This window comes from Hemicordylus capensis, chromosome 6 (genome assembly GCF_027244095.1).
Source record: "Hemicordylus capensis ecotype Gifberg chromosome 6, rHemCap1.1.pri, whole genome shotgun sequence".
Lineage (NCBI taxonomy): Eukaryota > Metazoa > Chordata > Lepidosauria > Squamata > Cordylidae > Hemicordylus > Hemicordylus capensis.
In genome coordinates, this window is record NC_069662.1 from 48,899,572 (window position 1) to 49,187,929 (window position 288,358).

Consider the following 288,358-nt stretch of genomic DNA (forward strand, 5'->3'; position numbering starts at 1 on the left):
AAAGGCTTGGTGGCTCCTGGACACAGGGCTCATGACAGGTGTGAGCCTGTCAGCACTATTACAGCTCCGCCCTGTTCAGTGCCTTCGGACACCTTCCCTGCCTTCTATTAGCAGGAAACCCTAACCCTTGCCACCATAATTCTTTAAGGACACATGGCAGTCAAAACTGGGGCACTGTCATCTAGTCAAGAACAGGTGGTATATGGGATAAGTGGTGGTCCTGAGATAACAGGCTGAGGGGCTGTGGCAACATGAGAAGTTACGAAAACAGCAGCCATTCAGAGATATCAACAACAACAAAAGGCAACCATGGATGGCCACTGATAAGATAGCTGTAGGGAAATCTGGGACCAAGGGTGGAAGGAAGGAATATCAAACAGCCACCTTACACTATTAGCTATTCCCTGATAAAGGTCAAGGATATCCCTTCTTTGGTTAAATGCTCTAAGCTAATGGAACTCTGCAAGCTCAGTAAAATTTCCATGAGCCTTATATGCTTCAGCAACATTACACGTGAGGGGGAAAGTTGGCAAGGCTCTACTCCAGGAATGATTGAACTTCACTCCAGAGTATAGCCTCCTTTTTCAAAAATCTGCATTTACATCTCCCTGCAAGGAGCCCGAGTGGTGTACATGGTTATGTTTATCCTCACAACCACCCTGTGAGGTAGGTTAGGCAGATCAGTAAGTGCTGGCCCAAAGCCATACAGTGGGTTTCATGGCTGAATGAGGATTTGAACTTGAGTCTCCCCAATCCTAGTCTAACACTCTAACCACTACACCATGCTGGCTCTCCTGAGCAATTCCTCCAAAGATATCTACCATGGCGGGAAGTAGTCTAGAGAGATGGTTGGCAGTGAAGAAACCAGAATAGAGTGGAAGATTAGAGTTTAGAATATACAAAACAATCCTGTGTAAAAAAGTGGGGGGGGGGTCCAAGTTCCTTCAGATGAGCAACTCTATGATAGGAAAGGGAAAATTAAAAATCCATATGGCAAAAGCAGCAATTCCACCTCTTTGGTGAAAGAAGTAGGGAAAAGCAGACACATGCCTGACGAGAACTCCAAGAAGCTTATAAAATTTCAAGGTCCAAATCAGGAAACTGCATAATGAAGAAAGAAGGGAAAGCGAGGGAAAGAAGAAGAAAGGTTTAAATAAATGCCTGGGAGAAGTATCTCCTTTTTATTTACCATACTTTGCATGTACAGTACTTACTTTTTTTCCTCTTTTCCATGTTAGGCATGAACTGGTGACTGGATTAAAAAAAATACACACAAAATTTACACTCTGAATTTGCACTTACTACACTTTGCAGAAATCATCAGAAGTGTATTTTTATTTATACAAGGGGAGGCAGATTGGCCCCTCCTCTATACAACTCTTTCTAAGAGTTGTTTCATTGTGTCTGTACCCCACAAGTCTCTGTATCTCTCATCCATGCAAATAAGGCATATTCTTTCTCCTGCCCTCAGCAGCAACATGCTACCCAGCTGGGCATTTCCCCCCTTTTGTATAATATAAAAAACAATAAAAGTCAATTTGTGTTATGTAATGATCTGAAGCCAGAGTCGGAACACGCACCACACCTGCCACCAATTTGATATATTTCTCCCTTTAAACAGAGCCAATTCAAAAAAAGATTTTTTAAAAATGACAAGTTTTACTGGGAAAGAATTAGCCACTCTTTCAAGTTTTTGCATTTTATCTTCTCTGTTCAGGACACAAATTCTAATTCTAACGCACATACGCGCAAGCACACACACTCTAAAGAAAATTGTAGGAAATTTTGTATAAATTAATCTGAACGGGTGGAGCTGCCAAAGGAACTTTAAAAAAATCTTCATTGCAGTATCAGTGAGGAAAGCCACAAAACCTTCCTTAACATTGTGAATAGAGAAGTCACACAAGAGACAGTAATGCCTGTTAACCTTTGAAAGATTGTTCAACAAAATCTTACTTGTTTGGATTTCCCCAACTTTGAACTTGAAATTCCCTCCACCCTGAAGAATTTAAGGATTACAAACTTTTTGGTTTTTATTTTATTTCAGCCATTTACTTTGGCCTTAAGAACTTCAACAAAAAAGACACTCGCCATTCTTAAAGAGAAAAAAAAAAAAAAAAACTAAACCCATCCAGAAGTCAACAGACTCATGGACACTACAGAAACTCTGCTCAACTAAGGTTTGGAAGGTGAATACGACAGCACAAGGCCTTTCACAGTAAAACAGGGGACAATTTGCCCATGAAAGAATGTAGTGTCCTGTCTTTTCATGTGAAGAAGATGCGCTGAAGTGGGCAGGGGGACAATTTCCCAAGTCTTATGTAACATAAACCAAGTTCTCTTAATTCAGTATAAAGGGCATGTAGGCACCGTCTAACAAATCTTGAAATCCAAGGAGGCAACGGAAAACAAAACGCACGTCACCTTTGCAATACTGAGGCAAGGTCTATATATGCAGCAGAATGAGGTGGTAGAATGGGCTGTACTACTTCAGATGGCAGAGTGGGGCGGGGAGGGGAATTGCACTTTTGGAAAGCTCTCCCCATATATACAAAATTTGTCTCCAAAGAGAAGATTCGGACAGCAGGGAGAGGGCTCGGCTACAACCTCTCTTCTTGATGCGCTGTTTTCTGTGTACAGAGAAGTTTTGTTTTTCTAACTACATTAGGGGTTCTATTTCCCCACTTGCCATTTCAAAGTGGTACATCCCATTCTGCCACCTCACTCCACAACATGTATAGAACAGGTCACCGATTCACTTCATCCAGACCTTCTGTGGGCTCGCTCTCAGAAATAATAGTTCCAAGCTAGCAAATGCATTCCATTCATATTTCCAATTTCTTTATTTGTTTTTAAAGGATTATTTCCTTCCCTCTTCTCACCCCCCTCCCATCTTTAAGTGGGAAAACTCACCAGATCAAACCCAAATCAGAAGGTCTTTGGGTATGGATAGGTGTCAAGAGCGGGCTTAGGGACTTCATTATAAAGCCACCGGGGGGCGGGGAAGAGGAAGGGACAGCAGCAGCCTCGAGAACAAGAAGGGGGAAATTATCAATAAACCATTTTTTGTGGTGGTTGGACATGGGCATAACCTTGCCCTAACAATCTGTCTTGCTTTAAAAGTAAAGAGTCAAGAGGGTAAGAGGAGGATGAAACACCACCAAGGAGAAAAAACACAGCCCCTAATTCCTTCCCCTCTCCAGTCATTTTAGTAAGGTACCCCTCTTCCTCTTCCCCCTCTTGGAGGCACTCTACTTGGCCCACGAAAGGGTTTTCCATAAGCAGTGGATTGGACCGGGTTCCCCCACGTGTGACTTGTTCCTGTGTCACTAGAACTAGCGTTTGCCACTCCCACATCACTGTAGTTGTGAATTTTGGCCTCTGGGTTTCCCAGAGTGTTGTTGCTCCCTTCGGTTTTGATGAAGGACTGCCCCACAGCAGAATGTATCCCTAAGGGGACTCGGGTGAAACGGAGGTCCTGATCCCCTGGGAACTGAACCGATCCTGAGCCCTGGTAGTTGCTTGACTCCCCCAGGTGACTTGTGGAGCCCAGAAAGGTCCTACTTTTCCCCAAGGTCTGGGGTGATGTCTCCGTTAAAGTCTGGCTGGAATTCCGTTCGTCGATATCGAAGCTGCTGCCCTCAGGCCCATCAGTGCCATAAGTCCTGGATGAGGGTTGTGACCTGGCGTAATCTGAGGAGGGCCTCACAGCTTGGGGTTCGTGCTTTGGCTGGCTCGTTGGCCCTGCCTCTTGCTGGGATAAAAGGTGGAGGAGGGCGGCTGTCACAGCCGGGTTCAACTCCTGAGCTGCATTAGAGATGTTCTCCTCAGACAGACTAGGCGGCAGTGGTGGTGGCGGCGGTGGTCCAGGAGGCTCAGGGGGTCTCTTCTCTGGTGGGAGAATTTGAGGACAGGCTGTGGAATGGTTACTTCTTTTAAACACCATCTTAAAAAGCACATGTGAACAAACATCAACACATTTCAGACATGGACACATGGGGAGGGACCACAGCTCAGGGGAAGAACACATGCTTTGCAGACAGAAGGTCCCAGATTAACTCCTGTTAAAAGGATCTCAGGTAGCAGGGCTTGGACGGACATTCGTCTGAGATTTTTTAAAGCTGCTACCAGTCAGGGTATACTAGGTACAGAATTATAATTAAGGCTGTGTGTACTCTGGCGCCTTTTTAATTTATTTTTAAGACTGAAACAAAACTAAGACACTTCTGCAGCAAGATAGCCCGAATTCTGTGACATGAATTCAAAATTGCAAATTAGCTCTATTTTACTTCTGCTAGTCATGGGGAGATACAAAGAGCTACACAGAGCATTGCAGTCCCACCCACTGAAATCCTGCCAAGCCTCTCCCTTCAGCTTCTGAGATTTCAGCAGGCATTGTTGACGCAACCCAAAGGGCTAGAAAATGGCTCTTTAAAAAAAAGTATAAAAGCAAATATCACAAGGGTGAATACTGTAGCAGACAGAAAATACCATACATATAGCCCTGCCCATAATCAAAATCTCAATGGAATACATACCTTAGCTAAATTCTGTGCTTTAATGATGGAATTGTGAAAGTGAGAAACATGCACAACTCTGATTATAACAGGGTGATCAAGACATCTGCTACTGACTTCCAATATGCAGGATTTAGGGAGTTTTCCTCTTGGTACCACTGATATTCCAAGCCTCCATAGCAGATTAACCATAAGGGGAAAGGGGATTGATTGCTTGTAAACTGCCCAGAGAACTCGCGTTTTGGGCGGTATAAAAATGTGATTGATTGATTGATTGATTGATAAATAAATAAATAAAATACCACTGAGGCTCTGTGTCCTTACACAGGGATTGGGTAGGGGTAGATTCCCATTTCCTCAGCTCGCTGTTTCTGTCCAGCTTAGTCACTGGCTCAAAAAATAAAAGTGCTTCCAATCCTATCTGCTATGCAGATTTAGAAAACAGTCTTAAAGCATAAGAACTAAAGTTAGAGTACTTTGAAAATGCATGCAGTGTGGGAAGTGAAAACATAAGCAAAACCACTCACACATTCAGAACACACAAGTAGTATAGTGCTCTCATGACTGTATCATTTCAGAATGCATGTGAGGAGAAGTGCCTATTTAAATGCTTCCCCCTCTGTATGTGGAAAGCTAGCACAGCCCCCCAAAAGCTAGCATTATTACTGACACAATAGTTTTCCTCAGGCATGGAGATTTTGACATGGGAGCATTTATACTGGCAATTGGAAATCTATATTCTAAGGAGGTACATACCTAGGAGGATTGTACCATAGCTTTATCTCAACTTTTGAACTAGCTTTATGTGATGGCTATCCCACTACTATTAATAATTTAGATAGCAATTTTGTTTTCATCCTGCAAACTGCCCTGTGTGGGAGATTATGAGTTCTTTTTAACAGATGGGGAGCGAAGGGCCAGAGGGCACAACTTGATTAAGGCCTTATGACGAGGATTCTTAGGAACTCAGAGCTTTTGCCAAATTCCACACACACTCAAGAGACGACTACCAGGCTTGGTTAAATAATATTCAAAGTGTTTTTTTTATTTACTACTTGGAAAGCCCCACATCATTTTCCCCCCTTAAGTCCCAAGAAACAGGGGTGTGTGTTTTTGTGACAACTATTTACCTGCAGTTTCCTCCTGAGTCAAAGTGGGGGATTTCCGTGGCCCCTGTGGCTCACTGGTCTTCTCACTATTGTTCTCCTCCACACTTGCTGCAGGCTCCTGGCTCTTAATCAGCTGGCTCAGCAAAACTGCCAAGACGCTCTGCATGTCTCCCTGAGTGCTGGCCGCTTCCGGGGTGGCTTGCTCATCAGAGGGCTGGGCCAGGGGTGGATCCTCAACAGCGACCTCCTCTTCAGGAGCCTTCTGAGAATCCGGCTGAGTGGTGGTGGTGGCTTCATTAAGAGCATTGATGGACTGATTGAGAGCCTCCAGCTGTTGCTGCATCTCTGGGTTCGCATGGATGTTGAGAAGCTGAGCCATCTGTGGGACACTGAGGTCCGTCTGGCTCTGCAACAAGTTCAACAAGACTGCCAGCTCACTCTGATTCAGCTGCTGCGTGATGTCACCGAGGCCTGCTGCAAACACAAGGAAGGCGACCAGGAAAACAGAAACAAGTCAGGGCCTTAGGAATGGAAGGGTGAAAGATAGTCCACATATAGCAATAACCACACCTCATCACCACAGAGCAGGACATTCAGGCAAATGCTTTCCCTCCCCCCCCCCCCCCCGCCGTAAGAACTGACTTTTGCATTCACCAAATGCAGAGCTGCTAATTGGACATAGCAGTCCAGACCTGGAGCATACAAGGCAGTGATGCGCTATCAAGGTGACTATCTAAGACGCAGGTGGTGGGGTGATGTAAAGGTACAGAAGGTTTAAAACATGTGTGTGTAGAAGGGTCATAAACTTTAATCAGTAGATTCATCAACTTAAACATGGACTTTTTGAAGTGGGGGCTAATTTTAGGCCGAGAGTCTGGGGTACACTAATAGGGAACACAAAGCGGGGGGGGGGGATATTAAAGTCAGCCTTTCCTTCTTTCCACTGATGAGAGGTAACTTACAATTTAAACAAACTCTCTTGCATTTCCTCAATAAAGATGCGTTTTGGTAATACACAAATGTATTTAAATCAAGTTGATTGGTTAAAAGGTCCGTGATCAAGCAGTTGACAGTCCTGGGTGGTGATGCATTATCAAGGTGACCATCTAAGATGCAGGTGGGGGAGGAGGGGGGAATGTAAAGGTACAGAAGGTTTAAAACATGTGTCTAGAAGGGTCACAAACTTTAAATCGGTAGATTCATTATGGATTATTTGAGGTGGGGGCTAATTTTAAATCAGTGAGGCTGAGAGTCTAGAGTACACTAATAAGGAACACAAAGAGAAAATATTAAAGTCAGCCTTTCCATCTTTCCACTGATGAGAGGTAACTTATAATTTAAACAAACTCTCTTGCATTTCCTCAGTAAAGATGCTTTTTGGTAATACACAAATGTATTTAAATCAGGTTGATTAGTTAAAAGATCTGTGATTAAGCAGCGACAGTCCTACCAGCAGCTACCAATGCATCCGCTAGCCCCCACCTTGCTTGCTGCTTCAACTCCCTGTGATCCCAATACTGTGCCAATTCATGGTTTCTCAAGTCCAGGACATACAGTTGTACTCTCTTTGCCACAAAGGGTCTCTGAGATCTGGCTGCAGTGCCAACTCCACATTACAGAGCAGACTTCAGCAGCCTCTCTCCAAAGGAGTGAGAGGCGCTAGCAGCCAACTAGTTGATGGAGAGGAACCCATAGCAATACTAAAATAGCCCTGTTAGCTAAATAGAGCTTTGGTGACTCCCCAAATCACACACTAACCAAATGAGTCTCCGGCACTTGGCTGCATTTTGATCTGGGCAGGCTCTGGGTGTGCTGGACTGCTGTGATTCTTGATGGTGTCTGTGTTCGTTACAGAGGCTGTCTCCTTCCTGGAAACCTTTGCTAAAGGAGGCTCCTCCACCTGGATCCCACTCTGCCGTTGCCGCCGACGTTTCTTGCTCCACAGTTCATGACAATCTTGCCAGTGAGGGAGACTGGGAAGACAATAGAAGAACATTACTGAGTAGGAGGCCATGGAAGCAGCGGTAGAGTTGTGGCCCCACAAATGCTGCTGCTAGGTAACTAATGGCAATTGCCCCCTCCCTCTAATGACCACCATGCCCAGATGCCCAGCAAACACTTCTTTCCTGAGTTTTCTCCAAATTGCAAACAACTTATGGAGGTGGGAGTGGGTAGTCTTTCTCTGCCAGCTGCAAATGACCAATCCTGCTCCACTGACCAGTCCTTTGCCATGAGTGAAGAATTTGGCAAAGGGGTGGGATTGATCTCATACTTAATGCTGGGTTTTACAGAAAAGCAGAAGCAGCCAAACTTGCACTGCTTCTGCCTTCTCCAAAGTCAAATATGAAATATAACGAGAACCTTTTGCATAGTACTCTGTCCATGTCAGAAGACTGAGGGATTGGATCAGTAATGACTACAAATAATGGCTGGCTTACAAGTCGAACCAAAATTTGTGGACCCCTGTGGAAAATTCTTCCACGAAGGCTGACATGAATTGAATTATGGATTTAAAGTGATCTCTTTTTTTATTTTTTTCTTTATTTGGATTTTGTATAATTTTATTTTCTCTATTCTGATCAACAATCAAAATAAACGATTCAACAATGAGCTGTGCCATGGAATCAAGTTTATATTTACATTTCTGCTTGTACAAAGGAAGAGCACATAATGGTGCTGAACAACGTTAACAAACCATCTCTGATGCAGTTCCAAGCCATTCACTTTCTCTTAAGTCCAACAGGGGGTGGAGGTGTTGCCTTCCCCTGTAACATGCAACTTGACAAGTTTGTATCAGTCTCTGTTTTGTGAATGTGTTTGGGTGCATGCTTCCTCCCTGCTTGCGGCATGCCAAGGTCTGATCGTAGGCCATTCTGTGTGGAGTAGCTGGACTTGCCTTGTTATAAATCCATCACATCCTCCTGCCACCAAAAGCCCTTCTAAGACAACTAGCCTTCACTTAGTCCCTAAGGCTCCTTTTCCTTAGAAATAGTGGGGTGCTTACTCCGGAGGATCCATCTTGCTGACATCAACATCCTTCAGAAAGTCACTCTGCAAGGCTTGCTCTGCTGTGCATCGTTTGCTGGGGTCCAGCGTCAGCATGTGGTCCAGCAGGTCAAGAGCAGCAGAAGGAATGCTGAGAGAAGGGAGAAGAACAAAGCAGGCACCATAAAGATGACAAACACTGCTATTTTATACAGTACTTGTTAACACTGTCCAGCCAGGACAACCAGTATTATTTTTCCTTCATTACAGATGAGGTTGTGGTGAAGGAGCTTGCCTGACATCACCCAGCATGTTTTTATAGCTAAGCAGAGATTTGATAAAGAGGCTGGTTTGGGAAACTATGGCCACAATCCTGCGTACACTTTCAAGCAAAAAAAGTCCCTAGATTCATTCAAATTCAGTGGGACTTATTCTGAGTAAATATGCTTAGGATGAGGCTGTCTGAATAAATAAATAAATATCCTATTACACCTGTATCCAATCCTCTCTTCTCCCAAAAGTTTAGGGGTTGTTCTAGTCTTACAAGTGCCCCAAGCAATAGAATAGACTGAGAAATAATGAATCTGTCATGGACAACCCAGTAAGCTTCAGAGCTGAGCAAAGATATGAATCTGGGGGGTTTTCACATTCAGATCCAGAATTCAATCTTTGCAGAGAGGAAAACACACAATAAGCATGCTGTCTGCAGTTTTTAACTTGTTGGCCATCTGGGTGACCAGCTTCCACCAACGTTCAGCAGCTGGCATGACCAGAATATGCAGGTACACATTATGTCATGCAACAACAAAGGCACAGCTCTTAAAAGTTGATGCAAAGAGCAAGGCCACTCTCATTAAGATCAGTGCCACAAAATTTGATACAAAGCATAACGCTGTTGCCACACACAAAACAACCAAATTACTTAACAAAAGAAACCTACTGCTATTTATTAACTGTTTTTCAATGAAAAAGTTCTTAAAGGAGCCTACATAAGAAAATAATAAGATGTTCCCTGAAGGGCTCACAGTCTAAAATGAAACTCAGATACAGAAACCAAGACAGAACAGTCAAATTACTAAACAACAAACCTAAACAAAATGGAGTCAACAGTCTGAGTGAAATAAGCAAAGAGCTGCAAATAGGAACCTAATGCCTGTCTTAATGCCTGAAAAGGTATCCTAAACAGAATCCTAAACAAACCTATCTCTGAGAAGAGAGGAGAGAGAAGAGAGAGGGTTAGGCAGACTTCTGTGAGTAGCAAATTCGATAACCATAACTTTATTATGTAATAAATAAATACTACATTTAAAAAGGGGTCCATCTCTGGGGTGGCACAACAAGTTCAGAATATAGATTCTATGTTATCAGAGCCACGAGGAATTATAGGCACACACCACCAGCCCCACACCCTCAGCCAGGAGGTTAAAAACGTACAAGGAAAACTCTTCCCGTAGGCGCCTTCGGTATTGCTTCTTGGGTTTCATTGTATTGAAATAGGGTAGTTTGATTACATCTGGCCACACAGCTGGACATGGGCTCCCACAGAGTCGACTGCAAAAGATATGGATGGGAGAAAGTGTGAACACAATTATTAGGGAATTAAAGTTAAAAATACATTCAAACAGATTGCACTGAAGCCATTTAGTGTTTTAGCCATCTAGGACTGGAAGATACTGATTGGCATTTGGTCAAGGGTAAGCCACTTCAATTTTCCTCCCAGTTAGAGAGGCCAGATGATGCATCTGCTATCAATTTTGCACACTTTCCACCACCACCACTACCCCTCATCACTTCTTGACATCTTGCAACACGTACAGAAGAGCTTTCTGGCAAGGGTGGGCAGACCTCAGTGGAAAAAAAGACCTAAAACATGGATATACCATATAGTATTCCAGAGATGATATATCATATATGAAGTTTCCCACTTCTAGATTAGATGTAAAGTCAGGTTAACTATACAGAATTGCTTTTTCTTTGCCATTTTAAGCGTTCTCATGAGTCTGCTGCCCTGTTAACCAGCATGTTCTTCAGAGTAGAGATAAGAAGCTATTACATCTGCTGAAACATAAAAGGGAAGAAAACCCATAGTGGCCTTAAATGCTCTCTGGTGCTGTATAGTTTGGTGCTCTAATGCACTTTGAGCTATTTCAAAGTTGGTATAAACCGGTGCTGAAATGAATTTTAAACGGCTATAGTGAGGACAAAGGGAGGGAAATGAAAATAATTAAAATTAAAATATGACTTTGGAAAGCTCACTCCTATGGATCTCTGAACCAAGTACCCTTGCTTGGAGGGAAAAGAGCCTACTCCCTGGAGTTCAGGCAGGGAGGATTCCCACCCATTCATACAAAATGGAAAGAATTCACTCCTACTTGCACTGCATTGCAAAGTGGCAGACAAATACAGCTGTGAGCTTCTGCTACAGGTATCTCAGAGGAAATCACTGACAAGAGAAACTAAGAATGATGACAGATAGAGAGCTAAAGTACAATTTCTCAAATTGTGGAGCACTCAAGACACCTGCAAGGGGCATAAAGTTCCAGGAAAGGGGATGTTTTAGCAGGGGGAGACTCCCTCCTGTTTAAGCGAATCTAAGATGTCCTGTTCTAATCCATTTTGAATATTAGTGTTGAATTAGTACCCCAATCTACACAGCACTTAGGAGCATACAGGGAATTCTGTGACTTTGTCTGCTGAAGAGATAACTGCTGGGTTGGGCGGTCTAAAAAGCAGACCAAGTTTAGACGGGGACCTGAGAAACACTCAACTAGGGGCATTATTTTGTCTGGGGCCTTTCAGGGCTCTTACCTTTCTTTGATCTGGTGCCAGTTAGAGAAACATTCAAATGAAGTCAATAGGAGAAAAAACATCCTCCATGCACAAAAGGTTTTTAAGGGCCACTTCTGTTCCAACACTAGCAACCCGCTCCTTTCATACATACAAAGAGATCTGAGCTGTAGGTGCTTAAGAAAATTGCTGGCATTTCCAGAAAAGATGACTGGCAGTTTAAAGCTGCTGGCATTGCCGAGGCAGACTACACAGATTGTTTTCTCCAGAAGCTCTCCTTTCCATGGCACAAAATGCTTTACCTGATTAATTCAAGCTGGGACAACTCAAGATTGGCTTGAAAAATAGGCTTCTTTGTAAATAGTTCGCCAAGGATGCATCTGCGAGGAGAGAAGAGAGAGAAAAGAAGTGAGCACTTGAACAGAAAAAAGCAAGTTTCCTCGATTGTCTCTAACAATGGCATAGGACCACAACCAGCCAAAGTTTCATGCAAAAAGGTCTGCAATTCCATCCATCAATATGAAGTAGTATTTTCCAATTGCTTTGAGAGAACAAGTCAACCCTGTGACATATTCCTAAAACACAAGACTGCTACAAACAAGTCAGAAAGCCTGACTGAGCATAGAAGGTGGCCAAGAAGTTTTGGTTCCTACTAAAAGGGTTACCTTGAGTTTTCCACCTTGGGCTACGAAGGAAGATGGAGATAATAGAACTGGGTAGCAGAATCCACTATTCTGCAGTGTTTTGGGACTGGGAGATGCAAAGGGGAAATTTTTGTGCAACAAGGGGCCACAATGCCAAATGTTAAAAGGGACAATAGGATGCAACAAACAAATGTTCATGGGCACTTTTATAGAAATGGATGGCACTCACAAATGTGAAGCTGTCACAGCTCAAACTGGAGAAAATGGCATCTAGCACAATTCAATCTGCATCAAACTCATACTGTGCCTAATTTTTGGGGAAATGGCTTTAGTTATCCCACCCAAAATTCACAGAGCTATGAGCTGTTGCAACAGTGCAGCATGAGAGAAACATTCAGGATGTTGGTAGCTACAAGCTTATATCAGAAAAAGCAAAGAAGTCACTAGCTCACCCGCAGCTCCAGACATCTATGGCTGGTGTGTAACGCTCCTCGCCTAGCAGCAACTCGGGTGGTCGATACCATAACGTAATGACCTTATTGGTGTATGGACGGCTAAGTGGGTAAATCATAAATAGCATTTTGAGGTTCAGAGGTTTCTGTAACAAATCCGAGCATACAAACAGAAGCCAGAATGGAGCAACCAGCTGAGCTCTGGCTAAGCGCTCTTCTCTCAATATATAGAGCCTATATACACCACAGGATTAGGCTTCCAAGATCAGATAAAGGTATGCACACGCCACTCCTCTTTTTTAAAAAAAATAAAGCAAAAATTCACATTTTATGGACCAAAAATTCTGAATAAAGTTGCCTGGGGCATTCAACAGGTCCAAGGCTGAGGTGGGATTTGAACCTATGCTCAAGTCCGCTTATACCACAAGGAACAGTAGGCACAAACCACTGGGACCACCTCCTGCATAAATTCCACCAAGACAAATGGGAGACATGCATGATAACCCTAACACTCTTTTGCAGTTCATTTCCATGAGATTTATACAGAAGACGGTTCTGCCTGGCTACATCCAAAGCAGCTAAATCCACACCTACTGCATCATCCTGCTCCCATCAAGCATCTTACCTTTCTTCCGAGCTGTAGAGCCGGGCAAGTCCAAAGTCTGCTAGCTTGATCTGCCCACTGCAAGAAGGAGGCAGCAATGGACATTAACAATTTATACAGAAGTACACATGGGCAACTGTAAACTACCAATTAGGTACCCCTGCTAACTGGGCAAAAAGTCACATTTTAAAGTAGTGGCTCTTTTAATATTTAGCAGGTGGAGAACAATATCAAGCCCCTATTATGCCGTGATATTGGAGGCCAGGGACTGTCAAGTCACTACAGGTGCTATGATCACCATCATGATCCATCCGAGCACCTTTTACACCTTTTATTTTATGCTAGCAAGTAACAACCTGATCTCTGCATTTAGCTCAGAGTCAATACACCAATTATAAATATTTATGAGCCTACCAACCAAAGTACATGGATATTTACCTTCTATCTTGTGGAAAAAAATACTGATTTGAAGTCAGGACAGTTATATGACAAAAGAGAAGGAGCAGACTATCTTAGTATCTATCTATATAATCTATCTATATAATTTGCTAAAATGTACCAGTGGCTAATCCCATGTGTGGCAGCTTTCGCGAGAGTTCACGTGCGAGGGAAGGGGAGAGGAAGTGGCAGCTGGCCTGGCCACCAGGCGAGAACAAACTGGGGCTGAAAGGAGGAGAACGAACTGGGGCAGTGGAGAACGGCTGAAGGGATGGTCGGGGGGGGGGGAGACAGGGAGAATTAGGGGCGAAGATGCTCTGCGCCAGGGTCAGCTAGTGCACTTATATTTCAGACGTGTAGAAATGCTAAATTGAAAATGTTAATGTAAATCAAATCAATGATTTAAACGGGCCTTTCTGCCCCGCCAATTTAAAAATCAACCTATCCTGCCTGCAAAAACGACTCATAACAAGGACATTTCTTTACTAGCTGGCAGAATGACATCAAGAAAGTAGCCAAGCAAATCTCCTTCAGAAAGGTGTGTCAAAGTGTTGACATACAGATGGCCCAAACTTTGCTCCTTGATTTCATAGTTTTTATTTGAGTCAATGGTGAAATACGGAACAAAGAGTTGTAGCCAAACAAAATCAGTCATGACTATGCCCACTGAAATTAATGGGACTCCATTATCTCATTGAGTCCAATAGTGCTTAGTCATGACTCACATATTCTTTGGATTCAGACATTCTTCCTTCAGATCCTAGGAAACAGGGATTTACATGTGGGGAAAAGACACTCCCTATGATTATGGATCTGAACACATAGAAAGCTAATTTGCATCTTCCATATAATGCCATCATTCTAAACTAGTCCAACATAAGGAAAACCAAGGAATTACCTATTATTTAATAAGATGTTGGAGCATTTGATATCGCGATGGAGAAAGTTCTTTTTGTGACAGTAGTCCAACCCCTCCATCAACTGCTTCATAAAAGACTTTATGTGGTCCTCTGAGAAACGCACCAATCCAGATTCTAGCAATCCCATAAGGTCGTGGTCCATATATTCAAATACAAGGTAAAAGGCACCTAGGAGAAAGGGAAAGGGAAAATAATTTGTTACTGTTGACTGTGTGTGTGTAAAAGTTCAAAATTTGACATGGGTTCAGCAAGAGAATGTTTCAGTCCAAACACTTTTAATCTACAAAATCCCAGTGGATCATACCAGAAGCAGGAAAGAACAAGAACATCTTTAATAATTTAAAAAAATGATTCAGAACTTATTGAATGCCCCCACCCTGCAAAATCTCAATTCTTCATCACGACCATCATGAATTTTGAAAATTCTTTGACTCAGTACCAGCTCATCACTTGCCTGGAATCATGCAGGATTGCCTTACAGAACCAAACAAGCTCCTCAGCATTCTGCTTTTTCCAACAGATTGGACTGCTGTTAGATTTCTGAAGCATGTCCATGGGCCTCTCTTGCCCACTACCCCAAGGAGAGCAGCATACGTTTATTAATTTTTATTTCCCCTCAGCATGTTGATTATGGTTTTGTTATGAATAGGAATAGAACAAAATTCTTCTCAAAATCTCATGAAACAACTTAAAGGTGAAGAAGAAATTTCAGGCATTCATGTTGTGATAAGGCAAGTCTTTGCAATTCTGGCACTCCTGGGAAAATTAAAATATAGCTACCCAAGATCACTTTCACATGCAAAGTATGTTCACTGCTAATAGGACTCCCAAATATGAACTGCTAGCCTTTTGATCTGGAGACTTATACCCAACTGCTGATAGGGGATACCTTTGTCTTTCTTGAAATCCAGTGCATCTTGCTTGTCTGTGACTATTTCCTTCATGTTGACAACACTGCGGTGAATCAGCTGCCGGAGGATCTTGATTTCACGGATGGCTGTGATAGGAAAGCCCTCCTTTTCATTGTCCAGCCGCACTTTCTTCAAAGCCACCAATTCACCTACCAAAATACAAATTGCAGCCAGTAAGAATACAGGCAACTATGTATAATAAAAAACGAGGACCATAAAAGGGTTTGCACCATGAAAAGGTTCACCAATTACCTTGGGGATAGAGTAAGAGCATCTTTTATTGGACCAACACTGAGTCAAATTAAAAGCATTCAATATTCATAACACTCTGGGTTCTAAGAGCACAAAACAATCCCACAAGCACTATATTGAGCTTCTTGGAAGATTGGTCATGTCACAACATAAATCAGGCATCCGTGAAAACAGAAGAGAAACTCAAGCATGTTGAGGCGGGGGTTGTGTGAGGTAACTGTTTCACAGGGGTTGTTACTACAAAGCTGCCCCACTCCCCATACACACACTCCCAATAGTCAATACAAATTGTCTGTAGTTCTGTTTGCCAATTTGCTGCGTTGTACAGCATGGCTACTTAAAAATAAAGGTAATAAGGCGAGGAGGAGTCTGAGAATGGAGCATACTGAACACCCACCTGTGTCCTTATCCTTGGCTTTGTACACTTGCCCATACGTCCCCTCACCGATAATTCCAATGATGTCAAATTTGTCCACGCAGCGCTTTCCCCAGTCACTTTCTGTCTGTCTCCTCTCACCATAACGAGGACAACAGATTCTGGGAGAGATGGGGGCAGGAGGAGGAAATGTGAGAGCTGGAAAAATTCCAAATGTTGCCTTGGACCAAACTTGATTGAATCAGAAGCCTGGAAAGATCTTCCTGTGTCCAGCTTTCCATTTCCAAGGCACATACATCAATCCCTGGCACTACAGATCCTTTACAAATATGTGATTTATATGCGTAACATCTGTAAAACAGCACTGGTTGGGTTATCTATCACATGTATGCTTTACTCTTGAGGAGCTCAAAGCAGCTTAAACACGGTTCACTGACAATCTTCCATCTATACAGTATACAAAGCTAGACATATAAATACGTGCACGAACATGCAAAGCTGCCTTATTGCTCCAATGGTATTCTGATTGAAAGTGGCTCTCCAATGTATCGGACAGAGGTCTTCCCCAGCCCTGTTGACATGTGGATTCTTTAACAGGAAAGGCTGGGGATTCAACTTGGGATCTTGTACATGCCAAGCATGTGTACCAACCGTGAGCCAACACCTGCCTCAAAGGACCAACTTAGCTTCAGAAATAGAGCTGAGCAATATGCCTTTAGACAATTTCCTGGGCTTTATTAATTTATATCCATCCATCAGATTTTGTTATTTTAAAGCAAACCATTTCATGATCTAAACACAGCCTACAAAAATCTTAAAGAATGAATGTATCTTTAGTTGACATTGTACTTTATCGTGTCAGGGAAGACTGTATGCCATTTAAGTAACTTCTGTCCTAAAATGGATGAAGCCTTGTTTAAGTCTAGTGTTTTATTTCTGTATTTTTTGTTCACTGCTTTTGGGTTTGTTATTTTAATAAAGAAGTTATATATTTTATAAATAAATGTTTTTAAAAAAGAATTATGGTCTTTAAATTCTGCCCTAGTTTTCTGATCTGAGATACCAATGGCTGTTCAACCCCTTAATTATATCAAAAATCAGTGTCGCAATTGCTATAGCGGGTACTTTGGCATGCAACTTCCTTCCAGACAGCCACCTTAGTTTCTATCTCTTTAGCTTTAGAATTACAAAAGTACCACCCAAAGATAATTGTTCTCCATGTGCTATCAAGGAGACCCACTCTGTAAATCTCTCTTCCATTTAACCCCTTCAATCTTCTATTATCATTATTATTATTATTATATCTATGGTTTTATATGAATTTATTCTGCTATTACACTGCAACTTACCATTGTTAGTTGGAGGTACCAGGTTATGTCAAAATGAAAAAGGTGTTTTACTGGTTGCCAATCTGTTTCCAGGTAAAATTTAAGGTGCTGGTATTAATATTTAAAACCCTTTCTGTGTCAGGTCTAAGGTAGATAAGAGAATGTATCCTTCTGTATGCATTACAGAATCCTTCTGCATACTATGTATTAGGTGGGGTTCCTACTCTGGGTGCCCTCCTTAGATAAGCCTAGCCTTCACTTACAGCAAGGCTTTTTCAATAATGGCTTTTTGCTTATTAAATCTTCTTCCCTATGCAGTTCCTTTTGACCTTGCTTTGTTTCCCAAGATCTTTTAATTCCACCAGGCCTTCAAAGAGTAGATTTCTGCACGTTGTTTTTATGGTTATTTCAGAATCTGTGCACTTTATATTACGTTGAAATGTTTATTTCACTATTTTATAGATTATTATCGGCCATTTTGTGGGCCTGTTGGGAGGAAAGGTAAGGTGTGAATGAAATTAATGCCATTATAGTGCAATCCCGACTGTAGCATACCCTCAGCAGCAACTTTTAAGACCAGTTTAGTGACACAATTCAAATAGAGAGGTCATAACTGCTATAAAGAGTCTTGCAAAGATAGCAAAACATGTGTCAACTCCCAAAGGAGTTTACCTGTCTGCTTATAAGAGCAGACAGCAATGTATCTATGACCCAGGAAGCCCCCAGCTCAAATTTTGCCTCTGCCCTGAACTGACTAGATGATCTTCAGCAACTCATTTTCAGCCTCAGATGGAATTCAATCTGCAATATGGGCCAATGATACTGACCTACCTTAGAATGCGGTTGTCAGGCTTACTGAAAATAAATTTGAAGTGCTTTAAACTCTCTAAAATACTATATAAGTGCTAAGTATTACTACTGTGTGTTATGGGACAGCTTGAGCAGGGTCTGGCAAGCTCCTCGCTTGGAAGGAGCTAATGGGCAAGTGGCTAAGTGTAACTCAATTTGAGTCAGCAGCTAAGCAGAAGTCTGCTCTCCAGACTTACTCCTGTTTATAAAGGTTCCTCCTCTCATGCTGCGCCTCACAGATCCATATTTATTTATTAGTTTGTTTTTAGCACAGTAGCAAACAGTCACAATGTAGCCTAAAACTGCTGTGCTGCAAACACTTACTTTGGTCTCTTTCTCAGCGGTTGCTGAGGTGGCGTGGCTGCCTTTGGTTCTGGAGACTCTGGAGGTGAAGGGTCTCCACCAGGAAGCTCTGGCGGGAGTGGGAGGTCCGTGAGCAAGTGCCGTGGTCTCTGCTCCTTTTCCTTCTTCACAGGTTTTGGAGGAACAATCTCCTTCGGACTAAAGCAACAGAGAAAACAACAAAACATTTACGAATTATTTAGAGATTGACCACTCTCCACATCCCAAAGTCTTCAAATATAACACCAATTACTCGTTTCAACAGTTACTAGCTTCATCATTAATATAGTGAGGTAGTCAAGTAGGATTCTGCTTTTATTGACATGGGACATCTGCTAGCATTTGGCCCACTCAAGGCCTATACCACCCAAAAACTGAATATAGTATCGATATAGATTTGGGTATCCTGACAATTTGAACTTTAAAAACGCAAACATAAAACCACCTCATGGTTGTAGCAAAAAGGGCCTAAATAGTGAGTAGGGAATGATGAGTGAAGACTCAGAACACAGAGGAAGGCTGGCCTGCACAGATCTTTTTTCTCTCTCCTACAGCTACCTGTTCCTTACATTGAACAGTCCCAACTACCCTTTATTCTGTTCTCCTAACCAGCTTCCCACCATTCTGAGTTATTTGCCTTTTTTAAATTTAGAGTCAAGAGTTGAATGTTCCCCTTGCTCCAGCTGCAAAGCAGCCCAAGGCACTTGCAGGCAAAAGCAGCTCCCAACTCATGCCATAAATATAGTACCTTCTGCCTCAACAGCTCCGGTGCAGAAAAGCCTAATGTAAGAATGACATCTCTTCCCTGGACGCTACAGGAGTTCATTCTCCTTCCCTGCAAGATGTGAAGAGCTAGAGCTAAAGTAGCTCTGGTTGCTACAGTTGATGGGAGGGTGGACAGAGGAGAGAGAAAGAGGCAAGAACCCTCAAACTGAAATTTGCAAATGCTCCTTTCCAGTGTTCCCTCTAACAGGGATTCCAATATGTTGTTGACTACAACTCCCACAATTCCCAGCCAAAGGCTGTTGCAGCTGGGGATGCTGGGAGTTGTAGTGTACAACATCTGGGAATCTCTGTTAGAGGGAGCAGTGCTCCTTTCTACTCATAAGTAGAGGGGAAGTGCTGAATACTGTTTAGCACCATCTAAATGAGAAATGCTCATATAGAATTCTCACACAACTTAACATTTTCTTTTAATTCCTCTAGTGTTATTCAATTTTATATATGTATCTTCCCCCAAAGAACTGAAACTGAGGTAAATCTACAGACTGGTTCACACATGCAGGGTCACTGTGGCTATATCAGGTAATGAACTTGATTTATGAGTGGGCCATCACAGATATGATCACAGAACAAAACCTCACATCACCTCAAACACAATACTTTTCAAGAGTATTCACATTTTTCAATGCCAGTTATCAAGCAATGCACATCTATGGGTGGAGCACATCCACACAAAACTAGTACTGTAGAACTGTGCCTAGAACAAATCCCTTGATACATTTTGTTCACACACAGATTTTGACTAATTGCCATATTTGGGGTCAGGAAAGAAGGAAAGAGTAGCTAGTGCCTCCAGGGGAATTTTTGTTTTGCTTTGCAGTGTACAATGTCCTGTTTACTTGCACTGTGATTGCTATTTGCCCTGCAGACTCACTTTCAGTGCGTGCTAGATCTCTGCATGAGGAATACTGTGGTCTGGATTTCACAAACTGAACTGTGGGGAGCTGCTGGATAGAAGTCCCTTCTTTGGACAGGAGTTTAACATAATCAGCTTTCTTGTCATTGGGAGAGATACCCAGACACAGCTACCAGATAAGTCTTATGACCCCATCCTCATTCCTTTGCCCTTACCAATCTAATACCCTCCCTTTCTTTTGATCTTTCTTCCCTAAGCCCTGCCAAGAAGAAGAAGGAGGGGAAAAACCAAAGAATATTTTAGATGGAGCAAGCACTGCCCCATCTCCAAAAGACAGGACTTGGGCAAAATATACATTTATTTGATCTAATCAAATAAGGAACATTGGGCTTTGTAGTCACAGCATCCAGTCAACACACCACTGCAGCCTCTTACCACCCTCCAAAGCCTGTAGCAGTGTTGGTGAGAACACAAAAAATGGGTACCCTGCAAGTCAGATCTCATGTCAGTAGCACATGTTCACAGCATGGTACATGCTTCTTATAAAACAAGAAAGCCAGCTTCTTTGTTTATATTTGCTTTCTACAAATTATACTTATGCCAGTGAAGGGATAGAATGTCCCACCACATTAGAAGTATCTTGACAAAGTCCAAGATGTCAAAGGGAAGAGAAAGAAAGGAGGAGAATATGAAGAAGCATGCAAATGGAAAAACAGCATGCCAAAAGGGGGGGGGGGAGACGGAAAGAGTATTTAATCCAGTAATTCTCAAACTGGCGTGCCACAAGAAATTAATTAATTAAAAATGTAAGAGTCTCCTGTGAGGCCAAAGTATTTCCTGACAGTCTCTCTGCATGATTCACTGTTCTGGGCAGGACAAACATTGAAATCTGGATGAAGAGTAAGAACACGGACTCATGTAAAAACTACAAGCATTCCTCTGAGGGCAGGTAATTTTTCCTCTTTCACATTCTAAAGGTTAAAACTCTTGAGGTTAAGACTGATATGTGCCTCCCATTTTAATTTAGAAAAATATGTTCCTCAACTATTAGAAGCTGGTCCAATTCAATGGTTTCAAGTCTAAGGATTTCTCAGCAGAACCTTAAGAATCAGTAATGGCGGACAAGCTTCCCTGTAAAAGAGATGGCTTAAGCAAATGAGCCAAACCACATGTCAAACAGAATGCAAAAGCAAACAAAAAGTCATTAAACTCTTCCTGACCCCAAATATGGCAAACACACACTTACTGTAACCATAGAGCTTTAAAGAGAAAAGTCAATCTAGCAGCACATCTCTTTCAAATTGTAGAAGTGTCTACTGAGAGATTTTCCAAGAGGTATAGTGGTTAGAGTGTTGGACCTATACCAAGGACCCATTTTACCCCTTCTCAGCCATGGGAGTAAAATGGGGAGGACTGTGTGTGCTGCACTGAGCTCCTTGAAGGAAAGGCAGGATAAAAATGCAATGCATTACAAAAAATAAATACTGCTGCCAGGAAGACAAATACATTCCACTAAGATCCAGGAGGGAGGAGAAGAGACTAGCCCCCAAATGAGGCACCACAAATAGGGATAACTTTTTTTAAAAAAAATCTAGCAGCGCTAGTGAATACCTGGCCACTAGGAGCAATGAGGACAGGAAAAAGCCACACAGAGTAAAGTACATGAGGCAGTACAAGGAACAGAAGTACTGCTTCCTTGCACCATTCAAACCAATAATCTGTATCACCTAAGTCTAATACTAGCTAACTAGCAATACCTGTCCAGAATCTCAAGTGGAGGACTTTTCCAACTCTGCTAGTGAAGATCCTTTATCTGGGGATCGAGTTTAGTATACTCTACCACAGACTCTCCATCTCACACATTTAATATCCACCATCTCATACAAAGGATTCCTAACTCCTGCATACCCCATCAATTCAAAGCCCATCTTACTTGCTCCATATACTTGACACCCTTTTTGTACATTCCCTAGCCATTTTCTACATCTCTGAGGCCTAAACACATTCTATTTTCTATGTATTTTTTCTTCATCCATCTTACAGTTCTCAGGATGCCAAACTACATGCCTGACAGCAGATTTTGCACTTGTAAAATAAACTGAGACGACATAGATTCTAAACAATCCTGGTCCATCCATAACCTTTAATGGAAAAGGTATTTCATATTCCCCTTACCTATCTAAGTCATCTTCTCCAGGCAGGATAGGTGGGAAAGGGAGCGGAGGCAATGTTGACGTCTTCAGATGTGGGACAGCCGCTGTCACCGAGACATGTGCCTTTAAGGAGGACTGTATGAAGGATTGAGAGTTTGCCTGAATAGTCAGAGATGTCCTGGAGTGGGCAGAAGATGGCAGACACGACGAAACGGAAGCAGGGATGTGAATGGTGGGCGACTGGGCAGGTGGCAGAGGGGGAACAACTGGTGAGGGAGGTAAAGGGGGCAATGGAGGAGGAGCTTGGGGAGGGGGTGATGATGTTGGCAGAGGAGGTAGTGACTTAGCAGAAGGCAAAGGAGGCGGGACCTCCTTCTCAGCTGTCTCTGTTTCCTTTGGGGTCACAGTTTCCTCCTTTACTACAACAGGTTTCACATCTTTTGTTCCCATTGCTTTTGAGTCTTTAACTGGAGCAGGCAGTTTCTTCTCAGAGTTCTCTACTGCCTTTGTTTTTACAGGCTCAGGAGTCGTTTTTGTCTCTGCATTGTGCTGTAGGACATTCATCGGCTCTACGTCGGAAGGGCACTTCTCTGGCTTAACTGTTTTCGCCTTCTTGGCCTCCACCACCAGCTCTTTAACTTCAGCCAAGCTGTTTTCTTTCCTAGACAAAAAACTGGGAGAATCCTTGGTCTCCTTCCCATCAACCTTTGCTGCTGCAGCTGCTGCTGCAGCCCTCTCCTTTTTTTTCCTACTCAGCTCAGCTCCCAGGCTGGAGTTCAATGGCAGCCGAGCAGGCGAGATACTGGAATGGCGACTGCGGGACCCGGATCTCTGCTTTTTGTTATGAGATGAAGAGTGCCTCGAATACGCAGGACTTCTGCTTCGAGACTTCACAGGCTTCCTGCAAAAACAGAAAAGAGACATCTGAACCCGCAAAAGTCTCAGTGGTCATACTTACATGTGAAAATGCAAGTCTTTAGCTCTCAGAGTTGCGGAGGCATGCTTCAGAACAGGCAGGCAGTGGCCATGATCCAGCAATGCCAACACATATGGAGACTCCTCACAGACTTCCCAAATTGTCTCTCTGAGTAGGCAAATTCTATGCACATAGAATTTGGAATCCCACATTCATCCTCTACAGCAGTTCTCAGCCACATTTTAAGAAGTGTATTAACGGTCAGCCATTGCATCATCTGCTAAAACGAGAATGGCCAACTTCTTCAAGACAGGAGGTATCTGCTGGCCAAATTGTTTGGGGCTGGATGCCTCAGGCCAGAATATTGCAATGTGCACACACTTACACACACATACACATTCCTCATCCTGGCTGAGAAGGTCCAACTCCCTGGGCTGAAGGATCCTCAGCACTGAAGGAGAGGATGTAGCAGAGGTCTCTGCGACAAGGCCAAAGTCTTTGGTGTGTTCTTCCCTTTAGTGTCCCAGCCCTGGACAGCTGGGAAGGAAGTCTGGGAGCAGAGCTGCCCAGGGTTAATAAAAACCGATTTTTATAATATATTTTTAAAATCAGATTTTTAAAAAATTTAAGTAGGATTTTTTTATTTAAATTTTCTTTTAAAAAAATCATTAAGAACCTAATCAAAGCTATCATCATGAATATTAATCATCATAATTATATTCCATGAATATGTTAACAGCAATATAACCAAATTATATTCCAGGAACATGTTAACAGCAATATATGGGGATGAAATATAACAGACCTGACCAGTCCTATTACGCAGGTGGTCTACATGTAGCAGCACACACACACAGTCAATCCCTTGCTCCCCACCCCAGTGCAAAGACAAAGAAGGTCAATGAATGAATTGAGGATTTGGTGGGATGGAGTAGATCTGAGCAAGGAGTAGTAGTCTGGAAATAACTGGAAAAGATGGGGAGGGGAATAGAAAGTGAAACCAAAAGTGAACAGAACACATTCATGCAGTCCTGAGGAAATGTTTTCTGGTGTATCCTCCATTGTAGAAGAGAAACATCTATCATGTCAGCAGACCATTAGAGAGACCCCATTTGGGAATATTATAATGAAGTTCCTGTACCTGTGGGTAAGAGAGGCACGTGTGTGGGAAAGGCAAAAAGTGCAACAACAAAATGCATGGTGTGGTTGCCAGAATGAAACAGCATTATGAGAAGTGTGTACCTACCTTCTAAAAATGTAGCCTGCATCTATCTCTAAATATGTACTAAGGTTAGGCAACAAGAATGTACTTTTATAGAAAATAATTAAATAGAATCTTCCTGACTAGTAATTAAAATTGTTATTATTAAAACTGAGTCCTTCTGTGAAGTGATTTAAATAGATTTGATTTAAATCAAATCAACCCTGGAGCTGCCTTTGACAGAGTGAGAGTTACTCTTAGACTTCCCTCTTTACCTCACTGGTGCCCCACAGGAGTGGTAAAGGTACAGAAGCTCCAGCCGGGTCCATATCATCACAGAGGCCATTGAGGTGTTCCTTCCTGGCCATCTCAGAAATGTCATGGAACTCTCAGGCATGCAGGCTGCTTCTGGGCCCCCAGCATGTTCCATCTAGCTTCCCATTGCAGGGAAGGCTGAGGAGTGCATAGGACCTTCAGGAGCTCTGCAACAAGCTTGGATTGTGGCACTGCTGCTTCCCAGTCGTCAGGAAGTGCCACAATCCAAGCTTGTTGCAGAACTCCTGAAGGTCCCAAGCCAGCTTAAGTCTTAGCACCTAGTACAAGTACTGCAAAACTTGCTTGTATGGGTCTCCCATGCTTGGCTGGTCCTGGGGGAGAGGGCAGCTACATAAATGTAAACTCCTGGTATATGATAGGGATGTGCACAAACCAGTTTGGAGGTCCAGCATTCAGGCCAGTTCGGCGGCAGGGGTTACATTAAGGAACAGGGAGGGTGCCCTTACCTCGCCCACGTTTCCCCTGCCAGTGCTGTAGCCAAAATCACTATGCAGGGTGGCAGCATACCTCCTTGCGGCCCCGGTCAGCCTTGTACTGGAAGTGGCCGGTACGATGCTGACCGGGATGGCAAGGAGGTATGCTGTTGCCCCACGCCAGCAATTTTGGCAACAGTGCCAGCAGGCAAAACGTGGCAGGGGGTGGGGCGTTAAGGGCACCCTCCCTGCTCCTTACGGTAACCTCTCCCCTGCTGCCAAATCGGCTCGGTTCCTGCACATCACTAGTATATGGTAGGACTTTTCTTTGGCCACCTTGTTACTTACAGGCAGTTTGTTTTGTGATGGAATAAATGTGGCCCTTCTGGAATCTTGGTATTTGGCAAGAGCTGCACAAAGAACAGACACAATTTGCCTTGCTGCACAATTTTTGCTAGGATCTATAGCAGGGCTGCACAACTTTAGCCCTCCTGCAGATTTTTTTTTTTTTTTTTTTTACATTTTATATCCCGCTTTTCCTCCAAGGAGCCCAGAGCAGTGTACTACATACTTAGGTTTCTCTTCATAACAACCCTGTGAAGTAGGTTAGGCTGAGAGAGAAGTGACTGGCCCAGAGTCACCCAGCTAGTTTCATGGCTGAATGGGGATTTGAACCCGGGTCTCGCCGGTCCTAGTCCAGCACTCTAGCCACTACACCACGCTGGCTCCAGATGGCCTACAACTCCCATCGTCATTGACTAATGGCCACTACAGCTGGAGTTGATGTGAGTTGTAGCCATTAACAGCTGGAGGGTCAAAGTTGTGCAGTATGTTTTACCACCATCACATCTGTTACTGAAAGACAGCATGGCTTTTGCAACTTACAGGCTATGCTGTAAAGATCCCAACTTCCTGGTGTAGTGAACATACAAGTATTTGGTATTGCTGTTTTTGGCAGGCAGGGTCGATTTAAACTAAGCTCAAAGATACTGCCACACAAGGGTCAAGAGACTAGGAAAGAGGACACATATAGCAGAAGGAAGCCTGCAAAGTCACTGGGAGCCATCAAGTGAGTGTCACTGATTTAGGTGCACTTCATCTAATTTAGTAAGCAGGACTGAATTCGGTTTGGGGCCAGTTACTCCACTGCATGTGCAGATCAGGCTATCAATAAGTAACTACAGTTAGGCATGCCTGCCATTTCAGATAGCTCAAACTATCCACATGGCCTCCTCCACAGAAAATGCTAGTTGGATTCTTGAGGATGCTAGGTCATGATTTACAGCTGTAATTCTGAAAGCATGCAGGCAGATCTTCTTCAGGAGAAATAAGGCAGTTGCCAAGAAAAGTTCAGACATTTCCTTGAACAAACCTTTGACTGGCACCCAAATGAGAGTACCATTCTTTATGTTGACGGTCAGTGATCAGGATTACTATTTCTCCTATACACACACTCCTTCTCTAAGGCGTTTTTTGCTGACACCCACAAGGATGCTCTGATGTATAAAAACGTACTTGCCTAGTTGTCCACGGAATCACCTCCAGGACAGGAGGAATTAGTCCCACCCCCACCCCCACCACCCTTTTCCAGGAGCTTGCCAGACTGCTTTTCAGTCCAACTAACACTTATTTTCATCAAAGACAAGCCTGAAGAACTGCAAGCGGCCCATCTATGTATCCCTTTTTTCCTCATAGAAATCCCCTTCACCATATTTAAGATCCCATGAGATATATTTTCCTTCATCTGCAACAGTGGTTTTAAAATGGGTGCTCCACAAGAGTTTCACAATAAAAGATTGGTAATGGTCAGACAAGCTAAATAAAAGACAACTTGCTTGCCATTACCCATCTTCCATTAGACTCTACACACAGCCACAGTAAAAGCATTGGGTATGTTCTAGGACACATTTTCAGTTCAGGTGAGGTGATGGCTAGGGCGAACAGGTGTCATTGATATCATATCCAAAGCTGCATCCTAAAATATGACCCAGAATTCTCTGCAAAATGCAGAAGCACCATAGTAGATGGATCAATGTCTAAAGTATTATTTCAGGGTAGGATACTTGCACTCCACAGTTGATGTCTGAACTTTACAACCACATTTTCATAACTGGTGTAGAACAATCCACCAACTCTTGCCCCACTTAGAAATTTGACACTGGAACCTAGGAACTGAAAATATTTTTTCAGCCCTTGACAACAGAAAGCACCTAACAGATACTGGATCCTACCAAGCATCTATAAAGTATCTAATTCTGTTGAAAGGGATCCAAATCAGTGTTCCCTCTAACAGGGATTCCCAAAGTTTGTTGACTACAACTCCCAGAATCTCCAGCTGCAATGGCTTTTGCTTGAGGATTCTGGGAGTTGTAGTCAACAATCTGGGAATCCCTGATAGAGGGAATACTGATCCAAATACAAACAAACAGTTCAGGGGAAAGTTCAGCACTTCTTTTGCTACAGAGAAACACTTCTTTTCCTACTCTAGAAGGAAAAAGAGTTAAAGCAAGTTAAGTGTTTCCTAAGCAGCTGATGAGAGAACAGCACATATATCAAGTGGGTGGAAAAATAGGAATTCAAGAGGTAAGAGCAGACAGATCCTTGTAAAGTCAATGAGGAGAACAAGGGAGTATAAAAAATGAACAGCAACAGGATCCTCCTCATAGCTTCACATACTGAATGTGTAGCTACTTGCTATTACCTGTTCTATCTAAGCTGAACACTACTACATTGCAGTGGCTCAATCAAATGGACATCTTCCTAGCAGTTGCCTAAAAGTACTTTGAGATTTTTGCAATCAGTTTATATTAACCATTCAACTTTCCATTAAACAGAGATGCTCTGTGTCAAAGAGAGAGATTTTTGACAGCTCTTGCTCATTAGCAAACAGGAAACAGAAGGCCTATCAATTCTGCATTTGCTATACATTGTTTAAAAATAGTTGCCCAGGACTGACAAACTAAACTGGTCAATCCCACAGAGAATAAAGATGTTGCTCAAGTTGTAGCACAGCAAACACAGCCTTGATACCAGAATATGCTTCCAGGTAGAAAGGGCAATTAGACAATGCAAAAGGTTGTGTCCCAAGAAACTCTGGCTCCTCTTCCTTGAGAGGTCTGGAAAAGAAAGCTAGGACAGAGGCTAGGAACACAAGCTAAAACTCCAATTCCAATATCACCGTAGCTTGAATTCACTAGGTTGTCTTAACTCAGTCTCAGTTTCCCCCCTGCCCCAATTGGCAAAATCAGGTTAACAGCAACTAGCCTGCCCTACCAAGCTGTTATACAAATTATTGAAAAGGTACATGAAGCACTGAGTGCTCAAAAACTGCTGTATAAGTGCAGAATATTTTAAGCATTATGTACATGCAGGATTAGATCCCACACTTTGCTCCTCCTGTTGCAAATCGATATTGCCTCTATCCTCCCCACCTGTCAAACCTGACAGGCATTTTGCTAGTTGCCAATAACAATAACTGTTTTGAAGACACATTTAACCACACAAAATGCTTTGCACCAGTTACTTCATCTTCTGAACATTCCTGCAAGGAAAATCATTAACATTCCCAATGTATAAATAAGGAATGAAAGCCGAGACAGAGCAAGTTGCCCAAGGCCTTCTGTCAACTTCCTAAACAAGCATGGGACAAGATGGTGACTACTATACTGGTTTAGCATTGATCGAATGCTATGCTCTGAACAGAACACAGAGGTAGCACAGAGATGATGTAATCATATGGCAAGTTTACATGTTGAATGTGCTAGCAACAACTATGGGGCAACCCACTTGGGACAACAGCCATGTTGGCTGCCAACTTAGCTTCCAAAATGACCTGTGATGACCAAAATTAGCAGTTCAGCACTTTCAGGATATCAAGTGATAACTATGAAGTGCAATCTCATCCTAAGTAAGGTGGACAGGAGAGAAGTGAAAGATGTCAATTGGTTTTAATAAAAACAGGAACGAAGATTTGAGTAGGGGACCAAACAACATTCAAAACCCCTTTCAACTTATATATCAATGATTTATAGCTAAAAGCACTCATTACTCTCAAGGTCAGTTTCAATGGATTTTATTATGCTTGGATTCTCTCATGGAAACTTGCTCATAAGTATCAGGAGCTCTTGTCAAAAGGAATTTTTTTTGGGGGGGGAGGGGTACTGAGCCTCCTAGCCCAGGTAAAAGTGTATCACAAGGATTTCCATATGCAAGTTGAGATCTAGGTTAGAACTGACTGAAATTCCATAACACATACTGTACGGAAAAATTTTTATTGCTTGGTTAATCCTATTCTATTTTGACAAAAACCACAATTTTAAAAAAAGATCTACGTAGTACTACATTCTTCTGAAACAGTAGGACTTGCTAATTGCATGACCGATAGACAAGACACTGCAAATGCCACTGCAATTTGCACTCCAGCAAATGGTGCAGCGGAGAAATGTCTTGACTAGCAAGTCAGAGGTTGCTGGTTCAAATTCCCGCTGGTATGTTCCCCAGACTATGGGAAACACCTATATCAGGAAGCAATGATCTAGGAAGATGCTGAAAGGCATCATCTCATACTGCGCGGGAGATGGCAATGATAAACTCCTCCTGTATTCTACTAAAGACAACCACAGGGCTCTGTGGTCGCCAAGAGTCGGCACTGACTCGATGACACACTTTACCTTTATTTTGTATGCTCAAGTTCTAGCGATTTCAATGTGTTCCACTTTCTTTGAATTATGCTCAGACTTGAAATGGAATAGTTCTGTGCAATGTTTAAAACTTGCATATTTTAAGCCATATAAATGGATTTCAATAAAAGGTATCTATTCTGTGTAGAGCTCCCAAGCCCAGAGTCCCACAAGCTACAACACAGATTGTTATCTAGGAAACCTTATTGAGTTGCAATTTTAAAGATTATGTCCAAATCACAGTTCAGTTATTGTCTCACTGATTGACTAGACTTGGCTACCTTTCAACTTCAGTTCCTCAAATCAGTAAATTAGGCATAATTACCCATGGCACTGGATTGCTGTTATATGAGAAAGAAAGATTTTGTACCCCAAGTCAGTAATATTAGAGATGAACAACAACACTTTGTCTGACCTGCACAGCAATCTATAAGTGTGGCTTTAGGACATCAGCACCTTCAGCCATATCTGAATCAGAGTTCAAACATTAAAGGGCACGCACCTGGACACAGGACTTCGACTCAATGACCGCTTGGAGACAAAAGGACTGCTAGAGCGCCTCCGGTTGAATGGGCTGGGGGACCTTCCACTGTATGACCCACTTCCCCTGTCATAGCTGGATGAACGTCTCCTGTTGTACGGACTGACTGACCGCTGTCGTCTGCTATAAGGACTGGGTGAGCGCATGTTGGACTGGTATGCAGCAGGTTCCTTGTATGGTGGGCTGACTGATGGCCTTCGTGACGATCCACTGGGACTCTTCTTGTAGGAATCATAGTTACTGGATGTGTGAGAGCGTGGAGGGCTGAGGTCGTAGTCCTGGGTGTAGGATGCTCCTGAGGGGCTGTCATCTTGTTTGGGACTGTCAGACCACTTGCGGTGGGGGCTTCTAGATTTCCGCTTTGGACTATCCAGTGACTTGTAGCTTTTGGGGGCATCCCTTTTCCGATGGCTTTTGCTGCGCTCTTTGTGTCCAGATTTTGCCTCTCGCTCTTTCCTGGACTTCTCCTTGTGTGATTTGGCTGACCGAGACTCCTTGCTACTGCTCTTGGATGACTTAGATGAATGGTCATCATTGTCCTCATGTAGCCTTTTGGAGGCTCCCAAAACCCTGTCCTTAGTGGAACTCAACTTGCTTGAGGACTCTTGGTTCCTGTCCAGCCTCTTCTCCTTTTCCACCTGCTTGCTTTTCATCAGCTCACGGGTGCGCTTGTGCATGTGATGGTGATGCCTGTGTAGTCTGTCACTCCTTTCCGATGTCCCTTTCCTCTCATCATTATCCCTGCGTTCTAGCTTGAGGACTGCTTCATCCGAGAAGGTGTCAGAGTCAGAGCTGATATCATCGTACTCCACCAGTGGCTTGATCATGCTTCCCAGTGGTGCTGCTGTTTCTTGGGCCCCCGACGGTGAGTCTTTGGAATGCCTGGATTTGTGTCTTTTGTGCTTGGATAGCCGGTGCCTCTCTTTGCTGTTTGAGCTCCCACTGCTTGACACTGCCTCTTGATGCAAGGACCCCCCTCCTCCCGCATCCTTCTTGCCCCCATGTCTCTCGGGGTTTGGCATTCCTTCTCCACTTTGCTTGAAAAGAGGGGGGAATCCTCCAAAACCCCCAAACTAGTTCTCAAGCCCCCCTCCTAAAATGGAAGGGCTGCTCTCCCTTTTGTTACCTTTCTCCTACATTCAACCTACTTTTCTCTCTTCTACATGTGGGTGAACTTTGGATACCTTGCAAGAGTTTGGGCCTACAAGCAGTTTAGAATATTACAAGCAACTGTTTGGGCTCTTACTAAGTTGTCTTAGCAACAGATGTAGAACTCAGCTCTCCTAGACTCTCTGGATAGGTGATAAGGGACTCTGGCCAGAATATACCTTACTACCAGGCTTCAAGGGTGGGATGGAAAGAATGGGCAGTTAAGATCTTGAGACAGCACCCACCCTTACTTTGATCCTAGGCTTCTGTTAACTTCTGACTTCAGAATATGAATACCCTAAGAGAATAGGCTTAGGGTACTGAAGTACTCCTAGGTATTGAATTTTAGAAATGGGTAAGGGAGTTGAAGCCCTCCAGTTTAAAAGAAAAAAGCTTTTTTACTGGACAGAGACCCCACTCACTTCCAATTTTCTAAGGTGACCCCCCAATAGTAGCCCCTTTCCTTTCTAAGCAGTGAATCCCCTGGGAAAGGGGTCCCCCTCCCCACGAACCCAGCACCCCAAATTTCTAGAGAAGGGAGAGTGGATTTAATTCGAGACCCCCCCACACACAATATTTAGGTTCCTGGGGGAAGGAAAGGGGATCTCCACAGACCTCCCACCGCCGCGAGGCCTGGTTCTCTGAGGAACCACCCCCTCACGGGGGGCCCTTAGCTAGGGCCAATGAGCCCCTGCGGAAGGAGTTGTCCCTCCTTGGCCAGTCTCTCTAGCAGGGCTCCCAAGCCGGGCTCCCCATCCCCCTCTTACTTCCCAGAGCGAAACGGCGCCGCTTCCAGATCGGGCGGGGGGGAGGGGTGAAGGAGAGGAAGGTAGGGAAGTGAGGAGGTGGGGACGGTGAACCACCAACTCTCGCGATAATAGGAAAAAGTCGTCGCCGTCTTCCTCCTCGCCGCTGATGCCGTGGCTTCCTTTGCTATCGCTCGGGGGTTCCTTCCCCCAACTCCTCTCTACCTGCTCCTGTTTCTCCAAATACCGCGAGAACACGCATGTGCGTGCGCGCTCTGTCGCTTTCTCTCCCCCATACGCAAGCGCACAAGCCCACGCCTAGACCCAGCTTCTCGAAGTCTCGCGACGTCACCACTGAAATCTGATGGGAAGGAGTGTGCCTTCTACCTTGGCGAGTTTTACCGTACGGACTTCGCCACAATCTCGCGAGACGTGGGTTTTCTTTCAACAAATATTTCTGGGACGAGCCCCAAAGAAAACGCTGAGTTTGAAATAAACTTTATTAAAGGTGGATTTTATTTTTGAATGGAAGACTATAAAACAACAGCCAGTTCGTTATTATGAGGAAGAAACTTTCATTCATTCCTTTCTTTTCAACAAACTTTATTGAAGTTTGTTAGAAAGCAGCCCTGAGAGCTGCTTTTCTTTTTCAGCAAAACTTTATATTGGCTCTTCCTCCCAAATGGCACGAACAAACGGACCAATTAATGGCCTTTTAAAATTCATTTTCAAATAAACTTTGTTGGGCCACTTGGTAACGAAACACAAACCACAGCAGCTTGCTTTGGAGAGGAAACTGTTGTCTTTTCCGTTCTTCCACAAAACTTTATCAAGAACCCCTCCATATTTAAAACGAACCGACGAGACACACGCACAAACCCCATTCGTTCACGTCGAGGGTTAAACCACGCGTTCTTTAAAAGAAAGAAAGAAAAAAATCTAAATATCGCGAGAGTCTCCCCCCGCCCCCACCGGTGGCTTGGTTTGGTTTCTTCCCGGGATTCTCCGCTACGCTTGCTCTCCGACCTTTGATATTGTCCGAATCACGGAGAAGATCGCGGAAGTCTCGCGCGGCTTGGCGCGGCTTGCGGATGGCGGCGGCAGTGGCTGCCTAAGTCGCGTTTCCTCCTCGGAACGGGTGGGGGCCTGGCAGAGGCGGTTTGCCTCCCCCCACATGAGGGAGAGCGGAGGGGGGCGGCAGGCCCCTCCCCCTCCCCGCCCTCCTGAGGGATGAAGGCGGCCCAGGGGGGCGCCGAGGGTGAGTGGCGTGATGGGGGGAGGGGTTTCCGACACCCACCCTCGCTCCCTTTCCCGATTGGCAGCGCTTTCTTTGCCTGCCCGTGAGCGCCCGGGCGGGGAGGTTAGAACGTGTTTCCCCCTCGCACAGAGACGACCGGGAGAAAAGAGCGAAATGGTGTGGGGGGGAGGGGGGAGAAGAGTCACTACCCCAAGGGCTTGGGGGCAAGCGAAGGTCATCGGGGGAAAGCGCCGTCCTGTATTCTCCTTGCAGCTTCATCGGGGTGGGAAGCAGAGACGGGGAAGTTAGAGACCCTTTCTGTCAATAGCGAGGGTGGAAAAGTGTATATAGGATATAGACGTCTAAAGGGCCGCCCCCCTCAAAACAAAACCTCCTCTTGTCTTCCTTTGCCATGTTTAACACACTTCCATCAGAAAAGCCTTAGTTGCTTGGTCTGCTGTTGTCAAATAACTCCTTTTTAAAACATTACCTTAATTTGAACAACAAATATCCTATAATCACTACTGGGTTTTCTATTTATATTTGTTATTTTAAAAAGCATTCGTTATGAAGCAAGTAGCTTTAGTTAATTACATTTATGAAAGTTAATAGTAGTCAGGTGTCTTTTGTGAATTATTTAGTTAACAGTTCTCATTGGCTCTTATTCCAGAATACCATGGTCAGCCTAAAGTTAATCTTTAAAAACCAGCACCAAAAATAAAATAATAGCGAAAAGCCAGGTCGTATGGAAGGGGTAGTGTGTATTTTGACATTAAATCAAACTACACTGACTAGGCAGTGAATTTTTGCCTGCAGTTATAGCACATGGCCAGTAGAAGCTTTGCTATACTGTACTTACAGGGTTTGTGGGTCTAGAGGGCTAAACAGCTCTCACTCCTTTTCTTGCCAAAGAATGACACTATGCTGGGTTTGGTTTTTAAAAAGTCGAGTTAACGCATACATAGCAGTATTCCTGAGTTATTTGACCATTGAATTGACTGGCATGTCTCACTAAATCGCATTCTTACCACTATTTCCTTCACCATCATCCTTAAACTGTAATGTACCATATGGTTGAACTTAGAGAGAATCTGTGTGGTTGAACCTGGAGAGAATCTATCTGTGTGGTCACTAAGAGTCGACACCAACTTGACGGCACTTAATTAATCAGTCAATGTGGTTGAAAAGCATATAAGTAACGTGTCCAAAACTTGAGTGAGTTTATAGTTTGCTAAATTTCAAGAGAATAGACTTGATGGAAATACAGAAGGGCATCCACAGAGGAGAGGATTAATCCCATGAAGAAAGTTGGAGACAGTGTTCCCTCTAACAGGGGTTCCCAGACGTTGATGACAACTCCCATAATTTCCAAGCAAAAGCCATTGAAGCTGGGGGTTCTAGGAGTTGTCAACAACTTCAGGGAATCCCTGTTAGAGGGAACACTGGTTGGAGGTTTGACCTCCTTGTTCCCAAATAATATAAAAACTGTACTACTGGGTCCCTCAAAACTAAAGCCCCTCCAGTCCAGCTTCCACTGCAATGCCTTTTTTTGATTGAAGGAGACAGCTGAAAGATTGAAGAAGAGACGTGTGCATGTGTACACACCATATTTACCCAAACTGAAGATGAGATTTCCCCCCAGTTCTTTCCTGTTAAGTATGGGGGAGTCATCTTAAATGCAGAGTCCTCTTTATTTGGGGTAAATAACAGGTATAACTTGTATTTAACTTCTATCTTTTAAGGCATCATCTTAAGTTCAGATTTGTTTTCTATTTGGGTAAATATGGTATGTATCAGTATCATTTAAGGGCCTGAAAAAAATCTCTAAAATCCCTAAGCAGTAGCTTAAAGTTGGTATTCTCAAATGGGAAAGCAGTTTAAGGCATGCTGCTAATTAAGAAGACATAGCTGAGTGGTGGAACACATTCAATCCCCAATGCTCTGTTTAAAACCTACTGTTACCAGTCAGGATAGACAGTTCTGAGCTAGGTGAGCCAATGGTATTGACTTTATGAAGCTGCAAATAGAGGGTTCCTCAGAACTGTCAAAAGCTAGAAAACTAAATATGCTGCTGTCACCCAAGAAGTTCAAATAATTTTAAGCTACTACTTAGGGATTTGAGAAATCTTTCCAGGCCTTTAAATACACACACACACACACAGTTTGGTCTGTTGTAAAATGAGGTTGATTTCAGCTACCGCAATGCTGTCTCAATTCCTAAAAATGTTTCTAAACTAGTATTTTTAAACAGTTTCTAAAACTGTATGTTTTTAAAAAGTGCTTAATGAGAGCCTTCCTTAACTAGGAAGCTTGTAACATTTTAAACTCCCATTAATTGGGTTCGACTGGGAGACCCTTAAGGCAGTGGTTTTTAGACTGTTCTAGGGAATCTTCTACCTAAAAATCAGTATTGTAATAAAGTTTCCCTTAGACAGCTTACCCTCCACTACCAGTTTACTGCAATGTACAGCTTCAGGAGAGTATTAAATGTGTTATAGGCTATACACAATTCAAGCAAGGCAACAGTGAGGTTCAGCAGGCCTGGCTGGTGTCCCATGTGAACTGAAAGCCTAAAGCATTCCTTAGCCTTCTGTAATTCTCAAGAGTTCACACCAGACAATTTAATGCAAACAGGGCTTCATAAAGATAGGGAGTTGCTTTAAGTCCATGAAGGATCCTTGCCCACCTCTCCACATTTACATCCTGGTCATTTATGGACTAGAAGAGTCACCTTTTGTAAAACTATCCTATCTGGTTGCCCAGAAGCCATTCTTTCTTACCACTGGCAACCAAGGGAGTTGCTTTAAGGTTGATTGTCCTTCCGCTTCCAGTGAGATATGTAAATAAATGGGTTCTGTTACAAGTTTTTCCCCATAAACCTCGGGGGGGGGGGGTTGTTGCCCAACTTGCTTCTGAGCTTTAATAAGCCTCTGAAGGATTTGCTCACTTGGGAGCTTCCTTTGTCAAATAGCATGGGTGTGTGGATGCAACAGCCCTATGAGGTTATCAATAGGGTGTCTAGAATCTACAGTTTTCAGTTGGTTGGTTAGCCTGTTCTACTGTAATGTCTGAAGGTGGGATGCACCATTTAAATTAAATGCTTTAAAACCATAATTAAGAAGAATGCTAGACTGACCCTGAATTGCTAGGGTTTTCTGTCTAATATATAATGCTGATCCTGTACAGTGTTCCTTCTAACAGAGATTCCCAGATGTTGACTACAACTCCCATAGTCCCCAAGCAAAAGCCATTGCAGCTGGGGATTCTGGGAGTTGTAGTCAACAACATCTGGGAATCTCTGTTAGAGGGAACACTGATTTGGATCCCTTTCGACAGAATTAGATACTTTATAGATGCTTGGTAGGATCCAGTATCTGTTAAGTGCAACAGACATGGAATACAGTCTCTGTGGTACACAGTGTTATCAATTTATTCTGTCCAACATGTTTTTATTAAAATCTTTCTAGTGCCCTGATTTTAATCTCATTGCTTTGGGCAGAATAAATAGATAACTTATACACCTTAGAGGTTTTCCTTCCTGTCTTGATGCCCTTTCTCCTCCCACTCTTCCCATACAACCCCAGTGAAGCAGCCAAAGAACAAGTTATTTGAGAAGTGTGTACAATGGAGATAATACAAATACAGTGAAGTGGTTGTTCTATACACAATGGACTTGTGCATGTCTTAAAGGTAATCAATTGGACTAAACCATCCATTGCAATCAGCTCCATTATTTGTCCTGTATATGGCAACCATTACCCTCATGACAGTTTGGTTCCTTTTATTCCCATTTTACAGATAGGAAAGTGAGATTGAAAAACTGTTATTGGCCGAGAATGAGTTCCTGAAAGTGGTGGAGCTTGTACACAGGACTTACAGTTTGGTCCATCTCTTTAGCAATTATTCCATAGTTTCCTTGATCAAATAAATCTGCGTTTAAAAAAAAAATATAACCTTTATAATAAAGTCTCAAGTTGGGTAATTTCACATTCATGATCCGCGACTATTAAGTCATGGTAATTAAATGGAACCTCTGTGTTCATGGATGGTATTCTCAGATTTCCAGATGCACAGGCAAATCACAGGGGATGACTGTTGCTACATGACAGGCCTTAGAGATATTTAACTGGTTACTGGTGTGGATCTTCAGCCTGATCCAGCAAGCCTACAGGTGGCCCTCATTCACAGAAGTTCTGTCTCTGCCAATTTCCATTGATAATGAAACCGCAAATAAAGAGATCTTAACCCGATGGGGATTGTGGGGGTTAGGTTCCTTGAGCTTAAAAAAATGCTTAAGAGAGGGAGGGGGCAGAAATAAGGGTAGGAAAGCATAGTACATTGCTCTCCAGGAATGCCCCACCTCTTGTTTTAAAAAGAGCCACAAAATGGCTCTACACTTCAAAATGGAGGCCAGAAATGACATCAGAAATCATTTCTGGCCACTCATGAACTGTGGATAGGCAAACACTGCCTATGTTTTATGCTGTGGATCAATAAACTGAGTCTCCAAGACCCATCTGCGGATACATGGATCTGCAAAACCACAGATAAAGGTTTACTGTATTCTTAGCCTTTAAAATGTAGTGCTCAGTCCAGCTACTCTAATGTGAGATGAAGATCAAACCTGGAACTTTCTGCTTGCAGAACTACTGAGCTATACTTTCCCCTTTTGAAATCAGTCTCTCCCCACATTTGAGCTTGTTTTAAGCCTCTTATCACAGGAAAGTTCAGTCAACTTCCAGAGGGTAGCTGTGTTTGTCTGTTGCAGCAAATACACAGACTCTTGTTGCATCTTAGACAAACTTTTGTGGACTGTAGTCCATGAAAGCTTATGTTGAGGTGTGTTAGTCTTTAAGGTTGATCTTATGTTAAAGCAGAACAAAACCTAAATAAAATGAAGTAGCCCCACTAGCTTTGTTCTCTGTAATCCATGGTTGTCTCCTGTGTTTTGCTTAACAGTTTTGGGCAGCCTTGCAACACATTTCCCCACAACATTTTGTGAGAAGAGTACCACTGTGTCAATATGAGAGAGAAAGTAGTTAACTTGCCAGTGTGCAGTTGACCAGCTTCTAGTAGATCTAGTGCAGTATTCTCTTTTCCCCCCCATCTGTGTACAGAAAGAGTTTGGTTCTGGGGGCAGTATAAAGACAGTGTGTGTGCACATGCATTCAGAGTAGAGCCTTCCTGGTTCAACCTGAGTGAGTGGGAACTAAAATTAACTGAGTGGACATCCAAAAGCTTATGAGTGCGCACATACATGCACGCCTTAGAGGGAACACTGATCTAGTGTCAAGATTCTTGGAAAGAGTTCTAGGCTAGATGAAACTTCATCAAATTATTATTCAAGACCTTTATTCAGTTCATACCGAGTTCATACTCGATCACTTAAAACTGTGTTATTGGGAGTGGTGTAGGAATGCTGATGGATCATCTTCTCTGAAGTGTATTACTCATCTTTCAATTTTTCTCATAGATTCAGAAAAACTAAATAAAATGAGTTCCCTTTTGGAAAGGCTTCATGTCAAGTTTAATCCCAACAGCAGACCTTGGACAGAAACTATGAAGCTTGTCCGGCAAGTTATGGTGAGGATGTAGCATGTTTGGGGTGGGAGTACATTCCTTCAATAACATTCTTACAACTGGTGGTTGTCAAGCTTTCTGCCATCAGAGAACACTGCTCATAGTTCGTCTGTTGAGAACCTTGTATACATCTTTCTCAGAATCCAAGTGCTTACACAAGATCCTGGGTTGCATTCTAGGGGGCACCTCAATTCACATCCGGAGCCAGCATGGTGTAGTGGTTATATTGCTGGACTAAGACTGAGGAGACCAAATCCCCATTCAGCCATGATACATGCTGGGTGACTCTGGGTCAGTCACTTCTCAGTCTTAGCTATTTCAGAGGGTTGTTGTGAGGAGAAACCTAACTGTGTACACCACTCTCGGCACCTTGGTGGAACAGCGGAATGTAAATGTAAAAATAAAAAGGCCTGTTTAGCTTCAGTGTTGTCCTGTGTGAATTAGAAGTGCATTCTAGAATGTATCCAAGTTTTTAGCTGTATGCTACAAGAGAAGTTGGCTGTGAACACCCTGACTTTTATGGAATAGAGATTGTCTTTGCTAGTTTCATCCAGGAAACCCAGGGCCCCTATAAACATAGAACTGGTTTTTAGCTTAAAGGACTACTCAAGTTGTATTTAAGTAGTTCTCATGGCTCATCATTCAGCTCAGCAGTTCCATCTTGTTATTGATCTATTGAATTGTTGCATTTGATTTCAGTATTTTAATTTTATTCCCCCCCCCCCCCGCCCTTGTTGTGCTGGTCATAGACCATAATAAACTTTAGAACTGAACTGGTTTCAGTAGTCTAGCTCATTGCTTTTCAATTAATATTACTTATACCACTTCACATATTGTGAAGTACTACTGGCTGAAAAGTAATGGTCAGGCTTTATGATGCATGGGGATAGCATTGCAGGGTCACAGTTTGCAGCACATGTTGGAACTGGTTATCCACAGCAAGGGCAAATAGAACTTGAAACCACCAGGAATGCAGCTGAGTGTGCCAATTACATAGCTATTGCTTCACTTTCAAGTTTCACTGAACATGGCAACCTTCTCCACTTTTTCTCCCCTACTATTCTTGAACACAGGAAAAACGAGTTGTAATGAACTCTGGAGGTCACCAGAATCTTGTCAGCTGCTTGGAAACTTTGCAGAAGGCCTTAAAAGGTTAGTAGAAGCTTTGAACACACAGCAGCTAAATGTTGTGCTACTTTTTTAAAAAGTACTGGTAGGAACTGGCATGGGGATCACCACAACACCAGTCTGGCTTGTACACACTGGATGTATTGAAATAATACACCAGATACTCCAGAAGTTTGAAAACTGACTCAGACTACCTGCACTCGTGCAAATTGATGACTTGACTGTGTAGGTGCACAGTTCGCAGCACCATATGCCTAGTCTGTGTCAATAGGTTTGCTAGATCACTATACTGAGTACTATTTGCATAGTCTCATCTGTCACTAACATGCTTCCAACTACAGTGTCTGCTTTACTGAAGCAGGATTACAAGCAACATCCTGGGTGTGCAGCCTCTTAGCCAGTAATTTTTAAACTTTGCACCACACACAATAGTGTTCTATAGCAAATGAAAGGCTCCTTTGTGTCCAGTGAAACCACCCACAGAAAAGGGTGCCTGCTGCTGCATTATTTGACCTTTCTATCAGCCTCTCCTAGGAGGTAGGCAGTTCTCCACATCAGATATAGTTAGATTGTTCACTTACTTCCAGTGCATACACATAGCACTGTTACCTGCCTCAGAAGAGATGTGCATAGATCAACTCAGGATTGGACCTTTACAGGTGTACCCTGTTATCTGTGAGGCTTCCATTCCCACAGATTGCTGTGGGTAACAAAACCCTGGATAATTAGGCATTGGGACAATGGGAATTGGGGTGGGGGGTTAGGTTCCTGCATGGAAAGACAGAAGAATGGCAAGAAACAGCTACAATTGAAGTGCCATACTGTGCTCTATGGGTTTCCATCTGTCCAACAATGCCCCCCAAAACTGTCAATTTTCTGTGAGAGTTTTTTTTTCCAACAGAAGAGCCACAAAATGGCTCCTCTAATCAAAATGGTGGCTGGAAATGACCTCAGGTTGCTTCCAGCCTCCTAGGAACTGCGGACACATAGGTATTAACCCTTTCTGTACCCATGTGTATCAAGGTCAGGTACTGATTTTCTGACTGCAGAATTGTGACTAGTACTGTGTATAACAAGGTCCACCTGTATATACTCATCAAAGACAGAAAATTGACTTGAGCAGTTTTGAAACCAGACTTCTGTGAGCTAATCAGGTGTCAAGAACTTCAAAATTCATGATGGTTGAGTTAGGGGGCTCAGAGGAGCCATTCCAGTGTTTGGCACAAAATGGTCTGGCTCCTGTATGGCAGACCTGTGTTTAAGCTGGGTGTCCCATTTTTTCCAAAGCAGTCTCTAGGCAGTGGCAGCTGGTAGAGGTGGGACTGAGGGCAGAGAAGGAGCCACAGGTGCAGCTCTTTCCCATTCCTTTTGCCCCATTTGCCTTGCCCCACAATGTTAACCCATGGCACATGGGCTGGTCATTCACTGAGCTGGGGAACCTGTCAAGTGACCAGCCTCCACACCTGCAGTTACCACCACAGCAAGGCAAGGGGCAGCCAGGACAGTGGAAATGAGCTATACCTGCACCTCCCCAGCCTTCCTGGCTCCGCTTCTGGTGGATGAGAAGTACATAATTCTTGCTGCATTCTCTCTCCAACCATTTTCTTCTAGCTGACCACACTTTGGTTTTCAAAACTTTGCAGTACATTTGATAAAGTACTGGCAGTTAAGCCATAAACATGGGGAGGTTTCTGCACTCAGCAAGTTTGTTAAGAAAATTTCACTTTACTCCATTCTACACGATTGTGGAAGATCAGTGTTTAAATACTGATCTGTGATTATCTTGTCAGTCAGATTGGGATTAAGAAACCATGGCCTAGCTGATTGATTTCTAAGGTTTTAGTCCACTGTTTTCCAAGATCTCTGGGCAAGGCATCACAGAAATATAACATAAGCGGAGTTGAATAGAAAGCATCGGTATTAATACAGCTATCTTAAGAACAAAGCACACCTGAATAGAAGTTCTCTTGCCCACCCAGTCCTCCTGCAGGTCCCTGTTATTCATTGTTGTGCAGTTGAAAACATTTTTTTAAGAAGTTGTGACCCAGTTGCAGATACACAATAAGTCATTAAGATCAACAAGTATCCATCTTGAACTCCATTTTGGTAGTACAGGTATCTGCATGCACATTATGCATTTTGCTTTGCCCATTAGCAATGGGTACCACTAGCTAATGGGTTTAAGGCCTGCAGTGCCTCCCCCTTCTTAAAACTGAAGTCCTGTGTACACTTATTTAGCATTAAGTCCTACTGAATTCTGAAATTTACTTCTTAGTAAACCCTTATAGGATTGGACTGCATGAGTACTATGATCTAAACAAAACATTTTCCTCCTAGTGACAACGCTGCCTGCCATGACAGATCGCTTGGAGTCCATTGCTAGACAAAATGGGTGAGTCTGTCCCTTAAAGTGTATTCCCACTACCATTGAAAAGAACCATGCCAGTCTTACTGGCAGTTTGATGTGTGCTGCTTGCAACAAATATCTGTATGCAAGTGTTGAATTTCAGTTTCAAGTCAGTTGTATGGAATGTATGATATCTAAGCTATTAACTGAGAATTCTTAAACTTGTGGCCTTAAGGCATTTTTTGCCTCCCCTATAGTCTGTTGATGGGCTCATTTACTTGAGTTTATTGGAGCCATTTATTCTGAAAGCTTCTTGGTACAAGTGTAGCAGCCCTCTGCTTGTGGTCTGCCTAACTTTTTAGGGGCTATTTCTGTCTTTTGGAACTGTAGGGGTGGAGTGGGGAGTAACTGGCTTTTACAGCTCTGGTGGGCATCATGCTAGCTATGTAAGCCTTGACTGGCTATTTAAAGGCCTGTTATAATGTAAACTGGAAGCTTGCACTGGAAAGTAATTACTATTGAAATACCTGGGATTTAATTCAACTAAGTGGTTTATGACCAGGACAGTTTTTAAACAAGAAAGTTTTTAAACATCAAGTATGTTTTCAGATACTTTGAAATCAAAATTGATTTCTCCTTGTCAACAGATTTTACTTTGGGCTTGGGAGAAATACTATGTAGTTTAATTGGAAGACTAGCACATACCATTAGAACATACAACACAGAAGTTAGTTGCTTGTGTACTTATTTGCTTTAAAATGCACCTGTACTTCACTTTTGAGAGAAGTAGAAACTCATGATAGTCTGTATTCCCAAAGTGAGCTCGACCACAAGGGATTCAAAACCCTCTGTCATGGACTCTCAGAAGAATAGTATTATCTTCTAAACAACCACATTTAGTAGGAATGGGAAGTGATAGAGGGTTATAACAAGAGCACATTGGGCCGGTTCAGATACCCTACAGAGTCAATATTAAACTTTGGCTTCATGCACAGCTTCCTCCTTGGGAACGCACACTCCCCACTCACAGGTCCGAAGAACTCTACTTCTAACTGTGGTTTGGAACAAGCCAGGTTCAGTCATGACAAACAGCCGGACTGATTCTGCCTTATTCTAACTAGCATGCCGCTGGGGGCGCTACAATCTCAACCCATGGTAGGGTTCAGATTATCACCCCACCCCCGGCATGCTAGCTAGAATAAGGTGAGAATTTGTTGCCAGAACCTAAGGGGTATACTCGTGGGTCAAATGGGCCGTAACCCAGAATTTGGCTTTAAAAAAGCCAAATCTGGCAACAAAGAAAACCTGGCTTGTTCCAAACCACAGTTACAAGTAGAGTTCTTCGGACCTATGAGTGGGTGGGGGACAGGGAATGGGCACTCCTGAAGCAGAGATGGTATTTGAAACCAAGGTTTAATTGTGGTTTCTTGAAACATCTGAACAAGTCCATTGTTATCAGTCTTGAGTTTCTAGGAGAGGTAGAATACAAGCCTACTTCAGATTACTTGATCTGCTGTTCTTTGCTTGTTTGATAAGGTTTTTCACATTTTTTTCCTGTAAGCCTTGGATCTCACCTTAGTGCAAATGGTACCGAGTGTTACATAACTTCAGATATGTTCTATGTGGAAGTCCACTTGGATCCTACAGGGCAGCTGTGTGATGTCAAGGTGGCACATCATGGAGAAAACCCTGTGGTACGTAGAGCATGCAGATCATACCAGACTGCCTTCCAAACATGTATTTATATATATGCTAAAGGCACAATGCAAGTTGTTATGAATATCTGTTCCCAGAGGGCTTACCTCTATATACCTCACACTAGTCACATCAATTTAGCTCCTACTTCTGTAGAGTGGGTACCATCTCTTCAGTCAGTTCCCCTACCCTGCCCTCATCCTAGACCTTCTGGAAAAGTCATATGCTATCCCACTTTTTACATCCTTATCTCCATTCCAAAACCCAGTCCAGGCTTTGCCATTTAATGAAGACTTAGCTTATCAGGAGGAGGAGGAGGATCAGCCAAAGCTCCCATTGTCCGTGAAAGCAGAGAATAAGCAGCTTGCCAACTAGCTAGTATTAGTGTAATTGCTTCTTTCCCTTAGACTTTATCTTGCCCAAGTGATAAAAAAGTTACTAGTTGAAGCTATGGTGTTTTAATCTCACTTTTCAAAGTGCTTGCAACCATTCCTCATTCTCACTACATGTCACCATCCATTGGTAGAAACTGTCTATTAGGCAGGTACTCAACTGCCCATCTCTTGTATTGCCCAACATTTTATAGGGCTCTGTTGGAAGGAGTGGAGTTGGGTGGGACAGCGGGGGAGACAGCCATTAGACTTGTGTACAACATTGGTAGTCTCCACTGTACTGGATAACCACAAAAGCTGCAGATGAACTTGACACACATCCTTTATTTTTCTTTCTAGAGTTGTCCAGAGTTGGTGCAGCATCTAAGGTGAGTACTATAAGTCCCCCTTCCTTACACCAAGCAGTTCTGTTATACAGCTATAGCTTTCAAGTAGTTAGTAGTCATTCATTTCTCCTTCAACTTCAATTCTTCCATAATTTTTCACATGAAGTTTTCTGATTTCCTAGAATGTCCTATGCTACCCTAGAATCTGGAGTGTAAGCTTGCTTTTTTAGCCATCATTTTTTGTAGGAGTTGTTTCAGGTGGACTAATGAGGAATGAGGTGAAGTCCAGCTATTATTAATCTCAAGTTAAAAACCAAATGGTATGATGCAAGTAAACTGAGGATTGTCATCCCATTTTTATGCTCTGGCCTTTTAAATAAATATAATTAGTGCATATAGGAATCAAAGTTTACTTACCAAAAAGTTAGTATCCAAATAGAGGGGTATTTCCAAGGGAAAAACCACCACTATCACTTTTTCTGATTCTTTCTCCTTCCATCTTCTCTTGTCTTCAATAGTCTGTTTTTTCCAGCTCCTTTTTATCATGGGGGTGGGAAGTCTTTTAAGCTTCCTGTTTCCCATTTCTTCTATTAGATTCCAAATAGCTTGCACCTGTTTTTCATTTTGTAGGCTAATTGACTCTGCATGGAATCCCACACAGCCAGCCCAAATCCACACACAGTCACAACCCCACAGTCACTGGGCTGGTTCTCACATAATGCCAGGCAATTTGGTATTAAACAAACCTTGTGTTTGTGCCCTTTCTCCCTCCCTTTATATCTTCTCATTAATGAGCTGCAACCACTTTAGTTCAAGCCATAGTTTGCCATATTTTGCCAGACTGGCAAATTGTCATTTGTGCTTGCCCTCCAAACAGGATCATAAACCAGCTTCAAACCCAAGTTTGCAGTCCTGATTTGGAGGGAAAATGCAAACCGTAACTTGCTTGTTCAAATGCAGTGGTAAATAATCACAATTAATCTGGACCTGGTTAGGAACAATTCATACAAATAAAGAAATGCAGATGAAAACCACACATAAAGGACTCCTTAGGTTCCGTTTGTATGAGTTTTACAGCACCAGCCAAACTAGGTCTCTTTCTGCAGTATAATTACCTCAGAGTTTCTCAGTATTTGAGTGTGTACACTTGGCATAGAGCTTCTTAAAATTCCTGGCTGCAGGAAAGATCATGGTGGCTACTCCCTCATCACAAGCTCTGGGAATAACGGCTATATTCCCCTTGAGCAGTATTGGGAGGAGCACTTGCAAAAGATTCCAGGGCCATGATTTAACAGAACAGACAAAAGTTAGATGAGACTTTTATTTGGGTGTATTTGCAAGAACTGGTCTCTGTGCTTGTGTTGAGCAGATTAAACAGTATGATTTAGGAACAGAGCCTAGAGAAACACCCGAGCATGGTTTACTATAGGGCCTCCCTGTGCTCCCTCTTAGCAAAGAATTTCATTGATGAAGGGGAGCACCTCCCGCCCCCAGTCACTGACCAGGGTGCCATCAGGAGATTATTCCGCTGCCCTTTGATGGAATTCTGTCATATTTATCAATTCCCCACAGGTTGCACAGGTGAGGGAAAAGCCAGCCTGGGCCCACCTACAAGATAGAAATTAGCTGCTAGGAGATTGTACACCCTCTCTCCCAGCAGGAATGGTATCCCAACTGCTTCACAGATGGCTAGCAAATAGTTCTGTTTAACTTGGGTTGTTAAAAGAGTATGATGCATATATTGAAGGAACGGTTGCTCTTTTCTGCCTTTTTGAAATATTTAAAATTACAAGGAAAGCTCCTGTTCAGGGCTTAAACCAACCTGGAACAGGAGCCTTGCAGTGATGTTCAGGACTCACAGGGGCGAAAGCATTTAAAGAGGTGGGGCAGAGGAAGAGGACACCTTTTCTTTCCCATTTCCTTGAGGTCTTCCCCCTGCTGTGCTTTATCATATGAGAGGATTAGGGTTGAGGCAGGCTATTATTGCAATAGAGCTTTAGATATATTCTCCAGCTTCTAAAGTACACCAGATTCTTGTGAAGAAAACCAAACTGTTTATTTTGTATGTAACAATAGCTGTAGTCCAGAGGCCCTAACTGTAGTACGGTTACTCCCAAACCATACTTATAAAACCCTCAGTAACTTCTTCCCAAGATGCACCAGAAGACTGATGATGACTCCTGCAAATATTTGCTCTCTTTTCACCCAGCAGAACTGTTCATATTCTTTACCACAGCGACAAGTCTCAAACCTAAGCATGTTATTTGCTATATATCGTTGGAATGAGTAGCTGTAGAGAGTGGGAAAGTTATTTTTCTTTTGCTTCCTCTGAGACATCTCCATGAATCCCCTCAACCCTAATTTGCTGTCAAATATTGGTCTGGCTCCAAGGCAACCTACAGCTGGTGGGGTCTGATTGCAAAGCAGGCAGAAAAAGGTTACAGGGGCCAGAGGCAGAAGACTGGGATTATGTGCCAGATCAAGTAGATGAGGGTCAGAAGGCCAAAGCAAGAAGTACTCGGGTCAGACTGAGTGAGGAGGCAAATTGACACTGTTATTTTATCAGATGACATTGCTCAGACTGAGGAACCAAGCCTGGAGCAACTAATATATTGCTTCCTCGGGTCTCTTGGGCTGAAGAACTGTAGTACTGGTTCCAGCCAGTATATGGTTAGTGTTAGAGATGTACACAAAACTGGCCAGGCCGGTTCAGTTCAAATTCGAACCAACCTGGCCTGGTTCAGTTTTGGATCCAGTAAAACCGGTTCATGGACCAATTTGGGGTGTGGGGTGTGTGTCTACTGATAAAGGAGAATCCGGTGAGGATTCCTCTTTACCAGTAAAGGGGTGGGTGGGGGTCTTCCCTAAGTGTAGAGTGGGCAGGAGGGGAGTCAGTTACTACTTACAAATCCCGCTGGTGACTGTCCGGGGGCGGGGGGGGGTCTTCCGCCCCCCAGCCCTGCTGGCTTCCCTGCAGAGTAAGCTGGGCCAGCGTTGGCCCTGTTCAGACCTCTCTGCATGTTTGGGGGGCATTTTAGTGACCATGCATGTGCAGAGGCCATTTGCGTCACTAAAATGCCCAATGCCCCCATGCATGCACGGGGGCCCAAACTGGGCCACCAGCCTGGGCTACTCTGGGAGAGGCCAGAGGGGGTTGGTGGGATTCTCCACCAGCCTCACTCCCACTGCCACTGGGAGTTGTAAGTAGTAACTGACTCTCTTCTCACCCTCTTTACTCTAATGGAAGCCCCCCACCATCCCTTTACTAGTAAAGGGGAATCCTCACCGGATTCCCCTTTACCAGTAGAGCTCCATACCAGTTCGATTCAAACTGGGTTTCGTTCAACCTAGGACTGACCAAGGCCGGACGATTTTACCACAAACCTGCCAAGCCGGTTTGACGTCAAGTTCGACTCACACACCCCTTGTAAGCACTATGTTGCAGCAGAAGGCAGGCTGATCTTTATCTGCTTGGGAGCTGCTGTGGTGATTAAGGGAATAAAGTGCCTGAGCCCTACTGCCAGAGTCCCTGGTTTGAGAACCCCCTGGTATCTTACATTCCCTCCCTCTCCTGAAAGGATCATTTTTATTTATTTACTTACTAGCTAACCCTGCTCTGTGCGGCGCTTTGGGGCCGGCTGTTATCCTCTCCCTCTTCCTCCTGCCCCAGTATCTCCTCTCTTCCCCTTCCTTCTGGCCCTGCGCTCTCCAGCCCTCCTCCCCTCCCATTCCTCCCCCCACACAGAGCTGCAGCGGGCGGCCAAGAAGGGCCCTGCCACCGCCGCTTTTTCTCCCTCCTGTCCGCCCACTTCCCACCGCCACCTTTCTTTCTGTCCGCCCGTTGCCCCCTTTCTCTCCCCCGCCCGCTGCCTGCCGCCGCCTTTCTCTCCCCGCCCGCCGCCGCCTTTCTCTCCTCTGCCTGCCACCACCTTTCTCTCCCCCCGCCTGCTGCGTGCCGCCGCCTTTCTCTCCCCCACCCGCTGCCGCCTTTCTCTCTCCCAGCCCACTGCCCGCCGCTGCCTTTCTCTCCCGCTGCCCGCCACCACCTTTCTCTCCCCCCACCCGCTGCTGCCGCCTTTCTCTCCCCCCACCCGCCACCGCCGCCTTTCTCTCCCCCCTCCTCCGCCCACCAGCCGGTGGCCACTGCCGGCACTTTCTTCCCCCTCTCCTCCTCAGTCCTCACTTCAGAACTCTCTCAGCCTTCTCCTCCTCAGTCCTCACTTCGGAACTCTCGCAGCCTGTCGCAAGAGTTCCGCCGCCAAATCCTGGGCACGCATGTCCCACTCACCCCCTCTGGCGCCAGGCCAGGGCCAGTCCTTCCTACTGCCTCCCGCCTCCCAGTCCAGGCTGCAGCTGAGACGGCCAACACACAGCCAATCAGGCGCCGACACCGGCCAAACAGAGCTCAGCCAATCAGGTGCCTCCCTCGCCGGCATGCATTGCCTTGCCACATCTCCATGCTGGCTGGCTAAGAGAATTAATTATAAAGATTGTGGGGTGGTTGTTTTTAAATTTACAGATGTATATACTTTTGCATGCCTGGGGAGTCCTCCACACAGGTTATCAAAACCAGTACTTTATTTTTGGGTCGTTCTGCTTTGCTATTCCAGAGTGGTAAGCACTCAATCATCTGAGTTTGCTATTAGAAGGAACAATTGGGACCTGCAACAAAATGTTGTGTCTCTCCATCCCTAATGCTCAGTTGGCTAAAAGAAGCCCATTCCGTCTCTCTGCCTCCACATGCGCCCCCTACTCCTGTTGATCTGATGTGGGTTTTTTCCATCTGACACCTTTAACATTCCATAGCTATTGGAGGCCACTAAGCACGGTTGGTCATTGTTAGGCCAAGTTGTGTTCTTTTTTTCTTTGCTTTTTCTTTTGATTTGTAAATACACGTGCTGCTGCATGCTAGGGAGTATGAAGAAACCTCTGCCTTATTTTGGGTGGCCCTGTTTTGCTTCTGGTGTGATAGATACTCAACTCCTAAGTTTACTATTGTGATATATAATAACAATATAAATATAAATAAATAAATATTATGACCCTGCTCATTTACTATAGTGCCTCCATTCTCCTGCCATACACAATTGATGCTAACTGAGTTTTTGCCTTAGAACAGAAAGCACTGCACAGCTGGTAGACCACCTTCATGTTGTTTGGTTCAGCATAATAGCTGCAATAATTAATTTGTGAATTTGGTTTTTCATTGCTTCTCACAAAAGTTCTTCTGACTTTGAGGCTCCCTCAAGCTTGTGATCAGTTCTGTTGTTACATTCTTAGCTTTTTCTGCCCTAAGCCAACTGTCAGTTTAAAAGAATAGACTAGGATTCTTTATTTGCTATGTTCTGAATTTATATGTCTTGTTTCTATGTAATCTATTTTTTGTAGCATCTATAATCGTTCTAATACACCAAACCACTTAGCTGCAACCTATGTAGTGCCTTTGGGCGTTTCAGGTTCACTACAAAGTCACTGTAACCCATCTGGGAATTTCAAAGTTCAAGTTTAAACTGAGAACTTCACCCCATCTTTGGAATTATGTATCTGCTGTCACCCTTGAGGAATGGCAATCAATAAAGTTTAACTACTGTGCTCCTAAGTTAGAAGGCAGGACTTAGAATTTTCATTGTAGGTCTTGCACCCCAAGATATTTCTGCCTTCCAGCAGGAGAACAAGGCTGTTGCAGCTTTTAGACTGCATGGTTGATTGGTTTTCTCTCCTAAAGGCTTTTACTTTAGAATTTATCCTTCAGAATAGCCATCCTAGTTTTTAGGGGTCATGAGAGTCATATAGGAAGAAGTCCTTTCAGTCACAGAGTTCTGAGAAGGTCCAAAAGAACATCCACTCAGCAAAAGACCATTGAGATAGCCATTCTGGTAAGGCCTGTACCCAGAATGGTACATTACCACATATTGGCAGCTTGAGCTATAAAAAGTTGAAGGAGAAAGAAAAGAAAAGGTGAAGAGAGCTTGCAAGGGGGGATAATGAGTCTGACTTTGTAAACCTTGTAATTTTCTGGAGGATTGGGGTGATGACACGCCTTGGAAGCTGAAATGTCAAGACTGCCCTTTCCTCCCTCTCTTTAGACATATCTAATTTTTAGAATTGTTATGCATGTATATATGATTCCTCCAGATACTCTCAAACTGATGTTTTTCCTTCCTTCTAGAGAAAGAAACTTTGATGAATTTTCTATGCATCTGAAGGGTCTTGTCAATCTGTATCAAATGCCGGGTGACAAGTAAGAATTGATGTAATAATTTCTGTGGCATGGCATTAGCAACATCCTGGAACCTGTCAAATATTTGTTAATATTGACTGCATATTGTGGCTGACATCTGTGTGCCTACTTCTCCTTCTCTCCAGTACTTACAGTACATCACTCATTTCTTTTCGCCGCAATATGATAAAGTTTTCTCAGTTGTCTTTCGCCAGCTTTAGGAGAGTGAGCTCTGAAAGACTTACAGTGTTATTTCTGGGTGGGGCCCAGAACTGTTCCCAAAACTGGAATATATGCAAAAGAGAGTAATAACTCAGCCTTCGCCAAATAAAATTGAAGTTTCTCAGCATTCTACAGAGATGCCTTTGCAGGAAAGCTTAATAGGCTGTATGAGGTCTAGACCCCTTCTTGAGACCTTGGAGAGCTACTGCCAAACAGTAGTCAGATTGACTCAATGTAAGGCATCTACTTGTATCTGCTTTTTCTGTACTGATTTTTAAGACAGACTTTTCTTTCTCCTTCAGCAAACTCAAAACTAAAATGTATTTGGCTCTTCAGTCCTTGGAGCTGGATCTTTCAAAGATGGCAGGGATGTACTGGTAAGAGCAATTTGGAGCAGCATTTACCTGCTAATTTGATAAGGAGTGATATTGTCTGAGCAATGTAACATTGGACATGGAGGTAGCTTGATTCAAATCCCGTTTGAGCCATAGATTCTCTAGATGTCTTTGGGCAAGCCAACTCTCTTTCCACTGGCCACACTGAAGATCAATATGGATTTACTGGCCTAAAAAAGGAGGCGATGGGCGGGGGAGGGAGGGTAGTGTTAGAAGGAAAAGTGAGTTCCTCCTTGTAGGTTTAGCATCATGTTAAACTTAAGATTTCAGGCTGGAAATGTAACAAAGACAGTCTAAAATATCATCCAGGATAGTTCTGGGTCAGTCTTAGGTCCTAACTCTGCAACAGCATATTATGTGTCATATTCTGCTTGTAGGCAAGCTACCAATGCAAGCCCTTTGGACAAGATTCTGCATGGGAGTGTGGGCTTTCTCACTCCAAGAAGTGGAGGTAGGAAACTGCCCTTTACTAATTAAAAAGTGTTGGGGATTAGCATACATAAAGGGAGAGTATCTGTATGATGCTCCTATCAGGTGGCAAGTTTGTAACATGGCTTTTTTTTGGTTGTGTGTTGAGGGTGTTGAAATTGAAAGTGCTATGGTATTGTTGCTGTTGGGTTGCTGTCATTTGGTGCTGCTGTTTGGTTGTTTTCATTATTATTATTATTTTACACAGTCAGACAGGTCTTATTGACTGGTTTGTTTTATCCAGACATCGAGTCCTTCCCAAGGACCTGGGATGCCAGAATTTTATTGTCAAAGTTGTTGCTGTTGTTATAGATATCGTCGCAGAATATAGGCTGTTCCCAGTAAAGCTGCTTTTTGTAATTGGCTGATGGTGATTTCTGTGGCCCCTATGGTGTTGAGGTGCTCTTCAAGGTCTTTTGGAACTGCACCCAGGGCACCAATTACCACTGGGATTATTTTGGTTTTTTCTGTCACAGCCTTTCAATTTCAATTTGTAGATCTTTGTATTTGGTGATTTTTTCTATTTCTTTTTCTTCTGTTCTGCTATCCCCTGGTATTGCTATGTCGATTATTTTCACTTGTTTTTCTTTCTTCTCGACTACAGTGATATCTGGTGTATTGTGTGGCAGATGTTTGTCTGTTTGTAGTGGGAGGTCCCATAATATTTTTACATCTTTATTTTCTTCAACTTTTTCAATGTTATGGTCCCACCAATCTTTGGCTACAGGTAGCTTGTATTTTTTGCAGATGTTCCAGTGTATCATCCCTGCTACTTTGTCATGCCTTTGTAGTCAGTCTGTGCGATCTTTTTACAACAGCTGATTAGGTGGTCCACGGTTTCATCTGCTTCTTTACAAAGGCAGCACTGTAAAGAAGCAGATGAAACCGTGGACCACCTAATCATTATTCATCATCATCATTATTTATTTATTTATTTATTTACACAGTCAGACAGGTGTTATTGACTGGTTTGTTTTATCCAGACATCGAGTCCTTCCCAAGGACCTAGGATGGCTGAATTTTATTTTCAATGTTGTTGCTGTTGTTATAGATATTGTCGCAGTATATAGGCTGTTCCCAGTAAAGCTGCTTTTTGTAATAATAATAATAATAATAATTATTATTATTATTATTAATTTATTAATAAAGTTTTTTATTCTTGTTGGCTACCTTGGGTTGCCTGTGGAAAGAAAGGCACAGGGGTGTAGCTATAATTGAGCGAATGGGTTCAAAGAACCCGGGCCCCCCAGCTCCTGAGTGGGTGCTGGGGTGGCCCAGAGCGAGTGGTGGTGTAGTGCACATAGGGTGCCAACCACCCCCATGGGTTTCTAACCCATGGGGTACAGGGATCTCTGGTAGGGGCACCCCCATGGGTACAGGGTTCTCTTGTTTCTGAGGTATTGAGTGTGGATTCTATGATAGCAAATGAGATTTTCAATGAGACACCATGAATCCACTCTAATATGCTATCATAGAATCCACACTCAATACCTCAGAAACAAGAGATCCCTGTACCCCATGGGTTAGAAACCCATGGGGGTGGTTGGCACCCTATGTGCACTACACCACCAATCGCTCTGGGCCACCCCAGCACCCCCCATGTGCACTTATGGGGCTGCTGAAAGCTCCATTATAACTTATTATGAGGAAAAACCTTAAAGATGCATAAACTCCAACAATTAACCAAAAATCAGCCCTCTGCCCAAATCCTTTGAAAAAATTCAGGTAGCTTCCCTGCCCCTACCCGGCACTACCACCAACCCCACACCGCTCTAGGCCACCCCTTTCCCCCCGACGTGAAGCGATACACCCTTCATTATACCGAATGGGAGAAAACCCTAAAGACGCGTAAACTTCAAAAATCACTTAAAAATCATCCCTCTGCCCAAATCCTTTCAAATAATTCTGATAGCTTCCTTGCCCCTACCTGGCACTACCACCAACCCCACACTGCTTTAGGCCACCCCTTTCCCCCTGACATGAAGCTAAACATTTGCTGACACCTCCATGCTTCTTTATGGAGAAAAACCTTAAAGACGCGTAAACTTCAAAAATCACTTAAAAATCAGCCCTTTGCCCAATTCCTTTCAAATAATTCTGATAGCTTCCTTGTCCACCCTAGGAACTACCACCCACCACACTGCACTCTACGACACCCCTTTCCCCCCGACGTGAAGCTATACATTTGCTGCAATCCTAATTATTCTCTATGAGGAATTCAAAAATACTTTAACAATTCACCAATAATCAGAGGAGTGTCCAATTGCCTTGGGATTTTTTGGGTGGTAGGCACCCCTGTCTGTCTACCACCCACCCCACTTTTGTGCCCCTAGGTGCTCCACAATAGGGGATATGGACTGGTTCGGGTCCCATTATACTCAATGAGAAAAATAATTAAAAATATTTCAAATATTCATAAAAAATCATAGGGGTGTCTGATTGCTTCAGGGTTTGCATGGTTGTTGGCACCCATGGGTGCTCCACAATAAGGAATAATGGCCTGGTTCGAGTCCCATTATATCCTATTAGGAAAAAAAATAATTTTCAAAAATTCATTAAAAAAATCGTACGAGTGTCCGATTGCTTTGGGGTTTGGGTTACAGGTACCCCTGGGTGCCAGCTACCATCCTACCAATTTTCAGGTGTCCGAACTGGTTCAGATCCGAACCAAACCAGGGGGTGGTTCGGACAAAACCAAAACCGAACCACCCCCTCCTGGTTCGGACCCGGTTCGCAACCGAACCGGGCGAACCGGTTTTGTGCACATCCCTAAATGCTACATATGCCCCCAAAGCTTCTTGGTAAAACAGTATGATACAAAAGTGGCATAAATATATTCAGAGGTGCTTCCTGGCTCACATCTTAAGAGTCATATGAGAAAGAATAACATGGTTGACAGCAGTGAACCTGCCTGGTTTTTAACATGTACATTGCATTGCCACACCAACACACTGTTCAAGGCAGAAAGCTAGCTAGTTGAAAAAAATAAAAATAAAATAAAGCTAGCTAGTTGGTCAGAATACCTTACAGGATGAAGTGATGGATTTTCACTAGTGGCACAGGAAAGAGATTTAGGAAGGCCTGAACTTAATAAAAAGAAGTATGATAGCAGAGAGTAGTGCAGAAAAAATCCACCCCCCAAAACCCTAACATTTGGAAATCTGTTCCCAGAGTACTGATCTCCCTGATTATGTTGAATCCTAGGTGGACATAATCTTGTAGACCAGGACAGCACACTAACTTCACTAGTGCTATCCTCTGCTGTGCTCCTTTTCCCACTAATAAATTTTCTCTCTTTAGGTCACCTGATGAATCTAAAGTATTATGTTTCACCCTATGATTTGTTTGAAGAAGGTACCGGAGCTCCCGTCATTCTAAATGAGAACAACGGTATGTTTTCCTTGCAGAATATTTCTAACCATGGGCTCATTCTTGTTGCCTCTAAATGCACACTCTGAAACATGTCCCGGTTTGTTTGGAAGCTTCTAGAACATAAGAACAGCCCTGTTGGATCAGGCACAAGGCCCATCTAGTCCAGCATCCTGTTTCACACAGTGGCCCACCAGATGCCTCTGGGGACCCCATAGGCAAGAAGTATGTGCATGCCTTCTCTCCTGCTGTTGCTCCCCTACATCTGATATTGAGAGGCATCATGCCTCTGAGGCTGGAGATGGCCCACAGCCATCAGACTAGTAGCCATTGATAGACCTGTCCTCCATGAATCTGTCTAAGCCCCTTTTAAAGCCATCCAAGCTGGTGGCCATCACCACATCCCATGGCAAGGGATTCCATAGATTAATTATGCGCTGTGTGAAAAAGCACTTCCACTTGTCGGTCCTAAATTTCCCAGCCTTCAGTTTCATGGGGTGACCCCTGGTTCTAGTGTTGCGAGAGAGGGAGAAAAATTTATCTCTGTCAACCCTCTCCACTCCATGCATAATTTTATACGCTTCAATTGTGTCTCCCCTTAGTCGCCTCTTTTTTAAGTTAAAGAGCCCCAGAGCTTCTCTTTGAGCCCCAGGCAGTAGTTTCTTGACAGAAGCATATCCTCAATTCCTGTGAGCCAGTTTGAGTTCACTAGGTTTGTAGCATTGAGATTACTGCAATAAGTAATGAACAATTAATAAGACAAAGATCACGAATAGGAAGCATAAACTTGTGGTCATTTCCCTCCCTGTTTTCTGGTTAGTAATCAAATTTCAGCTTTGTGGACCTAGCGTGTCCTGGAGATAATCTAATCCAAATGACTGTTCTGAGGCAGGATCTTTAGGGAGCTGCCCAAAATAATCTTGCACATAACCTCCAAGCATGAGTTGTTGTCATTGCTAAGCAGGATCTACCCTGGTTTGCATTTGAATGAGAGACTACATGTGAGCACTGTAAGATATTCCCCTTAGGGGATGGGGCTGCTCTGGGAAGAGCATCTGCATGCTTGCAAGCAGAAGTTTCCATCCTGGCAGCATCTCCAGGTAGGGCTGAGAGAGACCCCTGCCTATAACCTTGGAGATGCTGCTGCCAGTCTGTGTAGACAGTACTGAGGTAAATGGACCAATGGTGTGACTCGGTAGAACATCGCTTCCTACGTTTCTGTGATCCATGTAGCGTGCAACTTGCTTGAGACAAATATTATTTGTCAAATAGTAATCAGTCAAGTGGCAAATGGAACTACTGTTAAATTCACATTCCCCTGGCCTCCTCTTTTGCTATTGCTGTATTCCATTCAGTTCCTCTGTATTGTTGATTTCACCACAAGTGCTACCAGAACAGATAGGCAGCACACAGAGAGAAACTCTCTCTCTGCTTTCAAATACTGGCCCTTTAAAGTATTGTGTGTTGAAAGAGTGAGTGTAATGCAGCCACTGTAGTTTTCTAATCAGACACAGAAAACATTATAATGTGATACCACAAGATCCAGCACCTGTTAGGGATGTGCACCAAGTGTTTTGGTGGGGCAGGGAGCAGTATCTTTAAGCACGAGTAAAGCAGGTCCTTTTCTGCTCCTCTGCCACCCCACCGCATTACCTGGTGCGGCACTGCACGCTGCAGCGTTCAGAAATCCCCGTGCAGCTGAAACATTGCACCAGCATCCTGCATGTGATCAGCAACGCCGCACTGACCACACACATAGCCTCTGCGCATGTGTAGTGGCCATGTGCATCCCACTGCCATGCGTTGACTTCTGAGCAGTGCAGTGGCATACTAAGAAATATGGTGGAGCAGCAGAGGAGCAAGTAAGGACCTGCTTTACTTGTGCTTAAAGGTACAGCTTCCTGCCCTGCTGAAACGATTCGGTTGGCCGCACCGAAGCAATTTGTGCACATCTCTAGCACATGTATCAGATTGCATCCGCTGAATTTCTTGAACTTGGAAACATTCATTGCTCAATCCAACTGTGCTTTCTGGCCTGAAGGACCTTGACAGTTATTAGAGGCATGATACTAGTATTAGGTGGTAATCATTCTGGTCTGTTATAGCTGCTTTATTGGTGTTTCCAAGCATGGCATCCTACGTGGGAGATGCCTCATATGTCCCTTTTCAGAATTGCATTGAATAATCTTGAAAAGAAGAGCTATGCAGTGTCTGGTTTATTGCACCACCGCAAAGGATTGCACAGAATCACCAAAAAAACCCCAACAACACTCCTCCGTAGTAGCAAAAAAAGCCTACTATAGCAGTTTTAAAGGCTTTCTTTCTCTTCTTTTTTCAGTCCCACGAAACCTGGGTATGAACGTTTGTGTTACAATTGAGGGAACATCACCTATGAACAAACTTCCAATTGCTCCCCTCATTATGGGGTCTCATCCTGTGGACAACAAAGGGTAAGGAGAAGGCACTGTTTAGTGCTTTCCTGATGCCATGTCATTACCATAATGGATAAAGAAATTTCATTAGGTCACCACCAATGGACAACATACATGTTGTCCAACACTTCTTGTCCTCAGTAGGTTTCCATAACTTTCTACATGCCATTCTTGCTAAAGGAATATTTTTCTCTCTAAGAAGGCAGGAAGGAAAAACCCTAAGGAAAAGCTTAGGTAGCATATTCTGTGGATGGGAGCAGCACGAAGCATTCATTGTTCCCTTCACTGGGAACAGTCCAGCAAAAGATACTTGTGCTCAAGTCCTACTGAAATCAGTGAGCCTCAGAGGCACATTAAATGCTTGTTCTATTGATGTCAGTGAGACTTCTATGTAATGTGTCTGAAGAAAAGAGATCAAGAAACTTACATGATATTCTGAGTTGCGTATGTTATTTGTTCTAATAATATATTCTTATAATACCAAATGCATACATTCATATGAGCATAGGTAAAAAAGCAAATGTCAATTCCTTCTCTTTCAGGACACCCTCCTTCTCCTCAATCACCAGTGCCAACAGCGTTGATTTGCCAGCTTGCTTCTTCCTGAAGTTCCCAAGACCTGTTCCAGTGTCTCGGGCTTTCATTCAGAAACTTCAGAGCTGCACAGGTCAGGCAGTGCTTCAGATAAGCTGTCACTAGAGCTTTAATAGTATCAATGAGATATTTTTAGTGTCACTGCCCAACACCTAGAGAGCAGATGTCAATGCATTTTTGCATACCTTGTTGAGGACTTGCTCCCTGTTCTCCAGAATTTTTGCAGCTAAGGCAGTATGTTTTCTTCAGTTTCATTGCCAGAAATTGGATTTATTATCTAATGGAGAATGTATCTTCCTAAGAATCATCATCTTCTTTAAACAAAGTAAGGGTCTATACTCGAGATTATAGTCTCAGATAGGAGATCAGAGCATGAAAATATATGTTATATAGGATTGGAGCATGGAAATACATGATACTATCTGGAAATGAACAGAAGTCAGAGTAAGACTGAACAGGATTTTGTGGTGTTAGTGAGAGGTCTCTTTCATTCCCCCCACTGACAATTTGAAGCTTATCTCTATATTGTTCTCTCATTCCGTATTTCTTCATCCTTATATTTAAGGAAACAAACTTCCAGATCTTTTTATCAGTAATTTTACCAGTCAAATTCTGTAACATAAGCAGATACAGGAAAACATCTTCTTTATATATATTTCTCTTAAGCATACCCATCACTAATCCCATGTGTGGCAGCTCTCGCAAGAGTTTGTGAGCAGCTGCCTGGATAGCGATGGGGACGAAAATGGTGGTGGCAGCTGGCCGGCCGGCAAAGAAAACAATGGCGAATGGCGGTGGCCAGCCAGCCAAAGAAAACAATGAGAGGGGGGCGAAGAAGGTGGCTGGCAGTGGGAGAAGACAGGCTGTGGCAGGAAGGGGAAGAAGACCGCCAGCAGGGGCGGGCGGGGAGAAGGCTGCAAGCGGAAGGGCAAAAATCATCGGTGGGGAGTGGGGGGAGAAAGTGGCAGCAGGCGAACTAGAGGTGCAGATGCTCTGCACCCAGCCCATCTTCTTCTTGTTGTTGTTTTTTAAATGCCTTAGTTTGCCTTTTCACAGCTCATGGTAGTGTACATAATAAATAAAACTCAGGAACAATAATATCACCAAAAAGAACAAGACAGTGGTCCAGCATGAATTCTGCAGATTAACTGGTCAAAATCTGGCAAGCTAGCCAATCAGCCAAAGCCCAGACAAGAGATGTGTTGTGTAATCCCTCCTAAAAGACAGCAAGAAGGGAGGAACTATGCACATCTCCAAGGAGATCCTTCCATAGCCTCAAGATAATTGATGCAGGGACAATGCTTCTGGCCACAATAGTTCTCAGTTAGTGGACTGAAGGAACACGAAGCAAGGTGTGGGAGTGGGAAGTGATACAAGGAGAGGCAATCTCTGAGATACTTTATTTCAGTTATTTATGTTCTGGTTTTAAATAGTTACATGTTCAGGGGAGCTTACAAGATGATCAAGTGAATAACACTACTTTTTTAAAAAAGTTACATAATAAAAAGACAGTTTAAGACTGTTAGAACAAATGTGGGACCCCTGCCATGAAGGGCTTTGAAGTGAGCATATTAGCAGCCAGTGCATTTGATATAATATTGGTTGTACATGTTTGTGCTTTCCAGTGTATATTAGAAATGATGCAGCAGCATTTTGCACTAGTTGAAGCTTTCAGTTTGTCACCAAAGGCAGCCTCATTAGAGTGTGTTGCAGTAGTCAAGCTTGGAGGTTACAAAAGCACGGATCAAAGTTTCTTAATTTATTAATGCAAGGTGGAGTACAGAAAGGGGGTTTCCATGGCACACAGCTTGGCCTATAAGTAGTTCTAGTACTACAGTTCTTCTCTCATTCCTCTTCACAGAGGTCCTGGGAGGGGGGGATATGCCTTTTCAGCGATTGGAAGCTGGGTGGGGGGAAGTCTGAGACTTAGAGAGCCTACAGCTTGTTATTAAAGAGCCTACGACTGGACTCTTCCCAGTGTTAAGTTTATAGGTGAACGGGCATTTGAACCTAAGTCTCCTGGGTCCAGATTGGGACTGCACAGACTCTTATGTTAGCTCTATTATGTTGATGGTTTTATAGTCCTTGGTATTTAATTTTCAGATAGGAATATGTGCATCAGTGAGTTCTGGATTCTTAAGTATAACCATTTCACACATCAGTGAGCATCTCCCAAATGAAGAAGTCACAGTATTAAACAGAAACATTTTTATAATCCCCTCTATTAAAAACTTAAGGTGTGGGTAGCAGCTGCTACTGTTTTTGATAAATAGGCAAGCCTTTAGGTTAGGTGGTCATGGTTTCTTTTGTATCCCCAGGCATCCCATTGTTTGACGCACCCCCAGCATATGTCCCTTTGTATGAACTTATAACACAGTTTGAGCTATCCAAGGAGGTGGACCCTGGACTGTTGAACCACAATATGCGCTTCTATGCGGTAAGTTATGAAGTCGGTACTTAAAACATATACAATTAGGAACAGGTCTGGAAAAATCTCAGGCACTCAGTCTAACATTGATATTATAGAGGGGGGCCTTCTCTGTAGCTGCTCCTGGACTGTGGAATGCACTCCTTGCAGAAATCTGTAATTTGAATTCATTATTGGCCCTCAGGAGAGTCCTCATAACCTATCTGCTTGGTCTGGCCTTCCCGGGTTTTTAATTTGTTCTAAATGTTTTTTACTTGCTGATAACCTGGTTTTCCAGGGTTTTTAAACTGTTTTGAATGTTTTAACTGTTAATTGTTTTATGGTGTCTTACAGTCTCTGTTTTTAATTGTTAATCGATTTTAATTGTTTTGTTTTAATGTAAACCACCCTGAGCCATTTTTGGAAGGGTGGTATAGGAATCGAATAAATAATAAATAAATATTAGGCCCTTAATGTAGTCTTTCTCACCATGACTAGATTAGATTATCTTTAGCAGTAGAAAATCTAGGTTCTGTGATCAGAATAAACTACATTGCTAGAGACTTTTTGCTCATAAGGTTGTCCAGAATTGACTAAGATGAGAACCTGCCATCATAGCCTCCTCCAAAACTTCTGGAATGTGTGGGCCCAAATATATAGTAGTAAGCCCATTTCTAAGAGAGGGAGGAAGTGTGTGTGTGTGTAGGGGGTGGGGTGGGGGCTTGAACTGAAATGAATTGGATTGGTCCACTTACAAGATACCCCATATGATTATATTTGTGATAAACTAAATCTACAAAGGATTTCAAACATTTCTGGATTTGAGGCTTTATGAATTGATGATAATTTCATGCTGTCTTCTGAGGAGTCACTTAAAATGTTGCAGTTGGTAAATATAAAAACTGTTGACTATCAAACTGTAATAAGATAGTAGAAAGATAGTCATTTAATTCCAGTGCCAAAGGAATAACTGTTTTGTTCTCAAACTATATAATATGGAGCCAAACAAAATGGGCAAGTTCAGCTTAAGGTTTAGCACCGAGTTCAAACATCCTGTAATGCAGCTTATTTTCCTTCATAAATAGTAGTTGAGTTTGCATCTTCTGGATGCACATGGGTTTTTTTTTTTAGCATTTATCCATGTTTTAGATTAGAAAGTGAGAATTGTTGGTTCCCCCCCACATCAGGCTCTGCCAGGACAGCAGCACTGCTACTTCCTTAACAAAGATGCACCTTTGCCAGATGGACGAAGCCTTCAAGGAATTCTACTTAGCAAAATTGCTTTTCACCACCCTAGTCGGGTGCCTCTCATCCTCAACTTGATTAGGCATCAGGTGGCCTACAACACACTGATAGGCAGTTGTGTCAAGAGAACAGTCTTAAAAGAAGGTGGGTGCTCCCCACAGTAAGTTGCTTGAAATGTTTTTCAAAGATGTTGGTTCTCATGATCTATGTTTTATATGGACACTCGCTGACATGTTCATCCCAGAGTATAAAAGGTGGGTAAAATAATGTGTTCAGGCAGCATTCATTAGTAAAAGAAGCAAGCTTTTGAGTTCCACAGAAGCTCTTCAGATAGAATGCAGAGGTAGCTAAATTTAACTTTCATCATTAAATATTTTTGATAATTCTAGAAACACAGAAATAAAGTTACAAAAGGCTACTGCAGATATTGGCACAGTTCAGACATCATATGAAACCAAGGTTTAAACACGGTTCTTTGCCACACACATGATTCTCGTGGTCGCTTTCCTTCTTCCTTCCCTGGTTTTGCTGAAATATCCAAACTCAGCAAATCCCAGCTTGTTCTAGCCAGAGCTTCTGAACAAGCCAGGATATAAAACTGGGATTCAATCAGTCATGATTAAGCTATGGTTCTGCATGATGTCTGAACCAGACCCATGCCTCTGTCCTTCTGCTAGTCAGGAGGCATTTGAAATAAATACTTTGTGGTGATGTCACTATAACATTTAGTAGCTAAGAATATACTTACATTACTAATCAGTCTTCCTCTCTAAGAAAAGTTTTCTGTTTGCCAGATAAAACATAGGAGCTCTTCTTATGATCAGTGAGAAGAGCTCGGGGGCGGTCTGCGGGGAGAGTGAGTTACATTCACTCTCCCTGCAGGCAAGCATCGGCTCCTGCCAATAGCTCCAGGGGTTGAGGTGCAGGGAAGCAAGTGCGCAGTGCCAACTGCAAGGTTTTCCAGGAATGGAACCCTCGTGGTTGGTGAGGGATGACTGTATCTGACTCCAGTTGGCATTATTGGGATTCCCCCTGAGTGTGCCAGCCATGGCTGATACACGAGCACAAAAATGGGGTTAAGAGAGCACTTGCTCCCTTAACCTCATTTAGAAGGGAGACTACTTAGATGGGTTTGCTGCTGTGAAGCTGCTGGAATCTGGCCCGATCCCGGCAGTTTATATACATGTGCAAAACCAGGCTGGGCTCCCTTAGCCCAGTTTTGCACGCACGTGTGAATAGCCTCATATTTAGATCCACCACTACATTCTTAGCTGAATGCAGAGAGACTCAGTTTTGTTAATCTGTGATGTCTCATTATGATAGTTTGAAGAGCCTGGCTATGAGAGAGGTCCCCTGATCTAAGTTAGAACCACTATTGACTTTAGACAAACAATTGAGCCTTTGGTTTCAATCAAACAAATTTATTCAGGGTAAATCTGACAAACAAGCATAATAGTCTGGAGTCAGATACAGTCATCCCTCACCAACCACGAGGGTTCCATTCCTGGAAAACCTTGCAGTTGGCAAATTCACCGTTGACAAGCAATAGGAATGCATTGAAAACGGGGTTAGGGGAACCACAGTCACGAAAGGACCGCAAAATACAGTAAAAAATAGAAAGAATTGGCCCATGACCCCCAGAAATGACCCCCTGAAATCCTCCCCCCCCCAAAAAAAAACAACCCCCAAATATCAAACAAATCTCGCCAAATTGCAGATACTCAGGTTGTGGTTGGTGAGACCAGTTGCAATTTCCCAATCATGGATATTCAAATCTGCAATTGGGAAACCCCAGGGTTGGGGAGGAGTGACTGTGTTTGAGATTTGCAGCCTACAACTTTATTAATTTTATCAAAGTTCTGGATACTACAGACTGGCAAGAACCAGATACCCATTTACAGTCCAAGTTCAGGCTACCCAGCAGTCCAGTAAATCAGAAATTTGTCGCTATAGTCAGGAGATATAAAGTGAAGTCAGAATATAAGTCAGAAGATATAAAGTGAACGAGGACAGACTAAAAGGCAGGCTACACACATGGATTAGCAGACTTAAGAGCTTTAATTCTGGCATACCCTAAGAATAATACTTTATTAACATGTATAAGCCACTTTTCTTTCCAAAGGAAGTCCAAAGTAGCTTACATTATAAGCATAGAATAACCTTAGAAAACATAGAGCAATGCTAACATAACATTGCAGTTTTTTGTGCAGTGATAGCATGGTGGCATGGTTCCACCATGAGAGAGTGAGTTCCAATGTGTGTTAGGAAGTCCTCAGTTCAAATCTCAGAGCATAAGAACAGCCTCTGGTCTATCTGGTCGAGCATCTTGTTTCCCTCGGTGGCACCCCAGTTGCCACTAGGAAGCCCACAAATAGGAGATGAGAGCATGCCCCCCTTTCTGCTGTTGCTCCCCTGCAACTTGTATTCAGAGACATAGTACCTCTGAACCTGGAAGCAACATATAGCCACCAAGACATTAAGATACCTGTTCTCCATGAACCTGTCCAATCCCCTTTTAAAACCATCCATGTTGGTAGACATCACCACATCCTTTGGCAACAAATTACACAGACTAATTATACACTGTTTGAATAAGTAGTTCCTTTTATCTGTGCCGAATTTCCTGTCAACTAGGGAATGACCGCTAACTTTAGGGTTGTGAGAGAGTTAGAAAAAGTCCTTTTATCCACTTTCTCCACACCATGCAGATCTCTATCATTGTCTCCCCTTAATCAATTTTTTCATAAACTAAGACACTCCAAATATTATAGCATTTCCTCATAAGGAAGCTCCTCTTGCCCCCTGATCATCTCAGTTGTCCCACACTTTTCCAGTTCTATAATATCCTTTTTGAGAGGTGGTAAACGGAACTATACACCGTATTCCAAATCTGTCCACACCATAGATTTCTATAAGAGAATTATAATGTTAGTAGTTTTATTTTCAATCCCCTTGCTAATCATCTCAGCCATGAATGCACAGAGTGGCCTTAGGCAAGCCACTGTTCTTAATCCCCACCATAGTATTATTATGGGGATAATAATACTATCCTATCCTACATGGGAGTGGTAAGGATTACCGAAATTATTGCCTGTTTCACACCGATACTGGACTGATTCACATGGTTTAGCAATCGAGGATCCAAGCCGAGCCTGCATACCCCTCCTCCCACACATCACCTTGAGGCTATTCACACGACTGAAGAAAATTGGGCTAGCCTCCGCTAGCCCGATTTTCTTCAGTCATGAGAACCATCGGGCTCGCAGCCAAGCCCGGTGGTTCTTGAGCGGCTAACCTGCTCAAGTATCCCGCCCCTTAGCCCGGGTTTGCGGAGCGAGTGCGGAGCGAGAGGAGACCCCCGGAGGGGAGGCAAAAAGCCGCCTCCCGGCTCCGGGGGTCTCGCCAGCATGCCCTGCGCGCTCGCACAGGGCATGCTGGAGCTTGCGGGGGCCAATTGGCCCCCGCTCCCCCCAGCCCCTGCTGGCTCCGTCACAGAGCCGGCAATTATGTGGGTGGCCAATCTGGCTGCCCAGGGCGCCCTCCCCGCGCACTCGAAGAAACCGGGTCTCACTGATCGTGAGACCCGGTCCAATATCTCATGTGCTACCTGGTATCCTGGCTTGTAGCCAAGGGCAGCTGGGGTCAGGCAGGTCTAGATCAGTAAGCACCCAGGACAAATACCAAATTGGCAAATGGACTTTTGAACTAGATTTCACAGATGTCATCATGATGGATCTCCATGGATCAAAACACTAGTAGTTTGCACCACCACCACGCAAACAAATGTGATTAAGAGAATTAAGATAAATCAGATGAACCCAAATTTGTCTTATGCAGGGTTATGGTATTTGTCTTATGTAGGGCAGATCCATAAGAAAGGGAGGGATAAATGGCTATGGCATGGAGTTCTCCAAGGCAAGGAGCATTTCTGCAAATCCAGCCTGATTCTTAGCATATTTACTCAAATTACTGAGTTCAATGTGGACTTCTCAATAATTGATGCTTAGAAATGTAGCCTTAGTAACTGCTCTGTTGTTCTGCAACACCTTAATCCAACCCAACTGGGGAGGCACACTTCCTTAATTAAACCAAGCAGGTTTGAAGGTCCTGTAATCCTATTCACTTTTTACAAATAGCATCTGACTGCTTTAAGGCTTCTGTCAAAATATAACGCACATCTCCATATGGGAGAGACAAACTGCTCCCTGACCGACAACTTCCTCCCAAATTTTGCATGCCGGAATGGTATAAGCTAGTTGCAATAGTCTCCCACATTTTCCTGAATTTAGCTGTGAAGTGAATACCTTTTTGTTTGCAAACCAAAAGAAACAAGGGCTCTAGTCCAATAGATGCCCAAAGCAACCAGGTCCTTGTTATATTAATAAGCCCTTTTGTCTTTGCAGATTCCCCAGGGATCCTGCAGTTTGAAGTCTGTCCCCTGTCTGATTCCTGCTTCAGTGTGTCCTTTCAGCATCCAGTAAATGACTCCTTAGTTTGTGGTGAGTTGAGTGAGTGAGGGGAAGGGTAGAGTTTCAGCAGGAAGATATATGTATAAACAGATTTGGTGATAAAGATGATTCTATTTTCAATTTAATACTCTCCCTATATCTTTCAGTGGTCATGGATGTACAAGATTCTACCCATGTGAACTGTAAATTGTATAAAGGGCTCTCTGATGCACTCATCTGCACAGATGACTTCATTGCTAAAGTCGTTCAAAGGTATGCCATGCGTCTTAAGCTGAGAAAAACTGATCTTTAGAGATTGTGGTTAAAGATAAACTTGACTCTTCAGGAGTGCACTGAAATGAAAGGTGCACTGAGAGAAAAGGTCCAATGAGGAAAAGTCATTTATAGTGACATTTTCCTGCCATATATATTCATATAAGGTCAGCTTTACTAGTAGGGTTCTGTCCACTCTTAAAGCCCTGTAACAGTCCTTCTGAAAGTGGCTCAGATTGCTGTACTTTGAGAAGCTATACCGTATACACTGGTTGCCAGTCAGTCCTTAATTTGCTGCTCCAGAGGGTGTGTATTGCTTCTAGGCAGCTCTTTTGTATGAGCTGGATCTGAAGTCTGCTTTTGTGTGGAAAAGATTAATTAGTGTGCTGTTGCCCAGCAGGAGGTGAAAAACACAGCATCTTGCTCTTTGTGTTGCTTTTGCTGGTGAAAAAAGAGATCTGGATGGAGTTCTTTCTCCTCCAGTAGGAGGAATCTGCTGCCCCAGCACGGACCAGCAATGGAGGGCCACTCCACACACCATGTTTTTGCTATACATTGAAGCTCTTCTTGTGATCAGTGAGAAGAGCTTCAGGACTAACTGTGGGGAAGGAGAGTTTACCTTCCCCTCCCCGCAGACAATCAGTGTTCCATCCCTGGACAGGCAGATTGCCCACCCAGACGAGTGGCAACTCTCCTCCGGGTGGGGCGGACTTCGTGAAGCAGCACAGTGCCCCGCCCCCTGAGCCCCAGTAATGCACCGCAAAAGTGCATGGTGCATTATTGGGATCCCGCCCCCCAGTGTGACACACAATCAAAAAAGAGGGTAAGGGAGCACTCACTCCCTTAACCTTGTTTAAGAGGGTGGCTATTTAGGCAGGCTTGCTGTCTTAGAGCCACCGGGCTCACCCTCAAGCCCAGTGGTTCTCACGAGCATGCAAAACCAAGCTGGGCTCCCTTAGCCCAGTTTTGCTTGCTCGTGTGAATAGCCTCGTTGTGTGTAACAAATGTAAATACAATTATGATATGCATTTTCTATTTCACTCTATGTATTTGGCTCTGCCTCATTGTCTACACAGAGAAATAGATGTGTTTTCCATGCATGATTGCGCATACCCTTCTTTATACTGAGGAACTTTGCTACACCCCTCTTAACTGAGCAGAGGAGTACCTTCTTAAAGTGGTGATTCTCTTTATTGAGCAGGGAGAGAGCAACTAGCCCTATCCATCCCCAGCACAGCATCCCTCCAGTGGCTGTTGCTGGTGTCTAGCTTATGTTTCTTTTCAAGATTGTGAGCCCTGTAGGGACAGGGAGACATTTAATTTATTTTTATCTATGTGGACTGCTTTGGGAACTTTGGTTGAAAAATGATATATAAATATCCTTCATATTCATGAAGTGATAACTATATGAAATATGTCAGGTTTGAAGAAGTTCTGAAAAAAATGATATCTTCTATCTCTTATGCCCACCATGCATCCTCTAGTTCTTGGAGAAAGGGAGGAAAATAGTAAATTAGGCAAATTTATCTTGATATGAATTTGATGTATTAGTAAATTAGGCAAATTTATCTTGATATGAATTTGATGTATTCTGAGCTCCAGTTTGGGTTTCTTTGGTACATAATGTGCATTGTGGTCTGTATAAGCAGACCAGCAAGTACTTTAGTGTCTTACTCAGTAACATGGGGGCAGTATTTCAGTTTAGCAGTTTTGAAGAGACCCTGGGGCATGTTTTATGACCTTGTTCATTTGAAAAGTTGCCAGTTAACTCTTAACTGACTTGTGAATTAAAACACTTAATGTGTTTTAATTCTGTTCTGTTCATGGAATGAGGACCATACCAAAACAGGGCCTGCTTCCTTGTTTCCCAGGATGCCACTATCCTGCCATGGAGCTAATGGCAACTTCTCTAGAAAAGAAAGTGGAGGACAGCTTTAGAACAGTTTCATATGATTTGCTGAGCACGATACTCTTTGTGAGGAAAGTACTCCTGTATGTAAGAGTGTCTGAGTGGTACAAAAATAAGGCTAAATACTTTGTAGAGAAATTCTTAGCACTGTTCAGCATGGTGAATGGAGCTTTGAATGTCTAAGGTCAAATTACTGCAGGCAAAGTTGGCACTAATTCAGCTTTCCTGCTACATTGTGTCTTGTAGATGCATGTCAATTCCTGTGACTATGAGAGCCATCCGGAGAAAGGCTGAGACAATCCAAGCTGACACGCCAGCATTGTCCCTTATTGCTGAGACAGTTGAAGACATGGTGAAGAAGAACCTACCACCTGCTAGCAGCCCTGGTTATGGCATGACCGCAGGCAACCCAATGAGCGGTACTACCACTCCAACCAGCACTTTCCCTGGGGGGCCCATCTCCACCTTGTTCAACATGAGCACGATCATAAAAGAACGTCATGATTCGGTGGGCCATGGGGAGGACTTCAGCAAAGTGTCTCAGAACCCCATTCTTACCAGCTTGCTGCAAATCACAGGCAATGTGGGCTCCACCATTGGCTCCAGCCCCACTCCTCCACACCACACACCTCCCCCTGTGTCATCTCCTGCGAGCAACACCAAGAATCACCCCATGCTCATGAACCTGCTGAAAGACAATCCAACTCAAGATTTCTCAACGCTCTATGGAAGCAGCCCTCTTGAGAGGCAGAACTCCTCGTCTGGCTCCCCAAGGATGGAAATGGGACCAGGAGGCAACAAACAAAAGAAGAAAAAATCACGCATCCTAGTGGAGAAACCCAAGCATCAAACAGAAGATGACTTCCAGAGAGAGCTGTTCTCCATGGATGTTGATTCTCAGAACCCCATCTTCGATGTCAACATGACCACTGACACCTTAGATACCCCGCATATTACTCCGGCACCCAGTCAGTGCAGTACTCCACCGACAACCTACCCACAGTCTATACCTCATGTCCAGCCCAGTATTCAGAGGATGGTCCGACTCTCCAGTTCAGACATCATTGGTGCCGACGTCACAGATATCCTTTCTGACATAGCAGAGGAAGCATCCAAGCTACCAAGCACCACTGAAGATTGCCCTCCCATTGGAACACCAGTGAGGGACTCATCCAGTTCAGGACATTCTCAAAGTGCCCTGTTTGACCCTGATGTCTTTCAATCAAACAACAGTGAAAATCCCTACACTGACCCAGCTGACCTGATTGCTGATGCTACTGTGAGCCCAAACAGTGACACTTCGAATCAGTTTTTCCCTGATGGAGTTGATTTCAATCCTGACCTCCTGAACAGCCAGAGCCAAAGCGGTTTTGGGGAAGAATATTTTGACGATAGCAGCCAGAGCGGGGATGCTGATGACTTCAAGGGCTTTGCACAACAAACGATAAGTACTCTGGGTGTGCAGGTGCTGGGGGGAGATGGAGGGGAGAGTAAATTCAAGGCAAGCAGCCAAGCGGACACTGTCGACTTTAGTATTATCACTGCTGCCAGCAAGGCTCTGGGAGTCTCTGATGTCATGGAGCATCATAGTGGAAGCCAGAGCCCCTTACTGAGCACAGGAGATTTGGGGAAGGAAAAGTCGCAGAAGCGGGTCAAAGAGGGTAATGGATCCGGGAGTTCCTTAACGGGCTCTGGGCTGGATGGAAAGGGTGGAAAACGCAGCCGCACCCCATCCAGTGATGGGAAGAGTAAAGAAAAGGTACAGAAGCGGAGGAAGGTGGAGCCAGAAGGCAAATCTCCCTCTCATAGTTCATCCACCAGGCCTTTCACCCCACCAGCAAGCACAGGTGGCTCAAAATCTCCTGGAAGTTCAGGCAGGTCTCAAACTCCCCCTGGGGTAGCCACTCCTCCCATTCCCAAAATCACCATCCAGATTCCCAAGGGAACAGTGACGGTTGGCAAACCCTCCCACGGGCAGTACACAAGCAGCGGCTCAGTCTCCTCTTTGAGCAGCAAAAGTCACCACAGTCATTCCTCCTCCTCGTCTTCTTCTTCCTCGTCGTCATCATCCTCGTCCTCTTCGTCTTCCTCATCGACCTCGGGCAAAATAAAGAGCAGCAAATCGGATGGGTCTTCTGGGTCCAAGATGAGCAGCAGCCTCTACTCGGGCCAAGGCGGCTCTGGATCAGGTCAGTCCAAAAGCTCCACCCAATCAGTGGGCAAGCCTGGGTCCTCCCCCATCACAAAACACGGCCTCAGCAGCGGCTCTGGAGGTAGCAAGATCAAACCTCAAGGGAAGCCTTCATCGCTTATGAGCCCTTCCATGAGTAAACCAAACATTTCTCCTTCTCATTCTAGACCCTCGGGCGGTTCTGACAAGCTGGCCTCTCCGATGAAACCCGTTCCAGGTACTCCCCCGTCGTCTAAAGCAAAGTCCCCTATTAGTTCCGGTTCTGGAGGTTCACACATGTCTGGGACAGGATCAAGCTCAAGCATGAAGTCCTCTTCAGGGATGGGGTCGTCCGGTTCCATGTCCCAGAAGCCACCCTCTGCTTCGAATTCGTCGACAGGATCATCATCTTCCTTTTCATCCGGCAGTTCTTCCATGTCCTCATCTCAGAATCAGCACGGGAGTTCCAAAGGCAAGTCCCCAAGCCGGAACAAAAAACCATCTTTGACTGCTGTCATTGACAAGCTCAAGCATGGCGTTGTTACTAGTGGCCCTGGTGGAGAAGATTCTGTGGATGGACAGCTGGTCCAAAGTTCCAGTTCCTCAAGTCACTCCATATCCTCCAAACACAACCTGTCTGGAAGTGAATTGCAAGGGAAGCGGGAGAGAAGCGACAAGGAAAAGTCCAAAGTATCTGTTTCAGGAGGCTCCTCTGACTCTTCTAAGAAGGTATCTGATTCAAAGAATGTTGGAAGCACTGGAGTAGCCAAGATAATCATCAGCAAACATGATGGCGGTTCTCCTAGCATCAAAGCCAAAGTCACCTTGCAAAAACCTGGGGAAGGAAGTGGAGATGGCCTGAGGCCTCAGATGACATCTTCCAAAAGTTATGGATCACCATTGATAAGTGGGTCTACTCCAAAGCATGAGCGCTGTTCTCCCAGCCACAGCAAGTCTCCTGCGTATACCCCCCAAAACATCGACAGTGAAAGTGAGTCAGGATCGTCCATAGCAGAGAAATCCTATCAGAACAGCCCCAGCTCCGATGATGGAATTAGGCCTCTTCCAGAATACAGCTCAGAAAAGCATAAGAAGCACAAAAAGGAGAAAAAGAAAGTGAAAGATAAAGACCGTGACAGGGATAGGGATCGTGACAAAGAGAGGGACAAAAAGAAAACCCACAGCATTAAGCCAGAGAGCTGGTCTAAGTCCCCCATCTCTTCAGAACAGTCTCTGTCTATGACAAGCAGTGCCATTCTTGCATCAGACAGGCCATCTAGACCTAGTCCTGATTTTTTGATTGGGGAGGAAGATGATGATCTCATGGATGTTGCCCTAATACGAAATTAAGAATATTTGCTGGGTGGTGTTCCATTTAGGTTTTTTTTTAAGATTTTTGTTTCATTTTTTAGAGCTTTGGTTATGCACAGTAACCAAATGGTTTCCAGTACAAACAAATCCTTTCATTTGTACAATCCTCTTGATGGATGGACTGTAATAAGAAATTTTTTTAACTCCTGGAATTTTATATGAACACACACTCACACTCACACACTTTCATCTAATCTCTACCACAAAGAACTGATATACCAGAGGTATAAGCCTGTCACATGCCTGTAAATTTTCAAGATATAACTGAAACTTAGGCAGAAGCTAAATATTTTACATGTTTTAATGAAATCACTTTTTTCTCTTGCACCACTGTTTTTGGGATCGTTTCTTTTCTGATGCATATTTTTAAACATTTTTAGCATTCTGGAATGAAGCCTGATTGGTTTTTATTATTCATATTTATAAAAAGAGCAGGAAAGTAGTTCCACTTTTAAAACAATTAGTGGAATTCATTTAGGGTCTGATATCTCCCCATTTCCCAAAGGTGTTGGTTGATTGCCTTCTCCTGTTAAAGAGAAAATCTGAAATGAGCTTTCTGTGTTCAACAGATCGCACCATTTTATTTGTTCCTCATCCACACTATGAAGTATTTTAATATAAGTCTGTTGTATCATTACTGCCATTTCATTTAATCTTTTGGATTATCAATTGTTTTTATATACCCAGGAAAGCTCTGTTGGCTTCCATTCATACCTTCTGTATTATATGGGGCAAGACTTTAACTTGGTTAATTAAGGGATCTGAGGAATGTAGAGTTTTGGATTTCTCAGCAGCTGTTGATGAAGTTCAAAATTCCTACCTGGGTGAGAACACCATTATGAAATGTGGAAGTTATGCCCTTTTAGCCTTTAGTGGGTCCAGCTCACTGGCATTATGGTTGTGGGGTCTGTTCATTCATTGGTATGGGAGCCACTGTAGCATGGCGTCTTCTCATGTCACTCCAGAAACTTTGAGAACATTAAAGTCACATTGGAGAAGCTGACAATGCACCTGCATGCTTCCCATGGCAGTGTTACCTCACCTCCCGAGAAGGGTGATGTGATTTCATTTTTGACTCTTCCAACATATCTTCAGAGCTCTAGTATTACCACTACAGAATAGAAGAAGCTACACTTTTGCAGCTCACATGCCAGTAAGAACCAGGCCAGTTGTAAAGAAGCCTGTAATGTTTGAATGTTCAATACATATGCTTAGCTTAGCACTCCTGTTCCTATCTTGTTACAAATTGAGGGGAATACTCTAGAACATTTGCTTAACATACCATCTATATCCAGTGCTGCCATAGTAGACTAAGATTCCCTCTGAGAATTTACCTTGTGTTCTAAGATTCCCTCTTAGAATTTACCTTGGTTCACAGACTGTGAACCAAAGCTCTGTGGGCCTCTATCACACACACACACCCCTACCTCTGTGTGAGCAGCTAATACTTTGTTCTCTTCAGCATCTTTGTATGGATCCTGATATTCACGAGACTAGGACAGCCCCTGGTCATACAGAGCTTCAAGTGTTACCAGAGCATCTAAATTGGGCATGGGCATACTTCAGGGCTTTGTGATAGCTAACCATGCATCTAAAACTGTTTGCACCCTTATAAGGTTGTATGTCATGGGTCTGCTCCACCATTTGTTTTCCATGATTGAGAATCTGAGCTATTGGAGAGAGGGAGAAAAGAATGAGCAAACTCATTCTCACTCTCTGTAGAGTAACCCCTGACTTGCACTCTCTGTTTCCGATGTATAGAAAATCATAAATCCAGAGCAAACATCATGATTCTCTTATTGCAGAAGCCTAACAGTGTGGTGTGCATATATTGAGGCCCATGGAACATCAAATGGATTTAAGTAATTACATCTTTTACAGTGGCAATCACATCTTGGAAAGTAATTCTGTGTCTGCTTAGGCCACAGGAGACTGTCATCTGTTTAATTACCACAGTATTCTTTTTTCATTCTGGGGAAGCTGGGTTTTGAGTAATAGTGTGCAAGAACTCTCAAAATGGAAGGACCTTGAAAAATGCTTCCTGTATCCAGCAGCATCTAAATGGTAATTTTATAATGGAGCACTTTTTGCAGCCTCTAATTTGAATGGAATTGTTGGAAATATTTGTGGGATGTAGACTGAGTAGCAATGGAATATACAATTGGTCCTTTAAGTACTTATAGCATCTAAAAAATTAAAAGAGATATTGGATTTTGAACCATGATCCTGTTAGACCTTTGGGAGTGGTTATCAGTTTTCCTCAAATCTCACACAGGATCTAAAATTATTCTTGCTATGTTTGAGTAGTAGATTTTTTAGTTATGCAAAAAGCTTCAGGCTAAAAACAGGATAAGTTCAATCCACTCTACTATGGACTCCTGGAAAGATTCCTGGACGGTATCACACAGGTCTCTTCCCACCCATCCCTCCCTTAACTCACATGGACTCAGCATGCAAGATGCTCTTATGGGAAATAGGAAGGTGTACATAGGACCTGTAATGGCCTGGAGCACTGAGTATGTATGTGTTGCAGGGAAATGGGTAGAATAGGGCCGGTACATTTACCCTATATTGAGCCCTATGAATTCTATTAAAGTCTAAATTCTGCTACCGTATCAACAAAAAAGACCCAATAAATGATATCGGGGGGGGGGGGGGGATAGTGATCCTGTCTGTCATCCAAGCAGGTAGAAAATTGTACACCCTGCTTTTAATACATATTCTAGTTTTCTCCCTCAGTAGGGACAGGTTCTTCTTAGGGAACAGGGAAAGGTGGCCATTCAAAACCAGTTCTTTCAAATAGAAATGGAGTACATGTGATATCACTCAGTATCACACAATCTTCTTTTGTGTTAATGGTCTCATATTTTACTTCTAAAAGTACATTTGATCATTCATAATATTTTACATCTCTCAGTATTGTAAAGATAAAATATACAATAGAAAATAGGAAAGAGCCAGACTTTAATCTCAGGTAAACTTGCTTACATTGAGATTAAAAAGTTAGTTATTTCCTTTAAATGTAAATAATATGTTATTTACTCTTATTTTATTACAATTTGTGTAAATACTCACTGCTTCTTATGACTTGGGAGTAGGGTGGAGGGGAACTATAATGTCTTCTTAGCTTCTTGTGGTTGTACCTCAAATAACATGTTGGTTTTACATACAAATAAAATTGTTTGATATAAATGCTTGGCCCATCTTGATTACTGCACTTAAAAACTTATCATTTTCTACCTGGAAGAAGTTCTGATTGTTAGTTGAGTACTACACTGTACATTGTACTCAAGAGGGGGACCGTGTTGGAAACCCTCGCTTTTGAACAAGACAAAGTACTTCCATCACCACAAATGTTCAATGTCACTTTAGCTAGGGGTGTGCAATTCGGTGATTCGGTTCGGGACCCGAACCGAATCACCCCTGTTCTGTTTTGTGCCCAAATATGGGCCACCGGAATCACCCTTGATTCGGTTCGGATTCGGATTTAATCCGAATCCGAATTGATTCAGGGGGTAAAAAAGGGGCCCAGGGGCAGAATTTTGGGGTGGGGTGGTAGTGCCCAATGGGTGGAGTCTACCACCCCAATTTCAGGGGAATTGGGCAAAGGGCTGATTTTTGGGGAATTTTTGAAATTTTAGTGACTTTGGGGCAGTTTGGGGGCATAGCATGGGATCTGGGCAAAAAGAGTGGGGTGGCGTGGTAGTGCCTAATGGGTGCAGGCTACCACCCCAATTTCAGGGGGATTGGGCAAAGGGCTGATTTTTGGGGAATTTCTGAAGTTTTCATGTCTTTGGGGCAGAAAGTGGGGACTGGAGCAGAATAGTGGGGTGGGGTGGTAGTGCCTAATGGGTGGTGGCTACCACCCCAATTTCAGGGGGATTGGACAAAGGGCTGATTTTTTGAGAATTTTTGAAGTTTTAGTGACTTTGGGGCAGTTTGGGGGCAGAAAGTGGATCTGCCCCAAAAGAGTGGGGTGGGGTGGTAGTGCCTAATGGGGGGAGCCTACCACCCCAATTTCAGGGGGATTGGGCAGAGGCCTGATTTTTTGGGAATATTTGAAGTTTTGGTGTCTTTGGGGCAGATTGGGGACAGAAAGTGGATCTGCCCCAAAGGAGTGGGGTGGGCTGGTAGATAGTGCCTAATGGGTGGAGGCTACCACCTGTCCCCAGTTTCAGAGTGATTGGGCAGAGGGGTGAATTTTGGTGAATTCTGAGGTTTGTCTTCATAAGGTGAAGTGTGCTAAATTGATTACTTCCTCATATTCATAGTAATTGAGAGTGTGAAAAAGTGAAAGTGGGGTCATGAGAGTTGTCTAATTGAAAAAAATCTCATTTGCTATGATAGAATGAGAATTCACACCTCAGAAGTTTTTTCTGAGGTGTGAATTCTCATTCTATCATAGCAAATGAGATTTTTTTCAATTAGATAACTCTCATGACCCCACTTTCACTTTTTCACACTTACTATGAATATGAGGAAGTAATCAATTTAGCACACTTCACCTTATGAAGACAAACCTCAGAATTCACCAAAATTCACCCCTCTGCCCAATCACTCTGAAATTGGGGACAGGTGGTAGCCTCCACCCATTAGGCACTATCTACCAGCCCACCCCACTCCTTTGGGGCAGATCCACTTTCTGCCCCCAATCTGCCCCAAAGACACCAAAACTTCAAATATTCCCAAAAAATCAGGCCTCTGCCCAATCCCCCTGAAATTGGGGTGGTAGGCTCCACCCATTAGGCACTACCACCCCACCCCACTCTTTTGGGGCAGATCCACTTTCTGCCCCCAAACTGCCCCAAAGTCACTAAAACTTCAAAAATTCTCAAAAAATCAGCCCTTTGTCCAATCCCCCTGAAATTGGGGTGGTAGCCTCCACCCATTAGGCACTACCACCCCACCCCACTTTCTGCTCCAGTCCCCACTTTCTGCCCCAATCTGCCCCAAAGACATGAAAACTTCAGAAATTCCCCCAAAATCAGCCCTTTGCCCAATCCCCCTGAAATTGGGGTGGTAGCCTGCACCCATTAGGCACTACCACGCCACCCCACTCTTTTTGCCCAGATCCCATGCTATGCCCCCGAACTGCCCCAAAGTCACTAAAACTTCAAAAAAAAAAAAAAAAAAACCCAAATCAACCATGAACCGAATCACCCGAATTTTTCGTGCCCGAAATTTGGGTGATTCGGTTCGGCCCCGAAAAATATCGGGGGACATCGGGGGTGATTCGGTTCGGCCCCGAATCACCCGAAATTGCTCATTTCGGGCACAGATCGTTCTGTGCCCAAAATTTTTTGCACATCCCTAATTTTAGCACCAACTATACTAGATGCTGTTTAAATCATACAAGTGGCATATACCACTTTCCAGTGGAATTAATATTGTAGACTAACAGACAATATAGGTAGGGAGGGAGTGTACAAATAAGTAAGGTATGATTGGGTAGTAAATGGATAGTTGTGAAATTGCAGTGAGACTCTCTAGTTTTTAGAGGTCTACAAGTTCAAGTTTTAGTCCTCTAAAACAAGGATGAGAATAGTGCAGCAAGTCAACTGCAGCAAGTTGAGTTGTCTGCCTATAGCCATCCAGTAAGCCCAAGATTACTACATTCCCGGTTCCCTCAGGTTTTTGGATGGCTATATGCCTTCCCCCAACCCCAATTCCTGGTCATCAGTGTCCCTCTTTATCGGAAACCAATGATTTCCAGGCTTCTGGGAGATCATGAGAAGAACAATAGAAAGACAGCTTGCCCATTACCACCACCGTTTCCTTGTCATATGCATCTACAGGGAACTATTGGGTATGTTTGAGGGTGCATTCTCAGCCCATGTGGGGTGAGAATAAGGCCCAGCATACTTGAACTGAGTATATGACCTGGAACAGCCCCAAATCCTCTAATGTTCAGGGGTTCCTCAGCAGTCAAGTTGACGTGGAAAATGTTCCTGAAGTTTAAGAAACTGGAAACTTCTTTTAGGCAAATGATCCCTTCCCTTCCAAGATGGCTTAATCTATGCCAACTCTAGGTGTTTGGTCACACTGTTCTTCCCTTTTCAAGAAGAGAGATTTTGTAAAGGGCTTTTTGAGGAACAAAAACATAAAATTACCACCATCTCCACTCCTGCAGTCACAGAAACATGCCACCTTATAGCTGGAAAATTAGAACTAATAAGCAGCATCAAAGAGTCCCTACAAAGTCTTCAAAACATTATGACAAAGCATTATCTTGTCTGCCCTGCATCCATGATGGCATTAATGAAAGAAAATATATTGAATTCCAGAACTTGTCCAGAATTGTAATGGAGATGTTGGAGTAGTTTGCTTCCCACAGAGTATACCTGTGCATGGTATACAGCAAAACCACAAGATAAATAAAGAGCTATTGAAATGCTGTAGGAACAAAAGTATAAGAAATATGCATAGTGCCTTTTATCATGTTGAAGTCAGCTTAAATAGCCTGCCTTTTTAAAGCGAAGTGTTTTTAAATTTGGTGTATCCTTTTCATTATATGTGACAAATTCAGCCCTGTAGCTAGCCTTCCTTATTATTTCTTGTTTACACAGACAGGTGTTATTGACTGGTTTGTTTTATCCAGACATCAAGTCCTTCCCAAGGACCTGGGATGGCTGAATTTTATCATCAATACTGTTGGTTATTATAGATATCGTCGCAAAATATAGGCTGTTCCCAGTAAAGCTGCTTTTTGTAATTGGCTGATGGTGATTTCTGTGGCCCCTATGGTGTTGAGGTGCTCTTCAAGGTCTTTTGGAACTGCACCCAGGGTGCCAATGACCACTGGGATTATTTTGGTCTTTATGCCACAGCCTTTCAATTTCAATTTGTAGATCTTTGTATTTTGTGATTTTTTCTATTTCTTTTTCTTCGATTCTGCTATCCCCTGGTATTGCTATGTCAATTATTTTAACTTGTTTTTCTTTCTTCTCGACTACAGTTATATAGAAAAACAAGTTAAAATAATCGACATAGCAATACCAGGGGATAGCAGAATCGAATTATTATTATTATTATTATTATTATTATTATTATTATTATTAATTTATTTGATTTGTATACTGCCCTTCCAAAATGGCTCAGGGTGGTTTACAATTAAAACAAACCACTAAAACAGTAAAGAGCTAAAACAAATTAAAAAACAATACAACAATTAACAATTTAAAAACATTTTAAAACAACAATTAAACAATTACAGTGATTAAAATCCTGAAATTGGGTTTTTAATTTTAAAATAAACCAGATATTTTAAAAAACCCAAATTTAGGAAGCTGGGAAAGCTTGGGTGAAAAGATGGGTTTTCAGGTGTTTTTTGAAAATTGCCAGAGATGGGGAGAGGATCGTATCTCAGCAGGGAGCGCATTCCACAATCTCAGGGCAGCGACCAAGAAGGCCCATCTCTGTGTAGCCGCCAAACGAGTTGGCGGTAACTGGAGACGGACCTCCTCGGATGACCTCAATGGGCGATGGGGCTCATAATGAAGAAGACGCTCTCTTAGATACCCAGGGCCTAAGCCATTTAGGGCTTTGTAAGTTATAACTAGCACTTTGTTTTTTGTCCAGAAACCTATTGGCAACCAGTGTAACTCCATCAGTAAAGGAGTAGCATGGTCTCTCCGAGATGAGAGACCAACCTGGCTGGCGCATTCTGAACCAAAAGAAGTTTCTGGACTATGTACAAAGGCAGCCCCATGAAGAGCGCATTACAAAAGTCAACTCTGGAGGTCACCAACAGATGTACCATTGTTTTGAGGTCATTGATCTCGAGAAACGGGCACAGCTGGCGTATCAGCCGAAGCTGATAGAAAGCACCCCTGGCTGAGTTAGAAAGGTCAACCTGAGAAACCAGGGAGAGGTGTGAATCCAGAAGTACTCCCAGACTGCAAACCTGTTCCGTTTGGGGAAGTGTGACCCCATTTAGAACAGGCATATCAAAATCATCTCTAGAGTTCTGACCCCCCACTAGGGATGGGCCCGGACTGGTCCGGAGGCCATTGAAAAGGCCTCCGGACCGGTCTGGACCTGGGTGGTTCGGTTCATGGGTGGGGGGTAGCTTTAGGAGCGGCAGGAGGGTTTACTTACCCCTCCCGCCGCTTTCCCACTCTGGCGCCGTAAAGTTACAAGTAATTGGGGTGGCAGGATACCTCCCTGCTGCCCCTTCCCCGATGTTGCTCTAAAAAAACCTCCCAGTAGTCCTTTGCGCACGCACACGTCAGAGACGTGACGCACGCACGTCAGAGACACAAAGGACTACTGGGAGGGTTTTTTAGAGCAACATCGGGAAAGGGGCGGCAGGGAGGTATCTGTCAAGGTCTGGCCAGCTGCTAGGGAAGTTCACGAAGCAAGCGGAGCTGCTGAAATTGGATATGGCTTGGCTGAACGCTGTCGGCAAGGAATGTTGACGAACATTGATTCTCAGCAATGAGTAGGAGGCTGGAGCTGTGATTTATAGAGCAAGCCGAGAGCTCCCAGCTGGTAGGAATTCACGGCTTGTCAGCCCTCAGCAAGAGGCGTTTGCTCCTCCTAACGGCCTCTAATTGCGTTTTACGTCTCGTGATCCTGCACTGTTGTGGAGTCATTGGTGTTTCATTACATAGCCCTTCTTCGCATTGGTCCCCCACGCCTTCTGCTGACTCAGGTTGCCGTGCCTTCTCTAAATCATTAGTTGGCTCTACCACAGCCATTTCATGAATGCTGATGGCCGGACTCTGCCCCTCAGACACTCCTGAATCGGCTGGAAAGTTGACAGCTTCCCCTTCCTCCACGCTGTCGGAGCTCGAGGGCGTGACAGTATCCTGCCGCCCCATTACTCGTAACTTTACGGCGCCAGAGCGGGAAAGCGGCGGGAGGGGTAAGTAAACCCTCCCGCCGCTCTTAAAGCTACCCCCACCCCAGTGCCAGACCACAGTGTGGCGGTTCCATTACCCCCAGGGGTTAGGCAAGGTAGCCACATTTCTAGGTGGACCTTTTTTATTTTATTTTGCTGGTGCCCAGCACTTGTCAATTCCCCCTCCCTCCACTCTTCTGGAGGAGGATGTGAGGGGGAAGGGAAAGTCAGTGACCTTTACACACTCCGTAGAGAGCACTAACTTGCATAACAGGCTATGTAAAAGTTGAGTTCACAGAAAATGCATTATGGATAGTATCTTATGAAAAACAAAATATAGGTCCTTAAATTCATAACTGGAATGTAAGAACCTATATTATGTTTGTGGGGGAAAAACATAAATAAGGGTGTTAAAATGGGCTTTGATACTGGACTAAGTATCTCTGTTTCAGATTCCACCCAAATAACAAACTTGTCCATGCTACAGCTTCTAATAGTTTCTGGAAGGACAGAGTGGAAATAAAGAGATTGGGGTGTCTGTTAACTCCTCCTTGCTGGTCCTTCTAACTCAGAGATTGGAAATTAATTGTGGAAAGCAACTGGAATTTTTTTAGTGGTTGTTGAGTAGATTTTTCTGCTCAGAAACCCTGATAAGACCTCATGCTGTTGTGCATTCATTCAGGCGCAGGGGGCAGGGTCAGAAATAACAGGGCAAGCAACTGGGGTGCTTGAAGCCCTAATTGTAAGATGCACAGCCATGTTTCTGTTCCTCTAGGGCTCTGTGTTCATCCTTTCCCATCAAGTGCTCCAGGCGGGGTGGGGGGATATGATTCTGAGTAGAGCGGGTGCAATGAGTAACTTAGGGTTGATATTTTTCCAGATCCTGTTAAATTATCTCTTTATGTAAACCACCCAGAGACGTGTATGTTGGGCGTTATAGAAATATGCATGATAATGAATTTATTACGCTCCTTGGGCACCTGGCCCTGTTTTGTCTACTCACAGTCAAAATGATTTCAGAATAAACAAAAGGTCAGTTCTTATTGCAAACAAACATGCTTCTTTGCTGCTGGCTGGGTAGAGAACACAAAACTGAAGACAGAGGAAAGGGAAGTCCAAAGGCTCGAGTCTAATTCTAGCCCATAATAGAAAGTTCTAATATTTAACTCTATGAGGGTATACTACATAGGGTATACTTTTCTCAGGATCACTTGAGTAATCATGAAAAATCCACTCTGAGGCAAGGGAAATCTTGAGTCAGAAGACTCGGAGTTCTCCTACAGCACTTTTGGAGGGAGCACCACAACTGCCATTTATTTTAACTATGATTGTTCTTTTTCTTAAAACAAGCTGTCATAATTTAAACGTAGCCTGTCGTTGTCATGTCACAAGTTTCGAGCTAATTTTCCAAATAAATCCTAGCTGAGGTGAAGCAGTGCTCTAGGTGGAGCAATGCACCCACTGACCCCATCTTGGCTACAGAGCTGTACACCTACTTGAGAAAAAAATCCCACTGGACACAGTGGGACGCACTTCTGAATAAACATGAGTAGGATTGCACTGTTTACCTTTAGCTCTTAGTCGCTAGAGGTATACTAGGAAAAACCTGCTGCTGCAGGTTTATAGTCTGTATATTACCGTAGGGTAGGCAAGAAGGGCGAGAGGCTTGGGGAGAAACATCAAGTAACGAGGCGCAAAGAAAAGTCAGATGATACTTGGAGAGGCAGTTTTGAAACGTGTTGAAAAGGAGCTTTAAGGATATCTAGAATGTTTTTAGAATAAATAACACAAATAAAGGCTTTTTAACTAGCGTGAGCCGGTTTGTGGGGACTGTCCCTTTAAATAGGAACTCGTCTTATTTAAATCTCCTTTCACGCTTAATTTCCCCGCTGCTGCGACGCGCGCACAAACCTACCAACTTCCGCGGAGTTGGACTCTGATTGGGTGTTGCAGTTTCTAGCCGGAAGTTGAAATCGAAGAGTGGGTGGATTTGGAAGCTTGTTCGTGTTGTATCCAAGAGAAGATTGTAATGGGGGCTGGGGTGAATTTGCTATGTGTCTGTATAAGGATTTCAGTCTTTCTGTTTTAGATCCGTCCTATACTAAGGACCGGCGTGGGTAATTATATAAAAATCCAATAATATTTTCCCGTAAAGTTCACGTTTCCTCCTGATAATTTATTTTAGAAAATCTTATTGCTGCTGCATTCAAGGTGTTGGCTCAGCACCAGGTGTAAAACTGGTGAAATTAAGCCGTACGCATTTGGATGCTTCTCGGTTAAGATTCGTTTAAATAACAGCAACCATAATAAAAAGGCTTTATCATCGCGGTAGTGTTTGTCTGAGGCTTGTCACACGGCGCAGCCTCCATACGGCTTCCCTCACCTCTTTAAGTTATGTAGATGAGCTTCATAGATGAACGGGGATTTAAATTTTGTCCTCCCCAGCCGTAGCCCAACACTAATCACTACATAACACTGCTTCTCTCTTATTGCTGCATCTGCAAATTAGTTATCCTTTAACTATCCTGTGTGGCTCACAATCAGGATGGATTGTTTGCACTTTTCAGAATACATATTTATGGCTCTAGGATTTTAATCTGTATTAATGATTATGGGTACAGTCAACAGTAAGAGATATATATTCCAGATTAGTTAATGTAGTCATGGGGACAAGTACAAGTACATGTGTGGATTAGTAACTGGTTGAAGGACATGAAATAAGGTAGGTATAAATGGACAGTTTTCACAATGGAGAGAAGTAGGGTCGCCCAGGGATCTGTACTGGGACTGGTGCTCTTTAATTTATTCATAAATGTTCTAGAATTTGGAGTAAGCAATGAGGTGGCCAAATTTGCAGATGCCACCAAACTATTTAGGGTAGTGAAATACAAAACAGATTGTGAGGAGCTCCAAAAGGATCTCTCCAAACTGAGTGAGTGGGTGCCGAAATGGCAAATGTGTTTCAGTGTTGGCAAATTTAAAGTGATACACATTGGGGCAAAAATCACCAACTTCACATCACATATATGCTGATGGGAACTGACTAGGAGAGGGATCTTGGGATCATGGTGGACAGCTCATTGAAAGTGTCTACTCAATGTGCCGCAGCTATGAAAAAGGCCAATTCCATGCTAGAGATCATTAGGAAGGGGACTGAAAATAAAACTGCTAATATTATAATGCCCTTATACAAAACTATGGTGCAGCCACACTTGGAGTACTGTGTAAAACTCTGGTCACCATACCTAAAGAATGGTGCAGAAGAGGCCAATCAAGATGATTAGTGGACTAGGGCACCTTCCTTATGAGGCAAGGCTACAACACCTGGGGCTTTTTAGTTTGGGGGGGGGGGAATGGCTGCAGGGAGACATGTTAGAGGTCTATAAAATCATGCTCTCCTCCATGAATTTATCCAAACCCCTCTTAAAGCCATCCAGGTTGTTGGCTGTCACCACAGCTTGTGGCAGATAATTCCACAAGTTGATTATGTGTTGTGTGAAAAAGTACTTCCTTTTGTTGGTCCTACATTTCTTGGCAATCAATTTCATGGGATGACCCCTGGTTCTAAAGGAAGGAGAATATAATGCAGGGAGAGAGACTATAACACTATATTATCTATATTCTGAGGGACAATATAACACTAGAACCAGGGGTCATCCCATGAAATTGATTGCCAAGAAATTTAGGATGAACAAAAGGAAGTACTTTTTCACATAACGCATAATCAACTTGTGGAATTCTCTGCTACAAGATGTGGTGACAGCCAACAACCTGGATGGCTTTAAGAGGGGTTTGGATAACCATGGAGGAGAGGTCTATCAACGGCTACTAGTCTGAGGGCTATAGGCCACCTCCAGCCTCAAAGGCAGGATGCCTCTGAATACTAGTTGCAGGGGAGTAACAGCAGGAGGGCATGCCCTCAACTCCTGCCTGTAGGCTTCCCAGCAAGAAAAAGCGGGGACACGGGCACTAGAACAAACAAATAAAGAAAACCTGTGTGAAGTGGGCAAGGTACAAAAAAAGCAAGGGCACAGTGTAAAATGAAGAAATACTGTATATATGATCTCAAACCAAAGGCATCCAGAGATAAGCAGCGAAAAAATACAACAATGTAGACTGTTACAAACTCAATGGCAAAAACATTTTTATGTTTAGAGTAAGCTGTAATAGAGGGAGCAGGAGGGAAATTTGGAATTGTAGGTTTATTGAACCTCTTTAGAACTAGGTATAGGGTGCAAGATTTTTCTGAGTTCCTTGCTGTTATAATTTCCATGAAAAAAGTGTTATCTCCTTTTGGTAAGTCAAAGCTGGTCTTGAAGTGGGCACAGTTGATATACTACATCCAGGCCCATGGGGTTTGCAAGTGCTAGGGTATCATAATGCTAAATGACCATAACTTTATGGTATTTTTAAACTAGATTTGTTAGTCAGAGGCAAAACATATCTGAAGTCTTCTGAGAATCAGAGAACACAGCTGACATTAAATACTTGTAAAATGGAGATCAGATTCACTGTGACTGGAGGACCTCCTACAGATTCTAGATATGTGGTCCACACTATAAGAGAGTCTACACATAATATGCAATAGTAGCAGGTAGTGATTAATAACCATCTAGTGGAGTTTAAAAGAGTGAATCAAAATGTATATGTTCAGCCTGTTTGAGAACAAAATGTAACTTTTAGTGCAAACATGTATTTTGATTCAATTATTTTGTGATGGCCTTTGTCTAATTCAAATAGAATTTCAATTAGACTATCAAATTACTGAATAATTGTTTTCAATATAACTATTGGAGATTTTTTTTACTATTTATTGAGTAGTCTTAGCAAGTAGTAAGTGTGGTAGAATGTCAAAGTGAAACTTTATTAGGCAAGCCATGACAAAATATATCAAAATATAGTTTTGCATAAAATTACATTTTATTTTTACACAAGTTTAACATCAGTTAAACTTATAAACTTCCACAGTGCCTCCTCTCCCATTTTTTGGTCATATAGTTGTAAGTAACTGGCAACAGTTTTATATATTATCACAGGTTAGGGTAATTGTTGGATGTGGAATCCCAGAAGCTAATATGACACACCTCTTTTGGTCTTGCAAAGTAATCCAACCCTTTTGGATAAAGTTATGAAAATAATACATTCTCCCTGTTCCTTACAATTGTATGTTGTTTTGTATACTACTGGGAACTATGCCATGAGAATGTTGGCTGAAGGACAGGTTCATAGGTTAGGTATACAGAGCTTTCCATATAGCTAGATTAATACTTCAGCATTGATAAAAGATAATAGCCTCAGACACTGATGATTGGGCTACAAGATTAACAGCTTGGACAGCCAAGGAGAAAGTGACTTTTGACAAAAGCATAAAGTTGGTCAAATTCACATGTATATGGTCTGAGTTTGTTTGTAGGCTAGCATTTGTTAGTAAGATGTCATTACACTGCCTATGCTGAAGCTCTCCATATAAATATTCTATTTAACTTTTATTTATTGTGGGGGTGGGGGCTATGACAGGGAATCTTGTGAAAGGTACATGCATTCTAGAAATTGTACATTTGTGTTAGCAGTGTTTTTATTTTTGCTGTTTTACATATTGATCAAGAATAATAAAAAGACCCCTATATAGACAGTTTCAACCAAATACATTTGTTTTGGTTGTTATCAGTAGTAGAGTAACAAGGAAAATACAATAGTAAGAATATTTATTATTTACATAGTGCATTTCAAGTGTTCAATACACTTCACATCTATTATCTTGGTAATTGTTACAAAAGCTCCCGATGTAGGCCACTGGTCTCAGTATTACTATTGAGAATGTTAATATACGGCTTTTCAACAAAAAAAGTTCTCAAGCAGTTTACATAGCACAAGGTATAAGAAAAGGGCTCACAGTCTTAAACGCACATTGCCGCTGCCACCGTCACCAATAACAGGCACTGGAGAGAGACTCTCTCCCCACTAAATAATGTATTATTTATAAATATTTATATCCCCCTCTTCCAGCACACTGTTGTTTGAAGTATCTTACAATAAAACAAAATAAGAGTCAAGATGTGGGCAATATCACATGAGTCTAAAACTGGTTACAACTAGAAATCTGACTAAAACTAGTTTTAAAACATTTATTGGAAAAGAAGAGTTTGCAAGTTCTTTAAAGAATGTATCAAGGTGGGAGGCTGGTGAAACACTTGGGGGAGGGCATTCCAAAGAGGAGGGCTACCACCGAAAAGACCCTGTTTCTGGTCTCCACCAACTGAATCTGCATCCGTGGCACACCAAGAGTAGGTCCTGTGATGAATATCAAAGGAGATTGACAGATTCATATGAGCAAATGTGGCCTGATAGGTACCCTGGTTCCTCCAAGTCGTGTAAGGCTTTAAAAGTCAAAACCAGCAATTGGAATCTGGCCTGGAAGAGAGCAGGAAATCAATGAAGCTGCCACAAGATAAGTATAACACTTGTGTGGTGACTAGGTACATAGTGGGCTGCCTGATTCACATGATTGGCATGTTGCTTAAATGAAAACCAGAGAACCTGACAGTATGCACTTTCTCATGGAGCATGTCATGAGAACGCAGGATTTGTTGGGAATCCAAACAGCAAAAGGGTTCTCTGGCATAGGAGCTGTTTGGTCTTCTGGTATGAAAGTCCATCACTTTCATCAGCTTCATCTGCAAGGTCAAAACTGGAGGCAAGATCAAATTCCTCTTCAGTTCCTCTCTTGAGATCAGACTCCTTAACAGGGTGGACAACAGACTTGCAAACCTTAGCAAAGATTTGCCCCCATTTTTTGCACTTGTTGCAAATGGCCTTTCGTGTAGGATAGCGAGCAAAATTGGCTTTGTGAGCAGAGTCTCCACATTGGTGCGCCTCCTTTCTTGTGGTGCTGCCACTTTCTGGGGCAGTGCCATATGAGGAGAATGCGTTTGGAAGGATTTAGACTGAACAACCTGGATTTCAGGAGGTGGGTTTTGGGGTACCAAAGAGAGCAATTTGGCACAATGAAGAACATTTCCCACCCTCCTAGCCGTCTTTGTAACTTTATCCAAGGTAAGTTTCTGCTCCAATAGCAATTTTTCATGCTGTATGGAGCAGTTTGTTTTCATAACAATCTGATTTCTGATCATTTCATCAGTAAAGCTGGCAAACTCACAGGTTACACTTAAGGCACACAATGCTGTGATATACTGATTGATAGATTCACCAGGCAGCTGGGATCTAGAATAAAACGTTTAGCAATCACATTCAAAGCAGGGTTGAAATAAACATCTAAGACTTGAAGAGCAGCTTCATAAAAATAGGCATACCCTTCCAAGCTGGCAGGTAAGGGGGAATGACTATATATTCTCTGGCCTTCAGGACCCATGCAGTAAAGTAATATGGTTTTGTTGGAGTAAAATCAGGGCTTTGTATGGTGAGGATGGAATTGCAGAAATAGACCCTCCATTGTTTCCAGGGAGCGCAGGTTCTCATAGGGTGGACAAAAAACAAAAGATGGTGGTGGGATCTGAGCCATGCTGCAGTGGGCATCCAGTAAACCATCGAGCCCAGGACTGAGAAGAAAAAGTACCTTCAGGGGTTCTGCAGGTTTCAGGAATCTGGAGAAACAAAGCAGCAGCAAAAGCAGTTCATAAATGTAGGCCCAGTGATGCAATGAAATGATGTTGCAGGGACATTCACAAGCTTTGCAGGCTCACACGCTTAGCTGGTTAAAAATCTCATTTAATGGCTACTTTGCCCCATACACACAAGGAAATTTTATGTAGATTTAACTAAAAGTTGATTCAGCAACAACTCCATTTTATCCTTTTCTTTTTCTTTCTGACTCCTCCCCCACAGTCTCTACAGGATCCCCGAGGGACAAATGTCCAAACAAACTGCAAAAGATTACTGAATAAAATAAACAGTATGATCTGAAGGCAGAGGTGACCCACTGCTGAAGCTTAAGCAAGTCTGGTTCTGTACCTGAGATACTACCTGGGATGTAAGCCCCTGGGAATCATATGCAAGCCAGAGGAAGGGTATAGAAAATAAATAGCTAAACATCAAGGAACAGTGGCTAAAGAGTTAAAACGATCCAGCATATTAACTCGTGGTTATGAGAAAACTAATAGTTTCATTTAATACTTGACTCAGCAGAAAGTAAGATTCAGGCTGCAGTCCTGTGCACACTTAGCAGCGGGAACTTGCTCCCAAGTGATTTTAAATGTGTGGTTGTGTGTGAGTCTATGAATAAAATAATCTATGCACGTACAGTTGGAGGAAGCCGAGCCCCATTAAACACAGTCGGATTTAAACAACCGGCGAGTAAAAGGCGTACAGGATTGGGGCGGCAGTCCTCGGTGCTGAACCGAAACGTGCGTGACGTGGTGGAAGGGCGGGGAACTGCTGCAAAGGCTAGAGAGAAAAATACTGACTAGCACCTTCCAGCGCCCTCCTCCTTGAGAGGGGCGCGCGTGGGTGCGCTCTCGCACATCGCGCACTCCCGGGCGCGCGCTGTCTCTGCTTTCTCTCTCCGCTTCCCCCTCCTCCCGGTCTGCGCCGCCGCCGTCCAATGAGCGGCGCTGTTGCTGGCAGGTGCGGAGTGTTTTTGTTTTGGGTTGAAGAAGAAGAAGTAGTAGTTGTAGTTGAGGAAGGCCGGACTCTTTTTCTCTCGCTCTCTTGTTTCCGGAGTCTGAGGAGGGGGTGCGGCTGGTTGGTTGACCCCCCCCTCCCATTCTCCTGGGAGTCACCCCCCACCCCCGTTGTCTGAGAAGGAGGCGATTGCTCTTCTTCCATCCCAGCGCCCTCCTCCTCCTCCTTCCTTCCTCTCTTCCTCCCTCCTCGCGGCGAAAAGGGAGGACGCCAGGCTAAGCAGGCGACGGAGGCTGCCACCGCTGCTGCTGCCCGCTTCCAAGACACGGGGGGCCAGGCCTGGCTCGGCTCGGCCTGGCCTGGCCTCACCTGAGTCGACCCCCGCCGAGCCTCCACCATGAGGAGGGAAATGAACGGGGTCACCAAGAGCCGGTTTGAGGTGAGCTGAGCGTTGATTAGTTGCATGGTCTCTCTCTCTCTCTCTCTCTCTCTCTCTCTCTCTCGCCTCTTAAGTTTGGTGTGTGGTGTGTGTGTGTGTGGGGGGGTACTTCGCTTCGGTATCTTTCTGGAGAGAGAGAAGGGCATACGTGTGTGTAATGAATTGGGGAAGGATGGGGGCATAGGTTGCACTGAAGGAAAATTCTTTTATCACCACCCCTGAAATCGGGGTGGGTGGGTGGTGGTGTCGGAAAGTGGAGGGGGGCTCTTTTTCTGGGCACGTTTGGGGTGGTGGTGTCACGAGGGTGGGTGATCAGATTGGATTGGAGAGTCTGTACGCTCCCCCCCATACACAGGAAAGAAAACAACTGACAGGGAGGGGATGGCAGAGGGGGAGGGGATAACTTTGCTAAGTGTGTGTGTGTGTTTGGGGTCGAATATCATGAAGTGTTTAGCATGCGCCGGGGCTAGACTGCACTGAAGGAGATTATTCTCACCTTCATTTGGAAGGTGGGGGGAAGATCATTGCTATGGGGAGGTGATGGACTTTTCCTCGGTGAGTGTGGCTACTAGATAAGAACCATCCTCCTCTGCATAAACCCAAGCCTGGAGAACTGTTGGTCCTTTGATGATTGGTGAGCCATTTGGGGCAGTGTCTGAGCTTTGTGTTGGGAGAGCATTAACTGTCTACAGTTATAGATTGTGGCAACTAGACTGTACAAAGGGAGTCTTTTTCTTTCTCTACTTCCATTCTGTAGATCTTCCCTGAGGGGAGGTGGTGAACTAGAACAGGAGTGGCATGTTGCAGGGAGTTTAGTATGTGCATAGTGGGGCTGCAGTACTTGTAGAGTAGTATTCAGAGTTGTGGGGCAGGGGTTAGTTTGCACTGAGTTGTGTCTCCCATGCAGAATGGGGAGGGTATGATGAGCTAGGAGAGGAAGGATAGATTGTAGTTGGGGAGGAGCCTAAGCATCGAGAGTGTGTGTGTGTGTGTGTGTGAGAGAGAGAGAGAGAGAGAGAGAGAACACACTTCAGGGTGGAGACAATATTACAATATTACAGTGCACTGAGAACTCCTCCCCCCCCCCCCAATTTAGGGTTAGGGTATATGGAATTGATACTTTACTTTATTGTGAGAAAGGATTATTGGAGGACCATGAGGCAAACTGCAAAGAAGGGCAGTGAGCTTTGGGAGAAATCTGAGGGAGATGGCATTAACCAGGATTGGAGGGGTTGAGGGAGTTGCCTGATTTGCAGAGGTTGTTCCTGAAGTGTGTGTTGGGGGGGTGGGTTGTGTGTGTGGGAGGGTGAGAAGATTCTAGCAGAAGAGCCTTGAATTATGAGAAAATTGTTCAGGAAATTGTGGTAGGGGTCAAAAAGATAAAATATAGGGGTTGCAAGAGGTGCTCTGGGAGTACATCAACATTAGAAGTGGAGATGAGAAACAGGAGTTGTAGAAATGTGGAGGCTCATGAGTGTGTATATAAGAGGCATCCCCCCCACCTTGCAGGTGGCGCAGGAATTCTGTGAATTATTTGAGGCGGGGGGAGGTGGTAGGGGAAGCAGATTCCAGAATGGGGTTTGAGAGGGCCTGATCTTAATGCTGCTGGGTTGGCCAGGTCTTGTCTAGCCTTGCTTTGTTTGCTGCTGTTTGTGTATAGCTACCAAGAAACAGTGTCCATTTCTTGGCAGATACTGTTTAAAGGGTCTAATATATAGGAGGAACTGATGAAAGGGAGAATTGTGGTGGTTCAGGAGAGGGAGTGTGTTATGTATGGTATGTTTCTGGACAGGGAAAAGGAGAAATGCTGAGGATTGCGAGTTATATGAGGGGGTATAGCCCAGGCTTGACAAATTTTATTTGAATCTAGGAGCCAGGCCAAAAATTCAGGAGCCAGGCTTAGCCATGGACATTGTGGAGGCGGAGGGTAAGGGTAATGTTTCTCTTTATCTCCTTTTCAAATAGTATACTTAGAACACAAAGGGCTGCCTGGGACAAATATGTTATTAAACAACTTTCCCTTTGAATATTCTCATCTGGACACCATGGTTCCCTATCACCTGAGATTTGTGAAGGCCTGATATAGGCAGGTATGTGTTGGACTCAAAAGTAATGGGTGTGGGTGTATGGAGTGTGGGTTGCCTATCTCTTGAAAAGAGATCCACAGGAACTTGCATTCCATGTGTTTGTTAATCATAACCATGTATACAAGTCATGGCCCGTGTGTGTACACACTGTGATAAGGCCTGTGTGCTGACTCCAGAATAAGGGAGACTTTAAGGCTTTGATTAGGCTTGGCTTATTTTAAAGTAACCGGTTGGATGGACAACTGTTTTCAGTGTGTGGTTGTAGATATTGTGCAAAGCTGATACCAAAGCGACTTGTTTTAAAAGTGGGGAGAGGGAATGACTGGTGGTTGGTAGCGTGTTTAACTTCAGAAAAGGTAAAAGTGGTAGAGTCCAGTACTAATGTTGCTTTCTCAGCAACATTAGAGAGAAGGGATGGAGATCCTGGAAGGAGTGCAAGCAAGCAAGGGTAAACAATGAGCTATTCAGGAAAATATGGCACATAATCAGCATGATCTGGGACCACACAAAAGCACCCTATCTAGCCAGGGTTCCTTCCAGTTCTTTGTTGTAACAGCTGTCTCCTCCCTCCTTTTCCCGAATTGAGGGTTTGCAGAGGGGGAGCCAACATGGATGACACAAATAAGAGCAATGGGTTGGTTCATGTCCTCTCACTATGTGGGGATTTCATGTAGGAGGAAAACAAGCTGCCCAAGTGTCATCTCCCCATATTCAAGCTATTCCTTGGACGCAGTTGAGCGGAGAGTAGCCTTCTTCCAAAGGCAACTTTGGACACTGTTGCTTTCTAACCCTGTGATTCAGAAAAGAAAAACAGATGTGAAGAAATCCTAGTTAAGTTGGTTAGCATCTGGCACAGAGAAGTTATTCTGCAAGATGAAAAAGAACAGCATCTTCGTCCAGAGACTGACTTGGGGACTGAAACAGGTAGAAACCATATTTTAGCTCTGTGGCTAACAAATAATGGCAGTAAGACATGACCACATTTAACAATTTTATTCAACTTTAGATTATTCAGTTTTACACTACCTGTTGTATAAGCTGGAAAGTTGGAGGCTTAAGACTCTGAACAAGAGGTCCTGTGATTTTGCTGTAGGATTCCATTTAGTTTAAAACCTTGGAATGAGTTTTATAGTTGTGTGAAAAAGAAGAATATATTTGCAAGCTTTTCCCTGTGGGAAGTGCGCACTGGTATTAGTGAACTTTATCACAGTGTCTTGGATGATATTAAATATTTTCCCCAAACATGGTGTCTGAGGGATATACATTTGGGATTCATAGTAAAAAATATGTGCTTTGTGTTTGCTCATGAAAATTATGGATGGATATATGGTATTCTTGTGAGGGAGAAGATAATATTGGGGGAAGTGTGTGTTTATATATAGGAAAAGATGGAAATTGTGAAAATTGTCAGATATGAAAGAGCTTTTGGAATAATTTGTTAAAGGAACATCCCAGTCCTGGAGTCATATAGAACTCATAATTGGATACAATAGAAAGGTAGCTCATTTTTAGCCTGGATAATATAGAAATGCTACCTATTAATACAAAAAACTGTAGCTCTTGTACATGGTGGCTTGATAAATATTTTGTTACGTGCACACAGCTATATTGACTAGAAAGGTATTGCATGCAGTTGTAATGATGAAATATCTCTATTCCAATAAATGGTCCTTAGTGAGAAATATCTCTATTAGATTGGAGTCATAGGGCAAATGTGGCATAATCCCACCCCTCGTGCAAAGAGACATGGCTAATTAGGGTTTGGAAGTGTCCTTGACTATTGTTTTACTGGGCTCCTTGGAGGAAGAGCAGGATATAAAATACAAAATAAATAAATAAATAAATAACAATAAATAAAATGCTTGAAACATTTTGTTGAAACAGCAGCCAGGCTGAGTGTTTCAATGAAACAAACTTTAAATGTTCAGAGTGTTTCAGCCATAGGGAACAATGGGGAAATGCGAAACACCCATTGTCCTTAGGAGCTACCCGTGGGGAACAAAGTGGGTTGGGTGGTAGGGCACGATGGGTGGTACCTGCCATCCAAACCACAAAAGAAATGGGCAAGCAGGCAATTTTAAACAAATTTTTAACCTTTTCCCCAAACCCCCATAGGATCCTAAGAAGGTTTGGGAGAAAGGTTGAAAATTTGTTTAAAATTGCCTGCTTGCCCATTTCTTTTGTTTTTGAGTGGTAGGTACCACCCATCATGCCCTATCACCCAACCCATTTTTGGTGTCCCTAGGAGCTACTCATGGGGAACAACAAGGTGTTTTGAATTTCCAGATTGTTCCCTATGACCAGAACAAGCTGCACTTGCAGAATGCACACAAGTTTTGCATTGCATTTTGCAACCCTCCCTTGAAAAACACTGCAGAAGCACATAGTAGAAGGGAATCTCTCCATCTCAACATAGAACACACATTTCAAACACAGTCCAAATATGGCCAAAAAAGAATCACTGACCCAGAATCCGCTACCAGCTACAGTGTCTGCCAGTGTTCTCTAATTTGTTTCGTTTGTGTGTGGAATGAGTTTTTTTCTGGGTGGCAGTATCAAGGCAGTGTGTGTGCACATGTGCTGTGCGGGGGGCTTTCCCTGATTCAGCCTGAGTAGACTAAAACTGACTGAGTGGATATTAAAATACTTGAGCATGTGCATACATGCACGCCTTAGAGGGAACACTGGTGCCTGTGCTGCGGGAACATTATTGGCACAAGTTGCTCTCACACACAATAATGACTTGTTATGTTCCTAGCATTGCATTATCTGCCACAGCAGCACCCTTAGCAAGCTGCATAGCTATATGCTCAACTAGAGCAACTTCAGCCACATTTTTGATGGAGGTCAGTTCATTGCAAGGTGAATGCAATGAATGCAGACTGCAGAGCAGGCCAGAGCAGTGAGTGAAGCACAAGTTAGTTTCGAGGCCAGACACACAGCTAATCATAGCAATCACACCAAGGAAACATCACACACCCCTGAGATGCCACTGCCCATTTCTCGCCACAACACTATCTCTCAAATCAAATCACAATTCAAGGCAGGCACCCAAGTTCTACCTTTATCCATCTGTGATCCAGCAAAACCAGATAGTTAATATAGCACAATAGCACAGCATATTATACTCAATGCTAAGAAAAGAAAATCACAAAATCAAACCTTCCTTGATTTCTTTCGTCCTTCTCTCCTGATTTATCTGCTTCAAGGACACACTAAGGGTTCTCTCTGCCTCCCAGGCCCTCTGTATACATTTTGAAATTCCCTCCTTTTTTGTTCTCCCTCCCTCCAGCCAATGGGGGCATAGTTGCCCATGATAACACTTGATCTGTATGATAACAAGCCAACCAAGAAGCAAGAAGATCTCAAGCCAATCGGAAGACAGAGCCAGAAAATCAATCAGCAAGGGAAAAACAGCCTGCCAAAATGGCACTCGAAACACTTTGAGCTTGAAACAGGCCCTTTATTTTAAAGGCATTTTGTTTCAAGCTTGAAACACTCAAAACGGCCCATTTCGAGATTGAAACGTTTTGCACATCCCTACTATTGTAAGCAATGATCAGATGTAACACCCCTCACGATTAAGAGAAAAGTGTGTGGAAATTGTGAGCTCTTTGGAGCCAGGGAGCCATTTTATTTATTTATATCAATGTAAACTACTTTGGGAACTTTTGTTGAAAAGTGGTATATAAATATCCATCATCGTTGAGTGTGTGTATGTGGAATTTGAGTACAAGAGTAACAGGGGAAAGGGAATATGTGACATTACAGCCCCCTTCCAGTTGCCCCATGGCTAGGGCTTAGGAGATACTCTAATGTCTGTACCAGCCTGCAGTAGCTCCTAAGCTACTGTTGGCCCCGAAGCAGGGCTGCTCAACTTCAGAACTCCTCCATATGTTGGTCTACAACTTCCATAATACCTGACTATTGGCCACTGTGGCTGGGGATTATGGGAGTTGTAGTCCAGAAACAGCTGGTGAGGGGCAAAATTGAGCAAGCCTGCCCTCATTGGTCTTAAAGGGAAAATGAGAAGCACAGATCAGGTCATGTGATATTCAGATATCTTGGACCAAGAAATATTGAGAATGCTTGAAGTGACCTTTTGAGGTACACAAGTGTCCAGGATTCTATTTAGTGTTTAAACCAGCATAGCAGAGAACTTCAGACAGTAACTATAACAAACTGGTTTTGCTGGAAGGAATGATTTATTTTACGCACTCTCAGTTCCAAAATTCCCTCTCAAGGTAGGAGAACGTCTCGGCAGGACACGAGCACTAACAAATCTAGATAAAGAGATGACTTGCAATATCTTGTAATGTTTAGCCTTTGCAAGACCCTTGAACAGTAGGAAATAGATTGCAGATCTCCAAATCTAATTAAATTATTTTGGAAAGTTGATTAGATAGAGTGGTGCAAAATAAGCATGATGTATTCAATTTCTAAATCAAAGCATCCTTTATACATATTCTTTTTTAAAAAAACTGGTGCTGTGTGAATGTTTGAGGCTGTGAACTACTGCTTTTAATGCACAGTGGTTTAGGCAAAACGTATATGCAATCATGTCTGTAATGCACACTAAAAAAAGACCTCCTTCATAGTATTTCACAAAGACTGCAAATTCCTTTTGACTTTAGTAGGAGTTTTGTCTTGTGTGCTGAATAGCACCCTTAGCAAGGAGGACAAGTGTTTCCAAACAATAGTGTGTTACAAAACTGAATAAAGCTGATTAATGTTATATTTTCTCTTTTCCAGCCTCTCTCATTTCAGTAACAAGAGAATTGTACGGTTTGTCTGCCCAATTGACATTAAGACTTTTTGAAATATCCAGGGTAGCATTAGCACTTGGCATTCTGTCACTGGTTTACAATTGGAAGTACCCATATTTCTCAAGGTTTGCATTTTCACTTGCAGTTTTATATTAAATTTTAATTATTGCAGAAAACTCAAATGGAATCTCTGAACAACCAAAGTGAATCAATATTAAGTGGACAGTATATACTGCTCTGGAGATAACTAGGTCTGTATTCCTGAGCAGAAATATTTGGGTGGAACATCCTCAGATGCAACTGCGTGTGTTTAAGCTTTTATCTTGCTCAATTCCTCAGTGAATGTATAAAAAATACTTCTTGCTGTATTTCAGTTATTCTTACAACTGCTGTCAGTTTTATTCCCATGTTTTAGATATGGGGCTAATCTGAGAGAATAATGGATTGTTGGAATGGGTGAAACCATGTAGTTAATTCATAGCTGATGTGAGAGCTCAACCAAGCCTTCTCTCTCACCCTTTTAGCCACTGTACTGTACCAGTTCTCCAAAACTAAAAAAAAAAAAGAGAGAGAGAAATTATTAGATAAAGGAGTGGAACTCCAGTTATCAGTGTAATCCTTGCCACTAAAGATAATCAGTGTAAATCTTATACAGCTTTTGAAACATGCTCAGTCTTCAGGTCTCCAAGCAAAGCAAATTCTCCAGTTGTGGGCCAGTTGCTGGCACCTCTGCACATGTGCTTGATAATTTGACTTGCTGTGATTAAGAGAGACTCGGGTAATCTGACAATTCATGATGGGACATATTCTCCATTCTTCCGTATTCATGCCATTGGAACAATCCTGCTCATTTTTCTCAGTCTGGTATATGTGGGGCGGGCGGGAGGGTAAACCAGGAGAAATAACTAGTTAAAAGGAGATGCTATTACAGTAATGCAGATAACTCTTGAGCTACAATGGGAATAAAATTAGGTTGTGTATATATATATATATGTATATGTGTGTGTGTGTGTGTATATATATGTGTGTGTGTGTGTGTGTGTGTGTGTGTGTGTGTGTGTATAGGAATGTTCATGAAGTGCTTCATGCACATCCCAAGGGTGGAGAGTGAGCTCTTTAAGTGGAGGAAAGCAGGCCTTACCTGTTCCTCCATCCCTCCCCCACCGCCCCGCTGCCCTAGTGTGTTGCTATTGGGATTAAATACCCTGCTGCAGGACTGGGGGGCGCATTGGAGGAGCAGGTAAGACCAGCTTTCCTCCTCTTAAAGCGCTTGTTCACCCCCCACTGAAATGATTCGGTGGGCAAAGCTCGAAGCATTTTGGTGCTTCGAAATAGAGGTGCCGAAACACTTTGTGCACATCCCTAATACAGGGCTTGAAGCTTGTTTACAGGCAAACAGGTACCTTCAGCCAAGCTTCACACAAGTTTTAAGCCGTTTATCAGTTTATCTGCCTCACTCAAGACTAACTTACCTCAAGTCAGAAACATCAGCTTTGTTGGAGTATCTTGCCTCAATCTGGAAATGACTGCTTGCTTTGCAGGATCATTGTATGTGTATCCTGCCCCTGCTAAAAGCAAGATCCACTCTTCAATCCTGTGACTCAGCAGGATGCATTGTCCAGTCACAGACAGTCAATTTAAACTTGCTATTTGAACCATAACTAGACATACATGTTCTTTTCTCATCCAAGTTCTTAAATTAATTATATAACTGTTCAAAATGCAGTAAGACTTTCAAAATGCAGATGGATTTCAGAATACATTTTTGCATCTGTTGTGCCTATAGTCTATATTGGGCAATTGTCTATTTTTATATCATGATAACATATGGACTGTGTATTAAACACTGTTTTCTCATTACCTATCACAATCAACTAGGAATACCCCCTTTGATGTGTGGAAGAATTAGCTACTTATTCTCTCTACCAGAATGAGAGCATATGATAAGAATGTCCTGAAGGTGTGGCTCCTATGGAGAGAATAATCACTTAAGCTGTAGCAATGCAAACAAGCCAGAGGAACTGCTCACTAGACTCTGTCCTCACTCTTTTGATTGTGGCCACGGTCCTTCATTTATTACAAAACAAAATCCAATACATATTCCATATCCTTGTAGTATTAAAGAAGATCATGTTAACATCATTGAATAAATGCATATCACAGTTAAAGTGAGAAAGGAACAGGAGTATGGACTCGGCTTTAAAGCAATGGGATAAGTTTCCCTAGACACTTCAGATGTATTCCTGGCTAATGTACCATGGTTGAAGTAGTATTGATCTATAGGAATATAGAACTATTTTTTGCTAAACATAGAAGTTTTTAGTATTGTACTTGGGAATTGTGGGTTTAAGAAGACTTGGTTGATGTGAAAGTGCTGGGAACCCGGGTGGGTGGTGGGTTGACCATGTCATCTTGGAATTCATGATATCAAAGGAAGTTGAGCATGTATCCTGGATTTCAGGAAAGTTGATTTTAATGAGTTCTGATAAAAATTATTAGGATCCCTTGACTAAAGTCTCCCAAGAGGAACGGGAAATTCTGAAAACTGAGCTACTGAAGGCCCAATTGCAAACTCCTCCCATGAGAAGGAAACATGGAAGACATCTGAAGAAACTAGTGTGGATGCCCAGAGGGCTCTTTGAACACCTGAGAAAGAAAAAGGACATGTAATGGATGAGGGGCATACAAGGACAAATACTAAAGAGTAGCCCAGAAGCTGTCAAGAAAACATAAGGTTCAGAATGAGCTGAGGCTGGTGTCTAAAACAAGGGAGTGTCTCTTATATATCAAACGAGAGGAAGGTTAAGGAAGCGGTAGGTTTCTTGCTTGGAGAACATGGTAACATGTGACGGAGAAAAGGCAGAGCTGCTTAGCTCCTATTTTGCACCTGTCTTCTGTACCTATCTTCTCCCGCAAAAGAAATGTGGTCCAACCAGATGACAATTGCACTAATGAAGAAAGGAGCAAATTCCACTTCAAGATAAGAGAACTCTTTGCTGCTGTAAATGAATTCAAATCTCCAAGGACAGATGAATTTCATCCCATGATACTGAAGAAACATGTGGTGATCTCAAAGTTGATATCTGTAATTTTTGAGAACTCAAAAGGAAAGGAAAGAAAGAAAGAAAAGGTGGTTCCAGAGAGTGAAGATGAGCAAATGTTCCTGTCTTTTAAAAATGGGGAAAGAAGGATCTTGGAAACTGAATATCAATCTGCCTATATCTTACAAGATCCAAGAAGAGACTGTTAAGCAGTCAGACTGTGAGCACTGAGAAAATAATGTGGTGATGACTAGTATAAGCCAACATGGGTTAGTCAAGAACTAATGATGCCAATTAATCTTATCTTTTAAGAAATATATAGTTCAGTAGGTCATGTGAAAGCTTTGGACATATTATATCTTGATTTCAACAGAGCATTTGACAGAAGTCTCCCATGATATCCTTGTTGACAAGATAGCAAAATGTGGGCTGGATAATACTACTATTAAGTGGATTTATAACTGGTTGAATCATCTACCAACAGGTGTTCATTAATGGTTCCATATCTGCTGGAGGGAGATAGTGAATGAAGTGCCACAGGGCTCTGTCCTAGGCTCTGTGCTGTTCAGTACTTTCATAAGTGACTTGGGTTTGGGATGCTTATCAAATTTGCGGACAACAGGAAACTGGATGGGAGGGTTAGCATCCTAGAAGACAATCAAGATTCAAAGTGATTGGGATAGGCTGGAATATTAGGCCAAAACCATTAAGATGAAGTTCAACAGAGACAAATGTAAAGTCCTGCATTTGGTTAAGAAAAAATCAAATGCACAAGCATCGAATGGGGGATACCTGACTTGTCAGTGATCCATGTGAAAAGGATTGAGGTGTCTTAGTGGACCATAAATTGAACATGAGTCAGCAGTGTGCAGCTGCTCAAAATGTGAATACAATCTTGTGCTAAATTAAGAGAGTCGTGGTGCCCAGATCACAAGAAGTAAAACAGTTCCACTCTTTTCTGTGCTGGTCAGATCTCATTTGAAATACTGTGTCCTATTCTGGGCACCACCTTTTAAGAAGGATGTTGATGGACTGGAATGGATTCAGAAAAGGGCAACAAAGATGGTGCGTGGTTTGGAAACCAAGTCCAAATTAGGAATAGGTGGAAGGATCTGGGAACATTTAGCTTGAAGAAGAGAAGGCTAAGCGGGAGATATGATAGCGGTCTTCAAATAGCTGAAGGGATGTCGCACAGAAGAAACAGACTTTTCTCTGTTGCTCCTGAGGGCAGCACTAGAATCAGTGGATTGAAATTACAAGGAAACAGATTCAGTTAAGACATTAGGAGGAATTTTCAAATGGTGAGAGCTGTTTGACAGTGGAAGAGTGCTTTATACTGTGGTGGGCTCTCCTTCTCTAGAAGTTTTCAGACAGAGGCTGGCTGGTAATCTGTCAAGGATGCTTTAGCAGTTTCCTGCACTGAATGGGACTGGGCTAGATGACCTCAAGGTTACGTTCAACTCTAAAATTCTATGGTTCTGCCCTGCATAAAACCTCTGAGGACCCACAGCTGTAATCAAATGGCAGTGATGGTGATGCTGAGTTAGGTCTCACAATCAACCAGTTCCTTGTCTACTCTAATTGTCTCTACAGTTAGATTTTTCAGAGTGCTATTCATTTCTTTAATTCGTTATTTGCACTCTTCAACCACATGTTCTTGCAGTGTTGACAAAAAAATTGTCTACTCATGCATTGTATGCTTATGGGTGGAATAGGATTCTAATCCCTATTAATAAGAAAATAGTTGCTATTGAGAACAACCTAATCTGGAGTAAATGAATGATTATGTGTGTGTGTAGTGTGATTCTGGAGCCTGTGTCATATCCCTCTTTACTGTTCTTTCTATTTTCCCAGTAACCCCTTTATGTGGCAGTTCCCAATACCGCCTAATGTGCAGTGGCTCCACTTTGCCTTTCCATAAGCTGTGGACTACAGAGAGGAGATAGAGCAAACTCCAGAGTATGGACCAGTACTAGGAATTTCCCCCCTGTGCTGGAGCTCATCAGAATGGGTTGTGGATTGAGCATTCTCGAGACAGGGCTGGATCACATGATATTAGTTTCCTGTCACTAGGAGGCGCCATGCCCCAGTTCCGGTCCTGTCTTGCTTGGGTTCACAGGTCTTGGAAAGAGCTTTTCAGCGTTTGAGATGTTTGCAGACTAGTTTCTATTGCTTGACTTGGCATATTCCTTCTATCTTCCCTTCCCCCTTCCCAAATTGTTCAAGGTGGGAAGGGAACTGTTTATAGTTAGGTTACATTCCCAAATTGCTTTTTTAATTTCTAATTCAGCTAACTGGTGTTTAGTTTCACTTTTGAGTTGTTCCACTTTGCTCCACATGGAGCAATCTCAAGCTGGCAATTTGCTGATCGGCTCCCTCTTGGAGGGCACGCAGCCAAAATCTAGGGGCAGAAGCCTGGCACGGGAACTTGCTATTTCCCTAAAATGGGCTAGGTCTGCTTGCCCACTGCCTCCCCTTCCACCCCTTCTTCAGCGGCAGAAGCCTCCTCTGCAGTCCCCAAAAATGCAGAGAAGAAAACAAAACATTGTTCTGAGCCAGGCAAAGCCTCCAAAAAAGAAAAAGCGCAAGAAGCCAACCTCAGCTGTTTGGCTCAGTGAGCGCATTTTGATTCAGGTGGTTTGTCAGCAGAAAAAACTGCACCGCCTCCCTGCTGTTCCTGCCAGCCATAAAACAACACAGGATCCCAACTACTGTCCTTTGGGCATGTCTGGAGGCTCAGACCCAGCTAGCCCAGTGATTATTGTGGTGGAGGGGGAACTAGCTGGCCTGCACATTTCCCCCCATGCCAATGGCTAACATTCTGATTATTGTAGCGGAGGGGGAACAGGCTGGCCCGCGCATTCCCCCTGTGTCAATAGCTCCCTATCCAAACCGGGACAACTTGCACCACGTTTCTCACAGATTCGGCTGGTGGGGCCCCATCTTGTGAGGATGCGGTGGAGAAACCAGAGGGTGCCCTTCCAGTGCCCCGAAATCTGCCTCCACAGTGGCTGCTGATGTAAGTGCCAATGTCCCTTCTCAGGGGCCAGCAATTCCCTTTACTCCAGACGTTACTGACTGGTTGAGGGATTTCATTGAGATGAAATGCAAGATGTTATGCAACCCCACCCTCCCTGCTCCTGTGGTACCACAGCCAGTCGCCCCTGCTCTCCCAACAGGGCATCCTATCAGACCCAGACATACTGCTGGGTGAATGTCTTCCACCTCTTCTGACGCCAGCCCCAAGGGGGAGGCCATTCCACTTTCAAAACAGTGTCTTTTTGTACCATTCAGGAGAAGGTACACTAGACACAAAAGGAGGGTGTGCCACACATCATCCTCTGAGGACCAACCACCTCTACCTAAGCACCTACATATGCAACCAACAGTCCCTATCCCTCCTGCAATAACCCCAGTGTTGCCCCTGCCTGTCGCTGTGTTGCCTCCTGCTGCACTGGTGTTGCCCCACCTGTACCTGTGGTAATCTCAACTTCTCCAGTTGCCCCTCCATCTCTCCCCATGTTATCCCCCTGCTCCTGTATTGCCTCCTCCACTGCCAGTTCTACCACATCCATCTGGGAACCTGATCTCACCAAGGTCAGATTTTGAATACTTTTCCTCTGACCCTCTTAACCTGTGGGTGTCTGATAGGGAGGAAGGAGAGTTGTCTGAGGAAGAAGTCACACAACAAGTACCCATCTCCTTATGTCTGTTCTCATCCATACATTTTGAAGTCCTTCTTGCAAAGGCCAAGAGGACTATTCATGATGTTGCTCCTAATGAGGAATCGCAGCCCTCAACAGAATTGGACCAAAGTGTCTTCCCTTCCTCCTTCACCCTTTCTGCGATGGTCTCTTCCCTCCCATGTTTTGTAAGATCATGCTAGCAGAGTGCGAAAGGCCTGTCTCCTCTAAGCCAGTGGGATTCTGCCCCAAGAAACATTACTCTCTTCCACAAGATGTTACATTGCTACTGGTGGTTCCTTTACATTTATGCCCCTGTGGCGTAACACATATCTGACTCTATTCTGAATCCTGAGAGGCAGGAACAACTCAAAATACTTGAGGATAAAAAGTGCAATCTACTCAGAAAAGCTCATGAGGCATCTGCCACGGTCATCAAGGCGGCAGCTATGAATTTGATCTTCATGAGAGCATCAATCCTTTGGGTGAAATAAAAGGTATCACTTATTCTGCCTAAAAACACCAAACTCCACCAAGGCCTCAAGAATATGGCAAAAGCAACTGCTCTTGTCTACAACGTGCTTCTAGGGGAGGCCTGCACAACTTTGCCCCACCCCAGCTGTTAGATTACAGCTCCCATAATCCCTAGCCAGAGTGGCCAATAGCCAGGGATTGTGGGAGTTGTAGGCCAACATCTTCAGGAGGACCAAAGTTGAGCCGCCCTGTTCTAGGGAAATAGGGTATGGAGTCGCGGTTCACAGATCTCTCTGGCTAAAGAACTGGAAAGTGGATGCTAAATCCAAACTAGCACTTATATCTTTTTTCCTTTCAGGAGCCAACATATTTGGACCCTCCCTAGTCCCAATCTTCGTGGAGACCAGGGAAAAGAAGAAGGCCATATCATCAGTGCCCAAGGACTCCCACAGGCCTTTTCACTCTCCACCAGTGGTCCCTCTAATTTTTTTTTCATCTCTGTGTAGAATGAGGTTTGTTCTGGGCAACATTATCAAGGCATTGTATGCGCACATGCATTCCGAGTGGGGCCTTCCTAATTCAACCTGAGCAAGATCTAAAATTAACTGAGCGGACATCAGAAAACTTGTGAGCGTGCGCACGCCTTAGAGGGTACAGTGCTCTCCATGTTGGAGCTAGGACCCTGGCAGCATCAGCTCTCAGCTGCAATGTCTCATAGTGACCACTGCCGGGCGGGGTTAGGGTCATAGATAAAAGTGCTGGACTCCTCTCCTCTTTGTTCTTCCAGTGTTAGTCTCCATTTTGTCTCCAGAGATTGTTTGTTTTTCATCTCTCTCTTCAGCCATGAGCTACAGCTGAAATAAGCTGCAGGCTCTTTCACATTCATTTGTAACCTTTTCTTTAAATAAATCGTAGTTCTGCAATAATAAAGAACTGTCTCAAAACCTCTTGCTTTGCTGCTTTCTCACCAAACTAGTTTTGCTCTGCTATTTGGGGATTGAACTGCCATTCTTTCCCTATACTCCAAACCCTTCCTTTTGTCCCCACAGGCAATTCCAGGGACAACCATACAACCAGCCCAGAGAGTATAGGGGTAATAGCAACTTTAGGGGTTTGAGGTGCTCCCAATGGAGACAGCACAAACGAGGCCCTTCCAGACCACAGGCACCCCACTCCTTCACCTCCAGTGCACTCTACAACAAAAAACAATGACTCTCACCTGTGGGAGGCAGGCTCTTAGAGTTCACAACCACATGGATGTCCACCACCCAAGACCAATGAGTGCTAGACATAATCTCCAGGGGCTATTCTCTGGACTTCATATATGCCCCACGAGATCATTACATTCAGAAACCAAGACAAACACCTCCGAGTGACTCAAGCCATTCAACATCTCACTTACAAATTCAAGCCATTGAACCAGTAATATCAACAGAAACATGTCTAGGCATCTACTCTATCTTATTTCTTGTGTCCAAGAAAGACGGCTCCCGGAGAGTGGTACTCAACCTCAAGAGGCTCGACAAATAAATAAATTAGGAAGTTCAGTATGGAGTCCCCTCACACCATCAAGGAGGCAATGGCATCAGTAGATCTTTTGGAGGCTTACCTCCATATCCCCATTCTCCCAGCCCAAAGGAAGTTTTCCTCATTCTCATACAATGAGAAACACTACCAATTTGGTAGTGAAACACTATAAACACTCCTGTTTGGCCTATCATCAGCCACTCGGGTCTTTACAAAGGTCATGGTGACATTAATTGCACACCTCTGCTTCCAGGATACTCACATCAGATCAGCCTCCTTCCATCAAGCCTAAAGAGATGTATACAGGATTCTCCAGTGCCTAGACGACCACAGCTTCATAATCAATCAGGAAAAGAGCCATGTCCATCCGACACAGTCCCTTCATTATTCAACACCATCCAAGCATTGGTCTCCCTTCCGCAGGGATGGAAAGGCAAGATAACAACTCTCATCACTCCTCTCCTACACTAAAGGAAGACAGACCTGATGCTCTTGGCCACCATACTGGGAACCATGGTGGCCCGCATGGGGTGCATCCTCTTCATAGGCTCCAAGGTTACTCTAGCCTTGCATCCTCCTAACTTATGAAACCCTTAATTTACCAATCCCTGCCGGAATTATGGCACATTCCACTTGCAGCACAGCTACCTCAGCGGCCTTTTTGGCACATGCCCCTCAGATAGATATCTGTAAAGCAACTATATGGCCTCCTGTTACTCCCTTCATTCGGCTTTACAAAATAGCCGCCTCCTCTCACCCTAAGTGACCTTTGGCTGTTGAGTCTTACAACAGGTAGTCTAGAGTATACATCCTTCTCACCCCCTTTCTCAGACCACTTGGGCATGTCCCATTCTGATGAGCTCCAGCACAGTGGGGAAAGGAACATTGGACTTACCGAGAAGGGTTCTTTTCCCCTGTGGCTGGAGCTCATCGGGCCCATCCGCAGATGTATATATGGTTTTTCTGGTTTGGGAGGTCTACCAGTTCTTGGGTGGAAATTGGTCTTGGGGTACTATAGTGTTAGTATATACCTCTATGTTCTCTTGTTTGTGTTCAGAGCCAGTGTGGTATAGTTATTAGAGTGCTGGACTAGGACCGGGGAGACCAGAGTTCAAATCCCCATTCAGCCATGAAACTAGCTGGGTGACTCTGGGCCAGTCACTTCTCTCTCAGCCTAACCTATTTCACAGGGTTGTTGTGAAAGAGAAACTCAAGTATGTAGTACACCGTTCTGGGCTCCTTGGAGGAAGAGCGGGATATAAAATGTAAAAATAATTCTAGTTGCTAACATGTTGCTTTCCTAGACTTTCTCTCTCTTTTTACATATGCCACACTCTATACTACAATCTCGGAACTGGGGCTATGTGATCCGGTCCTGTCTCAAGCATGCTGAGTCCACACCCATTCTGATGAGCTCCAGTCACGGGGGGGGGGGAGCTCTTTGTGGTAATTCTAGTGTTCCTTTCTGTGAAGGAAAGACACAGCGGAATCTATCCTCAACACTGGACTTTGCTACTGGTGTATCATACTTGTAGTAGTTGCTTAATCTCCTTGGACACCTAACTTTTCAAATACCAACCAGAGACAGCTTTACACCAGAGTTCCCTCTTTCCCCAGTCCTGGTCCCCATGCTAATGGTATTCATGCAGGCTCCTTGGAGGAAGGGTGAGAGATAAATGTAACAATTATGTGGTTTTAAGAACATTACCCAGGTTTTTCGTTACCGATATAGTTTTCCAGAGATCTAGATTAAAGCCATTTATTCTTGTTACCTTTAGTCACTTGTTCAGCCTTCATTTAGACTTTTAATTATATTTGGGTGTTGTGAATTCCTGCCCCTTAACATGACTTGAAGCATCCTCTCTACTTTTGAGATGACACATGTCCAGAGCCAGTTGAAAATTAGTCATGCTGCATCAAACCCAGTTCATTTCCAATCATCTTTGTTAAAGGAAAGAAACTCTTCACTGATATATCCATGTATGTAAAATGTCTGGGTGCATGTGCTCAAACACATGATTGCAGAAACTTAAAACTTAATTAAATCAATTCTTGCACTCCGTAGCAGTTGCATATGTGATGAAATGCAAAGTATTCTTTTCAACTTCATTAATTTCTTGAATGGTTTTATATTTCACCATTCTTAACCAAATTGGCTAATATCAGAATACATCTGATGTCAAAATAAACTGTGGGTCAGGGAGTAACCCATTATTTTGCCACTTCTCGGGGGAGATGAGACCTCATTATGGCAGCACCTCTTGGGAAATGTTGTTAGCAAGCCCTCCTCATATTATATTAACTTGGTGCATGACAAACCTGCTCGCCATATGTCTTAAGGGAGCTTGAAGGGTTTAAAGAAGTGCTGAACCTGGGTTCAAATCTCTGCTTTGTCATAGACCCATGTGGCAAATCCTTGTGTCTCTGCCTCAGTCCTGTTGTTTGTAAAATGGGAATAAAACTGCAGGTAGAATAAAGACAACACAAAATATATTCTGGAAGTGCTGCTTATCTGCAAGCAGACAAAAGAACCAAGATGACCTGTAGAGGCTAAACTGTTTTGGTATTTTCTAGTCTAGCCTGTTTTGAGGTGTCTGTTCAAAGAGCAGTGATGGTAATATCAACCCCAGAGACTTATGAGTCCAATTGGTTTTCAGACAAGCTTTAGGCTTTGTTTAGCTGATATGGTTGGCTATTTTGTTGAGCACTAGTTGTTACTTGGAATAGGGAACTGACTTGGGCAGTTCATGTGGGAGTCCTTTCACAACTGCCAACATGCAGCCTTTCTATGGTTTAACAGAGTTACGGACAATGAGGCAGTGGGGACAATGACTGGAACATATCAGGAGGAAAACTTCTTGCAAGGCTGAACATACACAGCATAGAGGCTCTCTGCAGACTTCTTTAGTGACAGCGATAGCATGAAGAGATATTTGCCACAATTGTGTCTGCACAATCTCATCCAAACAAGCTTTGTGCAGTTGAGGCCTTAACAATCTGGTTCTCCTTCACTGAGAGGCTTAAAATCCTTTGTGGCCCACTGTGACAGTCTTGCAGAGTTCTTTGTGGATAATAATTTGCATTGGGTGCAACTTGATTCTGCTCTTCAAGTCAATAATTAGTTTTCAGTTCTTCCTCCAATTAGGTTATTGGATGAATACCAGCTTTTGACACTCAAGGATGTGGACGGGATGCTTGGATCAGTTCATACTACAATATGCCCAACCCTTGTCCGTGGCTAGTGATAAAGAGCCAGGATACGTTGGTGTTGATTATCTCATTGAGATATTTTGTACCATTTAGCTTTGCTGTTTCATTACACTATATTCTAGTATTGCTCTGAGTGTTTCTTGTTTTTAAAATTGTTAATTGAAAAATAAACTATAATCTTAAATTACAAAACTTTTATCTTTGACACGGTCAGAGCAAACTGTAACAAGGTTTGTGTGTATTAAATGTATATTTTATTTATTTAGCATATTTGTATACCACCCACTACCAAAATCTCTAGGAGGTTTACAGTGTTAAAACAAAATAAAAAATGTTAAAACAATGTAAGACATATAAAAGTTCAAATTAAAATATCTAAAAACCACTAAATAGTTAAAAAGCTTGGCTGAAGAGATGTCTTCAGTGGTTTCCTAAAGGTCAACAGGGATGGAGCAGTTCTAATCTCAGCAGGAAGTACATTTCACAGCTTTGGGGCAACTTCAAATACTTTAAAAAATAGAATTATGCACCCAGGCAGTCCTGAATCAATGCTGAGAACTTGAATTCTGCAAATGTATGTACCTTGAACATATTTGCATAATTTCTCTTATGCATCCTGCATATTTCTATTTTGCATGTGTTTCTATTTTACAGGTCTCAGGGAGTGGCAAAGTATACTGAAGCTTGGCTCCAAACACTGGAAATCACATTAGTTAAATTTATTGTCCAGTCAATGACCATTTATAAAGATAAGTTAGAAACAGTGAATATATGGAATTTTTAAAATGTTGTGGGGGAAAGAGTATGCAAAGTAAATTTGCATATAAATATTTTTCACATTCAATTCCACCTTGGAATCTTCAACAGATATTGCCCAGACACTTTCAAACATATCTTCACAGGCATAAGGGAGGGGTGTGTGTGTGTAAGCAAAATAAAATGCATAGTAGAACCAAGCTTTAAAACCCCAGGTTAAGTATGCACACCCTTATTTTCTATAGTATCTTAACTCTCAGTGTGAAAAGTCAGCCTGAAAAAGAGACTTAAGATGCTCCTGGAAGATGTTCAAGCTCTGGCTTTGGCAGTTTTCCAAGAAGGAGGAATTGTAAGGGCAATCATCATTGAGATCTCTTCTCTCTGTACCCCTTTTCATGCTGCTTTGGATATAATTGAGAGAGCATTCTCTGTTCATCTTAGAGACTTGGTGATGGAATACAATGTTGCATAATTTCAGGTTTTGTTGTTGTTAATAACAACTTAATATATATACTGCCTGACTCTGAAGGCTCTAGGTGGTTCAGAACCATAAATACAATAAAAAACTATTAAAATGAGGTAAAACAATTTAAAACATTCAAAGATTACTAAAAGCCTGCTAAAATGCATCTTAAGGGCTCTTTTAAAGGCTTAGGCCATGGATATCTATTGTATCTGCTATATACTATAGTACCTACACTATAGCATATACTGTACACAATCATCTGATACTGTTAGCTAAAAAAAAGCTACTTTAAGTATAAGCAGTTTGTCAGTCATCAGGCTCATGTCTGAACTGCCAAGAATGTTGGCACTGAACTTCCATAAGGACGACTACTATCTCAGTTGCTTAGTCATGCCTATTAATTGATTAATGTTTTCAAGACTTGTATTAGCATAAAACATTTAGAGAGAATGGTGAAAAATTTCTGTCTATAGAGATGGTTCTTCTATGAAGTAGAATGTACAGTATGCTGGTAGTGCAGGCAAAAGGGAGGGATAGAATCTAACAAGATAGAAAACCTAGGAGGACCGGAGTCCCCCACAGAAACCCTGTGGGTGACAATACAAGACCTGAAAGGAAATGTGCTACTGGGCACGTGCTATCGTCCTCCGGATCAAAATGCTGGAAGTTGCAGAAGGAAATCAGGGAGGCGTCAAGGAGAGGCAGGGCAGTAATTTTTTATTTTTTTTTTAAACTTATTTTTATACCGCCCAAAACTTACATTTCTGGGCAGTTTACAAGATAAAAACAACATTAAAACATTAGTTAAAAACAAAAACAAGAAATTTAAAATACAACAATTTAAATTTTTAAAAACAATATTCTAAAACAACATTTAAAACAATCAAAACAAAACAGGTGACTTCAATTACCCACACATAGAATGTGTAGGTAATAATGGGTGACTTCAATTACCCACACATAGAATGGGTAAATTCATGTAATGACAAAGAGGTCAAATTTCTAGATACGCTGAATGACTGTGCCCTAGAATATTTGGTCATGGAACCAACCAGAGAGTGGACTTAATCCTGAGTGGCACCCAGGACCTGGTTCGTAATGCCAGTGTCATCAACCCTTTAGGGAACAGTGACCATAGTGCAATCAAATTCAGCATACATGCAGGGAGAGAATCGGCAAGGAAGTCTAGCACAGACACTTTGAATTTCAGAAGAGGAAACTTTTCCAAAATGAGTATGATGAAAATAAAGCTGAAAGAGAAAATCAGGAGAGTCACTTCACTCCAGAATGCAGGGAGTTTACTCAAATCCACAATACTAGAAGCCCAGTTAGATTATACCCAAAAGGAGGAAAGGTACCACTAAGTCTAGGAAGATGCAAGCATGGCTAACAGGTAAAGTCAAGGAAGCCATAAAGGGGAAGAGGACTTCCTTCCAAAATTGGAAGGCCTGTCCAAATGAAAAGAACAGAAAGGAACACAAACTATGGCAAAAGAAATGCAAGATGACAATAAGGGAGGTGAAGAGAAATTTTGAGGAACATTTAGCTAAAGGCATCAAGGGGAATTACAAAAACTTTACATCAAAAGCAGGAAACCTGCCAGGGAGGCATTTGGACCATTAGACAATGAGGGAGTGAAAGGGATTATTAAGGAGGATATGGAGGTTGCAGAGAAGCTAAATGAGTTCTTTGCATCCATCTTCATGGCAGAGGATACTGATCATATTCCTGTTCCTGAACCAGGCTTTTCGGGGATGGAGGCTAAAGAACTGAGTCAGATAGAAGTGACAAGAGATGATCTAAACTGTCTGGAAAAATTAAAAACTAACAAATAGCTAGGGCCAGATGGCACTCACCCAAGAGTCTTAGAAGGACTCAGTTGTAAAGCCCACAGAAGAACAGGCCCTGCTGGGAGAGAACCAGCATGGCTTCTGCAGAAGTAAATCTTGCCTCACAAACCTTTTGGAATTCTTTGAGAGTGTCAACAGGTGTGTGGATCAAGGTGATCCAGTTGACATAGTATACCTGGACTTCCAAAAAGCTTTCAACAAAGTTCCTCATCAAAGACTCCTGAGGAAACTTAGCAGGCATGGGATAAGGGGACAAGTAAATGTGTGGATTGCTAACTGGTTGAAGGACAGGGAGCAGAGGATAGGGATAAATGGAGTTTTTTCATAATGGAGGGAAGTAAGAAGTGGGGTCCCCCAGGGATCTGTACTGGGACCGGTGCTTTTTAATTTATTCATAAATGATCTGGAAGTTGGGGTAAGCAGTGATATGGCCAAATTTGCAGATGATACCAAACTCTTTTGGGTAGTGAAATCCAAAACAGATTGCGAGGAGCTCCAAAAGCATCTCTCCAGACTGAGTGAGTGGGTGACAAAATGGCAAATGTTGTTCACTGTTGGCAAGTGTAAAGTGATTCACATTGGGACGAAACCCCCCAACTTCAAGTATACGCAGCTGTTGGTGACTGACCAGGAGAGGGGTCTTGGGGTCATGGTGGACAGCTTGTTGAAAGTGTTGACTCAATGTGCGGCAGCTGTGAAAAAGGCCAGTTCCATGCTAGGGATCATTAGGAAGGGGATCGAAAATAAAACTGCTAATATATTACAATGCCCTTATACAAAACTATGGTGCAGCCACACCTGGAGTACTGTGTACAGTTCTGGTCACCACATCTAAAGAAGGACATTGTAGAACTGGAAAAGGTGCAGAAGAGGGCAACCACGATGATCAGGGGCCTAGAGCACCTTCATTATGAGCCAAGGCTGCAACACATGGGGCTTTTTAGTTTAGGGGGGGAAATGGCTGCGGGGAGACATTATAGAGATATATACAATCATGCATGGTGTAGGGGAAGTGGATAGAGAGAAATGTCTCTCTCGCACACATAACACTAGAACCAGGGGTCATCCCATGAAATTGATTGCCAAGAAATTTAGGTACAACAAACGGAAGTAATTTTTCACACAGTGCATAATCAACTTGTGGAATTCTCTGCCACAAGGTGTGATGTTGGCTACTAGTTTGGATGGCTTTAAGAGGGATTTGGATAACTTCATGGAGGAGAGGTCTATCAACGGCTACTGGTCTAAGGGCTACAGGCCACCTCCAGCCTCAGAGGCAGGATGCCTCTGAATACCAGTTGCAGGGAACTAACATCAGGAGAGAGGGCATGCCTTCAGCTCCTGACTAGGCTTCCAATGTCATCTGGTGGGCCACTGTGTGAAACAGGATGCTGGACTAGATGGGCCTTGGGCCTGATCTAGCAGGGCTGTTCTTATGTTCTAAAAACAAGGAAGAGTCAATTGTCAAATAATCACATCTCTTAGGCTGACAGCTTTAGAATTCAGTAGCAAAGATCTGTTCAGAAGGATTGGAAGCTGGAAATGGACACACAGGCAATGGTTGTAATTGCAAAATGGGGGGAAATGTAGCTGGCCACTAGGCCTGGGCTTCAGTGTCACCAGAGCTGAATAATTTGTAGCATTGCATCAATATTGTGCAGAGGCAGCTGCTCTGGAGTACTGCACACTTCTAGTTCAGAGAGATCTCCTTTAGAGGAAGCAGAGCCCCATACCATCGCAGCAACAGCTGGAGCTGCAGGAGATGTTTGCGGGATGGGGGCACTGGGAGGAATAGCCCTTCCAAGCACTTTCTCTATTAGCTACAACTTATGTCACTATAAGGAGCATTATTTAATGTATCTATATAATAATCATCCCCCACCCCTCAGTGGGGAAAGCACATGTAAGGATTACCCTTCCAGCACTCCCCATGCACACCACCTACTGCATGCCACCCCAGACTCCACTGGGGTGGTATGGGGTTCCACTTTGAGTAAAGGAGTTCTGGTCCCCCCCTGTCCCGCACTAGAAGCAGGCAAGACTGCCACACTGTGAGTGGCCACTTCCCACCCGGTACTTATATGCAGTAGTGCAGATAATTTGGTTTTGATACCACTAAAGCACAGGCTGACTGACCTATACCCATCTATCTGTGTGTCCATGCCTGGATGCTTGAAATACTTTTTCCTGCCAAATACAGACTTAAACAGTTTTTCTGGCAGCTGAAATGCAGGCTCTAGCAAATCTAGCAACCCTGTGTGTGGGTGGTGGTGGTGGTGGTGGTGGTGATGGTTTTAAGGGGTGCAGCTTTTGACAAGTGAGCAGCAGAGTGTAGAAATTGCTGCACAGCCTCCTATAGTTCAGTCGAGCAGAAAAACTTATCAGAAATTCTTTGCATGACACTACTTTTGGAATAAAAATAATTTGAATTGTGACCAGTTTTTTAATTTGGGTATTTAAGCTGCCTTTTCACTTCCAATGTGGAGGTGTTCAATTTGGCTCACATATATGAAACAAACGACAAAACGAGTAAATCGGAAAGCAATAAAATAGAAAATCTAGTAGGTAAGACCTACAAGAGAACAATAAAATAAATAATTATAATTAAGCAGCAAATTAAAAACCTTTTTTGAAAAAGCAGAGTTTTCATACAGTGGCAGAACACCAAAAAAGGGGAATGATCAAACTTCCCATGGTAGAGTGTTCCATAAGCTGGGTGCCACAGAGAAGACCATCTTGCGTGTTATTGCCAGCTGTGTCTTAGGAAATGGTGGTACACATACAAGGTCTGTCTTAAATTATCTTAGTGGACAGGCAAATTCATATGGGATCAGGTAGTCCTCTAAGTATCTTGTTCCTAAGCCATTTAGAACTTTAACAAACACCTGGAAATGGCCTCCGAACTAGTGTAGTTAGTATAGCAATGGGTAATATACTCCCCAAACCTGACACTGGTCAGACTTCTTGGAGCAGCATTTTGTATTAATTGAAGTTTCTAAACAGCCTTCAAAGACAGCCCCCAAAGAGTGCATTACAGTAATCCAGTCTAGATATAACCAGTTGTTAAGTGAGTGCAGTGAAGTAAGATGTATAAAGCACTTTTTTCTGATTTTGTATTATAAAATATTTTTGTTGTATTGAAACTAATAAAAATGGCAAAGTACTTTGTTGCAAAAATGCAGTAAATGTGAACAGTTAATAATGAAGCACCAAGGAGAGCCTTAGGCCTGTAATCCAGCCCTTTCCTCTGTCTAATCAACACTGAGGCTGTGCCACAGGCAGTGGGGTGCAGGTTGGATGCCTTTTAGACAGGGAATTATTATGTTCTTCTGCTTTGTTCAACACCTTCAGCTTGCTTGGTATTTACAAAGGAGCAATGTTTGCAACTTGTTGAAAGACTTGCTGGAAATAGCAAAGCTCTCTCGTGAATTATGAGTTATACTTCTCTGGTGATAGTAGTCTGGTATTCTGACTGATTGGTAACTGAGGGATCCTTCAGTACTTCTAGATCTCCTTTTGGAGCCAGCACTTCTATGGACAGTTTTGATATTGAGAATGACTTATCCCACAGTAAAGGGGGAGAATGAATGAACACTACCCTTATATAAACCAACAACTTAATGTAGTGAACATGCTGGCTCCTTAGACCAACCCAGCATTCCAAAGGACCTATGTTCAAATCCTTGCTCAACCATAAGGCTCACTGGGTAGTCTTGGACAAGTCCACTGTTCCTCAGCCTGACCTACCTCTCAGAGTTGTACATGGGCTTTGAGGAAGAGTGGGTACAGATGTGATGAATATCCTCACCACCCAATAACTATATTCCAGAGTTCTAAGGGGCTCAGTGATGAAGGTTCCCCCCCCACACACATACACACCCCACTACATGGATTCCCTGACTGTTTCGTGTACTAAAAGGAGTGATACTCCTTTACAGAACTAGGTGGACTGCATCATTCCTGTTCTTTGACAACTCTTTCCAAATTGAAGTCTGTCAGTTTGTTTGCCACAGAATTCCTATACATTTCAGAGGATTCGAGGAATGTTCTGAAATGTGCCCAGTTTTCCTTTTCTGCAAGGAAAAGGGGGGAAGTGAGTAAAAATTAAGCAAATATTAATGTATCCCTTCATCTTTCTGTGTGCTGCAAGAGAGGTGATTTTAAATTAAAATTAGTAAATAAAGTTTAGTGTGAAAAGGAACTGAATACTCTTGAATGTTAAGGTTTCCCCCTCTTCTTTCCCACTGCTCTACATTTCACATATTAATCTGCAGGAGGTAGACCTGTTGAATATGTTCAACTCCATGCTGCTTCTGAAATTCATGCTAAAATATAATTGTTGAAGCAGTAAAACGTTGATAGAAATTTAGAATTGCAAAAACTGCAATGGGCTTCTGTTTACTTGTCTCCTTAGCTATCCTTGCCTTCATGTTTTGGGGAACTGTTCTGCAATCATGATTGCTAAAAATGTTTTTTCTCTTCAATGATAATCTGGTAATACCAAACAGTGTTCCCTGTAATAGGGATTCCCAGATGTTGTTGACTACAACTCCATAATCCCCAGTTGCAATGGCCTTTACCTGGAGATTATGGAAATTGTAGTCCACAACATCTGGGAATTCCTCTTACAGGGAGCCATGATACTAAAGATTGTACCTTTTTAATGTACTTTACAAAAGTACATTGCTATGGTTCTCAGAGTGGGTGGGCATCCAAAGGGAGGCGGGGCGGAAAACAGTTACATGTGAAAGAGTAATTTCCCAGAGAGAGTTAATACAGAGCTGCAAAAGGGATGGGGGTGGGGGAATTAAAATGTATCAAGGGGAACAGTGTTTCCACTAACAGGGATTCCCAGATGAACATCTAGGAATCCCTGTTGAAAGGAACACAGAAGGGGAAACTGTCTCTTCTCCACCCACCCCTGCCAGAACTGGAATCCCTGCTTAAGGGGATAAAAGGGATGCTCGCTCTCATAATTCCAGTGAACACCAAGTGCAGTACTACATCCAAGGTTAAGTCTCAGAATCCTCCTTGAGTGTGTGTTGTCATGCCTTTTGCTGCTCCTTGCCTCTTCTCCCAAGGCTTCTGTTTTTGATACTCTTGTGCTTTTGGTGCCAGTTCTGAATTCCTGTTTGTTTTCTATCCTTTTCTGAGCTTCTTAGTTATCTTGTTCTAATCACTTCTCCAGATATAGAATTAATGCTCATTCTACTTCAAGATGCTTTCTGTGAGATGGTTGAAAGGAGAGGGCTGCTTAAATGCTGAGTGGGTTTGGGGGGAGCAGAGAAGGCAGCATGCAGACCTCTTTGCTGATTAAGATCTGCTTGAGAGTCCACACTTGGTCTCCTTGATTCATGTCGGGAAATAGGAGAAGGACATGGAGTGGGTTTCTGTTGTGCTCCTCGCATTTTGGAATTTTCTGCCAAAGGTAGCTTACGTGTGTTTGAGCCTGCAGTCTCTATTTAAAAATAGTTAATACTTTCTTATATGTTTTTAAAAACTTTATCTGACAGAGTCGGTTGTGCTATGATTTTTAGGTAGGGGTGTGTTTGTGTGTGTTTTGTTTGTTTAATGCCAAGTCTGCCTTCACATGTTATGAAGTTCTGTTAACTGCATTAGATGTTTAGGAAGGTAAATGTCCACTTTTTAAAATAAAGTATTTTAAGATTGGTGGAGCCTAACAAGGTTGGTTGAGGGTGTGTGTGTGTGTGTGTGTGTGTGTGTGTAGCACATCAGAGTCTGATTCTTTCTGTGTGCTTTGATTTAGAAGAAGCAAAGTAAGCTTTTTACTTTTCAACCCCATTTTTCCTCCAAGGAGCTCAGGGTGGTTTTAGTAACTCTTCCTCCATTCTCTGTCCTTACAAAAACCCTATGAAGTAAGTTAGGGTGAGAGATAGTGATTGGCCTAAGGTCACCCAGTGAACATTATGGCTGAGCAGGAATTTGAATCTGGGCCTCATCTGTCAAAGTTCAACACTTGAGCCATTACACTACACTTTGTCGTAATAGTTTGTTGGTCCCCTCAAATTGATAACATGGGGTGAGCAAGGCTGTCTTTCAGAGTAGCAAGGTGCCTTTTCTCTCATCAGAATTTTTTTTTTAAAAAAATTAGTTAACTACTGCCCAGTATACCCCATCATTCCTGTTAGCCTATGGATGTCAGGCAGAATGTGTTTGGTATATGTAATCAACTGTCCATCAGTTCTTGTTCCTTAGGCCTTCTGATGTCAGTGTTCCAAGCAGACAACAAAGGAGTGAGACTGCTAATGATAGAGCTAATCAGAGTGGCTGCTGCTGTTAGTCTGCAGACAGCCATTTCCCAGAGAGATTTAATACAGATTATAAAGTGAGCTGCAAAAAGGATGGGGGTGGGGGAAAAGAGAATAGAAGTCCCTGGACAGCAGGGAAGCTTCCAAAGAAAGCTCACCCGGTCTGAACTGTGTGTATTATTTATAAATTGCAGTGAACAATATTCTGCTACATGCAACTTACCCAGAGGAATGGTGGGTTTTTAAATGCCACTTGTGGAAATATACAGCTAGCAGAATTTATTCTTTGAGCCACAAAAAATTGTGTCTAGGGATGCTGGGAGTTGTAGTTCAGCAACATCTGGAGGGCCGCAGTTTGGGGATGCCTGCTCTAGTGCATAAAATAATGCAACCTGCCCCCCCCACACACACACACTTGCTGTGCCAGAGCTTGGTGGTGGTGGAATCTCATGTGCTTGGGAGCAAGCAGCAGCACAGCATGGGAAAGGCAACAGAAGGGCAGACCATGTCATAGCCAGTGTAATAGATTCTGCCCTTCATTTCAGTTGTGTTTCTAAAGAGTTGCTACAGGTTTGTTGCATGGGGCTGGAACTTGCTGAAGTTCAACCACACTGTTTCTTCCATTAAAAGGAAAGACCCTCTGATGAATACCCCCCAGGTTTGAATGTGTTGGCACCAAGGGTGCAGAAGAAACATATTTTCAGCTCCAAGTTGAGGAAACCTTTCTAACCAGATCTCCTTTGCAATCTTGTGTTTTGGAAGAACTGCTTTATGAGGTCAAGGTCCTCTTTCCAGGTTAGCAGTTTCTGTTGATTGCTGGATTTGGCATTGATACTTTTAATCATAAAGGCCTCTGAGCTTTTAAAAAAATAAGGAAAGAAAAGCCCTGATGCTTTCTCAGCTGAGAACCAGCTGAGTTTGCCAGAAAATCAGTATCTGTTTGACCTTGCTGAAGTCAGGGCTGTGGAAATTCTGTGTTTCTGTACACTATCCAGTGCTGGCACAAGCAGAAAAAGACCCCCAGGTGCATTATGCTGGTACATAGGAATTTTGAACTTTTACACAGTTCTGTAAGACTGGTGCCTCAAATCTTGCATGGCTCCCAAGGGTTTTGAAAACATTTCACAGAATTGAAAAAGTGGTTTGACTAGTAATTCTAGGGGATAGGGTGTCATTGGGGTATCCAGTTCCTGGCCCATTATTCATATGCATCTTCTCTAGAACAGCTTCATGTTTAAGATTGTATGTTATTTTTACTAAAAAATGTAGAGTGGGGGAATATCACAATTGAATATGCAGAATAGCTGGATTCTGCTTTTGCATAATTTGTACATAATTTGAATAATATGCTGCACTTCACATACCTTATTCTACAAGTAGGATTGACTTTAAATCTAACAGTGTTGTTCTTAACCACTTGCCTGGTTCCATTGCAACCTAAAATTGTAGTGATGGGTGGTATGTAATGCAGAGAAAGGAGGTGGTTTTATTTTAGTTCCCCCACCCAACGCTGCAGTGGTTTCAAGCAATGCCTAGAGGCACTGAAAAGAACAATCACATTCTAGACTTAAAATAGTGACCATTTCCATTTTTTTTAGTGTCTACTGAGGCAGGGGATGACTTGGAATAAATTTCTGCCTCATACTGGACTTTTTTTTTTTTTAAGGTGATTGGCTGTACTTATCTGCCACAATAATTCCAGGTGCTGTTTGAAGCTGTTGCTTGCAATTAAAAGGTTGAGCCAAATTGATTTTGGGGACTTTCTAACAAGGCTAAAATCAAGCTTCTCATTTTGTAACTTGTACACTTTGAGAACAGGTGTGTTTACTAATTGGTTGTAGGCACATTTAGCATATTGCTTTGAAATATTGTGCTACCTAGAAGTATACTTCAGAATTATTGGTCATGTAGCCCACATGCCTTTTGTGATACAAAAATATATCTACGTAGAAGTAAGGGGACAATTATGAAATTAAGGTGCAGTTGAGAAAAGAGTACTCCTAAGTGAGCCAAGCTGTACACAATAGAGGAATAAAATATTGAGCATTAGAGAGACTTTCTCTAAAATAACAGAAGACTTTTGTAGATAACCAATACATATGAATACAGACATCTTTCAGCCAGTTTAAGTCCTTGGCTGAAAAATGTTGTAGGAGGTATACACAAATAACCTTCATGCATGCAAAAATATGGTTTCTTTTGGTGAGTCATAATCATGAGGGAAAGCCTTAGGCCCGACCAAATTATACATACACACCCCACAATCTGGCCTGTAAAACTGAAATGGAAGAAATCAACCTTTAAATTGCTAACAAGTTGTATGCAGTACTTCTGAAAGTACTAGTTGAGAAACTAGCTGAACTCCTACCATGATAAAGTTGTACTGATATACTGTTACAAACTTCTCTTGCTGAGCAGTTGATAGGTAAGTGTGCATCTATATTGGCTGCCAGCATGAGTCCAGATGTTATGAAAGTGGGGACACTATATGCTAGGGCTTGAAAATTTCCAGGTACCAGCTCTCCATGGCTCCTGAAAATTTAAATCTGGTGCCTAAACTAGATGAACCTCCACAAGTGCAGTGTGTGTCTCCTCTTCAGAAAGATATTGTAATTGTAGGGCTTATAGGCACAATCTCATGGATGTTGTGTTTGGGTTCAGTGTCCACAGTTAAAAATGCCAGATCAGGGCATTTGGTGCTGCCCTCTTTGTTCAATATATAGTAGTGTGGAAAGCTGGGCCACCAAGCAGTTGTGAGCTGGTGGAGGCACTGCATCCATGCAGACTGTAATTGTGCTTGTTCTTATAAGGAAAGCAGAGATTCCAAAACCTGCATCAGATTGCAGATTTTGCACTAAATTCCACATGTCTAGAGTTTGAGGAGATGTGGCTATGTGTCATTGGAAAAGAAAATGTGACCCATGCCAGAAGTACCTTTTTATAATTCAAAGATATGTGAAATTGTAAAATAGGATTATGTATAAATATCGCTTCCCCCCCTTCATAAATCTGAGTCAAAGAACATCCTTTCTTGGTTTCTCTAAAAGGTGACCTAGTTTCTACAGCAGTGACCTGTATTGAATGGTTAGTAGGGCAAATGCCCAAGCTGCAAATTTTAGCTCTTGTACCACACAAAGGTAATTAACTATAAGTGAATCTGCTTACATAAACATGCCACCCTTTTGTTCCAAAAAGCAGATACAGCTCTGTCAATCCAATGCAAGTTGGAGTTATGGATAGGTTATTACTTTTCCAGCTTCTGGAGAAAATGTACAAGAGCAGCTTCTGTGGGAAAAGTAAAGTGGGGGAAACAACTTTCTGCTGTTGTGTAAAGAGCAGGGAAACAGAGTAGTGGACTTTGGACCTTGAAGACCCAGAATCAAACCTTTACTCAATCCTGCCATCACTTTTCTAGGCTGTGTTCAGATATAATGGAAGACCCAGGATGAAGCCTTTACTCACTCCTGCCATCACTTGTCTAGGCTGGGTTCAGTCATAATGTTGAAACCATGGTTTCGGTAAACTGTGGCTTAGAAATATACAGAACCCAAGCCTGCTCACAAACCATGCTTTCTTTGAAGCTAACGAACCAGGATCTGAAACCACAATTTGGACTAACTGTAGTTTCAAGTTACATCTGAATTCACAGATGATTGTGAAGCTGCAGATCTGTTCATTGCATCTGCTCAAGAGGCTATTTTACCATGGAGACAGGTCTGGGCTTATGAGGGGTGCAGACATATGGAAAGTTTGAGGAGCAATTCCTCACTTAAATTTTTTTGTGAGAGAGAAGGCACACTTTTGGGGAAGGTGAAAAATATGTTTTCAAGATTGAATATATGTTATTAGGGTTGGTGGGGGAGTTGTGTAAAATAAGGGGGATTTCTCAGATACGTGGGTAGGGGGTCTGTACCCCCGGAACTTACGACTTTCTGAAGAGGAATCCTGTGAAGATGGGAAACAAGCAGACAAGAAGCAATAAACCTGGAAGTTCAAACAATTGTGCCTGGAATTATGCCTGGAAGTTCAAACAGTTGTGTGTGCGTTATCTGTAGTTTGCACAAACCAAAATTTCAGATTGCATTTCACTTATCACATTTACATACTGCCAAAGAGAGAGAGACGTGTGTGTGTGTGTGTTTGTGTAAGCCCCCTCCCCTGAATAAAGATCATTATTTTTAAATTTTAATTAAAAGCCTGAGAACAGGTGTGCCTTAAGGGTCTTTTAAAAAAGCAATATGAGATATTAAAGCTCTTATTTTGACAGGGAACATATTGTAAAGCCCTGGGGCAGCCACATAGAAGGCCTGGTTCCGAGCTGCTACCAGATGAGCTAGTGGCAACCATGACCAGAACCCCCCAGATGATCTTAATAGATGGCAGGGTTCATGACAAAGGGGGCCATGCCGTTAAGGGCTTTATAGTTAATAGCCAGCACTTCGTATTTCTCTTGGAAACATATTGACGGCTAGTGCAGTTCTTTTAAAATCGGTGTTATCTGGTCTCTTTGGGTTGTCCCAGAGACCAGTCTGGCTGCTGCATTCTGTACCATTTGTAGTTTCTGGACTATGTACAAAGGCACCCCCACATAGAGTGCATTACAGTAGTCAAGCCTAGAGCTTACCAGCATATGTGCCACTGTCTTAATGTTATTTACCTCCAGAAATTGGCATAGCTGATGTATTAGCCGAAGTTGATAAAGTGGATCCAGGAGCACTTCCAAGCTAAGTACTTGTTCTTTCAGGGTAATGTACCCCCATCCAGAACAGGCATATCTAAACCAACTCTTGGGTTTTGACCCCTCACAATCTGTACCTCTATTTAATTTTGATTCAACTTCAGTTTGTTATCCCTCATCCAGCCCATTACTGCCTCCAAGCAGGCATTTAGGGAAGTTATGGCATTTCCTGATGAAGTTGATATGGAGAAATCGTTTTGGGTGTCATCAGCATATTGATAACACTCTGCACCCAATCTCTTGATGATCTCTCCCAGCGGTTTCATGTAGATGTTAAAGAGCACTGGCGATACTATGGAGCCTTGTGGAACTCGCTACATTAAGTTTCACTTTGCAGAGCAACAGTCTCCAAATGACACCATCTGAAAAACAGTTCCACCCAATCCTAGCTCCTTCAGGCAACGTACAAGGATACCACAGTCGATGGTATCAAAAGCTGCAGAGAGATCCAAAAGCATCAGCAGAGTCACACTTCCTCTGGTAATACCTGATCATCCATCAGGTCAACCAAGGCAGTCTCAACCCCATAGTCTGCCCAAAAGCCAATTTGAGATTGATCTATCAGCAGGGCTATGGAAATCCACTCATGTACTCATCTGAGATGAGTGAAAAATGATGCCTGAGTGAAAAAATCGGGTACCCCTTCCTCCCTCCCCCAGCTCAAACTCGCAAGTTGCAACAAGAGTGAGCAGCTAGTTACTTGGTTCAGCAAGTGCTGCACACATCTTCATGCTGCATCTCTCTCTCTCTTTCTCTTCTCGACTCTCGTCAGTGGCCAGGAGTCCAGGAGGGGAAGAGAGAAAGGGAGAGATGCTTCGTGCGGCGCTGGCTGAGCAAAGTCACTGACTCACCGCTGGCCATTTGCTCTCGCTGCAAGTTGTGAGTCAGGGCTAGGAGGGAGGGAGTGTGAGGCTGCTTGTAAGGAGCAATTCCAGTTCCTGACGACCTCCAATCTCCCCCACTGATGCAACAGCCGCCACACTGCACACTGCACTCTCCCCGGCTTCTCAACTCATGCTTCCCCTGCAGCGACAGGGAAAGGGCAGCAGCAGCAGAAAAAGTGCACAGTTCGTACCTCCTCAGTCAGAGAGCATGTTTTTCATCCTCATCCAGGGACAGGTAGTGACTGGCTGGGCAGAATGAAATGATAGTGTGTGTTATTGTCTCTCTCTTTGTCTGAAATCAAGGAAATTAATTATAAAAAACTAGCTGGGCCAGGTGCAGAGCATCTGCGCCTCTAGTTTGCCTGCCGCTGCTTTCTCTTCCCATCCCCCGCTGCCACTTTTTTGTCTGCCTGTTGGCTATCTCCCCCGCCAGCCATTGTCTTTGCCCACCCCCGCCACCATTTTCCTTGGCCGGCCAGCTGCCATTCACCACCATTTTCTTGGCCGGCTGGCTACCACCACCATTTTCTCCCCTGTCCCCATTGCCATCTGGGCAGCTGTTCATGAGCTCTCGCAAGAGCTGCCACACATGGGATTAGCAACAGGTATGCCTTAGAGAAATTTATATAAAGATGCAGGGGCGTTTATTTAGTTTGGAAATGATTATCTTCAAACCCACATGCTAAGAAAGTAGTGTTTTGTTTTGTTTTTAAAAAATGGTCAGGGTCCTTGTCACTATCTAATAGCACTTTGCCAATATTTTACCTAGGGATGTGCACGGTCCGGAGAAGTCCGGACCGGCACCGAAGGGGGGCCTTGTTTTTAGGGCGGGGAGGGCTTGCTTAGCCCTCCCGCCTCCTTGCCCCCGCCAGCGCCCGTATTGTACTGTATAGGGGCGCTGGAAACCAGCCGCCCCCCCCGCCGCCGCGGCGAAATAACCCCTAAAACCAGCCAGCCCTCCCTCCCTCCCAGCTACCTGCCCGCCCACCCACCCACTCACCCAGTCGCTCACCCCGGTGAGTCACCCGGTCGCTGGATAAAAAGCGAGAGGAGCTCCGGCACAGAGCTCCTCTCGCTTGGAAGGCCTCCAGCAGAATGGTGGCTTGCACGCGCGCGCATGCGCGCGCCGCAAACCACGCCGTTCTCCAGAGGCCCGGTCTACCCGCCGGGAAAGGGCCGGGTAGACCGGGCCTCCGATCGCTGGGTAGACCGGGCCTCCGATCGCCGGAGGCCCGGTCTACCCAGCGATCGGAGCCCCGGGCTACCCGCCGGGAAAGGGCCGGGTAGACCGGGGCTCCGATCGCTGGGTAGACCGGGCCTCCGGCGATCGGAGGCCCGGTCTACCCGGCCCTTTCCCGGCGGGTAGACCGGGCCTCCGGAGAACGGCGTGGCTTGCGGCGCGCGCAAGCCACCATTCTGTGCCGGAGCTCCTCTCGCTTTTTATCCAGCGACCGGGTGACTCACCGGGGTGAGCGACTGGGTGAGTGGGTGGGCGGGCGGGTGGGCGGGCAGGTAGCTGGGAGGGAGGGAGGGCTGGCTGGTTTTAGGGGTTATTTCGCTGCGGCGGCGGGGGGGGGCGGCTGGTTTCCAGCGCCCCTATACAGTACAATACGGGCGCTGGCGGGGGCAAGGAGGCGGGAGGGCTAAGCAAGCCCTCCCCGCCCTTAAAGACATACCCCCCACCCGGACCCGAACCAGGCAGGGCCGGACCGGTCCGGCAGTTCGGCCATTCTTTGGAATGGCTGCCGGACCGGTTCGGACACACCACTAATTTTACCAAATATTGGAATAGCAATATAGTAATATTGTTGGTCATAGCCTATAAAGCCCTACATAGCTTGGGCCCTGGGTTTTTAAGAGAACGGCTTCGTCGTAATGAACCCCGCCACCCATTGAGATCATCAGGAGAGGTCCATCTGCATTTGCCACCAGCTCGTCTGGTGGCTACTCAGGGATGGGCCTTCTCCGTTGCTGCCCCGAGGCTTTGGAATGCGCTCCCTAGTACAATAAGAGTCTCCCCATCTCTGACATCCTTTAAAAAGTCCTTAGAGACGCATTTCTTCACCCAGGCTTTTAACTTTTATTAGCTGATATTGTTTTAATTGTTTTGAATGTTGTTTTTAGAATATTGTTTTAAAAATTTTAAACTGTCTTTTACATTTCTTGCTTTTATTTTTTTGTTTTGTTCTGCTTTTGTTTTTAATTCATGTTTTACTTTTTAATCTTCTTGTAAACTGCCCAGAGACGTAAGTTTTGGGCGGTGTAAAAATATGATAAAAATAAATAATAATAATAATAATAATAATAATAGCAGGTGAAGAGTTTTCAGGGTATGCATTACTATAAAGGCATTGTAGGTTGGTTTTAAAAATATTGTTTGCTGTGATACTCATTATCAAATGCTGCAGCCATTGTAATATTTCACTGAATGGCACATGCATGTTATAAGAAGTCTTGAGAAACAAAATAATTACGCTTGTGTATTCATGTATAATCATCATTGAGTGCATTTATACAATGTAGCAGACTGGTGTAGCTTCTTACCAATAGCAAGTGTACCACCATATCTCAAGAAGTCATCTGGCTGGTAAAACTTCTGGCTGGCTGGTGAACTAAGCCAACATTTCTTCATCCCTGATAATCAGGTTCCAAGACTGTCTGGAGCTGAGAGGCCACTACCTGCTCAATCACCTATAGTTGCCTAACTTGGAGGAGTTCGATGTAGGGTTTTTTCCTAATTAGAAAATAATATTCCAATTATTATATCCATACTTTCTAAGTCTAACTAAGTCATACTTTCTACTGGTCTAACTAAGTCATACTAAGTCTAACTAAGTCATACTTTCTACTGGTCTAACTAAAACAAGGAGGCATCCTACCTTCCCTGAGATAAGCATTTATTTTTACCAGACCTTCTCTAATAATCTGATTGTTAGATAAAATAAGCCAAGTTGGGCACGGGTCAAGAGAACAGGTGGTAGGGTGCATAGGCCAAAGCAGTGAGTCCACATCCTTAGGTGTGACAAGCTGAAAGTGATCCAGTCTGATCCCATAAGAGAAATTGCTGGATATCTCCATAATAGACTCTGGCCTAATGATAGAATCCAGTTGGTCCCAAACTTGGATTCAAGGGGAGGAGGCTCATACTAGCCCTCTCTCAACCCTAGACAACTCCACTAGACATGAACCTGCAGGTGCAATGTGTGCAGAAAAGAATTGCTTCTTTGCTATAAAGGGCTTTGTTTAACAAAGCTGAGAGCCTCAAGATGCTGGATTGTGAGTCCAATGGCCAACAGCCAAACTAAAGAAGCTCTGGTGGAGGGAACATGCAGTGTGCTACATGTCAGGGTCGATCTGGCTTCCTCTCCTTCCCTCCATTGTAGGGGGGCTCTACAATATGTCACTGAGGGCTGCATAGCACTCAGAGGTTTTTTCCAGGAGTCACAGTGAGCATTAGAAGGAAGGGGAGATCAATGAAAATTGATCTCCCCTTCCTCCTCTGTTGCACACTATGTATTCACTTCACTAGCACTTCTTTAGTCTGGTTGTTGGCCAGTGTTTCTTTTATTCGTTGTCCTGGTTGTGGAACCTGTAATAACTTTTATCCTGGAAACTCAAATTCTAACGGCATGGCTCTGCTGCCATTCAATTCTGTCTTTTTGATCTTTGGTACTTACATTTCAGGTGTTTCTAGTATACCTGAACTTTCTTTATTTCCTCATTTCTCACCTGCCTCTTTTCTATTATGGAATTCAGGGTAGCATACATTCTGTAGGGTTCTTAGCATCATGTGCCTTCAAACCATGCTATAAGAAAGACTTTTGTTTGAAATCCTGAAGGGCTTAGTTTGCAGTGTTAGGGTTAATGTTATAGGCCTACATGAGTCAACAATGGGACTTTGGATATAAATGGCTAGTTGTATCTAGAAATACAACTCTCGGCCCCAGTGCGTGTTGCATTTCTCTCAACACAATAAGTCACAAATAGAAAGTAGAAACAACCAAATGAACAGCACACCAAGGTGCTGGCAGAGGAAGATAACACAAGCAAGTGATCCAAGCTATACATATCACAGGAAGGCAAAAAAAAAGTCATTCTTATGTGGGAGAATATCTGTATCCCTGAGAAGTGCAGAACCCATTCAACTAATAATCCTATTGGGGTACAGGTCCTCTCCACTCAGCCTGCGTCTAGTTCTAGCAGAACCATATGTTCCAACAGAAGAGAATCAAAACTATAATACCTTGGAGAACTTTTGTGGTGTGGTGGTTTTCCTGATTGTTGTGGACTGCTAGTGAGGGAGCAAAATAATCAAGTATAATATCAAGGCATCATGCCTCAGAGGTAAGATGCCTCCAAATACCAGTTGCGGGGGAGCAACAGCAAGAGAGAAGTTCCCTCACCTCCTGCCTGTGGGCTCCTCAGAGGCATCTGGTGGGCCACTGTGTGAAACAGGATGCTGGGCTAGATAGGCCTTGGGCCTGATCCAGCAGGGCTATTCTTATCAATAAAATGGTTAATGTGGACAGATTTCATCACAATCACAAAAGTTCTTTTGGAAGCCACACTGATTTCAAACATCAGACTTCAAACATACTCATGTAAGGCACACATTCTTTAGATGCCACCCATTCAGGCTGCCTCACAAAGAGCTCTTTCCCAATGAACTACCACCTGTCAGATTAGCTTCTGCAAAATTCCCTCTGCCTTTTATACGTACCTGTTTTTGCATGGTATATTATCCATAATGAAAATGTAAAAGGCTAATTATGTGTTGTTGCTTTTTCCCCTGCAGATGTTCTCAAACAACGATGAGGCTGTGATTAACAAAAAGCTTCCCAAAGAGTTACTGCTTCGGTAAGCTGCCTTCTGTTTTTTTCAAGACTAGAACAAAAGTTTCAGCAATAACCAATGAGTGAAGCCTTAGTTGATTGCAAGTCAAAAAAGTATTCTGCAACCTGGGAAGCCAAATTCCCCAAGCAGTGAGAATTGCAAGGGGGGTGCTACCCAGTTTATTTGTCTTTGAGTAAAAGATTACAGGCAACTGCAAATCTGCTTCAGTTTTCCAAAGAGAGCAACTGCAGGCTTCATCTGCAGCCAACTCACACCTCTAAATTCTTAATCCTCTGGCCAGTTTCAAACTTGCTTCAAACTAGTTTTGTGTCCCTTCCATCTGCTAAAGGATATTGCCTTCCAAAGGCAAGGGAGATTTCCAGCCATCCAGGTTCATCTTTCCCCCCCAATCTCTTGAAGAATACTTACTAATTCTCTCCTGACCGCCCCGGTGTGTCCAAATTGGACCATTCACAGTAATCAAGACAGCCAAATTTATAACAATATAATAGTGGAAGAAATAACTGTTCATAATGATATTGGTGGTCTGCACGTAAAGACAAAGGAGTTGAGTCTAGGATTATTTCCACCACTATTGGAAAGAATGCAGCCTCCCATCTCACAGACATTTCTTTGACCACTTTAAGGTTATCTTCATATTATGAGGATTGTAAATTTCTTATCTTCTGAAAGGGAAAAACCCAGATTTGGGAATCTGGATTTTTAAAGAAACCAAACGGTATTATAGCAGTGCTTTATATTAGCATCCTCAAATATTAATGGATAGATTAATGAGGCAAGGTGCCTGAGAACTAGCGAGTTGATTTCATACAGTCGGAATAAATGCTAAAATTTGTAGCTGCCACTACAAATGTCTTGTTTGACTGTCTTGAGTTGGAGATGAACTTGATTTATATTTCACCTCTGCCACAATCTCCATGGAAGGTCTTGGGCAAGTTGGTGGACGCTTTCCCAGCCTCAATTCCTTCTCTGTAAAAATGGGAATACTGATGGTCAGTTGACTTTTTAAAAACTTATTGTTCATTGAAATTTTATTTATGTATACATAAAAACTTTGGACCTCATAAAGGCAATGGTGATATTTCTCTGTCTGCTACTCCTGACAAAATCCTCAACCTTCAACCCACCATCATCCCATGATGGTCTACTTTATAGGGTTGATGTGAGAGGGAGTGAGAGATGGTAAAATACTGTAAAGTACTTATTAGATACAGTTGCTAATTATATAAGTATAGCCCTGAATAATAATAATTGTATTGAAACTAGAATTGACGTGATTTCTGAATGATACCACCGTTACACATGCTCCTACCACTGCAGAAATGAGGTAATTTGAAGTTGCCACACAAAATCAGAAATTAAGAGTTAACATAGCCCAATGTTTTTGTGGTTTTTTTTTTAAAGTAGTGGTCCATAGTTTCTGGTGGTGCAAATAGAAGAATTGATGACTTTATCATTAAAAGTGACAATCTATTGTGAATTAGAGAATTGTGGCTAATGTACATATTTTAGGAACATTAAACTAACATAAATTATGTGTCCTTTTCATAAACATTACTAATAGTACTTGGTGAATGTTTTTCACTGATCATAGCCTTCTTATTCAGAAATTATAAACTGGGTGTGATGGAAGAAGTGATTGTGAGAGCTAAAATAAACTTGTTCTTCTCTTTATTTGTAATGAAAGGCCAAGTTAGGGCTTAAAAATAATATGCTAAGGTTTGCCTCTGCTGCCTAAAATGTGATTGGCACCTAAAAATTAGAAATGTTCCAGCTGAGAGTTTCCTAACTGTACACCAGATAACCATATTCAATATGAGAACAGAGCAAAGGGAGATAGCATTATACCCTTGTGCTCAACCTGTCTCTTTTTCTTACAGGGTTGCAGGTTGTACCAGCACTAGCTTCCTTTTTTAAACGAAATGTCAGCAGTTTCCTTAGGATGACATGTGTGCATGTATTAATGAGCAGCTACAATCACCTGCTTTTGTGCAAGCAGTGGACTCTGTTACGAGAGAGATGCAAGAACTAGTAAAACAAGCCTGCCAGTCCAATTAGTTCAAGTTATGGAGATGGTAGAAGTTAGGCATTTGTGTAGATTGGAGCTGCTTTGCATGATAGAGAGCTAGTTAAATGTTGTGCCACCACATACAGCTGCTTTGATAGCATCAAGCTGACATTCTCCTCTACCCTTACATTAAAATGTACCTGAGTTTTACTACATGTTTTGTTTGTGAAAAATAAAGTCATACTTCCTGATGACCTACAAATACCAAATTTTGCATACACAATCCTGCCACTGAAACTATCTGAATGCACTACTTTTTATGCTGGAATATGCTAGGTGAAAATTTAAATAATTTTTTAATATCATACTTCATAATTACCTACAGATACAAAAGCTTGTGTGAACAATCCTGCCACTGAAATTCACTGAATGCACTACTTTTTGCACAGGGATATGCTAAGGGAAAGGATTTTTAAAATACTATATTTTTAAAAAGCAAATCTGAATATAATTATATTTTCACTGTTCTCAACTGATTTTTAACACTCTGTAATCAGATCAGTGATTCAAAAACATCATGCCCAAGAGAAGCTGAAGATCTTTTTCAGATTCAAATTTACTATATATGGTTCTCATTAAATAAAATGAATAATTTTTAAAGTTGAAATACTACAGATTTCAAACTGTTCTTTTACTTGCATATTACATATATTTAAATTCTTGAACTTTCCTATCAGTGTAATCTATGCACAGTGACTTTGCCCAGTCAATGATGGGCCTCACCTACTAGTCTCAAGTATTTTTCCAGCACTCCATGCTACCATAGCACAGCAACACAAATGTTAGGTAGTTAACTTGTCTCTGGTTTCTTGAACTTTAGTTCATATTTTGTGTGGAGCAGTGAATAAATAGTAAGATTGTTCAGGATGTGGAAGTCTCAGCCTGGACTAGCCTTAAGCTGTACTAGCCTTAAGCTATGTAAGTATGTATTGTAACGAACCTGAAGCCGGGGGAGAGAGAATTTTCTCCATTGCTGGAATTCTGTTTAATTTGCAGGCCCCTCAAAAACATGTCTGCTTGCCTGGATCTTGGTCTGTAATGTAGAGTTTGTTTTTTAACCAGTGACATGCACAGTGGTTTTGGAGTGTCTGGCAAAACTGAGTCTGTGGCAGCTAGTGAACTGGTTTGTGTGTGGCAATTTTATCTTTTCTCCAAGGAATTCAGAGCATCATATCAGAGTTTTTATTCAAGGCCCAGTTTGTCGGCCGCCTCCTCCTATGGATTCCCCAGTGCCTTGTCTTATGTTTTAAAGTTACTGTTCCTGGCAAGTGTGATGTAGTGGTGAGTCCAGACTAAGACCAGGCACCCCAGATCAAGTTCAGATCCCTACTACACCATGAAGCTGGCTGGGTGATCTTGGGCTGGTCACATACACTTTCAGCCTAATCTACTTCAGAGTTGTTAAGAGGATAAAATGGAGAGACACCATAGACATTGCTCTGAGCTTCTTGAAGGAAAGGTTGGATAGACGTTTAATAACGTTGGAATTGGTAGAGATAGCATACCTTTTGGGTCTCAATACAAGTCCTCCCTACTGTATATCCCTTACTGTACATGTCAGTATTGAGGTTCAAAAACTATCTTCTCTTTTACTTAATACTTTGGGTATAGCAAAAGGGGGCAACATACTGTGCTTAGCTCTGTCACAGTTGAGAGTAACTAAATATGTTTTGAACCAAATTTTGCTCCACTGCAACAAAGCTTGCAGTCTCTCCTTGACAAAGCGAGCTCCTTTAGTCAATTTCTACCTGGGTTGTAGTGCCTGCAGACTATTGGCTTGCTTGTTAAGGGTTTTAAAAAAATCAATTTGGATGGCCTTTGTTGTATAGTCATGTGGTCAAACTCAGGATTTATTTATTTTTCTTGAAATCAGAGAATTACAGGCACAAAGATGTAAGACTCTCACTAAATTTAATGAGGGTTATCCCATTTTATCCTTGCAGCTTGGTTAGATAAGATCTGGAAGTGATCCATTATCATCATGGGAAATGGGTTACTGCTAGACATGTGCCCAAAATGTTTCAGAGGCCATTATGAAGGCCTCTGAAACGTTTCGGCGCTGGGGCGGGGAGGGTTCGGCGTTTCTGCACCAGCAGGGGTAGTACTTTAAGGGCAGGGGAGGGTGTACTCACCCCTCCCACAGCATTTCCCTCGCCGGTGCTCTGTTATTTTTAAGCCCTTCAGGGCGGCAGTGTTCCTCCCTGCCGCCCCGTTCCCCCCATCGGCCGGAAGTAGCGAGCGTGCGCGCGCCCCCTCTGCCATGATCTTTGTGCACATCCCTCATTACTGCACCTGTGTAGGGACCTATTGGATGGATTAGCTAGCTCCTCTTTGGTGCCCCTCCCTGCCATCCACATGCTCCATGCCTTGCTTTTCTTGGCAGTCGGGTGCCATTTTGTCTCAGTTTCTTCTCAACCACTGATGCATTGAGACCTCTGGTTCATTGCTCCTCAGTTTTAGAAAAGAAAGTGTTACTTCGGACAGATTTCTAGTGTTTAATTTTCGGGCTGTGACTCAACTATTCCTTCTTTCTCCTTCGGGCTTCGTAATTCAGATTTCCTCGGACAGATTTCAGTGCTTTAGACTTCGGGCTGTGAGTTGACTATTCTTGGGACTTTGAATCAGATTTGGTGACTGTTATTCCACGGCCTTACTGTCGGAACTGTCATGGCTGAGAGGAAAAAGACGACGTTTAAGTGTTGCTCTCAGTGTCAAGCTAAACTTACCTCAACTGATGAATATGAACTCTGTTTACTTCGTTTGGGGGAGCAACATGTCCCAGCTTTTTGTAGGATTTGCAGGTCCTTTTCGAAGCAGATTTTAAAGAATAACTCTTTGCACCTCAGAGCGGCTCTCTATGTAGATGCCCTGCGTCCTCTGATGCTGAGGCCGGAATCGACATCGAACTTGGGATTGACACCGACGTTGACGGTCCCTCTCTCAATGTCTGCCCCGGGGCCTGTGCGCACACAGTCTCAAACCCTGTGGGATAATCTCGAAGAGATTGTCTTCAAGAAGCCCAAGTTGACCGACCACTGGCATAAGAACTGTAAAAGACATTGTGTTACCTCTGACAGTGGTTCGCCGTCTCCAAAGAAGCACAAGTTGAAATCGACTCATTCGTCAAGTTCAAGATCTCCTTCACCATCGACAGTCCTATACCGACCACTGATGCCATCGTCAACTCTGTTGAAGCTGCCACTTACTGGCACTCCTGCTGGGCTGTTTGCCCTTCTTTTGGTGGCATCTTTGGTGCCATGGGCCCTTCCATCAGTGTCGACAGCTACCTCCGTCTTAACATCAGTGTCGATGCCGAGTTTCCTGGTGCTGTCTACATCGGTTGCTCACTCAACTTCATCAATGTCGACGTTTGATACCGACACGCGTATCTTGTACCGTACTCATCCATCCTCCCTGACAGCTACTGTTGTTCTTCAACAATATAAACCGCTGTCCCTCTCACGAGTGAGGACCCCTTGAAATCGCCTCTTACGCTGTTCAGTACCGCTTATGATGCCTCCTAAGTGATCCCTCCTAAGTGCTCTGGACTCCTCCATGAGTACCCCTTCAGGTTCTACATATCAGGGGTTCCTGACTGGCGGTTTGGATACCAAACTCAATGTCGACAAGGATATTCCTTTAAAAAAAACCCTTGATTTCCCCGCTCCGAATGGGGGCCAGGTCTTCATCTTAGACGGCACCAACTATAATTCCACCTACTAGTGCTTCATCCTTGAAACCAACGCCTACTTTTGTACCTCCACAGTTTGTTCCTCCGTAGGATCCATTCATGCCTGTGGTTTTCGGCATAATTTTTCACTGTCCACACGACTAGATTGGGCAGAGTTCCAGTTGTGGAAGACGCAACGCATGCTTCAAGGCCTGCTACCTTGTCAACCAACTAATATTGTCCTGCAGAGGGTACACCTGTTCAACCCTTGGTACCCTTACCTTCAAAATCACCTGCACCCCCGGTGCTTATGAGCCAGTGTGTTCAAATGACACCGGTGCCAGTAGACATATCTGTGATGCCAATAGAACCACCTCCCCAACTACCTTTCGTGCTCTTTAGACCGGTCCTGGATCCACTCCTGCCTTCCTGACCTCCAGCACCACCCCCATCTGGTGCACCATTGGAATGGTGCACCATTGGAATCCTCTGAAGATGATTGCTATGATTCCTCGGAATCTTCCGAGACAGACATGGACTGCAACAGTGACACACCACGACATCCTTCTGATCCACCTTCGAATCAGTCTCCAAGGCCCTCCACATCCCCAAATGAGGAACTGAAATCATATACTAAAATGATTCAGCAAATGGCGGAGATGTTAGAACATGGGATCAAGCGCCCTACTGCAGACCTCCAAGACCCTGTTTACAAAATGATGGTGACTGTACAATCCATGCAACCCATAGCATTACCAATGTTGCCCGTTATTACCAAAGCAGCGAAAACTTCCTGGGATGTCTTGCAAACATCGACTCCTACATTGAAACATTTAGAAACCCTCTATCACATTCAAGAAGAGGATAATCTATACTTGCTCAAACATCCCATCCCGAATTCCTTAGTAATTGACTGTGCGTCTTCCAAACCTGGCCAACACCATACTACCCCCCTCAAACAAGGAGGGTAGAAAACCTGGTTTCTTTGGGCGGCGTATTTATTCCATAGCCAGCCTCTTGATTCGCATTGCGAACTATGCGACCTGCATGGCCCGCTATAACTATTGTCTCTGGGACTCGTTCCAAAAGGAACTTACCACATTGAATTCAGAGGACCTTGTCAAAAAGTTTGACGACATGCTTAATAGATGTGGTGACCTCACTAGACAACAACTGAACACCTATAAACACCTGGCTGAGACCAAGTCCAGAACTATGATGATTGCGGTCTCTCTCAGATGCCACGCTTAGCTATGATCTACTACTCTAAACCCTGATATGAAGGATCGAATTGAACACCTTCCATTCGATGGAAAAGGTCTTTTCAACGAGTCCACAGACTCAATCATGGAGACTCTTAAAAAGTCTAAATTCATGGCTAAGAGCTTTTCTGCTGCAGCCACATCCTCCCAGGGCTCTTCCCATTACTGATCCTACAACCATCAACACTCCAGGTTTAGATATCAGGACCAAAAGGACTGCAGAAAGCATTTTAAACCCTATCACAAGAAGGGTTACACACAATGAAACAAAAACCTAGGTCCTTATGCTGCTAAAGATACCACCAAGCAGTCTCTTTGATCCAGGAGACTGTCCACTGCTTGCACCATCATCACCAGCCGAAGCCTCCAATACCATTGCACTGACTGTCTGTGGCATGCCCTTGATACCTACTTGCTTGCCACCCAACATCATCAGACTAGCCAGTCATGCCTCAACATGGCACCAGATAACATCTGACCAATGGGTCCTACGAATTATCAACTCTGGCTATGCAATCGAGTTCACAACTTTGCCAAGTTTTGAGGGCATCAAGTCCACTTCTCCGACTCCGGCCCTGTGGCAAGAACTTCATGCCTTGCTGGAGAAAGGTGCAGTAGTTCCGGTGCGGTGGACAGATTGACTAAGAGGTTTTTATTACCGATATTTCCTCGTCCCCAAGAAAGATGGAGGAATCAGGGCCATTATGGACCTCCGCAACCTAAACCAGTATGTGGATACACGGAAATTCCATATGAGAACGTTGCAAGGAATTCTTCCACTCCTAGCCAAGGAGGAGCGGCTTGCCATTAGATCTCAAGGACACGTATTTTCATATCGAGATCCAGGAAAACCATTGCAAGTTCCTAAGATTTGCCATAGGAAGTTTAGCATTCCAATACAGGGTGCTGCCCTTCGGGATATCTACAGTGCCCAGAGTCTTCATGAAATGTATGTCTGTGGTCATAGCTTATTTGAGAATGTGAGGGATCGCTATTTTCCCATATTTCGACGATTGGCTCTTAGTGCACAGCGACAAATCCAAATTGGAATCTCAAATCCAATTCACGCTACATCTCCTCCAAGACTTGGGGATCCAAGTTAACTGGGCCAAGTCCAAACTTCAACCAGTCAAATCGATAGACCTTATAGGGGCCCTGTTGGATATGCAGACAAAATGGGCCTATTTATCTCTGGACAGATACCAGCAGATTTGTGCCCTTATAGACCACTTTGTGGTTTTTTTTATTTATAATAAAGAAAGAAAGAAAGATAATTTGTGGACAGCCCTCGCCAACATGCCGATTGCATCCAGAGATTGCTAGGCCTAATGGCTTCATGCAAATCCACAGTTCTCCACACCTGCTTACAGATGCGGCCTCTTCGATTGTGGTACCTCCGGACCTTCCGACCGAACGTCGACAGCCAGGCAATGCTTCTGGACATCCATCCCTCCATGGATACTGAAATCCCTAACATGGTGGACTGAGAAGGAAAACCTTCTGAGCGGGGTCCCCTTCGTTAACCCTATTCCGTCACTGTGTGTCACAACTGACGCCTCCCTCTTGGGTTGGGGAGTTCAATGTGGTGACCACCAAGTACAAGGCCTGTGGTCAGTGCAACAACACCTCATGCACATCAGCTTTTTAGAATTGATGGCGGCTTATCTGGCACTCAAGTCCTTTGTTCCCTTGATTCAAAACTCAATTGTGCACTTATTGATGGACAATACTACGGCGATAGCCTATGTGAACCAGAAGGGAAGTACGGTGTTGCACTCGCTGTACTCTGAGCTCCCAACTATGGACTTGGTGCGTATCCAAGGACATCTTCGTAACTGCTCTCCACATCAAGGGGCTGCAAAATTTCTTGGCAGACAACCTCAGCAGGACTTTTGCAAACCAGCAACATCACGAATGGGAATTGAAACAGTCCTGCCTGGACCTCCTGATACACAAATGAGGGGTTCCTCAAATAGACGTCTTTGCTTCAGCAACGAACAAGAAATTTCTGTAATACTGTTCCAGAATGGGCGTTGAACGTGGCTCCTTGGGGGATGCCTTCCAACATCACTGGGGAAGGACCCTTCTTTACATGTTTCCCCCGCAACCCTTGATCAACAGGGTGATCAGCAAACTGATACACGACAATGCACGAGCAATTTTAGTGGCACCCTGGTGGCCTCGGCAACCTTGGTTTGCGTCGCTACTCAGACTGATACACAACAACTATTGTCACCTTCCTCTTGATCCCGATCTGCTTTCGAGAGACTCATGGCTTGGAAGGTCGGCTACTGAAAAATATCCTTCTCAACTTTCGAAGAGCTTCCACTCAAAGAAATTACGCAAGTAAATGGAAGTGCTTCGCTTTTTATGCAAAAGAGCATGGTTTTCATCAACTCAAGGCTTCTCCCACTCCAGTCCTGTTATATATCACGAACCTCAAGGAAGCGGGCTTAGCTAATGTGTTCCTCCGGGCTCACCTGGCCACTATTTCCTCGAAGCATGCTGGCTGGCAAGGTCATTCTGTATTCTCACACCCAATGTGCAAAAAGTTCTTGAGGGATGTTAATAATCTTTATCTCCCAGTCTGAGCCCCAACTGAGCAATGGAGCTTTTCCCTGGTTTTAGCCTCCCTGATGAAAGCTCCCTTTGAGCCCCTTTCTGAAGCCAGCCTTCAATATCTGACACTTAAAACCGCCTTTTTAATCACGATTACTACTGCCCTCCTGGTGAGCGAGTTAACTGCCTTGTGTGCAGATGCACCATACATGTAATTCTATCCGAATAAAGTAGTGATGCATACTGACTCTGCCTTCCTACCAAAAGTGGTAACGGACTTCCACTTGAATCAAAACATCATTCTTCCCTCTTTTTTTTCAAAATCCTGACTCTCGCTTGGACAAAGTGCTACACTCTCTTGATGTGAGATGTCTACTGTATTACCTAAAATGTACAGCGACTATTAGATGGACCAAAATGCTCTTCGTCTTATTCAAAGGCAAGGATAAGGGTCTGCCCGTTTCTAGGCATAGACTTTCTCAATGGTTGGTGGAGATCATTTTCTTAACATACAAGTTACAGAATCAACAACCTCTCAAATTAATTAGAGCACACTCCACGAGAGCATATGCTACCTCCGCTGCTCATTTATCTGGCCTCCGCTTCAAGGACATATGTGCAGCGGCCACCTGGTCGACGCACCTGCTTTTCATTAAGCATTAAGCTGTATACTTATGTTTGCCTGCAGAGGCCAACTTCAGGAGAGATGTACTCAAGAGGATCCTCCAATAGTGGATGAAATCGTTGCACCCTCCACCAAGGATAAAAAGCTAGCTAGTCACCCATTTCTCATTATGATAATGGATCACTTCCAGATAGACAGGTTGCTTACCTGTAACTTATGATCTGGAGGTGATCTGTTGTCAGTCATGAGACCCACCTGTACCTCCCCTCTGCAGCATCTTCAGAACAACACTGACTTACCTCCTTGATCAATGAATCCCACACTGTGTGGGTTGTCTGTCATCAGACGGATCTCCAAGAAACTGAGACAAAATGGTGCCCAACTTCCAAGAAAAGCAAGGCACGGAGCATGTGCACGGCAGGAGCGCCAAAGAGGAACTACTTAATCCATCTGAGAGGTCCCTGTGCAGGCACAGTAACCCATTTCTCATGACTGACAATGGATCACCTCCAGATCATAAGTTACAGGTAAGCAACCTGTCTTTATTCTGAGAGTTGGGTTTTGTATCCAGGACTCCTTCGAACAAGTTAAATTAATGTATAGATACTATATCCACTAGCTCTCTGGCTCTCATAGAAACCTTTCATGTGATTTGGAGGATTCATTGACAAATTGCACACTTAATCCCTACAGAAGCGAGCTACCATGGGAAAGTGCTTCATATGAAGGTAACATGCAGATGGCCCTGAGACGTCTTCATATCTGAGGAAGACATTATGAAGCAGACAGTTGCTTATGCCATAATAAATTGGTTAATTTTGAAGATGTTACAGGACTCTTGTGGTAGCAGACTAACATGTTTACTCTTCTAGATTCCTCCTGACAAACTCAGTTGCACATTCAGGGTTTTGCCAAACTGAACTTTTGAGTACAAATAAGGGGAACTGAGTTTATGAAAAGTTAAAGTTTATAAGTAATATTTTTGAGAACTGTAAACTTTCTCTTGTGTGTACTGTGAAAATTCATTAATGCAGACTGGCAAAGCAGCCTTTGAAAGGGAGCCTTATCAAGGGGACTCTCTTGTAAATAGGCATCAGTTTCTACAAGACAAAGGCTGGTGTGTTTTCATACAGTGGTGCTGTGTAAGTTCTTGTTCCCTTGTTCCTTCGTTCCAAGGAAGGTCTTAACGTCTTGTGTACACTGACGTTGAGTGAAATGCATTATTTTTCTCCTATTCAGTTGCAGTAGTGTGGACAACAGGTAGCTTCTAATCATGATGACTTTGCACTGGAATTCCTGTGTTGCACCTGGCAATTAAAGCTTGTTTGCTCTTTGTGCTGCCATTTAATCAGGAGCTGGAACCCCAAGAAAGTCCCATGTTTGTACTATTCTGTGCCTTCACTCATATGTGCTCTCTCACTCCCATGCAGATTGCAGCCATTTAATTGTGCAAGCGTTAATAAGAAAATAAACTTCATGGTCAAGAAGTTTTAGTATGATACCAGCAGTAGAAATCTATTTGGAACTTTGTTGCTTTCTCATACTTCTTGGAACTCTCCTTTTTTGAGGCAACTGTACTGTCAGTTGTCAGTCCATTAAATGTAAACTCAAGGTCTGGATCTGGACAGCAATCAGTGGTACCCATCCCTGCCTAAGAAAATCATGTTGGGTTTCTTCCAGATCCCCTATTGTTGCATTAGCTCCAGATCATGCAGAATCTGAATAAGCTGACGAACAACCACCTCAGGGAGACAACATCTTTCTCTAATCAAGATTTGCCTTACTTTTTACCATTCTTTGTTTTTTGTGACTTGTAAGAAATGGTACAAAACAATTTCTAATCCTCAATAAATTTGTGTCTACCCCCACATAACTATGCGTACGGGTTCTGACAAGATGTTCACTTGGAAATAATTATGGTCTTAGGCGCAAATGGTTAATTGCATTCTGCATTAATCATGTGTTTCACAGAAAAGGCTATAATGTTTTACTTAGCCCTAGGCACATTCTAGATAGTGCTGTGCACGAACCTGTCCAGAGGCCATGTTAGAGGCCTCCGAACCAGTTCGGAACCTGGCCATTCCAGCGGGGGGTGGGGGGAGTCTAGCTTTAAGGGCGGGGGGGTTGTACTTACCCCTCCTGCCGCTCTTCCCCCTCTGGCTGCACTTAAAAGCAAAGTTTTGAGGGTGGCAGCGTTCCTCCCTGCCGCCCCTGGCCCCGTCGTTGACCAGCAAAAGCGGAAGTTGCCGGTATGCATGCACCCATTGCCCGGCAAAAGCGGAAGTTGCCAGCACGGCAACTTGATGTGAGTTGCACCACATCAAGACTGCAGGTGGGATTTTGCATGACTGAATGCTCCTTCATACAAAATAATCCCTCCACTTAGAAAACTAGATATCAAGGAACAAGAGTTATAGTCTAGCCTTCTCCCTGACACGATAGCTTTCTGTGTGCAAGGTTTTTGTGGGGAATAGATGGTCATAAGTTTTTGTGGGGAATAGATGGTCATTCACCTAGAGATGTGAAGGCCAGGAGTGGGCGGTGGGGACTTGAAGCGGGAGTGTGTGTTCCATTCTTTTCTTCCAAAGCCAGGTATGGGAAAACTGTAAACTCTGGGGAAATTGCGGGGGCGGGGGGAAATGAAATATTTTCTCTCTCTTAGAATTATGCATGCAATGCTTTATTGGACATGATTTTAAAATACTGTCGTCACTTCCTGCCCATTACTCCTTCAAAATGCTCTCTAACTACTATGTAATATGAAGATGTTCTGTGTAAGACAATGAAACATCAATTATGTATAATATAGAGTTTATATATAACTCACTCTCAAATTCATCTAAAGAACTGAAGATGGTCTGAAACAGGGATTTCTGTTGGGTACACACACTCATCTCACGTCTGCATTTATTAAGTTTTGGACATGTTTGTATTATTTTCTTAAGACCTTCAAACCTGTTTGACTAGAAGAGAGTGAGACAAAATGTGTGCACCATTAGAAGCAATGCAATGAAACTACTTTTCAATTTTCTTAAAACTGACTGACATACTGAGAAAAAGTACTCAAAGTAGTCCCACTCAAATTAGAAGGACAAATTAACTAGTCCTTTTAATTTCAGTGGGGCTACTTTGAATAATTTCCCTCACTTTGACAGCCAGAGTCTCTAATCTCCATCGTTTATAGGGATATTATTGATTATAAAAGAACAATGTTAACAATAGTATTAATTGTTAATAAGAGAGCTCAGAAAATGAGTTTCTTCTGTTTCTGGTCTAGGTACTGACTGCAGGAAGACTTGTTTTAGGTAATAAGTTACCTTTTATTTGCTAAGGTGTTGATTGTTTTTACCTGTTTTCAACTCCTCTAATCTTCAACTGGCAAATTATCAGACATGTTCAGATACCTCAAGTTGCAGTAGCTTGAAGATCTTTCTTGCACAGTGTAGGAGATCATCCTCTCTATGGCCTGTGTGCCCTCAGCTTGCTCCAGTGATCGATTGATTAAGTGCTGTTAAGTCAGTGTCAACTCTTAGTGACCATATAGATAGATTCTCTCCAAGATTATCTATCTTCAACGTGGTCTTTAAGGTCTCTCAGTGGTGCATTCATTGCTGTTGTAATCAAGTCCATCCACCTTGCTACTGGTCGTCCTCTTCTTCTCTTTCCTTCATCTTTTCCCAGCATTCTAGACTTCTCAAGGGAGCTGGGTTTTCACATAATGTATCTGAAGTATGATAATTTGAGCCTGGTCACTTGTGCCTCGAGTGGAAATTCTGGATTGATTTGTTCTATGATCCATTTGTTTGTTTTCCTGGCTCTCCATGATCCTCAAAAGTCTTCTTCAGCACCAAAGTTCAAAAGCGTCAATACTTTTTCTATTCTGTTTCTTCAGAATCCAGCTTTTGCATTCATAGAGTATCATGGGAAAAACCATTGTCTGAACAATTCTAGTCTTTGTAGGTGTAGACACGTCACAGCATCTAAATATCCTTTCCAAGGCCTTCATTGCAACCCTACCAAGTGCTAGTCTGCAGCATATTTCTTGACTGCTGGATCTTTTACTGTTGATGGTTGATCCTAAAAGGCAGAAGCTATCCACCACTACAGTGTCTTCATTGTCAATTCTGAGGCTGGTTGCTTTACCCGTTATCATTATTTTAGTCTTCTTTACATGTAGTTGTAGTCCCATTTCTTCACTGTGCTCCTTGACTTTCATTATTAGAGCTTTGCAGATCATCTGCATTTTCTGCTATCAAAGTGGTGTCATCAGCATAGTGCAGGTTATTGATGTTTCACCCTCCAACTTTAAAACCATGCTCATCTTCTTGCAATCCAGCTTCAGCATATAAATTGAATAAAGGAGAAAGTATACAGCCTTATCTTACTCATTTGCCGATCTGGAGCCAGTCTGTTTCACCATGTTCTGTCTGGACTATGGCTTTCTGTCCTGTAAATAGATTTCTCATGAGAACCATGAGATGTTCTGGGACAGGAATTTTTTTTTTAATGGATAGGCCAGCCTTATTTTCGAAAAGGCAGCGGGAACAGGATACTCCCTGTTTTGGTCCTGCCTTGCTCCTTATAATTGAAATTATTGTATAGTATGCTTATGGTAAAGTATACATGCCTTAATTTTATTTTAAAAGGGAAAGTATTATGTGTTAACTAAGCTGCACATAGCCACCTAATGGTGCAGTGGGGAAATGATTTGACTACCAAGCCAGAGGTTGATGGTTGGAATCCCCGCTGGTATGTTTCCCAGACTTTGGGAAACACCTATATCGGGCAGCAGCAATATAGGAACATGCTGAAAGGCATCATCTTGTACTGCGTGGGAGGAGGCAATGGTAAACCCCTCCTACCAAAGAGCACCACAGGGTTCTGTGGTTGCCAGGAGTTGAAACTGACTCAACGGCACAACTTTACTTTAAGCTGCACATTGTTCATTTTGTGAATTTAAAACAGTTCTGGTTTTTTTTCCCAGAAAAAGATGGGGGGAACTGTTTGATTTTTTTTTCATAAATTCAAAATTTCTGGAAATATTACATCTTCCACTTGCTTTCTGAAAGTGGCACAACCCAGACACAGGTTTGTCACCCCAGTGAGAATTAGCTCTGACATACACAGCAAAGTCAATGGGAACAATTGGGGCATAATAAACAAGTAACCATAGAATTGGAAAAGTTTGAGGAAATAGCTTCTTCATGTATAGTAGTTTGGCCCAGGAAAGGAAGGTTTTGAGGAACAACTGTGTTTTAAGGGATTGAGTAAGGTGGTCAGATAGAAGTAGGAATTTTGTTCCACTCATAAGTATAGAATAAAATAGTCCATTAATTGGTTAAACTACAAGGCTGTAGTAACTGCACATCAAGCAGACTGGTGCCAAATAAAACAGCGCAGCACACCAGAAACTAGGCCCTGTGCAGATGTAAAATTTGGTTATGGTTCTTAATGATTCATTGATAACGTATTGGCCCTCTTAAACCAGAATCTGAAAACATGGTTTGAAGTTTGTTTGTTCAATTTTTATACCACCTTTCATAATAAATTTCAAGGCAGTTTACAAAAGGTAAAATCATGCTGGTCGCTGACCGAAATAAAGAGATTGACTGACAAAAGGTAAAATACAATAAAATTACATAAAAGTTACATTAAAAACCTTAAAACACAATTAAACATTAAAACCAGAAAACACCAAGTTGGTTTACAAACCATGGTTTGCAGTTGCGTTAACCATAGTTAAGCCTCTTGTACATACACCAACCATCTGACAGCCACACAAGAGAGGGCCTTTCCCGTAATGGATGCCCTTCCCCAGGAGATCCAGCTAGTTCCCTTCCTTTTAACTTTCTAGTGCCATTTAAAACTTTATTTATTTCAGCATGCTTTTAATTGGGAAGTTCTCCGAATGTATTTAATTCTCTTGTCATGCTGGTGCTTCTTACAATGTAATTTGTTGTGTATTATTGTATGTATTATGATTTTGTAATCTGCCTTGACACTTTGAAGTGATCAAAGGATATAATTTTTTAAAAATAAAACAAAACGCTTGGTGCATAAGCATTGCATATGCACCATGGATGAAGCAATTCCCTGCCTCTCCACTCTTTCCGCTTGTAAGTTATTTATGTGGGGCTGACATAGTCTTAAAGCAGTCTTCAGACTCCTGAAGAATAAAATAGCGAGTCAGCTGTCATTACCCCATGACTGGCAACTTGCGGAATATAAGTTGCCTGATATCTGAAGACAGATGATTAAGCAGTTTTATCTGGACAGGAAGACATTTATGATGCTGCATTAATGCATTCAAATTTTAGCTGCTTTTTCCATTCCAGTGACTATATGCAAAGCTGCCCATACTATATATAAATTTATTTAAAAATATTGTGCCAAGACAGTTCAGAATTTATGATCAGAATAATCATATGCATCAGCAAAGTCCACCCACATATGCTAATTGTTCAAATAAGGGAACTTGGCATATTCATATTGCATTGCTGAACTTCTTAGAGTTAAGAAGTTCCCCTTAATGTTCAAATTTACTGCCTCTTTGTAATTTAGAGCTGCTGTCTCTTGATCTCTCATTGGTCGATAAGTGTCATCCCCCTCAGCCAATCTTCTTGAAACTGAAACCTGGTCATGATGGAGAGGGGTCATTTTTCTCATAATAGAATTTAGGACTGACCAATTAAACTGACCATATATTCTGAATGGACAAAAGAAAGTACTTCTCACAATGTATAATTAATGTACACAACACTCTGTCACAGAATATGGTGATGGACATACTAAAACTCTGGGACAGATTAGGGATTTTGGTGGTATAATGCTGCTTATCAGTCTCCCTGCCTGAGCTCAAAGAGGTGGTGGTCTCTGACCTGATGTTAAGCCCTAAGTTTGTAGTCTTGAGCTCAACATCCATTCCAAGGCTACCTTGTCTAGTATAGTGCTACCTTGTCTAGTATGGCTCAGAACTGCATGGCTGCTATGAAAACCATAGGCTTACTCAGAATGTCCTCACCAGTGCACATACCAGGTAAATCTCTGAATTTGCTGCTCTTAGCTGGGCAGGATATAGTTTATTTGGAAGTAGCAGCTTTGCTTTTGACTTCCAGAATAGATTTAGAAATAACCGGGGCGGTGGGGGCGGTGGCATGTCACAAAGGCTAATAAAATCTGAGGACTCCTAAGAGCCACCCATTGGGAACCTTCCTGTTGGCATGGCTGGTGTTCTTGTCAAAACTCTAGTGTCTTTGAGATTTGGAGATAATTTGAGCAATGGACACAAATCCTGCCAAGCTCCTTCCCCCATTGAATAGAGCCTGTTCAGCCCCTAGTCTTACTGGGTAGTTAAGAACAATGAAGTAGCTAGGGAGAACAGTTTAAACACAGATGGCAAAACGCTTCGTGAATTTGAGCAGCCACAGGTAAGAGCTTACTTTCAACCTTACTTTGTGGTGGTGATGGCAGCGGAAAATCAATTCTTCTCCATCACCATCATGTTTGTGCAGTGATGTCCAGTGGAGCATTTCTGAATAGCCTGCAGTCTTCTACAGCCTGACCAGTGCGTGGAGGTGGAGGACATGTCAGTGGCTTGCTGTGATCTTTTGCTAAGCACTTCATTGATTAAAGTCACACCTATCTGCTGCAAACTAGATACTGCCAGTTCTTCTGTTCAGTCAGTTGTTGTGCCCAGTACACCATCGGATTCTCTTTCTTTTTTTCTTTTTTCTTTTTTGCTGAATGAATGTTTAGTTGTGGCCCAAGAATGTGGATGAGGGGTTTGTGTGTGGCATACCACCTCCATATTTGACCCTGGCTCATTATGGCTTATAGTAACATGGGGCTGTCCAGCTCAGTCTAGGAGAATATCAGTGCCTCCCTGCAAAAGGTAATGGTCCCAGCTGCCTTGAAAGAAGTGATAATGAGACTGCTCAAGAAGACTTCCTGGGCCCTGATGATTATAATGGCTTTGGCTGGTCACACATTTCTTCTTCCTAAGCAAGGTATTGCATAGCATAGTTGCTGCACAACTCCAGACATTCTTGGACCAGACTGATCATCTAGATCAGGGTTTCTTAACCTTCGGCCCCCAGATGTTGGACTACAATACCCATCATCCCCAGACATGGCCTTTGTGGCTGAGGATAATGGGAGTTGTAGTCCAATATCTGGGGGCCAAAGGTTAAGAAACCCTGATCTAGATCTGTTTTGGTCTGCTTAAATGCCATCAGAAATGGCTTTGGTTGTACTTATGCTGGGAGAAGTACAAGGGGTGTGCAACTCTGTTAATTCTCCTGGCCCCCTTACTGGCTTTCAGTACCACTGACTATGATATCATTCATGGGGGTTGGAGACACTGTTTTGTGGTGGTTCTGTTCTTATTTGGAGAGCTAATTTGAGAAGATGGCATTGGGGGACTACTACTCCCTCCATGGTTTTTACACTGTGGGATCCCACAGAACATGGACCCATGCTCTTTAGCATCTACATAAAACTGTTTAGTAGGGATGTACACAAAAACCAGTTTTGCCAGTTTGACTTGAATCTGAACCGGATTCAACCCAGCCTGGTTCGGTTTGGGGCCTGGCCAAAACAGACCTGGTTCAAGTTTGAACCAGCTCGGAGTTCTACTGGTAAACGGAAATCCGGTGAGGCCACCTCTAAGCCTGAGAGGCAAGATGCCTCTAAATACCAGTTGCAGGGATCCAACAGTGGGAGAGAGGGCATGCCCTCAGCTCTTGCCTGTGGGCTTCCTGAAAGCAATTGATGGGCCACTGTGTGAAACAGGATGCTGGACTGGATGGGTCTTGGGCCAGATACAGCGGGGCTGTTCTTATGACAAAGATGTGTGTATGTTTTTAAATCATCATACAAGACAATAGTTCATACTCTTCTAGTGTTATTTCCAACTAGTACCAATTTACAAAAATCTTTCAGGGCTGCCAGTTGTAAAACAGATCCTATTTGGAATATTTTGAAGAAATCCCTTTGGATAAAAAAGAGAGAGAGATAAAACGTGGCAAACTGCAACAAAAAGATACAAGGCCTGGTAGTTGGAATGAAGCAACATTAAGTCAATATGTTTTGATTATTTATTGCAGCAAATCAGTATGTACCATGTTTAGGAAGTATGTATAGAATAAAGTCCTTGATTTAAATCAGTAATTGAAATTGGCTTGGGGGGCACTTTTTATACATAGCTATTTAAGTTGCCTTGATTTAAATCAGTCTACCTGGGTTGTTTTATTTTTATTGTTAAATCTGTTTTAACTCTCTTGTAATTTGTATTTTTATAAAGGTGCAGAATTTAATTGATAAAATAAAACATGACTCAGATCTTGAAAAAAATGGATATATCAAATACAGATAGTCCAAGGTTTTGAAATAAAGTAAATTCTTGTTCATGATGCTTTGTTTACTTAACCCTTGCTAACTGAGCAAAGAGGCACCTTTTAAAAGTGGTGATTCTCTTTATTTATCAGGGGGAGAGCAACTGGCCCTATCCAAACCCAGCATAGCATCCCTCCCGTGGCTGCTGCTGTTGGCTTTCTTATGTTTCTTTTTTAGACTGTGAGCCCTTTGGAGACAGGCAGCCATTTAATTAATTAATTAATTTATGTATGTATCTTTGGGAACTTTGGTTGAAAAGCAGTATATAAATACTCGTTGTATTCGTACCATCACATCTTCAGAATTCCTAAGCAGTTGCTTAGCAATTCACTAAGCAGGTGTAGAAGTATGTTTCCCACCAATTGCTGATCTAAAGATATAACTAGCATATGTTTTTTTCAAGCATTCTTGTTTATCCGTGGATCTTTCCTAATCTGAATAGAGTTCATTATCTCTCAAACAGAAAAAAATTACAGGTGTAATGGGTGACATTTTAAAATACTGCATATTAAAAATACTACTACAGTATATCTTGTGTTTAATAGTAGCAGGAAATGTGCTTTATTTTAGGATATTTCTATTGCATGAAATTGATTTGTTGGCATAAAAATTCAGAGATTTTTAAAAAAATCTCCCACAATGATCTGCAGTCTAATTTTATTTATAGAAAGTTAAATGCACAGTTTCCAGAGCTTATATTGAAAGCACCATATGAGAAACATTTTCATATGTAATGATGCTTTGGAAGCTCCCTTTGCAATCATGAACCCTCCACTGTGCCCGAGAAGCCATTTCTCAAAACTAGCATGGTATGTCTGAGAGCAGTCTCGAGGACATCTGGTCAGAACAGATAATTAGGAATGCCCATGTGTGCACATGGATTTCTTTGAACCCCAGTTAAAGTGTTTTTGTCTTGCCTCCGTTTTGAGGTCTCGTGTTTAGAGGTCCTTCATTGCCTTCATCATTGCAATTGCATCATTGCCATGATCATTGCAATAATTTTTATTCAGTTTTTCCACAATATAAGACACACATACATACACACAACAAAACAAAAAGAGGACTTCCATCTCATCATTAGAGCAAGTATCAATTACAATACCAAGAACTTGCCTGTTGCTTAATCATTCTCCCCCAGTTAAATCATACAAAAGTCAACTCTAGGGCATTTTTTAATAACATTTTTGTTACCACTCAAAAGCCTGATACAATTCCATTTTATAATATGTTTTTAGGTAAATAAGAAGGGGGTCCCATTCCCTTTTAAATACTTCAAGTTTATTTCTTAATAATGCCGTTAGCTTTGCCATTTCTGCCAGCTCTAGCACTTTAAATATCCAATCTTCTTTACTCGGACAATCAATATCTTTCCATTTGTATGCAAATGTCAGTCTTGCTGCTGCTGTTAAATACATAAAAAGGACCCAGTATTTCCTAGGCAGTGAGTTATTATTGATGCCATCCGGCCCATGATGACCATCTACTGAGTCGCTGTAGCTCATTCTAGAGGGTCTAGTATCTTCAAAGTTTTATGGAACCGTTCTAACGGCAGCTCTTTGTGGCTTGACTTACAAAACCCAGCAACTGGAGGCAAAGTTCATGTTTAATTATAATTGGGACTAGAAAATGTTAGTCATATAAAATATGGCCTTTTACAGTTTGATGACAATTTGGATGCAGCACTTACCTTTGCTTTTCTTTGCACTCAACCTGTGACTAAGTTCATGTAAGCTTTTGGTTCTAGAGATAATTATTATTTATTAATAAACTTTGTTTGCCACCCCATAACAAATTGTTCTCTGGGTGACTCACAACACAGCATTAAAACATTAAGTAAAAACACACAGCACATGAAATCATATCACACCCCAAGTTGTTGTTTTTTTGAAAGGTGTAAATAGTGTCAGGTGAAGGATAACAAACCAGAGTGGAGCTGTGCAGGGCTTCCTGCAGTCAAAGGCCTGCTTCATTGTACTATATAGCCCTCTATCTTCTGTGCACTAGGAACTGAATTTCTCATTAGTACCACCCATTCTATTCTTCGGTTTGCTTCCACTCTCCTATGCCAAACCATTCGAGGACACAGAATATATACATACATGTGCTCAAGAAGAACATAAGAAGAATTTTGCCAGATCGGATCAAGAGGCTATTATAATTGGGCATTCTGATTCCAACAATGGACAGCCAGTTGCCTCCATGCCCCTAGCTGCCGGCTTCCCAAAAGCAACACCCTCCCCTGCTGTTTGCTTCCCATAAACTAATATCTAGAGGCATACTGCATCTGGCCTTGGAGGGACCATTTATCAACCACCTGTGGATGTATTTTCCCTCCATACGTTAGCTTGCATTTTAAAGTCATCTAAGCCCATGGCTGTTGCCATTTCCTGTGGCAGCAAATTCCACAAATTTAATTTAGAACAGCTTCCTGGATGGGTGGTGGTGGTGTGTGTCTAAAACAGATTTGAATTCATTTCTGTTTATCTCTGGAATAAACATTTTGAAGTTCAGCCAAGCTATCTGGGTGGGTGGGAGGGAGAGCGTGAGTGTTATTGCTTGGGAAGTGCTTGCCCTCCCAGAACTCCCAAGTGATGATTTATGTACAGATTGACTAATCTGAGTCTTGTTCAGGTGAACGTGGGCATTTGTAGCATAGCAGAGCCATAAATTTACAAAGAGGAAGAGGCTGTTAAGAGAGTGTTTGCCTCATCAGTGATGTGATTTAGGAAGCAGGTGTGGCTCCTAGGAGGAAGTAACTGGGAATGGACCTAAGCCCTATAAAGTGGATAACTCCTCCAGAAGAAGAGGAGAGATATTAGAAGCTAGTAGGAGTTGCTGCCTCCCTGTGCAAGATTTGATGAAAAAGAGACTGAGGGTCAAACTACACATTACTTCAAGTGTGTGCTTCACAAGTATGTGCTTGTTGCTTAACAGCCAAATAGGTCAGAGCATAAGTACATAAGAACACCCCTGTTGGAGCAGGCCCAAGGCCCATCTAGTTCCATTGACTGGGACCACAGAATTGGGAAGGGGAGGGAATTAACCTTAACTCCTGCCATATCTCAGCTGGAGATCCCCGCAATTGCTATTTGCCAGAGTAAAAAAGCTCTCATTGATACCAATAGGAGCTTTCTTCCTTAGCAGATAACCATGGAAAAGCCTGATCCAGACTGGGACCATGGCAGGCAGGGAGGTAGGGTTATAGCCTTTTTGCAGTCCTGATCTGGCTGCTATTTTATTTTAAGCACTTTCTTTAAAAGTTGTATAGTGTAGCTTGACCCTTAAAGAAAACCTTTTCTTGCAGTTTATAGCGAGAGCTATAAAAGATTTTTCTTTTCACTGATTGCTTCCCTTGTAACAGCAAGACCAGATTTTCACACTACTTTCAACAGCACAGTTGTTGCCTTCTCCATAGTTATTCCTGGTAAACATAAATGTTGTAAGTGTAAGCTTTAGATTGTGATTGTTAAATCTTTTCAGTTTCGTATATTGTAAATTACTTATCAGTTTGAGGTGTTCTATTTTAATGGCCTATGGCTACACACAATAAAATGCTTTCTTCTTCTTCTACTCCCAAGCCCCTCTGGGAAACAGGTAAATCTTCCTCCCACAAGGTTAGGTTGGATTGCGTGGCTATGTTCCTTGCTAACAAAATACACCCTAATGGGGTGAGGCATCATTCACCTGCTGCATAACCACACAGTCCTTAGCCACATGGGTGAAAAATATGCATGTTGCCTGGAGTGGTATAAGAGTAATTGATGATGGCAACATATTGCTGAAAGTGACATGTAAACTGGGTCTAAAGAATATAGACAACTGAGCACAATGAAATGTGCTTGTTTAAAATTTGTCAGTTTAGGTTAAAGGAATCTTTCTAACATCTGCAGTAGTTTGCTTATGAATAAAATTGTTCTGAAGAGAAAACATTTTTGTTGCTTTTAGAAGATGCGTATGCATTGTACCAACCAGGAAGAGGCATTTCCTCATGTGTAGAGAAAATAAGAAATGCTTCTTCAAAGAATGTGCCTGCTACTCATGGATTTGTAAACACTGACGTTTTAAAAAAACCCGTTAAACCACTAACCTGCTGCCCGGTTAATTGATTAACCTTTTTAATTGATCAAAAGATTTTAAATCCAGTTAACAAAACACTGCAGCCTTAGTATAAATTGATTATGCACCATATATGTCTAGATCTTCTACACCACGGTGTGATGTTTAATGGAAACTATTTCATATTTTTAAATTAGATGAAAAATAAGAAAACATTTAATATTTTCTAACAATGAATGGTGTTTTTTGGGACATCATTTTATCTTAGACATGAGAAAATCATCCTTTCCTAGGATATTCTTGGAGTATGTTCATTGATCTACAATAATATACATACATCTATTCAAATGTAGCCAATCTATTGATTATAGGCAAGACAGTTGACTTAAAACATTAAAGTAGATGGCAGCCCTCATCTAAATATCCTATTCAGCTCTTCTCTAACCCTGATTGCCTTGCTCAGTCCAGCAAACATAATCAGTGTTGGAGAAAAAAACTACTACTATGGGTAAACGTGAGCTCTTGTATCACTTCTATGAATGCCCTCAATTTGTATACTATATACAAAAACTCTTTATCTGCAGCCGAAGTCTCAAACTATGATCTTCCTCCAGATGCTGGCTTACAGCTCCTGTCATCCCTGGCTACTTGCTGTTGTGACTGAGGATGCTGGGAACTGTAGTTCGGCAGCAGTGGGAGGGCCACAGTTTGAGACCTCTGATTTACAGGCAAAGGACCATGAACATAGCCTTCTACTGCTCTCTCAGTTCTCTAGATTGGAACCACTTTGGAACTAAGCAAAGGCCTTCAACCCCTTCTTGCCAACTCCAGTACTGTGGTATGTTCCACTCGCCCTGAAAGTAAGCTATTTAGGTAGAGTCGTTAAGCACCAGAGGTCAGAAGGTTAATTATACATGCAAGGGATTGAAATCGTATTAGTCTTAAAAGCAGAGCTGGGCAAATGGCTAACAGGGTAGTGACTGTTGTGTTATTGTTGGAGATCATGCATGCACACACATCCAGCATAGAGGTGGACCACATCTCAGTGAGGTGTAGATATAATGAATCACATATACCTTTCAAAGGTAGCACTCAGTTGTGCTTTTGCAGACTAATAAAGCTTAGTGAAATTGAAATCTAGGGAGTTTTGCAACCGACTTCAGTGCAGGCTGGTTTGTACCTTTGGACTTTGAAGCCCATCTTCTCCCAGAAGGCTTTATTAAACAATTTCTACTGCTGGGCTTAGTGGATTTAAGATAAACGGATTTCTGCAGTCTGCTGTGGCCTGAGGATCTGTTACAATGGCAATATAGTAAAAGTACAGTTTTTTAAAAATAAATGGAATAATCAAGCACATATTAAAACTTCACGCACATCCATACCACTTTGCTTTGGCTCAGATAAAAAACTCTTAATAGCACAAGTAAAATATGCTCATACCTGAGCTTTGTTAGGTCTGTGTTTAGGGAATATCCCTGGAGGGTCTATCAATACAACAAACTTAAAGTTGAGAATAATTCTTTTTTCCCAGAAATTTCTGAGATTTGTGGTAATCTTAATTGAATTATTTGCACCCCATCCAACTTCAGTTCCTAGGTTTCTTTGGGGAAGCCACAGCTGTTAAACTGATTACTATCTCAGCATTCATTTGTACTGTAGATGGGGCCTGAGAGTTCTTCTCTGCTTATGCTGTTCCAGTTTGGGCAGCACATAGTTTTGAAACTTGATGGGGTGCTCTCAGTGTAGAAGATTGTGATGGGCCACAAGTGAGGGTATGTTCCCTCAAGTATGTGGTTCCAAATGGCTTAATGTATAAAATACATTAAAACTATGCTGATTGTAGCACAGTAAAGAGGTCTTGCATTTCTTCCAGTTAATAGTGATCATTAGGGATGTGCTCAAAACACAATTCGGTGTCTGAATCACAGCACAATCCCTTTAAAATCGAGGGCTTACACAGCTCCTTTAACATGAAGGAGAGCAGGTCCATACCTCCTGCTCCTCCACTCGCTGCCATTTCTGTAATGATAGCTCTCCCCCGAGCTATGATTGCAAGCCGGTGGGGCATCTCCCAGCTGCCCCTGCGTGACAATGGCTTTTACATGCTCTCTGTGTATGCATGGCAGCCATTTGCTGATCAGCAACCATTTGCCTGGCCAACTGCATGGTCAGCGCAATCATAGCTGGGGGGAATGCCACGATTACAGAAGTGGCAGCGAGCAGAGGAGGAGCAAGGGTGGACCTGCTGTCCATGAAAGTGGCTGTGTAAGCCCTCGGTTTTAACGGGATTATGCTGCAGTTTGGATGCTGAATCGCATTTCGAGCACATCTCTAGTGGTCATAGTCGTAGTCTTTATTTGTCTTTGACCAGCACAACAGCAAAATAGACAAAAACATTTCAAACAATCTACTCCTACAAAATAATAAAAAGTCTCTATAAAATTACTTAGTATAATAAGTGGAAGAAGCTAGAAGTTAAATCTTTGAACATAAAACTATATATAAAAGTTAGTCAACACTAATAACAGAATGGCACTGAGTATAAAAGTAGCAAGACAGCAAAATTATGTAATTAATACAGAGCGGTGTTAAATCTCATAGAATATTTAGTTCTTAATGAGCTCTAAATGAATTTTGGTAGCTGTAAGGCAGAACGTAGCCGCATTATAGAATCTAGAGTCATTCTGATCTGCCAAGAGGAAATTTAGGTAAAAGGAATCAGTACCGCCTGGATATGAGCTGATATCTGAAGATATTAGCTTATGCCAAATATCACGGTAATAGTGACAGTACAAGAGTACGTGAGCCGTCGTTTCAATTTCACCAGAGCCACAGGGGCATATATGCCCTCCATGTGGAATTCTTTGATATCTCCCTTCCATCACAGCTGTGCACAAGGCGTTGCATCGGGCCAATGTCAAGGCTCTTTGGGACTGTTAGCTGGTTTAAATAGTTGGCAGGTAAAGCTCAGAATTTGATTGCCCCAAAAGACACCAACCAGATCATAAATTCTTTCCCTTATTTTGAGTCTGGCGTTTTCATAACCCGGGGTTAGCAGTGTGGTGGGAGGAAAACTGTAATAATATAGCCTTTCCTCAACCCCTTTTTTCCACCTTGAGTGATATATGTCCTTTAGTACCAATGGAGCTAAACCAATGGGATAGAAAATCAGCTTAAGCCAGAATTCCCTAGTGGTCATCCAGACTAGTGTTCTATTGATGGAAGCTCCTGAAAATGGAAAGAGAGTTTTCCTTGTGCAGCTCTCCTTCTGTTTGAGAAAGGAACTTCCCTAGCAGTGCTGTGCTGTAAGAGGTCTGGATGCTACACAGTGGTCATGCGTCAGCTTCAACAAACATCTAGACCAAGTTCTCTTCCTGTCTTAACCACCTCTGCATTCATCATGGCAAAGGGTTTTGCAGAAATCAAAAGCCTGTATATATTTCACTTCAAGAAGTAAGTCCAGTAGAAGATATCATTACCTCCCATATTTTGCCCCTTCCTCAACACTGATCTCTTCTTCACTGACTTTCTTCAGAACATGGGAAGAGGACAAGTGTAAAATATTAAAAACATTTACACAAGGACTGATGTGAAGTATAATGGCTTTAAGAGGTGCAAAACTGTGGGGTCTTCTGGCCCCAGATTTGGAGGAATACTATCTGTTTCCAACCTTTCATATCTTTGGTTAGGACTGGCAAATAGAAGCTTTGTTTGTTTCAGTTCTTTGTTGCTCTAGGGGTGTATAACTGCCCCATCTAGTCTGGCTACAAACAATACCTTTGTTTGAGTCTCGAAGAGTCTCAAACAACTTAGAGAGTCTCTAAGCTGCTCTGATTTAACTGAGAGAGCATTTGTACTGAGCTTTTAGTCAGCTTTCAGTGCTGTTTTTAGTCCTGGAAATGTTCCTATTCTTGGAAAGTTTGCAGAGGTTCCTTAACCAAAAGTTTATCCCTGGAAAATACATCTTGCTACCCTAAGCACACATGCATGCATTCAAATTCATGGCTAGAACTTATTCTTGTCTCTTTAGTTTTCTTGCTTGACAATGCTTTTCTAAGGGCTGGATGTAGCATATCTTCCCAGCATCCAGGCATATTTAGGGAGAAAAGAAGGGGAAATACCAGGAATTATATTACATCCAAAAGTAATGTTTGTATGTGAACTAATTAATTTTGGTAACTAAATAAAATTTCCAGTGTTAGAGATGGAATTTCAATGTACTGAATAATTCCTTTCCCTTCCCCATAACTAACAAAAGAAAAATAAATTGAAGTGAAGAAGGAAATGTGTATAATCTATACAAGGTTGCAGAATTCAGCATTTCTTGGCATTACATTTTGATTTCTTGACACAGCATTGTATTTTATATTGCTTTATTTAGCACAGAGCACACACCCTTGACTAAGTTTTATTGCAGCACAAACATTAATGGACAAAAGCCTACATCAGTGTGTGGCCTGAAAAGGTACTAGTTACATGTACACATATTTACATGTACACATATTTGGCTGGCTGATATGCCTACATGTTATCAAACCACTTTGGTATAGGGTCATAGGAAACTGCCTTATACAGAGTCAGATCATTGGTCCATCTAGCTCCGTATTGTCTACATTGATGGCAGTGGCTTCTCCAAGGTTACAGGCAGGAGTCTCTCAGCTCTTCTAAGAAAGGCCAGGGATTGAACCCAGAACCCGCTGCTTGCAAAGCAGGTGCTTTATCGAACTATGGCCCCATTCACTTTGTGCATTTGAGTCTTGGCACCTCTGTTTTTACAAGCATAAGGGTTGTTTAGGACTGACTTCACATTACATTGACTGCTTCTACACCAGAAGCAATCTTTCCTCCTAAGAAAATATGTCAGCATTTAGGCTATCCTTAGTGTGCCAAACAAAAGTCAAGAATTCTTCAAGCTCATGAATATTTATGGTATATATTTTATATTTGTATAACAGTGCAGTACTTTAGAATTCAATTTTAGTGTTTTGTAATAGTGAGCTGACTTGATTATTAGTCATTGGTTTGGGTCTCTCTCTTAGGTCTCTCTCTTACAATTCTTATACAATTTAAAAACTGTCATAGCAGAATCCTGCAGTAAGGCTACTGACTGGACCTGGTTGTTTTGATGATATCTTACCAGGACTGGAACAACATCACTGTCTGTCAGTCTATTTTACAATTCAAAGGGCTGGTGCTTACCTATAAAGCTGTATAAAGAGTTTGGGGATCCCAGGTACTTGGAGACCACCTCCTTCTGCATGAACATGTTTGGGTGCTTAGATCTACTACAGAGGCCCTATTTGAAGGCCCTCCTCCATCAAAGGCTTGATGATAGGAGCATCTCAGACTCAGTCCCTTGACTCTGGAATCCCTCCCCCCCCAAAGTAAACTTGCCTGGTGCCAGCCATCATGTCTTTATGGCACAAGACAGGCAAATATGTTTTTATTTGCTCAGGCTTTTAGTAAGCTGGTGGTGGTTGTCAACCTGTTTAATATGATCTTATGTTATGCTGTATTTTCTTGTTTCATTCTATATTTTTATATTGTACTTCTGTTGTTGTATTCTGCCCTGGGAGAATTTTCTGACAGGTGGGTTAGAACTTTCCTTAATTTAAAAATAATAATAATACCTAACCAATACTTTGAAAATAATTTGTGGTTGCAATAATCAATCTTCATTACAGTTATATTAATATAAATGGCTACTTTAAATATGTGTATATGTTTGTTTAAACAAAATGAGAGGAAATAAATTTGTTATAATATCATCCACTATATGACATAGTGGATAAATTAGTGCCAATACACTTATTCCACATTTTCTCTGGGGATGTCAAATTCCAGTATTGTACAAATAATGTCCCATCTCCCTTGTCTGAACTGACCCTTCCCAAAGGTGCTTGTAAAAAGTAAGTGTGCTCATTCACATAGTATCAGAGTTCAGAGTTTTTGTATTGCAAGTAATGATATTTAACCAGTTAATTGACTGAGCTTTTTGTTTCTGTTTTGTTTTGTTTTTGCCTTTCAAGTGGCCAGTTCCACTTCTCTTTCAATATTTCAGGGCTGAGTCCCAGGCATGGAAAGCAGTCTGGCAGCCCAAACTCTTGTAAGCCCTCACTTAAGTCAAGCCCTGTTGCTAACTATCTGGGAGGGGGGGAAACTGTGCACAAGTTCCAGCATTTAGTTATTTGTATGTGTGTGTTTGTTAACAGAATATTCTCCTTCCTGGATGTGGTCACGCTATGCCGTTGTGCTCAGGTCTCCAGGGTAAGAATGTTTGCATACCAGTACTGGTAAGGTTTTAACTGCTTGTCTCTTGAGCTCCATCTTGTCTCAAAGCCAAGAAAGTATCTGCTTGGGCCCATATTTCCCATTATGAATACATGATCCCCCATCCCCTCCACAGTTATCTTTTTTTATTGATATCAGAGACTTCCAGTTCTTTATTGATGAGGTATCTCTCTTAGTTTGGAACCAACTAAATTAATCTAACTGAATGTGGTTATGTATTTGAGCTTTTAAATTAGCTTAATTTGGAGGTTCACAAAGGGATGTGCGTGTTTTGCCAAGTATCTTTCCCCAAATCATGGAGTGAAAAGCCAGTATCAAAGTAAGGTTGGGGGTTCTTTAAGGGTAGAAATTTATTTATTTATTTATTTATTTATTTATTTATTTATTTATTTATTTATCTATCTCAGTCTGTCGCTCTCATGCCTCTTGGTTATACAAATGCTGGACTTATGATTGTTGCACCTTCCTTTTCTATAAGTTGTGTGCACATGTCCTACAAGATTCATCAGGAGAGAGCTTGTCTCCATACATAAAGTTCAAAGAGATTGATTTCCCCACCCTAACATTGCTACAAGACTCCCTCATAGTTCTCACTATCCTCTTCTTTGCCTATTAAACTCTGTAGCAATCTCTGACTTCTGTGAAAGACACAGGGTTGCAATTCAGAAGATTGTTGAAGGCATTGTATGTCTCTTTACATACTCTTATGGTCTGAACTTTTCACATGTAAATAGGCTGTTCTTGATTGATTATAGAGATAGCATTGTGGAAGGGAGGCCTTCCACAATGCTATGTCATGCCTGTAGGGGGATGGAAGAGATAGTACCATTATCACAAGGGAACTGGTTTGATTTGGAGACTGTATTGCTTCTGCAGTGCATTGAGTATTTGTAGGCACACACAAAGAACTAAATTCACATATACACTGATGGTGGAGGGTCTTAGCTGTTGGTGACTGCCCAAGAAAGGAATTGTGGTAGATGGCATCATGCAAATGTTAGCTTGATATTCATCAGCAATGGCATGGGAAGATTCCTCATATGTTAAGGATTAGTAGGACAGAGACTGAAAATAAAACTGCCAGTATCATAATGACTTCATATTACATAGCTGCATTTGGATTATATTCTGGTTGCCTCTTGTAAAAAGGATAGCGTAGAGCTGGAAGGATGCAGAAGAGGGCCACCAAAATAACCACTTTCTGTAAAAGAAAAGACTACACATTTCTAGAGCAGGTAAAAATATTGCTAAGGTAGGACATGGTAAGTCCTTATAAATTTGTACATGGTGTGGAGACAGTGGATTGAGAGTTTTTTAAATTTCGTATAACACTAGTACTCGGGGCCATCCAGTGAAATTGATTGGCAGTAGATTGAGGACAGACAAAAGAAAGTACTTTTTTGCACAACCAATGATAAATCTGTGGAATTCACTGCCACGTGATATAGTGATGGCCACTGGCTTAGGTAGCTTTAAGAAAGGAATTGATTGATGAGCACTATCAATGGTTATTAGCTATGAGAGCTAAATGAAGCCAGTGTCGGGTCAGCACTGTTGAGCAACTGCTGAGGGACGCATTTCTGATCCCTGAGACCACCACTGTGCCTGAGCGACTTTCTTGGGACATACTCAAGTAGGAGGGGAGTTGGAGGGGAGTTTGTCAAGGGCTCTCTGAAGCCTAGAGCCAGCCCTGTGAAAACTTCAGGGCAGTGTGCCTCTGAATATCCAAAACAGGAAAGGAATGTTGTCTTCATGCCCTGCCTGTGAGCTTCCTGGAGGCACCTGACTGGCCATGTTGGAAACAGAATGCTGGACTAGACAGATGCTCTGTCTGATCCAGCAGGACTCTTTGTTATTTGCTTTCCTTTGACACTCCCTTTCCCCCCCACGTGGGTTCAATTGCCTGCTGTGCTCCCAAGTTTCCTTAGAGGAAAAAGCAAAATGAGATTTACACACACACACACACACACACACACACACACACACACGAACTTTGTCAATAAATTGACAACTCTTAACATATAATAAATGGGGAAACATATTACAGTTGCCATATGACACTCTCCACAGCCATTATGGAGATGGAGGGAGGTGCGAGGATGCAGCTGTGGACTCTTAAACAGTGAAGAGGCTGCTGCTGCTGATGCATGGCTGCATTTGACACAGTTTTCCCCATTTGATACAATGGGGGGAAACGACAGGGACAGTGCTTTCATGCTCATGTGTCAGCAGCAGTGTCCTCACTGCTGAGCAGTCCACAGCCGCATCCCCACATCTCCCTCCATCTCCATATGGCTGCAGAGAATGTCAGCCATTAAAATCTGTCTTAGGAAGTAACATGATGTGAAATACTGTATGGAGAATCCCAGGGTATAGAAGAGATTGGCAGGGCTTCACTTTGTTTCGGGCTTGGGACAAAGATTAATGGAGATCGGAAGGGGGCTTGTGACATGCTTTAAGGTGTGTTGACTTGCCTCTTTGAAGAAAACAAGTGGGAATTGATCCTCCATGAGCACCATCATGCAACACAGCCATCCTTTCACAAGAGAATGGGGGAGGAAGGCAGGTGGGCACATGCATATTGCGCTTTATGACTGTCTCAAGGCATTGGAGAGGAGCATCTTCCTTTGCAGCTCTTGTGCTTTCTGTAAAGAGGCCTGCCCCTCTCTTTGACAATGGCTAGAGCATGCTGCCATCTGAACTAAAGCAACACAAGGTGGATCTAGGTAATCATGTCATTCACTACAAAGTGTAGCAAATCGCCTGGGCATTTGAATGAAATTGTAGGGTTTCCTTGTGTGAGGAATTGGGGGTAGCGGGGGCGTTGTGTGTCCTTCCTTTGTAGTTTCTGATCATTTGTTTACCTGAGGTTTTAAATCTGCAACAGAACAAATGGCAATTAGGCCTGACATGAACATTCTCACAGTGGTGAAGAAGTTGTCAAAAGTCGCTGTTTCATGATTGGATCTTTTCCTACATGGTTCTGCTGGAACTTGTGGGAATTACCCCCATGGCAGCTCTGCACCTCAGTTGGGGCCAGCAGTCTTTGCTGTGGGTTTGGAACAAATGAAAATTTCCACTTCTTTTATATTTTCTCCATATTTTACCACATATTTGTCTTCTTTTTCTCTACCTTCCTTCCTTTCACTACAGGCATGGAATGTCCTGGCCCTGGATGGTAGCAACTGGCAGCGCATTGACCTGTTTGATTTCCAGAGGGACATTGAGGTATAATTAAGTGGCATGCAAAAACCATTTCTCTTGTTAAACTGTAATTACAGCACTGCATAAGATTAGTAACAACCCATGTAACCTTTTTGCAGCTCTCCCCAGAGACAGAAATCATTAATTTTTAGTTCCTTGCTCCAGGGAGCCTTTAAAGCCATGGCAGCAGTTCAGATGCTGAAACTGCACTGAATTATTTTGTGTCTGTTTTTCTCTGTGCATTCTCATCTGTGTACAAATACATGCATCCTTAATTTAAAAATATTTTTTGTATTGTGGGGGGCCCCTTTTGTGTGGTGGGTGAGGGGAGTTTTCCCGAGTTAGCAGATCCAATTTGTTAATTGTCGAGTACTCTTGCAAGAATATCGCATCAAAGATACATCCTACTGTTGGGCAGCATGAGGCTGCCTGCTTCAGGTGAAAGGATTTGGAAGCAAATTGTCATTGTAGTTTATTATATTTTTACCACCATAGGGGTGCCATTTGGATTTCTGTCTTAGGCACCAAAATGTCTTCTGCCATTTCTGTTCACACAAAACCTGGTCTCTCGGTATGACAGCTGTTGCCATAAGAACCTCAAGACAAAACTGTTCTGCCTGACCTTTTGGAAACCACTAAGCTATGGCAATTTGCCTTCATGGCTATACCAGTTAGAATGTATTTCCCTGATGCTCTTAGCCGTATTGGTTGATTACTCCATCCCTGCTCAGCTCCAAACCATAAAATGGGGCTTAAAAATTTTGGCAGCAGCTTTTAAACTTGGATGGCTCAATATCAGGGGTCTCAGATTGTGTAATGGAGAGTGTATCAAAAAGCATATTTCAGTGAAGCAAAACAGCTCTTTGAGTCTGACCCATATTATTATGGGTCAGTCACATGACCTGGGAGTGCAGACCTGGGAGTGCTCTTTCTGTTGTGTTGACAGTTTTTGTCAACCTTGCATGGTAAGGAAGAACAAATTGGGAAAGAGTACACCACACCAAACAGCTCTGAAGTGGCTATAATGACAGCACACCAAGTCTTCCTTTGTGTCTTTGCTGGAAGCATTTGGGGGGGGGATAAATTTGCTATAGGCAAAGAGAATGGACAGCACAGAGATTGCACGAACTGGCCCTTTATTCAACCATTTCTATACCAAGTACATGCTAGGCATGTTACAGAGTATAATGTTCTGGAAAACAAAATAGTGCTCTGAGAAGTTTTACCAAAGAAGAAGAAGAAGAATTTGCACAAAGTTGTCTTCTACATGGAAAGTTAAGCATTATGGACCCTCTATTTATTTTAGAAGATCACATCAATTGTATTCTCTTCTGTTCTTCTTACAGGGGCGCGTAGTAGAGAATATTTCTAAAAGATGTGGGGGTTTCTTGCGAAAGCTGAGCCTACGTGGATGCTTAGGTGTGGGAGACAATGCATTAAGGTAGAGAGGCTAGTTGCTTTCTTTGTAATCTTATCACACACACACACACAATTTCCCTCCACTTCATATCCAGCACATATCTGAGCATGTTGAAGTGGCAGGGGTGTATATGCCACTCCCAGATGCAATACTTGATAATTTCCCCAAAATAACTAACTTCTATTTTATATTGTATAATTCCATTCGATAAATTGTGATCCATTGAGTGTAGGTAGGGATGGGCCCGGACCGGTCCGGAGGCCATTCTAAAGGCCTCCAGACTGGTCTGGACCGCTCCAGACCTGGCCGTTTCGGTTCGGGTGGGGGGGTTCCTTTAAGGGTGGGGGAGGGTTTACTTACCCCTCCCGCCGCTTTCCCCCCTCCAGCGCGCGTATTCTATGTAGTAATTGGGGCAGCAGGATACCTCCCTGCCACCCCTTCTCCCACGAGTGCAAAAGGCTGCACGGAGCCTTTTGTGCACATCGCGCGTGAGCTTCATGTCTCCCCGACATGCATGTGTGTGCGCGCGCACGTCGGGGAGACGTGAAGCAAGTGCGCGGCGTGCACAAAAGGCTCCGTGCAGCCTTTTGCACTCAAGTGGGAGAAGGGGTGGCAGGGAGGTATCCTGCCACCCCAATTACTACATAGAATACGCGCGCTGGAGGGGGGAAAGCGGCGGGAGGGATAAGTAAACCCTCCCCCGCCCTTAAAGAAACCCTACACACAGTGCCGGACCGCAGCTCTGCGGTTCCGTGCACACCCCTAAGTGTAGGATGTGGGTTCTGGGCTGGAGAGACCTGGGTTCAAATACAAACTTAAACCCTCTTCATAAACTTTCTAGAGTTGTATGGTTGCTGCTGTCTCGGCTTCTTCCAAGTAGGGATGTGCACGGAACCGGTCCAGAGGCCCTTTATGGGTCCACGAACTGGTTCGAAGAACTGGTGGTTCCACCGGTCCAGTGCCGAGGTGGGGGGTGGCTCTTTAAGGGCGAGGGAGGGTGCACTTACCCCTCCTGCTGCATTTCCCCAGCCGACGCTCCATTATTTTCCAATATCCATGGGGCGGCAGCGTACCTCCCTGCCGCCCTTTCCCCCGTTGTTGGCCGGAAAGGCAGAAGAATAGTCTGCGTGTGCGCTCACTGTTGCATACGTCGCATGTCACGAACGCATGTTGCATGGATGATGTGCACATTTCGCGTATGTGATGTGCGCACACGGTGCGCGCAACAGTGGGCTCACGCGCAGACTATACTTCCGCCTTTCCAGCCAACAATGGGGGGAAGGGGCAGCAGGGAGGTATGCTGCCGCCCCTAGATTTTGGAAAATAACGGATCACCAGCAGGAGAAAAGCGGCAGGAGGAGTAAGTGCACTCTCCCCCGCCCTTAAAGAGCTGCCCCCCACTCCCCAGCGTCGGACCGCAGCTGCGCGGATCCATACATATTCCTACTTCCAAGCTGCTGCTACTAATAGCAGATTTTTGTAAATATAACCCATACACGAGTATAACCCTCAGGTGAGTATAACCCGCAGCTGATTGTCGGTCATGTAGAAAAACCCTTGTATTACCCGCACCCGCTTAGTTCCCTGCACTCCCTCTCCTGGGATGCAAAATGTTGTATGACCTGTGGCTATATTCACAAAAATGCGGTATACATCTCCCACCCTTTTATAAGGGCTGATGGGATGGCTACATACCACTCTAGCAACACCTGCTCCACTAGAGGCTGTGTTATTAGCATGGTACATAATCACTGGATGGCAGCAATCACACTGTTGTGGGTACTGTATAGACAGAACCTTATTCCTGAACATGTTGAAAACTCAGTAGGTAAGGCATCTATCCTATAGTTTAGACTGCTCATTCAAGAGCCCCCGGCAGGTCACTCAGAAGAACACTTGGGTGCCCATGGAAATGTTCCTAGGACTTGTTGCAGTGCTTAGCAGAGCTCTGCCATCATGAGCAAGAGGAGAGTACCTGCCCTCCCCTTGGCCACCCCAGGGCCCTGACTTGACCGATGACTTGCTCTAAACCATTTATGTGTGGACTCTTGGCATGTGACTCTAATAATTTGATCTGAGTTCTGTACTGAGGGATGGCTTCCACACAAAAGAAGTGGTACGCTTCCCTATGTCCGCCACCTTACTTCTCCCTATCTGCCAGGCACAGGGATGTGTGCATTTGCTCTGTCAGGTCACCTTTCTAGTGTTTACTAACAATCTCCCACAGTGTTCAAAACTGAGAGTAAATATTCTGTAACAGCACCACAACAGAGGGAGAAGCTTCTTAATGACCATATGGCAGATGCAAGACTAGATCCTGCAGAGCTGAGTTTCACACTGTATCTGCAGTACCAACCAGAGGTAAAGATGTAGACCTCCCCAACCCCATGCATATTAGTCCAGTTCAGACATTACAGCTGCTCCATAACTTGGCCACCAGGAATGTACTGCAGTGTCCTGTGCTCCCTCTTTCCCTTGAATGCACCAATTCCCTTCCCAGTTCACAGTAACCATACCTTGTCTCCAAACCAGAATCAGAAATCTGCTTCAAACTGGGGTTTCTGATCATGGTTTGGAGGAAAACTGTGGTTAGTGGTAACTATATAGATAGTTTTATTTGGATGTCGTCATGACAAACTATGAGCCCATTCTCATGACTGAGTGAGAGGTCTACCAGGCGGGACGCAGGGAAGGCTGCTTAGACCTACCTTCCCGGCAGTCGATCCTTGGTCCGTGCTGGGCACATGGATCATGTGCCTAAACAGACACCGGCTGCCCACAGCAGCACAGAGGTTTGGGGGCCAGGATGTGTCATCCCAGCCCGTGGAACTCCCATAATGCACCATGCAAGTGTGTGGTGCTTTGTGGGGATCCCCTGGTACTGGCCAGGAGCCTGCTCCTCTGTCAGCGCCATCCAACACCAACACATGAGCACTTAGCCTGCGTTAAGGGCACCCTTAACCCTGACTAAGTGGTGGGCTCGCTTAAGTGGGTTCGCCACCGCTGGGAGCCACTCGTCTCCTAGTAGTACACATGCGCATGAGCCCAGAGTATATTCCACTGGTCAGACCACAGTTTAGCTGTGATATCTGAACTGGACTATCGTCTAGTTCTTGGCCTACAACTTCCATAATCTCTAACTATTGGCCACTGTGGCTGGGGATTATGGGAGCTGTAGTCCAAAAACAACGGAGGGCAGGAGCAAAGTTGAGCAGGCCTGGTCTAAACCTAAACTGAGGATTTGGTTCTCCAGTTTGTAAACTTTTAAAATTTGGTTCCACATTTTCTGATAACAAGCAACGGATTGTTGTGAGGATCAAGAAGTAAAGATTTCAAAATGTTATCGTAGAAACCCTGATGGTTTGTATTTCAGGATTTCTCCTTTAATATTGTGCAATCTTTAGTTCTCCATCCTCATAACAATCCTGTGAGGTCGCTTGTTATCAGAAACAGTTGATAAACTGGGGAAACAAATATGATTATTTTTGTTATTTCAAATACAGGCTATATGTAATAATCAGTGTAATAAATGTCTGGTGGTTTTGATGGTACACTGCACAGAGACAACATAGTTTCTGCCTGAAGAAAAGGGAGATGGATAGTAGAGCTATAAAACAGCCTAGATTTTTCCTTTCTCCCAGTGTTGAGGAAATCATTATTATTAAGAATGAGAATATTATCCTGTCCTTCCTCCAAGGCTCTTAGACCAGTGTTTATGTCCCACTCCATTTTATCTTCTCAGGAACCTGATGAGGCAGATTAGGCTGAGAAACAGGCTATCCTGTGCGCTTCATGGCGGAGTGGGGATTTGAACATGGTCTCCCACTCCTCATCTGTCAACTGCACCCACCACACTGGTACAATTTGACACATGCACAGTGGGATTTTCATGGTTGCTTCCTTAGTACTTCTGTTGAAATTTATTTCAGGAAATTTTAAAAAGCTGCTTGCAGACACTGATGCATGTACTGATACCTGGCACTTGCAGACCTGTAGTCAGGGGACTGGGGGTGGGGCTTCTAATTTTTCTTTTCCACCCCCAAGTTTTTACAATTTTAAAAATGCTATATTGTAATATAATGGAGAGCAACTAAGATGACAAAGCCTAACCCCTTTACTATTTTTTGTTTTGTTTTTTGTTTTGGTGGGACCCTCTCTGAACTTTTAGGCTGGTGACAAACCTGCACACCTGTAGATACAGCTAAAAGTATATAGGTGTATTTATTAATCCCCATCTGCTGTTGCTGGCAATAAGACTTTAAAAAAGAAAATACTGTTTGTCATAAAAGCCTGAAAAGGTTTTTTTTTCCCCCTGCCATGAAGGACGTTTGCACAGAACTGCAGAAATATTGAAGTGCTCAACCTAAATGGCTGCACCAAGATTACAGATGCGTAAGTGACATTCTTTTTGTGGCCCCGGAATATGACATTACCTCATATTATTTCATATTTTTTCGTACTCCTTCATGGAAGCGCTTCACACAAGCAGTGTGGAGCACCAAGAGGAGGTTTGTGGGGAGAGCAGCTTGGGGTCAATCAATCACTCAATCACTCAATCAATCCTTTATTACAGTCACAGACCAGTACAGTTTACAAACAGAAGCCCCACAAAATAAACCGACAAGGATAGGAATATAGGAAGCTGCCATATACTCAGTCAGACCGTTGGTCTATCCAGCTCAGTATTGTCTACAGACTGGCAGCAGCTTCTCCAAGGTTGCAGGCAGGAATCTCTCTCAGCCCTATCTTGGAGATGCTGCCAGGGAGGGAACTTGAAACCTTCTGCTCTTCCCAGAGCAGCTCCATCCCTTAAGGGGAATACCTTACAGTGCTCAGGTCTCCCATTCTATCTATCTATCTATCTATCTATCTATCTATCTATCTATCTATCTATCTATCTATTTATTTATATCCCGCCCCTCCAGTGCACTACTGCTCGGGGCAGCTCACAACAATAAGATAGAAGATACAATAAAAGTAATAAAATTAACTAAATTAAACAAAAAAAAAGGTGTCAGATTAAAACCACAATCATTATTAGGTTCAAATTAAAACTGAAAATTACAAAAAGCTAAAGATGCTTTAGCTGGGTGGACCCTGCTTAGCTAAAGGGACAAGACATACTTTTAACCACAAGTCCAGCTCTCCTTCCAGGTTATGATACAGTGGTTAAACACATAGATCAACTAGAAATGATTTTTAATGAGCTCCTGACAAATTTTACTGTCTATTAAACAGAATTTAGCCACATTATAAGATCTTGAATCATTCTGGTCAGTTAAAAAATAATCGAGATCAAAGAATCTGTACAACCTGGATAACAGCTAATAAAAGGAGTTATATATTTATGCTGTATATCTCAGTAAAATTAACAGTAAAAGAGCACATGTGCCATTGTTTCAATCTTTCCCGAGTTGCAGGGACATGTATGTCCTCTGTAGGGGATTTTTTGGTATCTCCCTTCCAAGACTGCTGTTTGCAAGGCATTACATTGTGCCTGTGTCAACACTCTGTGATATTTTGGTACAGTTATCAAATTTAGATATCTAGCAGGGTTAAAGCTCAGAGCTTGGTTGCCCAAATGGACACCAACAGTAATAGAGCCCTGGTCAATTTGACACTCCATATCATATATCCTTTGCCTGGGGTTGGCCCTGGCATTTTCATACCCCAAAGTTATCAATGCAGAAGGGGAGAAACCATAATGATGCAGCTTTTCCTCCATCTCGCTTTTCCACCTGAAGTGGTAGGTATCCAATACCACAAGTGGAGCTAAACCTATGGGGTGGAAAACCAGCTCTATCTATCTATCTATCTGTCATATTTTTATACTGTCTGATATGTATATCTCTAGGTGGTGTACAATATTTAAAATAATATTTAAAAATCAGCACAGATTAAAATATATGAAACAATTAAAATAGTAGGATAAAACAGGAATAAAAACAGCAGCATAAAACAATTATTAAAACAAATTATTAAAATTAATTCTAATTAAAAGCCTGTGAGAACAGGTGAATCTTGAGAGTCTTCCTGGAAACAAACAGAGAAGGAGATGCTCTTATTTCAGTAGGGAGCATATTCCAAAACTCCAGGGAAGCCACAGAGAAAACCCGGTCCTGGGTTGCCACCAAATGAGCTGGTGGCAACTGTAACTGGACCTCTCCAGAAGATTGTAACAGGAGGCATGGTCAATGACAAAGGAGGCACTCTCTTAAATACCCTGGACCCAAGCTGTTAAGGGTGTAATAGGTGATAACCAGCATTTTGTATTTCACCTGGAAACATATCGGCAGCCAGTGCAGTTCCCTTAAAACGGTGTTATGTGGTCCATTCAAGTTGTCCCAGAGACCATTCTGGCTGCCGCATTCTCTACCAATTATAGTTTCCAGATTATGTACAAAGGCAGCCCCACATAGAGTGTGTTACAGTAGTCAAGCCTGGATGCCATTAGTCAAGGCCCTGAGCCATTTTTGGAAGGGCGGTATAGAAATTGAATGAATGAATGAATGAATGAATGAATGAATGAATGAATGAATGAATGAATGAATAAATAAATAAATAAATAAATAAATAAATAAGTGTTGCCAACATACTGTTACCAACAGTACCAACTACTGTTTTAAGGTCATTTATCTCAGGAAATGGATGTAGCTGTTGTATCAGCCGAAGCTGATAAAAAGCACTCATGGTCGCTGCCTCAGCCTGAGAAACCAGGGAGAGCTTTTGGTCCAGGAGTACTCCCAAGCTACAGGGGAGTGTAACCCCATCCAAAACAGACAGATCTAAACTATCTCTCAGGTCCCGACTCCTCACAGTCAGTACCTCTGTCTTATTTGGATTCAACTTCAGTTTACTATCCCTCATTCAGCCCATTACCACCTCCAAATGGCAGAATATGCCATTTCCTGATGAGGTTGACATGGAGAAATAGATCTGGGTGTCATCAGCATATTGATAATGCCCAGCACCAAACCTCCTGATGATCTCTCCCAGTGGTTTTCATGTAGATGTTAAAAAGCTTTGGAGACAGTACGGAGCCTTGTGGAACTCCACACTTTAGTTCTCACTTTTTAGAACAGCAGCCTCCAAGTGACACTATCTGGAATCTACCAGAGAGGTAGGAACAGAACCACTGTATAACAGTGCCACCCAATCCCACCTCACTCAGGTGGATACCATGGTTGATGGTATCAAAAGTGGCAGAGAGATCCAAAAGGATCGGAGTACGGAGCCTTGTGGAACTCCACACTTTAGTTCTCACTTTGCAAAACAGCAGCCTCCAAGTGACACTATCTGGAATCTACCAGAGAGGTAAGAACAGAACCACTGTATAACAGTGCCATCCAATCCCACCTCGCTCAGGTGGATACCATGGTTGATGGTATCAAAAGTGGCAGAGAGATCCAAAAGGATCAGCCGAGTGACGCTCACTCTATAGCCAGTTGGAGATCATTCCTCTGGCCGACCATGGCAGTCTCAACCCCATAGCCTGTACCAAAATCAGTTAGAAATGGGTCTAGATAATATTTATCATCTCTGGAGCTGAGAGGCTACCACCTGCCCAGTCACCTTGCTCAACCATGGAAGATTGGAAACAGGTCTTTAATTCGCTAACTCTGAGGGATCCAAGGCAGGTTTCTTTAAAAGTGGTATAATAATAGCTTCCTTAAGACAAGGAGGCATCCTGCTCTCCCTCAGAGAAGCATTTATAATATTTACCAGACCCTCTATGATAATATAATTACCAAATGAGAAAAGCCAAGTTGGACAAGGATCAAGAGAACAGGTTGTAGGATGCACAGTCCAAAGCAGTTTGTCCACTTCCTCAGGAGTCACAAACTGAAAATGATCCAATCTAATCCCATAAGAGGAGTTGCTGGACACCTCCACAGTAGACTCTGCAGTAGCAGTGGAATCCAGCTCAGCCTGAATCTGTTTTTATCCGCAAAAAAGTCATTTAAAACGTCACAGCAAATGACCGATGGTTCCAAGTTTAAATTCAAGGGGGAGAGGGTATGTCCTAGCCCCCTCAAAACTCTAGACAGCTCAGCTGGATGTGAATTTGCGGAAGCCATGCAGGCAGAAAAGAATTGCTTTGCCTCCCGCATTGCCAGAGCATAGATCTTCAAATGTGCTCTGTGTTGTGCCCGATCAGACTCACGCCGTGTCTTCCTCCACTTGCACTCTAGTTGTCTGTCTCGCTGCTTCAGTTCCATAGTTCATCTGAATACCACAGGGCTGTCTTTAAAGCAGGTCAGAGAGGATGCTTCGGAGTGATTAGGTCTACCGCTCTAGACGTAATCACTAGTCGTAATCACAGAGTTCATTATTCCATGTTTGGGTGGTATGTGGCATGCATAGGAATCTACCCACCACCCAGATTTGATGCCCCTAAGACCTTTATAATCGATCCAAATCAAATCTGGGGTAATTCGGGGGGACAGATTCGGACACAAAACAAATCAGGGGTGATTCGACTTGAGCAAAAATCAAATTTAAAAAATCTATTCGTGCACATCCCTGGTTTGCATAGCAGAAGAAGAGAGGAGTATAGCTGTGGGGAGAGGGAGGTCAATAAACTCAGTAGTTGTTCAGGGGTCCTGAAAATGGATTGCATCCTCTCAACCTAGTCCTATTTCAGATAAGCAAAATATCAGAGTATGAGCTCAGATGCCACATGACTTACATGGAGCGATGTGGCTGTGTAGCCTATCTCCCCCATGTAGAAATGTGGTAACTTAAAAAAAAAAAAAAAGGTTTCAAGTCACCAAGGATGACTTTGGTGCTGTGAAACACATAGGAACAGAAAGCACAAGTCCCTCATGTTTCTTGTTCTCTAAACTTCTCCATTCCATCCAAAGTAGCACTTTCTCACCTTCCTTGGGGAAACACTTGGGCATTCGGTGTTTGCACAACTTGCCAAGGGAAGATGTAAACTTTTTTAGAAATAAAAAAATACAGAAAATAACTAGATAATAACACCCAGGAAACTGAGTTCCTTTCTGCCCTCTAATGCTTCCTTTCTTTTGCTGCTTCCCACTCACAAACACAATTTTCTGTTCGTGTAAAAGAGAAAACTGTCTCTTTGTCATCACATTCCCTCAAAGTGTGTAAAATGACTGGTACACATGATCCTTAAATTGACTGCTGTCTTAAGAGGGGGTCCCAGTTCAATGTAGCTCTCTCTCCTTCCCCCGCCCCCTTAAAACTGAGAGGACAATTTATTTATGTGTGTTCTGTTCTCTTCCAGTACATGTACTAGCCTTAGCAAGTTCTGCTCCAAACTCCGGCAACTTGATCTGGCTTCCTGTACTTCAATAACCAATCTATCCCTCAAAGCACTGAGGTGAGTGTGCCTCTTGATAAAGCAAATCCTTGTAAATGTAGAGTTGTTAAACTTTTACTCCTGGTTTACAAATGTCACATGCCTTTTGCACCCCTTCACTTTAACTTACTTTGGCCCAGCTCATTTTGAGTAGATAGAGGAGCTGCCCAGATGATAGAGGAGCTGATAGAGCTAATGATTATGGAACTGCCCAGAGCTGGAATTCAGGAGAAAAGGCACCTGACTCTCAGGAAGACTGGTACAAGAATAGTCCCTCATATTGCCTTGAACTCTTTCCTAGTCCTGGGGGATACTATTAGTATGGGGGGGGGAGCAGGCTACCCATTTAGACTGGGGCCAGGCACAGCCAACAACCTTTGCAGTGAGGAGGTCACAGGAGGTTGACATCATCTTCCTCTTCCTGGCAGTCTTTCCTTACTTAGATTGGAGATGCTACTTGTCCTCCCATTGCTTTGAATGTCCTCCCCCCCTCCCATGCTTCCAGTATTGTTAAGGCCCTTTTGAAGGAGTGGCCATTGGGCAGGATGCACAAGCATGCCTCTATTTTTCTCCCAACAGCATTTTCCATGTAGCTACTTTATTGTTGTTTGTTTTATTGATGATGATGATTTAATAATAACAATTTGACATTTATATCCTGCTCTTCCTCCAAGGAGTCCAGAGTATGGGGGTATATATATCTTCACAACAATCCTGCGAGGTAGGTTAGGCTGGCCCCGAGTTACCCAGTGAGTTTCATGGCAGAATAGGAATTTGAGCTCAGGCCTCCCTGGTCCTAGTCGAACACTCTAACCACCAGACAGAGGCACCCTTTGGATTGGGCGGGCAGAAATCCAATCCTCCACACTGGAGCTGGGCCCAAATGTCCTGCCCGGAGTCAGGGTGGGCGTACCATCAGCCTGTACCAGGCGGCAGGTCTGAGGGTGGCTGCAGCCAGGCTGCAGTCCACTTGCAGTCCACCCGCCTGCCAATCTGCCCTGCACGGCCAGGGGAGCTGAGGGTCGAGTGGACCTGCCTGCACTGCGGCCAGCTGCTTCCTCACTGGCTGGACTTGGCTGGACCTGGAGCAGGCAAGCTGCTTCTCCATGTCTGCAGTGCAACTTGCAAGCATTGCAAGCACATCACATGTTTGCAGCACTTGCAGATCTCACTTTGCAGGCGCAGGGAAGTGGCTCACCAGCTCCAGACCCAGCTAGTGCCTTAGCTGCTGTGGAAGCAGGTGGCCGCGGGCAGGCCCGCTCAACCCTCAGCTTCCCCCAGCCGTGCAGGGGTGGAGAGAGTCATGCGCTGAGCCGTTCCAGCGCAGGCCAGTGGCATGGCCACCCTGACCACTGGTGGAACATTTAGGGGTCCCCCAGACCCAACCCAGGCCCACTGCATCTTTAAGTGGCAGGACTGTCCATGCCAAGTGTGGTACGTGCAGGTCAATGGGAAGTACCTTATTCATAATTTATTCTAAAAATAAAATTTAAAAAGTTCACAGCTTTCCCTGAGCATGTTCTGGTGTAAGAAATAATGCACTGCAGCTTATCTTGCAGTGGTGAGGGTGTCAAGGGCCCCCTGAAAGGCCTTTAGGTCCAGGCTCCAAAATTACCTAAGTGCACCTCTGCTATCCACTACACCACATTAGCCCAATTATCCAGGTTATGGCTCATCCAGCCCAATTATCCAGCCCGCTGATCAAAGTTATGGCTTTCAGTTGATGGTCCTCTCAAAGTCTGCCTGGGGTGTGAGGGGAATCAAATGTGTCCACAGGCTGGAACCAAACAAGGGACAACATTCTCATGTCTTTAAAGCAAGTTTTTTGTCCTTAGTGTTAACCTCTCCGCCTGCTTTCACCCCCTCCCCCTTTTCACCTCCCAAGTGAGGGGTGCCCTCTGCTGGAGCATCTCAATATCTCCTGGTGTGACCAAGTGACAAAAGATGGCATCCAGGCTTTGGTGAGAGGCTGCGGTGGACTCAAAGCTCTGTTTCTGAAGGGCTGCACACAGGTATGACTCTCTAGTGGAGATACAACACCTGCAGGAAAGGTTGATAGAGCCAGATTTGTCTAACTTCAGGATGAGTATCAGTTGGACATGTGACCTTAGAAACAAAGGAAAGAACAATATTCAGGAAAGGAGGAAGAATTATATTCGTTTATTTGGATTTGTCATCAGGCCCCATCCCAAAAAAGCAAAACAGTGATTCAAAGCCCATACTCTTAACAAATATGGATATTTATATAACCACCACCACACTAAATCCACTGCTTTGAGGCTAGGGAAGGAAGAAGGGAGAGGTATGTCTGCAGGATTACTTTTGAGCAAAGAGGAGGTGGAGAAGAAACCCTGCAACTCCTGGCCATATGAAGATTGTAGTATGTGGCTTTTCAGTCTAGGAACTTTGAGTTGCCCCTGGAATAGAGTATCTGCCTTGGGACACAGGACTAGACTGGAAGAGGACTAACTCCACCTTATCCCCAAAACATCCATGTCAACTATAAGATTTTTATACATCTGTGCTGGAGAGAATTGGCATATGGCTGGTGGCAAGCTACTCATTCTTTAAAACACATTCAGATGTCTTACCAAGAACGATTGGTTTTGCCCAATGTGATGAATGTTAATTTTAAGGTAAGAATCGCAAACTGAAAACTGAACTACATTCCATGTCTTGAGTTAAGTGCTGAGCAGGATGGTACCGGACCTCTGACAGCAGCTTTTGGGTAGAGTTATTCAATTAGATGACGGGACAGAACTCTCTGTACTATTCATCCCCAAATATCTTCAACTCCTCCTATGACTTCATTATGTCACCTTCCATAGCAGCTCATACAGTGACAAGAAAAACCCAAACTTCCATAGCAAGTCCAGACAAAACAACCAAATACATGTGACACAAGCCAATTTCAGAATCGGAGCTCTCTCTGTAATGGGGTGTTTCCAGACAAGGTGTTTAATTTGGAATTTCCACTCGTCGTTCACTCACAATCTGAATGACATAGTCAGTCAACCCTTGTTTACCAGACTGCTTGTTTTCCTTGGCTACCTCTGTTTCTTTAGGGAGCAGAAAGAACAAAACAGCAGAACAGTCCTATCCCAGTGTAGAAAGACAAGGCACTATTAAGGCTTTTCAAGGCTCCTGTGCCTTTAAAATTGAAGCCTTCTCTGTATAGGTTCAGTGCTTCCCTGATCAGCACAACTGGGGGATTAATACTGTATAGTCTCTCAATTGTTCTAATGCCTGTTTCTTTTTCCATAGGGCAAACGAAAGGCTTTAATTACTTGTTTGCTCTCATCGTTATTATTTGTTCTTTATTCTTTGATAATGGAATAACACTGTTCCATAATTAAAAGGGGAAATGGTGAAAGAATGCATAATTAAAACCCTCCCCACTTCAGAAAAAGAAATGGAAATAAGGACATAAGAAAGGTTTTACAGCACTAACTCCCCTGCCCATGCTGGGGAAATAAAGCAATAAAACTGTCTGAACCTGCAAAGAAGATGCTTTTAATTAACATTGAAAGGGACCTCTGCTGAATGGAAATTACTGCTAAGAAAACATTATATAAAGATCTTGGCCATGGAGAGGAAGCAGTGCTGAATAATGAAAAAAAAAAAAACCACAGATGTATGAAGTGTATTGTGAAACCACTGTTTTAATTCTACTTCCAGCTAATTGCTGAAAAGCAGTGCCTCCATAGCAATAAAGATGTTTAAATATGGAAATACCAATGGTTTCAAATGTTTCCTTGGGGTGGATCCTCCACCCCCACTATTAAAAAAAAATCTTAGTGCACATCTTACAGGGAATTTGAATTTGAATAGTGTACCCTGGTACCTGTAGCATAAGTGCACCTGTAAGTTCCTAGGATTTAGTCCAACTGTAAGTTGTGAGCAGCTAGTCACATATAGCAACTAGTGGCCCCTGGATGAAGATGTTTATTTGTTTCAAAATTCACACCTAGCCCATTCAGAGGGTCTTGAGCTTCACAACAGCTCTTGGCTACACATCTGGATGCATACCTGCATCCACATTGGCCATTCTTATGGAAATTTGCTTCTGCATACATAACTCCCTTGCTGGATTGGTATGTTAGCCTTTAATGTTAACTAGCTTAACCCATGCAGAGCATCTGCGCGCTAGTACTTGATTGCTCCCCTCACCCCAGAGCTCCCCCCACTCACAGACCCCTCACGTCAGAGATCTCTCCACCCTCACCTGAGCCGCACTCCTGCTCGTCATCCTTCATCCCATTGCTTGCATCCCCTTCACCCCTCTTGGTCACTCCTCCATCCCTTTACCATCCCTCTCACCTCTCTTTGTTGTGGCTGCAGCATTGCTGGCATCTGTTGGCCAAGTTTCAGCCCTCTATCCCCAAAGACCTCCTTACATGAGCCCCGCTCCTGCTCCTCCCCACAAGAGCAGCAGCAGCAGTTGACTGGGCCCTTCCTCACTGCTGCCATGGCTGCTCATTCCCCTCAGGCCGCTGACAGGCCTGGGCCCGCCCTTGCCTGCCTGCCTCCCCCCGTCAATGGCCCCAGTAGCCCTAAACAGCAGCAGTGGTTGACTGGGCCCTTCCTTGCTGCCAGTAGGCACCGCCATGGCTGCTCATATCCCTCAGGTCGCTGACAGGCTTGGGCCCGTCCCTTGCCCTTCCTTCTTTCTCTCTTCCCCTCCCTTCTTTTTCTCTCTTTCTCTCTCCCTTCCTGAGTTAACAGATATTGTTTATCTTGTTTCTTCATCTAATTCACACAACAGCCTTCTTTTCCTGAAGGGACTCTTTCCTCCACCACGATCCCTCTTTTTGCAGACCCCTGTCCACTATCCACACACATATATATTCCTCTCCTATACAATCAAGAACATCTTCCGACCAGTAACAGTTTCATTTCAGCTGACCTTAACCATCACAGGTTCCACCTCCCTATCTGCATATGGAATCTCCACTGCCCAATCACCATGGTGCTTCTGCTCTCACAGGCTCCTCCTCCCTATCTACATATGAAATCCCCACTGCCCAATCAGGTGCTTCTGCTCACAAACTCTCGTGAGAGCTGCCACGCACGAGATTAGCTACGGGTATGCCTTAGAGAATTAAATATATAGAATATATAGATAAGAGAGGTGTGTGAAGGAGATCTGGTTTATAGTTGTCCAAAGAGCATCAATACAATTTGTAAGGAAGAAGCTGTAGTTAAGAGGCTTAGCAAACGCAAGCTTAATTTTAGAATCCAGATCACTTTTAAAAATAGCTTGAGCATTTGCCTTATTTACAGAATTCTGAAGGGGGGAAAGTGATGGAAATATGGCCCTTGTTATCAATTATATGCCATCTGTTCTGGCTTCAGAGACATCTGTAACATTTTTAGTAGTAGAAACAACTTGTCTGTAGTTCTGGGGTTTTTTTGGAGGGGGGTTGCTTTATCAAAAAATGTAGAATTTTTTTAACCAAGCATGCTCATGTGAAACCAACAAATAGAGCTAAAAATAGTTTAACAAGACTCACACATTCCAACTCCAGAAGGCTCGGAAATGCCCCTCCTTGATATTGGAACCATGTGCTTGCACTGGGTTTTCAAACACTTCCACAATGAGACCAAATAGTTTTCCTGGCCAAGGAGGTTCTGGGGCTACCCCACCACAACAATGGCCTACTTCTGCAGTACTTTGAGAAAGGAAGCATGGTAGAGCAGGGGCTGTACCTTAACAGCCCCTTAACAGTCACATGATTTCTCCTGTTCTTCCCTTCTCCAGGAAGAGACTTCATGCTGACCAGGGCATTTTTGCCTTGGCCAGTTTTGAAGCCTCAGCAGCTGTGGTGGATGCCATTGGGAGGAATCAAGGACCCACATGGGTCTTATTGCCAGCGTTTGGGCTCCAGGTAACTTCTCTAGTTTAGCTAGTCATAGCCATGAGGACAGAAAACTTACCCTTTCTTTTTTTAAATGGAGACCAAATATTAAGAATTCTATTCCTGTAGGGGGAAAACCCCTAGAATACGGTTTCATTTTCTGAAATTATCCCCCCCCCCTTTGTGTCCTTCTGTTATAGCTGGAAGATGAAGCTCTAAAATATATTGGGGCGCATTGCCCTGAATTGGTGACTTTGAACCTGCAGACCTGCTTGGTAAGCAAATGGTGCATATGAATTCAAACTTTATTTTTGTTTTTCTCAGGATGTAGGAGCTGTGTAAACTGAATCATGCAGTATGAAATCATACCGCAATAAATGTTTTCCATCCCCTTTAGTGTTTTGTGATGTCCCTGTTGGTTTGGAAGAGTTGCACTTCCAGTCATTTTGTTCATCTGATTTTATAATAGCAAAATGCCCACCACTTGGTGGATGGGAATGTATGTGAAAATGTGGGCATCAAGCGGCAGCTGAGTTAAGTGGGCAAGTGGTTCTTGTTGCTCACCTCTTTGTCTTGATTACTCACCATTCTTATTAATATTTATATACTGTATGACTTTTAAACCCAAAAGTTCTCAAAACAGTTTACATAGCAAAAGAGGGGTGCTCCTCTCTGCCCCAAAGGGGCTCACATTCTAAAAAGGAGCATAAACAGTGATGTTGCCCTATGGAATGCCTATGGGGCAAAGGGTATGGAGGGTGCTTTCCAGATGAAATGTTGTGGGTTCTCCAACATACTCTGTTACCTTCCTCACAGAAGAGCCCTGCTGAATCAGCCCAAAGGCCTATCAAGTCCTGTTTTCCACAGTGGCCAACCACATGGCTCTGGAAAATTCAGAAGTTGGAGGGTAAATAGCCCTCCCTCCCAACTTTCCAACAGTACTTCTCCTCCCGCCCATGTTAACAAAGTGTTCAAAGGGAGAAAATGGACAGAGTCACAGGGTTCTGAAACATTATTGTGTAAAACTAGTAAAATGCCCATCATGAGGGAGAGCACATTGTATACAGGAGAAGCCCGTTATTTTCAGGGGTTCCTTGGGGGAGCTGCAGATAGCGAATCTGCAAATAACGGGGCATTAGGGCAATGGGAATTGGGGGGGGGGGATTTAGGTTCCTGGGCACAAAAAACTAGCCCAAAATGGCAGGTTTTGCTCCATTTCTCCGCCTCCAAATGGCCTCTCAAGGTGCCCTACTGTGTTGTACCAGTTAGGTAGTACCCATGGGGCTGAAAACCAGCCCAAAATTGCATTTATTGTCTTCCAATTTAAGCAATAAAATGGCTCCCGATCTCTCCAACAGTCAGAATGTCAGTAGGAAGTGACCTCTGAGGTTATTTGAGGCCACCCTTGACGCGTGGATATGCAGGTTTAACCTTTTAAAACCACGTTTCCCCCGCATATACCGAGTTTGGGTGCTGATTACCCAATGGCAGATACACGAAACCACGAGTATGGGACCCGCAAATAGCGAGGTCCTCCTGAATCCCTGCAGGGTGTGCAGTTCCTCTGCATGATCCCGTTCAGTATGGGCTGTGCCATTCACTGGCTGGGATGAATGGCAGGTTTTGCCCTCAGTGTGACTTTGTCCTTGAGTACAACACGATTTTTCTTCATAGAATGAATGGAAACCATTCACTTATACTGGACAAAGTTAAGAGATGCAGGTTAAACCTGTTCCCTGCCCCTTGTGATTCTAGCCCTGTGGGGGGTAAACCTGCTTCTCTCTACCAACCCCATCCCAGGTTTACACTAAAAAATGTTAGAATTTTTGGAATTGGAAGAGTGAAGGATGGAGATTTGTAGGCCGGATATCCCCGAGTCTTTTTCACAGTCACCTTGTTGAGCACTGCGGGGCTTGATATAAAAATATCACAAACTAGGCTGGCCCATAGTTGAGCTATGACTTTTTTTTAGCCTACTTTCCAGTAGGCTTATGAGATCACCCAGCATTCCATGTATGTGTGTGTCTTTGTGTGCGTGCCGCTGCCCATCAACTTAGTAACGCCTGGACCAATATGAACCAAATCAGGTACAATTGTAGGGACACTTAGGGACACCTCAATGGCGTCGTTTGTAATGATGTCATCCATCCCACTCCAAAATGGTGGACACATGAATGTTTGAGGTGCAAGTGGGCTAACTTGTGGACTAACTGGTTTGAACTAAATTTGGTACAGTTGTAGTGAGTGATACACAGAGACACCTCAGTGGTATAGTTTGTAATGATGCTATCCACCCCGATCCAAGATGGCGGATGCGTGAACATTGGAGGCACAAGAGGTCTAACTTGTGGAGCACCTAACTGATATGAACCAAATTTTGTCCAGTTATAGGGATAGTGAAAAGAAAGTAGGCAGATTAGTTCTTACTAGAACAAATAGTTTTAATCAGTTGTTTGGTAAGTCTGGCAGATGTCATTCTAACTGTGGTAAGAATGACCTGCCGGACTTACTAAAACAAATGTGTTGTACTTCCTTTGCAATATTTATTCTGAAAAAGTTCAAATATAGAATAATCAGAACCACTGGGGGCAGGTGGGGGGACACAAATGGATCCAAGCTGAGGGTGGAACTCAGGAAATTATTTCATTGATTAACAATTCTCACATTTAGGGAGCTAGTTATGCTGGCTGATGTAACTCCTTATTTCCTATGGGATATGATAACCTACAAGCTTTCCCTTAACCAGTGGAACAAGATGGATTGAAATATATATATATATATATAGATAGATAGAGAGAGAGAGAGAGAGAGAGAGAGAGAGAGAGAGAGAGAGAGAGAGGCTTCATACCCATATCCACTAGGCTGTGGCTGCTGACCTGCCAAAAGCCACTTAGGCAGCTCCCCCAAAATGTGCAAGATTACACCCACTGGCCAGGGATTTTTAAAATTACAAGTTGGCAGTACTGTCTCTCTGCTACAGCCCAGACACTGGGTATCACTTGGATATCTTGAAGAACCCTCCAGACCAGCCCTAATCTTACTTAGCATTTAGTATGGCAAACCCATATGATCTGAATTTGTCATTGCCCATAAGGCTTTTCCAAGTTTATTTGCAGGACATGCTGGAAAAATTATTTCTGTCCAGTTGGAATGTTTTGTTGGTCTCCACACATTTAATTTTTGCATGTGCTTAAAAATACAGTTTCTATTATATATATTAAAGTTGGAACAGGAAGCACATTTTTATCCTGCAAGAAAATATCCTGTGCCAGTTTGTGGTGGTGCCAAAAATGGAATCTTTAGCCCAAAAAAGGAACTGGTTTGGGGGAGGCTGTGTGTACTGTGTGGTTGACATCTTGTTTTTTCACATGGCTGTTGTCACTTAGTCATCCATCCAGTGTTTTACTGCCAAAATGGGATGAGAGAGGTTAAGCCAAATACTTTTTGATATGCATGTTTTAAAACTCTTAAAGTGCTGTATCCAGAAAAACAAACTTAAAAAAGCACTTTGTTTCTCATTACTAATGACTTTGACTTCCCCCTTTGTAGCAAATTACAGATGATGGTCTCATTACAATATGTCGAGGATGCCACAAGTTGCAATCTCTGTGCGCCTCTGGCTGTTCCAACATCACCGATGCTATCTTGAATGCCTTAGGGCAAAACTGTCCAAGGCTTAGGTAAGCAGCCTTTTGTAGTGAGGGATGGGTTTGAGGAGGACTGGGCCTCTGAGCAACTGCTGGATGAGTGGGCGGGCCTTTCCTAATAAGGGGGAAAGCCCGGGGAAATCAAAACAGAAGGGGCAATCCAGAGGACTGGGCGGGAACTATAATCACAGCTACCAGCAAGAGAAGAGAAAACTTTCTTAGTTTGTTCTGTCCCAGGAGTGCCCTGAGGAAGCAACTGGCTGAGAGATGCTGGGGAAATGGGAAAGCCTCTGCCTGTGAGCAATAAGTTAGGGACCAGTTCAGTTAAATGTGTAAGGGGAGTTGTTTTCCTTTATTGAAAATAAATGCTTGAATCTGAATTGCCAGTTTAATGAAAACTCTTTTTTACAATCTGCTTTATGAAAAGACAGTTGTTCTTATTTTTCTTTTAATCTAATAATAAATCCTTTTTGCTGAAGTGTGCTACTTTTCATTTTGGATCTGCCGTAATCACATGCTTTTGGAAGCCTAGGAGTGCTCAGCCTTTCTAGGGAGGGTTTTGCCACTTTAACTTCCCCCAGGACTCTTATGTGGGGGAAGTGGTTTGTCCCATATTAAATAAAGTGGATGGTGGCAGCCTACTGTGAATCTCTTGCAGTCAAAGATTCACCCCAGTGAACTCTCCACTCCTCCTCTGGCTCTGGTAGGAACTATTACATGATGCCAGCGTGGTGGGATTAGGGTTTGGAAGAAAATAAAACGCTAAGGCAACCCTGAGTAAATGGGAGTGATAGTATTTTTTTCTTATGGGTTTTTTTGAAAACTGAAATGTATTTTGCCTCTATACTGAAGGTTTGCTGGTCAGTGACTGAATAAACTTACAGTATCTCTCTATATACTGAAGGCTTGAAGTGGGTAACAGTTTTGAAAGTGTAAAAATGTACTTGCACAGAATTAGGGATGCTCAAGGTCAAGACAGATCACCATCTAACCGGGCTGGTTCGAGGGCTTGCTCTTGAGCCGGACCGGGTCACTCAGCCACAGGTGCATGCCATGGTGCATGCACAGCGGTCTTCAAAATGGCCACTGCAACCACGGAGAGGGCCAAACCGGCCTGACAATGGGCCGAACTGGCCCATAGAAGATGGGGGGGCCTGCCGGAGACCCCCTGTGGCCATAGCAGCACCCCCTGGAGACCGCCAAACCCAGTGATAAGTTTTTTAAAAATTTAGAACCCCAAACTGGCTCAAATTCAAGCCAAGCCAGGGTTCTAGCTCAGGGTTCCACAACCAAACATGCCTGGTCCAGTTCAGACTCTAACCAAACCGGGCAAATCAGTTGTGTACACACCTCTACACAGAATCATCCCATTAAAATGTCATCAATAGTCCCTTCCACCATTCTTGCTGAATCCTGACCAGCACCCTGCATGCTGTTTAAGCCCAGGTCTTCAGATGCTCTGAAACAGATTCATAGGAGCATAGGAAGCTGCCATATGCTGAGTCAGACCATAGGTCCATCTCGCTCATTATTGTCTACACACACTGGCAATGGCTTCTCCAAGGCTGCAGGCAGGAATCTCTCTCAGCCCTATCTTGGAGATGCCAGGGAAGGAACTTGGAACCTAGCTGCTCTTCCCAGAGCAGCTCCATCCCCTAAGGGGAATAGCTTACAGTGCAAACACTTCTAGTCTCTCTTTCGTTTGCAACCAGGGCAGACCCTGCTTAGCTTAAGGGGACAAGTAATGCTTGCTACCACAAGACCAGCTCTCTTCCTCTTGGACTTCAGATTTTTAGGGGGGATAAAGTTCTATAATGGGATGGGTACTAAGAGAACTTTGTGTGTTCATATTGTTACATAGCATTAAAAAAAAGGACTATTGGGAGGGCTCAGAAATCATAACAGGACCCTCTTGGAGAGCTAATTTTTTAGGTTTATTAGGTCTAAGTCCATATGGAGCTTCATAGGTCCAAAACATCTGCGAATCAGCCTCATAGGACCTTAGGGATGGCCTTGGAGCAAGTGAAGTCCCACAAAATACGGTATTTACCAGAATCGAAGACAACTCTGAATTTAAGATGACCCCCTTAAAAAGTAGAGATTAAATACAGGTTATACCTGTATTTACTCAAAAGGCTCTGAACAAGGCTCTGAATTTAAAATGACCTGATTTCTAATATCAAAGAAACTTGGAAAATACGTAGTCTTGTATTCAGGTACAGCATGAGGCAACTGAGGGGATTAGAAAGGGAGAATTCAGGATGGATGAGTTAGGGACTCATTGCAAGTGAGGGTAAGCTAAAGAATATTTTCAAATATGAGAGTCATGCAGGTAGGAGTGGGCAAGAGTGGGCCTTTTTCTTGCTTCTTTAAGGTCTATAGGAACTGCGCTGGGAAACAAAAATCTCTAGAATAAAAAGACATGCTATAACTTCTAGGAGCTGCTGAGCTTTCTTTATCCCTTTCACATGTGCTTGGTTGGATTGCTTTTACCCAGAGTGAGCCTGTAAGAGGGACTAGGTAAAATGGTGTCCTCTGTTTTGGTCTAGGCAACCTAGGGATTGCTTCTATACATGTGCTGTATTTGTGGGGTTTTAGGAATGGGATTTGAAAAGCATAGATGTTTTTTTTTTAATGCAGAATATTGGAAGTGGCTCGGTGTTCTCAGCTCACAGATGTGGGCTTTACTACTCTGGCTCGGGTAAGCACCGGATTCATTGTTTGTTTTATAGGTACTATCCTATGTGGGTTCAGACCACTCATTTGTCCAGGATGATTTAGTCCCTTAAAATAATTTTCTGGTATACGTAATTGCAGGGCTGGGTGTATTTAGCTATCTGGAACAGTACTTTGCTGGAGGGCAGCTTCTGGTACAGCAAGCAGACTTTCTTTGTTGGTGCAGGAGATCATCCAGGATGGCTTAACTCCTCCCACTTGCTCCAGACACAGGACAATGCTAATTAGTAAGCCCTTTGAGATAAAGTTGGAGGAGAACCTCTCAGTTTTTTCTGTCCTGCTGCTCCAAGGACACACAGTCAAATATACCTCTTTGCAGGCCTTCTTGAGGAGAATTATCTCCTCATTCTCATTCTTTCTCTTTCCTTGTTTTCTGTTTAAATAACAAAGTTTGCATTCATTCTGAATGCAGTTCTGCTTTCTTTCATCTCCCCCTTCTCACTTGGCCTCATATGTCTGTATCTTTATTCCTACCTTTCAAAAAAGAAAAAAATATAAAGACAAATTCTGAATTGAGGGAGATCTAAGAGAAGAGAGATTCAAAAAATGGACCTGTGTATACAGTGAGAGACTGGGGAAGCATATGTTGCAAGGGTTCCCATGACCATTCTTGTGTCCACTGGAACACCCAAGATCATTCTATGTCCATTGAGGCTCCAAGTAGTGAGGCCCCAAGAGATCATTCTGGAGACTTCTCGTCCACATCCCATTCTATGGATCTCTGGGATTGACCGTCCCTTTGCGTTGGAGAAGACGTGCTTCTCTTTGAGCAGGCGGGGCCTAATAGACACAGATGCTGGCTTGGGATGAGAAACAAGACATTATAGAAGAGCACAGAGCCACTACTCTGAATTCCCAGGAGGGGAGAAGCAATACACTGTTCCTAGATCTTCTTGTTGGGAAGGAGCTGACAAAGGTAAGCATTTCCCAGCTTTCTCTGTTTTGTCTGATTTCACTTTAGCTCAAAAAAAACCCAACCAAACAAACAAAAAACAAAACAAACCCACAGACAAAAAAAGGCAGGAGAAAGGAGAGAGAGAGAGGAAGACTAAGTAAAGGCCTACATCATCTATACAGTAATCAGAAATGATGAGCAGTCCACAGAAATGGTCTGCAGGGAATCTCTCAAGCCCCTGTGTGTCCTAAGGAGGCTTGAACTGAAGAGCTTTGTGTCCTACGAGTCTCATAGAAACTGGTCTGCAGCCTCGCAGGGCAATCAGATTCCTTTATTATAAGGAGGCTAAGTAACCAGGTCAGAGTGCTAGTAAATCTCAGTTCTGAGATTTCCAGGAGAGGCACATGCACTCCAGGAAACCAACCCAGTCACCCACCTCCTGCAAGCATAGCCTCAGTTGCCCTTAATCAACCTCTGCCCTCAGTTCCTATAATAGGCACAGAAATAGGGCTAACAGCCACCAGAGATGACTGGATCCTGGGACATTGTAGACATTATTTCTAAAAAACATCATAGGCATTATTTTCCTTCCTCCTCCTCTGCCATCAGGCTCTCCCATTCAACATTTCTTCGCTGCATTGGGTCTTCACAAAGATTATGGCAGTGCTCATTACAACAGCTTAGGCTTCAAGGTCTTCATCTTTACACATGCGTATGCACACACCTAGAAGTTCTTTTACTGTGTGCAGACTCACTTTTCAAAACATGACAAGACTTACAGGCCACAGTGAGCTGTCTTTAGGACTATGGCTGCCTGATGAATCTTCAAAAAAGTCACCTGACTCCCACCTGTTGTCTTCCTCGCCTCGGGGCAGGGCAAGGAATGATCTCCAGATCGCAGGGGAAAACTAATCTTCGCAGCTCAAGCAGCTCGTCTAGGGTGATACCCAGATTTGCATTCACTAGCAGAGTTGCTAAGGCTCAAGAAGTCCCCTGGGCATGACTGAAGAAACATCTTTAGTGGTACATGTTTTCCTTCCAGGATGCCTTAATGTGCAAGAGGTGCCTGACAGTGGCCTTACCTCAGAGTGTGTGGTCTTTCCTGATCTGGTGGACAATTCAGTCCAATTTCTCTGGGGACCAGTCTGTTCTCAGCCTGCAGATGATCCTGCTGACAGCCTCCAGGTCTGGGGGCCACAGTATACAACAAAGGTAGCACAGCATAAATTGGCTGGAGTGGAGAGCAGTTTGCCTCTCCCAACTAGCCTTCCAGCCTCTCCTTTAACAGCGAAGGCCCCATGTCAACAGGCAGGGGGAGAACTAATTCCAGGACATTGTATCAGGAGGCTCTTCTGCTCCTCTCCTGGGCTGATCAGGGATGTTGAACATCGAGGCAGACTGGCTGAGTCATCAAGAACAGGACACATCTGAATGGAGCCTCAGTCCCTGGATCTTCTCAGTCACTCCAAACAGCTACATTAAAGTGGAGATGCATGTACAGTATGCCTGTACGTATCGTGCCAAGTCAGGTTAATTTTGTTGTTGTTGGTTATTTGCTTGTTAGTTATATTTTGGCTGGTCAATGACTGTAATAAAGTTATTCATTCATTCATTCAGAACATATTCAGGAAATGCTTTGTCAATTTCTTCGCCTCTTAGTAGAATTGCAGACTTTAGCGCTTCTTCACATGATTCACAGAGGAAGCAGCAGAAGATACTGACACTCTCAACTCACCCTGACCTGACAACTTGTATGCCTTTCCTCTGATTCCACTTCTGGCACTGACCCTCGAGAAGGCATGTCAGGAACAGGCTCAGCTCATCCTAGTGACAGCTTCTTGACCTTACCAGCCATGATTTTCAGAGCTGGTGCAGTTGGCCACAAAGTCCCACTGGATCTTACTCTGGATCAGCTCAGTCAGGGTCCCCTTTTCCCACCTGGACCTGGTCTGACTTCACCTAGCTGCATGAGCTTGAGCACCAGGTCCTACCTAGTCCCTTATTATCAGGAGGTCATTAGAACCATATTTGCTTCCAACTGACTGTCTCCTCAGTGGATTTATGAGGCCATGAGAAAAGCTTTCAGTAGATGGTGCAAAAGGTAGTCATTCAGTTTAGTCACAGCAGAGTGTAAAGATCTGTTTCCTTCAAGAGGATATGGAATAAAGTCTCTCCTCACATGGCATTTTAAATCACCATCACTTCAACCAGAAGGATTTCCAGGTTATCGGCACAGTAAATGATAATTTATGTTCCATCTCACCTGCTTCAGTTACCCTGAGACTGAATCCATCATTTATCTCAAAAGTAAACATAACCTTTCACCATGCTCAGGAAATAACTCTACCTTCTTTCTCCCCTCATCCAGTACACCAGAAGGAGAAAGAATGGCACAAAAAAACAGGTTGCTTACCTGTAACTGATGATCTGGTAGAGATCCATCGTTATCCATAAGAATGGGGTTCTGTGCATTCTTATGAACATCAATAGATCTCGATCCAGATAAACAGGTTGTTTACCTGTAATTGATGATCTGGTAGAGATCCGTCATTATCCATAAGAATGTGCAGAACCCCATTCTTATGGACATCGACGGATCTTGATCAGGTCTAGATACCCGCAGACCATCTTCTACAATTACCTGAAATACATAATTGTCTTCAGAAAATTGGACACATGTTTGTGTCTTTCAACCAGGCCTCCATGGACTCAGAATGATGGATAAGAGCCTGCATCTGTGAATGTACACTATGGATGTACACTAGTTCCTGTGAGAACTATGGCATATTTCATGAGAGCAGCAACAACAACAACTTTTGCCACAAAGGTCCCTCTAGAAGACATCTGCACGGTTGCAACATAAATATCAGTCTCTATATGTATGAGGCCCTACACAGGATGCCTTTGCCTCAACAGAGGTTTCCTTTGGCTGCAGATTACTCCAGCAGGTTTCACCACTTCAATAAGTCATTTGGGGACTGCTGTGGTTCATTCCATCCTGGGTGACCTCATGCACCAACAGAGAAGCATTGGTACTTACCTTGAAGGTTTCTTCTTGTTGGCACCAAGGATATCATCCAGACTCACCCAGTAGTCTAGGAATTAATTCATACTGAGGTTGGCTGAAGCATTGAGGGGAAAATTGTGACTTTCTGTTCTTTATTTCCTGTTTTTATTCTTGTCTTATGTTATCTTGGCTTTTCATAAAAACTGGACGGGTTCTCTTTTCCAACTGTCTCTTAAAAGACTTACCAATTAGCAAAGCCCTGCCTCTGGAGCAAGTGAGAGAAATTAATCCATCCAGAATGACCTCCGTGCCATCAACAAATAGAAACCTTCACAATAAGTACCAGTGTTTGCTTATCTTCCAAGAGCTGCCTTGGGGACCATCATGCTTCTGTAGTTAGGGGCAGAAAGCAAGGGCCAGGCAACAGGCATGGGATCTGGCATAACTAGGTAATGTGGACAAAGCTGGGCTTCAGTGCCCTCATGTCTCTTGCCTTACCCATGCTGACTATTCCCTGCCTCCATCTCCTACAATTCCACTTGTCCCTAGTCTCCATATTTCTCCCACCTTCCATACATTTAATGTGTACCAAAAGATTCCCATGTCTCAAAACTTGCTTCATGGAAGCAGAATAAACTGTTCGGATAAGCAAATATATTTGCATAACTAGGCATAATATATTCTAATTACAGAGCTGAGGTTACTTTGGAACCAAGCAGGAGAGAGTGAGAGGTTGTGCAATGTGCACTCAGCTCTGTTTATTATGGACAAAATGAACTTGCCCCAGAATGGACAGTATGGAGGACTGCACTATATGCAATTTGATTTTCTTGCAATCTTGGCTCTGACCCTGAAAAGAATATTTATTTTTCAAGCACATTGGCCTTATTTCTCAAGCAGTTTACTCTGGAGTAATTCCACTGAAGTAAATGGGGCTAGTCTAAAGTCACTCTATGTCGTACTGAAAAGGAAAAACTGAATAGTCTGTGTTTTTAAAAACAAAGTTAATGTTTATTTGTGTGCGTGTGTTTTCTCTCTAGAATTGCCATGAACTAGAAAAAATGGACCTGGAAGAGTGTGTTCAGGTAACAGTAATATCCTCTCCCTGATCTTTATATTATTTTTTTCTTCAGATTTAGAATTTTTTAATGGGAATAGAGATTTAGAGCATGACTAGAGCATATGTGTGGCTCCAGGAGTTCCCCAGCATAGTCCAAGCATCTGCTTGAAAGGGTTCTTGGACATTCCAAAAAACACTGAAGGAGAAAATGTTTGAGACCCCCACACTCTGCTTTTCTGCCATTCCTATCGTGTTAAAAGGGGGACTCCGTGCATCTTCGCCACATGATGGCACATCCACAAAAGCACCACAGCGAAACCTTGATGTCTCATAAATCTCAGGAAAAGATGCCTGTGGATTTCTTATAACTGTACTGTTATATTTATTTATTGTATTTTGTTTGTGTGTTTGTATGCCTCCTTTTGGTGTACCAAGGCAGCTTAAAGTCAAATTAAAAACAATATCATACAAACTATGCAGTAACAATAAAAGCACAGCAAGACTATGTAAAAGGAGGCCTCACAAAAAGTAACATATGTAATAGTTGTTAGAAAGCCAGGGGAGATGGGACAGCTGCAGAGAAGGCCCTGTGCCCACATGCTTGTCAGCTGACCCTCAGTTGGCATTGCCACTTGAATCAGTGATCTGATTCTCCCAGTGATCCCAGTGGGTCAGGAGCTTGAAGCAGGTGGTCCTTCAGATAACTCTAACCATTTAGGTTAATGCTGTGGAGTAGAAATGGACAGTCTTCCCATCCAGTTGCTTCTTAACAAGTCTAAGGGTACAGCTAGCTGCTAGGGGGGATGCATTGCAGGTGCTGCGTCTCATTCTCCTCTGTGTCCAGTAATGTGTAGTAAAATAAAACATGTGAAGTGACATGGTTGTGCTGAGAGTTTCTCTTGCTCCATTTCACTGGCTGCTACCTGTGCAGAGGATCTTGGAGTTAACATTGAATCATGGCTCTTTTCTGTTACACATTCCTAGGGAGAGGAGGAGGTGGTGCTGGACTACTGCTTTTGGTGGTTGCTAAAAGCTCCTCATCTAGCCCTAAGATGGTCTTTCCAAGCATCAGATGGGGGGTGGAGGTCTAGATTAGGGATTCTCAAGATATGTTAACCTTTTTGAGACAGGGAAACAACTTATATCTAAGATGAGGCAGGTAAATTATCCTGCTGTGCTTACTAATGTTCTTAGCCAGTGGAAAGTAGAACAAAGTTAAATATGGGGAGCAGGGCTTTGTGATAATCCCTTCGTCATGCTTTCTTTTTCTTTTTTTGCAAGATTCCCCATGTGTGATACCCTAGGTAACTGAAAAGTTTACAAGAAACAGATTCCTATCTTTGTGGATACCCTAGGTAACTGAAAAGTTTACAAGAAACAGATTCCTATCTTTGTGGATACCCTAGCACTGATAAGGGCCAAAAGAGTTAGGAAACACATGGGATTCTGCCTCTTGGCTCAACCAGATTTTCACTGGGGAAGGCATCAGAATCAAATTCACACCTCCCCTAATTACCATCTATCTCTCCCTAGGAGATCTACTTTGACTTTGATTCAATAATCTAAACTGTTTGACTTCTTTTCTCTGGTTGAAACAGCAGTAGTTGCTGTGTTGGTCTTGCACTACTCAAAATAAGCAAAATGAAACCTTTTGTAATCCATTTTAGATGCAATGTTTTCAGCCTCAATATATCAAGGTTTTCTTTTTCTTTTTCTTTTTCTTTTTCTTTTTCTTTTTCTTTTTCTTTTTCTTTTTCTTTTTCTTTTTCTTTTGTTTCTCCCAGATAACAGATAGCACATTAATCCAGCTTTCCATACACTGTCCACGGCTCCAGGTTTTGGTGAGTCTTCTTGATGGATTTTGTTATGCATCGTTGTATTTTAATAATCGTGTTGGTTTTTAAAGAATTTGCAATGACAGGTGCAAATGAAGGCAGTCCTATGAGATGAATAGTTCCGTATATTTAAAAGTGTCAATCCCTGAATAACACATTCATGTGCAAAGCATCTCATAGTCTTGACTTCATATGTTATAGATCAGATTAGGGGGGTGGAGGGGAGCTGAGAATGACTTGTCCAAAGCAACATGATAAGCCCATGGCAGAGCTAGGGTTTCAAATCCCTCCTTCTCAGTTCTGCTGCGGAGTTTTTTGACATGTCCCAGTTACAGAGAATCATTTTTTAAAATCTCAAAATGGTAAGACTGATTTAAAAACAAAACAAAACACCACACCAGTAAACACCACCATGCAGAATACTTAAGTAAACCCTTCAGTGTTCTGTCTTTCAATTGGTTAGTGACTGAGCCCAACCCCCAGTGAGGTTTTGGAGCTGGTCTAATGCAGTGGCTGAGCATATGAGCAGTGAGCCCAAACATCCCTTGATTTCAATTCACGCCTCAACCATTAAATGGTTAGGTCTCTCAGCGTCACCCATTCCTCTGCAATATAGATATATTGACTTTCCCTGACAAGATTGTTGTAAGGATTACTGAAATAAGGTGTGCAGAGTGCTTTGAACACTCATAAAGCACTATGTAAATGCAAAGTTTTATTATTACTATCCAAATAACACAGACAAGACAGAAGTGAAGGGGGAGAGGAGGGCTGGATGAAAGAGCAGCAGGGGTGAGAAGGTTAGAAGAGGATTAAACATTAGCAAATGCCACAGAATGAGTGAGTCTGTAGTGACTTGGAAGGGGAGATGGTGCGATTCATAGAGAAGGAGAGGTTATTCCAATCATAGGAATCAGCCCAGTACATTAAAAGTAGCTGGGTTTATGGGCTGTTAGCAGATGAATATAGCATCCTTGTATCCAGTGTATTTGCAGTCAGGGACCATGAAATGTTGAGATCCAACAGTAAGAAACACTTTTGAAGAACTTTTTTAGAATATGACAGTGGAGGATACCTTAGGCATAGAATGAGTTACACTCTACTAGGCTGGGAGTAGCTTAGAAATCTTGAGACAACTGCATAAAAGAGCCTTTATCTTTGTCACCTGCTGATTCTTCCCTTGGTGTGTGTGTGTGTGTGTGTGTGCGTGTGTGTGTAGAGTTTATCACACTGTGAGCTGATCACTGATGATGGCATTCGCCACCTGGGCAATGGTGCCTGTGCCCATGATCGTCTGGAGGTGATTGAGCTGGACAACTGCCCTCTGATTACAGATGCCTCCTTGGAACACCTCAAGAGCTGCCATAGCCTCGAGAGAATAGAGTTGTATGACTGTCAACAGATAACACGGGCTGGAATCAAGAGACTCAGGGTAAAAATAAAATTTATTTTTACATACATGTGCATGCACACACATACACACTCTGTTCTAGCTCCTGTGCTGATTATTTTACCAAGCTGATAGTAGGTCAGCTAAATTAGGGTATCACTTTAAGCCCCATATCTCAGTTAAATATAAGGACACAGTGCAATCGAGATCAGAGTTTGGGGCTTTGTGGGGAAAGGGATTTCACACAGCCTGCTGTAATGCAAGTTTGGGGATTAATAACCTATCTTCCAGAGTGCTCTCAGGGCCCACTGACAACTGAGGGTTCCCACCCAGGAATATTTCACACTACGGGACAGGGGTGTCAACCTCAATCGGGTGGTAGGTTGGATTTGATTCCAGTGCACCTTTGGCGAGCCCCACGTAGCCTTGTGCCACCTTCCGTCACCTCATGCCTGCCTCATACCACCACCTTCTATCTTCCTCCTCCTCCTGCTCCACCTTCTTTCTCTCATTCTCTTCCTTTCTTCCTCCCTCACCCTGCCATTTAAATTAGTTGAATGCGCTACTTACTCCAGAATTTGCTCAGGGAAAAATTAATTTTTTTTTTAGTTTTTTGAAGGAATTCTGAATATTATGCACTACTTTTTACATCAGAATATCTCAAGGAATTTTTTTAAATTGTGTTTTAAAAAGAAATTCTAAGCATAACCATCATATTTAACTGTTAATGTTCTCAACAAATTTTTAACACTCAATAATCAGATCAATAATTCCAAAGCAAAATCAAGAAAAGCAGAACCTCTCCCCACCCCCTTTACCCTCTACTCACCCTTCTTTTTTCTTCTTCCTCCTCCTTCTCGTTCTCTTCCTTCCCTCCTCCCACACCCAGAGAGAAAGTGCCCTGCGCTGTCTTTTGTTTTGTGGCTTTTGTGGGGGGCGGTGTTTGTCATAATCATCTTTGTCGTCCCCCGTCCCCCCCCCCGCTTTTTATCTTTGGGTCTTCCTCTTCAGGGATAGTACTTCATGCACTGAAAAGCTCAAGGGAGGAGGCAGGCAAGAGAATGGCAACACTGAAGAAGGAGGAAGCAACGCACGGTTTGCAGTGCCACACACGGGGGGGAGGGGAGAGAAATACTGGCACTAGTGGGGCAGGGAGTAGGAAGCCTGTGGATCGGATAGAGATAGGTATATGTGCCGCCTCTTCTCCAGCAGCGGGGGAAGAAAAGCGGTAGCGGTGGCAGGGCTCATCCTGGCCTCAAGCGGGCTGTTTAGTTGACCTCCACGGGCCTGATCTGGCCTATGGGCCAGCAGTTTGACGCCCCAGCTATAGGAAATAGCTAAAATTGGGTAAGTTCCCATGGAAAGGCAGGTTATAAATATTTTAGCAAACAAGTGAGTAATAAAATGTCTCTCTCTCACACACACACACACCCCTGTATGCAACTTGCCCCTTCTGTGTACCAGTTTGCCTACTGCTTCTGAACTATCCTTGGCATTCAAATTTTCCTCTAGTCAACCCCTTGTAGGCACAGGTGAATACTTACTCACAATGGAGCACACCCTTCTCAAAATCTGCAGCTGACTCGATGGCACTTCTGGTCTGACAGCACAAATTGCACTTCTGGTTTGATGGAGGGGTGGCCCGCCCTCCCACCCCTCACTCCTTGGCCATCTCTCAGAGGCTCATGAAACATCTTTTTCCCTTGGCCCTAATTAGTCAGTGAGATCCACATTTATGCTCTGACCTGACATAGGTCTGCTAGTCTTCCTGCTAGTCTTCATACAATGTTTTAAGAATCCACTTCCGCATTGCTTTAGAAGGATAAAGTGTATTCCATTTTCACATCAGCTTCACTGTGGATGCTCTGGAGTTATATGAACCCTTGGCCCTTGAACAAGCGGGGGGGGAAGGAAGGCAGCCAGAGCTATGTGGGCCCAGAACATTGTCCTTGGGCTCAGAACCAGTGCTTGGTTGCTAATGAAAACATAGATATAGTGGGTATAACGGAAACATGGTGGAATGGCAAGAACCACTAGGACCCTATTATTCCTGGATACAAACTCTACAGAAAGGATAGGGAGGGGCAGATTGCAGGGTGGAGTAGCACTGTATATTAAAGAAGGGATAGAATCCAACAAGCTAGAAAACCTAAGAGGACCAGAATCCTCCACAGAAACGTTATGGGTTACAATTCAAGGACTGAAAGGAAATGGGAGCTGCTATTGCCCTGTGGATCAAAATGCTGAGAGTGAGCTGGAGAAGCAAGTTAGAGAGGCTTCAGAAGAGAGACGGAGCTGTAATAATGGGTGACTTAAATTATCCTTACATAGACTGGCCAAATTCATGTGCGGGGTATTGACAGAAAGGCCAGATTTCTAGACATGTTAAATGACTGTGCCATAGAACAGTTGATCACAGAACCAACCAGAGAGTGGCCAACTTTGGACTTAATCCTGAGGGTTGCCTAGGACCTTGTGCGAGATTTCAGAGTTGTAGAACCATTGGGGAACAGAGGCCATAGTGTGATCTAATTCAGCTTATATGCAAGTGGAGCATTGCCAAGGAAGTCCAACACTTCTCAAAGTCCTCTCAAAGTTGAAGGTGTTGGTAAAAAGGAAGTTGAAAGGGTCCATTTTTGGAGGGTCCAAAATCACCAGGAGGGTCCAATCACTCCAGAAAGCATGGGAGTTATTTAAAACCGCAATAATAGAAGCTCAGTTGGCATGTATACCAAGAAGGAAGGAAGGTACCACCAAGTTCAGAAAGATGCCAATGCGGCTAACAAGTAGAGGCAGGGGAACTATAAAAGGAAATAAGTCTTTGTTCAGAAAATGGAACATTTTCTAATGTGGGTTATAGTGTTGGAGGAAGCCAAAAGTTTACTAAAAGTGGAATGTGCTCCATAGATCAAACACTAACAATCCTTATAGTATGGTGGGCATAGAGCTAGAATTGTGTGTATTTCATGCTTAAGGCATCACATTAGTCTTGACTTTCTTTTAAACATGAGCAAGTGTTCAGTGTTTAACAGTTACAAAGAGAAAGTTGAGAATGTGGGCAGTGCCTGGTGAAGCCCCAGAAATTCAGGGGGAGCTGAGCAGGAATTCAGTGGTCAAGCTTTGGAGCTTCAGTACCCTGCATAACTCTTTGCCTAAATTCACAAATTTATTAAGACATTGATTTGAATAAGCTATTCAGGTTACAAAGTCTGTCTTGGCATTTGGAGTTCCCTTGGAATTGAAATGGAAGCTGAATACTTTTGGTGTGGTGGAGCACACAGTGTACTTGGCCCCTGTTGAAATAGGGACAGGAAGGGGCAGATCAGGTCTTTGCCTCCTGGTCCGTTCAAAGATGCATTGGAATGCAAGGCTCGGGGTGAGCTCAGCACCACCCCGGGCAGCTTTTCATGCCTTCCTTGTGAGTCCACAAATCCATGAAATATTAGAAGCCTGTAATAAACCTTAGGGTTGCCTTTGCTGGCCAGCAGAACAGAGGTGAGATTGGAAACAAAACAGACAGATATTCATATACCAGTTGCAAAAGTGGGGTAGGGTGTGGTGGGAAGGGAATCGGGGAGAATTTAGCACCTTCCTTGGAAACTTCTCCCTGCTCCTTAGGAAAATCTGCTTCCCAAATCATGAGGCCAAAGTCATTCTGTGCTCAACCCCCCACTCTGCCATTTCTTTTGCATTTTTTCTTTGTCATATTTTCTGGTTTCTCTAAATGGAAAATATATATTATATAATGTATTTGTCTTTTCAGACCCATTTACCCAATATTAAAGTCCACGCCTACTTCGCACCTGTGACCCCACCACCATCTGTGGGGGGCAGCAGACAGCGCTTCTGCAGATGTTGCATCATCCTATGACGTGGGAGCTGCTCTATCTTACGCAAAAAACAAACCAACCACACAAACTGAGTATTTAAATTACCCTTCTAGAAGTAACAGTGGATACCAGTATCTCCAGGGAAAAGTGATGCCAGTGGTCCTCCGCACGGGCCATTGGAAATGAAAGCAAAGTGGGGGAGCTGGTCACAGAACTCAGTTTCCCTGTTGCCCCATAGCCACACACGCACATACACACACAGCATAGTGTACACAAACACACACCTCTACATATTCCAGCAAAGGACCCTGGAGCTGGGGAGCTGGATCCTTCTCTCTTTTTCTTGTAGGTGGATTGGTATAATTTTGAACCATTCCTGCTGGGCATGCTCAGAAGAAATCATGGGGAGGGAGGTGGTCATTACACAAATCTGAAGAACTGCAGCTGCTTGGCAGGTGGGTGGGGAGGGGGTTGTTCTTTCAACATTGGAAACATCAAGATGGACAAAACCCTTCAACAGAAGTGTGGGGACAGGAGTGATAATTGAAGAAGGGAACAAAAATAAACACTGAATCTTACATCCATAATCCCGAGGGGAGAGAAAAAATAAAACAAAAAAGCCCATGATTATATTTTCTATTTTGAAAAATTCATCAATCCTTGTGTTAGGGAATGTTAAAACAGCAGCCATCGTGAGACGTTGATTCCTGCGCTTCTGTACTTCCTCGTTTTCCATGCCGGCATATACACTGAGCATGCTCATGTTGAAGGTTCGGCGGGTTCTCTTCCGTGTTTCATAGCGTTTGGCTCAGAGGCTTCCTAGATCATTGTGACGATAAAGCTAGAAATCTGTAACGTCAGGTCTGATTTATTTTGTTTTGTTTCCTTTCCTCTCTTCCTCAGAATCTCCAGGTTTGTTTGTTTTTTTAAAAAAAACCCTATGTCTAATTCTGAAATTGTATGAAATGATTGGACATAAAATATGTCAAGTTCATTTTTCTCCTGGGGTGGGGAGACATATTTCACCACTAGGAGGCCACGTTTTGAAAACATGGCTGTGAAATGAATTGAAATTATAAAAACCCTTCACAGGGATTATTTTTCAGTTCTCTTTTTAAAGTAATACAGGCCTGGAGTGGTGGTGTCATGTCATTGTGTGTATTCAACTAGATTGCATCAAAAAGACATGTGGCCTATAAATTAGAAATGGCACATAGCTATATGTTAAGTCTATTTTTAATAACAATGATTCTGCCTCAAAAGAGCCAACTTTATTAGAAGATTCCTCTTTAGTTGGTCTTGAGTTCATGGGAACATCACCGGACTTGAGTATTTTTCCCAATCTTAGCACCTTGATATGAAAGCTGGCCAGATCCATCCCATTCAGAATGAAATGTAATTGTACTTTTGGTTTAGTGATGTTTGAGGTTACAACGACTTCTTCAAAAAGCACTGGAGCCATTTTGTGGTGCCTTGGAAGCAGGCTGGAAAACACTTTTGATTCTGGATAGGGTTCTTGTCCCTGAAAAGAGGACCATTCCAGTCTCCTCAAGTTTGAATTATTCTTGCAGTTTGACCACTTGTTGTCCTTCCCGTCACATTTAACGTGCTTCCACAACTGATGCTAATAATGACCAAACAGTTTTGTTTCGCTTTTTTAATAGCATACCTGCTAACATAGCTGTTGTGGTACAGAAAACACAGGGGAGCCCTTTGTTCTGGTATGTGACTTCCCTTGCTGATGCACAATCACATGGCATTGTGATTTTGCTAATGTAAACTCGTGACGCCCTGTCGCAATTCTAGTCACTTTTGATTTGCTACTCCCACTTTATTTTCATAACATGGTAGCTCCTGAGGTCCCAAGGCATGGCTTGTGAAACAGCTGCCTCCGTGCCACAACAGTTGGATTCAAAGACTCAATCCAGTGTAAGGTGTCATGTTTAAAGCAAGACATTTCTGAGCATCCTTAATGCAGCTGCCACCAGACTATGCGAGAAACGCATAAAATAGGCTTGAATTTTTCTCACAGAAAGATCTGTTCGGGTTTGAGGATTTGTACCATATACCAAAGACAGTGTGGAGGGCCAGAAGTACTGGTGAGGTAGGAGAGATTGCATCCCTGCCAACATGTCCCTATTTCCCCACTCACCTGAATGGGACCATAGGGGCATATTGGCAGGTATGGTACTGTGCTTGTTCTGATTCTGTTTTACCCTCCAGATTTTAGAGTGCCATGGTCCCTATCCAGAACAGGAGACATCAGCCCCACTGCCAGGAGCCCAGCACAAGTTGCACAAAGAGATTGGGCTGCCCCAGGGGCTTAGTGAGACCAACCTGTGGCGTAGGCTGCATCCCAAGTTGCTGTAAGGTGAGGTCAGGTATTCACTGATTTCATTTTCTGCTCTCAAGCGCAAAGGCCTTAAAGAAGCATACTTAATTGTAATAACCGGAATATTGGGGAGAAGGTTCCAGTGTTTTAAGCAAAAAAAATTGTGACATATTCTCCCCCTCCCTTCCTAAAACAGTAATAACAATTTATTTGCCGTTCAGAGGATTTGTGTCTTCTGGGGACCACTGGAGAAATACTGATATTTATGCAGTGAGCTATTGATATGTATATTCACTCTCTCTGACACCCACCCCACCATGGACTGGTTTTTCACAGGGCCTTTCAGCAGGGCAGATTGCCTCCAAATATCTGAAAAAGGAAAGTCTGCTATTCTTAAAGGGAACACTGACTTTTTCTACCTTCCTGTCCCTAAAAATCTCTCCTGATTTTTCTTGTGGATTTTGTGTTTAAAGGAACATGCCACTGATCCCACTGCGAAACTCTGGTAGATAGTCTTCTGTTGCTATCTATGAGTCATGCATCACATTTGCAAAACTTGGTAGTGTTAATTCCTTCTTTTGTATCCCAGACATCATTGTGACAATCACCCCCATGTGGAAACTAACTGTTGCAATGTTGTCCTCCTGAGCAATCCAGGAACACATTATGTGTGTTTTGCGTCAGCATTGTAAGAGTGTAGCACAGCTCTAAGTGTAATACTAGAGTGTTTGGGGGTTTTGTTTTGTTGTTGCTGTAGGAATAGGAGGGGGGATGAGTAGCAGTACAAGCCGAGCGCAGTCCACTAGGCATCATTCTTGTGCAATGAATAGAGATTGTGCAGCTGCTGTGGTGCCTGGATTGCATGTGGTATATTTTCATTTGTCCAGTTTAAATGGAGTTCTCTAAGGGCCCGCTACTCACACACACAAATGCTTCCTCATAATATAATCTCATACTATATACATGTAGGAACATTTTTCCTGTGGGCAGGACTGATTGTACCCAAACAGCCCACCTGGTCTGATACATTCCCAACAGTGTGGGATTTCACACAGTGAAGTGGGTCTAATTTGTAGCTGTTGGATTCCAGAAAAGAAAATTAGAGGCCCAGAGTAATGGTGGTCTCTCTTTTCTCCCCAGGGGGACTGCAGAAGAGAGAAATTAATTCATATAACTTTTTGAAGTCAGGAATTTCTCTCCCCCCCCCCATCTCACACTTTTGAAGTCCTTTCTGAAGTCAAGAATTGCTCCCCCCTCCATCCCACACTTTTGTCCATGTATTTATTAATACCAATAAAACACCATTTTCCAAGTTTGTCTTGTTAGAAGAATCACTTTGCATAGGATGAGACCTTCCGGCATTTTTGTCTCCTGGTAGTCAGTCCAGGTGCTTTCCCACCCTTTTTAAACTACTACACAACAGGACAGCTTTAAAAGTGTAATATGGGTAAGGACAAATATATATATCCACAACTTCTGTGTTCTGATTACCAGTGCAGGCTGCTACCTAGAGAGCTGGGACTCTCTAGAAGACCTGATTTCAAGGCCCTGCTATGAACTTGGGATTGGTTCTTGCTTTAGTTTTTGTGTGTAAAATTGTTGTTCCCCCATCATATGTGAAGGACACGCATGTGTTGAATTAGGTGCAAAAAGCTTAGAAGTGTTGGCTGGCGTTTTGGTTTTTCTCTTTCTTCCTTATTCCCAAAGCCTTTGGGTAAAGTGCAGTATAAACACACCCCCACGCACCCTACAAGTAAACAACACAAGCACAAAAAATTATTTTTCATCTAAGAAACCCAAAAGCAACCTAAGATTCTGACTCTGTTGTACCAACATCTGCTAGCATAGATAGCATTAAATGATAATATAACCATGATAATCTGCCCAGTTTCAGAGGCAAAGATACCTGGGGGTACCAGATGCTGGGGGCAAACCTGGGAAGTGATCATCACCTTCATTCTGTTTGTGGGCTTCCCAATGGCATCCTGCTGCCACTTCTAGAGAAGATTAGATCATGTCCTTATGATAATTTTTTATAATCATCCCCTACGACCATCTTGGGGCTAGTAATGTATATTAACCCCTTCATTGATCAATTTTTAGACATAAGTTTTGAGAGTGCTCTGTGTCATGAAAATCCCCTTCTGTAAGGGACTTTCTATGCTTTGTGTGAGAAAAGAATTGTTAACCTTCAGCTACCTGATTACTTGTGATCAATAGTTGTGTTTGTTACTGTTTGAACCTGATGAGAATATAGTGGATATCCTTACTCTTGGGATGAATGGGAGGGCTGAACAGAGTAGGGTAACTAAAATTTTAATTTTGTTCTAACAAGGTGTGCCAAATCCATTGCCTAAACAGAAAAATACCACTATTTCCCCTACTCACTTAAATTCCAGTTACAAGTCACTCTTGATTACTGGATATATTGAAAATCTTGCAGTGAGGCCATTGATTGCTGTGATTCTCCCTCTTCCCCCTCCTTTCCCCCTATTTATTCAATTGGAAATGAAGGAAATCCTAGAGTCAAAACAGGTAGCATTGCTGTTGGCCGTTCCTTTACCTGAGCAATGGTTCTACTTCAGAGGAGTGTGTGTGCCTGTCTGTCTTCAGCCATATCCTGTCATGTATTATGGAAAACTTGGGACATAGTCCAATCAGCTAGTACTATCCATGACCCACTTACCTCATGAACAGAGTGGTGGTAGTGGGAATGAAGATGTACCTACAACTGAGTTGTTCGAAGAACTTCAAGATTTTGGAGAAATGCTGAATTGCAAGAATTTAATGATGAAACTCCACAGTATCTTTTGGTTTAATCTGACTGTGTTGGACATGGCTGGCCCATGGTGTCGTATGCTTGGGGTGGGTAATGGGGAAAAGTATGGGTTTTATGATATGGTTTCTTAACTAAAGTGTCCCATTTTAAGGGAGAAGAAGCATATGAAGAGTCTAATATGTCACCTGTTTGCTTGGTTTAGACTGAGGCTGGAATTCAGAAGTAATGTTATAGATTTATATAGAGGTGCTGATTCTCCATAGATTGGATGTCTTTCTGTCACTTTCCCCCCAGCATATGGAAAAACTTCCACTTTCTTCTAGCAATGGCTAAATACCAAACTTGGAACTGAGAGCCCTACAATAGTCAATTCTATCGGGAAAGTTCTAACCAATCACTTAAGTCGGCATGGCCTTTATTAAACAAAAAACAACTCTTGCTGATGCGCTGAAGAACTGTTGTGCTTTTTTGGTGGTATTATTATTATTATTAGGATTGTTCCCATATGTGAAGACTCCTCCTTGGTTATTGTCCCAAATTAAAAACACACAACTTCATATGGGTGGAGCACAATTCTTCCACATAGTGGGAGGTAATTTTGACCAGCATCTTACATTTATTTAAATGACAAGACTCTTCATTTTTTCATAAATATATATATTGGACATGCAAGTTGGAACCTTGCCATTCAGCCCCTGAACAATATATTATACAGAGAGATCTGTAAAATAGTATTTTAATTATCTGTATTCTGTGCTTTCTCCTCTCCTGGACACTTGAGTGTGGATATAATGCCAATTTAACTAAAAAGTAAAATGATATATATGAATATGTATGTATATATGTAGCTCAATCTCTTTCCCCTCCCCCACCCCCCCATCCATGTTACAATATTGTTGTAATCTTGGCTAAATTTGTATTGTGGGAAAATTGTTGCAAAAAAAGAGAAACACATTTGCAAATCCTTGGCATTTTCTGGTGTGCAGGACAATGTGATAACTCCTTGTGGAGAAGAAGGGGGTGTGTGATTAAATTATGTGCTTCAGGTAGGATTTTGTCAACTTGGGTTGTCCCAATGTCATTATAGGCCTAGGTTTTTTTAAGCTACATTCACACAATCATGGTGATCCTGGTTAAAGAGTTAATTGGGATTGCTGAGCCTCATGAAGCTGATTGTAAAAACCCAGAATTTCTGAGCAATCTTGATCAAACCACTGGATAAACTTCATGTAACCTGGATAGATAACCGGATTGGTCATCTCTCAAATCGAACTCAGAATCTTCTTGTTTAAAAAGAGGCAAATTCTGTGTTTACACATTCAAAATGGCTGTGCAAAGAGGCCCTTGGGCTGAAAAATTGTAATGGTGCATGTCGAAGTCTTCATTATGCTATTTGGGATTTGGTTAAGAGGGGAAGGCTGCAATTCTGTACACCCTTACCTCAGAGCAAGCCCCATTGGACACAATGGAATTCACTCTTGAATAAACATACATAGAATTGCCCTACAATCCAGCCAAGACAGCCTTGTGGACTTAAGGTTTACCTGGGCTTATGAGGGTTTGCTATGCATGGGCAAGAGAAGAGCCCTGTGGATTTAAAGTTCTGGATCACAAATGGAGTGTTCACTGAGAAGGGTGTGTTGTTAACAGCCTCTTTCTTTCTCTCTTGCCCAAAGAATGAACACTTCATATGTGTTTGCACAAATATGTTCTATATAACTAGCTTAAAAATAGCTATTCTCGGTTATTTTATAATTATGTTGCTGCTCTCCTACAGTGATGAACCATTTTTTTAAAAAACCACTCAGTTGGTAACAGATGGCAATAAGATAGTCAAATTCCACTCTGATCATTTTAATATAAAAATGCTTAGACAATACAGCAACATTCAAATAAAAGTTTGGTTTTTAAAAAAAAATGCAATTAATACTAATAGATGATAGATTTAAAGCAGTAGGAGTGTTTGAAAGTGGTTTGGAAGAACTGTTTTGTGCACACTTCTGGTCTACAGGTCAAGTGCTTCATAAGAGAAATTAAATCTGACATGATGGCATGAGGGCCACCCCCTTTTTCATTCATGTCAGAAACACTCCGGTTGAGAGGGAGGATGATGGCCACACTCACATTTCAAACTGACCTCAGCCCAGAGGGTGGGCTACACTTTTCAATATAAAGCCATGCCTTTCATTAGGGCTGAAAACAGAAGCTGAAGTTCTGAGTCAACTAACTTTCTGGTGGTCTCCACAGTGGGATACCAGTTATGGGCCACAGACCAAATTTATGCTCAGAACTGAGGCAGTCCAATTCTCAATGCCTCACCAGGTAAAAGGAAAGGCTAAACTTGCCTCGTGCCTTCTTTACAGTTCTAGGTGAATGACGGGAATCCCATCCACACAGTGGGTGTAGCCTTACAGTTATCAGGTCATCCATTTCTACCTCTGTCCCAAGAACCATTGATAGTAAGGGCAGGACTACATATCATGAAGCAAAGGCAAGATTTCAATTTGCCATGTAATGGTGTGTGTGTGTGTGTGTGCGCGCGCGCGCGCCCGTCCGTGTCCCCCCCCCCGTCAGTTCTCCCTTCCCCAAACATCCCCCCAGGCTGTTTTAGCCCATTTCCTCCCAACTAGACTCTAAGGTGGGGGTGGGGGTGGGCAAGAAGGGGATGTTTGCTTTGGTAACATAATTCCACTATAATTAGTGATGGGCTTTGAAAATTATACAAATATCTTTCTTTTTACAGGAACCACAAGGACTGGTTAATGATAACTACATTCTGCACTTTTAGAACATCAAATTCTGCACTGTAGGAAAGCCTTATACTGACTGGTGGTTTATTTTTTTTAAAACCTCTATTTTACCCTGTGCCATTTAGGCACAGTATCTCTGACTTGGGTACTTTCTGTTGTGTAACTATGGCAACTTTGCTGCTCCCTCTTCCCCATTAACCACATGCTTGCAATATTATGCTTGCTGGTTGATTCATACCCCTCACCCCCGCTTTGTACCCATCACCCTCCTTTGCAAATTTCAGAGACAGGATAGAAAGATGGACAGGGCTCCTGTTTCAATTGCCCAGTACAAACAAAGCCAAGATTTTTGTCCTTCCATTCTGAATGGTGAAGAATTTCGCCTTGGGAAATCTTGAGTTCATTGGAATATAGCAATCTTGGGACTTTATTGTTGTGCCTGGGTGTGCATCATTCTGATCTCCCCACCCCTTTCTTCTCACAGGCCAGCAGCAGGTCTTCTAGATGAGCCAAGTCTATTTCAGAACTAAGTGGTAGCCTTCTGCATTCTGCACTGTAGCGACACAAACATACGCAGGACAGGCAAGTTATTTTCTGCATGTCTGTTGTTCATATAAGTGAATGGAGGGGCTTCTGCTCTGTTCAGTTGTATGGAACAAGGGTAAAGGCAGTGAGAGCGAGCCTCTGGAACTGTGCCTTCAGGCAGCTGCCAGCACTGCCTTCTTAGGTTGAGTGGGCCTGACATCACCAGAGGCCTAGTTTCTTTAGTTTACTTGAAGCTTATAGAAGTGATCGGATTAAAGTGGCCTGCTTCAGGCGAGCTCCAGGATGTTGTGGGCCTCAAGAAGGGCTGGAGTACACAAGTGTGCTGTGTTACTGCCCAGTAGTCACTCAGTCCTACAGTTTGTCCTTCCTTCTTTGATTTGTAAGTTGTGAACTGACTGGGGTGAGGTAGCCATGGCTTAACCAGCACCAGTCAAAGAAGCCTCCATTGGAAGTTGGGATTTGAACCTAGATCCCATCCATTGCACCTATATGCACTGGACTATAATGCCTTGCATTTTAACCCTGCAATATTTTTCTGGCCTTACAACATGCCTTCTTTAAAAGGGCTACTCCTCTTGGGACTCCCTTGCCCAACCTCATATTTGTAATATTCTCCTGCTCACTGCAGAAAGGTCTCGTTTTGCAGGGTGACAGATTCCAGAGATTCTGTTGCAGCAAACTGTTTTATGCCACCTCCAAGAGAACCAGTTTACTGGGATAAGAACTTGCACACACATATAGCTGCAGAGAAGGAAGAAATTTAAATAGGCCCAAAGGCCATGAAATCTGTGCAGGACCCAAATATACACAAAGTGAGTACAATGAGCCTTCACAACAGTAGTTGTGGTTCCACTATATACAGTTATTTTCTCTGTACATATGTAAGTGTGTGCTAATCTGTCCAACTGAGGACAACCCTTGAAGCACTTGAAGATGTGGGCTCTAGTCTGTGAAGCCACAATAAAGCTGTTCGTCCATAAGATGCCACAAGACAGCTTATTTTACAGGGAAGATTTACCTACCTTTGGTTACAGCTGCTACAAAACAGGATTCATCTGGAAGATTTCTGACCATCTGTGACAACCCAGGAGAGAACAGTGCAAGGTTAGATGTTGGCCAGACTTTAGTGCCTGGTTTCTGAAGGCAACTGAGTTACCAGGTTTGTAATCTCCACCCCCACCCCCACACGCCCCACCCGAGATCTCAGTGACAGATGGCGATGATGTGTCAAAAGCTATTATGAGCAAGTATAAAACCTAGTGACATTGTGGGTATAACAAGTGCATGCATACAGACTACCAATGGGATGCGGGTGTTTGTGTTAAAACTGAATCACTTTATGTGAGTTGAATTTGAGTCAAGAATCTGTTGGCTCAACAGATCTGTTGTCAGCACCAGGTTTCTTAGAAATAAAAACTTGCAAAGTCTTAACTCTGCTTCTTAGCATGTCCAAAGTGCATTTTCCTTACAGCTGAATAGCCACAGTAGTACCATGCCTAAAAAGTCCTCAATCTAAATAGCATCTTTGCCACGACTTGTGACGTTAGGTAAGCCACCCATCTGCAATATGGGTGATATTTGCATATCGGGCAGTATAGGGATTTACGTTATCAGGCAGTATAAAAATATGAAATAAATAAATATGGGGATGACAATGATACTGCCTGGCCTACCTTACAGGGTTGTTCTCAATAGGATAATCTATGTGCAGTTTTTTGAGTACTTGGAATGCACTGTGTAAATGCAAAATACTAGCAATGCTCTGTTTTTGCCTTTTTCTCCAACCAATGGAAATAGCCCCATTTGCTCAAGTCACTTCCAGCCATTCCTTTGTAAGCACCTCTTGTAATATACTTGTTCTCTGTTTTGGGCAAATCATAGCCTGGATTGAATGGGTTGATCTGATTGGTGGACATCTTTTTTTCACCCTGTGATTCCACATTTCTGTCTTCTGAAATCGGGATGTAGGGCTTGAGGAGGGTGCAATTCTCTAGGTAAAGTTTGAGCCCTGGCTCTTCTCTGGTGAGCTCCAAGACAGTGTAGTGGCTAAGAATCTAACCTGATTGGGTCTTCAGAGCCAACCAGTCCCCTTCCCCCCAGTTCAAATCTCACTGAAGCCATGAACCCAATAGGTGACCATGGGAAAACTACTCTGTCTTCCCCTCCCCAGCTACAAAATGGGGATTACAATATAATCATGGAGAGGATGTTGAAACAATACTTTCCCAGAATCTTAAGGCTTTCCATTGTTTCCTGCTTTTTTTTTTTTAAGGAGAGCATGCTAGCTGAGGTAAAAAGCTTGCAGATGTAATTATCATGAATGCTATCATGAATGCTGAGGAAGCAAAGTGAGAGTTGGCATGCATTGCCACAGTCATACAGAAAGGTTTCTGGTCTGTCCCCAAAGAGACTAGTACCCCAGCTAGCAAAGAGGGACAGTGGACAGGTTCAATTTACTTGTGTGAGGATATTACTGCAGGGCAGGGGTGCCCAACATGACGCTCTCCAGCTGTTAGACTACGGCTCCCCTCATTCCTAGCCATAATAATTGCTATGGGAGGCTAACATTAGGTCAGGTCTAGCCTGTCAATAGAGCAATCTGAAGTGAGTTGTGTAGAGTGGCAGATGTTTGCTGCTGCTGCTTGGAAGAGGAGAGGAGACACTCTAGCCCAGTTCTCTGCTCTCTTCTCTTCAGCTTCCTCTTCTGTTCCCTCTGCCCCATCCTTTTGAAATTCAGGGTGGGAAGAGCAATGGCGGCGGCAGCTGTTCGCCCATCTGCTGGGCTGAACCTGCTGGTGTCTCACTGCTAAGTAAGGGGTTGAGGGACAGGATGAGGAGGTGACATTTGACAGTCCACTTAAGGTGCCAGAATACCTTGCGCCACCACTTTTTTCTGTGGGACCAGTTTACACTCCCTAAAGTGTTCCAGGGACTAGATATGTATTTTGCCACATGAGCAGGCACCTCTCCAGAGCAGTCAGGCTTTTGAATAACATCTGGCACCTTCTAGCATTAAGGACTTGGCAGGCGTTCCCTTGGGCACAGCATTATTACATACCAATATGTGCATTGGCATATGCACGTTCAAGCCCCACAAGACATTAAATGATGGAATCTGTGTCCTACATTCCTTTCCTGGCATCTGAAACTGGGAAAACCTTTTTAAACACCTCAGTTAACATTTTGTAACTAAAAATTGCTCTGGGGGCCATACCCAGCCCATGGGCTGCCAACTGGCCATGCCCGCTCTAGAAAAGGCCCATCCCAGAATAAAGTCAGTGGAAAAAACAAGGTGAGTGCTGGCAGACAGTATTGTGGGGGGGGGGTGTCATGGATGTTCCAGCTCAGCCCTTTTTTCCTGTGCTAGTTGTCCACTTACTTGAAAAGAGGGGTTTTTATTGTTGTTTCTGTATAGTAGAGCATTCAAAAATGTGATTCCTAATGGTATAGTCCCTTCTACTGCACATTTAGGGCAGGCACGAACCATCACGAACTGCTGCTTTAACCAACTTATGGGAGATGGGGTGTGGAATCCAGATGTGTGCACCAGCCCTATGGCTCCACAGCTGGTGTGGATCATTCAGTGTAAAGGGACCTATGTTTATGTATATCGTCTTTCAGACCACTGCATGCCTGAAAGCAGACAGGATCTCACAGGAAGGTCCTTGCATGGATGTCACAGGTTCTCCTGCTCTACACATGCACCAAAATACCCAGAGAGCAGTGCACTGAAACGGCAACTTGGGATAGTGTAGCTAAAGTTTGCAAGACCTTGCACAGAGGGAGGAAAGGAGCGTGGCAGTGCCAGCATAGGGTGGTGGCAAAGTTTTGTTCACACCAAAGCAGTCTTTTGTTCCCCAATACACAGCTGCTGATATAAACTTATATCCCCACGACCCCACCACCAAGTATTTTGCCACTGTGCTTTGCTCCAGGGTTTCCTATGACCACAGAGACGTCTAGTCACTTCCTGAAGGATGTCAGAGGGTAAGTGGGTTTCCCACCCTCAAATTAAGGTTCTGCCATACCTGATCACTGACAAGGATATGAATTCCTGTAGGCCCCTGTCTGGAAAGCTGCTGGATCTGATTGGCTGGGAGGCTGAGCAGCTCTACCAGCTTATTGGTCAGCTCAGTGGTAGTTAATTCTTCCAGATACACCTCGTGGTAAATGGCTTGCAGCAGAAGAAAATAAAATAAAGCATTTTTTGAAAAGGATATGTGAACGATATACAGTTTAAAGAAAAAGAGAGCCCAATGCATATTTCCCTTTTTAAAAATCTGCACTTGTCGTCACTTCAACTTACCAGATGCTGGGTGTGGGGGGCTGTCTTTTCCACTTGTTTCCAGCTCCCTGGATACATAAAGGGTGAGTCGAGGACGCACACATCTAGGGGGAGGGAAGGGAAGGAAATGGCCACATTCTGTGGTTTGCCAGGACTTGGTGTGGTGCAATAGTGCCAACAGGTGCTTCATCCTGTGCCCTGTCCCCACCACTCAGCTGGCCAGACGGTGCACATGCACACCAGCAGCCATCAGAGAGTCAGTACAGCAAAGCTTTCTAGCAGGTTGGCCCCTCAAATGACAAGCCACACATGTGCACCAGCCAGCTGAGCAATAGGGGCAGGGCATGCAGAGGGGGGGGCAGACTCCACATGGAGCAACAGCAGGACATCTGCTGGTTTTAACAGATTTTTAAAGGTATACTGTGATCTGCTTCCTTACTGACCCCCTGCCCTAGCCAATGCCAGCCGCCAAGTATGACTTTTGCCCTACCCTCCAAAGTTAAAATTATTTTTTGTACAGTACAGAATATAATGTTAACTGGTGCAGGGAGCGGGGAGTGGTCATACTTCACCTAGGGGGCCAAAAACCCTATGGCCAGCCCTGCTTCCTTCGAGTCTTGGTTGAGGGCACTGGCAACGGGCTGTAGATCTTTCTTGGTCAAGAAAAAGCACTCTGTACTCCACAGGCACACTTCCTACTTTACGTATTTCAGGGCTGAACCATTGCAAAGGTTAAGCCCAGGCATGTAGATGACTGAATAAAGCTATCTGTTGGAAGTGGAGTGGATGTTACTCAGCAGGGAAGAAGCAGCAATTTGGGGGTCTCCATTTCTTAAAATGTAATTCGATTCTTATCCTGCCCTTTCTCAAAACAACCCTGTGAAGTAGGTCAAACTGGGAGGTAGCAAGTTTTCAAATACACCTGAAAGCCTTATTTATTATTTACATTTTCTATCCCGCTCTTCCTCCAAGGAGCCCAGAGCAGTGCACTACGTACTGAAGGTTCTCCTCACAACAACCCTGTGAAGTAGGTTAGGCTGAGAGAGAAGTGACTGGCCCAGAGTCACCCAGCAAGTCTCATGGCTTATCCTCTTTCCTGCAGCCTCTGCACACTAATCTTAGATTTGAGGTGGACTCTGATGACTCAGCAGGGGAAAGGACACTGCTCATGCTCAGAGGAACTTTTTGCTCCACAACACCTGCTTATATTATATTATATCTTATTATATAAGAGAGCCAGTGTGGTATAGTGGTTAGAGTGCTGGCCTAGGACCGGGGAAACCCAAGTTCAAATCCCCATTCAGCCATGAAACTAGCTGGGTGACTCTGGGCCAGTCACTTCTCTCTCAGCCTAACCTACTTCACAGGGTTGTTGTGAAAGAGAAACTCAAGTATGTCGTATACCGCTCTGGGCTCCCTGGAGGAAAAGTGGGATATAAATGTAATAATAATAATAATAATAAATAATAATAAATTAACCACAAACAGCAAGTGCCGCCTTTGTAAAGAAGCAGATGAAACCGTGGACCACCTAATCAGCTGTTTAAAAAGATCGCACAGACTGACTACAAACAAAGGCATGACAAAGCAGCAGGGATGATACACTGGAACATCTGCAAAAAATACAAGCTACCTGTAGCCAAAAATTGGTGGGACCATAAAATTGAAAAAGTTGAAGAAAATGAAGATGTAAAAATATTATGGGACTTCCGACTACAAACAGAACATCATCTGCCACACAATATAACTGTAGTCGAGAAGAAAGAAAAACAAGTCAAAATAATCGACATAGCAATACCAGGGGATAGCAGAATAGAAGAAAAAAATAGAAAAAATCACCAAATACAAAGATCTACAAATTGAAATTGAAAGGCTATGGCAGAAACTGGGGAACTGGGTGCAGTTCCAAAAGACCTTGAAGAGCACCTCAACACCATAGGGGCCACAGAAATCACCACCAGCCAATTACAAAAAGCATTTTTACTGGGAACAGCCTATATTCTGCGACTATATCTATAACAACTGACAATAAAATTCAGCCATCCCAGGTCCTTGGGAAGGACTCGATGTCTGGATAAAACAAACCAGTCAATAACACCTGTCTGACTGTGTAAACAAGATAATAATAATAATATATGCCTTGTGACAGGAAAAAACATTCCGAGGCCAAACATAGCTCAGACTAAGCTTTGGCTGGGGACCTGTGAAAGTGGCTCCATTAGAGCCAGCCTGGCTGGACCCTAAAATGCTAGCGTTGAAGATGCTCCCTACCTTGACACCCAGATGTTGTTGAACTACAATCCCCATCATCCCCAGGGGATGATCATAGGAGTGGTAGACCAACAATATCTGAGGACCCAAGGCTGGGGATTGCCTTGCATGTTGTAAGCCAAGGTTTTAAAAATGCAAATTAGTCGAATGAAAATCAATCAAGGGAGATGTCCAGAAAGCTAGTCATATTGTCTACTCCGAGAGCTATAACACTTTCTTTGACTGCCTTTTGGGACATCCCTCTAAGGCATTTTCCAGATTACAAGATTTGGATCAGTTAAAGTGTTGCAATATCCAACGGTATTAGGCAGCAGCTGGAAATCACGAGCACAGCATTTTTCAATGCATTTCTTAATTGTGACAGGATTGTGGCCGTTCAAATTGCCCACCACTGCAGCAGGTTTTCTGGACAGAAGGTGTCCATATTCCACCCTAATCACATTTATTGCCCCCTCCTCCTCCTCCATTACCTCCTCCATTATAGGCCAATGGGGTCACAGAGTGGGAATGATGTGACAGGGTTTGTTTGTCGTCCCCACCCCCGCTGGGAGCTTTTGCGCAACTAGGGGAAGCACCATGGCGCAAACTGCAATCCCTTGATTGCCTCTATATTAAGGAAACAGAAAGGGATTGTGCATTTGCGCAAGAACCCGAGCCCCGCCACACCACCAAAAAAATCATATATGGAGAAGGGCTTTAGATATTAAAAAATACTTGAATTGTAGCATGAGCCCTCCACACCACATGGCATTGAGAACAGCTTGGAGGCTTGCTGGTGAATGATTCACACTGGGCTTCCTTGCAGTAAACAGGTGTGTGTGTGTGTGTGTGTGTGTGTGTGTGTGACTTCCTTGCAGTAAACAAATGGGATTGCACAGAAGTAAATGATTCCATTCAATGGCCTTCCAAGTTCAAGTGGCCAGATCCGCGCTTGCCCCAAATGCAGTACGCAAAAGGGAGCAACAGTGGAAGAAAAGGTACCGCCACCACGCAAAAGTTGGTGAGGGAGAGAAAGTGCGGGGAGCAGCCCACCAGGAGCTCGCCCTACCTTCAGAGGGTGCGCATGGGGCCCCCGTATTGTTCTTCTTTGCCACAGGCCTCAGTGCAAAAGCCCCAGTGCACACATACACACTCCACCATGAAGCCCATCTAAGAAACTTCTAAGGAGAGGCTGCTTTTCTGCTCCCCTCCCTGAATGTGTGGGTTGGAAGGGGTGGGTGGGTGGTGGGGCTCTTTCCAGAGGCTGAACATGAACACACACACATACCCTCCACCCCAAGCTTGTTCCCCACTCCGTCCTTCCATCCCTGCCCACCTGCTCCCTCCACAGAGCCTCACTGCCCCCTTCTCTTTCCTTACCCCAGTGCCGCATCCCATCCCACAACTGCCTCCCCTCCTGTCTGTGCCCCACCCGTTCACTAGAGGGGGAAGGGGGACCACCAGTGCTGGCAGTGGGGTGAGAAGGCAAAGGGAGGTAGCCAGAGGCAGAGCCCAATCAAAGAACCTGGGCCGCACCCAATCAGGGGCCATGCCTCGTGGCCCTGACATGCCCCCTGCGTCTGACGTCAGATGCGGGGGTGCTGGTTTAACTCCTGCATGGGGGCCGCATGGCCTCCATTCGCGAATTAAATGGCCGCTGCATTCGCAGCATGGCGAGGCTCTTCCCTGCCTTTAAGCAGTGGCCCCTTCAGGAGTTAAATGGCCATGCGGATGCTTCGGAAGTTAAATGGCCAGCGCTGCGTTCGCGGTGTGGCCAGGAGCAGCTCTTCCCCACCTTAGTGCCGCGAATGCAGCGCCAGCCCCAGACTAGCTCCTGAAGGGGCTGTGTGGCCCTTCGGGAGTTAAAAGGCTGGCACTGCAAACACAGCGCCGGCCTGACACTCCCGATTGGAGCGGCAGGGCTCCGTTTGGGAGCCAGACCACGCCCCCCGTGTCTGACGTCAGATGCAGGGGTGTGGCTAGCCCCCACATCTGATGTCAGGCGCAGGGGGCAGGGTGAGCAGGGCCACCACTGCAGCTGCACACGGGCCACTGTTGGTCAGGCTGGAGGTGGATCCCTCGATGTGGTGGATCACCTGGAGGTGGATCCCATGACGAAGGGGTGGAGGAAACAATCACAGGCGTGGGGGGCCAAGAACTGTCCACACAACACTATGTTGCAATGCACAAACTATGGAACAAGCCTCCTAAAAATGGGAAAATACTGCTACTTTCCTGCAACACATTTACCACGTTATAGGGCTGAACCACATCAATAAAATTTGAAACAAGGCATCGGAAATATGGACAGGACCCTGCTGACAGTGCAGCGACCACGATGTCAAAACACAGGCAATATGAAGGGGCACGTAGCAGACAGTTGCAAACCAGTTGCAGGGAGTCATCTGGAAAACGCCTAAATGGATTTCTCTCTGACTGGCTGTTTTGCATTTTTAAAATGCTGACCTACATTTTCAGTTTAGGCACATCAGTGTTTTAGATAAACTGTGCTGCATCATATGTTGTGGAATTACCTGCTGCTGACCAAGGATTATCAATGCCTTACCCTCTCACTTTTTATAAAGTGTACTAATGTCTTATTGCAGGGGGTGGGGGAATGTTTTGTTCCTGCAGGTTTCTAATGAAAAAATATATATATTACCAATTACATACTGCTTTTCCACACACACACACCAAAAGGTTCACAAAATAGTTTACATATAGGACTACCATGTGGGGAAAGGGGTGGGGTGGGGGAATGGGCATGACCCAGCCAAAATTTAGCACTTCTAGGTCTTATTGATTTCCATGGGAAAACTGAGCATGTGCAACTGAGATCAGTACGACTTCAAAGTGCTGAACTTTGGCTACCCTTTTAATGTTGACTGAAAATTGCTTTCAGTGAGTATTGTATTGTGTATCAATTGTAAGCTGCTTTTGGTGTCTCTGAACAAGAAAAGGATTACCTTTGAAAAATACAGTTCTTCCCCTAGCTAGCTTTCTTTCCCCCTTAATAGCATTTTAGGGAGATATTTTTAAAATAAACCATAAGCTTGCCCATTTCTAATCCCATACCTGGCTTTCAGAGCATTGGAGAGCCTAATTCCATCTGCCGTTCCACAGATCTGTACAAGGTCACTGCGAGAGAGCTTTAATAAGTCTGCTCCTATGGGAGGAAAAAAGAGAGAGAACAGAATGGATGGGCAAAATTATCTCTGTCCAGCATTAACTCTAAGGTTGTGAAATTCACAGAGAGTTTTCCTGTGACAGTGGTCAGAGCAAAATAATCACACTGATGTTGGACAACAGTTGGACTCCAAGTACAATCTTGGAGTGACATACACATTTTTCCGTTCTCTGAACGACGAGTCTTACTCTGGAGTCCTTGTTATGGAGTGAGGCAGAGGATATCAAACTTCGGTTCCCAGTTGCTATTCCTCTTAACTCAGAGAGCCCATTCACACAACCACACAGGTGTGAGGTTCAACCTACCTTCTCCCAGACACTCTCTCTTGCTCCATTCAGCGCACAAGCTACATGCCCACACAACCTGTGCTTCCAGGAGCAGCGTGAATGACTACCCATGCTGCTCCTGGCAACGCGGAGCAACAGAGGCCAGGGCTCATTTTCCCAGTCTGCACATCCCACAAGGCACCGCGCAGCAAACAAAGTGCAACAAACGCGTTGCCTTGGGGGATTCCACTGTCAGATGTGCACTCTAGGCTCCCGTCACTGTGTCTCCTCGGCTCCATGGATGCGCGTGGATTCCAGCACTCCACACGAGCAGCCTCAGAGGGTCTTAAGTCGAGGGCTTCCTGTACTTTGTCTGGTTTTAGCTTGGAATGAGAGATAAGGGGTGATAGTTGCAAAGTACTGGAATATGATTATTAAAGTCAGATTTTCAATCTACAAATAACTCTAAAATATTTGATGTGTTAACTAAACTATGTGTAACTAATACAAGAAAGACATTTACATGAATTATAGCAAGATTGAAAAGTGAGCAAAGATCATTCAAATGCAATTTGTTTAAAAAGTGATGGGAAAGGAATTGCCTTAGAGAAGTTAACAGCTTACTTTAAAACTGAAGCAAAATATAATCAAAGGTCAGGGTGTTGGTGACCAGTAGTAGATTACTTAATAAATGCACTGCCGAAATTTATTTATCAATCCATGAATTTGGATTATTTGTTTATTTTACTCATTCATTCATTCATTCCTATACCGCCCTTCCAAAAAAGGCTCAGGGCAGTTTAGTGTAATGAAAATGGATTATTTGAGGGTATGAAGAGTCATAAGTGACATAGTTGAACTGCGATAAGAATATTTGTACTTACAGTGGAACACATTTTTAAAATGTATTGTATTGGTGATGGCATTTATAGATGTTGGATATCTCTATATATTTATAATTTTTAAAAGGAGAGGTAGTGTTTAGTGTTTCAGGAAGAACTGTACTTAATGGATTGTGTTCACACGCTAGGTCTGACCCAGGGGCGTGGCCACCACTGAGCATGGGAGAATGAGTGTCCCCCGGCCGCCGGGGGCCCAAGTACCTCCGGGGGCTGCGAGCGACTTGTCCCCACTTGTCCTCCACCCCTTTGGGGGCCATCAGTCCCTCCCTTCACCAGTCACACTGCACTGGGCTTTGTTCATGCGCCATTGGTGTTTGGTCCGCAACAGCATGCAAACAAGGCACCGTGTGCAGCAAGCAGACAGTCATCTCGCCCATCTTGCTGCTGGTGACCACGCCCCCTTGTGTGACCACGCGCTCATACACACCCCGGGGGTGTGGCCGACACACACTGACTTGTGCACACATTAACACAGGGGCAGAGGACCGCCGGCTGAGCTTGTCCCACAGCTGCTGGCAAGCTCGCTCTGCCCCCGGTCTGACCAATGTCCATCTGTGAAGTCAAAGAGGAACTTTCCACCCAACTTGTCCTAGAGGATGTTTTTTGTAACTGACTGGCTAGAGAGTTATTTTTGCTGGCTTGACTAAATGTTGCCTTGGCCTGCTGTGTGTAACTTGCCTCACTTGCTCAGGACACCTAGAAACACCACCTCCACAGACACTTATGGTGATGCATCTATTAGAATACAAAGGGGTCAGCAACTGGAAGTTCCCAGGCTCAGCCTAGCCACTTGAGGTGTACAGGGAGTGTTCTGTGGCTGACCAGCAGTGGGTGGAGGAAAGAGACCGGTGTAAAAGGGTGGTATCTGTGCCTCTAGGACTTGTTGGCAGGTTTTGGAGTGATAAGGTCCCAGGGGTTGCTAACTGGGAATTCCAGCAGCCATAGGAACATAGGGAACATAGGGAACATAGGAAACTGCCATATGCTGAGTCAGACCATTGGTCTATCTAGCTCAGTATTGTCTTCACAGACTGGCAGTGGCTTCTCCGAGGTTGCAGGCAGGAATCTCTCTCAGCCCTATCTTGGAGAAGCCAGGGAGGGAACTTGAAACCTTCTGCTCTTCCCAGAGCGGCTTCATCCCCTGAGGGGAATATCTTGCAGTGCTCACACATCAAGTCTCCCATTCATATGCAACCAGGGCAGACCCTGCTTAGCTATGGGGACAAGTCATGCTTGCTACCACAAGACCAGCTCTCCTCTCCTCTAGCCATATTCCAGGGTCTTCAAGGGCAATTCAAAAGCCTGAGGTGAAGGACAACAGGACTCTCCCCTACATCTGCAGACAAGTGCTTAGCCTTCTCAGGCCATGTGGTCAAGGAAGCAGCAGCAACAAGTGAGTCGACCCTGCCACCAAGCCAGGCAGTGGCAGCAGGACATTCCGAGCAGAAGCCAAGGGGAGAGAGGAAATACGAAGAGGTGCATCTCAGTGGCGCAAGGAGGGGGAAATGAATAGCATGCCCCCGTGGGGCGAAGAAGGGTGTTGGCTGTAGGCAGCATGGAGGCTCGCGAGGTGGCACCTGTGGTGGTGGGCACTGCTGCCGCTTGCTGCCTCCTGTACCTGCAACTGCAACCACCTCAACCCACCTCATGGAAGGCCTGCCCCAGACCATTGACTGCTAAAGGAGCTGCAGGCTGAATTGTTCTACCTAGAGGTGCCCCTTAGGCAACATTACAACCATCTAGAGCAGGGTTTCTCAACGTGTGGGTCCCCAGATGTTATTGGACTTCAACTCCCATAATCCCCAGCCCCAATGGCCTTTGGTTGGGAATTATGGGAGTTGAAGTCCAATTACATCTGGGGACCCACACGTTGAGAAACCCTGATCTAGAGCCTTTGGAGTCAGGCGGTATATTTATTATATTCATCCAGTTTATAAATAAATAATACAAACCCAATCAGCTGCATGAGCACCCAGTCAGGTGACCAAGGAGCCAATGCGACTCCGCCTGGCTCTTGATGCCTCTACCCCAGCGCCTGCCCTTCGGTCTGAGTTTCATCTCTTGATTAGAAGACCCTGCCAGACTTGAGTACCGTTTCCCTCCCTTTCTGTACTGCTGCTGGAGGCTGCTCTGCTCTGCTCCATCCCTGCCTTGGACTGTGCGGCTTACCTCTGTCCCCCACTTGGCTGATGATGGAGGGCCCTGATCTTGTTAACACTTTGGGTGCTGAGCCCAGTGGACTCTGACTGAGGTGGAGCAGATCAGAGTCTTGGCCTTCTACCTCCAAGTCAAAGTGCACCTCCGGGAAATCAATAGGTTGGTGGTGGAACATCCATCCAGTATGTTAAACTTGATAAGGCTTATTAATACGCCCCCACTCACATCCACACTGTGCTCCATTTTAACCAATTCCTATTTTGTCACAACTCTGTTAACTCCTCTGGGAATGCTAGGGAAATACAAAACAGCAAGGGTGTGTGTGTGTGTGCATAGCCCTATGATGAGTTTACAGATAGCCCTATCATGAAAGAGGGGGAAGCTCACCTGTATAGCTAGTGAAAATTCGGGCATAATTGGAGAACCTGTTCTTGTGCAGCCACTGTTGAGTTTCCAGAATGGAGGCACTCGGGCTCAGGGTCTGAAAGGAACAGACAAAGGGAAAACCAGCATCAGCTACCACCTCCCAGGGCACCACTGGGCATCAAGTCAGGCAGGAAGCAACACCACCTGACTTAAATGCCATCCCACCCAATCCCAGATCTGTGAGGATGGGCTGTGATTGCTCAGTGGGGATGAGAATGCATTCTGTGTACTCAGAGACACTGGTTTATTATTGTGTCTTCCCTAAGCCCTGGCAGTAAAAATACACTCTGGGGTTTGGCGTAAGCCAGCGGGCACCAAAGTGCAGAAGGTGCAAACCAAGATCACAAAGCACTTGGAATACAGTCTGGAACTAAAGCTGAATATGAGGGATATTTATATACTGCTTTTCAACAAAAGTTCCCAAACCGGATTACACACACACACACACACACACACACACACACACACACACACAAAGGCTCCCTGTCCTGTCCTCAAAGGACTCACAAAGAAATATAAGACAGACACCAGCAACAGCCACTGGAAGAATGCTGTTCTGGGGATGGATAGGGCCAGTGGCTCTCCTCCTGCTAAATAAAGAGAATCGCCAGTTCAAAAAGGTGCCTCTTTGCTCAGTTAGCAGGGGACGCTCATTTAGCTGAAGCAATGATGGTTGCCAGGGGTGACTGCAGAGGCACAGTACAATGCGAAAAAGGTACAGCAGGCAGCTCTCACCAAACCTTGCAGCAACCAAAGTATACAGATGGAAACCAAATAGCTCTAATTAATTATAATACATAGCTTCTAGTATTCAATACACTTCACATACATTCCCAATAATCCTTACAAAAGCCCTGCCAGGCAGGTTATTCTTATACAGTATGCATTGGGAGGAGAGATGCTAATACTGAGAGCAACTAACTCAGATATTTCCTGTTTTAAAATGTTATATGTTATGGAGTTATTTTTGCTTGGGTGTTTTGCCTTGGTCTGAAGAGTGCAGCTTGCCTCACTTGCTTAAGATATCTAGAAATATCACATGGGAAACCAAGACATGGAGGTTTCCGACATTTATCGGTGCTGCTGGGGCATTTGTGGGAAGGAATTCACAAGAGAGAGTCCTCAGATGCAGAGTGCCTTTTGGAGGACTCTGATGTGCAACACATTCAGAGCCCCAGAGGAGACATTGGCGGGTGGCTGGTGTGTTTTGAACATACTTGACTTTCATAAGTGAATGCTGGGAAGAACAACACCCTTTAGTTGCTAATTCCATAAAAGTGCTGGTCTAAACAAGCCTACAGTAGCTTGTTATCTTTGTGTGTTTCAAATGGATATACTTTCAATAAGCAAAGTGCTTGTGCAGGCTTTCATTTTAGCCACTGGCATCAAAGCCACCTTCTGCCGCCAGAGGGCACCCTTACACTGTGTTTGGTAAAGTGAAGGGTGGACAGCAAGATGAACATGTTTTGGGTACACCCAAATTTCCTAGGCGTTTTTCAAACCGCAGGCTTTACTGCAAGGCTTTACTGTGAGTTCAAAGTTGCCCCAAAAAACCAATGCAAAAAGTGGATTTTTTTTACCCTGGATATAAATCGGGCTACACTCTACCGTACAATGAAAACCCCCAATTGTGTGTGAAGTGCTCCCCGATAGCTCACAGGGATTTCAGGGGTAAAGCTGGCCAATATGTGAATGCATACCCTACATTGCGGCGGAGATGCGAGCTAAAAGCCCTGTGTGAAAAACACCCTGGTGGATTTTGTTCACTGAATCAGATATTTTTGGCTGACAGAGCGAAACTAGAAATTATTTTATATATGTTGAGAAATCACCACCCTTGGACTCCCCATGTTTGTTCTTTTACCCAAAGCAGCTGTGTGTGGTCCTAATCTGGCTGAAATCTGTGGTGTAGGGTGCATTCTTTAACACCATTTCCCCTGCACCCTTTTCCTGCTGAAACTCTCCCCCACCTGAAGCTGAAATTTGCCCCTGAAGCTGCAATAGCAAAAACAAACCAAATCCATCCCTTGCACTGGAATCCTGAGCCAGATCAGGGTCCCAGGTGGCTGCTTTAGTTAAAAGAACAAACGTGAGTACTCCCACACCCAGGATCTCACAACACATTTTTTAAATAATGTATAGTTTGGCCCCTACTGCACAGCACTTAATGGTAACTGCACTTAATGGTTCCAGGCCTGAGTGCTTGCCCCCTTTGAGATCACACATTCGAACACCCTTCCTCTGCAGATGTTCATTTCAAGCGAAGGAAGATGGATCGTGGTGGTCAAGTTGTCCTTCTAGAAAACCTTGTCCATCATTCCAGATCTTCTCCTAGAACAGGGACTCAACCTTGGGTCCATGGAACCCCTAGGGATCCATGGGGCAGTCCATGGAGAATATTTGTTCCACTTAATTTAATTTGCTTCCTGATGAGCAAGAAAATAACTGTCCCGAGTGCTTCTTTTTTCTCTATTTTTTAACTGGAGCCTCATTAAAATGTTATATAGATAGGGTGGGGGTCCACATGGATAATACCCGAGGATCTGGGGGATCTAGGTGCAAAAAAAGTTAAGAACTTCTGCCCTAGAGAAGCCCCTGAGAGACTTTCAAGGGGCCACAGGGTTGCCCACAATAGTAGGAAAACCACTCTACTGGAATCATGTTGCAACAATCTGCTGTTCAGCTTTAGGCCTGCGAAACATTCTAAACATTAGGCTTTTAGCAAATCCATATATATAATAGTAACTGAACAAAGGCAAAATATTAAACTACGCATCCTAGCTTTCGGTTGTGAGGAGAAAACTAAGTATATAGTACACCACTCTGGGCTCCTTGGAGGAAGAGCAGGATATAAAATGTAGATAAATGTAGATAGAGAGCCAGTGTGGTGTAGTGGTTAGAGTGCTGGACTAGGACCGGGGAGACCCAAGTTCAAATCCCCATTCATCCATGAAACTAGCTGGGTGACTCTGGGCCAGTCACTTCTCTCTCAGCCTAACCTACTTCACAGGGTTGTTGTGAAAGAGAAACTCAAGTATGTAGTACACCGCTCTGGGCTCCTTGGAGGAAGAGAGGGATATAAATGTAAAAATAATAATAATAATAATAATTTTCATGGCAGACAAAGTAGTAAGGGCTCCGAGGGAAGAACTAACATGCCTTTTTTCTAACTGCAGTCTGTGTATGCAAATCCAGCAGAATGGTGCTTTTTCTTACCTCTGCCATGCTCTCTGATGAGCTGTCCAAAGCATAGCTGGGTGAGGAGCAGACCCTGCCAAGGAGAGCAGGCAAAGCAGGTTATTCTGTCCGATTGCCCTGGGGTTGCCAGAGATGATGGTACGCAGGCTATCAAGGATGCTTGCTTTGCACAGCTTACCTTTCAGGGGTCTGAAACTTGAAGGAGTGTGGAGAGACGAGGCCAGGGGTGGCTGGAGGGCTGTGGACACTGCTAGAAGCTTCTGGCCATGGGGCGCACTATGAAAGGAGGGAACAGAGCCAATGAGAGAAGTCAGAGATCGAGCACTGTGTCTCACACACTCGCCAGTCTTCAAGTTATTTTTAGCAACTTTTCCTTCTGCTTTGGACTATGCAAAAGTTAGAACCTCTATAGAGGTATATTCCATCATCCCATCAAGTATTTATTTATTTGACCCATTTGTATACCACCCCATACACAAGTCCCTGGGCAGTTCACAATCTAAAACACACAGCAATTAAAACAGTTTAAAATACAATCAAAACTCCAAAACTTAAACCCCGCGTCTTCGACTTTCTTCACCTTCCTCACCTATCCCAGTTGTCATGCAGAACTACCATGTGTTGGATTTTTAACTCAACCCATCTGAAGGTGCAAAGCGGAGGATCCACCAGAGACCATACAGAGACCAGAGACAGACTGCTCAGTATGAAGTTAAAGCCAGGGCTACAGAGAGGTGGCTTGAGGCCTGGGCGAAGCATGGTCTTGGAAACCTCCTCCTCCTGCACCCTTCCAAATGCTGTCAATATGAACGAATACACTGGAGGCCCTCAGTCTCTGGGGCCGTTTGCCCCCTACCCTGCACTCCTGGGAGGGCTAAAATAATATTAAATTCTCTCTCTCTCTTTTTCCTTTTCTTCATTTTTTATGAAAGTAACATCTATTGTTTGTCTACAATTAGACTTCCTACTTTTGTAAGAATGAAGGCAAACTTCCAAGCTACACAGAGTTCTTCAGCAAGCAGGCTGCTGAGATTGGGGGGGAATGTGTCCGCACCTCTGCCAGCATTGTGCTGTCATATGAAGGCTGGTACTTCTCCCGCTCCTGGAGGGACTGCTTTTCAATCTTTTCCCGATCTGTTTTCTGCTTCCTGTCTGCTCCTTTTGGCTGAAAATGGCACATTTAAATTATTATAAGCATTTTAAGATACATGTGAATGGTGAGAGGTGACTGTGGTGTGCAGAGCCAGCGTGGTAGGATGTTCAGAGTGTCAGACTAGGAGTGGGGAGAACCAGCTTCAAATCCCGCCTCATGGGCCAAGCACTATCTCCTAGCTCACACAGGGTTGGTGTGAGGATAAAGGGAGAGCAAAGGAGAAACCATGTACACCACCCTGCCCTGCTGAGATGAAGGGTGGGACATAAAATGCAGTAGATAAATAAGTCACCATGGAGTGAGGAAGAAAGGAAAGATCAGGAAAGCAGGTTTTGCGTGTGTCTTGTCTTCTGTGGTAGCATGTGGCTTGCTTCACTCACTTGAATCACCGGCTGGAGCTATTGGCATTGGAGGCCTGCTTTTGCTCAGTCCTGCTTTTTGCACAGTGGAATTGGGATTTATGGAAGATGAACTGTTGTGGGGTTCCTGCGTGAAAATTTCTCCTCTTGGAGAGGGGTGGTGGTAAGCCATTAGGGGAAGCCGCATTACCTTGAAGACCTTGATGAGACAGCTGGCCGAGTGCAAATGCTCCACATATTCGTCCTTCTCGTTGGGCCTAAAGGTGTCCACCTGGATGCGAAAAGGCACCCCTTTCTCCCCGCCATTTTTGCGCAGTGTGAATTCAGTACTAATGCAGTGGACCTATTGTGGGGAAAGAAAGTGGGAAACAGGTAAGCCAGGGCCTCCTCAAGACCCCCAGCTATTGTTGGCATACACACCCCATGAGCACAGCCGAGACACAGCCTTCCCAGACCCATTTCCCCCATCTCACATAGAAGATGAGGGCTGGTTTTCTTATGTAAAAAGGGTGCCAAACTCCCCCCAAAGTTCTTGATGCCGATTCTGTCCTGTTACCGGGTGTGTGAGCCAGCTTTGGTTTGGTGAGGGAAAGGCACTTAGCACATGCTCCAAGGCTTTTAGTCTGAAGCAATCTGGAGACGCCAGGGATCGAACCTGGGACCTTCCGCATGCAAGGCAGGAGCTCTGGCCCTGAGCTACAACCTCTCTCTCCTATTTTAATCCTAAAGGAACAAGAATATGCAAATCACATTTAAATAAGAGCTCCTATTTAAATGTGATTTGCATATCCTGGCTCCTTTCTTCCCAACCCCCATTATTTTTCCACCCTTGCCTATTAGACATGGTCAGCCTTGGTGTCCCCTACATGAGCTTGCCAGTTAGTAAAATCAGCCCCTGGAGGGCCTGCTACAGACAACCCTCCCCCCACACCCTGAAGTGAGGCAGGCAGTGGCCTGTCTGGTTTGGGGGGCGTGGGTGCTCAGAGGCGCACATGCTCAGAGGCGCTCTAACCCCCGGACCTTGGGGCCCCGGTCTGTGGCCTCCAAGGCCTGGGGTGGGGCTCTCTGCCACCACCGCGAGCCCTCCTCTCCGCCACTGCCATGAGCCCTCCTCCCCAATGTTCTAGCCACCCATGTGCGCGGCCAGGGGGCGAAGCAAGCAGGCCTCCCCTCCCCCCCCACCTACCTGTAGTGGTGGCAGGCAGAGCGGGAACAGCCACAGAACCGGACTGTCCACTGACCCTGACTTCACTGCCTCGCAGTTCTCAGAGGCCGCAGAGCCGGATGCTCAAGCTCAGCAGCCGTTCCCATTCTTCCCGCCGCTGCCCCCATGGACAGTGGAGAGGCCTGCTCCCCTCACCCCCTGACCCCCCACAGCCACGCACATGGGCAGCTAGAATATTGGGGAGGAGGGCTTGTGGTGGGGGCGGTGACAGGGGCAGTCATGGTCATGATCGTGCTAGGCAAAAGCCATTTAAGTCTGCCTATACTTTTTAGGTTTCTTTATTTTATGCCGCGTCTGATCTCCCCTAAAGTTTCTCATGCTGGGCAGTGTTCTACACTCTTGATTTCACTTCAGCTTTGTTCACTGCTTTGGGAAGCAGATGCCAGAACAGCAGAATATACATCCTCTTAAACAGGTCCCCGAATGTTTATTATTTTATCCTTTGGTGTGTTTAACACCTATATAAGAAGTGCAAATCAAAAGCCAAGCTTTTCCTGCCATAGGGATGCGATGATGTTGATAACCTGTTGTATATCTACCTGTCAGACAGCGGCGAAAAGTGCCAAGCCTCCGTTCATTTAAAAAGGTGACACAATCTTGCTTGGAAAATGGCATGGGAAGCAAAAACTGTGATATGAAGTGGAAGGGGATGAAGACAACTGGAACAGAATGCTATTGCAGGAGTCATGCCAGAAGGAAGCCCCATATTGCACCCTCACCTGGACAAAGACTGAAGTCCGCTTAGTTGGGTCCCATATAAATTCCACGGTATTCAGCAAAGTAGGATGGATATGAGGTTCAAGAATGCCTACAGACATGGGGATATCTGCAGTGGATCATAAAATGAAGAGGATGTCAGGATTCCAGTGCAACTATTCACACATTCTGTTCAATACTTGTACGAGTGTACAATGTTCACAGGTACCCAGGCACACTTACTCATGTGCTATGTTGAACACAGGTTCAGCAGTACACTTCCTATCTGTACCATGTATTTGAAGTTCCCTTTTGAAATGAACACAGGTATGTCATACTTTAAAAGAAAATTATTATAAGATGATGTACAGGTGGTATTTGACACCGAAAAAATTAGCATTAATGTATAAAAATGTTCCAAACAAATGTTGGAAATGTGGACAATGTGAAGGAACCTTTTTTTCATATGTGGTAGCCATGCGGGAAGGCAAAGGCCTTTTGGGATATGATATATAATGAGTTGAAGAAAAAAATTTAAATGACATTTCCTAAGAGGCCAGGATCCTTCCTGCTGGGAATAACGCAAGGAGAGTTCTCCAGAACAAATTTAACATTTTTTATATATGCAACCACAGCGGCTAGAATAGTATATGCGTAGAAATGGAAACATAATAAAATGCCCTCAAAAGAAGATTGGTTGATAAAAAATTTGGAATATGCTGAGATGGCAAAACTTATAGCACTCATAAGGAATGAAAACTTGGAATGTTTCAAAGAAGATTGGGAGCCATTCTTACTTTACTTAAAGAACTATTTTTCCAGTATGGACCTTTAAGCAGGGTTTGAAATTTAGTAACAACAGCAGGTTGGGTAAAATCAAGTTTGCAATGTGGAGTATATGTGTTTTGAATTATTATAGCAATGGTAGATTTGTATAGCTAATATGAACCGTGCAGACTGGTAAGCGGGAAGTCAATATTTACTTAATTAACTGTAATTGGACTGTTAAGATATTGTAAAAACCAATACAATTTTAAAATGAAATGAACACAGGTACAATCATTCACACGAAAACATGAACGAGTTGACCAATGTCTCTACAGTTGTACAACTTAGTAGGATTGTTCACACAATCACCATCAGGATAGGAGAAGCACCCAGCCTGGATAGGATTGCTGGAAATGTCCCTGATTTTTTGCCAAGTGCTTGTAAACGTTAAGTTAGGAGGAGGCAGGGAGAATGGTCATGGACGAGGCAGCAGCTGGGTAGGACAAGCAAACCCGACTCAGATTCCGTCCTTAGCTTTTTAATAAGGTAGGAGGAAAAGCCGTCCTACCCAGCTGCACAACTCCATCCATGATCATTCTCCCTGCTTCCTACCTTACTGTTTGCAAACGCACGGCAGAACATCGGGGGCACACCTAGCTCTTCTACCCTGGCTGGAAGCTTCTCTTACCCTGCAGGTGGTCGTGTGAACAAGCCTAATGTCTGAATTGGGCTCTTACCTTACTCCCAATTGTTTGTTTCTACAGGATTGCTTTGGGGGAAGATAGTTCTATGCATCAGGTGTGGAACCTCTTCCCTGATCATGCACATAATGCTGCCCCCCTCTCTCCCTTCAAATCTCTTCTCCAAGCCCAACTTTCCCATGAGATCTCATGAGTCTTCATCTTTCACATTCTTAGGTGCATCTAGGTTTTAAGCCCATGTAACCACATCCCTTCACTGCCTGTATTCATCCCTCTTTAGACTTAACTCTCCTTCCATTCCCCTTGTTTTTGCCACTGACTGTTTTGGACTGTAAGCTCTTTGGGGGCAGAGGCCTATTTATTTTTGTTTATGAAACCCCATAATGTATCATGTGCACCAGTAAGGAAGTATGTACATTTTTACATTTTCTGATTTAGTTGTTTTCCTACTCAGTTGGCAGGGGCTTCTCGTTATCAACAACAACAACAACAACAACAACAACAACATGGTGAGAGGGGGAAATGAGAAACGAAATGGAGAGCGGGGTCCTAGTACAGCAGTGCATGATCACAAAATTTTAGAACTGGAAGCGAGCTCGGAAGTCTTCTAGCCCATGCCCTCCTGCTCACTGCAGGAAATTGATCAGAAACATTTTTCTTGAGGGTGAACATAGGAAGCTGCCTTACACAGAGACAAACCATTAGTCCATTTAGCTCAGTATTGTCTACACTGACTGGCAGTGACTCTCCAGGCTTTCAGGCAAGGGTCTTTCCCAGCTCCAACCTGGAGATGCCAGGGACTGAACCGAGGATCTCCAAGGAACCTTCTGTACAGAAAGCAGATGTATTACCACTGAGCTACGGCCCCCAAGCCCCAAAACATCCCAGGGGAGGCTAAACCACAATGATTGGGTCTTGCAGTACAGCCCTTGAGGGCACAAAAACATCTTGCGCCAGCCAGCCCCAATCTGTGGGCACCATTTATGTGGGACAATGACAAACATTTGCCTCCAGGATGAATGTGTTAATAATCCCTGGGTCCCGATATTCACATTCCCTTTCTATAGATGCTGAAAACTGTTTTGGGGTAGGGGAATCCCAATCTTCTAATTGCTTGCCAAAAAAAAAAATTCAAATTGCTCTTCTCTGAATTTTTTTTATCCCCCAGCATTCCCGGTTATGGATGCTGTTGAAGATTAGGGAGATAAAAGGGGGTGGGGTTGTGGCTAAAAGTAAGAAGATAGAAAAGTGTTAAACTGAGCACATTGAAAATTACTCTAAAAGCCCTGTGTGAAAAATGCCCAAGTGAAACACCTCACCTTAAAATAAAAAAAGATTAATAAACACTTGCCAATATCTAGGATGCGGTCTCCTGGCCGATTCCACCTCCATCCCTCCAACTGCTGGTGCTCTGTATATTGCAGTCTTCGGTCATGAAATATCACCCTGACCACACTCTGAGAGGGACAGGAGGAAAGAGGCATCAAACATTTCCCTAAGCCACCTCCTATTATCAAGGAAACAGAATTAAATTTCAGCTTGGCAAATCAAATATTTTAGGCTCTCCCCACCCTACCCCAACATTCCTAGATGTAATTAGCAATGGAATCGATTCTGATTAGGAGGACAGTAACTCAAATGGATGACAGGAAAATTGGCTCAAAATCTCATCCTCTTGCACCAATTCATTTCAGTGATATTTCTCAATGAAATGAGGGGCAACCGTGTGGGGGAGGGGTAGAATAGATTCTGTTCTGTCTTGGCTTACTAGGTTGGCTCAGCTGCAGGGGGCACTGCTCCATGTGCCAACATCTGCTGAAACCTGTTTGTTGGGCACACGGGACAGGGCCTTCTCAGTGGTTGCCCCAGGATGTGGACCTCACTCTCCGATGAGATCCACATGGCTCCTGTTTTTCAGAGGAGACTGGAGACTGCCCTTTTTACTCAGGCTTTTGGTTAGAACATAAGAACAGCCCTGCTGGATCAGGCCTAAGGCCTATCAAGTCCAGCATCCTGTTTCACACAGTGGCCCACCAGATGCCTCTGGGGACACCAAAGGCAAGAGGTATGTGCATGCCCTCTCTCCTGCTGTGTTGCTTCCCGGCATTGAGAGGCATCATGCCTCTGAGGCTGGAGGTGGACCACAGCCAACAAACTAGTAGCCATTGACACACCTGTCCTCCATGAATCTGTCTAAGCCCCTTTTAAAACCATCCAAGCTGGTGGACGTCACCACATCCCATTGCAAATAATTCCATAGATTAATTGTGCGCTGTATGAAAAAGTACTTCCTCTTGTTGGTCCTAAATTTCCCGACCTTCAGTTGAGGTTACCCCTGGTTCTAGTGTTGTGAGGGAAGGAGAAAATTTATCTCTGTCTACCCTCTCCACTCCATGCATAATGTTATACACCTCAATTATATCTCCCCTTATCTCCTCTTTTCCAATAGAGAGCCCCAGATGCTGTAGCCTAGCCTCATAAGGAAGGTGCTCCAGGCCCCTGATCATCTTGGTTGCCCTCTTCTGCACCTTTTCTAATACTACAATGTCCTTCTTAAGATACGGTGACCAGAGCTGTACTCCAGATGTGGATGCAACATAGATTTGTATAAGGGCATTATAATATTAGCATTTTTATTTTCAATCCCCTTCCTAATTATTCCTAGCATGGAATTAGCCTTTTTCACAGCTGCCACGCACTGAGCCAACACTTTCAACGAGCTGTCCACCACGATCCCAAGATTCCTCTCCTGGTCAGTCACCGACAGCTCAAATTCCATCAGCGTATATGTGAAGTTGGGTTGTTTTGCCCCATTGTGCATCACTTTACACTTGCTTACACTGAACTGCATTTGCCATGTTGTCACCAACTCCCCCAGTCTGGAGAGATCTTTAAGGTTAAGGAGTACCTCCCCTCAATTTCCATTGATTGTACGTGTTAGTTATTTTTAATGAAATTTTAATGATTGTTTTATCTGCTGTTTTTAATATGTTGTTCAACACCTTGGGACGCTAGAACAAAGGACAGTATGGAAATGGAAATTGATTGATTGATTTCCAGTGACATCCAAACTGTGACAGACATTTGGAATTCATTGACACTTTTACACTGGAGCTCCGAGACTCGAAATCTTAGCATCATTATTTTCTTCTGAAAGCAGTCTCAGGGGGCCCAATTTGAAGCAGCATGTCGCAGGGAGAAGGGGTCCAACCCTTCCCACATATTGTGGTCCTAGTCTAATCTTGCGCCCCCAGTAACTGCTATTAGCCACGGAGGGGAAAGCTTACTTGCACAAAAACTGTGCTGGGCAAGATGTTTGGGGCAAAAAGGTTAGACCTCCCCTGAATCATAGCCCCCATTCAAACTGGGCCCCAATGACTGCTTTTACAAGAAGAACATTATCTCCCAAGTTGCAGCCACCGATGTGGGTAGGAAAGGAACGGCAGCATCTCCCCCAGTGGTGGTAACCAAGGAAATTGTTCACTAGCAGGAAATGCTGGCGGGTGCTGTAGTGGTGCAAGTAGGGAGAAAGGGGGGTGTAAACCCTTAGTGGAAGTGAGCGGGAGCAGGGGTTCTCAACCCTGAGTCCTCAGATTTTGTTGGACTACAACCTCCATCATTCCCAGTCAAAGGTCCCTGTGGCCGAGGATGCTGGGAATTGTAGCCCAACAACATCTGGGGACTCAAGGTTGAGAACCTCTGATCTGGAAGTAGGAGATGCTCCCTCTTGCAGATTGCTAAACTGCCCACTTGCCTCTCGAGGGTTACTGGGAAAGGTGTAAATTCCCCTCCCACTCAATCACTCCACTGCAGTGGCCAGCACTAATAAATGGCTCCACTGCCCACATCTCTATTGATTGGTTGTAGTTGTAGTAATCCCACTGTGTTTGCTTTGGGGCTCCTTAGAGCTAGGCTGGATCAAATTCTTGTTTCATCTCATTAGCTTTCAGTTCAGAAAGATGCCTCTCAGGGAGAATTCACAAGCAAGGTACGACGGGAGTTTCCCTGATCAATTAATACCTATCAACTGGGAGCTAAATGAACAAGGAGATTTTCTGAACAAGGAGATTGTGTATCTGGCTGTTATGGATAGTGGCTGATCTTCCATATAGTCAGTGGATTCTTTTTTTCAAGAGTCCTTCATATAGTAGCCTTTGTAATGTCCTGTGGCAAAGAGTTCCATAGGTTGGTTGTACATTGTGTGATAAAATATCATGAGCCGCTTAGCTTTAAAAATACGCCCGTCAATCCTCCCTTCTCATTCCTCACCTTCAGCAACTTGCGACCTTCTACAAACTCTCCCATCTTGGGGTTACACAGCATCCGGATCTCATATGACTGCCCTGGGAAGAGAGCAGACTCTGCTGAGAAAAAAATGGGCTAAAAGTTCAAAATAACAGGCCAGGTGCTCATTCACAGATGTTTGCTTGTGAAGTCTGGTGTCCACTCTAGCGCAGTGCGAAGGGAATGAGCTTGAGGGCCACATTCAAATCTCACCTTTACTACTACTACTCATATACTGCTTTTCAACAGATGTTCTCCAAGTGGTTTACATAAAAAATAAAGTAAAGAAATAAATAAGATGGTTTCCTGTACCCAAAGGACTCACAATCTAAAAATAAAACATCAGGTAGACACCAGCTAAAGCCACTGGAGGGATGCTGTGCTCTGGTTCGATAGTGTTGGAGATGGAGTTCCAGTGCATCGACTTTTTGCAGTGACTATACTAATGACCACTAGGGGCATTGAGAGTAAAGGTAGTTAGTGAGGGTCCCCTTACCTGTCCCTGCTTTACCTCTACTCTATGACACCTGCCTTGACATCTCAGGCATTTCCTGTAGTGAGTGAGACAGTCCTCCTTCCTTTCCTCTTGGAGAGCAGATGGAAGCATCTCTCTCTTTCTCCCCACCTATTCATTATGTAGTTCGTAGTTAGGATAGGTCTTTCCTATCTCAAATGTACTTAACTAATAAACCTTATTTAGTTTAGACTGAACTATTCTTCTCTGTTGCTGCTCCTAGACTCTGGAATGCTCTCCCAGTGGCCATTCGTTCCTCAGACTCCATCACGGCTTTTAGAAAGCTTTTAAAGACTTGGCTTTTTACCCAGGCTTTTACATAATCGTTTTTACTGCTGCTTCTGTGTGTTTTTATCTGTTGTCTTGTTTTTTATGCTTGTTTGATATGTTTTTAGCTTGGTGTTTTTATTGCTTGGTGTTTTTATTGCTTTTATTGTATGTTTTGATTTTTGTAAACCGCCTTGGGGTTTTCTTTTAACGAAAGGCGGTATAGAAATGTAAAAATAAATAAATAAATAAATAAATAAAACTACAATCTCCATGTGTATTCTTAAATAGCTGCAACAACAGAGCTCTGCCCTACTTTGTAACTGGAGTGGGCAGATTCCTCTTGGAACTTTGCTAAACAGTTACAAGCTCCGACAGATAGGACAGTTGCTCTCCCTCTGCTAAAGGCACCTCTTTGCTCAGTAAGCAGGGGATTGCTAACTCAGCAATCCCCTGCTCACCAAGGGGATGATCACTCGGCCATGAGCCAGGGGCATAGCTAGGGGAGAGGGGGCCCATGTTCATCCCTCTCTTGGGAGGCCCCTCAGAGTGAGGGAGACAATGAAGAAAATAGGGAGGGATGGAGCTGGAGGGCCCTCAGGAGCTGGGGGCCCGTGTTCTTTGAACCCTTTCGTTCAATTATAGCTACGCCCCTGCCATGAGCTGGTGGGTGGCCCTTGAGAAAGCCATTGCCACACAGCTTCAGGTCTGGGATGTGCATGAAGCGTTTCAGAGCCGAAATTCGAGGCACCAAAATGCTTTGAGGTGCCCCAGACGGATCATTTCAGCGTGCACCGAGAGGGCACTTTAAAAGGAGGCAGGCAATGCTTATCTGCCCCTCCGTCGCTTCTCTGCCACACCCCACACCTGCCCCACCATGGCGCTGTCAGTATTAATCACTGCACTGTGCAGCTGCTGTGCTGCTCCCGGCAGCCCACAGGTGGCGTGGCGGGGAGCAGCACAGCAAATGACAAGGGCCATGTAACGGTATTGCTGACCATGTAAATGGCATCTATGCATGTGCAGCTGCCATTTACATGCCGACGCCACCTGCGGGCTGCTCGGAGCAGCACTGCGGCCACACAGCACAACATTTAATACTGACAGCACCGCAGTGGAGTGGCAGAGGAGGGAAGGAGGGGCAGGTACGCCTTGCCTTCCTCCTTTTAAAGAGCCTGCTCTCCATCCCCCCCCAGATGTGCACGAAACACTTTGTGCCAATCCCTGTTCAGTTCCCCCAGCCTGTAATATGGAGATAACAATTCTAGCCTGCCTTATGCCACGATAATTGAGATCCTGAGTATGGCTGGGGAGGGCAGTGAAAGGGACCTTAGCTGCTGACCACACAAATGGCCGCCACATATGTGCAGAGGACGGATGAGTGCAGTAGGCAGGGCAGCCACCGCGCAGGATGCTGGGTGGGGCGCCACTGCTCCCGGCCGCTTCCAGGTGCCACCAGTATCGATGGTAATGTCTTTTAAAGGTACCTTTGGCGCACCCCCCCCCCCCGGGCCCGCCACCAGTGCCACCTAACCAGCTGCTTCACGAACACGTTGAGCGGGTTCAGACAACCCGCTGCAAGTACATCTAGTGTGAATCGCAGCAAGTTTCATCGTAAACCGCCCAGAGATGCATATTTTGGGCGGTACAAAAATGTTATAAATAAATAAAGGGAAGGAAGGAAGTTTGGCTTGTTTTCTTATTTTTATAGATTCCTGAGCAGTACCTCTCCTGCCACCTGACATCTGCCACCCAACTTCAAGCCACCTTGGGTACAGGTGAGGGAGGAAACATGTCAGGAACCTGACATGTCCAGGTTCACACAACACAGAAGGAGCCAAACTTGTCGCTTGCTTCAGGAACACGGGCTCCCCAGAACACCTTGCCGTGGGTTGTCTGAACCCGTCCTAAGTATTTGCATTTGGGGGAAATCTGCTGAAGAACAGTGATGACCTCAAACAGCATAGGTTGGCTCCTTTGGGATAAAAAATATTGTGGGGTGCATTCCTCCCATTGTGCTACACATGTGCTAAGTTTTCTCTTCCTAGTCGGTCTGGAAAATAATTAGGACAGAGGATGCCATTATATAGTTACAAGAAATACCTGTTTATATACACACATATTTTCTGTTTATCTTCAAAGCACCTTTTTCGGTGTTTGTACTTTGTAGCGGCATGTCAAAAGCTGATCAATGCCACATCCTGCATGTGCCAGTGGCTGCAAATGACTCCCCTGGCACAGGCACATCCAGCCAGAGTGCAGAACAATTCATGTGGGGAGGGGTTCTCCTGACACTGAATGCAATAATGGTCAAGAGAAAATTGGGCTTTCCCCCCCATGATCCAAGTGTTAAATGTGGAAACACCTTTGAAACAGATGAATGAATGACAGCTCAGTCTCATGCACATTTACTTACAAGTACATTCCTCTGAGCTGGACAGGATTTACTCCCATGTAAGTGCACACAGGATTGTAGCTCAGGCCTGAAACTATCCAACTCCTTTCACTTTTAGTTCTTCCTACCAGGATCGGCATGGTTACTTGATTACTACTATGACTACTACGAATATTTATATACCAATCTTCAACCAAAGTTCTGAAAGCGGTTTACATAGAAAAATAAATAATAAATTAAAGTAACTAACTACTTGGGTTAAGTAACCCACCTCTCCATGAGTATATGGACATTTGAACAGGCATGCAGCGAGCAGATACAACAGGCAAACGCAGCGGTTTCATTCAGGGGATGAGATGGGCCATTCACATTGGGTCGGTTCCTCTCTGTATCCCTCCAGCGCTCCCGTTTTCTAACGCATTTGGGGCGGCAGGGTACCTCCCTGCCCCCCCTTCTCCCATTTCTCAGCAAAAGTCTTCAAAAGCCTGATTGCGCATGCGCACGTGTGCAGCGTACACATGCACGTGACACACGGATGTGATGTGCGCACGTGTGCACACGCAGTCAGGATTTTGAAGCCTTTTGCCGAGGAATGGGCGAAGGGGCGGCAGGGAGGTAACCTGCTGCCCCAAATGCGTTAGAAAACGGGAGCGCTGGAGGGGGGAAGCTGCAGGAGCACTGGAGAGGGAAAAGCAGCGGAATGTACACCTTCCCCCGCCCCAGTGCCGGACCGCGGAGGTGCGGTTCCGTGCACACCACTATTTGTGACTGCCTTCAACACCTCATGTTTCCCCCCCACTCTGGCCATTTAAGAGGCCATGGAAGTTTAAAGTAGAAGTCATTGCTTTCTCTCTGTGATGAAGAAAAATGCAACCTCATGGATTCAGCTCAGACACAAAGGGCTCAGGTTACATCGAACCTGTAGTCTCCATTGTTAAGCTTCCAGGCATCCTCCAACAACATCTGCATATGGACAGCCTGGTAAAGGGGAGCGAATGTTTCCAAAAGGTAACAAACGTTTCTTTCGTCAAGAAACAGGTGTGCAGAGCAGGGTTGGCTGTCCTTTGCATCCGTGCCCATGGAATCCTCCACTGAAATGAGTGACACAGAGAGCAGAATCTCCCCCTCTCCAACACAATGAAGGTTTACTGATAACCAAACAGTAACCTGTTTTGTAACCTGAATTTGAACCCTTGTGACAGAATTTGTGCTGCTGAAGTTTGTTTATGGACTGCAAATGGAGGGAGGCTGGGTTTGGGGGCAGGCAGGCAAGACTTGATGCCTCCTTTTGTAATCCCAGCGAAAGCCCCTCCGGAGCTGCACTGAGCAGAGCTGTTTGAAGTTGAAAAAACCCCACTTAAGTGTGAGTTTTGAAACAAGTCAAATTATTGGCACTGGGCCCCCCCCACACACACACACATTGCAGGAGAAGCGTCAGGGCATACCAGAAAGCTTGGTGTTTGTTTTTTTTAAGCCAACACAAATAGAGGATTTTTTTACCCCAAACATAATTTGGGCTAAGCTACAATGTGCAGCAGTAATTCGGGGAAAAGCAGAATCGTGTGTGAACTGGTCCCTGATAGTCCACTGCAACTTCGGGATAAATCTAGTTGATATGTGGACTCGCACCCTCCATAGGAAGCTGCCATATACTGAGTCAGACCATAAGTCCATCTAGCTCAGTATTGTCTACACAGACTGACAGCCGCTTCTCCAAGGCTGCAGGCAGCAGGAATCTCTCTCAACCCTATCTTGGAGATGTTGCCAGGGAGGGAACTTGGAACTTCCCAGAACAGCTCCATCCCCCAAGAGGAATATCTTTACAGTGCTCACACATCAAATCTCCCCTTCATATGCAACCAGGGCAGACCCTGCTTAGCTAAGGGGACAAGTCATGCTTGCTACCACAAGATCAGCTCGCCTCTCCTTTTAAAGGAGATGTGAACTAAAAGCCATGTATGTAAAAGTCCCTGATGATTTTTGCCTGGTATGAAGCCGTTAAGGGCACAACAACCTGAATGCCTGCATTTGTGCAACAGCTAACAAGATTGAGGCGGATGACAAAAGAATACTATTAAAATCAACCACACTTAGTTGAGAAAAAGAAGAAAAAGGAAGACCCGCCTCCTTTGGTAATAAGCTTATTTATTTATCAGGAAACAACCCTATGAATATGTGAAAAAATTGTAACAGGCAAATTATTGTTGTTCAAAAGCTTTTTATCCCACCTTTCAGGCCATAAAACCTCACAAAGTGGCTTACAAAAATACAAGAAATAGTTTAAAAAACAAAATATCACAGCATCACAAAACTACTAAGACTATCCTAAAAACAGTCTTAAAAACAGCAGCAAGGAACATTATTGCCCAACTATGTCAAATACTTATTCTGAAATTAGAATGAGGTTGGAGTCAATGTTTCAGCATCAAAATCCAGATTGTAGATTAGTATGCATTTTGAAATTTAATTACACTTTTAGTAGGGCACCAGGTTATGATAGGCACTTTACATATGTAAACCGTATTGGCACGATTGGTGCAAAAAACCAAAATATTATACTAGCATCATTTGGGAGCATAAAACCTAGCCTAGGTTTAATAACACACACACCAAGTTATGTGAGTACGAAGAGGTACTTAGTTTATATTCTAGTGAGCAAGCCTTACATTTACCACCAGGGGGCAGCATTTAGGCAAGGCTCACTTCATCTTGCAGGTGATTTAGCACTCCACCCACCTCCTCGCCATAGCATAGACCTTACCTTGGTTGAGATAGGTGAGGGTTTCCTCATGTTGTTTGACAGCTGGCGAGGTGACAGCACATAGGACATACTGAAAAGAGGGACAGTGCTGCTCACCTGATGTCGAAATACTGTTTGGTTCCTCCTGTTTAAGGAACGGCAATGGCAGAGGCTCCCTGCAGATAGCAAGACAGGGGATAAGTGGATAGTATGTGGAATGTGGACATGGGGGACTCAATACTTGCAGACTGAATGCTACTTCAGCGTGGTGTAGTGGAGCCAGCGTGGAGTAGTGGTTAGAGTGCTGGACTAGGACCGAGGAGACCCGAGTTCAAATTCCCATTCAGCCATGATACTAGCTGGGTGACTCTGGGCCAGTCGCTTCTCTCTCAGCCTAGCCTACTTCACAAGGTTGTTGTGAGGAGAAACTTAAGTATGTAGTACACCGCTTTGGGCTCTTTGGAGGAAGAGCAGGATATAAATGTAAATAATAAATAATAAATAAATAAATAAATAAATAATACTTCTACATCCAAGCACTTTCTTCCATGTGGAAGTGCAATGAGATATCAGGCGGTCCTTTCTCCCTTGTCTGTCATCTGAATGTTAAGTCTACATGGGCAGGAGCAGAGATCCAGTTTTAAAGCAGTTCTCTTTAGCTTTCAATCCAGCACTGACATCATCCACAAGTGCCTTGCAAGTCGACCAAAGCACCACACTGCAAAATGTATTATTAGCCTACCTGCTAATATGTACCTGTATTAGCCATTCGTGGTACACAAACAGATTTGAAAGGGGGTGGGGGGGAAGAGAGAGAAAGAAACTTCTAGTTTGGAAAAATGGCCTTGCTTGATCTTTGGGGGTATTTGTTAGTGCAGAGTGAGTGACCACATATGAAGATCTGATTCACAAGCCACACATTATAAAAAGACTGCAAGCCATTTGTCATGCCACTTTGGAAAATGCCCTCGCTTATTGAGATATTGCTCCTTGGGTCGCCTTGGGCAACTCACTGTCTGTCAGCCTCATTTATTTCACAGAAGCATTCCAGAGCCAGACTGCCTGGTGGTGGCATCTCTAACCTTAGGCTCTCCCTACGTAAATTGAACTATTTCACAAAAGGGTTTTGGTGCGAAGCTGCAGATCTGGATGTCAGAAACCCGACTGCCATGCTCACGGCTTGAATGGGGATCCTGGGTGGTTCTTGGAGTAGAAAATGAAATTCTCTCTCCTTTGGCTGCAGACTGTATGTTGACGAGATGGATAGGGCGGAGTCGAGTGGCAGTGGAGAAGCCAGGCAAGTTAACTTTAAGTTGTGGGTCAAGGAAAGCTTTGCAATGGAACTGGGTCTTGGGGGTTTGAGAGGGGTCCAGCCTGATGGAAGGGTCTGTTCTAGGCTGTGGAAGTGGCACTTCAGAAAGCAGAGACAGGAATGGAGACAGGGACGAGAGTAATCAAATACGAGTGCCAAGAACAAGAAGGTAAGAAAGGACAGAGAGCTTGGCATGAAGAACTGCAGGGGCGTAACTATAATAGGGTAAGGGGAGACAGTTGTCTGGGGGCCCACTGCCTTGGGGGGGCCCCCAGAGGCAAGTCACATGACTGACTCCCCCAGCCACGCACCCGCCTAGGCTTCCTTCAGTTGTATTCATCCTCCGAAACTGATGTAAGTGTTAAGACCTGGAGCCACCAGAACAGCATGTCTTTCTCTAGGACCATTAAATGACTTGCATCGTCCACAATTTGCAAAACCTTTAAAAAAATCATTTAGGATGATATTCTATTGTGGCACATAGGTTATACACACACACACACACACACACACACACACACACACACACACACACTTTACTATGCTTTTTGTTACCACTATTCAGCCTCATTTAAGATTTCTTTACTTCATGAGCTGAGCTTCAGTGGGGGGGGGGGTCCATTTTAAAATCTTGTCTCTGGGCCCACTCCAACCAAATCACAAGGCAAAAGGCACAAGACCTTCATGATCTGCTTGTCCATTTCTCAGAGGCATCCTATTGGCTGCTGTTGGAAACAGGGTGCTAGACTGGACAGGCTGATGCAGCGAGGCAATTTATGCACTTTAAGGAGCACCAGTACCCACCAAAACAACTGCAGCTGTTCTAAGCATCCATTCCTGAGCAATTCTAGGTTGCTATATGAACCTCCCCAACTCTCAAGTCTCTGCTAATGGCTGGGAAGGGAAGGGAAGAGAAAAGAAGGCCTCTCACCTTATGAGATTGCTGCCAGAGCAAGGATACATTTCCCCTGGACTTGGCCAGTAATGATCAGGTTGGCTGTGCCAGAAAAGCATGATTGGGGAATCCCAAAAAGAGGTATAGGAAGAATGCCAGAAGCACCAAAAGAGGGGGAAAACCTCTCCACTCTGTAGCAGTCTGTTGCTGTTCTAGAATGCAAGGACCATCCCTTTTCTATTTATGCACCTGCCGGCCAGGTGGGTGTGTGCAAGAAGAGATGACCTCTGATTGGCTGAGGGCAAGATGCCTTGGATAGCAGCTTTCTATGTGTGGAGAGCTGTTACCATCCCCTGCCTTAATCTGGTGCCAAAGAACCTGGATACATTCCTTTACCTAAAGGGGTAACCCATCACTGAAAAGAGACATAGTCTGGGAGGAAAGGGAAGCATAAATAACCCAAGCAGATGCATGCAGCTGTTAGGTATACCCCAGTACTGGGTGAAATAGCCTGTTTGGGTCTAGGGCTTGTTAGGCAATGTTGGGTAAATCACTGAGTCTTATCTAAAGATCTTAAACAACTTGTTTCTTTCAAAGCTGTCATTATTAACATGAAATTATACAGAGACCAAAATATGGTAATTCAGAAATAATCACTTGTAAATAGTTGTAAGTTTAATTGTCACCAGTAAGACTAAAATCAGTTGTGCTCAAATTACTTTAAGAATAAATTAGAGTATTCATATTCTGCTCACTGTGTGAGTAAACTGTGTTTAGAGTTTACAGGAGTGTTTAGAATCCCTTCTTAACAACATGTTCTGTATTTGCAGACATGGGCCAAGGAGAAAGGGAGGGAAAACAGGAAGGGTCTCAGGAGCCTCATTCAGGAGCTCCCTCATTCAATGAACATGTGGAGTGAGAACAGTGAGAGTGTGCTGGATATCCACGCCTAGAGGTGCACCTAGGTAATTTTGGAGCCTGGACCCAGGGGCGTAACTACAATAGGGCAAGGGGAGACAATTGTCTGGGGGGCCACTGCCTTGGCCCCCCCCCCAGAGGCAAGTCACATGACTGACTCCTCCAGCCACGCACCTGCCCAGGCTTCCTTCAGTTGTATTCATCCTCCGAAACTGATGTGAGTGTTAAGACCTGGAGCTACCAGAACAGCATGTCTTTCTCTAGGACTATTAAATGACTTGCATCGTCCACAATTTACAAAACCTTTAAAAAAATAATTTAGGATGATGTTCTATTGTGACACATAGGGGATGGATATATATATATATATATCGAGAGAGAGAGAGAGAGAGAGAGAGAGAGAGAGAGAGAGAGAGAGAGAGAGAGCGTGCTTCGGGGCGGGGGGGCATTTGGAAATCTTGTCTCTGGGCCCACTCCAACCTTGCTACGCCCCTGCCTGGACCTAATGGCTTTTGGAGCCCGCCCCCACAAATTAAGCATCATCATGCTCCTCCAGGTGACCGGTGTGGTGTATCTGGGACAGACACCAGATGGTGTATCTGGGACAGACTAAAGAGGATTTTGGGGCCCCCAGGAACTGTGGAGGCCTTGGACTTTGGTCCCTAAGTCCAGGGGTAAGAGCACCTCTGGGCACGCCCACCAACCCCCTCCCCCAATGATGTGCCCACTGGCCACATCTTCAACACTTCTCTACAAAGGTCAGTGCTGAATGTGGGAAGGACTGGATGTGGGATGTGAGTTTGAATCCTGGCCAGCTGTTCCCTGTCCAGTTTCCACCCAGCTCCTCCCTCCCAGGTGTTCAGTGAATGCAGGAGGGTGGCTTATGTAGAGCAGAAAAGGCAACCCACAGTGCAGAAGGGGAATTCCACCCCCTGCAACAGGATCGCACCACCACGGCCACCAGTCGCCCGCCACGCGGCTTGCCTCTGCCTCCCGTCCGGCCACCCCCTCTCTCACTTCCCTGCAGCAGTCCCTGCCTGCCCACTTTCTTGCCTTCCCACCACATCCGCTTCGTCTGGCACCCCTGGCTTGGGCCTTTGCTAGTCCTCGAGATTCATTTGCGCTCCGCAGCAACGTCTTTATCATGTCTCGCAGCACCTTCAGGGTCCAGCAGCACCAGTGGCAGCAGATGTAGCAGGTAGGTAAGCAAGTGGGCAGGCGGGCAGGCAGGAGGCAGCAGTGGTGGGGGCTACAGGCCAGCAAGTGGGTATGTGGCAGGCAGGGAGGGCATCTCCCTATCATCTCCTCCAGGGGCAGGGCAGCAAAGCCCGGCTTCACCTGGGGCACCAAAAATCCCTGAGCCGGTCCTGCACGGGCCCCATTCCCCCTCCCAACCTCATGTGTTTTGAAAAACTGGAGGATTGATTGGTGTCCTTTACTTCCCGAGGGCCCTCCATTTAAGCTCCTTCCACTTCTGCCTCTCTGATTTGTATTTATAGTCAGACTCAGCAGTCTGGCATATGTGTGTATTAATTATAGATAAATGACAAATGCCCTTTAGATGCTGTTCCCTGTCCCTGGAATCTAATGTCAGTACTTTTATACACTCTGGAGACCAGAGGCTGAACTCATTTACTCCTGTATGCTCTGTAAATCAGATTAGCAGCCCTGACTCATGGCTCCTCTCCAGCCGTTCTGTGTAGCTGTGGATGCGGCAGTCCGTCACAACATCCCCCGGAGCAAGCCCTGCTCATCCCCATCATCACCAACATGCTCCATAGACAGGCACACTCCGCCCGCCAACCACATGTATGTGCCACATTCGTCTGCAGAGAGAGTGCTGCCATGACTGATTTGGGCGAGGATTTCTCCTCAGGTACAATGTCCGTTTCTGCAGGCAAACACTGCACTTTGTGGTTGCAGCTATGCCGAACAGGGGTGTGGCTAGCTCACACGCTTCTGCCCACCCCCTGTGTGTACAGGCTGAATATCTGCACAGGACACTTCTGTCCCCAGGATCTCAATGTCCCAAATTATGATGGTGCATCTTAGGCCAGTGCAAAGTGGGGCCACTTTGCTTCAGAATCTGGGTGGGGGGAGCTTTGAGGGGCCTGCTTCTCTTCAATTAGTTAGAGGAGAGCTGGTGTTGTGGTAGCAAGCATGACTTGTCCCTTTAGCTAAGCAGGGTCTGCCTTGGTTGCATATGAATGGGAGACTTGATGTGTGAGCACTGTAAGATATTCCCCACAGGGGATGGAGCTGCTCTGGGAAGAGTATAAGGTGTTGGAGATGAACTTCCAGTGCATCGACCTTTTGCACCAACTGTCCTAATGACCACTAGGGGCATTGGGAGTAGAGACAGTGAGTTGGAGTCTCCCTATCTGTCCCTACTCTATGACCCCTGAACTGACTCTGCAGCACTTCCTGTGCTGAGTCACAATCCTTCCTTTCCTCCTAGAGAGCAGATGGAAACATCTCTCTCTCTCCTTACCTATCCACTATGTAGTCCTTTAGATGAGAGATAGGTCTTTCCTATCTAAGTGTATTTAACCAATAAATATTTAGTGTTTAGTCATACAAGGATCTCCATGTGTTTTCTCTAAACAGCTGCAATATCCAAACCATCCTCTGCTACCTACTCTGTAACTGGAGTGTGTGCTCATTCCTTAGTGCTCTGCTGTTTTACCTATTGTGGGTAAAAATCAACAACCTCTAACAGGGTTATGGGCCCAGCAGGAGCAACAGGTTTCTAGGCACAAGCAGCGTTTATTTCATTTTTCATTTTTCATTTTGAAAGTGCAGCTGAGTTAGTAAGGAACTGCAGCATGGATCCTGTGACTACAGCCTATTCAGGAATGGCTCCTTCTTTTCCCAAACTGGATGGCAATAACTACGAAACCTGGGCCCTCAAGATGAAAGCGATCTTCATGACAAAAGGAATCTTTGAAGTACTCGTGGAGGGACGGCCAGCCCAAGATGAAGCTGCTCAAGCCTCGTGGGACAAGAAAAACCAACACACGTATGGCCTTTTAATTTTGAGTATAAGCGACGATTTATTGATCTATGTGGGGGATACTGATTTAGCCTCAGAAGCGTGGGATAGACTGAAAAAGCAATGTGGCCAAGTCTCTGCAAACGCAGCTCTTCTCCTGTATAAAAGGCTATGTGAAAGCAAACTGCAGGAAGGGGGAGACTTTGAAGCCCACATAGCAAATATCTTAGAAATTAACAGGCTTTTGAAGAGTAACCAATGTGAATTGAATGAAATTATTCTAATTGGGGCAATCCTACAATCCCTGCCTAAAAGTTTTGAACCCCTAATTGTCGCTCTTGAACTGTCTCACTGTGAACTGAAGGTTGATTCTGTCGTGTCCAGTCTGAGAAATTTTAATATAAAGTTGCAGCAGGAGAAATTTGAAAGCGATGGCACTCTGGCACATTTCAGCAGGCAAAGTAATTCCAGCATTAGCAAGCGAAGTAGCCTCAGTCACTCATCAGCATATAATTCAAAGAGCAGGAAAACTCAGAGGCCACAGACCTGGTCACCATGGCAATGAAGTAAACACAGGGATGAGTCATGGCGACAAACAAAGAGGGGAGGAGGAGAAGCACGGACAAGGTGGCTTATCTGAAAGGGAGAGCAATGCCAAAAGCTACATTACCTTAAAAGAGCCAACAAAGGGTCACACTTTCATCCTGGACTCAGGTGCATCCCAGAATATAATCTGTGATCGCAATCTATTTATTGAACTCAATAAAAGCCATAGATCTGTTGTGATCTTAGCAGATTCAAGGAAGCTAAGCGTGGCTGGCAAGGGGACAGCAAAAATACTTTGTGGCTCTGCTGCTGAAGCTTATGAGGTTACGATAACTGATGCACTTTTCGTGCCAGAGATGCAAGTCAACTTGATTTCAATTGGGCATGGACTCAAGAAGGGGTGTAAAGCAATTTTTGAAAATGAAGCATGCTACATCTCTAAAGGTGATGAGTTAATCATGACTGCCCACATGCGGGATGATGGACTTTTTGAAGTAGACTGTGCTACTGCACAAGCAAACGTGGCAAGTAGTTGCCAACACAAAAATTATGATTTCTCATGGCACATAAAATTGGGCCACCGAAGCCTAAACTTTGAAACTGACTCCCAAATGAGGGAACTAACTGAGAAATCAGTGCCAGATTCAGAAGGGGCTGGTCAACCAGAACCCAAACTGAGGCACTCACAGAGGCATAACAAAGGGGTTCCACCTAACAGATTCTCACTCATGGCTAAAGGAGGAGAGATGCAAGAACCCACTACATGGCAAGATATAGAAAGGTTGCCAGCTGATGAAGCTGAGAAGTGGAGAAAAGCAGCAATGGAAGAAATTGATTCCTTGCACAAAAATGAGACTTGGAGACTTGTGGAACTACCCACTGGAAGAAAGACTGTGGGATGCAAATGGGTCTTCAAAGTCAAGCAGGATGCAGAAGGGGATGTACAGCGCTACAAAGCCAGACTAGTAGCCAAAGGATACTCCCAAATCTATGGTCAGGACTATGATGAGACTTTTGCACCAGTCATGAAACACACATCAATTACAACATTGCTCAGTGTGGCAGCAGCCAAAGGAATGCAAGTTGAACACTTGGATATAAAGACTGCCTTCCTACATGGGGAAATCGAGGAAGACATCTACATGCAACAACAACCAGGCTTTGAGGAACCTGGAAAGAAGGGGCTAGTGTGCAAACTGCAAAAGAGCATCTATGGCTTAAAGCAGGCAGCCAGAGCATGGAATGAGAAACTGACTCAATTACTACTTAAGGAGGGGTTCACGCAAGGAAAAGCTGACCCCTGCCTATATTCTAGACTCAGAGACAATAGGTGGACTTACATTCTGACTTAAGTTGATGATTTTATTCTTGCACACGAGGAAAGGTCATGAAATTGTTAATTGTTCAACACCTGAACAAGGAAACAGAGGTGAAGGAACTCGGAAGCATCTCATATTACCTTGGCATCCAAATAGAAAGAGAAGAGAATGGAACGTTCCTTCTCAACCAAAAACAGAAGATAAAATATCTTCTAGAATGCCTGGGACTGACAGATGCCAATGAAGTCAGCATGCCAATGGATGCTGATTTCTGGAAGCAAGATGAGGACAGCCAGCCTCTACCAGCCAACAATCAATACAGAAAGGCAATTGGAAAACTTTTGTACATAGCCACAGTGACAAGGCCAGACATTGCCTCAGCAGTAGGAATCCTGAGCAGAAAAGTGAGTGTGCCAACGAACAAGGACTGGATAGCGGTCAAAAGACTGGGAAGGTACCTGAAAGGCACTGTACATTATGTATTGGAGATTCCAGCAAACAGCAATCCCAAACTCGTGGGATATGTGGATGCAGACTGGGGCGAGGACAGAACAGACCGCAAGTCCACAAGTGGACACCTGTTCCTGTATAGAGGTGGAGCCATAACCGAGTAGCCGCAAGGAGTCACTCGGGCAATCATCCACAGAAGCGGAGTACGTTTCAGCAAGTGAAGCATTCAGGGAAGCAGTATGGATACACCAACTACTATTGGACTTTGGCATCGAGGAACCAAAGCCCACAGTGATGTTTGAGGACAACCAAAGTTGTATCCAGATTTCCCAAATTGAGAAGATGAAATCTCGAACTAAGCATATTCCCATAAAGTACCACTGTGTTCGAGACTTACAAGAAAAAGGGGTGGTCCAGCTGAGGTACTGCCCCACAGAAGAGATGCTGGCAGATGGATTAACCAAGCCATTATCCAAAGACAGATTCCAGATGCTTCGTGAGAAGATGGGAGTCGTGACCAGGTGTGACAGGCGATGAGAAGGGGTGTTGGAGATGAACTTCCAGTGCATCGACCTTTTGCACCAACTGTCCTAATGACCACTAGGGGCACTGGGAGTAGAGACAGTGAGTCGGGGTCTCCCTATCTGTCCCTACTCTATGACCCCTGAACTGACTGCAGCACTTCCTGGGCTGAGTCACAATCCTTCCTTTCCTCCTAGAGAGCAGATGGAAACATCTCTCTCTCTCCTTACCTATCCACTATGTAGTCCTTTAGGTTAGAGATAGGTCTTTCCTATCTAAGTGTATTTAACCAATAAATATTTAGTGTTTAGTCATACAAGGATCTCCATGTCTTTTCTCTAAACAGCTGCAATATCCAAACCATCCTCTGCTACCTACTCTGTAACTGGAGTGTGTGCTCATTCCTTAGTGCTCTGCTGTTTTACCTATTGTGGGTAAAAATCAACAACCTCTAACATAAGGTCCCAAGTTCCCTCCCTGGCAGCACCTCCAAGATAGGGCTAAGAGAGATTCCTGCCAGCAACCTTGGAGAAGCTGCTGCCAGTCTGTGTAGACAATACTGAGCTAGATGGACCAATGATCTGACTCAGTATGTGGCAGCTTCCTATGTTCCTATGCTCCTAATCCAAAATCTTTGGCACCTTGAAGCAAAGTTTCACCCCCTTGGCCCCCCAGTTCAAGCCCCACATCTCAAACCACTTACCGGGATCATCAGAGGCGAGGAGAAAAGGCTCTACTCTTTTTCTTCACTCTTCACTATAAGGGAGCAAGCAGCCATGTTCCACAGCTTGACTCTTTTTCTCTCTCTCCCCCTTTCCCCATGGGGCTCCTGGGGGTGGGGGGAGTAGCTCAGTGGTAGAACATCTGCTTTGCACGCAGAAGGTCCCAGGTACAATCCCTAACATCTCCACGAAGGGCTCAGGAAGATACGTGCCTGAAACCCTGCAGAGCAACGGCCAGTCAGTGTATTATTATTATTATTATTATTATTATTATTATTATTATTAATTCAATTTCTATACCGCCCTTCCAAAAATGGCTCAGGGCGGTCTACAAAGAGCCTACACAAAGAGCCTGTCTACAAATTGTGTAGACAATACTGAGCTAGATGGACCAATGGTCTGACTTGGCAGAAGGCAGCTTCCTGTGTTCCTATGTGTAGGACATGGTGCAGGAGTTCCTGGGATTTGTAGTTTTTTCTGAGGCTGCAACAATGGCAGCAATATTGCTTGTTCTGTTCTAACACCGCTTTCTGTTGGCTACAGCAAATCTCACAAGGCTCTCTAAGATGTAGGCACACCATAAAGATACATGGAGAGCAGTTTGCGCAAACACTCTCAAGCATGGGGTCTCTATTTTTTCCTTAGGCCAACACCCCAGGCCCTGAGGCCCAGGTAAAGTGTCACCTCCTACTCATGACTGGGTGCTATGCATGCACGCATGTGCACCTGCGCACACATGCGTGCGCGTGCACACACACACACTGGGGAATCTTACTGAAACACTATTGGAGAGAGTCTCCATTGATGTCTTATGTCTCTTTTGAATGCTAGAGTTCCTTTCCAGGATATATGAAAAGATAAAAGGGTTGAGTATTTCTGAGCATGCGCAGAATGCCTTGCCTTTACTCTTGAGTGACCAGAACCAGCTCTTGCACATCTGGAAGTGGTAGGAAGGGTTGCCAACTCAGACCATGTATCTGCTTGGCACACCTGGACAGTGGAAGGGACCACTGCATTGCAACCCAACTTGGGTGAAATTCACACTCAATCAATTTGAAAACAAACGCATACATAGAGAGACTAATGTGACCAAAAACAGAATCCAGGTAAAACTGGGCTAGGCAGACTGGCGCAAACGTGATTTTCAGAGGTCAGTGTCACCAGGGGCAAGGAGCAAATTTAGCCCCATTCTAATGGCTTCCTTGAAGACACGACATTACTTTCATTTTACTGCTTTCCCCTCCTGACAGCAGCTGGACTGGCCTTGATGGGGGATGCGGGCTGTAACCCTGCAGGGGTCCTTGCACTAGATAGGACAAACTTCTCACTAGATGGACCCATCTTAATCACAGACGTTTTGCTGGTCATCATACTGATCATGTACGGAGCATCTTTCAGTCAGGTGTTCACAGCATTTCACATACATTCTCTCACTACAACAGCCCTATAAGGTAGGCCAGTGGGGGTTGACTCTTGGCTTGTCTAAGGCCATCTAGTGAGTTTTTGGCAGAGGTAAAGTTTGAAACAGGAACTTCTTAGCTCACCCTCTAGTATATTGTGCTACTTTTCCTCCTTGAGAAGTTGCTTTTTAAAAAATTATGTTTGTAAGCCCCCTGATCTTTCATATGCTTGGAAGGGTGGGTAATAATGTATTTAAAGCCCTTGCTAACTGGGCAAAGAGGAAAAGATGCTCTCATATTTAGCAGGGGAAGAAGAACTGTCCTCTTCAGCCTGACTATTGCTGGTGTCTCCATTATGTTTCTTTTCAGTCTGTGAACCTTTTGGGATAGGGAACTATCTTCTCATTCCTTTTGCTGTGTAAAACTGCTCTGAGAACCTCCATTTTTGCTGAAAAGCAGCAGATACAAATACGATGAATATTTATGTACTGCTTTTCAACAAAAGTTCCCAAATCAGTTTACACATACATACATACATACATACATACATACATACATACATACATACAGTGGCTTCCTGTCCCCAAAGGGCTCACAATCTTAAAAAGAAACCCAAGACAGACACCAGCAACAGCCACTGGAGGGATGCTGTGCTGGGGATGGATAGGGCCAGTTGTTCAATAAAGAGAATCACCACTTTTAAAAGGTGCCTCTTTGCTCAATTAGCAGGGGATAGATACATATTCTTAACAATAAACAATACACTAAACTAACTCACTTCAGTGGTGACAGGGTTGCCAACTGTCTCTCATAACGTGGGATGTCCCTCATTTCAGGGATGAAATGTTGGTCCCTAAAGGGAGAGCATTTGTCCCTCATTTATTCAATAGCATATAATTCAATTACATATACGTCTATGATACTCAGGCTCTTAATTACCACTGCATACACCTCCCAGCCCCCCAGCCCCCCCACCAAAAAAAAACCTTTGTGTCCCTCATTCTGGCAATGAAATGTTGGCAACCCTAAATGCAAAGCCTCAATTTCTACCTCTTGCAAATCTGCATGTTTGTCCTAATGGGAGCTGGCCAAACACTGGGTTAATTTCAGAGGCAGCAGTTGGCATTAATGACTGTTGCATACTGAAACAGACAGTTGCTTGGAGTGTGTAGGAGGTCAGGAGAAAAAAAAGCAACTGACGCAAAAAGACAGGATGAATTCTTTCTGCTGTTGAGCAACATTGCTGGAAACATTTCCGTATTACGGAAAAGTGTTATAAATGTATCATTATATAAAGCCCCGTCGTCGGACAATCGCCATCGGAATGAAAAATGGGGAGGGAACTGTTGCCTTCTCACCTGTTGCCAGACGAGTCCCAATTGTGCTATGGTTTGGCAGCGTCACCATCAGCATCATAAAAACGAACTCTTGCCGTGCAGTGGAGTTCCGGGTGCAGTTTTAAGAGGCAGCCAGACCGCACCTGCACTTCCTACAGCAGGTCTGCTGGAGGTACAACGGACACCCACCCAGAGAGACATAGCTCAGCGGAGTAACACATTCTTTGGATGCAAAAAGTCCCAGGCTCAACCCCCGAGCATCTCCAATTAGATCTCCAATCTCATCCAGCAGGCCTGGGGGAAAGCTCTGCTGGAGGCCTCGGTGGGCGGCTGCCCGCAGTGGTCAGAGGAGACAGACCAACTAGATGAACCAAGGTCGGACTCAGTAAAAGGCAGATTCTTATGTTCAGTGGTCTGACTCTGTATAAGGCAGGTTCATGAGTTCTGTACAACATGTACTGAATCGCAGCCCTTCTACCAGGCAATATTGTGACCTGGCAATATTGCGATTTGACAGCTCTTTGTTTCTGCAATCTTAGGAATTCATATATACACACACACGCATGCACACATCAATTAAAGGAAACCAATCTGGTAGGCTACCACATTTTGGAGGTTAGACTTCCTCTATCCTGGATCCCATGTAGTGATGTGCACTTTTGCAGGGACAGAACAATCCATGTAGGGTCAGTAGAGCAGACACTTGCTAGATTCCATGTAGGCAAATACCTAGGGCAGGTTCTGTGTTGTATTTACCCGGGGGTGGGGGGTGGAGTTAAAACATTAATGTGAGGAATAGGGAAAGCTCTTCTGTTTCCTAACAGCATTATAATTTAAACCCATGGATCCCATGGAGCAAGGGTGCAGATCACCCCCTAAGCATTTGAGGAGTCCCCCTCTCATTTTACTGAACTTTCCCACCAAACCTAAGCATTCATATCTCCCCTACAAGAGTGTCTTTCTCCCCACCCCCTGCTGCTTTTTTTTTTAAAGGAGTTGCTCCTCAAGTGTTCCCTTTGTCTGCACCGCTGCCAGGGAGCTGGTGAGAGTGTAAGACCAGCCCAAGACACTCTTCGTTCATGTCCAAAGTGTGATTTGAACTTGGAGTCGAAGATGAAGTAGGCCATGCTGCCAAAACACAGCATGCATGATGTTCAGGAAGTATAATAGCCTCACAAGGGCATACCCAAAGGTTTCTGCCCACTCAACAAGATCGTCAGAGGTGCCTTTGCTCCATGTGTCAACGTTGAAAGAGACTAAGTTGCCGTGCACACAGAACAGGGCCTTCTCTGCTGTTGCCCCCAGGCTCTGGAATGTTCTCCCAGTGAATGTCCACTCTTTGACATCTGTGACTGTTTTAAAAAACACAACTAAAGACCTTTTTATTTGTTCAGGCTTTTACCCCTTAGAGGCTGTCAGATATCTCAGCTTTCTTGCTTTATCCTTTTTAATTGGTGTGTGTATGTGTGTGTGTGAAAGCTTTGTATGTTTAACTGAGTTTAAGGTTTTTAAAATAACTTGTATGGAATTTTATTGTATTTTAATTGTTGTAAACCACCTTGAGATGCATTGTGGGTATAAAATGGAACAATAAATAATTACCATGCATGACACTTTTTATCCCATTCTGAAAAGAACCAAACAAGTTAGACACCTTTCCATTATTTCCCACCACAGTCTATGGCTGAAATATTGGAGAAAGAGCAGAGGACACCAAAGGACAGACAGCAACAGCAGCAGGCAGCCTCCAAGTTGCAACATCTAACCAATCCTCTTCCTCCTCTGCTCCCCTATTGTGTTCCCCACCACCACCAACATTTAAATTTTTAAGAAATACAAGCAGTACTTGTGCTATATCACTCATTTATCCCCCCTCCTGCCAATAACAAAAAGAGCACAAGAGCAGCAATTTAGCATTAAACGTTTAAAACAAAAAGGAGGAAATCATTATATCATCAACCCAATATAGGTGTCTTTACTTGGAAGTAAGTCCCACGAAGTTCAGTGGGACTTACTCTCAGGAAAGTGTGCATAGAATTGCAGCCAAATTATTAAAGGGCAGAAGGCAAAGGGAACAATTCATCAGGATTTCAGGAAGTGATTTATTAAGTGATCAGCAACAATGTCTAGTGCACCAGGAAACATTGAAAGCCACCACATCAGATATGGGCTTCTTCCATTCATTCCAAGCTCCCTGGGAGTCTCAGTGAGGGAGGGAGTCCCAATGCTGAACATGTGTGCTGAACCAGAAGTGTGCAAAAACATTTAAATAAAAAAGAGCATCTTGCTTTCCGTGCATATGCACATGAGAGAAGAGCTGATCTTGTGGTAGCAAGCATGACTTGTCCCCTTAGTTACGCAGGGTCTACCCTGGCTGCATTTGAATGGGAGACTACCTGTGTGAGCACTGTAAGATATTCCTCTTAGGGGATGGGAATGCTCTGGGAAGAGCAGAAGGTTCCAAGTTCCCTCCCTGGCAGCATCTCCAAGAGGCAGCATCTCCAAGAGGGCTGAGAGAGAATCCTGCCTGCAACCGTGGAGAAGCCGCTTCCAGTCTGTGTAGACAATACTGAGCTAGATGGACCTATGGTCTGACTCAGTATATGGCAGCTTCCTGTTCCTATTAAGCACTGAGGGGCAGTGACAGTGGGAAGGAGAGGGAGAGGACCCCAATTTGCAGTGTTCCCCAATGCTCCACCCTGGTGCAGTCAGAAAACAGTGGGATGAGCTAGCACAATAATTCTTAAGTGTAGACACTCAGCTATGACCCCCTCACCACATGCAGTTTATTGTGCAAATTTGCAGAAGCAGCTAGTGCCCAAATGCCCTCCACCTGCAAATACCCTGTGCTAGCTCATCCCACCTGTCTGTCCTTGTTCTTTTCTTTCTGCAGAAGTGTTTGCAATGGGGCATCGTGACTTTTAGAGGGCAGCTGGCATTTTAGTAGCTCCTCTGTCCTAGATGGAGTCCTGACCTGGACTGATCCCCTTCTGGAACAGAATTCTCCACAGTCAAGAGGAAGGAAGTGAACCAACTAAAGCAGTTGAATCAAAAGACTGTTTTGAAGTTCTGGGGTACGTGTGGGACCTTCAGAGAGACTGTTTTGTGGACCCGAATGAGTGGTGTTGGTTTTCCAGTAGCTGATGATCTGCTGCTGAGAATCAATTCTACAGATTTCCTTCCTACGCATTCACTCTGACTAAGAAAGGTTCAGCAAAGGCCAAGGGGATAGGAGAACTCAGTGGGGCATGAGTCATATATGCTGCCATACAGAGCTTTGGCAGCATACAACTTTCCTATTATTGCATTCAGGCAAAATGAATGTTTTTATGCTCCGGTTGCCAAGTGAATAGGAAGGGTGACTTTTCCTCCTGTCATTCCATGCATATGGAATGTGTTCTCCTGGGGAAGATTTTGGACATATCAGGTTTGCTTTCCTTTATGAACACAAGATTCTAGGGCACATTATGATGGAGCCATACATCTAAACCCATGCAGACAGCACCTGCAGAAGGATCTCATGCTCATGAGAACATAAGAACAGTCCCACTGGATCAGGCCCATCTAGTCCAGCATCCTGTTTTACACAGTGACCCACCAGCTGCCTCTGGGAAGCCCACAGGCAAATGCTGAGGGCATGCCCTCTCTCCTGCTGTTACTCCCCTGCAATTGGTATTTAGAGGCCTCTGAGGCTGGAGGTGGTCTATAGCCTCAGACTAGTAGACAGGTTGATAGACATGTCCTCCATGAATTTATCTAAACCCCTGTTAAAGCCATCCAGGATGTTAGTTGTCACCACATCTTGTAGCAGAGAATTCCATAGGTTAATTATCCATTGCGTGAAAAAGTACTGTATTTCCTTTTGTCGGTCCTAAACCTCTTGGCGATCAGTTTCATGGGATGACCCCTGGTTCTAGTGTTATGCATGAGGGAGAAAAATTTCTATCAACTTTCTGCACACCATGCATGATTTTATAAACCTCTTCCATGTCTCCCCTCAGTTGTCTCTTCTCTAAACGAAAAAGCCCTAGGTGTTATAGCCTTGCCTTGTAAGGAAGGTGCTCCAGGTCCTTGATAATCTTGGTTGACATCTTTTGTACCTTTTCCAGTTCTACAATGTCCTTCTTAAAATATGGAGACCAAAACTGTACCCAGTACTCCAAATGTGGTTGCATCATAGTTTTTTGCCCCAATATGCATCACTTTACACTTGCTAACACTGAGCCACATTTGCCATTTTGTTGCCCACTCCCCCAGTTTGAAGAAATCCTTTTGGAGCTCCTCACAATCTGTTTTGGATTTCACTACCCTAAATAGTTTGGTATCAACGGCAAATCTGGCCACCTCACTGCTTTAAAAAGCACGAGTCCCAGTACAGATCCCTGGGGGACCCCACTTCTTATTTCCCTCAATTGTGAAAACTGTCCATTTATACCTACCCTCTGTTTCCTATCCTTCAACCAGTTACCAATCCACACATGAAACTGTCCTCTTTTCCCGTGACTGCTAAGTTTTCTCAAGAGTCTTGAATGAGGAACGTTGTTGAAAGATTTTTGAAACTCCAAGTATACTATGTCAAATGGATCACTTTTATCGACATGCCTGTTGACATTCTCAAAGAACTCCAAAAGATTGGTAAGTCAAGATTTACCTTTGCAGAGACCATACTGGTTCTCCTTCAGCAGGGCCTGTTCTTCTATATGCTTAATAATTTTATCCTTAAGAATGCTTTCCATCAATTTGCCTGGAATAGATGTTAAGCTTACCAGCCTTTAATTTCCCAGATCCCCCCGGATTCCTTTTTGAAAAACAGTGTTACATTTACTACTTTCCATTCCTCCGGTACAGAGGCAGATTGTATGGATAAGTTACATATTTTTGCAAGGAGGTCTGCAATTTCATATCTGAATTATTTGAGGACTGTCCGGTGGATGCCATCTGGCCTTGGTGATTTGTTAATTTTTAATTTTCCAGACAGTTTAAAACATAATATCTCATCACCTCTATCTGACTCAGTTCTTTAGCCTCTGTCCCTGAGAAGCTCAGTTCAGGCACAAGTATATGCTCAGTATCCTCTGCCATGAAGTCATGATGCACTCGTTTAGTTTCTCTGCAATCTCTATATCCTCCTTAAAAATCCCTTTCATTCCCTCATCATCCAAGGACCAACCACCTCCCTGGCAGGTTTCCTGCTTCTGATGTATTTAAATAAGTTTTTGTTATTCCCTTTTGATGCTTTTAGCTAAATGTTCCCCAAACTCTATTTTCGCCTCCCTTATTGTCTCCTTGCATTTCTTGTGCCAGAGTTTGTGTTCTGTTCTCTTAATTTGGGCAGGCCTTCCAATTTCTGAAGGAAGTTTTCTTCCTCTTGAGCTTTCTTGACTTTACTTGTTATCCATGCTGGCATCCTCCGGCACTTGGTGGTACCTTTCCTTCTTTTTGGTATACATTCTAAGTAGGCTTCTATTATTGTGGTTTTAAATAGACTCCATGCATTCTGGAGTGAAGTGACACTCCTGGTTTTCCCTTTCAGTTTTATTTTCACCAAACTCCTCATTTTAGATAAGTTTCCTCTTCTGAAGTTCAAAGTATCTGTGTTAGACTTCATTGGCAACTTTCTCCTCACATGTATCCTGAATTTGATCACAGTATGGTCACTGTTCCCTAAAGGTTCCATGACATTTACATCTTGCACCAGGTCCTGGGCACCACTCAGGATTAAATCCAAGATCACCTTCTCTCTGGTTGGTTCCATGACCAGCTATTCTAGGACACAGTCATATATGATGTGCCTTAGAAGAGAGAAGAAGTCACCTAATGGCACAGCGGGAAATGACTTGACTAGCAACCCAGAGGTTGCCGGTTCAAATCTCCGTTGGTATGTTTCTCAGATTATGGGAAACACCTATATCAGGCAGCAGCAATATAGGAAGATGCTGAAAGGCTGCACGGGAGGAGGCAATAGTAAACCCCAAAGACAACCACAGGACTCTGTGGTCACCAGGAGTCAACACTGACTTGACAGCACACTTTACTTTACCTTTAGAAGAGAGAAACTTTCTGCTCCTTGTTTGGGTACTCAGTGGTCTCTAACCACGTCTAGCTGTACATCCTTTCTGTCAGTTTCTTTCCCTGTTGACACCATACTGTCCTTTCCCCAAACACTTTGATTTTTGCAAGAGTTCAGTGACTAGGTTTAGAATAAAGCATGCCAATCGAGCAAGTCTCTGCAAGAGATGCAGTTTTTCACACATTGCAATGGTTTGCATCAAAGGCTTAAGAGTTATACTGTCCCTGAAGAATAAGAGACATTCACTGACCCAGTGGAATTTCCAGTTTCCTATCAGCAAGCTTTATTTGTAACCTGAGGCTGTATTTGCATGACACTGCCTTTACATCAAATAGAAATGTGGAAAAAACAGTATGTATATATATATTTTAATGTGCAGAAGGAACCTGGTTTCAGGGCTGTGTGGATGAATCATTTGTTCATGCAGTGCTGAACAAATCATGTATGTATGTGTGTGTGTGTGTGTGTGTGTGTGTGTGTGTGTGTGTTTATTTATTTATTTATTTATTTAGTAAGTAAGTAAGTAAGTAAGTATACACTACCCTTCAACACAAAAGTTCTCCAAGCAGTTTATGCAACAAAGGGAATAAGGAAACCGCTTCCTGGTGTAGTGGCTAGAGTGCCAGACTAGGAGCGGAGAGACCCCAGTTCAAATCCCCATTCAGCCATGAAACTAGCTGGGTGACTCTGGGCCATTGACTCTCTCTCAGCCTAACCTACTTCACAGGGTTGTTGTTGTGAGGAGAAACCTAAGTATGTAGTACAACGCTCTGGGCTCCTTGGAGGAAGAGCGGGATATAAAATGTTAAATAAATAAATAAATAAATATAATAAAGAGAAACACAAGGGAGACTCTAGCAACAGCCCCTGAGAGGGATGCTTCTGGAATGGGAGAGGGTTGCATTCTGGGTGCTGAATATGAGAGTGACCACTTTGAAAGGGGCCTCTTTGCCCAGTTAGACCAGTACCATCATTCTTGGCAGCACCAATAACTTGTCTGCAGAGGTGACTGAATCTAAGTAGGGTGTTTTCACTAAGCACCCAAGGCAAGGAGAGCTCTGCTGGATCAGACCGAGAGTGCATCTAGCTCGGAAGAAGCAGGATGAAGCCCACAGACAATAGACAACAGAAGCAGGATGAAGCCCATGAAGGCAAGGACCTCCCTCCCATTGTTTGCTCCTGACATCTGATATTAAAGGGTATACTGCCTTTGAACATGGATGTTTCATTGAGCTATCATATCTAATAAGTAGAACAAGATGTTGGCTAATTCCAAAACCGATCGGTTCTGGTGCTCAAGCCTGCCTAAAAACTCTGGCCTCCAGCATGGTAATCTAATCCCTAATCCCAGATATGTGTTGCTGGTTTCAGTTATTCAATAGAGAACGAAAGGGTGCTCTGTGCATGCTCAGAAGCATTGCTATCTTCATGAGCCCAAAATGAACTCCAGCATACTAGGTCTGAGGCCTGGTTAACTCTGGCTCCAATTAAAACCTAGTCCGGATATACATAATTCATTACTTGGATGTTTGTTTTGGGTTGGGAGCTCTCAGCTTGGAAGGGGAAACCTTATCAGCTCTGTTATTCTGCAGCAGTTCCTTCCTCCCTTGTATCTTTTTATTTACCTTCTTCCCAACAATGAATACAAAGTGGGGGCAGGGGAAGAAAGGTAATAAACCTAGGAAAGAATGTTCTATGAATATAAAATCTAGGTTTACAGCAAACATTTCAAAAAAGGAGTTTTGTTGTGAAAATGGGCAGTCAGGCAGGAAAGAGACTCAGCAGAAGAAATTGCAGCCTGTGTGTTCAGAGTTGTTAAAGGTAGCAGCTCTCCCCAAACAGCTCCCCAAACAGTAAAGGCAGTGAATTTATACACGCGGGACTTGAAACCTGATCCCCTAAAAACTCAAGGGTCTCACTGGCTCAGACTGACTGTCTACTTCCAGGCCAACATTGTATGTCTAACAATGGCTAGCCAGATGCTTTCTGATAAGTTAAAACAATGGAAATTATCCTGCATTAACAGATGCTGAGGAAAGGTATACTGCCTCTGAACATGGAGGTACCATTTTTAGTTTTCATGGTTAATAGACATTGACGACCCAGCCCCTGTGAATTTGTCTAATCCCTTTTCAAAAAGCCATTTAGAAGTCATGGTTTATAATGTTTAGTCATGTTAGTCATCATGATAGCTGGTGGCAATTAATTCCATTAGTTAATATCTCTTGCAAGAAGAATTACAACTTTCCCCATCTGATTACAGCATGTCGTGATCCTGACATCAGTAAAAGGGAGATGGAAAAAACCCCTGAATTCGGCATAGACAGAAGGCAAGCAGATAAGAAGCTTGTGTATGTTGCCCATACCCTGATCTGTCCCGAGATAAAGGGGCATTACTCAGGGTTAAGTCAGGTTGCCAACTCTCTTGAAATCAACACTTTCCATTTCTACTCCTATTCACACATTATGTTCCGCACTTGTACAATCTGGGTAGAGCGTACACAGGTCAGATCTGTACACAGATACACTTATTTGCACGTTACATCAAACGCAGGCACCGCAGTACACTTCCTATCTCTACCGTTCATTTGAGGGGCCTGTATGTGGGTAAAAGGAATGCAGGTATGGTCATTCACACACAAACATGTATGTACGTACAGACAACAAAAGGCAAGTACCACTTAATATCTGAAACAGGGCCTCTGTCTCCTGGATACCCTGAGAAAGAGACCAGGAGAATGCTGAAAGCCAGCCCCTCTGAGACCTGGATGCAGTCGGAAGGCTGAGTTCACTGGCCCTGCCTCGGCACCTCCCTCAAATTACGGCCCAGTTCAGGCAATATCTGTGCCTCTCAAGGCAGCTGGCTTTGGGTATGAATCCTCCTCCCCCTCCCCTTTCTCTCCCTCTCCAGGCCTTTGATCTCCATATGTTTTGACATCAAACACGTGTCAGGTTTCTAGGCCAGCCTGAGCGCCTCTGGGATGTATATAGTGTAAACAGAAGAAATAGGCGGGGGGGTGGGGGGAGGAGACCATCTATGGCAGGCACCCTCTGCTTAGTTATTTGTTTGCAGATAAACTTCACCAGAGGCAGACGGGAGAGCGCCAGCATCTCCCTGAGGAAAGGGGGCACAGATCAAAATCTCAGCAGCAGGACAGGATATCCCACTAGCGGAGAAATGGGGAGGCCAGAGGCAGGGGAGTCGCTATAGTTCAACCAGGGAGGAGACAAATGTCCCTGGGCCTCTGAGGGAGAGCAGCCTCACGCGGGGGGGGGCAGCCACCAGCTCAATGACAGCTCTTGGCCCTCCCCATCCGCCCCTCCAAGGAAGGCAGTGGAGGGGCAGGGAGCCATCTTCCCTTTTTTTGTCCCACGGCCCACTCCAACTTTGCTACACTCCAGGCTAGAGGTTAATTTTAAAGAGTCAGAAGGTGGGGAAGAGAGACAAGCTACGGTGTAGAAATGACACTTTATTTATTTATTTATTTATTCATTCATTCATTTATTCATTCAATTTATTTGATTTATTTATTTATTCGATAGGACTTTCTGTCCTAAAAGCTCAGCTATGGGTTGGTGTGGGTGTGTGGGTATTTAGCAGTGAGAAAAAAGACACTCAGCATGCTTAGATACACCCTGGAGCTATTCACAAGACTGGGTGGGTGGAGGGAAGGCTGTACAGTCCTTACTCCCACCCCCACCCCCGACAAATGAACTATCCCTGCTGTGAGCGCTGACCATACTCCCACACGACTCAGTCTCCGGAGGCCGGGATGCGTCGTCCCAGCCTCTGAGTATCCCACAATGCACCGCACGCCGAGCGTAGTGCATTGGGGGACTCCACAGGAAATGGGCACTCTAGGTGCTTGTCTCTGTGTCTCCTCAGGCTGGGCGTAGCCCGAGGAGACACACAATCCCAGAGCCTGGGTTAACGGCACTAGTAGTGTGCATGGTTCGGTTCGGGCACAATTGTAAAGCCTTCCGGACTGGTTCGGAAGTCTGGCGGTTCGGAAGGGCGGGGGAGTGTTTCTTTAAGGGGGGTGGTAGGACTTGCCACCGCTCTTCCCCCTCCGGCGCTGGTGCTGTTAAAAATCTTCTTGGGGCGGCAGAGTTCCTCCCTGCCGCCCCTGCCCCCGTCGTTGTCCTTCTAAGCCTTAAACTGAGAACAGCTAGTGGTGCGCATGCGCCCTGCGTGGCGCACGCGCTCGTCTCCGCTGCTGGCGCGCGTGCGCCACATGACGTATGCGGCGCGCACGCCAGCGACGGAGATGAGTGCGTGTACCGCGCAGGGCGCATGCGTGCCGCTAGCTGTTCTCAGTTTAAGGCTTAGAGGACAACGACGGGGGCAGGGGCAGCAGGGAGGAACTCTGCCGCCCCAAGAAGATTTTTAACAGCACCAGCACCGGAGGGGAAAGAGCGGTGGGGGGGGGTAAGTACTACCACCCCCCCTTAAAGAAACACTCCCCCCAGTGCCGGACCACGCTTCTGTGGTTCCGTGCACATCCCTAAACGGCACCATTAACCCAGGTTAAATGCCAGGCTAGGCAGAACTGCCTCATCAGGATCAGGCCCGATCACGTTGGTTCTTACATGCAGTCTAACCCAGACTGGGCTTCCCTAGCCTGAATTAGGCTGTGTGTGAGAACAGCCTCCCTCTCTTTTTTAACAGTCTTGCAGCACCTCAGAGACTATTTTAAGATAAGGTTGCATGCAGCGTTACCCTCAGGTGGAAGGTATCTATACATGGCTATGGAAGGGGGGAGAAACCCTGTAAAAAGTGTTTGCATCTCTTTGCTCGTGGTCAGGCCGAGGCCCTGGGTTCCGTATTAAATAAAGAAGCACACACAAAACCAAAAGTTGCTCAAGTTAAGCCCTGGACAAAGCAGGAGGAAGAAAAGCATGGGGACACAAGGCGCATGCTACTGTAACATCCAGCCATTAGATGTCAAGTGGGTGGGAGGTGTGGTGAGCACACATGTTGGTTTCCAGTTCCAGCCCCACCTTTCCTGAACTTTATACCTCACTCCTTTCAGGCAGTGGCAGGCAGAATGCTGGCTGTTTTCCCTGCTCCTTAAGGTTACCAACAGTCCCTTATTAGCAGCGATGTCCCTTATTTCAGCCCAAATTTCCCTATCCCTTATGGTATGCAATTTGCCCTTTATTTTTAGCTCATGGGAAGGACCAATGGCTCAGACCAAACCAGTTATTTTCACCAATAATGAAATAATTAATGAGTTCCGACTCCTTTCCCTTCTCCCTCCCTAACAGGGTCCTCTGTGGTTCAGGTGGGCTGCAGGCCTAGGGTTGCCAACAGCCCATATTGGGGACATTAGCAAGAACATTAACATTAACATTAACAGCTATCAATGATTGGCTAACTTAGCATTATCCAGGTATCAGGCTCACGAAAATCATGCAGGCGATGACTACTAGATAGTGCTCATGTGTGAAATCTATTTTTACTGACTATCAACATTTCTCTTTCTAGAAAACACAATTACATCACACCCAGTTTGGCTAACCATGGTTAGATCAATAAGCAGAGGGAAAGCAATCTAAGTTGTAACTTATAGGCTGCATTCCCATGCAACACAAAACCGGAGGTGAACCTCTGGTTTCATTTTCAGTACGTCTGAATGTGACGTACACACATACAACATACGAACCACAGTTTCACAGAAAAATGGACCGGCGGTTTCCCTGTCTGGACAGTGATTCGTGCCTTCAGTTTGTAGTGAGGTCTGCCACCTGGGTCTCCGGTTCCGCAATGCCAGTGTTATATCTGAACACTGGCACCACAGTCTGGTTGCTTTGCAACTAGAGTTGAGGGAGGAAGCTCCTCCCTCACTCCGGCTGCTATTGGCTGCTGGGGCTGTCCTTCAGTCAAGAAGGAAGCCCAGGCAGGCAGTCCCCCCTCCTCTCTGCAGTCAGCGAGACCGCAGAGAGGGACCTCTCCTGAATGTCCAAATTCGAACGGGAGAGTGGGGGTGCGGGAGCGGAACCGTGGGTCCATTGGACCCGATATTCCGTGTTACGTTTGAAGGTGGCCATACTGTAGTTTAAGTTGAAAGGGGTTGGGGGGGAACACATATAGCACTCAGGCTCCCAATTACTCCACAGTGGGATGTTGGCAAACCTGCTTCTCATGCTCCCATCTTTTACCGCCACTGGCCCAGAGAAGTTGATGAACCTTTCTGCTTCCAAGGAAAGCTTTCCACACAAGGGGTGGGGGGGTGGGGGAGGGAGGCAGCTCATCCATAAGGCAAAGTGAAGTGACTGTCTCAGGCATGAGCACGCCAAGGGGATGGGGGTCATCACTCAGCACCTGCTTTGCATGCAGAAGGCCCCAGGTTCAGCCCCTGGCAGTATCTCCAGGTAGGGCTGGCAAAGACTCCTGCCTGGAACCTTGAAGAGCCACTGCCAGTCAGCATAGACAATACCGAGCGAGATGGACCAAGGGTTTGACTTGGTAGAAGGCAGCTTCTTGTGTCCCTATGTTCCACCCCACCTGCTTGCTGCCGCTGCCCCCACCTCACCTTTCTTGCTGCAAGCTCTGCCACTTTCCCCCTTGCAAACCCCAATCCTAGGTGCCTGACTCAGCACTCCTGATTCAACGAAAAAGAGCCAGCCAGCCAGCCAGCGAGAACTGCTGCTTCTGCTGGATGCCTGGTCACATCAGACATCCAGCATCAGTGGCAGTCAGTCCCTCTGGCTGCTTGGCTCTCTCTCGTTCCCCTCCAGAAACAAATTTCTGTCCTTTGCTCCCAAAATGGAGGAGACAGGTTTGCTGGAGGGGAGAGAGAGAAACTAGGCAGCTGGCATGGGGCTGCATGCCACTCATTGACAAGTGAGCAGGGGGAAGAGGGGTGGCAACTCAACACTGGGCTTCTGGCCCAGGAAGAGTTAGGGGTGGGACCACTAAGGCAAGGGGTGGGATGCTGTCACCACCAGACCCATGCAGGGACCAGGGCAGCAATTTGGAAATTGCCTGGGATGGTGGCAGGGCATGAGCCACCGCTGCTTCTACATCAGCCTATTCACACATTATGTTCAGCACGCATACCATCTGTGTACAATATATGCATGTACAGATCTATGCCCACATGCAGTTATCCACATGTTATGTTGAATGCACATGCTGCAGCAGGCTTCCTAAATGTACCATGCATTGGAGGGGCTCTGTCGCCAGGTTCGCTTTTAACATGAACGCATGTTACAAGCATTCAACCCTATTCAGACATTATACTGTCTGCACGCATGAACTTGCTTTGATGTGAATGACAATCCAGGCGTTCACTTTAAAAGTGAAGCTTGGTACAGGCCCCGTTAAGTGAAGGATACAGATAGGAAATGTGCTGCTGTACCTGCGTTGAATATTATGTTCGAATAACTATGCACATTCTGATCTGAATGTTCATACATTGTACACAGATTGTATATGGGTTGAACATCACATCTGGATAAGGCAACAGCTCCTCACTATAACCATGTACATATGTACAGACAACTGAACACACATCCTAGTGTGTTCATACTGAAAAACAGTGTTTGAATAGGGCTGCAATCTGGTGCGGAACCACTGAGCGGCTTCCGTGGAACCCGGGCACCTCTCAGAGGATTCTGCGGCTCCTTCAAAGGCTCATGCAGGGCATGAGCCAGGCCTGCTAAGCCTTAGCATTGCCCAGTTTGAATTGAGAGGGTGCACTGGGCCACATCTAGCACTCCCCTTGTGGCTCTACCTTGCAGAGGAAGTGCATTCATGGTGCACTACAGATCCTTGTATACAGCAGGCGGCACACAGTTGCACATGAGAATGTCCACATACTCTCCAGGAGAACAGATGCTTGATGGGGAGTTAGAATGACCCACAAAATAGGTAACATTAGGCGGTAACTGGGGGGGGGGCAGGGACGCCAAGTTCAAAAAGACTGGGGGAAAGCATCATGTAGACCAGACCAGACCTAGAGACCCCTGGAATGATCCCACTAATCAGGAGAAAACCATGGCCCAGGACAATCAGCTTGTGACTTCTGGGTCAGATGCCAAAAGGTTCTGTGTAAAAGCCAGAAATGTGGCCTGGTCTCCTGACTGTTTCAAGCAGGCGACAGCAACATCTGTGCATGCTTAAACAGTGTAACCAGTGAAGGCGCACACTAAAGCGCCCAGTGGATGAGCTCAGTCTCAGTTCATGCTGTTGCATACACAGCTGCTGTGAGCCTATAGGATATGTGTGTGTGTGTGTGTGTGTGTGTGGTTCCTCTACAGCAGCATCTCAGAGGTTCTCATGAACTGAGTCTCTTGAACTGTTGGTGATGGCAGAGTTACCTGTCAATGAGGCAGCAGCTGTGGGGATCTCTCTCACACCCATTTCCCTGACTTTTCTCAAGTTCTCTGCTAAAGTTGCCAATGGAAGCTATTCCTAAAAATCCACACACACCCCAACATCTTTCACAATATCAGGCCATTAAAATATCCAGGATAGCTTTCAATATAGTGAACTGGAGCCTGATGCCGGTTCCTGGAGACTCCAAGCCAATCTTGGACGGGTAACAACCCTGCCTTCTTCTCCCCACCCATTCCCCACTCAACTCCCTCCAGGTACCCGGCTGATTGGAATCAAAAGTCGCAGCCCTCAGTGGAAGAAAGGTGAGGTCAGAGCTGTAGATTTGGGTGTGTGGTTGGTAATTTTTGCCCATGTTTTCTATATACACATGCCCGAGTCTTCCTTCCTATTTCCAGTAAACACTGCTACACACACAATGCTAGTAAAATTCCTGCCCTGAATGCTTGGGGAGGAGAAAGTGATTTTATAGATACGTATATGGGACATGATTTATTTATTTTTTAATTAACACTTTACTGACTTGTGTTTTTCCCCACTGAACATGAACAAAACCACTGCAACATGCGGGATGTCCAAATTTGATCAAATGCAAGTGAAAAATTATTCTTCTGCTATATTTCCTTCCAACCAACCCCAGTCAGAAAGCAACTGAAAGCAAAGGAAGGAGGGAAGGGATAGAAAGTGTGAGCTGGAGGAGCCCCTATCCAGAAAAAGCTGGGCTTAAGTCCCATTGAAATTAATGAGAATTGAGTTAGCAGGGGACCACATTGTCCCACTGACTTCAGTGGGATTTGTGCAGCTACCTTTCTCTGGATTGGGCCCTGCCTTGCAGGTATTTGTGGCCAACTTAGACTACCCCCTTTTAATGCAGATCAATCAATCCCCATTGTTGTTGCACTAAAAATAATCAAAACCGTCTGGCATCCATACTCCACAACTAGAATAATTAAAGTTGAAGGGCACCAAACGGCCATCAAGCCCACCCTCTAGTAAAGCAGCCTGCATCTCTCCCCTACACAGGTCATGCCAAGCAAAGAAAATGCAAGCCAAAGGCAGGATGTTCCACATAACTCAAGCAAGCGAAATTCTAAGGATAGGAAAGGGATGGGGATATACAGTGCTGCCTTATCTAGCTCCCCAAAGTCACACGCAGTGGACTCTCCCAACTCCCACCACGGTCACCTGACCTGAGATCATTTAACTGGAGATGGATCTACAACTTTCTGCATGTAGAGCCAGTCTTATATAGTGGTCATCAGACTTCTGGACTAGAAGTGGGAAGACCCAGGTTCAAATCTCCCCCCAGCTCTAGAGCTCACTGGGTGACCTTGGACTAGTCACCATCTCCTAACCTAGTCACCATCTCCTAACCTACGGAGCTGCTATAAGAATAAAATAGGAGGGAGAGAGGGAGGACTGTGAATACTTTCCTGACCTCCTTAGAGGAAAAGCTGAATAGAAAGCTGGATAGAAATGATGATGGAAATTTTTCAGTTGGGAACTTTACCGCGACTTTTCTTTGGGTGGGTGAGTGTGCTTTCACATCTTGGCCAGATTTGCCCCCAAAGTCCATGCGATATTTCAGAGAGCATTTCACACACAATTTCGGTTTCCCCTTCTGTATTGGAACCTAGCCCGATTTATATCCAGGGCAGAGGTGCACCGAGGTAATTTTGCAGCCTGGACCTAAACGCCTTTGGAGTCCAAGGCCCCCTACCCGCACTGCAAGTTAAGTATCATTTTTTAACACATAGGTTCTTGAGGGCACAAACCACACTACTCAGGACAGACTAAAGAGATTTTAGGGGGCCCCAGGGGGTATGGAGGCCCCGGACCTCAGCCCCAAAGTCCAGGGGTAAGAGTGCCTGTGGTCCAAGGTAAAATAAAATCCTCTTTTTGAGTCGGAGTATCCCAAACCTGCATTAAAGCCTCGTAGTAAACCCACAGTAAAGCCTGCTGAAAAAGTTCATGCTGCTGCTGCTTAGGGCTGCCATATTCTGGCTTTCCAAATCCAGGTGCCTAATTTGCATATTATGTAAATTGGCTTGAAAATATTTTTTGAGCAGAATAGTGACTGCACGTTTTGCTCCATAACTCTGCTTCCACAAGGGCTAGAGCTTAGCTGTTTTTTTGTTGTTGTTTTAATGAAAGGTGAAATCCGGATGAATCTGGGTGGGCTAATCTGGGTGAGATGCTTAACATCTAGGTGAAACCCGAAATTCCGGGGAGCTGCTGCAAAGCATGTGCTCTGCTACCAAAACCCTAAAGAAGTCAGCAGAGTCAGTAGCTAATAATAATAATAATAATAATAATAATAATAATAATAATAAGATTTCTATACAACCCTTCCAAAAATGGCTCAGGGCGGTTTACAAAGAGAAATAACAAATAAGATGGCTCCCTGCCCCCAAAGGGCTCACATTCTAAAAAGAAACATAAGACACACACCAGCAACAGTCACTGGAAGTACTGTGCTGGGGGTGGACAGGGCCAGTTACTCTCCCTCTGCTAAATAAAGAGAATCACCACGGTAAAAGGTGCCTCTTTGCCCAGTTAGCCTAGAAGGAATTCTTTCCTAGCCTCCTGATCCTGCCACACTGATCCTGCCCCACATCAAGTCAATTATTAGACCTTGAGAGTGATCTAATCCTCTCCGTCGTGCTTGTGATGCCCCCTCTCCACATACTATTTAAAAGTTTGATCTGACTCACAAAAGCTTCTACCATAATAAATGTGTTAGCTTTCGAGATTCTGCTGGACCTTAAAAAAAAAAAAAAAAAAATCACCCTCCCATCCCTGTTTCTCCAAAGGAGATTTACTAGATGCAAGTTTACTCTGTCCAATATCCTGAGTCTTGTAGCAACACACCCTTAAGCCTTAAAGGAAGAGGGGGGAGCACCCCCAGATCTTGGGGTATTTGCTTGTGAAATGCCTGCATTGAATTCATAGGGAAGGAAGTCACCCTTCAATCTCCCTCAATTGTGTAGTTGAAGTCATGTTAAGTTGTAAGCCATATTTATGAAGTGGTTATTTTGAGTACATACAGTCATTCTATGATTATACAGCAGTTTTATGGGCTGTTTGAGTTAGGCTTGAATAAGATATTTGGCAACCACATTTTAAATCGATCATTACCTGCCCTCAGCCTTCAGGACAGAGTGATCTCTGTTGTCTAAATAAATTAAACAATGAGTCTGCCTCCAGCCCACCACAACATCAAAACGTGAGTAAATGATAGCAGGACCTTTGTGGAGATGGAAAGGCTCTTTTGTCAACGCTTGCTACTGAGAGATGTTTGGGGTTAAACAGGACTCCCAACTAGTCTGTGGGCTGTTCAAGGGAAAATGTGCCCAAAGGCATTCACTAGGCATCAACTAATTTTTCTGACTACCAAAGGAGTGCAGTGTCCCCTGCAGTACAAGAAAAGAACAACAACAATACTGAGCATTTCTTGAGAATGTTCAAACCTGTTCACATCACTTGTTGCAGTCCTTTCAATAATCTTGTATGGTAAATCTGAGTTATTATCCACAATGGTGGGGGGAGGTGGCGGCGTGGCACTGAGATTAAAAGTCTCACCTAAGGCCACCAAGTAAGTTAGTGGCAGAGGTAAGATTCAAACCAGGGACTTCCTGATTCAGAGCTCACTGTCATAGCCACTATATTAAACCAGGAGTCTGGAAAGGATTTCTTAGTGGGATAGATAGCCAGTCAAGAGTAGTTCTTGCTGGCTTGCCAGGACCGGCATAACTTTGACATACAGTAGGTGAACAGCACAGGCATAACTTGAGGTGGCAACAGAAGAGTGTAGTGATGAAAAGCATGGCCTGGGAGTTTTCTGAAGCAAATTTTGGCTCAGCTATAAAATCAAAGTGTGAATGACCCACCCACACATCCCATCCACAAAAATCCTCAAAGTAAGATTATTCTGTATGCTACCGTCCAAAGAGGTCAAAATTATGATGGGAAGGAGCAGGGTCTTACCAAAGGATGCCCAAGGTTCATGGCTTGAGCTCTATGATGAGCTTTGTCATTGACCTCTGTGATTAGCTTTGTCTTGCATTAAAAATTTTTGATCAGATATTTGGTGGCTCAAAAAAAAGATGAAAGATGGATAATACAAGCATTTTATCTGTTATTTCTTTCATATATTATTTGTTAACTGCGTTTCCCCCCACTGAAGTTTCTGCTTTCTAACTCCCCTGCTAACTTGGCAAAGAGGCACCTTTTAACGTGGTGATTCTCTTTATTTAGCAGAGGGAGAGTAACTGGCCCTATCCATCCCCAGCACAGCATCCCTCCAGTGACTGTTGCTGGTGTCTATCTTACGTTGCTTTTTAGATTGTGAGCCCTTTGGGGACAGGTGTTTCATCTTATTTGTTTGTTATTGCTCTGTGTAAACCGCCCTGAGCCATTTTTGGAAGGGTGGTATAGAAATTGAATAAAATAATAATAATAATAATAATAATAATAATAATAATAATAATAATGAACTAGTCAAGAACCGAGCAGAAAAATTTGTAAAGAAGCAGATGAAACAGTGGACCACCTAATCAGCTGTTATAAAAAGATTGCACAGACTGACTACAAACAAAGGCATGACAAGGTAGCAGGGATGATACACTGGAACATCTGCAAAAAATACAAGCTACCTGTAGCCAAAAATTGGTGGGACCATACAATTGAGAAAGTTGTAGAAAATGGAGATGCAAAAATATTATGGGACTTCCGACTACAAACAGACAAACATCTGCCACACAGTACACCATATAACTGTAGTCGAGAAGAAAGAAAAACAAGTTAAAATAATCGACATAGCAATACCAGGGGATAGCAGAATAGAAGAAAAAGAAATAGAAAAAATCACCAAATACAAAGATCTACAAATTGAAATTGAAAGGCTGTGGCAGAAAAAGACCAAAATAATCCCAGTGGTAACTGGCACCCTAGGTGCAATTCCAAAACAACTTGAAGAGCACCTCAACATCATAGGGGCCACAGAAATCACCATCAGCCAATTACAAAAAGCAACTTTACTGGGAATAGCCTATATTTTGCGACGATATCTATAATAACCAACAGTTTTGATGATAAAATTCAGCCATCCCAGGTCCTTGGGAAGGACTCGATGTCTGGATTGCCAAACCAGTCAATAACACCTGTCTGACTGTGTAAACAAGAAATAATAAAAAATTTCAGCCATCCCAGGTCCTTGGGAAGGACTCGATGTCTGGATAAAACAAACCAGTCAATAACATCTGTCTGACTGTGCAAACAAGAAATAACAACAACAACAACAACCTCCCCCCCAGTGAGGCACTACCTTGGCGTGGTTGTGGGGCTTGCGTGCTCTGAGGAAGGTGAGAGCTATGCCAGAGGTCCAACCATACTGGACAGGTCTCACCAGAGGAGCCAGACAAAGAGTGCCTTTCCCATCAACAATATGGTGAGATGTAACTTTAATAAATCTATACCGGATCGGTCGTCGCCCGGTTCAACAAGGACCGCGCCAGGTTTAACAGAAAAGCAACAAGAACTAAAGCAAAAAATAACTGAGCACATGAACCAAACAACTACCAAGGTTCGACTTCCAGCTCTAAAAACAGTTGCCAAAAAACAACTTGCTCAGGTATTAAAAGATGTCAATGCTGCACTTGCAGAAATAACAACCAATAATTTGCAAGAAACAAACCAACTAATGTACAGTGCAGCAACAATAACAACACAAGAGCTCGGATATAAGATCAATGGACCTGTCAAAAAAGAAAGTAGTACATCACCTAAATGGAAGATTAGATTAGAAAATAAAATCTCCAGGCTTAGATCAGATGCTAGTAAATTGAAAGATATGAAAGACAAGAAGCTGAAGAATGAAAACACCAAACAGTATCTGATCCAAAAATACCACCTAGATTCAAGGAAAATTAGAGAAGTCCTGGAAATAATAAAGCAGCAAATAACAGCAGTGTCAAAGAAGATTAGTAGATATGAAGCCAGAACTACACAACACAGGCAGAATCTCCAATTCCAGTTGAATCAGAGACGTTTCTACCAAAGCATAGAAGGAGAAACTGCAAGAAACATAGAAACACCAAATAAAGAAGAAACAGTGCAATTCTGGGGGAAATTATGGGACAATCCAATAGATTATAATAAAAAAGCAGGCTGGATGAAAGAGGTCAAAAAATGTAACCAACAAATGCAAGATCTAATAATAACACCAGAATTAATAAGTGAAAGATCAAAGAAAATTAAAAATTTGACTGCTCCAGGCAATGATGAACTGCATGGCTTTTGGCTTAAACACCTAACAAGCCTCCATAAACAACTATCAAAACAGTTCAATCACATTTTGCAAGGAGGTGATATTGAACAATGGCTAACAACTGGGAAAACTAATCTCATCATGAAAGACCCAGCAAAAGGTGCAGATCCAAGTAATTATAGACCGATAACCTGTCTGCCAACCATGTTCAAATTATTGACTGGAATAATAGCAGATGAAGTGATGCAACACTTATTAACTAACAAACAGCTTCCAGTTGAACAGAAAGGAAATTGCCCGAACACCAGAGGCACAAAAGACCAGCTGCTGATTGACAAAATGATTTTAGAAAATTACAAGAGAAGAAAAACCAATCTAAGTGTTGCATGGATTGACTACAAGAAAGGCTTTGATTCATTGCCTCACACATGGATACTAAAATGTTTAGAAACAACTGGTGTCAGCAAAAACATTCAGATATTTATAAAAAAAGCAATGAGCATGTGGAGTACACAGTTAACAATCAATGGTGAGACACTTGGACAGGTTAGCATTAGAAGAGGCATTTTCCAAGGGGATTCACTATCCCCTCTGTTGTTTGTAATCGCCATGACCCCACTTTCACAAATACTCAACAAAACAGGCCTCGGATACCAAACATCTAAAACATCAAGTAAAATCAACCATCTGCTGTACATGGATGATCTGAAGTTGTATGGAAAGTCCCAGTCAGAAATCGAATCACTGCTAAACACTGTCCGTATATTCAGTAGCAATATAGCAATGGAGTTTGGACTAGACAAGTGTGCTGCATTAATAATGAACAGAGGGAAAATAACAAAAACAGAAGCAATAGAACTGCCCAATGGAAGCAAGATCAAGAACCTGGAAGAGAAAGAACATTACAAATACTTGGGCATTCTCCAGGCTGATAACATTGCACACACTGAAGTTAAAAGAAAAATTGGAAGTGAATACATCAGGAGAGTTCAAAAAATCCTTAAGTCCAAACTCAATGGCAGGAACACCATACAAGCCATAAACACCTGGGCTATACCTATTATCAGATACACTGCAGGAATAATAGACTGGACCCAGGCAGAGCTAGAGACGCTAGATCGTAAGACCAGGAAAATCATGATCACCAATCATGCTCTGCACCCCCGCAGTGATGTAGATAGGCTCTACCTCCCTTGCAGCTCAGGTGGAAGAGGAATGCTGCAAGTCCATCAAACAGTAGAGGAGGAGAAAAGAGGCCTTGAAGAATATATCAAGGACAGTGAAGAAGATGCACTTCAAATGGTCAATAATGCAAAACTATTCAACACCAATGAAACAAAGCAGGCCTACAAGAAAGAACAAGTCAAGAACCGAGCAGAAAAATGGAGAAATAAGCCCCTGCATGGTCAATATTTGCACAATATAAGTGGAAAATCGGACATCAGCAAGACCTGGCAATGGCTTAAGAATGGCAACTTGAAGAAAGAAACAGAGGGTTTAATACTGGCTGCACAAGAACAGGCACTAAGAACAAATGCAATAAGAGCAAAAGTAGAAAAATCTACCACAAACAGCAACTGCCGCCTTTGTAAAGAAGCAGATGAAACCGTGGACCACCTAATCAGCTGTTGTAAAAAGATCGCACAGACTGACTACAAACAAAGGCATGACAAGGTAGCAGGGATGATACACTGGAACATCTGCAAAAAATACAAGCTACCTGTAGCCAAAAATTGGTGGGACCATAACATTGAAGAAGAAAATGAAGATGTAAAAATATTATGGGACTTCTGACTACAAACAGACAAATATCTGCCACACAATACACCAGATATCACTGTAGTCGAGAAGAAAGAAAAACAAGTCAAAATAATCGACATAGCAATACCAGGGGATAGCAGAATAGAAGAAAAAGAAATAGAAAAAAATCACCAAATACAAAGATCTACAAATTGAAATTGAAAGGCTGTGGCAGAAAAAGACCAAAATAATCCCAGTGGTAATTGGCGCCCTGGGTGCAGTTCCAAAAGACCTTGAAGAGCACCTCAACACCATAGGGGCCACAGAAATCACCAGCAGCCAGTTACAAAAAGCAGCTTTACTGGGAACAGCCTATATTCTGCGACAATATCTATAACAACCAATTGATGATAAAATTCAGCCATCCCAGGTCCTTGGGAAGGACTCAATGTCTGGATAAAACAAACCAGTCAATAATACCTGTCTGACTGTGTAAACAAGAAATAATAATAATAATAATAATAATAATAATAATAATAATAATAATAATAATAAAAAAGATATTTTTTGGGTACCATCCATCCAAAGACAGGTCGGGTTAGGACGTACAGGATAACCACAGTTAATCATGATCAAGGTTACAATTCCTAACTCCTAACTACAATTTGTGCCTCAGATGTTCAACAAACCGCGGCCAGTAAAACTGCAGTTGCAGAAGAGGGGAACCCCTTCCTGCCGCTCGGCCTCCCAGCCCGATCCCAGTCAGCTCCGTGGCCAGACTGTGGGCAAAGTGTCACAGCGTCAGCAGGGCAGCCCTGATTGGCTACGATCTTGAAGGGGCATGCCGAGTGCAATCATGTATTTTTAGAGGACTCTGCCCACCCTCAGCAGGGAAAGGGCTTTACGACCCCTTTGAATGCTCTGCAATGCCAGTGCTGCTTCTGCCAGCCATGGCACCACCACCACCCCAAGTAGCCACGCACACCAAAAGCACCACGCAAACCCGAATCCCCAGTCGGTTTGGGGGCCCGATGCGGATGAAATCCCGCTTTCAGTGTCGGAGGGGAGGGGAATACCCACATTCACAACAATGGGATATGCAGATGAGGGAGGGCAAAGGATTCTGTGGAGGTCTGTCCCACCCAGGGGCGTATCTAGGGTGAGGCAGGCAGGGCACATGCCCCGGGCGCCACTTGAAGGGGGGTGCCATTTCTTAAAATTAATTTTTTTTTTAATGGCCACCAAAAACAAAATGGCCACTGCGCCTGCTCAAATGGCCTCTGTGAGGCCCTAGGCCATGCCAGGCTTATGAGCTAGGATTGTATTCATTTGCTCTTACTTTGCTTCTTGTGATAAGTGAGTTAAATGTGATGTCTTAATAATATGGCTATTAATGGTGAGTTTGTCTTTGAATTAGTGTGAAATCCTTACTATTAAGGCCAACTGGGAGTCTCTTGCTCTCTTTCTCTCATTTTAACTGTCTTTCTGAAAGACTAGAACATATTCCAAGCAGTGACACAGTTTAGTCTGCATATCCTTTAATTATTTCCAGAGTATCTGGGAAAAGTCAAATTCTCTATTTATTTTTAAAACTTATGTAACAGTGATGCTATAATGCATAGTAGAGAATTAGATAGGCACTTCTGTTTAGTTTTCCAAGTAGACCTCCACATAGTATTTGGGTATTTCATGAACCCCAGCATACTGAAATTTGTAGTTTTCCAGAATTTTTTGGTCTGGCTACATCCACTGCTAAATAGTTTTTGAAAGATTAAAAGATTAACGAGCTTGACTTGTATTTTTGAGCTGATATTATGGTAAAGCTATCTGAAAGATGGGTGTCAGGTGTTTGAACAGGGGGCGCAATTTCAGTGCTTGCCCTAGGCGCTATTTCCCCTAGATACACCTCTGGTCCCACCATGACCAGGAAAGATGTCATGAGGGGAGACCCTGGCAGAGCAGTCTAGCCAGACCCATCACAAAACCTCCTGCAAGCAGCTTGCTGCCCAGTGGGCAGTCACTCCCATGACAGGGTCAGTCTACTGGAAATATGCTGTGCCCACCAAGGCACACCCATTCTCTGGATAGCGGGGCAGCCATTCTTGGGTGCTGGCATGCGTGTACATGTTCACATGGGCAGGCATGCTGGCAGGCCACTTGGTACTGAAGAAGCCTGTCTGCGGTCCCCAAGACCATTAAAAAACAAAAAGAAAACTTTGTTAGCTGCCATATAACAAACTGACAAGCAGAGCAGTCTCTGGGGTAGCCCTCCCTGAGGCTCACCTGCACATGACAACATGGCTCTGTTCAGAGCCCCCATGAGGAAGGTGTTGCTGGGAAAAGCGGATTGCCCTCTTCAATCAGTTATGAGTTGTCCAGGCATTTCTCCTCCGCCCACCCCCCAAATGGTCCTTCTCATGAGTTGACTGGGGGTGTCCCTGTGGCCTTTTACTCTCAGGCCTGGCCAATGAGCCCTGGGTTGGGTGGCTGCACCCTTGAAGAAGGATCTCAGTTGACCCAAGACTAACCTTGGTGACAGGCCTAGATCATGAGTAAGCCTGTTGGGGGTGGGGGGGGATCCCCCCCTTTCTTAGCCTTTCTGTGAGAAGACTAGAGCTAGGTTGCTCTGGAATCCCTGCTTGGGGCTGCCTTTCAAAGCCTGCCAATAGTATCCCCCCCACCCACCCAAAGTATGTGCATGGATGGTACAGACAGGGGGCTGTGGCACAAACCCTTTCACCCATTCAAAATTCCCGGGCCCAGCATGGCACTGTATGCAGATCTCCCAGCAATTTACAGGAGAGGGGAGTCCCTGTTTGCAGCTGCCCCAGGACGGTGGGCTTGCCCTTCAGGGCTACAGGCAGTGAAGCACACCCACAAATGGGTGTGCGGGCTGGCAGGTGCAGGGTGGTTGGACAGTTGCTTGGAGGCAGTCGCTGAGACCAGGACAGCACTTGTCCAAGTGATCGTCCACACAGCTTTCCTGCATAGAGCATCCTCTTTTGCCCCCCTTAGCCAGCCACTCTCGTGAGAGAGTGGTCTGGGCTACTTGCAGTGTACAGCATGAGAACCACCTTGCACAACTAGAGTACCATCTTGTAAGTTTGCAATCAGTGCCCACAGGTGGTTCTTCTCATGAGCAAGACTAGAGAGCGAATATCCCCACCCAAGGAAAGGGCTGGGGCCCCCTTCCCCACCTGTTCTGTATAAAAAAAAGTATGTTGTTGTTGTTTATTTACGATCTTAGATCAAACATCAATATACGCAGAATATACACAGTAAAAAGAAAATAATGGAAACAAAGTCTAAAATGTCATCAAATATATAAAATCAGGAATCTTTGACAGTAACCAATTGCTGTGCTCTAGCTTCTCTTAGTTTGGTCAATGTGTAACAAAATTTAGCAACCGCCAGGGATATTGTTGGGTCCCTGTCTTCTAATAAGCATATAAGAATTGTCTCCACTGAGTGGCTTTGGAGATCTTTCAGATACTGAGATAAAAATAAATCTCTTTCATCTGTATAAAGTGGGCAGTGTAACAGTAAATGCGTCAGTGTTTCGGGAGCAGCTCCGCAAAGGCATAGTCTCTCCTCATAGGGTTTTCTCTCAAATTTCCCTACTAGCATCGCTGAGGGTAAAGCATTCAAGCGAGCTCTTGTAAACGCCCAGCGCAGCTTTGGTGAATAGATTGTATAGAAATAAGAGGCTGTGACCCAGTCTTTCTTAGTGCTTAGGAATTGTAGCGGCCTATTTACGGAGGCCCTTTCCTCCTGGAAATTTATGTCCCTAAGCCTTTGTTTGACTAGGGATCTTGCTGTTGACTCGCCCTGTTCTAACAATTGTACTGGGCAGAAGCCCATCTTCCGGAGTCTTTCCTCAACCATCATACACCAACGGGGTTGTGGGGTAGCGGCAAGGAGATGAGGTATAAGTCCTGCCGGGTAAAGATAAGTCTTAATCCAATACAGGATTATGAGCAGCCAGGCCCTGGTCTCCAATTTCCATAGCCCAATCTCCAGCCGTATTAAGGAGTTCGGGACACATTTTGGTACCCCCAATAGTGATCTCAGAAAGCCCGATTGTACTTTTTCTAAAGCTTGTAAGTCTTTTGGTGGTCTAACCTGAATCCCATATAGCAGCTGAGGTATCACTTTAGCCTGAAAGGCTTTATTAGCTGCCGGAATATAGCCACCACCTTGTGCCCAGAAAAAATTCCTGATTGCCATGGAAGATCGAGTGGCATTCAATTTAGCGGCACTGGTGTGCGTAGAGGTACTACCATTAAACTGGAACACCACCCCCAGGTATCTGTAAGACTTCACCTGCTCCACTCTGGCACCAGCTATGGACAATCTAAAAACCCGTTGCTTCTTTGCAAATCTCACGATTTTAGTTTTGGTGTAGTTAATTTCCAGAAATTCCTCATTGCAGAACAAACTCAAGCATTCTAACGCTCTTTTTAGACCAACTCTGGTCTGTGACAATAAGACTGTGTCATTTGCATACATCAGGATAGGTAAACACCTGTCCCCTATCTTTGGCGCGTGAGTTTCAACTTGCCATAGATGGGTGATTAGACCATTTACATAGAAATTGAAAAGAGCTGGGGCTAGTATGCATCCCTGCCGGACCCCCCTTTCTACAGGGATCTCTCTGGATAATTGGCCATTGTGGTCACATTTTACTCTCAGACTCGTGTTCTCGTAGAGTTTATATATTAGAGATAGCAATCTCTTGTCAATAGAAGAGTTTGCAAATTTCTCCCACAGAGCACCCCTGGATATTGAGTCAAAGGCACTCTTAAAGTCTATAAAGGCGACATATAACGGCGCCTTTCTGCCCTCAACGTATTTCTCTATTAAACTCTGGAGGACCAAACAGTGATCCATCACAGATCTTCCTTTTCTGAACCCCGCTTGTTCTTGTTCTAGGATGTTTTCTTTCTCCATCCAGTCCAACAATTTTGAGTTTAGATGTTTAGCGTATAGCTTACCAATTACGCTTAATAGACTTATGGGTCTATAATTCGACGGGTCATCAGACAGGCCTTTTTTGTGAATTGGAACGACAATTGCCTGTCCCCAGCCATTGGGCATATTTGTTGTTCGGTCTATATGAGTGAATATGGAGGCTAAGAGTGGAGCCCACCAGCTAACATTGGCCCTTAGGAAATCGGGGGGAATGTAGTCTTTACCTGGAGATTTGCCTCTCTTTAGCTGTCCAATCAGATTCTCCACTTCTTCAGTGGTAACTGGAGGCCATACAGGCAATTCCTCCGGGGGGATGCTGGGCCGAGATGGAAAGGTTAAGTGTGCTTGTGGGGCAGCATAGATTTTGGTGAAATGATTTACCCATCTTTCCTCTGGCACTGGAATTTTTCTGGGGAACGAATTAACCCCGGATACTAAGCGCCAAAAACTGGCTTCATCCTTTTTATTAAGGGCCGTTATAAGTTCTGAACATTGTCTTTCTTTCAGGGCCTCCTTTTTGGCTTTAATCAGAGACTTGTAACTTCCCTTATATTGTTTGAATTTCGTGTCTAGAGATAAGGTATTATTTATTTTGCGGTCAGCCGAGAGTTGGAACAGTACTTTTTTCGCCTTTTTACAGTCCTGGTCAAACCAGGGTTTGTTATAAGATATGTGTGAGGTGGCCCTGACCCTGGCTTGAGTGCCTCTGACCAGAAAAGGGATAAGTAGGGAAATCAAGGCTTCGTAATTGACAATCACTTCAGTCTGAGACACCAACGCCCCTTCGGGGGCAGGTTCTTCACACCGTTTAATGCAAACTAGGGTTATTTTTTTGTGCTCCTCCATCCCCACTTCTGAATAACACCAGCTCGTGAGTCTAGCCTCCAACTCTGGGGACCACTTAATTCTCTAGGCCAAAACAGGGGGTTTCATCTCTGGGTCATCCCTGCGGTTGAGTGAGGGTTCTATGACCCCCTCATTGGTTAGCCGGCAAGTGACCCTCAGAGGGAAATGGTCACTCTCTGGTCTTGGGATAACCTTCAGCTCTATTATTTTGTCTATCAGCCCTCTAGATACCATTACATAATCTATTATCGAGCGTTTTGTACTGAGAAAAAAGGTAAATTGGCCAGGGCAGTCTCCATTGACAGCTCCATTAAGAATATGGAGATCTAGTTTGTTAGCCAGCTGTATCAGCAGCCTGCCAGTAAAGTTACTGCCCTGGTCTAGCAGGATACGCGTTGGTGCAAGAGGTGAATCTTCTGGTGTCAAGTGGGGCATATCCCCAATACCTGAGTCTTCAAGCGCATTGATTCTGGCATTACAGTCGCCCCCTATCATTATTGCTGCCCTCGGATAGTCCATCATCAGCTGCATGAGGTATCTTTCCAAGTCACCCCAGTGGGTCTTACTATGTATTCTGAGACGTGAAATAGGCATATACAGATTGACAATAATAATTTGTGTTTCATGTGTGCGAAGCAGGACTGCCATCGCGATATTAGAGCAACAAGGGAGAGCCAAGGTTTCTGCTCTTAGCCCATAGGAGATACCTATTGCAAGCCCCCCCATGTTTCTGCCTCCTTTGGTGCTCCGGGAAACAGGAGCCAAAAAAACTTTATAATTGGGAACATCGAAGTTGTCAGTCCTCCAGGTCTCTTGTAGGAGGAACACCTCGTGTTTAGCAATAAAGGCAAATAGCTCGGCGTCCTGATCCTTTTGTAGCCAACCGCCGACATTCCATGAAAGTAATTTTATGGTTTGGGTTGCATGGCTAGCCTGTGAATGTCACTTTTCCCCCTGATCAGTCAGGTTCACCACCATAGGTGAATAAGATGGACTGATCTGAGTTCTATTTTCCGTCTCTGCAATCTCTGCTGCTAATGACTTGGGGGGGACTTCATTGCGATGAGCAATTAGTGTCTCAAACAGGGGTTTTGAGTCTATTTCCAGTTCCACTGGAGTTCTCTCCTCCGCACAAAGGGCATCATTTTGTATACATGTCTCTATTCGAGATGAGTGCGCCGGGGAATCATCGGTTGATACATCAATCCAGGAATCCCAAGGGAGTGAAGTGTTTGATAAGTGGAGGCTGAGGGAATAAGGAGGCTTCTGAGTCGGGTTCACATCCAGCTGTAGATCCAATGCAAGTGTATTACTGTGTTGTACCAGAGCAAGATCTTCCTCTATTGGGGCTACACCTGTCTTACTCTCCTTGTCAGCACTGGGATTATCAACTTTGTTGGTTACTTGGGGCTTTATTTTAAACTGAGCTGTTGGTTCCACCCTTGTGTGGGAAAACTGTAGGCAGTCATTAGTGACTTACTCGGTTCACCATGGTGTCTGCCACGCGTTGGATCCTGGGAGAGCCAGGAGGGATTTCTGAAGTATTCGCTTCCAGTCCAAAAAAAAAGTAGAACTTGGCTGCTCCAGCTTCCCTGCTTGGGTCTGCCTTTTCTACTCCCCCCTCAAAAGCATTTGTCCCCCTCCTGGCACCATGATGGAGTGCCCTGCTTGTGCTGCCACTTGGTGTGTTTGTGTGTCGTAAATCTGTTAGCTCAGCTAACCCAACCGGATTTACAACCCCTTCGGCTCTCCCCCTGTGAGTTAAACAGAAAGTAGAAGCGAAGCTGCACGGAGGAAAACAAAAGACTCACAAAGGAAATAGTAGTGAACGAATAAAGTCCCCTGAACTAAACTGGGTACCCCCCTCTACGATAACTGAGTAATAACTGAAAAGAAAACAACAAAGCAAGGAATTAATAGAACAAGGGACAATGGAGCAAGGAATTCACAGAACAAGGGACAACAGAGCAGGAAGAACAGAACAAGGGCAAACTGGAACTCGAAAGGTTGAGGAATTATAAATAGGAACACATTCTGCGGTAAGCGAAGTTGCTAACAGCAATCTGTGCAACTAACAGACTGCTTAATATAGGGCTCAAGATAACCGGCAGCCAATCAGGCTTTCCTGAGTCAGCACTTCTACTTCCTCTCCTGTGATATCCTGCGCCTGCGTGTCTCCCACTGAGCCTTCCTCTTGAGACGTCTTCTCAAGACAGGTGAAATCCCCACCTCCTCCTGATCAGCCTCCTCAGCCTTCATGTCCGGCAGCTGTTCTGATTCCTCAGCTCCAGAGTCTGTTCTCCCTGCCAAATCCTGTTGCTGTGCCTCTGAGCTTGCACTCCCAACTGAGTCCTCCCGTTCCTCCTCTGACTCTTCTGAGTCAGAGGTCTGGGCCATGACATTGTGCTTGTGAAAATACATGTCTGTTGCTCCCTTCTCAGGGAGCAAAGCACTGCGTGCCTATCCTGTCATTCCATCCCCTCACTCTACCACTTGCCAGGTGAGGGGAGCAAGGAACCGAGTGGAAATCAGGGATGCCCTCATGTGGCTGTGCGGCTTGACAGGCTGGCCAGTCAAGAGGGGACATGGTGGTGTCCCTGTAGCCTGGCAGCTCCATAGCTGCATGGTTGACAGGAGGGGCGTGGCCAGTTTCCATTGAGAAGTGCCAAAAGTCACCACCACATCCTCGGGGGCATCTGCACTGCCATCTCTATGATTGCGGTTTGGAAATGGGTGTGGAACCGTGATTATATCTGAGTCAGCAGTCGGGCGTAATGCTTCGGTGGCAAAACTTTGAGAAAACCGAAGGTTCCAATTGCAGTTTTGACCCACAACCAAGGTTTTGTGTGTTTGGGCATACTGCAGTTACAACCTTGGCCAGTTATAACTGTGGTTATGCTGTACGTCTGAACCTGGCCAACAGTTCTTTTAAGTCTCCTTTATTTCAGAGGCGGTGGGTGGTGGGCACGGGGATGGTATGCATCCATAACTTTCCCATTAAAATCCATGAGACTTAAAAGAGCTTAATTTTGGACAAAGCATGCTCTTTTGCTGTTTGTTACTTTGGGGGATTATGTTAATTTATTGGGGGGGTTTTTCCCCCCAGCTGCCTTGAATGGTGGTAAAAGACAGATAAAATATTGTAATCAGTCAGTTACCAGGTGGACTTAGGCAAGCCACAGTCTTAACTTCAGCCTTCCATTTGCAATAAGAAACAGGCTGGTTGGCACAATCATTAAAACCAGGGTAGGAGGGAGGTGCATCATTTCCCCCCTAAAGTGGCCATTGCATCCTAGGATTCTGCCACTCGTGCCCAGCCACTTCCATTCCAGCCTAAAAATCTCAGGTCTCTCCCGCACAGCAGTTTGCCTGTTCTTGCCACCTTGGCTGAACACACACCTCGCAGGGGAGGAGGTTAGGGCCGAGTGTTGTCACCCTGAGTGACTCCTTTCAGATTGGTCTTGTGGGCTTTTTGCCTGATCCGTTTCAGGATCACTAATTCAGAATAGTCAGAGCCATTAGCAGACCCTGAGGAAACATCCCCTAAGCCCCTTCACATATCAACCAATGATTAACTCATTACAAAGAGCACCTCTTTGTCACGAACCCTGCTGTCTATTAAGACCATCTGGGGAGGTCCGGTTACAGTTGCCACTGGCTCATTATTTATTTATTTATTTATTTATTTATTTGATTTATATACCGCCCTTCCAAAATGGCTCAGGGCGGTATACAATCAAAACAAACTTATAAAACAATGAAAAGCTAAAACAAATTAAAAACAATAACACAACAACTAACAATTTAAAAACATTTTAAAACAAAAATTAAACATTGTCCCCAGACCCCAGCTCAAGAAAACACATAGACTTAGTATAGAAGAAAAGGGCCACAACTTTGTTAACTATTACACAAGGCATGGCAGACTGGAACACCAGGTGATTAATCACCCTTAGAGAACAGTGCGGGCCAATAGAAGCAGGTCAGAACTCTGAAGTCCTACCCAGCACCCTACTGGGCGACACACCCTGGCTCGGGAATGGGCAGGTACACCCCACCCAATTCCTTCAAAGCCAACCCTCCCTTCTGTAAGAGAGGATCTGGATACTTCTAGGCATTCATCCACCCCGGACCGCACAGCCCAAAGGTTGGAGAAGTCCTGAAGCAGGGTTCATGGCAATCATTCTCCCCGTGCCGCACAGGCTACAAAGGAGCGATTAACCAATCACCCCTTTTACATATCCAAGCCATCCATTTGATGGCTATAGGCGACTGGACCTACTCTGTGGCTGCCCTGGGGCTTTGGAATACCCTCCCTGTCAAAATAAGACCATCTCCATCTCTGTTTGCTTTTAGGAAGGCCCTCAAGACACACTGGTTTTCTCCGGCTCTTAACTGAAATTAATTTTAAACTATTTAATTATTTTTATTATGTAAAATGGTTTTAACTGTTTTTATGTCATGAAATTGTTTTGACTGTTTTTACTCTGTGTTATATTTGCTGCCACCATTTCATTAAATTGTGTACACTACCTGGAGAGATACATAACAGGCAGTATATCAATATGATAGACAGGTAGAGAGGATAGCCAGCCACAGCTCTCTGTGGGCCTGAGCAGGCTGCCAAATGCCACAACAATGCCTGGGCGTACCCCACCCCTCTTCTTCCTCCCATTTTAAAAAGCAGGGGGCAAAGGGGCATTTTGCCACCTTGCTGCACAGATTATTGGGGCACCATCCTACACCTCATGGAAGGGCTGCCCCTGGCCAGCTAACCACCTGCCATTCCATAGCAATATCAAATGCCCAGTGCAGTGGATAGTCCCGGCAATCTGTCCAAAACAAAATTAATGTATTTGTCACTGCCTGGCTGGTGGGTGGTACAATGGGGCACAATCTTAGCATGTGAATCAGAGATCCACCATCCAGAGCCCATCACCAGTTCCAACTATGGGAAGGGAATCCAAGTTTTAAAAATCTGTTTTAAGTCCAGAGTGCTCATAGTATACTTTTATGTTGAATGAGTTGTCATCTAAGCTCTAGAAATGTGTTTTTGAGTTCTCCGAGGATATTATTCCATCGGGAGGTAATTAGAGTCACACGTACATCTGTTGCCAATTTACTGCATGCTTCCTCCTGGGCAGTGCCCGTGGGGCTTCCTACAGTTTTGCAGGAGAGGATTATGGCTCTACCTCCTACCCCATGGAAACCCATGTTAGCTATGCCTCCCAGTCTTTACCTCAGTCCCAGAATAGCAGGGGGTCTATTTGATGCCCAGGTGAAAAGCATATTTCTGTGAATAATACAGAGAGTTTCATATCTGAATAGGATTACACAAGTTGCGTTTTTTAAATTTTATATAATGAGGCTGTTCTCACGCCCCGGCAAAACCGGGTTTTGCCTGTGTGTGAGAAATGCCGGGATTGTGCCCAATCCCCGCAGCACCTCAGTGGTAAACCCGCCTCCAGAGCCACCCTCTAAAACAGGGTGAAGAGAGCAAGCACTCTCTTAATTCCATTTTTCTGATCGTCTGCCCGCCCCAGCTGCTTGCAACCATGCTGCGTGGGGCATGCTGGGACTTCCGTGGGCCGGGTGGCCCCCGATCCCTGCCACCCCTACCAGCTCCGTGACGGAGCTGGTAGTCGTGTGGGCAGCCGATCCGGCCACCCAGGGCAAGCCCGCTCTCCCCGCACTAACCCTCCCAGTATGTCACACGAATCATGTGAAGAGCCTCTCTTTGTTATAGTATATATTACATCTATATTCCATATAGATATGTGTATAATTATATATATATACTATATTACATATAGATATGTGTGATATAATAGATATTTCTTTATTTATAATATTTATATACCACCTGATATGTGTATCTCTAGGTGATGTACACAACTCAAAACAGAACAAATATAAAACAGAGTAAAAACAACTAAAACAATTTCACATAATATAAAGTTAAAACTTCATGGGATAAAAACAATGAAGCAGATTTAAATAAATTTCAGTTAAAAGCCTGAGAAAACAGGTGTGTTTTGAGGTGCTTCTTAAAAGCAATTAGAGATGGAGATGGTCTTATTTTGAAAGGGAACATATTCTAAAGCCACAGGGCAGCCACAGAGAAGGCCCAGCCCCAAGTTGCCACCAAATGAGCTGGTGGCAACCATAACCGGACTTCCATACCGAAGATCTTAATAGGTAGCAGGGTTCATAACAAAGGTACTCTCTTAAGTACTCTTAATTATATGAATATAGTATAATAAAAATGGAAAACTCTGAAATAAAAGTAATACTACTGAAAACAAAAATATTCCATGTTTAGTGTCCTTTTAAATGAGGAGAAGTTGTGTGGTTCAAGTTTGTCTCCAACCCACAGTCTCTAATCTGGACTTCCAGAATATGCTTAGCAGGATTCTTTGCTTTACTGTTATAATGATGGCTTCAGACATGTGTGTGCCTGAGACAAGGCACCAAAACTTCAAGTCCACACGCACACGCACATACTTGCATGCACCCTCCTCCCCGTCTTTCCCTCTCATTCTTAAAGCAGGGGACACGAGGCATCTGCTGCCTTCTGGGTGTCCCAGAATAAGCTGCCTGAGGTGACTACCTCACCTCACCTCTTGGAAGAGCCGCCCCTATACTATCATAGTGGCTGAATGCTGCCACTGAGAACAGGCTCCAGACCAACGAGCTGCAAGTCAAACAACATCTGGAGAGAGAGTCCTCTGCCCAGTCTCAAGGGATATCAATCACCCAAGCTTAACAGAGTGCCTCTGTTTGGAGCCTGGATGTGCCCAACCTCTAAAGAGGGGCAAATCCTCCATCATAGTGAAGGGAAAGTATTATTGTTCTCCAATGTAAAATCAGAGGATATTAAATGAAACTAGTTCAAAAATGGTATTTTTCACCTTTAAAATTTCACCACGTGATATAAAATGACTTATCTGCTGGAAAGGAGGTAAATGTACTAGGGCAATTTACACAATCCCTAATGCTGGACTCCTACCCTAATGCGGGACTCGGGAGCTGAGCACCCTCCCCTTTGCTCATCGTCTGTCAGTAAAAACCAAGGTTGGAGGCACCATCCGTGATTGGGAGGAGACCTGGAGGCTATTCACACACGCATGCAAAACTGGGCTGAGGGAGCCCAGCCCTATTTTGCACGCATGGGCCTGATCCCAGTGGCAACACGGTGGCAAACCCACCTATGTAGCCACCCTTGAAAATGAGGTTAAGGGAGCAAGTGTGAGATCCCTTAAGCCCATCTTCTTGATCGTGTGGCAGCCGCGGCTGCCACACTACAGGGAGCCTGGGGAGGGGAGGGGGAATCCCCCTGGTCTTGTAGTAGCAAGCATGAATTGTCCCCTTTGCTAAGCAGGGTCCTCCCTGGTTTGCATTTGAATGGGAGACCACATGTGAGCACTGTAAGATATTCCCCTCAGGGGATGGGGCCGCTCTGGGAAGAGCACCTGCAAGCTTGCATGCAGAAGGTTCCAAGTTCTCTCCCTGGCATCTTCAAACTAAGACTGAGATAGACTCCTGCCTGCAACCCTGGAGAAGCTGCTGCCAGTCTGTGAAGACAATACTGAGCAAGATGTCTGACTCAGTATAAGGTAGCTTCCTATGTTCCTATGGTGTGCCCATCAGCAGCTGGGTCGGAGGATTTCCCTTCTACCTCAATCAGAACTGGGTACAGCTGAGATCACAGATAACATCTCCAACCTTGGTTCTAACTGACACGCCGATGGGCAAACGGCTTCTCCTACCCTAACTATGACCATGTGAACTGCCCTGCCAACTGATATTATAGTCTGTGAACTGTGACATTATTAACAAGTCTTGGACTCTGGTTGATGCTGAAATAAATATACTTGTGTTATGATTTAATTCCAAACCCTAGGAAGCTGCCTTTCACAGAGTCAGACCCTTGGGTCAGTCTAGTTCAGTATTGTCTAAAACTGCCAATACTGCCGACAGTATTGTCAGCAGTTCTCCAAGGTTTCAGACAGGGATCCTTCCTACCCTACCAGGAGATACAAGGGACTGAACCTAAGGAACCTTCTGCATGCAGGGGTTGTGCTCTACCACTGAGTTACAGTCCTTCTCTAACATCTGTGGCTTTTCCCCAATGAGTTACTTAATAACTCATCAGTTACTAAGCTACCCCTAAGTTATCCTTACTTGGAATTTTTGATGAGGATCTAAGAGACTTGCCTTATAAGGACTTAGACAGTTTATTTTTTGCTGGCAGCGTGTTTAGAAATTGCTCATAAATGGGAAGGTAATAATCTTCTTACGCTTGTTCAGTTGTACAAGAGAGTATGGGATTTAGTTTTATTGGCCAAATTGGCTGAACAAATAAATGTGTCTGATGGACAAACTCAATCAGGCACGTTTATTCGTGGATGGATTATGGTTATTCCTTATATCAGCACTAATTCATCAGTACAGCATTTCTCAAATCAATACAGATCGTTTCGGAAGTTCTGTGCAGAAGGCTGTTAATCTATGACAATGCTCAGTTTTGATTTTCAATATGTGTATTGTGCTTTCTTGTCTTCTTTGGACTTGTGTTTTTATTTTATCTGGCTTAGTTATTAATTTGAAAAGTGTGTGTGTGTAAAAAAAGAAAGAAAAAGAACTGACCCCCAGCTGAAATGGAATTTGAATTTGCCTTTCCCTTCCAACCCCCCCTGCCAGAAGGTAAGACATGGGTCTAGATTTTTGTACAAGCCTGAAATGGTTTCTCCCCTCCACCCCTGAATTCAAAAACAGAAGACAACCAGGCAGCCAAGAGAGATATGCAGGCAGGCCTGTTTCACACCATTAACTCCTTTCCGCTTAGGCCTAGAAAAACAGGCAGGAAGATAATAAGAGATGGCAGGCCCCAGCTGGGCTACCCATGTCTTTGTTAATGAGACTGCGTTTAACGAAGGGATGAGGTTCACAATGAACACACATCTGCTGTCCCATTCTTTCCCCCTTCCTTGAACACCACTACCAGTTTGTCAAGGCTCAAACTCTTCTCTTTATTCTTGCTTTCCTTGGAGATCGATTTAGAAGTCTGTGCAGAATGAAGATCTGCATACACTCAGCCCCCAAAACACTGGAAATCCTGCACCAAGGAACTCCACATTCTGTGATCTGGAGAATGGCAAATATGCTTGGTGTGTGAGTGTGTATTCATCGTGGCTGAAAATTTGGCATTTAGGTCCACATAATACATGAAGCATGTAGCCACTGCTGAAAATGACAACTTATATTTGTTTTAATGCTCCCCCTCCCTCTCTATAATGTCTAGAAGTGGACGATCATCTGCCAGAACATGCAGTCAGGGCTGGAACACATCAAGAGAGCACTTGCCCTGAAGTCACTGCAGGATGTCCTAACATGCTATCAAGACATCCTTTAATTACGCGAGAGGGCCATTTATCTGAACCAGCCCTTTACATACCCTCCAAAACCCTGTTTTAAATACCCCCTTATGCAATCAAAGGATGCCTTAACATTAAGTTGGGATGTCCTGCAGTGATGTCAGGGGGTGAATATGCTCTCGGTGTCGTCGTCCCCCGCCCCCGATCCTGATAGCGTGTACCAGCAGGCAATCACTAAACTAGCCCTAGGAAAATTTACATGTGTTTTGTAGCAGGGGTCCCCAACCAGCAGCTCTCCAGATGTTGCTGAACTACAATTCCCATCAGCCCCAGCCACAATAGGTTGTAGCTGGGGCTGATGGAAATTGTAGTTTGGCAATATCTGGAGGGCCGCAGGTTGGGGGCCCCTGTTCTGTAGGGATGTGCACGAACCGGTCCGGAGGCCATTGTAGAGGCCTCTGGACTGGTTAAATTGTGGTGGCATTCGAAGGTTTGACACTGGGGGCGGGGGCTCTTTGAGGGTGGGGGAGGGCACACTTACCACCACACACACACTCCCGCTGCTCTCCCCCCTCTGGCACTCCATTTTTTGGAAAGTATATGAGGCGGCAGCGTACTTCCCTGCCACCCCTTCTCTCGTTTTCAGCCGGAAGCAGCTGGAAGTAATAACTGCAATTGCGCCCGGCCCACACACACACGTCGCACCAGTCGCGCACACATTGCACATGTTGCACGCACATTGCGCACGTCACACATGCAATGTGCGCACGCCGGGCACAATGTGCGCGAGGGCCGGGCACAATGTGCGCGAGGGCCGGGCACACGCACAGACGTTACTTCCGGCCACTTCCAGCCGAAAACGGGAGAAGGGGTGGCAGGTAGGTACGCTGCCACCCCATATACTTTCCAAAAAACGGAGCACTGGAGGGGAAGAGCAGCAGGGGAGGGGGTAAGTGCACCCTCCTTTGCCCTTAAAAAGCCACACACACCCACGGCATCGAACCGCAGCGCCGCAGTTCCGTGCACACCACTAGTGTTCT

General features: G+C 44.0%; 4 protein-coding genes and 2 long non-coding RNA genes across 26 annotated transcripts; 2 read left to right on the forward strand and 4 right to left on the reverse strand.

The window, feature by feature from the left end:
* Window positions 1–1,148: 1,148 nt before the first annotated feature.
* On the reverse strand, window positions 1,149–32,660 carry CDK12 (cyclin dependent kinase 12). 7 transcript variants are annotated; one of them, XM_053265413.1, is made up of 15 exons: window positions 30,354–32,659; window positions 22,329–23,207; window positions 18,497–18,673; window positions 16,017–16,156; window positions 15,346–15,516; window positions 14,435–14,624; window positions 13,120–13,176; window positions 12,495–12,596; window positions 11,701–11,778; window positions 10,046–10,162; window positions 8,631–8,762; window positions 7,385–7,599; window positions 6,589–6,732; window positions 5,648–6,100; window positions 1,149–3,915 (listed from the first exon to the last, which is right to left on the reverse strand). In XM_053265413.1, the coding sequence occupies exons 1-15, from the start codon at window positions 31,412–31,414 to the stop codon at window positions 3,209–3,211; spliced, it is 4,623 nt and encodes a 1,540-aa protein (XP_053121388.1). In that variant the 5' UTR covers window positions 31,415–32,659; the 3' UTR covers window positions 1,149–3,208. The 7 variants fall into 7 exon arrangements, with proteins under 7 accessions (XP_053121388.1, XP_053121389.1, XP_053121390.1 ...); XM_053265414.1 differs by having other exon boundaries at window positions 2,021–3,915; window positions 5,648–6,097; window positions 30,354–32,660; XM_053265415.1 differs by having other exon boundaries at window positions 2,021–3,891; window positions 30,354–32,657.
* Window positions 32,661–33,244: 584 nt separating this feature from the next.
* Window positions 33,245–75,707, forward strand: MED1 (mediator complex subunit 1). 4 transcript variants are annotated; one of them, XM_053265412.1, is made up of 18 exons: window positions 33,245–33,545; window positions 38,998–39,107; window positions 40,178–40,256; window positions 42,570–42,624; window positions 44,141–44,273; window positions 45,006–45,034; window positions 51,162–51,233; window positions 51,737–51,811; window positions 52,207–52,280; window positions 55,598–55,687; window positions 58,005–58,116; window positions 58,641–58,765; window positions 61,011–61,129; window positions 62,287–62,488; window positions 66,748–66,843; window positions 66,960–67,065; window positions 69,221–71,163; window positions 71,333–71,521. In XM_053265412.1, the coding sequence occupies exons 1-18, from the start codon at window positions 33,518–33,520 to the stop codon at window positions 71,368–71,370; spliced, it is 3,486 nt and encodes a 1,161-aa protein (XP_053121387.1). In that variant the 5' UTR covers window positions 33,245–33,517; the 3' UTR covers window positions 71,371–71,521. The 4 variants fall into 4 exon arrangements, with proteins under 4 accessions (XP_053121387.1, XP_053121384.1, XP_053121385.1 ...); XM_053265410.1 differs by lacking the exon at window positions 33,245–33,545 and adding exons at window positions 33,638–33,701; window positions 37,109–37,214 and having other exon boundaries at window positions 69,221–75,707; XM_053265409.1 differs by having other exon boundaries at window positions 33,249–33,545; window positions 69,221–75,707.
* Window positions 37,157–45,568, reverse strand: LOC128331689 (uncharacterized). The gene is made up of 3 exons (XR_008310400.1): window positions 45,410–45,568; window positions 44,154–44,268; window positions 37,157–37,454 (listed from the first exon to the last, which is right to left on the reverse strand). It is a non-coding gene; the product is annotated as an uncharacterized LOC128331689 (long non-coding RNA).
* Window positions 75,708–87,045: 11,338 nt separating the features above from the next.
* On the reverse strand, window positions 87,046–89,740 carry LOC128329519 (uncharacterized). The gene is made up of 2 exons (XR_008309690.1): window positions 89,615–89,740; window positions 87,046–88,958 (listed from the first exon to the last, which is right to left on the reverse strand). It is a non-coding gene; the product is annotated as an uncharacterized LOC128329519 (long non-coding RNA).
* Window positions 89,741–89,942: 202 nt separating this feature from the next.
* FBXL20 (F-box and leucine rich repeat protein 20) lies at window positions 89,943–203,273 on the forward strand. Of its 12 annotated transcripts, none has more exons than XM_053260879.1 (17): window positions 89,947–90,373; window positions 92,339–92,463; window positions 93,262–93,384; window positions 128,920–128,981; window positions 158,824–158,878; window positions 162,056–162,130; window positions 163,453–163,547; window positions 167,850–167,918; window positions 172,780–172,875; window positions 174,740–174,866; window positions 178,913–178,987; window positions 182,262–182,392; window positions 185,000–185,060; window positions 190,038–190,082; window positions 191,842–191,898; window positions 193,112–193,324; window positions 197,046–203,273. In XM_053260879.1, exons 3-17 carry the CDS (start codon window positions 93,334–93,336, stop codon window positions 197,151–197,153), a joined length of 1,320 nt encoding a protein of 439 aa, XP_053116854.1. In that variant the 5' UTR covers window positions 89,947–90,373; window positions 92,339–92,463; window positions 93,262–93,333; the 3' UTR covers window positions 197,154–203,273. The 12 variants fall into 12 exon arrangements, with proteins under 12 accessions (XP_053116861.1, XP_053116863.1, XP_053116854.1 ...); XM_053260880.1 differs by lacking the exon at window positions 89,947–90,373 and adding an exon at window positions 91,432–91,631; XM_053260886.1 differs by lacking the exons at window positions 158,824–158,878; window positions 163,453–163,547 and having other exon boundaries at window positions 89,943–90,373.
* A 1,551-nt stretch (window positions 203,274–204,824) lies between these two features.
* On the reverse strand, window positions 204,825–238,367 carry LOC128331314 (transcription factor CP2-like protein 1). The gene is made up of 15 exons (XM_053264663.1): window positions 238,306–238,367; window positions 237,314–237,468; window positions 231,362–231,435; window positions 228,444–228,549; window positions 225,647–225,753; window positions 223,893–224,045; window positions 223,245–223,355; window positions 222,369–222,466; window positions 222,209–222,263; window positions 218,954–219,047; window positions 215,130–215,220; window positions 209,826–209,908; window positions 209,548–209,693; window positions 206,542–206,593; window positions 204,825–205,526 (listed from the first exon to the last, which is right to left on the reverse strand). The coding sequence occupies exons 1-15, from the start codon at window positions 238,365–238,367 to the stop codon at window positions 205,489–205,491; spliced, it is 1,425 nt and encodes a 474-aa protein (XP_053120638.1). The 3' UTR covers window positions 204,825–205,488.
* Window positions 238,368–288,358: the final 49,991 nt, after the last annotated feature.

Bases quoted from the DNA above. Each gene is read 5' to 3' on its own strand.
- CDK12 (XM_053265413.1), bottom strand. From the start codon at position 31,414: ATGCCAAACCCCGAGAGACATGGGGGCAAGAAGGATGCGGGAGGAGGG. The intron at 23,208-30,353 runs GTGCGTGCCCTT...CTGTTTTTGCAG, and splicing joins AGTCGAAGTCCTGTGTCCAG to GAAGCCTGTGAAGTCTCGAA. The intron at 13,177-14,434 runs GTAATTCCTTGG...TCCTTCTTGCAG, and splicing joins AACATCTTATTAAATAATAG to TGGGCAGATCAAGCTAGCAG.
- MED1 (XM_053265409.1), top strand. From the start codon at position 33,518: ATGAAGGCGGCCCAGGGGGGCGCCGAGG. The intron at 42,625-44,140 runs GTGAGTCTGTCC...TTTTCCTGTAAG, and splicing joins TCCATTGCTAGACAAAATGG to CCTTGGATCTCACCTTAGTG. The intron at 44,274-45,005 runs GTACGTAGAGCA...TTTTCTTTCTAG, and splicing joins ATCATGGAGAAAACCCTGTG to AGTTGTCCAGAGTTGGTGCA.
- FBXL20 (XM_053260879.1), top strand. From the start codon at position 93,334: ATGAAAAAGAACAGCATCTTCGTCCAGAGACTGACTTGGGGACTGAAA. The intron at 158,879-162,055 runs GTAAGAATGTTT...CTTTCACTACAG, and splicing joins GTTGTGCTCAGGTCTCCAGG to GCATGGAATGTCCTGGCCCT. The intron at 193,325-197,045 runs GTAAAAATAAAA...TTGTCTTTTCAG, and splicing joins CTGGAATCAAGAGACTCAGG to ACCCATTTACCCAATATTAA.
- LOC128331314 (XM_053264663.1), bottom strand. From the start codon at position 238,367: ATGCCACCACCAGGCAGTCTGGCTCTGGAATGCTTCTGTGAAATAAAT. The intron at 209,694-209,825 runs GTAAGTTGAAGT...TTCTGCTGCAAG, and splicing joins CCCCCCACACCCAGCATCTG to CCATTTACCACGAGGTGTAT. The intron at 205,527-206,541 runs GTAGGTAAATCT...GTGTCGCTACAG, and splicing joins TGTAGCAGCTGTAACCAAAG to TGCAGAATGCAGAAGGCTAC.